Source organism: Petromyzon marinus, chromosome 30, assembly GCF_048934315.1.
Source record: "Petromyzon marinus isolate PM22_M1 ecotype Great Lakes invasive population chromosome 30, UKy_Petmar_22M1.pri1.0, whole genome shotgun sequence".
Classification (NCBI taxonomy): domain Eukaryota; kingdom Metazoa; phylum Chordata; class Hyperoartia; order Petromyzontiformes; family Petromyzontidae; genus Petromyzon; species Petromyzon marinus.
The window spans coordinates 12,154,486-12,442,843 of record NC_133696.1 but is presented as its reverse complement, the minus strand read 5'-3'; the positions used below and the strand labels follow the sequence as shown (position 1 = coordinate 12,442,843).

General features: G+C 49.0%; 2 protein-coding genes across 11 annotated transcripts in view; one reads left to right on the top strand and one right to left on the bottom strand.

Moving 5' to 3' along the window:
* The first annotated feature begins 54,703 nt into the window (after window positions 1–54,703).
* LOC116947617 (semaphorin-3A-like) lies at window positions 54,704–232,814 on the top strand. 9 transcript variants are annotated; one of them, XM_032963575.2, is made up of 18 exons: window positions 54,704–54,938; window positions 144,083–144,278; window positions 185,133–185,290; window positions 189,113–189,175; window positions 190,811–190,930; window positions 196,458–196,551; window positions 197,931–198,050; window positions 207,127–207,272; window positions 208,681–208,795; window positions 210,360–210,429; window positions 213,848–213,992; window positions 216,250–216,469; window positions 220,530–220,621; window positions 221,478–221,519; window positions 223,022–223,179; window positions 223,950–224,020; window positions 224,826–224,971; window positions 227,320–232,814. In XM_032963575.2, the coding sequence occupies exons 2-18, from the start codon at window positions 144,131–144,133 to the stop codon at window positions 227,836–227,838; spliced, it is 2,427 nt and encodes an 808-aa protein (XP_032819466.2). In that variant the 5' UTR covers window positions 54,704–54,938; window positions 144,083–144,130; the 3' UTR covers window positions 227,839–232,814. The 9 variants fall into 9 exon arrangements, with proteins under 9 accessions (XP_032819466.2, XP_075926869.1, XP_032819469.2 ...); XM_076070754.1 differs by lacking the exon at window positions 54,704–54,938 and adding an exon at window positions 67,205–67,357; XM_032963578.2 differs by lacking the exon at window positions 54,704–54,938 and adding an exon at window positions 82,023–82,207 and having other exon boundaries at window positions 213,851–213,992; window positions 223,953–224,020.
* A 40,107-nt stretch (window positions 232,815–272,921) lies between these two features.
* CD36 (CD36 molecule (CD36 blood group)) overlaps window positions 272,922–288,358 on the bottom strand; it is a 27,728-nt gene continuing 12,291 nt past the window's right edge. For both annotated transcript variants that reach the window (XM_076070752.1, XM_076070753.1), the window contains 10 exons: window positions 287,593–287,737; window positions 285,914–286,087; window positions 283,507–283,598; window positions 282,986–283,035; window positions 281,499–281,568; window positions 280,682–280,869; window positions 279,682–279,800; window positions 278,776–278,849; window positions 277,019–277,073; window positions 272,922–275,631 (listed from right to left, as the gene is read on the bottom strand). In XM_076070752.1, coding sequence (XP_075926867.1) covers window positions 275,470–275,631; window positions 277,019–277,073; window positions 278,776–278,849; window positions 279,682–279,800; window positions 280,682–280,869; window positions 281,499–281,568; window positions 282,986–283,035; window positions 283,507–283,598; window positions 285,914–286,087; window positions 287,593–287,737 — 1,129 coding nt within the window. In that variant the 3' untranslated portion in view covers window positions 272,922–275,469. The remainder of the gene's footprint in view (window positions 275,632–277,018; window positions 277,074–278,775; window positions 278,850–279,681; window positions 279,801–280,681; window positions 280,870–281,498; window positions 281,569–282,985; window positions 283,036–283,506; window positions 283,599–285,913; window positions 286,088–287,592; window positions 287,738–288,358) is intronic.

The window sequence follows — 288,358 nt, the reverse complement described above, 5'->3', positions numbered from 1 at the left end:
GTGTGTGTGTGAGTGTCTCTGTGTGTGTCTCTGTGTGAGTGTCTCTGTGTGTGGGTGTGTGTGTCTCTGTGTGTGAGTGTGAGTGTCTCTGTGTGTGTCTATATGTGTGTGAGTGTGTGTGTCTGTGTGTGAGTGTTTCTGTGTGTGTGTGAGTGTCTCTGTGTGTGTGTGAGTGTCTCTGTGTGTGTGTCTCTGTGTGAGTGTCTCTGTGTGTGGGTGTGTCTCTGTGTGTGAGTGTGAGTGTCTCTGTGTGTGTCTATATGTGTGTGAGTGTGTGTGTCTGTGTGTGTGAGTGTGTCTCTGTGTGTGTGTGTGTGTCTCTGTGTGTGTGTGAGTGTCTCTGTGTGTGTGTCTCTGTGTGAGTGTCTCTGTGTGTGGGTGTGTGTGTCTCTGTGTGTGAGTGTGAGTGTCTCTGTGTGTGTCCATATGTGTGTGAGTGTGTGTGTCTGTGTGTGAGTGTTTGTGTGTGTGTGTGAGTGTCTCTGTGTGTGTGTCTCTGTGTGTGTGAGTGTCTCTGTGTGTGTGAGAGTGTCTCTGTGTGTGTGTCTCTGTGTGAGTGTCTCTGTGTGTGGGTGTGTCTCTGTGTGTGAGTGTGAGTGTCTCTGTGTGTGTCTATATGTGTGTGAGTGTGTGTGTCTGTGTGTGTGAGTGTGTCTCTGTGTGTGTGTGAGTGCCTCTGTGTGTGTGAGTGTCTCTTTGTGTCTGTGTGAGTGTCTCTGTGTGTGTCTCTCTCTGTGTGTGTCTCTGTTTGTGTGTGAGTGTCTCTGTGTGTGTGTCTGTGTGTGTGAGTGTATCTCTGTGTGTGTGTGAGTGTCTCTGTGTGTGTGTCTGTGTGTGTGAGTGTGTCTGTGTGTGTGTCTCTCTGTGTGTGTGTGAGTGTCTCTGTGTGTGTGAGTGTCTATGTGTGTCTCTGTGTGTGTGTGAGTGTCTGTGTGTGAGTGTTTTTGTGTGTGTGTGAGTGTCTCTGTGTGTGTGTGTCTCTGTGTGTGTGAGTGTCTCTGTGTGTGTGTGAGTGTCTCTGTGTGTGTGTCTCTGTGTGAGTGTCTTTGTGCGTGAGTGTGTGTGTCTCTGTGTGTGAGTGTCTGTGTGTGTGTGTCTATGTGTGTGAGTGTCTCTGTGTGAGTATCTGTGTGTGTGTGAGTGTCTCTGTGTGTGTGTGAGTGTCTCTGTGTGTGTGTCTCTGTGTGAGTGTCTCTGTGTGTGGGTGTGTGTGTCTCTGTGTGTGAGTGTGAGTGTCTCTGTGTGTGTCTATGTGTGTGAGTGTGAGTGTCTCTGTGTGAGTGTCTGTGTGTGTGTGAGTGTCTCTGTGTGTGTGTAAGTGCCTCTATGTGTGTGTGAGTGTCTCTTTGTGTCTGTGTGAGTGTCTCTGTGTGTGTCTCTGTGTGTGTGTCTCTGTGTGTGTGTCTCTGTGTGTGTGTGAGTGTCTCTGTGTGTGTGTGTGAGTGTCTCTGTGTGTGTGTGAGTGTCTGTGTGTGTGTAAGTGTCTCTGTGTGTGTGTGAGTGTCTCTCTGTGTGTGTCTCTGTGTGTGTGTCTCTGTGTGTGTGTGAGTGTCTCTGTGTGTGTGAGTGTCTATGTGTGTCTCTGTGTGTGTGTGAGTGTCTGTGTGTGTGTGAGTGTCTCTGTGTGTGTGTCTGTGTGTGTGTGAGTGTCTCTGTGTGTGTGTGAGTGTCTCTGTGTGTGTGTCTCTGTGTGAGTGTCTCTGTGTGTGGGTGTGTGTGTCTCTGTGTGTGAGTGTGAGTGTCTCTGTGTGTGTCTATATGTGTGTGAGTGTGTGTGTCTGTGTGTGAGTGTTTCTGTGTGTGTGTGAGTGTCTCTGTGTGTGTGTGAGTGTCTCTGTGTGTGTGTCTCTGTGTGAGTGTCTCTGTGTGTGTGTGTGTCTCTGTGTGTGAGTGTCTCTGTGTGTGTCTATATGTGTGTGAGTGTGTGTGTCTGTGTGTGTGAGTGTGTCTCTGTGTGTGTGTGTGTGTGTCTCTGTGTGTGTGTGAGTGTCTCTGTGTGTGTGTCTCTGTGTGAGTGTCTCTGTGTGTGGGTGTGTGTGTCTCTGTGTGTGAGTGTGAGTGTCTCTGTGTGTGTCCATATGTGTGTGAGTGTGTGTGTCTGTGTGTGAGTGTTTGTGTGTGTTTGTGAGTGTCTCTGTGTGTGTGTCTCTGTGTGTGTGAGTGTCTCTGTGTGTGTGAGAGTGTCTCTGTGTGTGTGTCTCTGTGTGAGTGTCTCTGTGTGTGGGTGTGTCTCTGTGTGTGAGTGTGAGTGTCTCTGTGTGTGTCTATATGTGTGTGAGTGTGTGTGTCTGTGTGTGTGAGTGTGTCTCTGTGTGTGTGTGAGTGCCTCTGTGTGTGTGAGTGTCTCTTTGTGTCTGTGTGAGTGTCTCTGTGTGTGTCTCTCTCTGTGTGTGTCTCTGTTTGTGTGTGAGTGTCTCTGTGTGTGTGTCTGTGTGTGTGAGTGTATCTCTGTGTGTGTGTGAGTGTCTCTGTGTGTGTGTCTGTGTGTGTGAGTGTGTCTGTGTGTGTGTCTCTCTGTGTGTGTGTGAGTGTCTCTGTGTGTGTGAGTGTCTATGTGTGTCTCTGTGTGTGTGTGAGTGTCTGTGTGTGAGTGTTTTTGTGTGTGTGTGAGTGTCTCTGTGTGTGTGTGTCTCTGTGTGTGTGAGTGTCTCTGTGTGTGTGTGAGTGTCTCTGTGTGTGTGTGTCTCTGTGTGAGTGTCTTTGTGCGTGAGTGTGTGTGTCTCTGTGTGTGAGTGTCTGTGTGTGTGTGTCTATGTGTGTGAGTGTCTCTGTGTGAGTATCTGTGTGTGTGTGAGTGTCTCTGTGTGTGTGTGAGTGTCTCTGTGTGTGTGTCTCTGTGTGAGTGTCTCTGTGTGTGGGTGTGTGTGTCTCTGTGTGTGAGTGTGAGTGTCTCTGTGTGTGTCTATGTGTGTGAGTGTGAGTGTCTCTGTGTGAGTGTCTGTGTGTGTGTGAGTGTCTCTGTGTGTGTGTAAGTGCCTCTATGTGTGTGTGAGTGTCTCTTTGTGTCTGTGTGAGTGTCTCTGTGTGTGTCTCTGTGTGTGTGTCTCTGTGTGTGTGTCTCTGTGTGTGTGTGTGTCTCTGTGTGTGTGTGTGAGTGTCTCTGTGTGTGTGTGAGTGTCTGTGTGTGTGTAAGTGTCTCTGTGTGTGTGTGAGTGTCTCTCTGTGTGTGTCTCTGTGTGTGTGTCTCTGTGTGTGTGAGTGTCTGTGTGTGTGTCTATGTGCCTGTGTGAGTGTCTCTGTGTGTGTGTGAGAGTGTCTGTGTGTGAGTGTGAGTGTCTCTGTGTGTGTCTATATGTGTGTGAGTGTGTGTGTCTGTGTGTGTGAGTGTGTCTGTGTGTGTGTGTGAGTGCCTCTGTGTGTGTGAGTGTCTCTTTGTGTCTGTGTGAGTGTCTCTGTGTGTGTGTCTCTCTGTGTGTGTCTCTCTGTGTGTGTGAGTGTCTCTGTGTGTGTGTCTGTGTGTGTGAGTGTGTCTCTGTGTGTGTGTGAGTGTCTCTGTCTGTGTGTCTGTGTGTGTGAGTGTGTCTCTGTGTGTCTCTCTGTGTGTGATTGAGTGTCTGTGTGTGTGTGTCTCTGTGTGTGTGTGAGTGTCTCTGTGTGTGTCTCTGTGTGAGTGTCTCTGTGTGTGAGTGTGTGTGTCTCTGTGTGTGTGTCTCTCTGTGTGTGATTGTGTGTCTCTGTGTGTGTGAGTGTCTCTGTGTGTGTGTGAGTGTCTCTGTGTGTGTGAGTGTCTCTTTGTGTCTGTGTGAGTGTCTCTGTGTGTGTGTCTCTCTGTGTGTGATTGAGTGTCTGTGTGTGTGTCTCTGTGTGTGTGTGAGTGTCTCTGTGTGTGTGAGTGTCTATGTGTGTCTCTGTGTGTGTGTGAGTGTCTGTGTGTGTGTGAGTGTCTCTGTGTGTGTGTCTGTGTGTGTGTGAGTGTCTCTGTGTGTGTGTGAGTGTCTCTGTGTGTGTGTCTCTGTGTGAGTGTCTCTGTGTGTGGGTGTGTGTGTCTCTGTGTGTGAGTGTGAGTGTCTCTGTATGTGTCTATATGTGTGTGAGTGTGTGTGTCTGTGTGTGAGTGTTTCTGTGTGTGTGTGAGTGTCTCTGTGTGTGTGTGAGTGTCTCTGTGTGTGTGTCTCTGTGTGAGTGTCTCTGTGTGTGGGTGTGTCTCTGTGTGTGAGTGTGAGTGTCTCTGTGTGTGTCTATATGTGTGTGAGTGTGTGTGTCTGTGTGTGTGAGTGTGTCTCTGTATGTGTGTGAGTGCCTCTGTGTGTGTGAGTGTCTCTTTGTGTCTGTGTGAGTGTCTCTGTGTGTGTCTCTCTCTGTGTGTATCTCTGTGTGTGTGTGTGTGTCTCTGTGTGTGTGTGAGTGTCTCTGTGTGTGTGTCTCTGTGTGAGTGTCTCTGTGTGTGGGTGTGTGTGTCTCTGTGTGTGAGTGTGAGTGTCTCTGTGTGTGTCTATATGTGTGTGAGTGTGTGTGTCTGTGTGTGAGTGTTTGTGTGTGTGTGTGAGTGTCTCTGTGTGTGTGTCTCTGTGTGTGTGAGTGTCTCTGTGTGTGTGAGAGTGTCTCTGTGTGTGTGTCTCTGTGTGAGTGTCTCTGTGTGTGGGTGTGTCTCTGTGTGTGAGTGTGAGTGTCTCTGTGTGTGTCTATATGTGTGTGAGTGTGTGTGTCTGTGTGTGTGAGTGTGTCTCTGTGTGTGTGTGAGTGCCTCTGTGTGTGTGAGTGTCTCTTTGTGTCTGTGTGAGTGTCTCTGTGTGTGTGTCTCTCTCTGTGTGTGTCTCTGTGTGTGTGTGAGTGTCTCTGTGTGTGTGTCTGTGTGTGTGAGTGTATCTCTGTGTGTGTGTGAGTGTCTCTGTGTGTGTGTCTGTGTGTGTGAGTGTGTCTGTGTGTGTGTCTCTGTGTGTGTGTGTGAGTGTCTCTGTGTGTGTGAATGTCTATGTGTGTCTCTGTGTGTGTGTGAGTGTCTGTGTGTGAGTGTTTCTGTGTGTGTGTGAGTGTCTCTGTGTGTGTGTCTCTGTGTGTGTGAGTGTCTCTGTGTGTGTGAGTGTCTCTGTGTGTGTGTCTCTGTGTGAGTGTGAGTGTCTCTGTGTGAGTGTCTGTGTGTGTGTGAGTGTCTCTGTGTGTGTGTGAGTGTCTCTGTGTGTGTGTCTCTGTGTGAGTGTCTCTGTGTGTGGGTGTGTGTGTCTCTGTGTGTGAGTGTGAGTGTCTCTGTGTGTGTCTATGTGTGTGAGTGTGAGTGTCTCTGTGTGAGTGTCTGTGTGTGTGTGTGAGTGTCTCTGTGTGTGTGTGAGTGCCTCTATGTGTGTGTGAGTGTCTCTTTGTGTCTGTGTGAGTGTCTCTGTGTGTGTGTCTCTGTGTGTGTGTCTCTGTGTGTGTGTCTCTGTGTGTGTGTGAGTGTCTCTGTGTGTGTGTGTGTGTCTCTGTGTGTGTGTCTCTGTGTGTGTGTCTCTGTGTGTGTGTGTCTCTGTGTGTGTGTGAGTGTCTCTGTGTGTGTGTGTGAGTGTCTCTGTGTGTGTGTGAGTGTCTGTGTGTGTGTAAGTGTCTCTGTGTGTGTGTGAGTGTCTCTCTGTGTGTGTCTCTGTGTGTGTGTCTCTGTGTGTGTCTCTGTATGTGTGTCTCTGTGTGTGTGTTAGTGTCTGTGTGTGTGTCTATGTGCCTGTGTGAGTGTCTCTGTGTGTGTGAGAGAGTGTCCGTGTGTGTGTGTGAGTGTCTGTGTGTGTGTCTCTCTGTGTGTGTGTCTCTGTGTGTGTCTGAGTGTCTGTGTGTCTGGCAAAACAACCCCCTACCTCCTCGCGGTGCCGGACGGGCAACTCTGTCGTGGACAGTGCTGTGGGGGGAGGGCCAATTCCGATTGGTTCCTCTCCTCATGGCGTCTGTGACCACCACAGGGGCTAAACGGGGGCTCTGGACGGGTGCAAGGGGCTGGTAACCCCTCCACCTTCAATAAATTACCACGAAACTACGACTTAAACTTAAATATGTAACAAATAAACTTGTGCTAGAGGCCCCGGGGGGACAGGCGTCTATGACGTCTCCTGGAAAAAAAACCCAATTGGTGGAGCCAGGAGATTGAATCTCAACCTGTCGGGGTTCCTCCAAAAACAACGAAAAGCCGCTTCGTTTGGCCACGTGGAATGTTCGAACGCTCACTGCGGACGAGAGGCTGCCACTCCTCTGTCGGGAGCTGGACCGGTACCGCCTGGATCTCTGTAGCATTCAGGAGATCTGGTGGACCGGTTCTGGCTCCTGCCACCATGAGAAGTGGACAGTTCTCTACTTGGGGCAGGAGACTGCCAAACAACAGGGTGTGGCTCTTCTTTTGAACAAAAGAATGAAGGGGGCGTGGGAGCGTGGCAGTGAGGTGTGAGAAACTGTAAGCCCCAGGCTACTTTTGGCTCGCCTTCCCATCAACCGGAGGCGAGGATTGGTGGTCGTGGTTACTTATGCCCCCACCAAAGACGAACATCCGTGGAGTGACGCAGGGAAAGCCGATGAATCAGATGCCTTCTATGACCTCCTGTCACAGGTGCTGGCTAAAGTGGCCCCTCGGGATAGAGTCATCTTGTTTGGTGACTTCAATGCCCGAGTTGGTCATGATGCTGGCACCTGACCTGAAGTGATTGGAGGGCATGGGCCGGATCAGCTTAATAACGGTAGGAGGCTGCGAGATTTTTGTGCAGCCCATGGACTTGTAATTACCAACACGCTCTTCCGGCATCGGTGCATCCACACAACATCATGGATGCATGCCGGGTCCAAGCAAGAACATCTGCTGGACTACATAGTGACGGACCAGCGGATGCGAGCCCATGTCCTTGACACCAGGACCTACCGTGGAGCTGATCTGCCCTCTGACCATCGACTTGTCATCTGTAAGATGCGCCGCCCATTCTTCCGCTCCGGTGATGGGTGTACACCCAGGACCCCATTCCAACCTAAAGTGGCCTGGTCTCGGTTATCTGATGAAAATTTCATCATCGCCTGAGGCTGGGGTTGGCATCGTCCCCCACTCCTCCTGATGTCGAGGGTAAATGGGCGAGGTTTAGAGCTGTGACTCATGCGGCTGCAATGTCTTCTTTGGGTACGCGGCCAGGACCTCCCCAGAGACCCTGGCTGAGAGAGGAGGTGTTCAGGATGGTTGAGAAAAAGCGACAGGCCCACTGTCATCGGCTACAGAATCCCACGTCAGAGAATGAGGAGGCTTACAGCAACCTTCGCTCGGAAGTTCGGAGAGCCGTGAGGCGCTGCATGGATGGGTGGCGGGCGCGGGTTGCTGAGGAGATGGAGTCTGCCTCAGTGGCCCGCGATCACAAATCTCTATTTAACTCCATCAAAAAAGTAACCTGCAGCGCCACACCTATTACCATCATTAGGGGAAAAAACGGTGATCCAATCTCCGACCCCCAGGAACAAGTTTGCAGATTTGCTGAGCATTTCTGTGAGGTCCTGGGGGAGGGGAAATCCCTCAGCCAGGAAAACATCGTGGCACAAAGTGGGGATGACCCTGCTGAGGCTGCAGTGCCTCAAATATTGGAAGAAGTCACCCCCTGTGAGTGGCTGGCTGAGGTGCCATCTTTTAAGGAAGTACTGAAGGCGATCCAGAGTCTGAGACCAGTGAAGGCACCGGGCAGAGATGAGCTCCCAAGCAAAATTCTGAGGGAGGGTGGAGTTTGTGCACAGACTGCCCTATATGACATCATAACAACAGTCTTGACCACTGGACGGGTTCCGCAGGATTGGAAGGATGCCCTGGTGGTCCCCCTCTTTAAGAAGGGGGACCGCACAGACTGTAACAGCTACAGGGGCATCTCACTCCTCAGTGTGCCGGGAAAGGTCCTGGCAAGGATTATTCAACATCGCCTTGCCAGGCACGCTGAGGAGAGGCTTGCGGAGCCCCAATGCGATTTCAGGAAAGGGCGGTCCTGCACAGATGCCATATTTTCTGTCCGTCTGCTACAGCAGACGTGTAGGGAATTCCAGCAAGACCTACATCTCTGCTTTATTGATCTGGTCAAGGCCTATAATACCATCAATAGGCCTGGGCTCTGGGTTGTTCTTCGTGCTTTTGGAGTACCTGACCCTCTGCTCACGATCATTAAGGATCTTCATGATGGTGAGAGGGCCCGGGTAAAACTACGTGGCTGGGATTCCGAGCCTTTCCCTGTACACCATGGGGTGCGACAGGGATGTCCTCTGGTTCTCACATTATTTAACATCTATTTCGACCACGTAGTTCGTGAAGCCTTCAATAGCTGTACCGGGGGTATCTCTATATGGTACAGATATAATCGGAGGCTGATCGATGCCCGGGTGCGGTCAAGGGATGGCTCCCTATTGCTCAACCACGTTATGTATGCTGATGATTTGGTAATAGTTGCTCATTCAGAGGAGGAGTTGGAGACGCTGCTGCTGAGACTGGAGCGTGCCACTAAGAGGTGGGGCCTTACCATCAGCCCCACCAAAACTAACCACCTGTTTTGTACCATCGGACACTCCACCCCCACAACTCCCAATCGGTGATGGGGCAGTTGTGGAGAGAGTGGAGAGTTTCCCATACCTGTGAAGTGTGCTTATGACTGGCTCCAGTTTAACAGCAGAGGTCTCACTCCGAATCAGTCGAGCGGCAATATCTTTTCATCGGTTGCGTAACGCTGTGTGGAAGCTACCTGGTCTGTCGCTCCGCACTAAGCTTCAGGTCTTCTCGGCCACGGTCATTTCCTCCCCTCTCTATGCTTGCGAAACGTGGACCCCCCTAATCGAACATCTTCGCCGGTTACAAACATTTAGGCTGGCCTGCCTACGATCCATCCTGGGCTTAACCAGACTGGATTGTGTGAGGAGCTCACAAATCCTTGAAAGATCTGGGCAAGGTCCCATCGGTGAGCTCCTCCGGCGGGCAAGGCTGCGATGGCTGGGTCATGTAGCCCGCATGCCCAGCCACCGCATGCCGAAACAGCTTTTGTTCGGCCGGATCGAGGGGGCTAAGCGGGCGCGGCACGGGCTAGAGAAGAGATGGAGTGATGTGGTACAGGAGGACGTGGAGCTGAGTGGACTTGCCGATGACTGGTACCAGCGGTGTCAAGATCGGCCTCTGTGGAGGAGGCTCGTGAAGGACGCTACTGGGCAGTTGGAGGTAGTCGCCCTCCAACAACAACGGAGGAGCGACGCTCACTACAACGAGCGGAGCGCCGGGTGGCTAAAGCACAGCAGGTTGGCACAGTAGGGGGCACAGGTGGTGCATCAGCCAGTCATCTCAGTCAGTCGACTCGTGGCACCTGGGTCTGCCCCGTGACCTCCTGCCAGCGGGCGTTCGACACTCCACGTGGCCTCAAGGTGCACATAGCCTGGCACAAGCGCCGTGGTGACGTCACCGCCACTTAGTGGCGAATGGCGGTTGTTGTTGTTGTGTGTGTGTGTGAGTGTCTGTGTGTGAGTGTCTTTGTGTTTGTGTGAGTGTCTCTCTGTGTGTGTGTGAGTGTCTGTGTGTGTGTCTCTCTGTGTGTGTGTGAGTGTCTCTCTGTGTCTGTGTGAGTGTCTCTGTGTGTGTGTCTCTTTGTGTCTGTGTGAGTGTCTCTCTGTGTCTGTGTGAGTGTCTCTGTATGTGTGTGTTAGTGTCTCTTTGTGTCTGTGTGAGTGTCTCTCTGTGTGTGTGTGAGTGTCTCTCTGTGTGTGTGAGTGTCTCTGTGTGTGTGTGAGTGTCTCTCTCTGTGTGTGAGTGTCTCTCTCTGTGTGTGAGTGTCTCTCTGTGTCTGTGTGAGTGTCTCTGTGTGTGTGAGTGTCTCTTTGTGTCTGTGTGAGTGTCTCTCTGTGTGAGTGTCTCTCTGTGTGTGTGAGTATCTCTGTGTGTGTGTGAGTGTCTCTCTGGGTGTGTGTCTCTCTCTGTGTGTGTGTGAGTGTCTCTCTGTGTGTGTCTCTCTGTGTGTGTGTGAGTGTCTCTGTGTGTGTGTGAGTGTCTCTGTGTGTGTGAGTGTCTCTGTGTGTGTGTGAGTGTCTGTGTGTGTCTCTGTGTGTGTGTGAGTGTCTCTGTGTGTGTGAGTGTCTGTGTGTGTGTGTGTGTCTGTGTGTGTGAGTGGGGAGCGATAGTGTAGCGGTTAGCGCGCTGCGCTATGAACCTGGCGACCCGGGTTCGATTCCCGCTCACGGCTAACACCAGTGACGATTATCTGAACCGGTCCCGGGCCTCCCCTAGGTCGACTCAGCCTCAAATGAGTACCTGGTGCGGTGTGTAAACATTGCCACTAGGGAGACAAAGGCGGTCGGGCGTGGTGCTGGCCACCCACCCCCTCGTGTACCGTTCCGGCCTTCATAGGTGCTCGCTAACAGCACTTGCCCCTACAGTCTGTTAAGGCTATATGGGGGATCTTTGTCTTTATCTTTGTCTGTGTGTGTGAGTGTCTCTGTGTGTGTGTGTGAGTGTCTCTGTGTGTGTGAGTGTCTCTGTGTGTGTGAGTGTCTCTGTGTGTGTGTGTGAGTGTCTGTATGTGTCTCTGTGTGTGTGTGTGAGTGTCTCTGTGTGTGTGTCTCTGTGTGTGTGTGTCTCTGTGTGTGTGTGTGAGTGTCTCTGTGTGTGTGTGTCTCTGTGTGTGTGTGTGAGTGTCTCTGTCTGTGTGTGTGAGTGTCTGGTCCGGCAAAACAACCCCCTACCTCCTCGCGGTGCCGGACGGGCAACTCTGTCGTGGACAGCGCTGTGGGGGGAGATCCAATTTTGATTGGCTCCTCCCCTCATGGCATATGTGTCCACCACAGGGGCTAAACGGGGGCTCTGGACGGGTGCGAGGGGCTGGTAACCCCTCCACCTTCAATTAATTACCACGAAACTACGAATTAAACTGAAATATGTAACAACTAAGCTTGTGCCGGAGGCCCCGGGGGGCCAGGCGTCTATGACGTCTCCTGGCCAAACCCCAATTGGTGGAGCCAGGAGATTGAATACCTACCCTCGGGGCTACTCCAGAAACAACGAAAAGCCACTAGGGTTGGCCACGTGGAATGTTCGAACGCTCACTGCAGAGGAGAGGCTGCCACTCCTCTGTCGGGAGCTGGACCGGTACCGCCTGGATCTATGCGGTATTCAGGAGGTCCGGTGGACCGGCTCTGGCTCCTGCCACCATGAGGGGTGGACAGTCCTCTACTCGGGGCAGCAGACTGCCAAACAACAGGGTGTGGCTCTTCTTTTGAACAAAAGAATGAAGGGGGCGTGGGAGCGTGGCGGTGAGGTGTGGGAAGCTGTAAGCCCCAGGCTACTTTGGGCTCGCCTTCCCATCAACCGGAGGCGAGGAATGGTGGTCGTGGTTACTTATGCCCCCACCGAAGATGAACATCCGTCGAGGGATGCAGGCAAAGCCTATGAGTCAGATGCCTTCTATGACCTCCTGTCACAGGTGCTGGCTAAAGTGGCCCCTCGGGATAGAGTCATCATGTTGGGTGACTTCAATGCCCGAGTTGGTCATGATACTGGCACCTGGTCTGGAGTGATTGGAGGGCATGGGCCAGATCAGCTCAATAACAACGGTAGGAGGCTGCTAGATTTTTGTGCAGCCCATGGGCTTGTAATTACCAACACGCTGTTCCGGCATCGGCGCATCCACACAACATCATGGATGCATGCCGGGTCCAAGCAAGAACATCTGCTGGACTACATAGTCACGGACCAGCGAATGCGAGCCCATGTCCTTGACACCAGGACCTACCGTGGAGCTGATCTGCCCTCTGACCATCGACTAGTCATCTGTAAGATGCGCCTGCCATTCTTCCACTCCGGTGGTGGGTGTACACCCAGGACCCCATTCCAACGTAAAGTGGCCTGGTCTCAGTTATCTGATGAAAGTTGCAAGCGAGAATTTCATCATCGCTTGCGGCTGGGATTGGCATCGTCCCCGACTCCTCCTGATGTCGAAGGTAAATGGGCGAGGTTTAGGACTGTGACTCATGCAGCTGCAATGGCTGCTTTGGGTACGCGGTCCAGACCTCCCCAGACACCCTGGATGACAGAGGCGCTGTTCACGATGGTTGAGAAAAAGCGACAGGCCCACTGTCATCGGCTACAGAATCCCACGTCAGAGAATGAGGAGGCTTACCGCAGCCTTTTCTCGGAGGTTCGGAGAGCCGTGAGGCGCTGCAAGGATGGGTGGTGGTCGCGGGTTGCTGAGGAGATGGAGTCTGCCTCAGTGGCCCGTGATCACAAATCTCTATTTAACTCCATCAAAAAAGTAACCTGCAGCGCCACACCTATTACCATCATTAGGGGAAAAAACGGTGATCCAATTTCCGACCCCCAGGAACAGGTTCGCAGATTTGCTGAGCATTTCTGTGAGGTCCTGGGGGAGGGAAAATCCCTCAGCCAGGAAAACATCGTGGCACAAAGTGAGGATGACCCTGCTGAGGCTGCGGTGCCTCAAATATTGGATGAAGTCACCCCCTGTGAGTGGCTGGCTGAGGTGCCATCTGCTGAGGAAGTATTGAAGGCGATCCGGAGTCTGAGACCAGGAAAGGCAGCGGGCAGAGATGATCTCCCAAGCGAAATGCTGAGGGAGGGTGGCGTTTGTGCACAGACTGCCCTATATGACATCATAACAACAGTCTGGACCACTGGACGGGTTCCGCAGGATTGGAAGGATGCCCTGGTGGTCCCCCTTTTTAAGAAGGGGGACCGCACAGACTGTAACAACTACAGGGGCATCTCACTCCTCAGTGTGCCGGGAAAGGTCCTGGCAAGGATTATTCAGCATCGCCTTGCCAGGCACGCTGAGGAGAGGCTTGCGGAGCCCCAATGCGGTTTCAGGAAAGGGCGGTCCTGCGCAGATGCCATATTTTCTGTCCGTCTGCTACAGCAGAGGTGTAGGGAATTCCAACAAGACCTACATCTCTGCTTTATTGACCTGGTAAAGGCCTATGATACCATCAGTAGGCCTGGGCTCTGGGTCGTTCTTCGTGCTTTTGGAGTACCTGACCCTCTGCTCACGATCATTAAGGACCTTCATGATGGTGAGCGGGCCCGGGTAAAACTACGTGGCCGGGAGTCAGAGCCATTCCCTGTACACCTTGGGGTGCGACAGGGATGTCCTCTGGCTCCCACATTATTTAACATCTATTTTGACCACGTAGTTCGTGAAGCCTTCAATAGCTGTACCGGGGGAATCTCCATATGGTACAGATATAATGGGAGGCTAATCGATGCCCGGGTGCGGTCAAGGGATGGCTCCCTATTGCTCAACCACGTTATGTATGCTGATGACTTGGTAATAGCTGCTCAGTCAGAGGAGGAGTTGGAGACGCTGCTGCTGAGACTGGAGCGTGCCACTAAGAGGTGGGGCCTTACCATCAGCCCCACCAAAACTAAGCACCTGCCTGGGTATTTTGTACCATCGGACACTCCACCCCCACAACTCCCAATCGGTGATGGGGCAGTTGTGGAGAGAGTGGGGAGTTTCCCATACCTGGGCAGTGTGCTTATGACTGGCTCCAGTTTAACAGCAGAGGTCTCACTCCGAATCAGTCGAGCGGCAATATCTTTTCATCGGTTGCGTAACGCTGTGTGGAAGCTACCTGGTCTGTCGCTCCGCACTAAGCTTCAGGTCTTCTCGGCCACGGTCATTCCCTCCCTTCTCTACGCTTGCGAAACGTGGACCCCCCTAATGGAACATCTTCGCCGGTTAGAAACATTTAGGCTGGCCTGCCTACGATCCATCCTGGGTTTAACCAGACTGGATTGTGTGAGGAGCTCACAAATCCTTGAAAGATCTGGGCAGGGTCCCATCGGTGAGCTCCTCCGGCAGGCAAGGCTGCGATGGCTGGGTCATGTAGCCCGCATGCCCAGCCACCGCATGCCGAAACAGCTTTTGTTTGGCCGGATTGAGGGGGCTAAGCGGGCGCGGCACGGGCTAGAGAAGAGATGGAGTGATGTGGTACAGGAGGACGTGGAGCTGAGTGGACTTGCCGATGACTGGTACCAGCGGTGTCAAGATCGGCCTCTGTGGAGGAGGCTCGTGAAGGATGCTACTGGGCAGTTGGAGGCAGTCGCCCTCCAACAACAACGGAGGGCAGAGGAGCGACGCTCACAACAGCGAGCGGAGCGCCGGGTGGCTAAAGCACAGCAGGTTGGCACAGTAGGGGGCACAGGTGGTGCATCAGCCAGTCATCTCAGTCAGTCGACCCGTGGCACCTGGGTCTGCCCCGTGACCTCCTGCCAGCGGGCGTTCGACACTTCACGTGGCCTCAGGGTGCACATAGCCTGGCACAAGCGCCGTGGTGACGTCACCGCCACTTAGTGGCGAATGGCGGTTGTTGTGTTGTGTTGTGAGTGTCTCTGTGTGTGTACGGTAGGGGGGGGGAGCGGTAGTGTAGCGGTTAGCGCGCTGCACTACGAACCTGGCGACCCGAGTTCGATTCCCGTTCACGGCCAACAGCAGTGACGATTATATGAACCGGTCCTGGGCTTCCCCTAGGTCGACTCAGCCTCAAACGAGTACCTGATGTGGTGTGTAAACATCGCCACTAGGGAGACTAAAGGCGGCCGGGCGTGGTGCTGACCACCCAGCCCTTCGTACGCCGTTCTGGCCTTCATAGGTGCTCACTTACAGCACTTGCCCCTACAGTCAGGCTAGACGGGGGATCTTTGTCTTTGTTCCATACACACAAAGTGGCCACTGCAAGAAGCAGTGGAGACGCAGCCAAATACGGCCAGCCGCCTGCAGTGCGGTCTCCAGAGTGCAGCGACCCCGAACCCCTCCTGCTCGTTCTCCTGCTCCTCCTCCTGCTCCCCCTGCTCCTCCTGCTGTGCTGCTGCTCAGCTGTGGGTTCATGACCGAGACCGCAACCCACGGCATCCGTGACCTCTCATCCCGTCTCGGAACGCGGCCGCTGGGTTGGACATTGGAAGCCCCCTCACGACCCCATTGCTTCCGCTCATACATTTCATTCATCTCATCTCCACCATGACATTCGTATGTTGTACTACTAGCTGCTACACTAGTTACTACACTAGCTGCTACACTAGTTACTACACTAGCTGCTACACTAGTTACTACACTAGTAATTACACTAGTTACTACACTAGCTACTACACTAGCTACTACACTAGCTACTACACTAGTTACTACACTAGTTACTACACTAGTTACTACACTAGCTACTACACTAGCTACTACACTAGTTACTACACTAGTAATTACACTAGTAATTACACTAGTTACTACACTAGTTAGTACACTAGTTACTACACTAGTTACTACACTAGTTACCACACTAGCTACCACACTAGTTACTACACTAGTTACTACACTAGTAATTACACTAGTAATTACACTAGTTACTAAACTAGTTACTACACTAGTTAGTACACTAGCTACTACACTAGTTACTACACTAGTTACTACACTAGTTACTACACTAGCTACTACACTAGCTACTACACTAGTTACTACACTAGTTAATACACTAGTTAATACACTAGCTACTACACTAGCTACTACACTAGCTACTACACTGGCTACTACACTGGCTACTACACTAGCTACTACACTATTCACTACACTAGTTACTACACTAGCTACTACACTATTCACTACACTAGTTACTACACTAGCTACTACACTAGTTACTACACTAGTTAATACACTAGTTACTACACTAGCTACTACACTAGCTACTACACTAGCTACTACACTAGCTACTACACTAGTTACTACAATAGTTACTACACTAGCTACTACAATAGTTACTACAATAGTTACTACACTAGCTACTACACTAGCTACTACACTAGTACACTAGTTACTACACGAGTAACTACACAAGCTACTACACGAGTAACTACACAAGCTACTACACTAAGAAGTACACTAGTTACGACACTAGTCACTACACTAGCTACTACACTAGTCACTACACTACTACACTAGTTACTACACTAGTTACTACACTAGCTACTACACTAGTACACTAGTTTCTATACTAGTTACTATACTAGGTAATAACTATTTGCTACACGAGTCACTACACTAGCTACTATACTAGTTACTACACTAGCTACTACACTAGCTACTACACTAGTAACTACACTATCTACTACACTAGTTACTACACTAGTTACTACACTAGTTACTACACTAGCTACTACACTAGTCACTACACTAGTTACTACACTAGTTACTACACTAGCTACTACACTAGCTACTACACTAGTTACTACACTAGCTACTACACTATCTACTACACTAGTTACTACACTAGTTACTACACTAGTAACTACACTAGCTACTACACTAGCTACTACACTAGTCACTACACTAGTTACTACACTAGTCACTACACTAGCTACTACACTAGCTACTACACCAGCTACTACACTAGTTACTATACTAGCTACTACACTAGCTACTACACCAGCTACTACACTAGTTACTATACTAGCTACTACACTAGCTACTAGACTAGTTACTACACTAGCTACTACACTAGTTACTACACTAGCTATTACACTAGCTACTACACTAGCTACTAGACTAGGTACTACACTAGCTACTACACAAGCTACTACACTAAGAAGTACACTAGTTACGACACTAGTCACTACACTAGCTACTAAACTAGTACACTAGTTACTATACTAGTTACTACACTAGGTAATAACTATTTGCTACACGAGTCACTACACTAGCTACTATACTAGTTACTACACTAGCTACTACACTAGCTACTACACTAGTAACTACACTATCTACTACACTAGTTACTACACTAGTTACTACACTAGTCACTACACTAGTTACTACACTAGTCACTACACTAGCTACTACACTAGCTACCACACTAGTAACTACACTAGTTACTACACGAGTTACAACAGTAGCTACTACACCAGCTACTACACTAGTTACTATACTAGCTACTACACTAGCTACTAGACTAGTTACTACACTAGCTACTACACTAGTTACTACACTAGCTATTACACTAGCTACTACACTAGCTACTAGACTAGGTACTACACTAGCTACTACACTAGCTACTACACTAGTTACTACACGAGGTACTACACTAGTTACTACACTAGCTACTACACTAGCTACAACACTAGTTACTACACTAGCTACTACACTAGTTACTACACTAGCTGCTACACTAGCTACTACACTAGTTACTACACTAGCAACGACGCTTGTTACTACACTAGCTGCTACACTAGCTACTACACTAGTTACTACACTAGTAACTACACTAGTTACTACACGAGTTACAACAGTAGCTACTACACTAGCTACTACACTAGCTACTATACTAGCTACTACACTAGCTACTAGACTAGTTACTACACTAGCTACTACACTAGCTACTACACTAGCTACTACACTAGCTACTACACTAGTTACTACACTAGTTACTACACTAGCTAATACACTAGCCACTACACTAGCGACTACACTAGTTACTACACTAGCTACTACACTAGTACACTAGTTACTATACTAGTTACTACACTAGGTAATAACTATTTGCTACACGAGTTACTACACTAGCTACTATACTAGTTACTACACTAGCTACTACACTAGCTACTACACTAGTAACTACACTATCTACTACACTAGTTACTACACTAGTTACTACACTAGTTACTACACTAGTCACTACACTAGTTACTACACTAGTCACTACACTAGCTACTACACTAGCTACCACACTAGTAACTACACTAGTTACTACACGAGTTACAACAGTAGCTACTACACCAGCTACTACACTAGTTACTATACTAGCTACTACACTAGCTACTAGACTAGTTACTACACTAGCTACTACACAAGTTACTACACTAGCTATTACACTAGCTACTACACTAGCTACTAGACTAGGTAATACACTAGCTACTACACTAGCTACTACACTAGTTACTACACGAGGTACTACACTAGTTACTACACTAGCTACTACACTAGCTACAACACTAGTTACTACACTAGCTACTACACTAGTTACTACACTAGCTGCTACACTAGCTACTACACTAGTTACTACACTAGCAACGACGCTAGTTACTACACTAGCTGCTACACTAGCTACTACACTAGTTACTACACTAGTAACTACACTAGTTACTACACGAGTTACAACAGTAGCTACTACAATAGCTACTACACTAGCTACTATACTAGCTACTACACTAGCGACTAGACTAGTTACTACACTAGCTACTACACTAGCTATTACACTAGCTACTACACTAGGTACTACACTAGCTACTACACTAGTTACTACACTAGTTACTACACGAGTTACAACAGTAGCTACTACACTAGTTACTACACTAGTTACTACACTAGCTACTAGACTAGTTACTACACTAGTTACTACACTAGCTACTAAACTAGCCACTACAATAGTTACTACACTAGTCATTACACTAGTTACTACACTAGTCACTACACTAGCTACTACACTAGTACACGAGTTACTACACTAGTTACTACACTAGTCACTACACTAGTTACTACACAAGCCACTACACTAGTTACTACACTAGCTACTACACTAGTTACTACACTAGTCACTATACTAGCTTCTACACTAGTTAATACACTAGTTACGACACTAGCTACTAGACTAGTTACTACACTAGTTACTACACTAGCTACTACACTAGCCACTATACTAGTTACTACACTAGCTACTACTCTAGATACTACACTAGTTACTACACTAGCTAATACACTAGCAACTACACTAGCTACTACACTAGTTACTACACTAGTAACTACACTAGTTACTACACTAGTTACTACACTAGTAACGACACTAGTTACTACACTAGTTACTACACTAGCAATTATACTAGTTATTACACTAGTAACTACACTAGCAACTACACAAGCTACTACACTAGTTACTACACTAGTTACTACACTAGTAACTACACTAGTTACTACACTAGTTACTACACTAGCCACTACACTAATTACTACACTAGTTACTATACTAGCAACTACACTAGCTACTACACTAGCTACTACACTAGCTACTATACTAGTTAGTACACTAGCTACTACACTAGTTACTACACTAGCTACTACACTAGCTACTATACTAGTTAGTACACTAGCTACTACACTAGTTACTACTCTAGCTACTACACTAGTTACTACACTAGCTACTACACTAGTTACTACACTAGCTACTACACTAGTTACTACACTAGCTACTACACTAGTTACTACACTAGGTACTACACTAGTTACTACACTAGTTACTACACTAGCTACTACACTAGTTACTACACTAGCCACTACACTAGTTACTACACTAGCTACTACACTAGTTACTACACTAACTACTACACTAGCTACTACACTAGTTACTACACTAGCTACTACACTAGTTACTACACTAGTTACTACACTAGTTACTACACTAGCTACTACACTAGTTACTACACTAGCTACTACACTAGTTACTACTCTAGCTACTACACTAGCTACTACACTAGTTGCTACACTAGCTGCTACACTAGTTACTACACTAGCTACTACACTAGTTACTACACTAGTAATTATACTAGTTGCTACACTAGCTGCTACACTAGTAACTACACTAGCTACTACACTAGTTACTACACTAGTAACTACACTAGTTACTACACTAGTAACTACACTAGTAACTACACTAGTTACTACACTAGTTACTACACTAGCTACTACACTAGTACACTAGTTACTACACTAGTTACTACACTAGCTACTACACTAGTTACTACACTAGCTACTACACGAGCTACTACTATAGTTACTACACTAGCTACTACACTAGCTACTACACTAGTTACTAGACTAGTTACTACAATTTTTACTACACTAGCTACTACACAAGTTACTACACTAGTTACTACACTATTCACTACACTATTCACTACACTAGTTACTACACTAGTTACTACAATAGTTACTACACTAGCTACTACACTAGCTACTACACTAGTTACTACACTAGTTACTACAATTATTACTACACTAGCTACTACACGAGCTACTACACTAGTTACTACACTAGTTACTACACTGGTTACTACACTAGCTACTACACGAGCTACTACACTAGTTACTACAATAGTTACTACAATAGTTACTACACTAGCTACTACACTAGCTACTACACTAGCTACTACACTAGTTACTACACTAGCTACTACACTAGTACACTAGTTACTACACGAGTAACTACACAAGCTACTACACTAAGAAGTACACTAGTTACGACACTAGTCACTACACTAGCTACTACACTAGCCACTACACTACTACACTAGTTACTACACTAGCTACTACACTAGTACACTAGTTACTATCCTAGTTACTACACTAGGTAATAACTAGTTGCTACACGAGTCACTACACTAGCTACTATACTAGTTACTACACTAGCTACTACACTAGCTACTACACTAGTAACTACACTATCTACTACACTAGTTACTACACTAGTTACTACACTAGGTAATACACTAGTCACTACACTAGTCACTACACTAGTTACTACACTAACTACTGCACTAGTTACTACACTAGTAACTACACTATCTACTACACTAGCAACTACACTAGTAACTACACTAGTTACTACACTAGTTACTACACTAGCTACTGCACTAGTACACTAGTACACTAGTTACTACACTAGCTACTACACTAGTTACTACACTAGCTACTACACGAGCTACTACACTAGTTACTACAATAGTTACTACACTAGCTACTACACTACCTACTACACTAGCTACTACACTAGTTACTACACTAGCTACTACACGAGCTACTACACTAGTTACTACAATAGTTACTACACTAGCTACTACACGAGCTACTACACTAGTTACTACACAATTTAATACAATAGTTACTACACTAGCTACTACACGAGCTACTACACTAGTTACTACAATAGTTACTACACTAGCTACTACACTAGCTACTACACTAGTTACTACACTAGCTACTACACTAGTACACTAGTTACTACACGAGTAACTACACAAGCTACTACACTAAGAAGTACACTAGTTACGACACTAGTCACGACACTATCTACTACACTAGTCACTACACTACTACACTAGTTACTACACTAGTTACTATACTAGCTACTACACTAGTACACTAGTTACTATACTAGTTACTACACTAGGTAATAACTAGTTGCTACACGAGTCACTACACTAGCTACTATACTAGCTACTACACTAGCCACTACAATAGTTACTACACTAGTCACTACACTAGCTACTATACTAGTACACGAGTTACTACACTAGTTACTACACTAGTCACTACACTAGCTACTACACTAGCTACCACACTAGTAACTACACTAGTTACTACACGAGTTACAACAGTAGCTACTACACCAGCTACTACACTAGTTACTATACTAGCTACTACACTAGCTATTAGACTAGTTACTACACTAGCTACTACACTAGTTACTACACTAGCTATTACACTAGCTACTACACTAGCTACTAGACTAGGTACTACACTAGTTACTACACTAGCTATTACACTAGCTACAACACTAGTTACTACACTAGCTACTACACTAGTTACTACACTAGCTGCAACACTAGCTACTACACTAGCTACTACACTAGCAACGACACTAGTTACTACACTAGCTGCTACACTAGCTACTACACTAGTTACTACACTAGTAACTACACTAGTTACTACACGAGTTACAACAGTAGCTACTACACTAGCTACTACACTAGTTACTACACTAGTTACTACACTAGCTACTAGACTAGTTACTACACTAGTTACTACACTAGCTACTAGACTAGTTACTACACTAGTAACGACACTAGTTACTACACTAGTTACTACACTAGCAACTATACTAGTTATTACACTAGTAACTACACTAGCAACTACACAAGCTACTACACTAGTTACTACACTAGTTACTACACTAGTAACTACACTAGTTACTACACTAGTTACTACACTAGCCACTACACTAATTACTACACTAGTTACTATACTAGCAACTACACTAGCTACTACACTAGCTACTACACTAGCTACTATACTAGTTAGTACACTAGCTACTACACTAGTTACTACACTAGCTACTACACTAGCTACTATACTAGTTAGTACACTAGCTACTACACTAGTTACTACTCTAGCTACTACACTAGTTACTACACTAGCTACTACACTAGTTACTACACTAGCTACTACACTAGTTACTACACTAGCTACTACACTAGCTACTACACTAGTTACTACACTAGTTACTACACTAGCTACTACACTAGTTACTACACTAGCTACTACACTAGTTACTACACTAGCTACTACACTAGTTACTACACTAGCTACTACACTAGTTACTACACTAGCTACTACACTAGTTACTACACTAGCTACTACACTAGTTACTACACTAGTTACTACACTAGTTACTACACTAGTTACTACACTAGCTACTACACTAGTTACTACACTAGCTACTACACTAGTTACTACTCTAGCTACTACACTAGCTACTACACTAGTTGCTACACTAGCTGCTACACTAGTTACTACACTAGCTACTACACTAGTTACTACACTAGTAATTACACTAGTTGCTACACTAGCTGCTACACTAGTTACTACACTAGCTACTACACTAGTTACTACACTAGTAACTACACTAGTTACTACACTAGTAACTACACTAGTAACTACACTAGTTACTACACTAGTTACTACACTAGCTACTACACTAGTACACTAGTTACTACACTAGTTACTACACTAGCTACTACACTACTTACTACACTAGCTACTACACGAGCTACTACTCTAGTTACTACAATAGTTACTACACTAGCTACTACACTAGCTACTACACTAGTTACTACACTAGTTACTACAATTTTTACTACACTAGCTACTACACAAGTTACTACACTAGTTACTACACTATTCACTACACTATTCACTACACTAGTTACTACACTAGTTACTACAATAGTTACTACACTAGCTACTACACTAGCTACTACACTAGTTACTACACTAGTTACTACAATTATTACTACACTAGCTACTACACGAGCTACTACACTAGTTACTACAATAGTTACTACACTGGTTACTACACTAGCTACTACACGAGCTACTACACTAGTTACTACAATAGTTACTACAATAGTTACCACACTAGCTACTACACTAGCTACTACACTAGCTACTACACTAGCTACTACACTAGTACACTAGTTACTACACGAGTAACTACACAAGCTACTACACTAAGAAGTACACTAGTTACGACACTAGTCACTACACTAGCTACTACACTAGCCACTACACTACTACACTAGTTACTACACTAGTTACTACACTAGCTACTACACTAGTACACTAGTTACTATCCTAGTTACTACACTAGGTAATAACTAGTTGCTACACGAGTCACTACACTAGCTACTATACTAGTTACTACACTAGCTACTACACTAGCTACTACACTAGTAACTACACTATCTACTACACTAGTTACTACACTAGTTACTACACTAGGTAATACACTAGTCACTACACTAGTCACTACACTAGTTACTACACTAGCTACTGCACTAGTTACTACACTAGTAACTACACTAGCTACTACACTAGCAACTACACTAGTAACTACACTAGTTACTACACTAGTTACTACACTAGCTACTGCAATAGTACACTAGTACACTAGTTACTACACTAGCTACTACACTAGTTACTACACTAGCTACTACACGAGCTACTACACTAGTTACTACAATAGTTACTACACTAGCTACTACACTACCTACTACACTAGCTACTACACTAGTTACTACACTAGCTACTACACGAGCTACTACACTAGTTACTACAATAGTTACTACACTAGCTACTACACTAGTTACTACACTAGTTACTACACTATTCACTACACTAGTTACTACACTAGTTACTACACTAGCTACTACACGAGCTACTACACTAGTTACTACACAAGTTAATACAATAGTTACTACACTAGCTACTACACGAGCTACTACACTAGTTACTACAATAGTTACTACAATAGTTACTACACTAGCTACTACACTAGCTACTACACTAGTTACTACACTAGCTACTACACTAGTACACTAGTTACTACACGAGTAACTACACAAGCTACTACACTAAGAAGTACACTAGTTACGACACTAGTCACGACACTATCTACTACACTAGTCACTACACTACTACACTAGTTACTACACTAGTTACTATACTAGCTACTACACTAGTACACTAGTTACTATACTAGTTACTACACTAGGTAATAACTAGTTGCTACACGAGTCACTACACTAGCTACTATACTAGCTACTACACTAGCCACTACAATAGTTACTACACTAGTCACTACACTAGCTACTATACTAGTACACGAGTTACTACACTAGTTACTACACTAGTCACTACACTAGCTACTACACTAGCTACCACACTAGTAACTACACTAGTTACTACACGAGTTACAACAGTAGCTACTACACCAGCTACTACACTAGTTACTATACTAGCTACTACACTAGCTATTAGACTAGTTACTACACTAGCTACTACACTAGTTACTACACTAGCTATTACACTAGCTACTACACTAGCTACTAGACTAGCTACTACACTAGCTACTACACTAGCTACTACACTAGTTACTACACGAGGTACTACACTAGTTACTACACTAGCTACTACACTAGCTACAACACTAGTTACTACACTAGCTACTACACTAGTTACTACACTAGCTGCTACACTAGCTACTACACTAGTTACTACACTAGCAACTACACTAGTTACTACACTAGCTGCTACACTAGCTACTACACTGGTTACTACACTAGTAACTACACTAGTTACTACACGAGTTACAACAGTAGCTACTACACTAGCTACTACACTAGTTACTACACTAGTTACTACACTAGCTACTAGACTAGTAACTACACTAGTTACTACACTAGCTACTAGACTAGCCACTACAATAGTTACTACACTAGTCACTACACTAGTTACTACACTAGTCACTACACTAGTTACTACACTAGTTACTACACTAGTCACTACACTAGTTACTACACAAGCCACTACACTGGTTACTACACTAGCTACTACACTAGTTACTACACTAGTCACTATACTAGCTACTACACTAGTTAATACACTAGTTACGACACTAGCTACTAGACTAGTTACTACACTAGTTACTACACTAGCTACTACACTAGCTACTACACTAGTTACTACACTAGCTACTACTCTAGTTACTACACTTGCTACTACACTAGCTACTGCACTAGCCACTACACTAGCTACTACACTAGTTACTACACTAGTAACTACACTAGTTACTACACTAGTTACTACACTAGTAACGACACTAGTTACTACACTAGTTACTACACTAGCAACTATACTAGTTATTACACTAGTAACTACACTAGCAACTACACAAGCTACTACACTAGTTACTACACTAGTTACTACACTAGTAACTACACTAGTTACTACACTAGTTACTACACTAGCAACTACACTAATTACTGCACTAGTTACTATACTAGCAACTACACTAGCTACTACACTAGCTACTACACTAGTTACTACACTAGTAACTACACTAGTTACTACACTAGTTACTACACTAGCTACTACACTAGTCACTATACTAGCTACTACACTAGTTAATACACTAGTTACGACACTAGCTACTAGACTAGTTACTACACTAGTTACTACACTAGCTACTACACTAGCCACTATACTAGTTACTACACTAGCTACTACTCTAGTTACTACACTAGTTACTACACTAGCTACTACACTAGCCACTACACTAGCTACTACACTAGTTACTACACTAGTAACTACACTAGTTACTACACTAGTTACTACACTAGTAACGACACTAGTTACTACACTAGTTACTACACTAGCAACTATACTAGTTATTACACTAGTAACTACACTAGCAACTACCCAAGCTACTACACTAGTTACTACACTAGTTACTACACTAGTAACTACACTAGTTACTACACTAGTTACTACACTAGCAACTACACTAATTACTACACTAGTTACTATACTAGCAACTACACTAGCTACTACACTAGCCACTACACTAGTTACTACACTATTAACTACACTAGTTACTACACTAGTTACTACACTAGCAACTACACTAGTTACTACACCAGTAACTACACTAGAAACTACACAAGATACTACACTAGTTACTACACTAGTAACTACATTAGCAACTACACTAGTTACTACACTAGTTACTACACTAGCCTCTACACTAGTTACTACACTAGCTACTACACTAGTTAATACACGAGCTACTACACTAGTACACTAGCAACTACACTAGTTACTACACTAGTTACTACACTAGTAACTACACTAGCTACTACACTAGTTAATACACTAGCTACTACACTAGTCACAGCGTGACTGCTACTACGGCCCGGGTCCACGTGTTGGAGACTCGTTGAACGTAGAACGTAGATGAAGGTTTCTTCCAGAATGAACAACAACAACCCCGGTCACTCTCGGGACCCGACTTTTATTCTCTGTGGCGTGGCTGGCTCCACCCTTGGCCACGACCACCTTCCAGAATCCTCGGGAAGGATCTGGGTCCCAACCACGTGACCACCCCTAGCCTCCACTTGGGGCCCTTTGTAGACTTAACCGGTCACGTGTCCTCTCGGGTCATCCAGAGTGCCATGGCCTCGAGTAACCTCATCCCTTGGCCTACACGCCCACACCCTGTCCTGTAGGGGTCGGCACTGCACGCCAAGCGTGGTGCCATCTGGCGCTATCACTCAGCGCTCACAAGGCCCCTCTAGGGCCAGTACTACACCCACACCGCTGTGGTATCCTCGATGTCGTTACACGGCACTCCGTGTGAGTGTCTTTGGTGGCCCATCCTTGGTGGCCCATGGTTGGTGGCCAATCCTTGGTGGCCAATTCTTGGTGGCCCTTCCTTTGTGCCCCTTTCTTGGTGGCCCTTCCTTAGTGGCCCATGCTTGGTGGCCCATCCTTGGTGACCCTTCCTTAGTGGCCCATTTCCGGTGGCCCATGGTTGGTGGCCAATCCTTGGTGGCCGATCCTTGGTGGCCCATCTTTGGTGGCCAATCCTTGGTGGACCATGGTTGGTGGCCCATCCTTGGTGGCCAATCCTTTGTGGCCCATGCTTGGTGGCCTATCTTTGGTGGCCCATCCTTGGTGGCCCATCCTTGGAGGCCCATCCTTGGTGGCCCTTTCTTGGTGGCCCATCTTTGGTGGCCCATTTCTGGTGGTCCATCCTTGGTGGCCCATCCTTGGTGGCCCTTCCTTAGTGACCCATGCTTGGTGGCCCATCCTTGGTGACCCTTCCTTAGTGGCCCATTTCCGGTGGCCCATGGTTGGTGTCCAATCCTTGGTGGCCAATCCTTGGTGGCAGATCGTTGGTGGACCATGGTTGGTGGCCCATTTCTGGTGGCTGTTGATTGGTGGCCAATCCTTGGTGGCCGTTCCTTGGTGGCCCATGCTTGGTGGCCCATCCTTGGTGGCCCATGGTTGGTGGCCAATCCTTGGTGGCCCATCCTTGGTGGCCCTTCCTTGGTGGCCCATGGTTGGTGGCCAACCCTTGGTGGCCCATCCTTGGTGGCCCATGGTTGGTGGCCAATCCTTGGTGGCCCATCCTTGGTGGCCCATCCTTGGTGGCCAATCCTTGGTGGCCCATCTTTGGTGGCCCATTTCTGGTGGCCCATTATGGGTGGCCCATCCTTGGTGGCCCATGCTTGGTGGCCCATTTCTGGTGGCCCATGCTTGGTGGCCAATCCTTGGTGGCCAATCCTTGGTCGCCCATCTTTGGTGGCCCATGCTTGGTGGACCATGGTTGGTGGCCCATCCTTTGTGACCCATTCTTGGTGGCCCATCTTTGGTGGCCCATTTCTGGTGGCCCATGCATGGTGGCCCATCCTTGGTGGCCCATCCTTGGTGGCCAATTATTGGTGGCCCTTCCTTGGTGGCCCATGCTTGCTGGCCCTTCCTTGGTGGCCCATCTTTGGTGGCCCATTTCCGGTGGCCCATCCTTGGTGGCCCATCTTTGGTGGCCCTTCCTTAGTGGCCCATTTCCGGTGGCCCATGGTTGGTGGCCAATTCTTGGTGGCCCATCATTGGTGGCCCTTCCTTGGTGACCCATCTTTGGTGGCCCATCCTTGGTGGACCATAGATGGTGGCCAATCCTTGGTGGCCCATCCTTGGTGGCCAATCATTGGTGGCCCATCCTTGGTGGCCCATCCTTGGTAGCCCTTACTTGGTGGCCCATACTTTGTGGCCCATCGTTGGTGGCCCATATTTGGTGGCCTATCCTTTCTGGACCATGGTTGGTGGCCAATCCTTGGTGGCCCATCCTTGGTGGCCCATCTTTGGTGGCCCATCTTTGGTGGCCCATGGTTGGTGACTTATCCTGGGTGGCCCATAGCTGGTGGCCAATCCTTGGTGGCCAATCCTTGGTGGCCCATGCTTCGTGGCCAATCCTTTGTGGCCCATGCTTCGTGGCCCATCTTTGGTGGCCCAACTTTGGTGGCCCATTTCTGGTGGCCCATCCTTGGTGGCCCATGGTTGGTGGCCAATCTTTGGTGGCCCTTCCTTGGTGGCTCATCCTTTGTGGCCCATTTCTGGTGGCCCATCCTTGGAGGCCCATCCCTGGTGGCCCTTCCTTAGTGGCCCATGCTTGGTGGCCCATTTCTGGTGGCCAATCCTTGGTGGCCCATGGTTGGTGGCCAATTCTTGGTGGTCCATCCTTGGTGGCCCATCTTTGGTGGCCCTTCCTTGGTGGACCGTGTTTGGTGGCCCATCCTTGGTGGCCCATGCTTGGTGGCCCATTTCTGGTAGCCCATGTTTGGTGGCCCATCCTTGGTGGCCCATTTCTGGTGGCCCATGTTTGGTGGACCATCCTTGGTGCCCCATTTCTGGTGGCCCATGCTTGGTGGCCAATCTTTGGTGGCCCATCCTTGGTGGCCCATTCTTGGTGGCCAATTCTTGGTGGCCCTTCCTTGGTGGCCAATGCTAGGTGGCCCTTCCTTGGTGGCCCTTCTTTGGTGGCGCATTTCTGGTGGCCCATCCTTGGTGGCCCATTTTTGGTGGCCCTTCCTTAGTGGCCCATTTCCGGTGGCCCATGGTTGGTGGCCAATCCTTGGTGGCCCATCATTGGTGGTCCATCTTTGGTGGCCAATCCTTGGTGGCCGATCCTTGGTTGCCCACCTTTGGTGGCCTATCCTTGGTGGACCATGGATGTTGGCCAATCCTTGGTGGCCAATTCTTGGTGGCCCATCCTTGGTGGCCCATCTTTGGTGGCCAATCCTTGGTGGCAGATCCTTGGTGGCCCATGGATGGTGGCCCATTTCTTGGTGGCCAATCCTTGGTGGCCCATCCTTGGTGGCCCTTCCTTGGTGACCCATGCTTGGTGGCCAATCCTTGGTGGCCCATCCTTGGTGGCCCTTCCTTGGTGGCCCATGGTTGGTGGCCAATCCTTTGTGGCCCATGCTTCGTGGCTCATTCTTGGTGGCCCATCTTTGGTGGCCCATTTCTGGTGGCCCATCCTTGGTGGCCCATGGTTGGTGGCCAATCTTTGGTGGCCCTTCCTTGGAGGCCCATCCTTGGTGGCCCTTCCTTAGTGGCCCATGCTTGGTGGCCCTTTTCTGGTGGCCAATCCTTGGTGGCCCATGGTTGGTGGCCAATTCTTGGTGGTCCATCCTTGGTGGCCCATCTATGGTGGCCCTTCCTTGGTGGCCCATCCTTGGTGGCCCATGCTTGGTGGCCAATTCTTGGTGGCCCTTCCTTGGTGGCCCATCCTTGGTGGCCCATCCTTGGTGGACCATCCTTGGTGGCCCATTTCTGGTGGCCCATGCTTGGTGGCCAATCCTTGGTGGCCCATCCTTGGTGGCCAATTCTTGGTGGCCCTTCCTTGGTGGCCCATGCTAGGTGGCCCTTCCTTGGTGGCCCATTTTTGGTGGCCCATTTCTGGTGGCCCATCCTTGGTGGCCCATCTTTGGTGGCCCTTCCTTAGTGGCCCATTTCCGGTGGCCCATGGTTTGGTGGCCAATCCTTGGTGGCCCATCATTGGTGGCCCATCTTTGGTGGGTAATCCTTAGTGGCCGCTCCTCGGTTGCCCACCTTTGGTGGCCTATCCTTTGTGGACCATGGATGTTGGCCAATCCTTGGTGGCCAATTCTTGGTGGCCCATCCTTGGTGGCCCATCTTTGGTGGCCAATCCTTGGTGGCAGATTCTTGGTGGCCCATGGATGGTGGCCCATTTCTTGGTGGCCAATCCTTGGTGGCCCATCCTTGGTGGCCCTTCCTTGGTGACCCATGCTTGGTGGCCAATCCTTGGTGGCCCTTCCTTGGTGGCCCATGGTTGGTGGCCAGTCCTTGGTGGCCCATTTTTGTTGGCCCATTTCTGGTGGCCCTTCCTTGGTGGCCCATGTTTCTTGGCCCATCCTTGGTGGCCCATCTTTGGTTGCCCATTTCTGGTGGCCCATCCTTGGTGGCCCATTCTTGGTGGCCTTTCCTTGGTGACCCATCTTTGGTGGTCCATCCTTGGTGGACCATAGATGGTGGCCAATCCTTGGTGGCCCATCCTTGGTGGCCAATCATGGGTGGCCCATCCTTGATGGCCCATCTTTGGTGGCCCATTTCTGGTGGCCAATCCTTGGTGGCCCATGCTTGGTGGCCAATCCTTGGTGGCCCATCCCTGGTGGCCTATTTCTGGTGGCCCAGGGTTGGTGGCCAATCCTTGGTGGCCCATCCTTGGTGGCCCATCCTTGGTGGCCCAGGGTTGGTGGCCAATCCTTGGTGGCCCATGTTTGGTGGCCCATTTCTGGTGGCCCTTCCTTGGTAGCCCTTGATTGGTGGCCCATCCTAAGTGGCCCATCTTTTGTGGGTCATTCCTGGTGGCCCATGCTTGCTGGCCCTTCCTTGGTGGCCCATCTTTGGTGGCCCATTTCCGGTGGCCCATCCTTGGTGGCCCATCTTTGGTGGCCCTTCCTTAGTGGCCCATTTCCGGTGGCCCATGGTTGGTGGCCAATTCTTGGTGGCCCATCATTGGTGGCCCTTCCTTGGTGACCCATCTTTGGTGGCCCATCCTTGGTGGACCATAGATGGTGGCCAATCCTTGGTGGCCCATCCTTGGTGGCCAATCATTGGTGGCCCATCCTTGGTGGCCCATCCTTGGTAGCCCTTACTTGGTGGCCCATACTTTGTGGCCCATCGTTGGTGGCCCATATTTGGTGGCCTATCCTTTCTGGACCATGGTTGGTGGCCAATCCTTGGTGGCCCATCCTTGGTGGCCCATCTTTGGTGGCCCATCTTTGGTGGCCCATGGTTGGTGACTTATCCTGGGTGGCCCATAGCTGGTGGCCAATCCTTGGTGGCCAATCCTTGGTGGCCCATGCTTCGTGGCCAATCCTTTGTGGCCCATGCTTCGTGGCCCATCTTTGGTGGCCCAACTTTGGTGGCCCATTTCTGGTGGCCCATCCTTGGTGGCCCATGGTTGGTGGCCAATCTTTGGTGGCCCTTCCTTGGTGGCTCATCCTTTGTGGCCCATTTCTGGTGGCCCATCCTTGGAGGCCCATCCCTGGTGGCCCTTCCTTAGTGGCCCATGCTTGGTGGCCCATTTCTGGTGGCCAATCCTTGGTGGCCCATGGTTGGTGGCCAATTCTTGGTGGTCCATCCTTGGTGGCCCATCTTTGGTGGCCCTTCCTTGGTGGACCGTGTTTGGTGGCCCATCCTTGGTGGCCCATGCTTGGTGGCCCATTTCTGGTAGCCCATGTTTGGTGGCCCATCCTTGGTGGCCCATTTCTGGTGGCCCATGTTTGGTGGACCATCCTTGGTGCCCCATTTCTGGTGGCCCATGCTTGGTGGCCAATCTTTGGTGGCCCATCCTTGGTGGCCCATTCTTGGTGGCCAATTCTTGGTGGCCCTTCCTTGGTGGCCAATGCTAGGTGGCCCTTCCTTGGTGGCCCTTCTTTGGTGGCGCATTTCTGGTGGCCCATCCTTGGTGGCCCATTTTTGGTGGCCCTTCCTTAGTGGCCCATTTCCGGTGGCCCATGGTTGGTGGCCAATCCTTGGTGGCCCATCATTGGTGGTCCATCTTTGGTGGCCAATCCTTGGTGGCCGATCCTTGGTTGCCCACCTTTGGTGGCCTATCCTTGGTGGACCATGGATGTTGGCCAATCCTTGGTGGCCAATTCTTGGTGGCCCATCCTTGGTGGCCCATCTTTGGTGGCCAATCCTTGGTGGCAGATCCTTGGTGGCCCATGGATGGTGGCCCATTTCTTGGTGGCCAATCCTTGGTGGCCCATCCTTGGTGGCCCTTCCTTGGTGACCCATGCTTGGTGGCCAATCCTTGGTGGCCCATCCTTGGTGGCCCTTCCTTGGTGGCCCATGGTTGGTGGCCAATCCTTTGTGGCCCATGCTTCGTGGCTCATTCTTGGTGGCCCATCTTTGGTGGCCCATTTCTGGTGGCCCATCCTTGGTGGCCCATGGTTGGTGGCCAATCTTTGGTGGCCCTTCCTTGGAGGCCCATCCTTGGTGGCCCTTCCTTAGTGGCCCATGCTTGGTGGCCCTTTTCTGGTGGCCAATCCTTGGTGGCCCATGGTTGGTGGCCAATTCTTGGTGGTCCATCCTTGGTGGCCCATCTATGGTGGCCCTTCCTTGGTGGCCCATCCTTGGTGGCCCATGCTTGGTGGCCAATTCTTGGTGGCCCTTCCTTGGTGGCCCATCCTTGGTGGCCCATCCTTGGTGGACCATCCTTGGTGGCCCATTTCTGGTGGCCCATGCTTGGTGGCCAATCCTTGGTGGCCCATCCTTGGTGGCCAATTCTTGGTGGCCCTTCCTTGGTGGCCCATGCTAGGTGGCCCTTCCTTGGTGGCCCATTTTTGGTGGCCCATTTCTGGTGGCCCATCCTTGGTGGCCCATCTTTGGTGGCCCTTCCTTAGTGGCCCATTTCCGGTGGCCCATGGTTTGGTGGCCAATCCTTGGTGGCCCATCATTGGTGGCCCATCTTTGGTGGGTAATCCTTAGTGGCCGCTCCTCGGTTGCCCACCTTTGGTGGCCTATCCTTTGTGGACCATGGATGTTGGCCAATCCTTGGTGGCCAATTCTTGGTGGCCCATCCTTGGTGGCCCATCTTTGGTGGCCAATCCTTGGTGGCAGATTCTTGGTGGCCCATGGATGGTGGCCCATTTCTTGGTGGCCAATCCTTGGTGGCCCATCCTTGGTGGCCCTTCCTTGGTGACCCATGCTTGGTGGCCAATCCTTGGTGGCCCTTCCTTGGTGGCCCATGGTTGGTGGCCAGTCCTTGGTGGCCCATTTTTGTTGGCCCATTTCTGGTGGCCCTTCCTTGGTGGCCCATGTTTCTTGGCCCATCCTTGGTGGCCCATCTTTGGTTGCCCATTTCTGGTGGCCCATCCTTGGTGGCCCATTCTTGGTGGCCTTTCCTTGGTGACCCATCTTTGGTGGTCCATCCTTGGTGGACCATAGATGGTGGCCAATCCTTGGTGGCCCATCCTTGGTGGCCAATCATGGGTGGCCCATCCTTGATGGCCCATCTTTGGTGGCCCATTTCTGGTGGCCAATCCTTGGTGGCCCATGCTTGGTGGCCAATCCTTGGTGGCCCATCCCTGGTGGCCTATTTCTGGTGGCCCAGGGTTGGTGGCCAATCCTTGGTGGCCCATCCTTGGTGGCCCATCCTTGGTGGCCCAGGGTTGGTGGCCAATCCTTGGTGGCCCATGTTTGGTGGCCCATTTCTGGTGGCCCTTCCTTGGTAGCCCTTGATTGGTGGCCCATCCTAAGTGGCCCATCTTTTGTGGGTCATTCCTGGTGGCCCATGCTTGGTGGTCAATCCTTGGTGGCCCATCCTTGGTGGACCATCCTTGGTGGCCCTTCCTTGGTGGACCATCCTTGGTGGCCCATGCTTGGTGGCCCATGCTTGGTGCCCAATTCTTGGTGTACCTTCCTTGGTGGCCAATCCTTGGTAGCCCATCTTTGGTGGCCCATTTCTGGTGGCCCTTCCTTGGTGGCCCATGCTTGGTGGCCCATCTTTGGTGGGTAATTTCTGGTGGCCCATTCTTGGTGGCCCTTCCTTGGTGACCCATCTGCTCAAAATGATTTAATTTTAAATATCCAGCACTCAATGCAGCGTGTTCCGTCTGGGAAGTTGTCGACCCTTTCTGGCCAAAAAAGGAACTGACAGAAAATCACGGCCTTCAGGATGGGCTGTACTATACCCGCCTCCTGTACCATTTGATGCTTGTAAGGCCTCCTTCATTGACAGAGATGCTGAGGTGTCACAAATGTACCCGGAATGGCTCCAGTGAAGCTCTCTGGAACTACCCTCTATGCTCTGTAGAACGGCTCGGACTTACGTGTGTTGAACTTCTCTTCCACCGTACGTAGCCAACTGCATGTTCGGGGAAAGGACAACAAACTAAACACAAAAAGCAGTTTTAAGAAACGAGTTTTCAATCCATTAGCTTTAAAAGTGCATACCTCCAGTAGCTTCCTAATATCGGCAGGAAGTGCGTTTCAGACGGCCGCAGAAGCGCGTCTGAAAGCGCCGCGCGATGCGGTGACCGACCGTCTTTGCTCGATGGTCAGTCGTAAGCCGCTGCGGTGAGGATGACCGGAGTTTGCGTGATGGTTCATGCTCCTTGACGAGATGAGCAAGGTGTTGTGGTTCATTCGTGGCAGGAACTTGGTGTGTAACAAGTGCTACCATACAATGCTGTATTCGTTCGGCAACCGGAAACGAATTCTATTCTGAGCCATTCTCCAAGCAGACGCCTCTCTCATCTGTAACCACGGTGATGCTCAGGCTCTGGAGTGGGGCAGCTGCGGCAATCCTGTTGGCTGCCCTTCTCTGTGCCACCCCTGATTCGATTGCTGGATTGAGTGTCCGTCTTGAGTGTCCGTCTTGAGTGTCCGTCTTGAGTGCCCGTCTTGAGTGTCCGTCTTGAGTGCCCAGTTTCATAAACAGGAGCACTGCCAGAGAAACACTGTTTGGCTCGTTGGTGCATTGCAGCCTTCCTATTATCCATTCCTTTTATTATCCACACCCGTCCCCCCAAAAGAAGAATAGCCATGGATATTCATGTGACTTGTGGTAACATCCACACTTACCCGTGAGAGGAATATAACTCAGATGTGGGAGCAAATGAATCTCATTATCGCGTGAAGGCATCGCACAAAGAGCATCTGGCCATGCGTGACAACACGAGCCGGAGAGACGTGGTGGGGGTGGTCTGTCCGGCCCAACTTGCCACAATAACAATGCCAGTGAAGTTTAGTAGACGGACATCAGTACACGAGGCGGGATGCACAATCAGTGGGCAGTCATCACAATGGCCGTGCTGACTCGAATCCACCGGTAGCATCCTCCGTGTCAGCGTGCATGAGGAGCTGCCTTGTCTCCAGCAGGGCATGAACACTTGTGGATTCCTTTTGAAAACACCTGGACGTTTTATAAGCACTCAGAGGTCAAATGGTTTCCGTTCACGGACACGGCTGCTACCAGCATGCTTTTTTTTAAACACAGTGAACCCTCACCAAAACATCCTCGGTATTTATGTATCTACGGTTTTCCTCCAGCATGCCAATTTTGCAAAAAACGCGGTACGGAGTTTTGCGAATCCGCGTTTGAGCACGGCGACCGGCGCCTGTGATTTCAAATCACCTCGAATCGGCACTCACTCGGGGCGTCTCCTCTCCCAGCCACCCGCCACCACCACCACCACCAGGTGGCTTTCTCAACCCTCTACTACCACCACCACCAGGTGGCTTTCTCAACCCTCTACCACCACCACCAGGTGGCTTTCTCAACCCTCTACTTGTCTACCACCAAGTGGCTTTCTCTACCCTCTACCACCACCACCAGGTGGCTTTCTCAACCCTCTACTACCACCACCAGGTGGCTTTCTCAACCCTCTACCACCACCACCAGGTGGCTTTCTCAACCCTCTACTACCACCACCAGGTGGCTTTCTCACCCTCTACCACCACCACCACCAGGTGGCTTTCTCAACCCTCTACTACCACCACCAGGTGGCTTTCTCAACCCTCTACTACCACCACCAGGTGGCTTTCTCACCCTCTACTACCACCAGGTGGCTTTCTCTACCCTCTACCACCACCACCAGGTGGCTTTCTCTACCCTCTACTACCACCACCAGGTGGCTTTCTCTACCCTCTACCACCACCAGGTGGCTTTCTCAACCCTCTACCTGTCTACCACCAGGTGGCTTTCTCAATCCTCTACCACCACCACCAGGTGACTTTCTCAACCCTCTACTACCACCACCACCAGGTGGCTTTCTCAACCCTCTACTACCACCAGGTGGCTTTCTCTACCCTCTACCACCACCACCAGGTGGTTTTCTCAACCCTCTACTACCACCACCAGGTGGCTTTCTCACCCTCTACCACCACCACCAGGTGGCTTTCTCTACCCTCTACCACTGCCACCAGGTGGCAATCTCTACCCTCTACCACCAGGTGGCTTTCTCAACCCTCTACCACCACCACTACCACCAGGTGGCTTTCTCTACCCTCTACCTGTCTACCACCAGGTGGCTTTCTCTACCCTCTACCACCACCACCAAGTGGCTTTCTCAACCCTCTACCACCACCACCAGGTGGCTTTCTTTATCCTCTACCACCACCAGGTGGTTTTCTCTACCCTCTACCACCACCAGGTGGTGGTAGAGGGTAGAGAAAGTCACGTTCCTTCTCGCAAACACCTCTACCATTAACTCATCATCATCATCAACACCATCGATTTCAATCCTGACATTAACGCTAAATCGCATTATATATATTTTAAAGCGATGTTATTTGAACGTTTATTGTGTTTTTGTTATTGTGTATTTTATTAGTGTACGCCTTTTGGCGTCATCTGGTCCAACACGAGTGGAGACTAGGCTCTAAGAAAAGCCGTCTCGGGTGTGGACCAATGAAATTCAAGGACAGTGCATATTATTATTATTGCATTTTGATTGCTTGTATTGTGGTTATTGCAAACATGATGCCTTGTATAAAGGTATCAGTTTTTGTGCCAGATAAAAGGGTAAACACCTATTACTATATTTTATTAGTGTTTCGTGAAGGAAGAGGCAACGTCGGCTTTGACGAGTGTGAACGTGGCCACGACTGCCCTGGCCTCTTGTTTCCCATGAGGCCTCAGTGTTACCAACCGCGGTTTTTGCTAACCACGGCGGTATTCAGGAACGTAACCCCCTAAGTTGGCTCAGGATTGTTGTGCTACATTCAGTTTTGTAAAAAGAAATACTGTACACGATAGACAACATTTTAAAACGGCAGCGGACGCAGTTCTTCACCTGAGCTTTCGAGTAATTTAATTGTTTCGACTTATAGTAATTCCATTCTGTGTGAAGTCTGCTTCTTACAGTCCTAAGCTGATAATTCCCGTTAATCCCAATTCTTGTAATGGGAATGGCAGACAGGGAAGATGTTATGAAGTTTGCTTGCGCTTCCCATGGACTTTGGTGCAACATAAATGAGAAAACAAAATGCAATTTAAATGATGAATATTTATTTCAATGCTTTTCTGCCATCCTGTTCGCAGCATTGTGTGAAAACCGTGGAACAAAACCCCCCGAGAGAAACACACTTTAATATCTACTCATTGTAAACTGTAACTTGAACACCGCTTCCAAATAAACCATGACAGTGATTTCCAAAGCGTACAAAAAGTGTCTTGTGCGTAACATAAAATACTGTACACATTTAGAAAAAAGAATTCCAATTGAGTAGCGGTTTTACATCTATATTCGCATGGGTTAGTACTGATCTATTTTTTAAGACCTCAACCAGTGGTGGAAATTCCACATTCGTAAGGCAGGGGCAGAACACATTCCTACCACGAGTGATATTCCAACACATGAACACTCTCGTTCTTGACAAAGCTGTTTGGGAGGAACGCTCTTGATTCATCCCCAAAGCTTCTGATCGCAGAGCAGAACAATACATAACAGAACAATACATAACAGAACAATTAATAACAGAACAATACATAACAGAACAATTCATAACAGAACAATACATAGCAGAACAATAAATACCGTCATGATCTCGACTAGAAAAATACCAATACAGCACCCATGCAAAACCGTCTCGTACTAACCTACGTTCATCAGCACGAAAATGGTACCTCGGTCAAAGTGCAGTTATTATCTTGTTACGAGTGTGCTGGGGGAAGGAAAATAAAAGTGTAAACTACGGTTTTTCAAAAGCACAATTGCGACTTGTGTTACGCGGTGAGGCTGACGTGAACGTTCGCTGCACGCGTTCAGCTGTCGGCATCTCACGAGCCCAGCTGTGGAGAGGAGGCACCCCGGCTTAGCTGCCACCCGTGATGTCACCCGTGATGCCACCCGTGATGTCACCCGTGATTCTACCCGTGATGCCACCCGTGATGTCACCTGCGATGCCACCCGTGATGTCACCCGTGATGCCACCCGCGATGTCACCCGTGATGCCACCGTGATGTCACCCGTGATGTCACCCGTGATGCCATGCACAATGCCACGCGTGATGCCACCTGTGATGTCACCCGTGATGTCACCCGTGATGCCACCCGTGATGCCACCCGTGATGCCATGCACAATGCCACGCGTGATGCCACCTGTGATGTCACCCGTGATGTCATCCGTGATGTCACCCATGATGCCACCCGTGAATGTCACCCGTGATGTCACCTGTGATGCCACCCGTGATGCCACCCGTGATGTCACCCGTGATGTCACCCGTGATGTCACCCATGATGCCATGCACGATGCCACGCGTGAGCTCTTTCCAATGCGCGTTCGTAGCCTGCACGATATTGACCGCACAGCGTTGCGGGCGACATTTCAAAAGGAGTGGCACATTTATTCCCACCGACTAATTAAACTTGTGGTGAATTTCAGGTAATGTTTTAAGCAAACGGTGAATGCCAGAGTATCTTTAACACGTAGGATTTCGCGATCAGAGGATACATCTGTAGTGAGTTATTTCAGAGACACTATTGAGGAGGCAACAACGTTTATTCTACAATTACGTAAGACCATTACACATGGGACTATATACACCTAACTCTCACTCCTGTTACACACAGGACCACAATACACCTCTTCCTCTCGTCTGCGGGATAACTATAATCAGGTCAGAGCAGCCAGCGTGCTGTCTGGGTTCCACTTCACCTGCAGACAGCCCCGATATACGACCGGAGCTTTCCTTTTATCCTCCTCGGCGCGGCCTGGCTCCACCCTTGGCCGCGCCTTCCTTTGGAATATTCCCGACGGTTCCAGGCTACACAGCACCTGTTCCCTCTCTGGCTCCGCCCTTAACCACGCCCCCTTCGGGAACTCTCCACACGTTTATCGGCTCCTCTTCCCGTGTCCACTCGTTCACCCATGGCCCACTTTCCTCACTCAGGACCATCACGAGCTTAACCCGGTGCCAGGGTGACTCGTCCCCACATGGCCCCCCTACCGCCAGCCACCCCCACCGCACTCCTCCAATGACGGACTCTGTGGCAATTACGTGCAGCGCTGGCGGAGACTACAATCCCCTACTCTGTTGGTAGGACTCATCAGGATTCCTGCTGCCAGCACCCAGTACCATGCCCCTAGTGGCCCACTGGGTGGTACTGCATGCTGTGTGAGCCCCTAGTGGCCACTGAGTGGTACTGCACGTGGTGTGAGCCCCTAGTGGCCCACTGAGTGGTACTGCACGCGGTGTGAGCCCCTAGTGGCCCACTGTGTGGTACTGCACGCTGTGTGAGCCCCTAGTGGCCCACTGAGTGGTACTGCACGCGGTGTGAGCCCCTAGTGGCCCACTGAGTGGTACTGCACGCGGTGTGAGCCCCTAGTGGCCCACTGAGTGGTACTGCACGCTGAGTGAGCCCCTAGTGGCCCACTGAGTGGTACTGCACGCGGTGTGAGCCCCTAGTGGCCCACTGAGTGGTACTGCACGCCGTGTGAGCCCCTAGTGGCCACTGAGTGGTACTGCACGCGGTGTGAGCCCCTAGTGGCCCACTGAGTGGTACTGCATGCGGTGTGAGCCCCTAGTGGCCCACTGAGTGGTACTGCACGCTGTGTGAGTCCCTAGTGGCCACTGTGTGGTACTGCACGCGGTGTGAGCCCTGCGCCTGTGTCTACAGCACTTGGCGCTACGAGCCGTCGTGATCCATTTAACATCACTACACATCATTGTCTACCCTTGAGCACACACACACACACACATTGTAGATGTGAATGCCTTATCGTCTACGGGCACTCAAGACGGACGCTCGACTCTAATTGGGAGTCACGTTATCCCTCCCCCACCACCGTCACCTAATGTTCATGAACCGCATTCTCCAGATTATTAGACGCTCCGGAGTGTAAGACGCTACACTGTGTGCCCGCTCTCAATACTACGTTACTCTACCGAAAGAACCAAGAATATAAGGTTACCACAATGAGGTTACCACAATAAAGTTACCACAATGAGGTTACCACAAAAAGTTACCACAGAAAGGTTACCACAATCGGGTTACCACAATCCGGTTACAACAATTGGGTTACCACAATGAGATTACCAGAATGAGGTTACCACATTGAGGTTACCACAATCGGGTTACCACAACGAGGTTACCACAATAAGGTTACCACAATAAGGTTACCACAATCGGGTTACCACAATCGGGTTACCACAATGAGGTTACCACAATTGGGTTACCATAATAGGGTTACCACAATAAAGTTACCACAATCTGGTTACCACAATAAAGTTACCACAATAAGGTTACCACAATAAAGTTACCACAATAAGGTTACCACAATAAGGTTACCACAATAAGGTTACCACAATGAGGTTACCACAATAAGATTACCACAATGAGGTTTCCACAATAAAGTTACCACAATCTGGTTACCACAATAAAGTTACCACAATAAGGTTACCACAATAAGGTTACCACAATGAGGTTACCACAATAAGGTTACCACAATGAGGTTTCCACAATAAAGTTACCACAATCTGGTTACCACAATAAAGTTACCACAATGAGGTTACCACAATGAGGTTACCACAATGAGGTTACCACAATCTGGTTACCACAATAAAGTTACCACAATTGGGTTACCACAATTGGGTTACCACAATGAGGTTACTACAATAAGGTTACTACAATAAGGTTACCACAATCACGTTACCACAATAAGGTTACCACAATGAGGTTACCGCAATGAGGTTACCACAATTGGGTTACCACAATGGGGTTACCACAATAAGGTTAATACAATAAGGTTACCACAATCACGTTACCACAATAAGGTTACCACAATGAGGTTACCACAATCGCGTTACCACAATCGGGTTACCACCATAAGGTTACCACAATCGGGTTACCACAATCTGGTTACCACAATGAGGTTACCACAATAAGGTTACCACAATAAGTTCATAATAAAGGTTTTTGGGTTAGATCGCGTTTATTTATAAATGTGTCGTAACCCTCCACCACCCGAGGTTACCACAATCGGGTTACCACAATCGGGTTACCACAATGAGGTTACCACAATGAGGTTACCACAATAAGGTTACCACAATGAGGTTACCACAATGAGGTTACCACAATCGGGTTACCACAATCGGGTTACCACAATGAGGTTACCACAATTGGGTTACCACAATAAGGTTACCACAATCTGGTTACCACAATAAGGTTACCACAATAAGGTTACCACAATATGGTTACCACAATGGGGTTACCACAATCGGGTTACCACAATCACGTTACCACAATTGGGTTACCACAATCGGGTTACCACAATCGGGTTACCACAATGAGGTTACCACATTGAGGTTACCACAATTGGGTTACCACAATTGGGTTACCACAATCGGGTTACCACAATGAGGTTACCAAATTGAGGTTACCACAATCGGGTTACCACAATGAGGTTACCACATTGAGGTTACCACAATTGGGTTACTACAATTGGGTTACCACAATCGGGTTACCACAATGAGGTTACCACAATAAGGTTACCACAATAAGGTTACCACAATGAGGTTACCACAATAAGGTTACCACAATAAGGTTACCACAATGAAGTTACCACAATGAGGTTACCACAAAAAGGTTACCACAATAAGGTTACCACAATAAAGTTACCACAATCTGGTTACCACAATAAAGTTACCACAATAAGGTTACCACAATAAAGTTACCACAATAAGGTTACCACAATAAGGTTACCACAATAAGGTTACCACAATGAGGTTACCACAATAAGGTTACCACAATGAGGTTTCCACAATAAAGTTACCACAATCTGGTTACCACAATAAAGTTACCACAATAAGGTTACCACAATAAGGTTACCACAATGAGGTTACCACAATAAGGTTACCACAATGAGGTTTCCACAATAAAGTTACCACAATCTGGTTACCACAATAAAGTTACCACAATAAGGTTACCACAATAAGGTTACCACAATGAGGTTACCACAATGAGGTTACCACAATCTGGTTACCACAATAAAGTTACCACAATTGGGTTACCACAATTGGGTTACCACAATGAGGTTACTACAATAAGGTTACTACAATAAGGTTACCACAATCACGTTACCACAATAAGGTTACCACAATGAGGTTACCACAATGAGGTTACCACAATTGGGTTACCACAATGGGGTTACCACAATAAGGTTACTACAATAAGGTTACCACAATCACGTTGCCACAATAAGGTTACCACAATGAGGTTACCACAATCGCGTTACCACAATCGGGTTACCACCATAAGGTTACCACAATCGGGTTACCACAATCTGGTTACCACAATAAGGTTACCACAATAAGGTTACCACAATCGGGTTACCACAATCGGGTTACCACAATGAGGTTACCACAATAAGGTTACCACAATGAGGTTACCACAATGAGGTTACCACAATGAGGTTACCACAATAAGGTTACCACAATAAGGTTACCACAATCGTGTTACCACAAACGGGTTACCACAATGAGGTTACCACAATTGGGTTACCACAATAAGGTTACCACAATGAGGTTTCCACAATAAAGTTACCACAATCTGGTTACCACAATAAAGTTACCACAATAAGGTTACCACAATAAGGTTACCACAATGAGGTTACCACAATAAGGTTACCACAATGAGGTTTCCACAATAAAGTTACCACAATCTGGTTACCACAATAAAGTTACCACAATAAGGTTACCACAATAAGGTTACCACAATCTGGTTACCACAATGAGGTTACCACAATGAGGTTACCACAATGAGGTTACCACAATCTGGTTACCACAATAAAGTTACCACAATTGGGTTACCACAATTGGGTTACCACAATGAGGTTACTACAATAAGGTTACTACAATAAGGTTACCACAATGAGGTTACCACAATTGGGTTACCACAATGGGGTTACCACAATAAGGTTACTACAATTTGGTTACCACAATCACGTTACCACAATAAGGTTACCACAATGAGGTTACCACAATCGCGTTACCACAATCGGGATACCACCATAAGGTTACCACAATCGGGTTACCACAATCTGGTTACCACAATGAGGTTACCACAATAAGGTTACCACAATAAGGTTACCACAATCGGGTTACCACAATCGGGTTACCACAATGAGGTTACCACAATGAGGTTACCACAATAAGGTTACCACAATAAGGTTACCACAATCGGGTTACCACAATCGGGTTACCACAATGAGGTTACCACAATTGGGTTACCACTATAAGGTTACCACAATCTGGTTACCACAATAAGGTTACCACAATAAGGTTACCACAATATGGTTACCACAATGATGTTACCACAATAAGGTTACCACAATATGGTTACCACAATGAGGTTACCACAATAAGGTTACCACAATCTGGTTACCACAATAAGGTTACCACAATAAGGTTACCACAATATGGTTACCACAATGATGTTACCACAATAAGGTTACCACAATATGGTTACCACAATGAGGTTACCACAATAAGGTTACCACAATATGGTTACCACAATGGGGTTACCACAATCGGGTTACCACAATCATGTTACCACAATTGGTTTACCACAATTGGGTTACCACAATCGGGTTACCACAATGAGGTTACCACATTGAGGTTACCACAATCGGGTTACCACAATGAGGTTACCACATTGAGGTTACCACAATTGGGTTACTACAATTGGGTTACCACAATCGGGTTACCACAATGAGGTTACCACAATAAGGTTACCACAATAGGGTTACCACAATGAGGTTACCACAATAAGGTTACCACTATAAGGTTACCACAATGAAGTTACCACAATGAGGTTACCACAAAAAGGTTACCACAATAAGGTTACCACAATAAAGTTACCACAATCTGGTTACCACAATAAAGTTACCACAATAAGGTTACCACAATAAAGTTACCACAATAAGGTTACCACAATAAGGTTACCACAATAAGGTTACCACAATGAGGTTACCACAATAAGGTTACCACAATGAGGTTTCCACAATAAAGTTACCACAATCTGGTCACCACAATAAAGTTACCACAATAAGGTTACCACAATAAGGTTACCATAATGAGGTTACCACAATGAGGTTTCCACAATAAAGTTACCACAATCAGGTTACCACAATAAGGTTACCACAATCTGGTTACCACAATGAGGTTACCACAATAAAGTTACCACAATAAGGTTACCACAATAAGGTTACCACAATAAAGTTACCACAATAAGGTTACCACAATAAGGTTACCACAATCTGGTTACCACAATGAGGTTACCACAATGAGGTTGCCACAATGAGGTTACCACAATGAGGTTACCACAATCTGGTTACCACAATAAAGTTACCACAATTGGGTTACCACAATTGGGTTACCACAATGAGGTTACCACAATAAGGTTACCACAATAAGGTTACCACAATCGGGTTACCACAATCGGGTTACCACAATTTGGTTACCACAATGAGGTTACCACAATAAGGTTACCACAATGAGGTTACCACAATGAGGTTACCACAATAAGGTTACAACAATAAGGTTACCACAATCGGGTTACCACAAACGGGTTACCACAATGAGGTTACCACAATTGGGTTACCACAATAAGGTTACCACAATCTGGTTACCACAATAAGGTTACCACAATAAGGTTACCACAATCTGGTTACCACAATGAGGTTACCACAATGAGGTTACCACAATGAGGTTTCCACAATAAAGTTACCACAATCTGGTTACCACAATAAAGTTACCACAATAAGGTTACCACAATAAGGTTACCACAATGAGGTTACCACAATAAGGTTACCACAATGAGGTTTCCACAATAAAGTTACCACAATCTGGTTACCACAATAAAGTTACCACAATAAGGTTACCACAATCTGGTTACCACAATGAGGTTACCACAATGAGGTTACCACAATCTGGTTACCACAATAAAGTTACCACAATTGGGTTACCACAAATGGGTTACCACAATGAGGTTACTACAATAAGGTTACTACAATAAGGTTACCACAATCACCTTACCACAATAAGGTTACCACAATGAGGTTACCACAATCCCGTTACCACAATCGGGTTACCACCATAAGGTTACCACAATCGGGTTACCACAATCTGGTTACCACAATGAGGTTACCACAATAAGGTTACCACAATAAGGTTACCACAATCGGGTTACCACAATCGGGTTATCACAATGAGGTTACCACAATGAGGTTACCACAATAAGGTTACCACAATGAGGTTACCACAATAAGGTTACCACAATAAGGTTACCACAATCGGGTTACCACAATCGGGTTACCACAATGAGGTTGCCACAATTGGGTTACCACAATAAGGTTACCACAATCTGGTTATCACAATAAGGTTACCAGAATAAGGTTACCACAATCTGGTTACCACAATGAGGTTACCACAATGAGGTTACCACAATCGCGTTACCACAATGAGGTTACCACAATGAGGTTACCACAATCTGGTTACCACATTGAGGTTACCACAATCGGGTTACCACAATGAGGTTACCACATTGAGGTTACCACAATTGGGCTACCACAATCCGGTTACAACAATTGGGTTACCACAATGAGATTACCAGAATGAGGTTACCACAATGAGGTTACCACAATAAGGTTACCACAATGAGGTTACCACAATAAGGTTACTACAATCTGGTTACCACAATAAGGTTACTACAATAAAGTTACTACAATCTGGTTACCACAATCTGGTTACCACAATAAGGTTACCACAATGAGGTTACCACAATGAGGGTACCACAATTGGGTTACCACAATAAGGTTACCACAATCTAGTTACCACAATAAGGTTACCACAATAAGGTTACCACAATATGGTTACCACAATAAGGTTACCACAATGAGGTTACCACAATGAGCTTACCACAATGAGGTTACCACAATAAGGTTACCACAATAAGGTTACCATAATGAGGTTACCACAATGAGGTTTCCACAATAAAGTTACCACAATCAGGTTACCACAATAAGGTTACCACAATCTGGTTACCACAATGAGGTTACCACAATAAAGTTACCACAATAAGGTTACCACAATAAGGTTACCACAATAAAGTTACCACAATAAGGTTACCACAATAAGGTTACCACAATCTGGTTACCACAATGAGGTTACCACAATGAGGTTGCCACAATGAGGTTACCACAATGAGGTTACCACAATCTGGTTACCACAATAAAGTTACCACAATTGGGTTACCACAATTGGGTTACCACAATGAGGTTACCACAATAAGGTTACCACAATAAGGTTACCACAATCGGGTTACCACAATCGGGTTACCACAATTTGGTTACCACAATGAGGTTACCACAATAAGGTTACCACAATGAGGTTACCACAATGAGGTTACCACAATAAGGTTACAACAATAAGGTTACCACAATCGGGTTACCACAAACGGGTTACCACAATGAGGTTACCACAATTGGGTTACCACAATAAGGTTACCACAATCTGGTTACCACAATAAGGTTACCACAATAAGGTTACCACAATCTGGTTACCACAATGAGGTTACCACAATGAGGTTACCACAATGAGGTTTCCACAATAAAGTTACCACAATCTGGTTACCACAATAAAGTTACCACAATAAGGTTACCACAATAAGGTTACCACAATGAGGTTACCACAATAAGGTTACCACAATGAGGTTTCCACAATAAAGTTACCACAATCTGGTTACCACAATAAAGTTACCACAATAAGGTTACCACAATCTGGTTACCACAATGAGGTTACCACAATGAGGTTACCACAATCTGGTTACCACAATAAAGTTACCACAATTGGGTTACCACAAATGGGTTACCACAATGAGGTTACTACAATAAGGTTACTACAATAAGGTTACCACAATCACCTTACCACAATAAGGTTACCACAATGAGGTTACCACAATCCCGTTACCACAATCGGGTTACCACCATAAGGTTACCACAATCGGGTTACCACAATCTGGTTACCACAATGAGGTTACCACAATAAGGTTACCACAATAAGGTTACCACAATCGGGTTACCACAATCGGGTTATCACAATGAGGTTACCACAATGAGGTTACCACAATAAGGTTACCACAATGAGGTTACCACAATAAGGTTACCACAATAAGGTTACCACAATCGGGTTACCACAATCGGGTTACCACAATGAGGTTGCCACAATTGGGTTACCACAATAAGGTTACCACAATCTGGTTATCACAATAAGGTTACCAGAATAAGGTTACCACAATCTGGTTACCACAATGAGGTTACCACAATGAGGTTACCACAATCGCGTTACCACAATGAGGTTACCACAATGAGGTTACCACAATCTGGTTACCACATTGAGGTTACCACAATCGGGTTACCACAATGAGGTTACCACATTGAGGTTACCACAATTGGGCTACCACAATCCGGTTACAACAATTGGGTTACCACAATGAGATTACCAGAATGAGGTTACCACAATGAGGTTACCACAATAAGGTTACCACAATGAGGTTACCACAATAAGGTTACTACAATCTGGTTACCACAATAAGGTTACTACAATAAAGTTACTACAATCTGGTTACCACAATCTGGTTACCACAATAAGGTTACCACAATGAGGTTACCACAATGAGGGTACCACAATTGGGTTACCACAATAAGGTTACCACAATCTAGTTACCACAATAAGGTTACCACAATAAGGTTACCACAATATGGTTACCACAATAAGGTTACCACAATGAGGTTACCACAATGAGCTTACCACAATGAGGTTACCACAATAAGGTTACCACAATCTGGTTACCACAATGAGGTTACCACAATGAGGTTACCACAATGAGGTTACAACAATCGCGTTACCACAATAGGGTTACCACCATAAGGTTACCACAATCGGGTTACCACAATGAGTTTACCACAATGAGGTTACCACAATGAGGTTACCACAATGAGGTTACCACAATGAGGTTACCACAATGAGGTTACCACACCGTGACGCACTCCCAGCATGCGCTTTAAAGTCCCGTTCGTCCACATGGAGGCGTGCGTCTTATAATCCGGATAACGCGACGTGAACTTGTCAAGGCGAAGAATGTCGTATGGTGCTCTTGCGAGTGTGGGATTCGTGAGCCAACAGAAATTAAATTTTACATTTACAGACGACGCGGCCACTCCACGCAGCCAAGAGCGAGTGTAAGATTGTGTGAGAGATTGTGTGTGATTGTGTGAAATTGTGTGTGAGACATTGTGTGTGTGATTGTGTTTGTGTGAGATTGTGTGTGTGATTGTGTGAGATTGTGTGTGTGTGAGATTGTGTGTGAGATTGTGTGTGTGAGATTGTGTGAGAGATTGTGTGAGATTGTGTGTGATTGTGTGAGATTGTGTTTGTGAGAGATTGTGTGTGTGATTGTGTGTGTGTGAGATTGTGTGAGATTGTGTGTGTGTGAGATTGTGTGTGAGAGATTGTGTGTGATTGTGTGGGATTGTGTGGGTGAGACATTGTGCATGTGATTGTGTGTGTGTGAGATTGTGTTTGTGAGAGATTGTGTGTGTGATTGTGTGTGTGTGAGATTGTGTATGTGTGATTGTGTGAGATTGTGTGTGTGAGATTGTGTGTGTGATTGTGCGTGTGAGATTGTGTTTGTGAGAGATTGTGTGTGTGATTGTGTGTGTGCGAGTTATGTGTGTGTGTGAGACATTGTGTGTGTGATTGTGTGAGATTGTGTGTGAGATTGTGTGTGTGTGTGAGATTGTGTGTATGTGAGATTGTGCGTGAGATTGTGTGTGAGAGATTGTGTAAGATTGTGTTAGATTGTGTGTGTGAGACATTGTGTGTGTGATTGTGTGTGTGAGATTGTTTGTGAGAGATTGTGTGTGTGCGAGATTATATGTGTGTGTGAGATTGTGTGTGAGATTGTGTGTGTGTTAGATTGTGTGTGATTGTGTGTGTGTGAGAGATTATGTGTGTGTGAGATTGTGTGTGTGTGAGATTGTGCGTGTGAGATTGTGTGTGTGATTGTGCGGCAAAAACAACCCCCTACCTCCTCGCGGTTCCGGACGGGCAACTCTGTCGTGGACAGTGCTGTGGGGAGAGGGCAAATTCCGATTGGCTCCTCCCCTCATGGCGTCTGTGACCACCACAGTGGCTAAACGGGGGCTCTGGACGGGTGCGAGGGGCTGGTAACCCCTCCACCTTCAAAAATGTACCACTTAACCAGGACTAAACTATGTAACTAATAAGCTTGTGCCGGAGGCCCCGGGGGGACAGGCCAAACCCCAATTGGCGGAGCCAGGAGATTGAATCTCTATCCTCGGGGCTCCTCCAGAAACAACGAAAAGCCACTTCGTGTGGCCACGTGGGATGTTTGAACGCTCACTGCAGAGGAGAGGCTGCCACTCCTCTGTCGGGAGCTGGACCGGTACCGCCTGGATCTCTGTGGCATTCAGGAGGTCCGGTGGACCGGTTCTGGCTCCTGCCACCATGAGGGGTGGACAGTTCTCTACTCGGGGCAGCATCCTGCCAAACAACAGGGTGTGGTTCTTCTTTTGAACAAAAGAATGAAGGGGGCGTGGGAGCGTGGCGGTGAGGTGTGGGAAGCTGTAAGCCCTAGGCTACTTTGGGCTCGCCTTCCCATCAACCGGAGGTGAAGAGTGGTGGTCGTGGTTATTTATGCCCCCAATGAAGACAAACATCCGTGGAGGGATGCAGGCAAAGCCGATGAGTCAGATGCCTTCTATGACCTCCTGTCACAAGTGCTGGTTAAAGTGGCCCCTCGGGATAGAGTCATCTTGTTGGGTGACTTCAATGCCCGAGTTGGTCATGATGCTGGCACCTGGTCTGGAGTGATTGGAAGGCATGGGCCAGATCAGCTCAATAACAACGGTAGGAGGCTGCTATATTTTTGTGCAGCCCATGGGCTTGTCATTACCAACACGTTGTTCCGGCATCGGCGCATCCATACAACATCATGGATGCATGCCGGGTCCAAGCAAGAACATCTGCTGGACTACATAGTGACGGACCAGCGGATGCGAGCCCATGTCCTTGACACCAGGACCTACCGTGGAGCTGATCTGCCCTCTGACCATCGACTAATCGTCTATAAGATGCGCCTGCCATTCTTCCACTCCGGTGGTGGGTGTACACCCAGGACCCCATTCCAACCTAAAGTGGCCTGGTCTCAGTTATCTGATGAAAGTTGCAAGCGAGAATTTCATCATCGCTTGCGGCTGGGGTTGGCATCGTCCCCCACTCCTCCTGATGTCGAGGGTAAATGGGCGAGGTTTTGGACTTTGACTCATGCAGCTGCAATGGCCGCTTTGGGTACGTGGTCGAGACCTCCCAAGAGACCCTGGTTGACAGAGGAGGTGTTCAGGATAGTTGAGAAAAAGCGACAGGCCCACTGTCATTTGCTACAGAATCCCACGTCAGAGAATGAGGAGGCTTACCGCAGCCTTCGCTCGGAGGTTCGGAGAGCCATGAGGTGCTGCAAGGATGGGTGGTGGTCGCGGGTTGCTGAGGAGATGGAGTCTGCCTCAGTGGCCCGCGATCACAAATCTCTATTTAACTCCATCAAAAAAGTAACCTACAGCGCCACACCTATTACCATCATTAGGGGAAAAAACGGTGATCCAATCTCTGACCCCCAGGAACAGGTTTGCAGATTTGCTGAGCATTTCTGTGAGGTCCTGGGGGAGGGGAAATCCCTCAGCCAGGAAAACATCGTGGCACAAAGTGGGGATGACCCTGCTGAGGCTGCAGTGCCTAAAATATTGGAAGAAGTCACCCCCTGTGAGTGGCTGGCTGAGGTGCCATCTTTTAAGGAAGTACTGAAGGCGATCCGGAGTCTGAGACCAGGAAAGGCACCGAGTAGAGATGATCTCCCAAGAGAAATGCTGAGGGAGGGTGGCGTTTGTGCACAGACTGCCCTATATGACATCATAACAACAGTCTGGACCACTGGACGGGTTCCGCAGGATTGGAAGGATGCCCTGTTGGTCCCTCTCTTTAAGAAGGGCGACCGCACAGATTGTAACAACTACAGGGGCATCTCACTCCTCAGTGTGCCGGGAAAGGTCCTGGCAAGGATTATTCAACATCGCCTTGCCAGGCACGCTGAGGAGAGGCTTGCGGAGCCCCAATGCGGTTTCAGGAAAGGGCGGTCCTGCACAGATGCCATATTTCTGTCCGTCTGCTACAGCAGGGAATTCCAACAAGACCTACATCTCTGTTTTATTGACCTGGTCAAGGCCTATGCTACTATCAGTAGGCCTGGGCTCTGGGCTGTTCTTCGTGTTTTTGGAGTCCTTGACCCTCTGCTCACGATCATTAAGGACCTTCATGATGGTGAGCGGGCACGGGTAAAACTATGTAACCGGGAGTCAGAGCCATCCCTGTACACCTTGGGGTGCGACAGGGATGTCCTCTGGCTCCCACATTATTTAACATCTATTTTGACCACGTAGTTTGTGAAGCCTCCAATAGTTGTACCGGGGGATGGCTCCCTATTGCTCAACCACGTTATGTATGCTGATGATTTGGTAATAGCTGCTCATTCAGAGGAGGAGTTGGAGATGCTGCTGCTGAGACTGGAGCGTGCCACTAAGAGATGGGGTCTTACCATCAGCCCCACCAAAACTAAGCACCTGCCTGGGTATTTTGTACCATCGGACTGCTCATATCCAACAGGACACTCCACCCCCACAACTCCCAATCGGTGATGGGGCAGTTGTGGAGAGAGTGGAGAGTTTCCCATACCTGGGCAGTGTGCTTATGACCGGCTCCAGTTTAACAGCGGAGATCTCACTCCGAATCAGTCGAGCGGCAATATCTTTTCATCGGTTGCGTAACGCTGTGTGGAAGCTACCTGGTCTGTCGCTCCGCACTAAGCTTCAGGTCTTCTCGGCCACGGTCATTCCCTCACTTCTCTATGCTTGCGAAATGTGGACCCCCCTAATGGAACATCTTCGCCGGTTAGAAACATTTAGGCTGGCCTGCCTACGATCCATCCTGGGTTTAACCAGACTGGACTGTGTGAGGAGCTCACAAATCCTTGAAAGATCTGGGCAAGGTCCCATCGGTGAGCTCCTCCGGCGGGCAAGGCTGCGATGGCTGGGTCATGTAGCCCGCATGCCCAGCCACCGCATGCCGAAACAGCTTTTGTTCGGCCGGATTGAGGGGGCTAAGCGGGCGCGGCACGGGCTAGAGAAGAGATGGAGTGATGTGGTACAGGAGGACGTGGAGCTGAGTGGACTTGCCGATGACTTGTACCAGCGGTGTCAAGATCGGCCTCTGTGGAGGAGGCTCGTGAAGGTTGCTACTGGGCAGTTGGAGGTTGTCGCCCTCCAACAACAACGGAGGGCGAAGGAGCGACGCTCAGAACAACGAGCGGAGCGCCGGGTGGCTAAAGCACAGCAGATTGGCACAGTAGGGGGCATAGGTGGTGCATCAGCCAGTCATCTCAGTCAGTCGACCCGTGGCACCTGGGTCTGCCCCGTGACCTCCTGCCAGCGGGCGTTCGACACTTCACGTGGCCTCAGGGTGCACATAGCCTGGCACAAGCGTCGTGGTGATGTCACCGCCACTTAGTGGCGAATGGCGGTTGTTGTTGTTGTTGTGAGATTGTGTGGGCTTGTGTGTGTGAGAGATTGTGCGTGTGAGATTGTCTTTGATTATGTGTGTGTGAGATTGTGTGTGGTGATTGTGTGTGTGAGATTGTGTGTGGTTATTGTGTGTGTGAGATTGTGGGTGGTGATTGTGTGTGTGAGATTGTGTGTGTGTAAGATTGTGTGTGATTGTGTGTGTGAGATTGTGTGTGGTGATTGTGTGTGTGAGATTGTGTGTGGTGATTGTGTGTGTGAGATTGTGTGTGGTGATTGTGTGTGTGAGATTGTGTGTGTGTGAGATTGTATGATTGTGTGTGTATGAGATTGTGTGTGAGATTGTGCGTGACATTATGTGTTGATTGTGTGTGTGAGATTGTGTGTGTGAGATTGTGTGTGATTGTGTGTGTGTGAGATTGTGTGTGATATTGTGTGTGTGAGATTGTGTGTGTGATTGTGTCTGTGTGAGATTGTGTGTGATTGTGTGTGTGTGAGAGATTGTGTGTGTGTGAGATTGTGTGTGATTGTGTGTGTATGAGATTATGTGTGAGATTTTGCGTGACATTATGTGCTGATTGTGTGTGTGAGATTGTGTGTGTGAGATTGTGTGTGATTGTGTGTGTGTGTGATTGTGTGTGATATTGTGTGTGTGAGATTGTGTGTGTGATTGTGTCTGTGTGAGATTGTGTGTGATTGTGTGTGTGTGAGAGATTGTGTGTGATTGTGTGTGTGTGAGATTGTGTGTGATTGTGTGTGTGATTGTGTGTGTGAGATTGTGTGAGCTTGTGTGTGTGTGAGATTGTGCGTGTGTGTTTGAGATTGTGTGTGTGAGATTGTGCGTGTGAGATTGTGTGTGTGAGATTGTGTGTGAGAGATTGTGCGTGTGAGATTGTCTTTGATTATGTGTGAGATTGTGTGTGATTGTGTGTGTGTGAGATTGTGTGTGTGATTGTGTGTGAGATTGTGTGTGTGTGAGATTGTGTGTGTGATTGTGTGTGAGATTGTGTGTGTGTGTGTGGTGATTGTGTGTGAGAGATTGTGCGTGATTTTGTGTGTGTGAGATTGTGTGTGTGTGAGATTGTGTGTGGGGAGCGGTGGTGCGCTTTGAACCTGGCGACCCGGGTTCGATTCCCGCTCACGGCCAACACCAGTGACGATCATCTGAACCGGTCCTGGGCATCCCCTAGGTCGACTCAGCCTCTCGACTCAGCCCCAACTGAGTACTTGGGGCGGTGTGTAAACATCGCCACTGGGGAGACAAAGGCGGCCGGGCGTGGTGCTGGCCACCCACCCCCTCCGCGTGCCGTGCCGGCCTTCATAGCTACTCGCTAACAGCACTTGCTCCCACAGTCTGTTAAGGCTATACGGGGGATCTTTGTTTTTGTTTGGCGGTGGTGACAACGCGGAGCTTTACGCGTGGCCCCCACTAGGAGCACGCCAGTGCCGGGGTGGCGAGACGGGGACGCTCGCGCGGTCTCCACGGCGGACCCCTCGCCCGTGTCCGCGTGAAGCGCCCGAGCCGCCGTCCTGCCCGCCGTCCTCACCGCCACGCTCTCAAGTCGGTGGGCAAGACTCTGCCACTTCGTGCCCCCCAAGGTCTCGCAGTCAGTCAAAGACACCGCCGCCTCCCACCTTCAAAGCCGCCCGGGCCGACTGGAAGGTAAACTCGGCAATCGCATTCCCGTCGTTGTGTTTTTATTACACGTGTCGTGTGCTGTGTGGTGCGTGTCGTGTGCTGTGTGGTGCGTGTCGTGTGCTGTGTGGTGCATGTTGTGTGTGGTGCGTGTTGTGTGCTGTGCGTGTCGTGTGCTGTGTGGTGCGTGTCGTGTGCTGTGCGTGTCGTGTGTGGTGCGTGTCGTGTGCTGTGTGGTGCGTGTCGTGTGCTGTGTGGTGCGTGTCGTGTGCTGTGCGTGTCGTGTGCTGTGTGGTGCTGTGTGGTGCGTGTCGTGTGCTGTGTGGTGCGTGTCGTGTGCTGTGTGGTGCGTGTGCTGTGTGGTGCGTGTCGTGTTGTGTGTGGTGCGTGTCGTGTGCTGTGTGGTGCGTGTCGTGTGCTGTGTGGTGCGTGTCGTGTGCTGTGTGGTGCGTGTCGTGTGCTGTGTGGTGCGTGTGTGGTGCGTGTCGTGTGCTGTGTGGTGCGTGTGTGGTGCGTGTCGTGTGCTGTGTGGTGCGTGTCGTGTGTGGTACGTGTCGTGTGCTGTGTTCCCTCACTAAAGTTGGAGCACCGATTAGGCGTGGGGGTGGTGGTGGTGGTGTGCACGCTGCAGCAGCAGCGGCGGCAAGACAAATGGTTCAGAGAATGCACGCGCGCACCTGCAGGAGCCACGTGTTGTGTAGATGCGGCACGTGTTGTGTAGAGGCAGCACGTGTTGTGTAGAGGTAGGACGTGTTGTGTAGAGCTAGCACGTATTGTGTAGAGGCAGCACGTGTTGTGTAGAGGTGGCACGTGTTGTGTAGAGGCGGCACCTGTTGTGTAGAGGCGGCACGTGTTGTGTAGAGGCGGCACGTGTTGTGTAGAGGCAGCACGTGTTGTGTAGAGGTAGCACGTGTTGTGTAGAGGCGGCACGTGTTGTGTAGAGGCGGCACGTGTTGTGTAGAGGCAGCACGTGTTGTGTAGAGGCGGCACGTGTTGTGTAGAGGCGGCACGTGTTGTGTAGAGGCGGCACGTGTTGTGTAAAGGCGGCACGTGTTGTGTAGAGGCAGCACGTGTTGTGTAGAGGCAGCACGTATTGTGTAGAGGCAGCACGTGTTGTGTAGACCCGGCACGTGTTGTGTAGAGGCAGCACGTGTTGTGTAGAGGCAGCACGTGTTGTGTAGAGGTAGCACGTGTTGTGTAGAGGCAGCACGTGTTGTGTAGAGGCGGCACGTGTTGTGTAGAGGCAGCACGTGTTGTGTAGAGGCGGCACGTGTTGTGTAGAGGCAGCACGTATTGTGTAGAGGCAGCACGTGTTGTGTAGAGGCGGCACGTGTTGTGTAGAGGCAGCACGTATTGTGTAGAGGCAGCACGTGTTGTGTGGAGGCGGCACGTGTTGTGTAGAGGCGGCACGTGTTGTGTAGAGGCGGCACGTGTTGTGTAGAGGCAGCGCGTGTTGTGTAGAGGCTGCACGTGTTGTGTAGACCCGGCACGTGTTGTGTAGAGGCAGCACGTGTTGTGTAGAGGTAGCACGTGTTGTGTAGAGCTAGCACGTGTTGTGTAGAGGCGGCACGTGTTGCGTAGAGGCGGCACGTGTTGTGTAGAGGCGGCACGTGTTGTGTAGAGGCGGCACGTGTTGTGTAGAGGCAGCACGTGTTGTGTAGAGGCGGCACGTGTTGTGTAGAGGCGGCACGTGTTGTGTAGAGGCAACACGTGTTGTGTAGAGGCAGCACGTATTGTGTAGACCCGGCACGTGTTGTGTAGATGCAGCACGTGTTGTGTAGAGGCGGCACGTGTTGTGTAGAGGCAGCACGTGTTGTGTAGAGGCAGCACGTGTTGTGTAGAGGCGGAATGTGTTGTGTAGACCCCGCACGTGTTGTGTAGAGGCAACACGTGTTGTGTAGAGGCGGCACGTGTTGTGTAGAGACAGCACGTGCTGTGTAGAGGCAGCACGTGTTGTGTAGACCCGGCACGTGTTGTGTAGACCCAGCACGTGTTGTGTAGAGGCGGAACGTGTTGTGTAGACCCAGCACGTGTTGTGTAGACCCGGCACGTGTTGTGTAGACCCAGCACGTGTTGTGTAGACCCGGCACGTATTGTGTAGAAGCAGCACGTGTTGTGTAGACCCGGCACGTGTTGTGTAGATGCAGCACGTGTTGTGTAGAGGCGGCACGTGTTGTGTAGACCCAGCACGTGTTGTGTAGAGGCAACACGTGTTGTGTAGAGGTGGCACGTGTTGTGTAGAGACAGCACGTGCTGTGTAGAGGCAGCACGTGTTGTGTAGACCCGGCACGTGTTGTGTAGACCCAGCACGTGTTGTGTAGAGGCGGAACGTGTTGTGTAGACCCAGCACGTGTTGTGTAGACCCGGCACGTGTTGTGTAGACCCAGCACGTGTTGTGTAGACCCGGCACGTGTTGTGTAGAAGCAGCATGTGTTGTGTAGGACCCAGCACGTGTTGTGTAGAGGTAGCACGTGTTGTGTAGAGGTAGCACGTGTTGTGTAGAGCCATCACGTGTTGTGTAGAAGCGGCACGTGTTGTGTAGACCCGGCACGTGTTGTGTAGAGCTAGCACGTATTGTGTAGAAGCAGCACGTGTTGTGTAGATGCGACACGTGTTGTGTAGATGCGGCACGTGTTATGTAGAGGCAGCACGTGTTGTGTAGAGCTAGCACGTGTTGTGTAGAGTCATCACGTGTTGTGTAGAGGCGGCACGTGTTGTGTAGAGGCAGCACGTGTTGTGTAGACCCGGCACGTGTTGTGTAGAGGCAGCACGTGTTGTGTAGAGGCGGCACGTGTTGTGTAGAGGCAGCACGTGTTGTGTAGAGGCAGCACGTGTTGTGTAGAGGCGGCACGTGTTGTGTAGAGGCGGCACGTGTTGTGTAGAGGCGGCACGTGTTGTGTAGAGGCGGCACGTGTTGTGTAGAGGCAGCACGTGTTGTGTAGACCCGGCACGTGTTGTGTAGAGGCAGCACGTGTTGTGTAGAAGCAACACGTGTTGTGTAGAGGCAGCACGTGTTGTGTATAGGCGGCACGTGTTGTGTAGAGGCGGCACGTGTTGTGTAGAAGAGGTTTGTGTCGCTGGTCTGCGTGCGTGACGCTAATTTCAGCCCGTCTCGTGTGAATGCTAGAAAGTTACAAAGGCGCGGCCCCTGCAGTTGCTTACTCACGCCGCTGATGGCGGAAGAGCCACCCCTCGAGGGGGCGCTCGGAGAGTAATTTTAGGGGGTAACTTGGTCTACTCTTCCAACGCCCGGGGAGAGGGTGCGGGTACCCCCCCCCCCCCACACACTTTACCTCGCCACGCTCCACCTGACAATTTAAGACACTTGCCTTTCACTCACTTTAAATGCACATCCTTGTAAAACGACGATGCATGGTCAATCACGCGCGCGTGTGCGTGCGTGTGTGTACGTGTGTGTGTGTACGTGTGTGTGTGTACGTGTGTGTGTGTGTACGTGTGTGTGTACGTGTGTGTGTACGTGTGTGTGTGTACGTGTGTGTGTACGTGTGTGTGTACGTGTGTGTGTGTACGTGTGTGTGTACGTGTGCGTGTGTGTACGTGTGTGTGTACGTGTGTGTGTGTGTGTACGTGTGTGTGTACGTGTGTGTGTGTACGTGTGTGTGTACGTGTGTGTGTACGTGTGTGTGTGTACGTGTGTGTGTGTGTACGTATGTGTGTACGTGTGTGTGTGTACGTGTGTGTGTACGTGTGTGTGTACGTGTGTGTGTGTGTACGTGGGTGTGTGTACGTGTGTGTACGTGTGTGTGTGTGTGTACGTGTGTGTAGGCAGGTGTACACCGGCGGTGCATGAATGCGCGGTAGCATAGGGGCTGTGTGAAAGGGCAAATGACGGGACACGTCGCGAATCGCGTTGTGTTGGAGGTCGTGACTGCTGACCGTGGCCGAGTGGTCGGCGCGGTGTCTTCTGATATCGTCGTCCTGCTGCGTGTGCTGCAATATACTCCGTTGATGCCCCTCGGCAGGGATGGATGTGTTCAGTCACACGGGGCGGGTTCGGCGTGACAGCACGGGGAGCAAGCCACGGGTGGCTTCGAGATGTTAACTACCTCGCTTGGTGTGCAGGAGGTCGTGGGTTCGATCCCGAGCCTGACGATGCCTGCTGCTGCTGTGTAGTTGGAGTTTGCGAGTCTCTCTCTCTCTCTCTCACCGTGGTCGCGTGGATTTTGCTCCGAGTCCTGCGGGTTTTAACTCCACATTTAGAATCAACATCGTGCGTTTAGAGTATTTGTCTGTGATACATTTGTGTGGCCAAGTTGCTTCTGAACAAGAGCTACAGAGCTCAGTGGGCCTTACCTGGCAAAATAAACAAAAATAGTTGAATAGTTATTTGAATCGACCGTACCCCCTCATTTATTTAGCACGGCTACTCCCCCCCACCTCACGCCACACAGAAGCGGATCTAGAAACTTCCCTAGGTACGGGAGACAGGGCAGTCCTGAATTTCCAAAGATTTTAAAATCGGACCCGCAATGAATAATTACACAACACATGTCACTTTCTTAACGGTGAATACTAAACCAATACCGATACAATACCAATACAATACCAATATAATACCAATATAATACCAATACAATACCAATATAATACCAATATACTAATACAATACCAATACAATACCAATATAATACCAATACATACCAATACAATACCAATATAATACCAATACAATACCAATACAATACCAATACAATCACCAATATAATACCAATACAATACCAATACAATACCAACGTTTCGGGTCCCAAGGAGGGAATTCGCCACTGCTTCCACACCACCCCAGGATCATTGACGTGGAGAATAGAATGTGAAGTTATAATAATAATTTACTTATTTATCTGTCCAGCAGATTCACACTGTGTGTATTCATTTTAATGAGGGCCCTGCATTGTTTTTTTAAAGATGTTTTCACCCAATTAGTGTTCAAACAAGCGGGATGACTACTGGAGCGCCTGTGAAACCCCATACGTGTGAGGGGGCAACACTCTATCCCGTAAAGATAGAAACAGATGGCAACTAGTCCACTCGGTGTACTGCCTTCTACTGCCTTCTCCTGGCCAGCCAGAGTATGGCATCTCATGGACGCCCACGGGAAGGGAGTTTCACAAAATCCGTGTGTGATCCACCAACCCCCGCTTCTACCTCCACGGTGCTGGGTTACAGGCCACGAGCGTGTTCCAGCTCCTCTTCAGCTCGTCAAATTAACACAGCGACAGAGATTCCCCGTGTGACCTCATCAGACTTTATTAAATTAATTGGTTTGTGTTTACGGACTGTAGGGGCAAGTGCTGTTAGCGAGTAGCACCTATGATAGCCGGCACGGCACACGAAGGGGTGGGTGGCCAGCACCACGCCCGGCCGCCTTTGTCTCCCTCGTGGCGATATTTACACACCAGGATATCATTTGAGGCTGAGTCGACCTAGGGGAGACCCAGGACTGATTCAATTATTCACCACTGTTATTGGTCGTGAGCAGGAATCGAACTCGGGTCGTTGGGTTCGTAGCACAGCGCGCTAACCACTCATGAAACAAAGACAAAGATCCCCCATATAGCCTTAACAGACTGTAGGGGCAAGTGCTGTTAGCGAGCACCTATGAAGGCCGGAACGGTACACGAGGGGGTGGGTGGCCAGCACCACGCCGGACCGCCTTTGTCTCCCTAGTGGCAATGTTTACACACCGCACCAGGTACTCATTTGAGGCTGAGTCGACCTAGGGGAGACCCAGGACTGGTTCTATTATTCACCACTGTTATTGGTCGTGAGCAGGAATCGAACTGGGGTCGTCGGGTTCGTAGCACAGCGCGCTAACCGCTACACTATCGCTCCCCACACTCATGAAACACACACACACACACGAGCAATGTGTGTGTGTGGTCAGCTTGAGACGTGTTCTCCAGATGCACTCTTACATGCCACATAGTTGACTTGGTTCACACTTAACGAGATCGCATTACCACTTGATGCGGTGAGCAGTTTTAACTCGATACAATGCACTTGTGTTTGTTAAGCATTGGAAACAGATACGGTCCGTAAACACAAACCATTTAATTTAAAAGCAGACGAGGGCGTTGATGCCAATATGGAAATGGCAATCTGATATTCAAGGGTAAATGTCTCCTACAATGGATGCACGTTTCTGCTGCTCATAATTAAATACATGATTTACGGTTTGTAAATATCATGGCTGAAACATACAATTAATGTTCTACAGGGCAGATACGTAACGCGCAGTGTCACTGCTAATCACAATCAGTTGCGTGCCCTCGTAATGAATGCGTGTATCCGGTGTGCGTATTTGTGCTCTGTGTGTGTACCATATCGCCCGTGCGTGCGTTCATCTTGTCCGTGCAGATTTCACGAGTGAAGTTTGTGCGCGTGTCCCGTATGCCCGCGGTGACCGTACCGGGCCAACCCTAGCTAGGGGTACGCAGGTAAAAATGCTGGCAGCCCACCACTTACATCGGCAGTGTTGGTGCACGTGTCACTTGTGGGATGACGTCGCACATCAAGGGGTGAGAAGGCGCCGTGCCGGTTTGCCCAACGAATGCGCGATGATAAGGTCGCGCTCGTGACGCACAGGGTGCTCGCTACAAGTGGACCACAATGCCGTGCTGCTGATCTCCTCGGGGAGTAAAAACCATCACGCAAACTCCGGCCGCCCTCGCAGCAGCCGCCGCTTGTGGCTGGGCCATCGAACAAAGGCGGCGGTCACCGCATCGCGCGGCGCTTGCAGATGCGCTTCTGCGGCCGTCTGGAACGCTCTCCCTTCCGATATTATTAAGTCACTGGAGCTGTGCACTTTTGAATCGTTTAGATTGAAAACTCATTTCTTTAGAACTACTTTTGTGTGTGTTCAGTTTGTTGTCCTTCCCCCGCACCTCCGAAGAGCACGTTTGGCTACGTACGGTGCGAAAGAAGTTCAACGTGCATACGTACATAGAGGCATGGTGCTGGGAGGGGCGGAGTGGGGGGCACCGCTGCGCTGTCCTCTGCGTCACGGGGTGGCAGCCGCGGCTCCAGGGCCCGGCTGGGCGATGGTGGCAGCGCTCTTAGGCGGGCGCTGCGTCATCCGGGATCGATTGCCCGGCACGTCCCCCCCCCCCCCCCGCTGAAAATCGTTTGCGCAAAATTGTGCAAAAATGTGCACCTTGAGAAATTGTCCAGCTTGTCTGGGCGGAGAGATAACCCCGAAAATGATCTTCGGCCGACGTTCAATGTTTGTTGTTTGTTGTGACAGACTCATTCACTTCACGAGGTTCACAACCACGAAAGAAGAAGTGGCGAATCATCGCGGTGATTCGCCACTCCGCTACTCCTGACGCAATCCTCTGGTTTAGTCACCTCGATGTAACATTCCGGTGGTTGCCCTACAGCAACATCGGCCGTACCAAGAGGAAGAAGAGGAAGAAGATTCATTTACGAGTTTAAAAATCTAAGGGAAAAAGATTTCCACCCCGCTAAAAAAACATACGTTGCTAGCAAAATGATTACGTCCGAGGAAATGTTGTTCCACGCCGACTACAGAAGGATCATTGGTGAACGGAAAACTGTTACGAACGGGCTGCAGCCTCACCGCTCCACTCGTGCACCTGCTCCGACTCCCGTCGTGCTCATCAGCGCCCACGTGGCAGCAGCAGCAGCAGCCACAACCACACGAGACAAATATCAGGAGCATAGCGCAGACGTGGGGGTCCATTACAACGGTAATTGTGTTACCCGTAATGAATTGCAAGCCCAACGTAATTGTAATCTCAGCTGGCGATGCTGTTGCAAATTGTCATTGACTCCAGATCGATGTGGCTATCTCAGTCTGCACTGCTCCATTGTGGCTGTAGAGACGCCACGGAACGCCGCTATGTTACCAACACTCAGCGCGACAGTGAATGTTTTCGCGTTCTTAAAAAAAAACCTATTTATTTGACCGGGAAAGGCCCCACTGAGATAGGAATCTCTTCTTCAGAAGCCACCTGGCAGTCACAAATGAGAGCTCAACCAAGTGGCGTATGGTCACGTGGAAGTTTACAGCAGCGGCCAAAGACTCTAGACGCGTGTTTCGAAAATGTGGAGGGAAAAACCCGTGGAAAAATCCAAACGACCACAGGGAGAGAGAGAGAGAGACACGCAAACTTCAAATATACAGCGGCAGCAGGCGTCAGAGTCGGGTTCGAACCCACCACCTCCTCCATACCAGGCGAGGTAGTTCACGTCTCGCCACCGTGACTAACGAAACACTCGAGAGATGGCCGTGGATCTCATGTTTCAAGATACTTTTGTGAAACTGGCTGTCAGAAGGAGCTGTCCACGGAAGAGTCAGGACAGTGGTCATTACTGATCTTCTGGCCTGTTTTTGCATGTTAAAATCATCTGCCACGTTCAATAAAATGCACAGATAGCAGGAGAACATCCCATTTAATTTCGCAGGTGAATAGCTTCCTTCAGCTTTGCAGTGCCATAGATAACTTAAACTGCCAATGCCTTGATTTTTTTATTTTATTTTACCAGGTAAGGCCCACTTAGCGACGTAGCTCTTTTTCAGAAGCGGCCTGGCCACAAATGATAGCTCATAGAAGTGGCTTATCGCGTGGAAATTTATAGAAACCAAATACTCTAAACGCGTGATGTTCATTCTAAATGTGGATGGGAAAAATGGGAGGACCCAGAGAAAAATCCACGCGACCACGGGGAGGGAGACACGCAAACTCCAAATATACAGCAGGCGTCAGGGTCGGGATTGAACCCATGACATCTGTCCACGGGGGCACCCCAAAGGGTCACATGCCAGGGGCAAATCAAACCTCTTCACTGGTGTTCATGATCAGCAATACTTTCCTAAAGTATACCACCATACTACCATTGTGACGGGAGAGTGTGCAGAGCCCTGCAGTAGCCACACCGTGAGTGGAATTCACTGCCAAAACTCTTCAATGCGTTTGACGTTTCAATCTCCCGAGCCACCTCTGCGTAGGTGATACAAAAAAAATCAATACACACAGCAGCACCAGAGAACCTGCTCGGGGGCCTGCCTGATGTAGCTTGCGGGAAGTGTCACGTACTTCACTGTACGTGGACACAAAAGCTATGGGGGAAGAGAGACACACGACCCAGCGGACGGGAATACAGCCAGAGTGGTTGGTGAACAGGCAACTGAACAAACAAAGGCTAAATCGGAAAGCATTTTGGATCTTTTTACAACGGACATACCATATTTTGTTACAGTCGATCAGGCTCTAAGCCAGCTCGCTGTTTATGAGCAATTAGTTTTCCCTATATAGCACCACGGTGAATTCTAATTGGCTCGTGAATGTAGTCTCTGCGGTAGCACGCTGGTGCGATGGTAATGCGATAGTCGCAGTGTTGGGGGGCGGTGGCCACCCACCGGTGGTGTCGCCACCGACAAGAAAGCCACCTCGGGCTGGCTGCCGCCACGGTGCTCGAGAGGACGCGCGGCCGCTGGCAGGCGGCAACTGAAAACGCCGCCACGGACGCTGAATGCGAAGTCGCCGTGAATTGAGGGTGGCTTACTCGTCAGCGTGTAGCTCGATTCGTTTCCAAATGTTTGCGCGTGAAAACAAATAAACGCAGACTTTTGCTGCCGAGTGGTGCCGTTAAGAAGAGGTTGTTTACATTTACAGCTGGGCTTACGGGTGACTTAACTAACCGATTACCGATTGACGGTTCAACCAATTGGATAATGCAAAAATAGTTGCGGGGGGCGGGAAGTCTCACTTCTGTCGTCATGTGTGCCCCTGGACGGGAGGTGACGGGCGAGACTTCGTGACTTCATCGGCGGCGGCGGTGTCGCGCCGCTCTGTGGCCTCTGGGGAGGAGGGGGGTGGAGTTTGACGCCTCTGAGACTCTGTGGAGTTGATTACGAATCGGCTGCGCTGAGTGACCGTCTCCGCAGGACGGCTCACGGCCAGCGCAGCCGCAGAGGGGCGTCGCTCACTGCCCCCTCCTCGTCTTTTCGTATCCGTCGTGGTTTCAGCGAGTGAAGTTGTAGTGGTTAACTCCTGACGCGTGACAACACTAAGGACCGTGTTGCTCGTGGGCACTACGATAGCAGGCTCTTCCACTCTACGCATTGAACAACATTACGTCAAGAGCATTTGTGCGCAATTGTGGTTCCAGACGCAAGTGATGAGCCATGTACAGCGGGGTGAGTTGTTGCGCAAGCACCGATTCAATTGCTTGATTGTGCGACTGAGAATCTTATCGACGGGTTTGTGCTTGGCAGGTATGGCAATGCACCCGTGGTGGGTTGAAAAACACTGGCATCTGGGAAACCATGCAGAAGTGCACATTTGGCAATGTCACCATATACATCATCGCCATCATCAACATCAGCCATGATCCATCCACTGCTGAATGGAGGCATCCATGTGCGGCGACAGCCGTGGAGGTTATTGTTTGAGCCTACTTGACCACGCTGGGTCGGTGCAGGTTTGGTGAAGGGATTTAAATCGTGCCTCGCGCAGAGGGTTTCAACATACACACATGGCGCAATTTATAGCAGCCAAATATTCTAAACGCACGTTGACTGTAAATGTGGAGGGAAAACCCAGAGGAGCCGGAGAAAAACATTTCACGCCACCACAAACTCCAAAAATACAGCAGGCGTCAGGGCCGGGATCGAATCCACGACCTCCTGCACACCAGGCGAGGCAGATAACATCTCCTAGCCACCGTGGCCTCCAGATGGCGACTAGATGAGGGGGGGGGGGGGTGGTAAGGGGAGCAGCTCCATTGTGAACGGTGTGAAGAAAATGGAGCGCATTAATAAAATAATAATATCACAATGCTACCTATTTAACACGTGATTACAATTTTAACCCATTAAACCGATTAAGTGTGCATGTTGGACTTCTTTCGCGCCGTACGTAGCCAACCGTGGCTAATCGGAGGTGCGGGGGAAGGACGTAAAAACGAGAGACAATACAAATGTGCAAAAGAAAAATGAGTTTCCAATCGAGATGATGTCAAAGCGCACAGCTCCAGTGACGTTTCTAATGTCGGACGGGTAACGATTGAACCTCGTGTTACTCGAGAAAGTTAACTCATCTTATGTTTTAAAGCCCGATGAAGAATGAAAAAAATAATACATCGACGCACATCAGTTATCTGATATCTTTAGAAGCAAAGTGGAGAGAGAGGGGGGGGGGATGGGGGGGGGATCGTTTCACGCGGGGGTTCGGGCTGCCCTCCCACGTGGTGCCGTCACGCGTTGCTCAGGGAAGCCTGCCGTGTCGACTCGGCTTCTTCTTTTCACTTCTGAATTTTCATCGGAATAAATCTGCCGGTGTTGCGTTACGACTGCTGTCTGTCGTAGCGCTCTGGGGGGGGGGGGGGGGGCACGTGCGTGTCCACTAGCGGGCAGGGGCCGGTGAAAGCAGCGATCGCACGGCCGCAGTTTGTCGGTATCCGATTGCCGCTTTGTCCCACCGCTCACAGCCCCTCGTTTTGTCATGGAGGTGGCTCCGCTCTGGGTATTCCGTTCGTTTGTCTCCACGGTGACACAAATGCTCAAGAGTACGTTGTGAATCAAACACGTGTAACTATATATTTATTGTAATTGACCAGATAAGGCCCACTGAGCTCTCTTGCTCTTTATCTGTCTTTCCCCGAAGCGACCTGGCCATCACAATGATGGCTCAACGAGGTGGTGAATTAGCATCGCGTGGATATGTAGAGCAGCAGCCAAATGCTCCAAACGTGTGGTGCTTCGAAAATGTGGAGGGAAAAACCCGGTGGACCCGGAGAAAAATCCACACGACCACGGGGAGAGAGAGACACGTACACGCTCTAAATATACAGGTGTCAGGGTCGGGATGGAACCCACGACCTCCTGTATACCAGGCGAGGTAGTTAACATCTCGCCACCGTCGCACCCCAAGCGACGGCTTACACAAATTTAACAAAGATTAAAATCACATCTGCAGGAATTGACATTACGCACCTGTGGGACTCCTCTAAGGCACACAGCGTGTTTTAGGTTTCAGGATATTACATCTCAGGAGTGAGCCATCCTGCTGGAATTGTTTTGATCACGCGAGTTCAACTTCATTGTGTAATCTCTGAGGCTCGACAAATTTAATTGTCAAACGTTGCGCGCATACAAAGATTTGGAACAATTTAATGGAAAATAACATCCTGAACTCATGACATGCTAACCATGGTTATGTCACAAACAAACTCAACGAGACAACCATGATCAACTCCCCGCGGACATGAAATCCAACGACGACAAAACATCGTGACATTTCCCGCAATGATCTCTCGCAACGTATGCATCCCAAGGACGTCCAGTGACGCCAGCTGTGAAGAACCAAGCGACGGAACGGCAACGTGCGACGATGCCACCTGCCCGACGTTCCGTGAACTCGACAATCCCACGTGCAACGTCATTCGTCGTCTTCGCTTGGATGGTGAGTTTCGTTTTTCTTTTGATCTCGTTCCGTTTCATTTTCTCCGCCGTCCCCCAGAAGATAACATCCTCTTCAGCGGCAACGTGAACAACTTGCACTCAATAATTAATATTCCAGCGAGCAATTTTAGGCACGCACCATTAAGCGTATAAGAATAGTGAAGTGTTGTAAGCCAATCGCATCCCCGTTGCTCGCGTGCTTTGCAACGTGAACTGCAGCACGAGGCCCCCTCGCTAACCCCCCGTAATCCACTTTCCTCGTGTATCCGAACAGTGTGACAAACAAGACGCACGCCGCCATAGCACCGGAGTGGCCACAGACCCGCATTGAAATCCTCCGCACGCATCCGTGCCCTGTCACAGCCTGCGCGAGCCCCTAGGGGCGGCAATGGTCTTCGGCACTCGTTTCAATTTGTTTCTGATGATAATAAATCACTAATTTATCCAAGGAGAACCACCGTTGCGTTGTAGGACTTCTTTTTATTCAGGAGGAATCTGCGTCGGGGTTTTAAACAAAAAATATTTCCAGATGTTTTTGTTTTTCAGCTAATGAATGATGAGCGTTTGTATAACGAGTGGGAGAAAACCGGAGCACGTGGCGACAAGCCACGGGTGTGAGGGGGCAACACTCGATCCCCGTACAGAGGGAAAGAGATGGCAAATAGTCCACTTGGTATCCCTGGTGGTCTAGCGGTTAGGATTCGGCGCTCTCGCCACAGCGGACCGGGTTAGTTTCCCGATCAGGGAACAACGTGTTTTTTGCGCTTCTGCGGCCGTCTGGAACGCTCTTCCTTCAAATATTAGGAAGCCACTGGAGCGATGCACTTTTAAATAACCTAAATTGGGAAACTCATTTTTTTAGAACTACTTTTTGTGTTTAGTTTGTTGTCCTTCCCCCGCACCTCCGATTTAGCGCAGCTGGAAACGTACGGCGTGAAAGAAGTTCAACATACATACATCCCCGTACATATGGAAACATTTAAGCGATGATACCACTTGCTGTTACTGCCTTCTGCAAGCCAGGGTGTGGCACATCGACACCCACAGGAAGGGAGTTTCGTAACATTTGTGCGGCGATGCACCAACCCTCGCTGCGGACTCCACAGCGCTGCTGGGCTACAGGCAGCCGCGTGCAGCAGTGTAGCCACCACCACCTCCACCACCTCCACCTCCACCACCACCCTCAACACCTCCACCACCACTACAGCCGCCACCACCACCACCATCACCACCACCACCGCCACCACCACCTCCACCACCACCACCATCACCACCACCACCCCCATCACCACCTCCACCACCACCACAGCCGCCACCACCACCGTCCGGCTGCGTATCACCGCACAGGCCTCGCGAGGATGTGTAGAGAAAAGGAAATGGGATCACAAGCCATGTCTCTTGCTCCTAATTGCACGGCCCCATCTCCTCGATGCCCTGCTGTTGTGAGTGCTGATATTATTCCTCTGTCACGCATCGCATTCCCCGAGCTTGGCTACAGACGGCTGCCACTGGGGGGGACTCTCGTGGGCTTCGTGCACGGGGAGCCGCTCGTGGCGTCAATCGACAGTGAATTCACCTCGGGAGTTTCCGCTGCCGATGGGAAGGAGGCTCCCTTCGCCCAGCCGCCTCGGGCCCAGATTCCCACCGCCGCATGCCTGGCTGGGCCAGCATCGAGAAGCGGACTCACGAACTCCGTCTCAAATATGGGGCGCCCAGTGCTTGGGGGCCGTCCATAAATGACGTCACGCACCTAGGGGGCAGGGGGGGGGGGTCAGACATTTGTGACGATGTGTGACGAGGGGGGGCGGGGTTGAGAAATGTGACGTCACATCAGAATGCGCAACTTTAAATAAATATAGACAACACGTTCTACTTAATTAAATAGACTTTTTAATAAATGTTTTCTCCTACAACATCAGAGTGCAACGCCACATTAAATACGCACTACAAAGACCATAGTTTAAAGCGATGTGAAGCATGTTTTATTTTCAATATGGAAATATGGTTGGGGGGGGGGGGTAGAGCTTTGTGACGTCATATTTGAGGGGGGGGTTAAAAATCGTGACGTCATTTATGGACGGCCCCTTTTTTTTACGGCACCTTTCCTCCGGGCTCCCCTCTAGGCCAGCCGTCATGTCACGTGGGATCCGCACGCAAGGTCGGCGGTCACCGCCTTCAGACGCGCTCCTCGGGCCGTCTGGAACGCTCCTCCTTTATCATATTCGGAAGCCACTGGAGCTACGCGCTTTTAAATCATCTGGATTGACAAACTCATTTCTGTAGAGCTGCTTTTTGTGTTTAGCGTTCTGTCCTTCTCCCGCCGCACCTCCGATTAGCACGGTTGGCTACGTACGGTGCCAAAGAAGTTCAACGTACCGTACAGAGAACAAGCTTAAGGCAGACATTGCTTGCATTCCTCCTAGCACAATTTACGTGTAGCGTTACTCGCGCCGTTTCACTGCAATGTGGTGTTTGTTGTTGTTATTGCTGCTGAGAGTAGACAGGCAGACTCACTCTGGCAAGCACACCGCCGATGGCGTGGTTGTAAGCCTTGTCAGGACGCTGTGCCCCTGAAGAATCACCGCCGGTCTCGCCCAAACCCCCCGCACGCTTGGCAACCAAAGTGAAAATCGCATTTTCACACCTCGGACAGAGAGGTTACCCACCGGATATTGATATAATTGCCCAAAGGACTTTGCCGCGTGTGTCTCTGAATGCTGCTCTTTATTCAGGACGCCGTATTTGGACACCACACGACGGACGTGAGGATGCCGCTTGACATTGCGCTTACTCTGGACTGCCATCACCGCGGTGCCGTCCGCAGATTTAACAGACAATGTGAGAAATAGCAACAGCTTGTTTCGAGAAACAACCACAACTCCACACGTACCTGAGATGTTGTAAAATCCAATACATGCCATGGATTAAGGTACAGTATGGTCCCCACAGGCCATTCCCTCGAATGCAGAAATCACAGCAATCTGCCACCCACCGATGAGCGTGGCCTCGCCTAGCAGCCGACACTTCAAGAGAGCTCATTGTGTGCAGCTTTAACAATACTTGTTGTTTATTTTTAAAAGCATAATATCCTCAACGTTAAGTCTATATTTTTCCTCGTTTTCACTCGAATGCACTCGATGTCGACAGTGACACGGGAGACCTCAAGGCACGGGGCCATTGCGGGGCAAAGTGGCGACCAGTGCCGGGTCATCTTCGTAGCACAAGAAGCTCCACACGCCACGGGCCCCGCACTTTTAAGAGCCCCGCGCTAAATTATTTCAAGCTATCAATTCCGGTTCAGTGATTCTGCACTTGCTCTATTACTATAGTACTATACCGCCTTCAACTTTTATGAACGACTGGGTGTTTAAGGTTAGCCATCTGTCGTATTATCTGGCTGTGTAGCAAATGAAACAATATACTTACTTTACTATGCAAGTTAAACATTTATGTGTTGCAATATTTACGTGTTTATTTAATTTAATTTAGGGCCCCTTTATAACATATATACTACAGACCCCGCACTAGCTCAGTCCGGCACTGGTGGTGAGTCACGCTCCTTGGGGTCCGGCAGGCGGTGGTGAGAGTTCGGACGAGTGAGGCACGGCCCCATCAGTGGCCTTGTACCGAGATGACTTCATGGTCATGGAACGCCACGATAGCGAGATGTTAGCTACCTCGCCTGGTATGCAGGAGGTCGTGGGTTTGATCTCGACCCTGTGCCTGCTGCTGTGTATTTGGAGTTTGCGCGTCTCTCTTCCTGTGGTCGCGTGGATTTTTCTCTGGGTCCTTCAGTTTTTCCCTCCACATTTATAATCTAAATAATGCGTTTAGGGCATTTGGCTGCTATAAATGTCCACATGATGATAAGCAACTCTGTTGAGCTATCATTTGTGGCCAGGTCACTTCTGAAAAAGAGCAACATAGCTCAGTGGTGCCTTACCTGGTAAAATAAACAAAAATAAGTTGAGTTAATCTTAACACAATGGGACATCTGCCAGAGGTTAAGTGTCAGGGCTAAATTGTGTGTGTGTGTGTGTTTAAATAGAATTGCAATGTTGCGTTTGTGTTAACGTGCTGGATGTTGTCATGGGCCGCGGTCCTGTGGCTGCTGCTGCCTCTCATTTCCTTTCATTGGAAACAGAACCCAAACATTGGTCGTGCTAGGCACGGTCCCATGTCGCTTTTCCTCTGTCATGAGCGATGTGCGCAGCGGATATGAAGAAGCCGAGTTATACATTGCGCGACCAAAAATACACCCCTGTTCTGCGCTATTTATAGGGGCGGCCGAGTGTTTCATGGGAGCTCAGTATCGATCACTCATTGGGCTCGTCATGCGATACAACGGTTATTGACTGGAAGAATTCGATTATTTCCTCTTTTAAGTGCACGCCCAAGTCGGGTGACTTAGCATATTCCTTTTTAAAGTGCTGTCTCGATAATACGACATACCCTGACAGCATTACATCTGCATTCTAGAAAGATTTGTTTTATATGGTCCATAAGCCGGTCCACAGGATACCTCACTAATTCACTCTTCTCTCCCCACAAAAACGTCTGTTCATAGGTATTTATTTGGTGTATAGACCCTTCTGATGAGACACTGAAAGCCAGCCCGAGTTTGCTTGTGTTGAGGCAATGCTGCTGGAATGATGTATTCCCAGAAGGCCGTGTGAGTGATCGGGTGTGTAAAAAAAATATTTCATTTTTCTTGCGCGGAGGGACAAGTGTGTGAAGGTGGCGTCTTGCCTGCTTGATTATTTCATGGCTACAGTCGTTCACTCGAGTTTACTGGCCCCTGCGGTAGCCGTAGAGACGTTCACGCTGGCTCTCTAGAAACTGGCAGCACAAGCGCCAACATTGCATCACTTTTTTATGCATTTTCTTTAAAAAAAAAACCCCTCCCATCGCTCGCTGCAGCTGTTCCGGCAAGGCTGTGCCGAGTGACAGGCCGCGTGTGCGCAGGGAACAGCGCTGTGTTTTGTTTAAATTAAACGTGACTCTAATCCGTATCGGCGACGCACATCCAAGGGCGGCGCGTATTTGACGGTAGCCTTTCGACTGCAAATTGTAATCTGGTGGAAACACAGAGGCTGGGTTAATGAGCTCCAGTGTTTTAGGAGCGCAGTGCACGGAGGATGGGGCCCGTGCACTCTGTGCGGAAGATCGGCAGGGATGAACAATTCCCGCGGTGCGATGCAGAGGGAAGGGCGACGACGGGCGGGACGGCAGAGCGGACGAATCGCTCCAGATACTTCAGAAGAGCGCCGGCCATTGAAGTTCCAAGGAGGGAAGAGAGCAGTGATGAGAGAGAGAGAGAGGAGGCAGGAGAGGAGCAACGAGGTGACATCATCAATAATGCAGACTGGCTTTGGGTTTCATCACGAAGTTTGAGCGTCCACTTTGATGGCGCGGCTCGGATGTGGCGGCTTGCTCGGGCTGCGACCTGTGGAGCGCGCCCAGCAGCAGCAGCAGCTGCTGCTGCTGCTGCTGCCGCTGCTGCTGCACAGAAGTTTTGGCGCTCAAAAATAGAGCGCCAAAGTTTCTTGGAGGTGTCCGAATGAACGGAGACGATGTGTGCCTTCCAAGACGAGTTGAGAGAGAACGAGGTGCCAATGAAGACGATGTCAGCAGGGTCCACGGGGTGAAACGTGTTTAAAGGTGCATGTGCTACGACTGGCTTAATGGGCACGATGAGAGGGGCGCGTGGCGAGTCGCGTTGTATGCTGCAAGTCTTGGGTTCGATCTCGCCCCTGACGCCTGCTGCTGCATTTGGAGTTTGCATGGCTCCCACCCCGTGGATTTTTCTCTGGGTCCTCCGGTTTTCCCCTCCACGTTTAGAATCAGCATCACGAGTTTAGAGTATGTGGCTGCAATTCATGTCCACGTGATAAGCCACTTCACTGAGCCATCATTTGTGGCCAGGTCGCTTCTGAAAAAGTTCTGTATTTTTTATAGTATAGGTTGAGCCGGGAGTCCTATATGTATGATGGGTAACAATGTTGCTGTGGTTCCAACCAATGAAAAATCAAACCTGAGTGTTTACGTGGTACAAAGGAGCCTAAAGGGCGTACTGTTAAAACAATACTTCCACGTGAGAGCAGTGGAGCGCGGAACATATTGTGGAGGTTCAATCCCGACACAGGGTGTGAACTGGAAGAGGAAGAGCCACGTCCTGTGTTTGCCAGGCGGTGAAGGAATTGGGGAGCCTCATTCAGGTCGCGCGATGCATTAGCGGCGCAGCATGCTCGGTGGGTGAAACAATTAGCGGGGGAGCCCCCGTGCGGGTGATAATAATTCAGAACAGGTGCAGGGCTTAATTCTATGGGGAAAATTAACCATGGACCGTGCCAAACCCAGCGCAGATTTCATATAGAAGGGACACCCCCCCCCCTCCACACACTATTGAGGTGCGGGGGGGAGACCACGGGGGGGGGGAGACCACGAGGGGGGGGGGAGAGACCACGGGGGGGGGGGAGACCACGGGGGGGGGTGGGAGAGACCACGGGGGGGAGAGACCACGGGGGGGAGAGACCACGGGGGGGGGGGGGAGACCACGGGAGGGGGGAGACCACGGAGGGGGGGGAGACCACGGGGGGGGGGGGGAGACCACGGGAGGGGGGAGAGACCACGCGGGGGGGTGGGAGAGACCACGGCAGAGAGGACATCTGCCACGAGCATCACTTGCCCGTTTGGTGCCTGATCCAGCCCGAGATAGAGGGGGTGGGGGGGGGGGTGGTTAAGAGGGAGGGAGTGGAGGGGGTGGACATGAGTCACGGTGAAGCTGCAGCCCGGCAGTTGCTTGCTAAGGCCACTGCCGTTGGAAGGACCTCAGCCCATCTCGAGGGTACTTTGCCTACTCTTCCACGCTCTGGACACGTGTTGGACGAGGTGGGTTTGCCCCACCGCACGCGGCCTGCCGCTCGACTGACTCGCGCGTGCCCATTGCTGGGAGCACGTCGTGAAAGGGGGGACATTTTGAATGGCCACCAAACAAACGAAGAATTTAAATTTCTAACATTCAATTGTGTTTCTCATTCCGGATTTAGTTTTTTACGTGCTGTTCCTTGTTCCATTCCTGAATGCCAATGCCGTGGTTCCCACTTGTCAATTTGTTCCATTGGACGATCCGTTCCCCATGGCTGGATCAGATGCAACGCAACTTATGACCTCCTCCAAGTATGTGGCATTACGCCACATATTGGTCACTGAGATGGCTGATGAAACAGGGCCTTCTACTTGAGGCACAAATACATTAACTTCCTTGGAAGCAATCCCAGTTGCATCAGTGAGTTAATATTGAGGGCACCACGCCGCCTCACTCGGCCACCTTGATCAAAGGTGGCTTTGACTCTGTCGTGCCCCCATGCAGTGCTTCTTAGCCGTCACTGCAGCTTTGGATCCCTTTAATTCTCAATCGTAAAAAATGTATAATGTTAATAAATGCATATGTTTTATCAAACAAGTAAGTTGTACTTACGTGTCCCGTGCTTAATTTGTGTTTCGATGATTTACCCTCTAAAGAAAAATCTGGCCGTGTCTCGCACCCCCAGAAAGGGCATCCCGCACCCCCAGGACGTGCAGCGTGATGCACTCCAAGTTAAAAAGAAACACTGCAGGAATGATCAACTCACTCAAAAGTGGCAGATGGCACAAAATCAATGTTGAATACATACGACATGGCAACATTGTTTAGTAAAGCATTTGATGTTTTTTTTGTCGTCAAAAAACAGTAGATATTTGTATTTTCTCTTCATATATACTGTGGTTTAACAATCATTTTTGTTACCACGTTACTTTTCGGGAACCTGGCATAATCACAGGCGGCTTCAGTCACCTTGCGAGGCTCTTGAGAGGAGTGCCAACTCGTGGCGTCTCTAATAGGCCTTGGAGGGCTTCCGTTTGTTGGTACATGAAGGTGGGAGGTCGACCACATCTCATCCGGCACGTCTCCTCTTGTGCCTTCTCTTTTGAAGCATTTCAATGTGGAGTGCTCACTGTTGGCCATCCGAGTGATGGATAAATTGTTAATGTGTGGTCCTTTTAAACGTGCCACTCTTGACTCGGTCAGCCTAACCTGATTGATCACCAGCTGATGGGGGAGGGGGCGGGTTGCCTGTTGTGTTTCAAATGTTGTGCGCAACACTTGTTGCGTTGTTAAACGTCGTGTGGAATGCTGCACGGTATTTCGGGACCGCTGCAGGACCTCACCGAAAGTTGAGAGAGCCACCTGCTCATGGCTATTTGTGACCTTTACAATGCCCCCTTCTTGGCCACTCCACCGGTGGCCTCGTGGATTCCAGGATTCCAGGTGTCGTAGTCTCAGACGGCGTCCGTGAATAATCTCGCTGGACAACCCCTGGTCCTGCAGTTATTTCAACCTCCTCCCTCCTCCGCCGCCTCCTCCTCCTCATCCCCCCTCCTTCTTATGCTGGCTTCCGTATTTATTGTTTTCCGTTTGGCATCAACTCGCCATTGACAATGTTCTCTGCTCGGCTCCACATCTCACTCTTTGACCGCAGCGAACGTCTTACGAGTCGTAGGGCTAAGCAGTGCCTCACGAATTATTGGGCAGAGATGCTCGGCTGCCAAGAGCCCGCAGGTGTCCACTGCACATTCGTCATTTGTTTCCACTCTCCTCTTGTCTTGTGCCAATATGCTCAAGTGGTGGCACCAATCTCTTGTGATGTCATCGCCGTCAAGGCATTCCCTGTGAGGTCTTCCTATCTTTCCAGTTCCTTCCATTTTCCAACATTTTTTTTATTTTTATTTTCATGTTGTTGTCCATCCTACATAATTTGTCCAAACAGTGCCAGTTTCCTTCTCATCACTGTCTGCATCATCAGGTTATCTTCTATGTGCAACCTTTTTATTACTTCTGCATTGGTCACCCTTTGGGTCCAGCGTAGACGCAGCAGCGTCCTTCTGTAGTAATACATTTCGAGTGCCGATATCTTATCTTTGTGTGCCACTGCCCTGCCTTGTGTAACGCCCGGTCGTTTGGCACGTGGAGCCCGCGTGGAGCAGACGTCACAGACGTGTGCGTCGCAAAGTCTTCCCGAAAGAATATCGGCAGGGTGACATTGCCCACGACTTCCATCAATCGCGGCCGGTATATCTGCTACGATCCGCATTGATGTGCGGTCTGTTCTCCTATATCGCCGCGTGTTGTTTTCACAACTCGAATTGGATAGAACGCGATGATGGATGTGTTAGGGAACACATTTTTTTTTTATAACGCCGATGCGAATTTGATGCAAAGCGATCGAGTAAACAGAACTACGTCGCGTGAGTAGGAATAAGCGGTTTTGTCCGGGTGCCTCGCCGTAGCGTCCTCACGCAAGGCATTGGGATGCTGCTGGATGCTTCTGGATGCTACCCACGCGCCTCAGTCTTTGTGCGGCCTGCGTACGCATCTCACGCGTTATCGCGGACTTTGCTTTAGCCTATATTATTTATTATAATGTGATTTCTCCATTACTCGGTGTTCTTCAGGAACGCAACTACCGCGTTACAGCAGGACAACAGACTGCACCGACATATGTTGTGTCTTTCAGGAGAGGTGTACACCAGGTGTACTTCTGCCACTGCCGTACAGGTTTGGTGTTATACATAATATAAGTTTTTGTTGGGTTAGATCGGGTAAATATATCAATGTGTCGTTAAACCCGCCACCACCCGACACACCCAATTAGTAAGGTTTGTCATGTGAACAAAACGTGCCAATTCGTTACTAGTTCAGCACACCGATTGTGTGTTGGAGAGTAAACCCACTACGACATTTACGATTCGAGTACCATGCTAACCAGCCTCATTAGGTGACAGCCAGATTCGTGGAGAAATCATCCTCCTGTTTCAGTCTTAAATAGAGGGATAATAAATGTGATCACGTGCAAAGGCCCGAGGGGTGGGGGGTTAATGTATTCGTATAAAGCCTACGTGTTAAACGTTGGTGTTATACTTTCCTGCACTATGGCGGCTGGGTTCGTAATTAAAAACGGAACCAGGTTTTCAGGCACGTGTCAGGAGTTCCAGTGGAACGTGGTGTGCACGGTCAAATTTGAGCGGTGGAACATTTTATTCAGCAAAAAAAAGACATTTCCGCCCGATTGAGAGAGCTCCTTGTGCCTCCACGCCACCGGTGAGAGAAGTGAAGCAGAAGAGGCGCGGCGGATTCCTTCAGCGGCCCGGGATTCAGCCAGGGCTTTAAAGTGATGAAGCGTGGAGTGGGTCAACACACTGCACCCCCCCCCCCCCCTTCACCACTCTCGTGACCTCACCCCCACTTGCGGAACGCCGTTGCTTCCGCGTGCTGCCCAAAGGGATGGGATGACGTTCTTCTGAGGCTATTTTTGAGTGAAGCCCTCTCGCGTTTTCAATGAATCGAAGGTCTCGGTCCAGTCGCCGATGGATGCACACACACACACACGCGCACACACATACGCACGCACACACACACACGCACACACACACACACACGCGTCCTGTGGGCCCACCACCCGCAGGATGAAGGGTGAGGGGCGGGTACGATGCCAGTCTGGCAGGGACAGGGATGGTCTCAGATGGACTGGACCTTGGCGATGGACATTCGCTATTGGGACGTGGAATGTCACGTCACTTGGGGGGAAGGAGTCAGGAGCTGGTGGAGGAGGTGGAAAGGTACCGACTAGAAATAGTTGGTTTCACCTACACACACAGCATGTGCACTGGAACCAAACTTCTTGATCGGGGGTGGTCTCTCTCCTATTCCGGAGCGACCCCTGGTGAGAGGCCCCGGGCAGGTGTGGGGATACTCACAAGCCCCCGGCTGGGTGCTGTTCAGTTGGAGTTTGTTCCAGTGGATGAGAGGGTTGCCTCAATGAGACTTTGAGTTTCAGAAAGGGAAACTCTGACTGTTGTCTGTTGCGTATGCACCAAACAGCAGTTCAGAGTATTTGGCCTTCTTGGAGACGGTGGGTGCAGTGCGTGACAGAGTACCACCTACCGACTCCATACTCTTATTAGGCGACTTCAATGTTCACGTGGGGAACGATGGAGATACCTGGAGAGACGCGATTGGGAGGATTGCCCCCGCCTGATCTGAACCCGAATTGGAAGATGTTATTGGAATTCTGCGCTAGTCACGGAATGTCAATAACAAACACCAAGTTCGAATCCAAGGATGGTCATAAGCGTACTTGGTACCAGAGCATCTTGGGCCGAAGGTCAATGATTAACTTTATAGTTGTATCATCGGACCTAAGGCCGTATGTTCTAGACACTCGGGTGAAGAGAGGGGCAGAGCTGTCAGCTGATCACCACCTGGCGGTAAGTTGGATCCGACGCTTGAGGCACCGACCAGATAGACGTGGAAGGCCTAAACGAATAGTGCCGGTTTTCTGGGAGCGTCTGGCGGAAGACCCAATGCAGAAAGATTTCAACTTCCACCTGCGGGAAAACTTCTCCTGCACTCCCGGGGAGGTCGTTGACATTGAGTCAGAGTGGGCGATGTTGTGGATGCAGCTGCGAAAAGCTGTGGCCTGAAGCCAGGTGGGGCCTGTCATGGCGGAAACTCCTGGACCCGCTGGTGGACACCAGTGGCGAGGGAAGCTGTAAAGATGAAGAAGGAGGCTTTCCTCCGAGCTATGTTTGGAAAAAGGTCTCCCGACTCGATAAAGAGGTATCGGCTTGCCAAGAGGGCAGCAGCTGCAGCAGTCGCTGAAGCGAAAGCCCGGGCATGAGTTTGGAGAGGTCATGGAGAGGGACTACCATGCAGCCTCAAATATGTTCTAGCAAACCATACAACGCCTTAGGAGAGGTCGACAGGACATAGGCTATTTTTATTTGGGGTGGCATAACATTGACCTCAACTAGGGAGATAGTCAAGAGGTGGAGGGAACACTTTGAGGATCTCCTCAACCCTGGTGAATGTCCTCCTCTCAGGAGGCAGCCCTGCACACAGTTGGGGTGGGGGGGGGGGGGGGGGGTCGGGTCGGATCCATTATGGCTGCTGAAGTTGCTGTGGCAGTCGATGGCCTTCATAGCGGCAATGCTGCTGGGGTGAACGAGATTCGCCCAGAGTTATTGAAAGCACTGTACAGTGTAGGAGTGTTGTGGTCAACACGCCTCTTCAATGTCGCATGGAAGGCGGGTACAGTACCTCTAGATTGGCAAACTGGGGTCGTGGCTCCCATTTTTAAAAAGGGGACCAGACAGTGTGCTTTAACTACAGATAAAGCCTATACCCACTCACCACACTGCATAAGCCTACACCAGAGTGCTGGAGAGGAGGCTCCGCCCGGTGGTCGAGCCTCAGATTCAGGAGGAACAATGCGGATTCCGTCATGGTCGTGGAACAATGGACCAGCTCTTTTCCCTCTGACAGATATTTCAGGGGTCATGAGAGTATGCTTCGCCATTCTACCTCTGTTTTGTAGACTTGGAGAAAGCACATGACTGTGTTCCCCGCAATGTCTTGTGGGAGGTGCTGCGGGAGTATGATGTACCGGTGCCACTTTTGTGGCTTATCCGGTGCCTCTATTCCCGGAGTGAGAGCTGTGTCCGTATTCTTGGTGTTAAATCAAAGTCGTTCACTGTGGGCGTTGCACTCCGCCAAAGGTGCGTCTTGTCTCCACTCCTGTTTGTGATTTGCATGGACAGGATATCAAGGTGCAGCAGAGGTATAAAGAGTTTCCAATATGGTGGCATGGAGGTGGCATCGCTGCTTTTTGCAGATGACATTGTCCTCTTTGACTCGTCAGTCTGTGATCTCCAGCGTGCCCTTGAACGGTTTGATGCCGAGTGTGAAGTGGCTGGGATGAGGATCAGCAGCTCCAAATCTAAGGTCATGGTTCACTCCTGGGAGACGGTGGATTGTTCTCTCCAGGTGAGGGGGGAACAGCTTCCCTTCGTGGAGGAGTTTCAGTACCTCGAGGTTTCTTTAGCGAGTGATGGTGAGTGGGAGCGGGAGATCGGCCAATGGATCGGTGCAACATCCGCAGTGTTGCGGGCGCTGTACCGCTCCATGGTAGTGAAGCGGGAGCTGAGTTCTCGAACAAAGCTCTCAGTTTACAGGTTGATCTACATTCCCACCCTCACATATGGTCATGGGCTTTGGGTGATGACCGAAAGGATGAGATAGCGGGTACAAGGGGCCGAAATGGGGTTTCTCCGCAGGGTTGCTGGGCTCACCACTCTCTGTGATCGGCTGAGCAGCTCCTCCGGATCGAGAGGAGCCAGTTGAGGTGGTTCGGGCACCCGGTAAGGATGCTCCCCCGGTAGACTCCCCCTGGAACGCTACCGGGCAGCAGCCGGCCCAGGACACGCTGGTGGGACGATGTCGCTCGGCTGGCCTGGGAACGTCGTCTCAGAATTCCCCCAGGAAGAGCTGGAGACTGTCACCAGGGAAAGGGAGGTCTGGACCGCCCTTACTCAACACGCTACCCCCACAACCCTCACCGGGACAAGTGGACTGAGAAACGAACGAATGAAATCAGTTTTCCTTCAGAGGTCAGAGCACTGATTTTGCACTGCCAAGATCCTGGGTTCGGTATAGGCTTCAGCTGCTGTCTGTGATTTAAGCAGATTCTCCGGTGTGATGAGTCGATGGTCGCAGCCTGCTCGCCAATCATTCAACACAAAATACCATGACATTACATTTGATTCCACACTCGATTTGACTATGTTACAGCTCTGAGAGCAAAACATATATATCGGTTTGCCTGTCACGTGACGAACATGACTCTCGGTGGCAGAGCAGGTGGTGAAGTGCTGCCCCCTAGTGTGCGAGACGTCTCTTTGGGTCAGAGCTCAGTGGTAGCTCTGTGATAGCTGCCTCCGTGGATCATTCTGTCAATCCCTCTGAGAGATGTGAATTGGCGCTATTTTCTCAAGACATGACACCGAGGGCACAATCGGGATAACATTTATGTGTAAAAAAAATATTTGAAAAGCGGTTTATAGACTTTATGCTGTTCAGCCCAGCTGCATTTGACGTATAAGGACACTCTATTCCGCAGATAGTGTACAATTTCTCCCTCATCAGTACAACTGCGTACACAGGCCGGGTTATTGTGCGAGCTAAACCCTTGAGAGCCTATAAAGTCACATTTATGTTGCTTGTTAGAGCAGTGTTTCTGGGTCAAAAGGTAATTACAGAATCTTGAAACTCCTAACTTTTTGGGCCCGAATGCCAAATATGGCAACGTAGAAGGTAGCTGCTGGAATGTCATTGTTCCCTGCTCCTTTTAAAAGCTGGGTTTCTTAATCTCCCAGCGAAGGGTTTCCAAATGCTATCCTTTCCTTCCTGGCTTCGCCCTGTTGTGTGGGAGGTGGCCGCTTTGCATTGCACGGCAGAGGCTTTGGGTGAGGCTAGCGAGTGAAGCGTCAATCTGCAGCCGTGACCTCAGACGTCTTTAAAAAAAAAACAGCTTTTAAATAAGTAAACGTGACCTGCTGTTGTTACATCTGTTATCATTACAGCAAGCAGACGGCCCGTGCGCTCTGTGGCATAGTTATTTGTTAACGTTATACGATTGGGTGATTGCTTTTATTTTGTTTGGCTTTATCTCATGCACTTTGGGCTCCTGTGCGGAGAGCGAGAGAGCGAGAGAGAGAGGACTTTGCACATGAAACGGAAATTCTGATGCTGGAAGTTTCTGAGTCTCTCCAGAATTCCTCAAGTGCATTATTTATCGCGGCTGCCGCTGCTGTTGTTGCGATGGAGGCTTCTGGAGATGCGGTCTCCCGTGTTTTTTTTTCCAGCGCTGGCCCCCTTTTAAATGCCACATTTGCATGGGAAGCGCGCACCGATCAAGCACGCAGTGGAGCATCGCCGCCGATGAATAAGACGCGCCTAGAATACCGCGAACAAGTGGGTAACGCATGTCGCACGTTTGCTTTGGGTATTTTGCAATTGGTAATTTAATTATTAGACCTGAGAAGAGACAAAAAAACCCGTCTTTGTTTAAAGAGCCCCTTTTTCAGTTAAATAAGGCAGAAAGAGTTATGTTTTTCTTTGTGATAGTTTGTGTGCGCGCGCTGTTAGGTAGAATAATGAGCGGCTTTGTGGTATGAGGGGCCTCCGTGGGTCCCTGCCTCCGTGTGTAAGGGTGCTTGACTTGTGATTGACGGCGCTAAATGGCTCGTAAACTTGCTCCTCGTCGCCCTGGGAGGGCATGGCGTATCTCGCGCTCCCGCTTGTGAGTCGTCGTGTGCGCCCCATTGCCGCGGCCGTGTTGCGCGGCGCTCGTTTGCGTCGGGCATTCGAATGCTCGCTGCGTATCGAATCGATACGCAGCTTCTTCCCATTCAGAACACTTTTGTTGTTGTTAATCCTCCCCTGTTTTTGTGCGTAACTTGGGACAACCTGTCTGGCTGCCACCCAGCTCCACAAGTATCACACACACACTGCCTTGGAATATCATCGCTCAATACTTGTTAAAAACCACTGTCATCTTGTTGGATTGGGGGGTGGGACGGGGGACGATCGCGACAATGCACGGCTGTGAATTTTTGTTCTTCCCATATAGGTCTTCATCTTGCGTCTGATGGACCAGCCTACAGCTGTCAGCCATCAATTAGCTTGTCCCACCCCGAGCCTTTTTTTCTTCTAGTGGCAGGGCTTTGGGGTGGGTTTGGTCTGGCCTCTTCATACTCCTCCTATCCTTCGCTTGGCAGCAGAAAATAAATATATAAAGCTGGTATGCCGAGAGGTTGAATGGCACGGTTTAGCTGCGAGTGCACGCGTGCAGCAAACCTGCACGGTGGAAGCTAATTGCCTGTTGTCAGCTTCCAAATTGGTTGTGGTGATCTGGCTGTCTCTGATCGGCAGAGGCCTCACCACGAGGGAAGTCGCGATTTGTTCCCCGGAATGCGGTGGGTTGTATTGCACGTCGCCCGTGGTTTTCTTGTTGTTCTTGACGCTGCATCACGTCTGTCTGTGCGTGCGCGCGTGATACACCGCCGCGCTTTTGCTCCGTTTTAATCTTTTAAGCACCGCGCTAATACATTGTTGTGTTTGCCTGCAGCCTTTGCGTACGGATCTATGCCGGCGTTTTGCGGTACAGATAGCACGATGCCTTTTTTGCGCTCGGTGCTAGGCCTATCGACCGCGTTGGCAGTGAAATGCTTTGAACGTTTAAATTCTTGTACTTGAATTATGCGTTTCGGTGCTTGGCAGTAACAACGTCTTCGGAGCGAGACCGTGCAAACCTTTGCGGAAGTTTCAATGTAAATGTCGAATGTACCGGACAGCGAAAATCTTTGGTGTTGGTGTTGGTGCACGGTATTCTGACATTTGGAGAGAGACGGAAGGGTGAACTTGTTGTCATCGGCACGGCAGCTGCGCTGGGCACGGCCGAAGCAGCGCAACATCAAAGTGAACTCCCTTGGACTCCCGAGGCCCGAGGCACATTGTGTGCCAACGGTACTGCCGCTGGCCCCTCGATCTGGGCCTTTTGATGTCCGACCCCTTCGCGCCGTGTGGAGACCCGGAATGGGTTTTTTTCGTGTTCCGTGGGAAGAGGAAAAAAACCCCGAAGCGCATGAAAAGGCGTCGCGCGTCCCTGACGCTCGGTTAATTGGATGGCATTAAATTTGAACAAAAATAGTTCGGTGAAGTTTCTGTGATCTCCAAGCACCGTTGACTTGGAACTCTGATGACAGGCGTCGTGATTTTAGAGCAAGCTCGGCTCATGGCATGGGGCGATCGCCCTTAATCCAGCAAGATAATTGCGTGGTTTAACAAGTATTGAGCATTGCTGCTCCGAGGCAGTGTGTGTGTGATATGTGTAGATCATGGGACCTTTCTTGCCAGTATCAAAATATAAGAATTGGTTTATACCCTTCCTGGCAATGAAACAGTTTGTGTTAAGATGTTAAAACACCAAACTGAAACCTTTTGCAAGGAATCGTGTCTACATTAACCACACACATACGTGTGGTGAACATGCAAACAAAAACACGTTCTGGTCATATAGGCGTTGTCTTTGAAACTGATTGGTCCACAGCAGAGAAAGCCTTCTTTAGAGCTTCGTCTCAAACGGCGTTAGACCAGAGGACGCCACAAGGCGAACAGCACAAAGACAATGCCACTATCAGGGCATTCATAGCTCGGGGTGAGCAGCTACAAGACAGGGTTCCTTACGAAAGGTTTCTGTTTGGTGTTTTAACATCTCAACACAAACTGTTTTATTGCCATATTCTTGGTTCTTTCGGTAAAGTCACGTAGAAGGGAAACAATAAAATAATAAAAATATAAAACAATACAATTCTCACGACTTTTCGACGGCAACACAAGCAATCATCATCAGGTGTGAAAACCACAGCAAGAAAGAACCAAGAATATGAATCCCTGCAGTCACGAACGCTCAACACCTGTTTTATTGCCAGAAAAGGGAAAACCCATTCGTATAGATATTTGTAGAGTTGGGTAGCAGCCAAACTTTGCAGCAATATACACCATTGCTGCATCGTTGTTAATTTTAGAAACGATGCAGATCAAACTGCTACTTGTAATCAAACTTGCGCAGCGATCTCGTATGGACGAGCAACTCGCCGTGTTATTAACTCGCTAAAGAAGAGTTTAATGCACGGTCAAATCTCAGTTTGCTCCCCGTTTTTGTTTGTTTAAAGTTACACTTGTGTACGTGCTCAACATTGGCAAATCACGTGACGATTCTTTAAGAACTCACGAATGACTTGCTTTGTGCCGTGCTATCCGGGATGGACTCCGATGAAGACACTGGCCACGGCGGCGCCAACATTTCTCCCATCAAGCCAATGCGTGGACCCGCATGTCATGGCAGAGCGATGCTGAAAACGAGCAGAGAACAGAGAGCCATTCTCCCTGGGCACGGTACCGCCAAGCTGTGTGCCTCGGATATTGCCCCGGGCAAACGCTTTGTACTGGCACTGCCATGTGGCAGGCTTCGCGTGCCGTGTGGATGAAAGGTCACGTCCTGACAAACGCGAGCCCTGTAGAAGGAGCGGTTTTCCCAGACTATTGCGTAGCCTTTTCGAGGACTTGCTGTCCAGCTCTCTGATCCACTTTCGGCTTGGACCGCGTGTTGTTCGGAACGACGATCGATGTTTGCTTCCACACGTTCGGAGCTTCTTCTTCTGCTCCTCCACGCTAGCCGGGTGCAATGTTGACTATCTGCCCACGGGATGCGGTTAACGGTGGTGACACCGCTTACTGGAACTATTTTGTATTTTACCAGGTAATATTGCCGGGTTGGGCCACAGTGGTGGGGTGGGGGTATTTAAGAGTTCCCCCTCGTATGGGTGAGGTTTCTCCTGGTGCTCCGGAATCCTTGCCACACGTATAATAAACACTCAATGTTTGGCTGAAAATATCTTCACATGTGAGGAACTGCAGAATGATTGTTGGCACCACCGCACCACCGCCTGGCGGCCTTCGAGCTCGTTGTCCGTGGCTCCCGCTCAGGCGATTGTGAGATTGCAATGTGCGCGACCAAGCGCTCGACAAGATTGTCTACTGGATTTTATTTTCCCACCGTTGTTTCAACCGCCGGTGCTGGGAGATGGAATGGAACCGGCGACTTCCGGCGTGCGAACCGCGACGAAGTCCCGGCCCTGGTGTCTGCGTTGCCCCCCTCTTCCTCCTCTGGAGCGCTCCCTGCCGTGCCTCGCGGGAGCCGACCCGGCAGCGCTGCTCGGCTGCTGTGCTCCTCTGCATTGGGCACAGGTGTCATATATTTATTTACGAGTGCGTAGACACACAGTTGTTGTTGTTTTTTTTTCATGAGAAAAGGTAGCTCAAGGAACATTGCCTCCGATTTTTCACGGCCGTGTTCAGCAGGAAAGGGACATCGGCGAACGTGTCTGGGTGGCTTTGCTCATCCGGATGGTGATTTGTGTACACGATTTGACGTTCTCGTCATTTCACGCCAGGATTTATCTCCTGTGCGTTACTTGACGCCTGATTTCGTGTGACGTGTCCCCTCGCCGTGCACGTCTGAAGGCAACGTTATCGTCGCCCATTCTATTCGTGCGCATGGCAATGTGTTCAGGAGCTCGATGCCCTCCAATGCCGAGGTCGGCTGCTGGCCACGGCCGAGAGGGCTTCAGCAGACAGAGAGTTCGTGTCCATCTGATGCTCCTCCTCCTCCTCCTCCGTTGAAGCAGTGCAGACCACAGTGGGTCTACTCGATGGCCCAGAGTTCGGGTTGCATGGCTGCAACCGCACGGCGGTGGCTTGTCTTTCATTTTAAATTCACTGTCGCTGATTAATATGTGTGGGAGAGAGCACTCTAGCACTGCCTGAGATAGGCTTAGAGAGGGCAGCAACTTGAAAAGTGTGCCAGAATCCACGCGTGTGCATGGGTCTTCCTCCTTGTTTTCCCATTCAAGCGCACAACGCGAGCATCGTTCCCCAAACTAATCGCTGTCTGCCGGCATTCGCAACGCAATACGGCCGAGTCCCTGGCCCCTTGCATTTTCAACAACATTTGTTCGGCACAGGAGGAGGAACCTTCTCGCGGGGGAAAAGAGGGACAGGTGGCAACCCTGCGGCGCTCTCAGATCGCTTCGCGACGAGGAGAGCGCCGCTTGCGATTCGTGCGTTTGCTCCTTCAGCTTCGTGCCGTCTCTCTGCGGTAAGGAGGCAAAGTGTGGCCGGGCCCTCCCTGTCCCCATCCCTCTCCTCCCGTCGTGGATCTTTGCGGAGGTGGTGGTACAGGTCGGTTAAATATACAGCAGCAGCAGCAGCAGCAGCGACGACGATAAAAAAATAATAAATTTCGGAGACGATGAGTCGAGACACCGCGTCATGTTTCTGTCCTCCGGAGAAGTGGTGGGCGACTCCACAATAGCTGAGCGCCGGGGGGGTGTGAAATGGCGAAACTTTCCTTCGAAAGTCCTCGTCAGAGGGGGCAGTGGCGTCTCTGCAACAGCGATCAGAGAGACACCCTCCATGCCACGACACCGCAGCTCAATTACTCGGCCCCAATTCTAAATTCGTGGGCCGTGCCTCTGTCCTCTGCTATGCATGTGGGGGCTCGGGGTCCCGTCCCCTGATCGTGCAAACATTGTTTCTTAGCTCCCCATATTGCATACAGAGTGCACATTTGTACACGTGTGGTTAAGCACGGATGAGTTCACACCCGGCTACGCGAGCCACGGGCACTCGTGTGAAGTCGCCTCACCGTTGGAATTGTCTTTTGGCTCGCGCCGTACCGTGGCACGGGCATCGCACACACAGGCGTGAACGCGACCTTTTATATTTTTGTCAGCATCGAATATGATGAACAATAAGAAGAGGTTTTCCCCTTTCTAGCAATAGAAACAAGAGGTGTTCAAACACCAAATAGATACCTTTTGTGAGGCATCATGTCTGCATTGCCCACATTTACTTGTGGCAACACGTGCAGACAAACACACTCTGATAATAAATACATTGTCTTTGCAACTGATTGGTCCACACCAGAGACATCTTTCTCTTGAGCCTCGTCTCAAACGTTGTTAGACCAGAGGACGCCAAAAGGCTGTCTCTGGTGTGGACCAATCAGTTTCAAGGGCAATGCAATATTATCAGAGTATGTTGTTTTTTGCATTCTGACCACAAGCATTGTGGTTAATGCAGACATGATTCCTTGTAAAAGGTTTCAGATTGGTGTTTGAACATCTTATCACTTGTTTTGTTGCCAGAAAAAATGGTAAAACCTATTATCATATTTTGTTACTGGCAAAGGAGGTCCCATGAAGTATAAGGACAATGCAAGTTGGTTCTATTCAAAAGGTACCAAATGATTTGGTGACCTGCAAACTTGTTTATAAAAAAAACACTTAACTAAACGGCCAGTCAGTGATTGTGTAGTGACTTAACTCGGAGACGCTAAGACTTGGAGGCACTTATTTTATTCAACCGAGCACCCTTTGCACAGTACACACCCTACACGCTGGCACACACTCTCCTGTCTCTCGTTTGTACACAACTCTACGTAAGTCGCTCGCCTATACACAACGCTAGCCGTCTAACACTGACGGCGCTGAGCCGAGACAGCCAACTACCATCCAGCAGCGCAGTATCGAGTGAAGATGACAGCAATGATGGCGACGAGACAACAGTGACGATGGTGACGATCTTCAACAGCACGACGGAGATCCCACTACAAACGACAGCCCCGAGCTCTCGCTCAGGGCTCCCTTTTATGCTCCAGCGTGGCCTCGCTCCGCCCTTGCCACGCCCCCTCTCTAGAACCTACTAGCGGTTTCCCGGGCTTCCCCCACGTGCCCCTTCTGTAACCTTTCCCCCAGATATCCCCTCTGGTGTATCACCTGACCTGCTGACGTCAGGGCTGCTGTCAGCCGCAGATCCCCTTTCTCGCCAGCAGCGAGCTCTATGCTGCTACATAGCTCATTCTATGTCACTACAATTGTAAAGCAGACATATAGCATAGGAACACGCCAACTCGAGTACAGCCTCTGCAGTAAGCTTACAGCACACACAAAGACAAAGATCCCCCGCATAGCCTTAACAGACTGCTGGGGCAAGTGCTGTTAGCGAGGACAGTAATGAAGACGATGCGAGTGTCAGAGCACGTATAGCTGAGCTCGAGCAGCCACATCTATGGGATACCTTTTTTGTTCGCCAGCCTTAACCTCTCTGGGTCTCAGCATCATCGACTGTGGGTTTATCCCTCCTGTGAAGATGCACACCTGAGATATAGGCGACGAGGAGTCGCCCGCGCCCCATGCAGGGCTGCCAGCGTTCACCAGAATTTGTTTTCGCGTTCGCGACGTCGGCACGGTACGGGGACGTTGCTTGAGATTACGCACGCACGCACGGACGGACGGACGGGGGGTTAACGTGATGTTGATGGGGCCATCCAGCAGTGGAGTGATGAAGGGTTGCCAAACAAATACGGTGGAGCTGTAACAATTAAAGTGATGCGCAGAGTTTCCCACATTCAAGTATTTTACGGAATAATGTAGCTAATGTTTATGTAAGCCCATTAATATGATTATAGAAATATAGGATACAATAATATAGGATTATTATGGATACTCGTATCTTGTACTCTAGTGGTAGTGCCTTATTGTGATAATCCCCTTTCCAAGGTACCTTGGCAGCGTTCCAGGACATATTGAGTGAGAAATTAATTCTCGAACTTATACTAAGTTAACAATGTAGTATAAATCAGCACACTATTTTCTCTTTATCTCTTTAAGCGTTTGGTACAAGAGATCAATCAATCACGTGCTTGACAGAGTCTCAGCGATGACATTTAACTTGGAGTTGTTAAATTGTACAGCTCTGTGCAGTTCAGCACACGGCGTGTGTGTTGGAGAGTAAACCCATAACAACATTCACAATTTACAGAGTACCCTGACGTTTCGCCAGTTATTACAACTAGCATCACCAGGCGACAGCCAGAGGTGGTGTTGTGGGTTTTACTCCACAACACACCGGTGTGCTGTACTAGTAACGAATTGGCCACGTTTTGTTCACGTGACAAACCTTACTCACTGGCTGTGTGGGCTGGTGGCGGGTTTAAAGACATTTATATTTACCAGATCTAACTCCCCCCCCCAAAAAAACCTCCTCTATGATGGATCCTGTAGTTGTTACGTTCGACGATCATCGACGCGGATTGTCGTGAGATTTTCGAGCAACCGCGAAGCAGCTGGCTCCTGGCGTGAGACGTCCGGAGCGTGAGGCATTGCCACTGAGATGTTGAAAGAAGAGTGTCAACAGATGCCGGGAGGAGCTGCATAACACGAGGCTTGCGGAGCAGCGAACAGCTACCGCGGGGCTGGATAGAGGCTATTATCATCCCATTGCATAAGAAGGGAGATAGGAAAAATCGTGGATGAATGCGTTCGGCATTCAAGGGTCGCTTTTGGAAAAGAAAAAAAAAACAGATCTTCGCTGATTGCTGAAAGAGACAAACAAGCGGAGAGAGGTGTGTCTAAGGTCACGTGGGTGAGGGGTCAGCGCTGCGGGGAGAGGCGACATCGGTTCGTTTGTTTGTTACCGTTCGGTAAGGAATGAAGAAGGGCGTGGGACATTGGGAGGAGTTCGGAAGAGAGCGTGGCAAGGGAGCATCGCAGCCATCGCGACGATGAGGAGGTGGCGGTGCTTTGGGAGCAGTGGGTGTGCGGATTCGGAGGAGGGCAGGGTTATTGAGGCAGGCATTGTAGAGGCAACATGGGGGTAGCTGTTGGAGGCTGGGTGTTGGGTGGGTAACGCTTGCGGGATCTGACGGATGGGAAGGCATCCTGCCGAAGTGTGGTGCCATCGTCGGCACTGGCTGGGATGCAGGGCACAGACACATATTTGGAAGTTGGGGGCGTCCTGCTCGTGATTGGTTCCTGGTGGTTATTTGTTAGATTATCTCTGCGCTGTGGCCTACCCAGAACCCCCCCCTCCCCCCCAGTAATGCTGGGCCTGATACAGCACGATTCCCGTTTTGACGGTAACTCGGATCGCGCACGGTCAACCTGAGGGCGTCGTGGGCGTAGAGGAGATCGCGCGAACCCAGAAGCGGAGCGGTCCCAATCGCTCGCAAACGCGAACTCATCGTGGTGATCGTCCGAGGCCCCGTGGCAGTGCGTATTGCGGTGTCCATCGCTTCTGTGTGGAAGGCCGTGCGCTGAGCGCCGTTGGCTTCGTACGGCGCCACGGATGTTCAACGAAATTAGCGAAAAATACATTTGAGTTTTAAAATCGGCTGCTGGCTTTCAGCTTTCGGCAATGTTTTATTCAGAAGCGTCGGTTTATCGTCCCGTGTTTGGGCGCCGCAGACGCGTCTCACTCCACGCGGCCGCCAGTGTCGGCGCGAGTGACCGGCGGTGGGGTTTCTGGTGTCGCGTGATGCGCGAAGCACCGCCGCTTGGCTTGAGGCCAAAGCGAGCAGTAACGCCACGCTCGGGTTATTAATGGGATTCAATGTGCAGAGCCAAGGTTCAATCGGCAGTAAGCTGGGATGGACCCAGAGCACGGGCATGGATGCTGCTTGAGTTTTCACGGGTTTTGACCTGCTGTGCCCCTTTCTAAATACATCTTAATGGGTAAAATCCTCTGGAAAAAAAACTCCCAACAAACTATGCATTTCAATAGTAGGTCCACCTGATACTGTATTTCCATTCATGGCTTTTGAGTTTCAACTTTCAAGTGTAGGACTGTTAAACCAGGTGGGAATTTTAGGAAGTCGTCCTTTGCAAGAGTGACATGGGTTACCACAGTGACTAAAGCAAAACAAGTAAAGTTAGCACTGAAATACATTTAATTCGGAGAAAAAACAGCTGGTATTGCAGGGGAATTTGAATTTATTTACACAAACTTAGAGCATGTTCACTAATACATTCCCTTTCGGCCAAATCAGCTCGGCCCGATACATTGTTTTTTTATACTGATCATAGCACAATGACAATTAAGTTACAGCACCATTGAACAGATGGAGTGTGACTGTTGTACTAAAGTGTTGAAGAGACGAGGAGCCCGCTACTCCGTGTAAGAGCAACCGAGGGTGGCGAGCAAGCCAATTAAAATGACAACGCGCGTTTTTGTCGCTATCATTTCCGAGAGGACAAAGTGACGAATAATATTGCACAGTAACAATGCGGAAATTATTAATCCACTGAAGTTTCACTGACCTGTTACTTTGTGGAAACTGGCAGAGCACCCAAAGAATATCCACATTTATGAAGTGATAACACTCAAGCGTCAGCATATTTTGCATTGTTGTGAAGTGTTATGGGCAATACATTCAACTCTGTTACATATTTTCTCAAAAAATAAATGTTTAGTCCACCTCATGACATTTCCAGACGGCGACTATCGTTGTTTGTTACAGAAACAAATTGTGGGTGGGCTTACACCTTCAAGTTCTCATCAGTAGGATTGGGCTTGCTCAACAAACACTACTGGGTTGCCAGATGTTATTGCTGCTCAATAATGTTAATCAGAGAAGACCAAAGGGTGTTGGTTATACGTAATGGGTGCCCGTTTTATGTATTTAAATACCCATGATGCTCCACCGCTACACCGAGAGTGGAACATCTGTAATCATCGAACAAAGATTGCGTGCTTTAAGACGCGCTTCTGCGGCCGTCTGGAACGTTCTTCCTTCCGATATGAGGAAGCCACCGGAGCTATGCACTTTTGAAATGATCTCGATGGAAAACTAATTTCTTTGGAACTGAATGCTGTGTTTAGTTTGTTGTCCTTCGCCCGCACTTCCTATTAGCACAGTTGGTTACGTAGGGTGTGAAAGAAGTTCAAAATACATACATACGATGAGCAGAGTTGGCTACGTCGGGTGTGAAAGAAGTTCAACATACATACGAGTAAGCCAGAGTTCAGGGTATCTCAGAATGGCTTTCCAAAACAAAACCTCAACTCTAAAGAACACTGTTCATATGCTAATTGATTCAGCTGTGCATGGTAGGTTAGACGTATGTGCTCATTACCTCTAAAAAAGAATATTTGATATATACATTATATATTTAATGCATTTACATTATCATCGCAAATTATTGTCATGTTTAATTGCTTTATGTGCAATGCAACAACGCTCACCTGTTGCTCTGTTAGGGTGAGTTTGGAAGGATAAAAAAAGAGATTGACGCTGAAAAATAATCAACGTGAACATTGGCCCCGAGATGTCGGCATTACGCTACGTGCGGTGCACGGGAATGCGAGGCTGCTGCAGTCTGAGCTGAAACCGCTGAGCAAGACGTGTGGCCTTGGTGCTATCTGCAGATCGGGGGTGGGGGGGGCATCTGCAGACTTGGGAAACAGCTCTCACAACTCCAGGTGGGCTGAATCTTGCGTTGAGGCTGAACCCTGCACGCCGTGGGATCAACTCGCGCTAACCCATGGCGTGATAACATCTGTACACTGGGGTCACTTTAACGTACTGTGTGGGATTATTCCCTTCCACAACATTGAGCTCATCCACATTGAGTTTTTTTTTTTTAAAGCATGACCCGTAACTTCAAATGTCACGGGTTCTTTGTAAATTACAAACTCTGGAACACTGATTTTTATAAATAGATTTTTTCGACTGTTATTGAAAACTGTACTTGATGAAATTATACAGAGCTAAATTTAGAGAGCGAGAGAGAGAGAGAGAGAGCGTGGACAGCCAGCTCTGTTTTTAATTGCAAGCTCATTTGTTTTGGCTCGCAAGGAATTTTAGCAATGGAGGTATTCAAAAACATTGCCATCATCTTCAGCGTTGTCATCGTAATCTTCTTTACAATAACACCACGTGACTGGCGGATACTCGGTGCCTGACATTTGTTGCCAAATATGTCGGTGTTAACTTTTCTTTTCCGGATGCTTGGATTATATTTTTTTATTATTATTATTATTAAGCAGAGCTACGTGACGGACAGACGCCTTGGGCATGCTCATTAAAAGTGATGGGCGCATTTCCTGAAGGCCCTTTATCTCAGGGAAGGCTAACGGTACGGCGTTGGCGGTTATCTCCCAAGGTGCATTAGGAGGATGAATAATTGAAATGAGCCCCTTGTTGAATCTTCTGATCTAATTTTTTTTACTGACAGCACTTTCTTGAGAAGCGGGAGCTCAGGTCCCGTTATTCAATGGGATTGCCGGGCTGCGGGAGATAACAAGGTGCGCGTGCCTCGTTATTATTCAGTGCCCTACCCAGGGCCAATGAAAATTTTAGTTGTGTCTGTGTGTGCACAGCGATGCAACATGCTAATGGTGTTACTCAAGATAACGGCGTGTGTGCTTAACACATCTATTGATTTTCACCAACGTTAACGGTTGCTTTTACGAATAATATTAGCATGATGTATTGACACATTTGGTAATTCGGTGTTATTGATGTATACTAATTGGTCAGTTAACTGCTGTCCTATCGACAGCTTGAATTTTTATTTTATTTTAGCAGGTAAAGCCCACTGAGCTACGTAGCACGTTTTTTTTAAGTGACCTGGCCACAAATGATAGCTCAACGAAGTGGCTTATCATGTGGAATCTATAGCAGCCAAATAATCTAAGCTCAATGATTCTAAATGTGGAGGAAAACTCCGAGGACCCGGAGAAAAATCCACCTAGACCACGGGAAAGAGAGAGACACTCACAGACACCAACTACTTTATCAAGGGGGTCAGGATCTAACCCACGACCTCCTGCATACCAGTCGAGGTAGTTAACAGCTCGCCACCACGACAGTTGTCTGACTGCAGCTGATTACTCATTCTTCCCACGGTTGCCTACTTACCTGCACATTCTGTGGGAAAAAAATACTTTTTGTCATTGTAGCTATTGCTTTTCATCAAAATTGACAGATGCTTTAACGAATAATATCAGCAAGATGTATTAACGGAGATGGGTAGGGGCACGGTTAGGAGTCTGTGGTTGAATAAGAAAATGATTTTCTTCATCAGCTGATGATTCTGTGGATTATTCGGTGGTGCCGAATCATTGAGAACAGAATTTAATAAACACCTTCAAAATACAAAATCTATAGATCTGTTAATGGAATCAACTGGAATAATGTTAGCTGAAACGAAATATGCAGGGGATATGAATACTAGTTCACAATGACCAGTGGTTACAATCTCATGCTTCCATGTGATGTGGCTTAACATAGCACGTGTATTAGTGAATCGTTTTCAAGGTGTTTGGCCATTTTTATTGAAGCTCTCCATTGTTTATATATCGTGTGCGCTTACACAGTGTAATCAGTGCACACGCATATACACAATCCCACAAATGTACACTACACAGACAAAGAGTCCCCATATAGCCTTACCAGGTGGCTGGAGCAAGTGCCCTGAGCCATAACCTTTACGGGCCGACATTGGACACGAAGGGGTAGGTGGACATCACCACGCTTAGCTGCCTTGGCCTCTCCAATATCGTTGGTTTACACACCGCGCTAGGTACCTATTTAAGGCCGAGTCGACCTAGAGGAGGCCCACGACCGGTTCAGAGAATCGTCACTGGTGTTGGCCTTGAGCGGGAATCGAACTCGGGTGGCCGAGGTTCGAAGCGCAGCGTAGCGCTCACCGCTACTACAACACCGCTGCTCCCCACCGAATGTAGACTGTAGCGCATTCATCAACAGACAAATGCATCGTTGAAGTGGAGTCGGTGAGAAACTAAGAAGGTTGTCACAGCACAGGCATGAGAGGGCCGGGGGGGAGGGGGGGCTTTGGCGATGACCAGCCCGACCGGCTGTGGATATCTCGTGCTGATGTTGACATATTTTAGCAGGCGCATCGGCGACTCTCGTGTACAAATATATCACCGTATTGATGTGGGAAGCCGTGAATCAAAATCCAGGAAGATGTCGCAGCGGGCAGTGTGCTCGCCACCGTGCCCCCGTTTGTTTTGTCACACATCCAACAAGTCGTGCAGGCGGACGCGGTAGGGCCGCAGCGCGCGTTCGGAGACGCAGAAGCGTTGCGAGGTGAACGCCAGCGCTGGCCCCGTGAGTTCACCCGCGACGCGGACTGCGGACAAAGCGAAGGTCTCCAGCGGCATGGCGTGCGGGGTGTCCTCCCGGGGTGTCCTCCCGGGTGTCCTCCCGGGGTGTCTCTCTCCCGGGGTGTCCTCCCGGGGTGTCCTCCCGGGGTGTCCTCCCGGGGTGTCCCTCTCGGGGTGTCCTCCCGGGGTGTCCTCCCGGGGTGTCCCTCTCGGGGTGTCTCTCTCGGGGTGCCTCTCTTGGGGTGTCCTCTCGGGGTGTCTCTCTCGGGGTGTCCTCCCGGGGTGTCCTCCCGGGGTGTCCCTCCCGGGGTGTCCCTCCCGGGGTGTCCTCCCGGGGTGTCCTCCCGGGGTGTCCTCCCGGGGTGTCCCTCTCGGGGTGTCTCTCTCGGGGTGTCTCTCTCGGGGTGTCCTCTCGGGGTGTCCCTCCCGGGGTGTCCTCCCGGGGTGTCCTCCCGGGGTGTCCTCCCGGGGTGTCTCTCTGGGGGTGTCTCTCTCGGGGTGTCCTCTCGGGGTGTCTCTCTCGGGGTGTCCTCCCGGGGTGTCCTCCCGGGGTGTCCCTCCCGGGGTGTCCTCCCGGGGTGTCCTCCCGGGGTGTCTCTCCCGGGGTGTCCCTCGCGCTGCTCGCTGTGGCCAACGCGGCGATTCTCCCCTCGCCGTTTCTCTGGCCAAGAAACGGCCGAGCCTGGTGACTCGAGAACACAAAACCTCGCCCCCCCTCCACCCCACCCCCCCAACAACTCTACATTAAGAAACTGCAGAAGCGGGGCTTCACGCCACCGCTCCTCGACCTCGCGCAGTAATTCCTCCAGCTGCAACAAATTCTGTACCCCCCCCCCCCCCGAGCCAGCCGCACGGAGATGGAGGAGCGAAACGCAACGACGCAGACGCGCGCATGGGCACTTTGTCGAGTCTGCCGTGACGGGGGAGAGCAAGTGTGCCTCCTTCCCACAGAGATGCGGCGCGGTGGTTATATTCGTACGAATGCCTGCGCTATAGAGGGTGCGCATACCTACGTGTCGAGATCAGGGGGTCGTCACCTCAAATTGTGTTGATGCCACTACACCTTGCGATCACTTTCTGTCTTCTTTTTTAATTCCCACAGCTGTTGCACAGTCGACAGCCGAGCTCCAGAGTCTATTCTTGCAGTCTCCCGCCATCTGGTTTTAGTATCCTGCCATCTGGTTGCAGCCCTCTGGGCTGTCCACTCCAATGCCAGCCTCGGCGTCCTGCTCTCCTCAATCCTTGTACGTGAGCCACACGCACCGTGGTCTGTACACACAAAGTGCTTGCCACAACTGAACCACAACGCCTTGCTGCTGATCTTCCGGTCATCCTCGCAGCGGCGGTCTTTGGCTGACCATCGCACCAAGACGGTGGTCACCGCATCGCGCGGCGCTTTCAGATGCGCTTTTGTGGTCGTCTGGAACGTTCTTCCTTCCGATATTAGGAAGCCACTGGAGCTGTGCACTATAAATAATCAAAATTGAAAACGAGTTTCTTTAGACCCGCTTTCCGTGTTTAGTTTGTTGTCCTCCCTCCGCACCTCCAAGTAGCACGGTTGGCTTCGTAACAAGTGCGAAAGAAGTTCACCATGCACACGGACATTAGAATTATAACACTCTCATGCTGTCTTCTATTTCCAATGTACAACTTGTCTACCCTGTACTGCCGTGAGATATGTTAGCATGAGCCACGTGCTGGAACTTATTTTCTTCACGGCATCGGGAATGCATTTTGGGGAGAAAAAAAGAGACGTGGAAATGGAACCTTGAGCCAGAAGTGCCACGTGTGATACGAGGCTCGTGAGAGTGCTTAGACTTTTAACAAAGCAACTGGACAAGAAGCCATTTGGAAATCTCACACAGCAGTGGAACATTCGTGTTTCCGAGAACGGCCGAGGTAAAATAGTTGCACAGGACCTGCTCGGAAGAATCCTTAAGATGGTCTTCATCTCTACACAACACGTGGGGATACTTTCTCAAACACTTCTGTGAAACCGCTGTTGGTCCTACGACAGTAAACCACCGACATTTTAATCCTCAGAGCTGGGAATTTGTCAAATTACGTGCTTGTATAGATCTTAGTTCGAGCAAAACTGCACAATACATAACGCCAAATAATCATGAGCCGCATTGTGGTGATTATTATCAATGTCAAGCTATTTTGTTATCAATATGCCTCAGAAAAAAAGTATTTGCTTAAAACTTTTATTTTTAATCATAATTTTTACAATGCACACGCTCACGTTACACAATAAAAGACAAAAACATTCACACTAGGAAGGCAAAGTTCCCCCTTATAGCCTGAACAGACGTTTGGGGCAAGTGCTTTTAGAGAGCACCAATGAAGGCCCCCACGGCACACGAGGGGGCAGGTGGCCAGCACCACGCCCGGCCGCCTTTATCTCCCTCGTGGCGATGTTTACACACCGCACCAAGTTATCATTTGAGGCTGAGTCGATCTAGGGGAGGCCCATAACTGAGGTAATCGTCACTGGTGTTGGCCGTGAGCGGGAATCAGACTCGGGTCACCGGGTTTGCAGTGCAACGGTTAGCTCATACAAAGCAAACACACTCGCTCGCACACAACACACACCACACACACACAATACACACACAACACACACAACACACACAATACACACACAACACACACAATACACACACAACACACACAATACACACACAACACACACAATACACACACAACACACACAATATACACACACAATACACGCACAATACACACACAATACACACACAACACACACAACACACACACACACAATATACACACAATACACACAATATACACACACAATACACACACAATACACACACAACACACACAATATACACACAATACACACACACTCCACACACAACACACACAATACACACACAAAATACACACACATAATACACACAACACACACATAATACACACACAAACAATACACACAATACACATAATACACACACAATACACACAACACACACATAATACACACAACACACACAACACACAACACACATAATACACACACGAACAATACACACAATACACACACAATACACACAATACACACACACAATACACATAATATACACACATATAATACACACATATAATACACACACAATACACACACATAATACACACAATATACACACAAAATACACACAATATATACACACAATACACACAACACACACAATACACACACATAGTACACACACAATATACACAATATATATACACACACACATAATACACACACAATACACACAATCTACACAATACACACAATACACACACAATGCATACAACACACACGAATACACACACACATAATACACACACAATACACACACACATATAATACACACACACAATACACACAATATACACACAATACACACACAATACACATAATACACACACAATACACACACATAATACACACACAATACACACAATATACACACAACACACAAACAATACACACAACAAAATACACACAAATAACACGCACACACATACAATATATACACACACAATACATACACAATATATATACACACACAATACAATACACACAAACAACACGCACACACAGCACACACATACACACAATACACACACATACACTCACACACACACAATGCACACACAATACACATATACACAAAGACAAAGACCCCCCGTATAGCCTAACAGACTGTAGGGACAAGTGCTGTTAGCAAGCACCTATAAAGGCCGGCACGGCACACGAGGGGATGGGTGGCCAACACCACGCCCGGCCGCCTTTGTCTCCCTCGTGGCGATGTTTACATATCACACCAGGTACTCATATACACACACACACAAAACGCACATACAATACACACACACATACAATATACACATACACAACACGCACAAACACACTCGCGCACACACAAACAACACACAACAACCGCCATTCGCCACGACGCTTGTGCCAGGCTATGTGCACGTAGAGGCCACGTGAAGCGTCGAACGCCCGCTGGCAGGAGGTCACGGGACGGACCCAGGTGCCACGGGTCGACTGACTGAGATGACTGGCCGATGCACCACCACTCACACAACACACAAAGACAACTCACACACTCGCACACCAGAGCGCAGACACATTCCAGTGTAACCAGTAGATAATGCCGGCTAATTCCGTTCATGCAGTTGTTTTTACAACCTACCCTTGTCCTGTCAACTTGAATACAACTTCATGTCTAGGGGGCCTCCCATCCTCCACAACTGCTTCCCACACATCCTCTCTTCCAGCCCACCAACTTCACTCCTCCTCATCCCCCCTCTTCTGAACGATATGTGAGTGTAGCGTTGTGTTTTGTTTGGCTGTGTACGACGAGGCTCGACCCGAAACGATTGTCACGTACGGTCGCTCGGGCCTTACGATTCTTGGAGACGGGATGATGATGATGATGAGGAGGAAGGAGGAATCCAATGAGGCACTCTGCCGTAGTCGGCTGTAAAAATAACGGCCCTGCGAATCCACCCCCTGCCGCTCTTAACGTCAGTGGGCTCGCCACCCAGCCCCAGTGGAAGGTGAAAAACGCCGTCCCTGCGATTGCTGCTGCTGCCGCCCGGAGAAAAGCATCCGCTAGAGGGAGCTCTAGGGAGCCCCGCGAGAGGGTATTTGGCCTACTCTTCCACACTGGCCGGTAGGTCTTGGGATAAGTGGGAGTGGGGCGCACACGGACCTCTCGCCACGCGCAGCCTAGCGGTTCACTAACAACTGTGGTGCAAAGTTTATGGAATTAAACATAAAGAGATCGCAGCGAAACACCTCGTGGAAGTCCCAACGCAGAAGATCCCCGGTTTTGATATTCCACGAAGCTCGCGGTCCACCCTAAACCGCATCCGCACAAACCAGTTGATGCGGATACCTGATGCACTAAAAGGAGCCCATCTCCGGGCGCATGATTTAACCTCTGCATCGCAAGTCCGGCGTGCTCGCCATCGCACCACCATGGCAGTGGCCCAGCCACACGGTGCGGTTTTATTTTTAGACACCGCGACGGGTTGTTAAAGCCAGCGAGTAAGAATCCCCGCGTGTTGGGAACCAGCGGGCTCCGAGTCTCCCGCTGGTAGACCCCCCCCCCCCCCCTAGAGAATCTCGGGGAAACGGTCGCCTTCTCGTGTCATCAGGACCGCCAAGCCCTTTTGGAGGCAAGCGCTTCACCTAAAACGACGCGAATTCAACCCTGATCAAGCTCGGAAAGTTCAATGAAATTCAAAAAGAACTCTCAGCAACAACAAAAAAGAATATTGTGGAAGACCCAACGCAGAAGATCCCTGGTTTTTTTAATATTCCACAAAGCTCATGGTCCACCCTAAACCGCATCCACACAAACCATGGCATATGCGGATACCTGAAGCACAAATGGGAGAAAAAAACCTCTCCAGCAGTGTGCGACTGTGGTCATCCAGCACAGACCGTGCAACGGATGGCGACACAACGCCCCCGATCCACAAATAAACGAAGGAGACATCGCGGCCATACACTCCGCTGCCCCGGACGCGGTTGTCTGCTGGCTTGACGACCTGGCCGTGAAATCGTCGTCGCTGCTCTGCGTCTACATCAGCAGCCGTACGAACGATGAAGAATCGGTAACCACGGCGCGTAGCGAGGAGCCGCGGGCACGGCTCTCATCGCAGTCCTCCACACGCGACCATGGCGGGGTTCTGCTGAACCACCGACTCCTCGCGGTCGTGAGGCCACCGCCGTTCGATTGCCACGAGGCCTCGCGGCCGGTGAATGCCACGGGGGCCGTCTTTGTGTGCAGCGCGTGCGTGAGTGCACGCCTTCCGTCGTGGCTCGCAACACCTCGTGTGCCACAGTGCCGGCCTTCACAGGATGCACTTGCCCCAACGGTCTGCTAGGGCTACACGGGGGATCTTTGTTGGGTTCGCAAGGCGTGTCCCCCTCACCCTCGCCACGCTGTTGCTGAACCGAATATTTTCCACGTTATCGCGCATTTCCACGACGCGCGGTGGCCCGCATGCATTTTTACTTTGATGGGGATTTGCATTGCACAGGGAGAATGTGAGCTCGTTAAACGCATGGGAGGTGCATTAGCGAGTGACATTGCTGCCATTGTGAGCGCGGTCACCCGAACTGTAACTTTATTATTGTACAGTGAGAAGAAGAAGAAGAAGAAGAAGAAGAAGAAGAAGAAGAAGAAGAAGAAGAAGAAGAAGAAGAAGAAGAAGAAGAAAAAAAGCTGCTCAAGGCGGACAAACCAAAATGTTACGGAGTTGGGTGGCCCTCCCCCATTACGCTGCCAGAAACTTAATGAAATGGCTTCACGCTGGACGCTGCGCTCTGAAAGTCTGGCACGCACGGACATCGGAGATGACGCAGCCGCCGACACACAAAGCATTCTTCCCATACTTCGCGAGAGGTGAAGAAAGTCGTGCGCAGGGAATGACGTCGAGGTTGTCTACAGTCATCGGTTGGCTACACCTTCTCCCCTGCGACCGCTGTCCCGTGGGGTGGAAGGGGGTGGGGGGTGGGGCCTGACCATTGCGTGCGGAGAAACCCCGGCGAGCCACTGGGCACGGCTCGTCAATGCGGGCATTGTGGCGCTCGTGCGCTGCTGCTGCTGCGTGCGCTGCTCACTGGAGCGAGCGAGGGACGTGCCGGGCTGCTGCCAGGTTGGCAGCAGCCTGGCACGTCCGAGCGCAGCGGCACCGGGGGTGCATTCTGCGCTTTCAGCTCATGAAAGATTTAGTGTTGGCGGATGTGGGAATGCGCGCGCATGCTCATTAGCGGCTATCCGCGTGCGCCTGCGTTTTCCGCCCGGTATTATTCTGCTAATTGAAGTCTTCACGGCTCCGCTGCCCCTGTGCTGGCCTGCGCGTGTTGTTTGTGCAGCAGACACGTTTGTGTGCGCGTGCAGCTTTTGTGCAGATCTGAATTGAACCTTGCCTGGGAAAGGGGAATTATTGCGCGTTAAAACGCGTTCAAGTTTACCGCGATTGAGAAAAAAAATATACAGTATGGTGCGTTTGTTGCTCGCGCTACAAAATAGCGGCAGAATCTATTTTAGCAATGGCCACGTTTCGCACAGAACGTTAAACTGGAGCTGAATGTCTAAATGTGCCACACTCGAGTTGCTTGTAAACGAACTGGATATGTCGTCATTCAGCTTGAAACACATTTGTACATTCATCCGCATTGCCCCACGGATCGCTCTTCCGTAGCTTAATGCGCCTTGACTAAGTAATCATTGTGTCAAGAAATAAGTAAAGGGGGTTGGCGACTACCCCGTCGAGTGTGAAATCTCTCGGTTGCCCCAGGTCCCCCCCCCCCATTTCTGTTGTTGTTGTTGTTGTTTTGTTGCAAGGGGCACCGCGTGTGGGAGGATTCCGCACCGCGGCCGTCCACGAAGCGCTCTCCCCCAGCTGGGGAGGGGAGACGACGCCCAGGCCTTGCGGCGCTCCACAATGAGATCGTGCTTTCGCGCGGGAGTTTCGGCAGTCTCGGAGCTTTTAACCGCGAAGCCTGTTCAAGCGGGCGCTGCGCTCTACGCAGACCCAGAGCGGGCGTGCCTCTTGCAAGCCGCGTTTTTGTGGGGGTTTGAGAGACATGCGTGAGATTGCGGAGGGGTGGGGTTGGGGGGGGGGCTTACCAGAGGTCATCGCAAATAACCCGAACGCGCCTTTCCGCTCATCGACGACGTCTCTGGATCTCGTTCGTGTTTTCAGTGTGTGGCGGAGCGGCGGGCGCGGTGAGATTGGTGCCACTGCACTCTGAACTCCGCCACCTGAGTTCGATTCCGAGCGGAGGCTCCCTCGTGACGACGGGTTTTTGCGAGCGTTTGTCTGAAGCGGGTCTCGCGCGGCTGTACTGCTTGCCACATTCCGCCCCTGGCATCGCAGGCACAGCTACTCTCTTTTTACAGCCCCCCATTCACCACGACGCAGTCGCCTCGAGCCGCATATCTCCTGCGATCTCTCCGCAGTTTAGCACGAGGCACCCCGTGGCCTTGTCAGGCGTTCCAGGTGTGCGACTTTCGCGAGAGACGCGCGCATTCCACGCAGCGAAAAGTAATTGAAAGTCTAATTTATGCAGCAAACCCATTTCTTCAGAATCCCGGACATCTTCAGATTTATACATTATCTACACAGTCTGGTGTCTACTGAATTTCAGTCGCTTAAAAGTCTCAAGTCACCTTCAAGTATCGGCCTATCCCACCTCTGCCTAGCAAGTACGATGCCATGCTGTCAAGGGCGTAAGCACTCGCAACAAGGCCACTGCATTTGACAACTGACACCAATATTGTGACAACAGTTTTCACTCTTGTCACTTCCATCTGTCAAATAATAGCTGGAAAAAAAGTAAAAGCAGATAAAAAAAATATTTTGAACGAAAAATTGTGGATTAGAAACTGGAGCGCATTTGCATCCGCCCGCCCGCCTCCAGCCACCAAGGGGACTCTGCGATGCCTGTCGCGTAACCCCAAACAGCAAGGGCGCCGTGTTCTCGTTGCACCTCGCGTCCGAGCCCAGCCACAGGGTCCTCGTGAGCGTCACGGAACTCCTGGGCCACGATGGCCACCGCGTCTGCACAGCTCCCAGAGAGCCTGGGGTCGGCCCAACTCCAGGGCGGGCAGAGGTGAGGGTGGGCCCTGTGTTAACTGGGTCACCACCAGAGAAAATGAAATATCATCCAGGTCATTAATAGCCAATTACCCCATGGAAATCAGAGCAATGTACTTTGTGTCTGAAAATAACTACAATTTTAATCGATGCAGTTGTCTCCAGGCTAATTTCTAGATTCTTAACTTTATATGTGTATGTAGAACCATCAGCTCTGGTAAATCCACTGCTTGTATGAAGGCCTCCTCAAACCACCATTAGAATATGGCTTCATTAGTTTATTTTACTCGGTAACATTCCTTACAGTTTTTTTTTACGTTAGATATTCAAAGTTAGTGATTTTCTGTTCAAATGTGAAATGAGGTGGTGTTCCCTATTTATAGCACTGAGGCAATGGTGGAAATTCCACGTTTATATGGCAGGGGTGAGTCTATGCATAAGACAACCACTGTTGACTCTCCCACAAAGTGGTACTACTCTCTTTTGTTTATCTTCGATGGGGGAATGATTGGCTGAGTCAACCCCCAACCAGGATGTGAACCTCTGGGAGCGTGCGGTAGAGTTGCATCCTCGACTTCTGAACCAGCGGGACGATTCCAAATGATACCTGGGATAGGATGACGACAACGCAAGCATACGGAGTAGAAAATCTAAATCATGAAAGCGAGACAGCAACAACAACAACAACCACCACACACACGCACACAGAGAAAACGAAGCTTGCGTGCCGTGCAGTTCGAGCGGTTGTCAGCACCGCGCGGTGCCTGCCTGCAGCGGCAGAGAGACGCCACGGCGTTAGCGGCACGCCGATGCAGCGCAATGCACCGGTGCTCACCAAACGGTCTCAAGTCAACGTTTTTCGCCGTCGTTCGTCTTGCCACTGCTTCGACATCGCGAGGACTGATTTTGACGCAACAACACCACCCCGACAAGATTTTCCGGCCGCGGTTTGCGGATCGCTAGAAAATAAATGATTATTGCGACAATGAAACTTTTTTTTTAATCTAAATATCTCTCACCGCCGGTGTACCACCACTGCGTTCAAATAGCCGATGGAAGAAGCGGCCAAGGGTGGCCGGGATTGCACGGACGATTGGGCTCCCTGTGGATGGGCACACACACCTGCACGCGTTACAGCGATGTCAGGACGTGGGCCAAGGCGAGGAGACCGAGAATAGCAGCGTCCCCAGCAGAGATATCGCGTCTCGTATGGTTGCAGTAACAGGAGCGGGGGGTGGTAATCTTATGCACGTTTGGAGCATGGCAATTGGTATTTAATGAACGGCAAAGGGTGAGGGTTTCATGTCCTTGGGCATAAAACACCTTCGACAGGGCAGCACTGCAACCTACAAATTGGTTAACAGCCTAATGCCGCCTCCTCCCTGCGGGCGGATTGACCAATTAGGCCTCGCTCAGACTAGGCCAGCACTAATTGCTCTCCATCTCCCCCTCCCCAAGTCCCAGTTCAATCGATTCTCGTGCAGGGACCGCCCGAGCGCTCTCTCGCACCGCCGGTTTCGCAACTCCAGAGGGCCCGGAGCGAACGCACGGAGCAAGGGGCGGGAGGGAACGGCTGAGGCTGTTAAGAGAGTTGGGACATCGCGCACGGGAGCATTTCAGATTGGCCATCCTGACGTACGGGAAGCGTTTATCCGAATTGCAATGGTTATAACGTGTGTGCTGACACGTTTGGTGGTGACGATGGATATAGGTCAACTTCTGTGGGTGAGGCATGTCAAACCAGAGTGGCACATTCATGGTACATGCGGGGAGGTGATGTCCCAATGGATAACTCCATCATTTGTGCCGAGGATTATGCGAACAAGTGACAACACAGTGGCCTAATCGTACTTTGTCTAGTGTGAGATTTTAAATATTTTGCGGCATTTCCCTTATACAATTATTTATAAATAGTGGTTGATTGGCATCTACAAGCTTTGTCAGAGATAAATTGTTGTTACAGTATGTTGTGGTGCCAGTAATGAAGTGCTCGGCGATGCCACGGTGCAGCCCATGTGCTCTATCATGCTAATTCTGTATCCAACACAGGACCTTTGGCAAACAATGTGTTGGTCAGTGTTGATATTACCGCGTGTCATAACATATTCCACGCGATAAAACTCTGGCATGTTGATGTGGGGAGCGTTTTTTGAGAACTTTCTGGAAAGGGTTCATTTCTGATGATACAGGAAATAAGTCGGCTGTGGTTGAACGTCTGTTCACTGCCCCTATCAATCGGTGATTATCCACGCCACATCACGCGCCAAACACCAAGCGACACACAGCCCGGGTATTCCTCAACACGCCGAAAATCCATGCAAATGTTTCGCTCGCCTGTGGGATAATAGGTGAGCGCGATGAGCGAACCCAGCCCCCAGTGTCTAAAATCTGAGGATTGGCAACGTCACAGTGCGACGTCCGTGCGGCGGCTAACGTGGAGTCACCGGGCACGCACCGGGCTCCACGCCGCGGTTTTTTGGTTGCTCAGTGCGGCGCTGGTCGGCGGTCTCTTCTCGTTCTTTCGCTCTCTCTCTCTCTGTCGGTGGCCCGAAGCCAGCGGTGGAAAATCCACCATAATTCGGAGCAGGTTCTGTATGCGCGCGATGATTTCCACCGCGTAACATTTCCCCGCGAGAACACATGTGACGTCCGTGCCGCATGATGTATGGTACGCCACGCATGCCGTGGCACTGGGAAACCCCAGGGCTCCCTCTGGTACCCGACACTGCGGAATGACGGTAGCTTTTAGCGTTTACTTCATCACATGACAATTATAAGTGGGAGAAACAGGGCGATTGAATCCCAGTGCCCGGGCAATGGTATCTGTGTTTGTGTAGATTAATTATAGCGCGTGAATGTCCCCTTATGAAGACATGGGTGCCATGTGTGACATGAGGACGCATAGGAACGCTGTGCCACGAAATAAGAATTGACCGTGGCCATGGTGCGACGCTGTAAGTGAAGGATTTCGAGCCTCGCACTCCTGTGCGTGTGAGGTTGTGAATGTGTTAAGGACGCGTCCTGGGTTTGCTGCGACCTTGGATAACAGGTTGGAGGATAGCAGAATGGTGAATAGGAGGCGTGTTTTTGTTACAATTTTTAGCAACTGATAGCTTCACTTTTGACTGCAAACCGATCCGTATCGAGTTGAAAATATGCGTTATGTCAAAGCAACTACTCTGTGCCGCTACTATTATCATGCTTTCACATTACACACTTGTGAAACAATTGAAATATTTGGCCCAATTTTCATTTGAACGAACGTGACTGCATTTTAATTGGTTCACAGCCGTGCCGAGTACAGTGCGCGCTTTAATTATCCCGTCATGTTGCCTCCACAGTGCGAGAAAGCGTCCTGGCGAGCGGCGCTTGCTGCGAAGCGCACGGTGTCCACTTTCATCTGCCACCCACCCAGGGCATTCCGTGCGACTGTCATACCCGGCCACAGCACCACCACCAGCACCACCACCCCCTCCAAGCCCCCGGCCGCTATCGGCGGGGTTATCTGCGCCACGACATCCTATACGTCCGCGGTATCTGCCCGTGACCACAATCCCATAGAGACCCCCCCCCCTCCCCTCCCTCCTTCCCTTTGTGTTCTCCGCGGCGCTGATTTCCAAAGCGGCGCGACAACACCACGGCTCAAGTCCGCCCGCTTTGAAAAGGGACACTTGGCATAGCGCGAACAGTGCGAGAGGGACGGCCCGCTCTGAATGCCCGCGCGGTTGCTCGTGTGCGCGTGCTCGTGTGCTCGTGTGCGCGTGCTCGTGTGCGCGTGTGCTCGTGTGCGTGTGTGCGTGCTCGTGTGCTCGTGCGTTCTCGCGTGCGGGGTTCGCCGCTCGTGAAATTGTAGCTGTAGAAGCGCGAGCGGCAGCAGCAGCAGCAGGAGGAGGCAGGGACGAGGCGCGTGTGTGTGGTTGCGCCGCTGATGCGATGTCGCCCCGCACGCTGCGCTGAGCGGCCGTGGTGCAGCGCGGCTCTAAGGCGGCGGCACGGACACGCGCGCCCGCCCGCCCGCCCGCCCGCCCGCGCGCCTCGGGAGCGATGCGCAGGTAACCACCTCGGCGCGGTCATCCGCGGAAGCGATGGAAGTTTTTTTTTGTTCGGCGCCTCCTAAAGATTTCCCCCGGCGCGCGTTCATCGTCGTCCGACGAGCGCGGACGAGCGAGTCGCCTCGGCACCGCTAAGCATCTCGGGGGTGCGGAGCCGAGCGGAGCTTCGGGAATCCGAATGATTTGATTGTTTAGATCCCGGGTAGGGGATGAGGAGGAGGGCTCTCGTGGAGTTGCCACGGCTTCGTTTTTATTTTATACCCCCCTGTGAGCCGTACCTCGTCGTGAAAGGAACTGGTGTGCTCACAGGTGTGTGAGCAGACTATACAGGTGTGTGAAGAGACTATACAGGTGTGTGAAGAGACTGTATATACAGGTGTGTGAGGAGACTATACAGGTGTGTGAGGAGACTATACAGGTGTGTGAGGAGACTATACAGGTGTGTGAGGAGACTATACAGGTGTGTGAAGAGACTATACAAGTGTGTGAAGAGACTAAACAAGTGTGTGAAGAGACTATACAGGTGTGTGAAGAGACTATACAGGTGTGTGAAGAGACTATACAGGTGTGTGAAGAGACTATACAGGTGTGTGAAGAGACTATACAGGTGTGTGAAGAGACTATACAGGTGTGTCAAGAGACTATACAGGTGTGTGAGGAGACTATACAGGTGTGTGAGGAGACTATACAGGTGTGTGAAGAGACTGTATATACAGGTGTGTGAGGAGACTATACAGGTGTGTGAGGAGACTATACAGGTGTGTGAAGAGACTATACAGGTGTGTGAGGAGACTATGTGTACAGGTGTGTGAGGAGACTATATATACAGTTGTGTGAGGAGACTATACAGGTGTGTGAAGAGATTATACAGGTGTGTGAGGAGACTATACAGGTGTGTGAGGAGACTATAGAGGTGTGTGAGGAGACTATATATACAGGTGTGTAAGGAGACTATACAGGTGTGTAAGGAGACTATGTCTACAGGTGTGTGAGGAGACTATGTATACAGGTGTGAGGAGACTATGTATACAGGTGTGTGAGGAGACTATGTATACAGGTGTGAGGAGACTATGTATACAGGTGTGTGAGGAGACTATACAGGTGTGTGAGGAGACTATGTATACAGGTGTGTGAAGAGACTATACAGGTGTGTGTAGAGACTGTACAGGTGTGTGAGGAGACTATGTATACAGGTGTGTGAGGTAACTATGTATACAGGTGTATGAGGAGACTATGTATACAGGTGTGTGAGGAGACTATACAGGTGTGTGAGGAGACTATACAAGTGTATGAGGAGACTATATATACAGGTGTGTGAGGAGACTATGTATACAGGTGTGTGAGGAGACTATGTATACAGGTGTGTGAAGAGACTATACAGGTGTGTGTAGAGACTGTACAGGTGTGTGAGGAGACTATGTATACAGGTGTGTGAGGAGACTATAGATACAGGTGTGTGAATAGACTATACAGGTGTGTGAAGAGACTGTACAGGTGTGTGAGGAGACTATGTATACAGGTGTGTGAGGAGACTATGTATACAGGTGTGTGAGGTAACTATGTATACAGGTGTATGAGGAGACTATGTATACAGGTGTGTGAGGAGACTATACAGGTGTGTGAGGAGACTATACAAGTGTATGAGGAGACTATATATACAGGTGTATGAGGAGACTATGTATACAGGTGTGTGAGGAGACTATGTATACAGGTGTGTAAGGAGACTATACAGGTGTGCGAAGAGACTGTACAGGTGTGTGAGGAGACTATGTATACAGGTGTGTGAGGAGACTATATATACAGGTGTGTAAATAGACTATACAGGTGTGTGAAGAGACTGTACAGGTGTGTGAGGAGACTATGTATACAGGTGTGTGAGGAGACTATACAGGTGTGTGAGGTAACTATGTATACAGGTGTATGAGGAGACTATGTATACAGGTGTGTGAGGAGACTATACAGGTGTATGAGGAGACTATACAAGTGTATGAGGAGACTATATATACAGGTGTATGAGGAGACTATGTATACAGGTGTGTGAGGAGACTATGTATACAGGTGTGTGAGGAGACTATATATACAGGTGTGTGAGGAGACTATACAGGTGTGTGAGGAGACTATACAGGTGTGTGAAGAGACTATACAGGTGTGTGAGGAGACTATGTGTACAGGTGTGTGAGGAGACTATATATACAGTTGTGTGAGGAGACTATACAGGTGTGTGAAGAGATTATACAGGTGTGTGAGGAGACTATACAGGTGTGTGAGGAGACTATAGAGGTGTGTGAGGAGACTATATATACAGGTGTGTAAGGAGACTATACAGGTGTGTAAGGAGACTATGTCTACAGGTGTGTGAGGAGACTATGTATACAGGTGTGAGGAGACTATGTATACAGGTGTGTGAGGAGACTATGTATACAGGTGTGAGGAGACTATGTATACAGGTGTGTGAGGAGACTATACAGGTGTGTGAGGAGACTATGTATACAGGTGTGTGAAGAGACTATACAGGTGTGTGTAGAGACTGTACAGGTGTGTGAGGAGACTATGTATACAGGTGTGTGAGGTAACTATGTATACAGGTGTATGAGGAGACTATGTATACAGGTGTGTGAGGAGACTATACAGGTGTGTGAGGAGACTATACAAGTGTATGAGGAGACTATATATACAGGTGTGTGAGGAGACTATGTATACAGGTGTGTGAGGAGACTATGTATACAGGTGTGTGAAGAGACTATACAGGTGTGTGTAGAGACTGTACAGGTGTGTGAGGAGACTATGTATACAGGTGTGTGAGGAGACTATAGATACAGGTGTGTGAATAGACTATACAGGTGTGTGAAGAGACTGTACAGGTGTGTGAGGAGACTATGTATACAGGTGTGTGAGGAGACTATGTATACAGGTGTGTGAGGTAACTATGTATACAGGTGTATGAGGAGACTATGTATACAGGTGTGTGAGGAGACTATACAGGTGTGTGAGGAGACTATACAAGTGTATGAGGAGACTATATATACAGGTGTATGAGGAGACTATGTATACAGGTGTGTGAGGAGACTATGTATACAGGTGTGTAAGGAGACTATACAGGTGTGCGAAGAGACTGTACAGGTGTGTGAGGAGACTATGTATACAGGTGTGTGAGGAGACTATATATACAGGTGTGTAAATAGACTATACAGGTGTGTGAAGAGACTGTACAGGTGTGTGAGGAGACTATGTATACAGGTGTGTGAGGAGACTATACAGGTGTGTGAGGTAACTATGTATACAGGTGTATGAGGAGACTATGTATACAGGTGTGTGAGGAGACTATACAGGTGTATGAGGAGACTATACAAGTGTATGAGGAGACTATATATACAGGTGTATGAGGAGACTATGTATACAGGTGTGTGAGGAGACTATGTATACAGGTGTGTGAGGAGACTATATATACAGGTGTGTGAGGAGACTATATATACAGGTGTGTGAGGAGACTGTACAGGTGTGTGAGGAGACTATGTATACAGGTGTATGAGGAGACTATGTGTACAGGTGTGTGAGGAGACAATATATATAGATGTGTGAGGAGACTGTACAGCTGTGTGAGGAGACTATATTAACATGTGTGTGAGGAGACTATGTCTACAGGTGTGCAAGGAGACTATGTCTACAGGTGTGTAAGGAGACTATACAGGTGTATGAGGAGACTATATTAACAGGTGTGTGAGGAGACTATGTCTACAGTGTGTAAGGAGACTTGGGGAGCGGTAGTGCAGTGGTTAGCGTGCTGGGCTACGAACCTGACACCTGAGTTCGATTCCCGCTCATGGCCAACACCAGTGGCAATCATCTCAAACGGTCTTGGGCATCCCATAGGTTGACTCAGCCTCAAATGAGTAACTGGTGTGGTATGCAAGCAATCCTACTGGGGAGACAAAGGCGGTTGGGCGTGGTGCTGGCCACCCACCACACACGTTCCGGCCTTCATAGGAGCTCGCTGACAGCACTTGTCCTCCAGTCTGTTAAAAGGCTATCGGGGGGATATGTGTATTCTGTGTGTGTTCACAGGTGTGTTCACAGGTGTGGCTGCAGGTGAATATACAGGTCGGTGAGTGTGCAGTGTTGCTCCGGGTGCCGGGTGTAAGTGCAAGCTTGTATATGTGGGTATTTTGTGTTTGTGTGTTGATAGGTGCTGCGCAACGGATACTATAGGAGTCTAAACAGCACATTCTTGTGTGTCAGTATAAATACTGTATGTGCGTATTCTTGGGTGACCGTGTCCTGATCATTGCGAACGCCATCGCAGTCAAACCGCAGCAACGTTCGCTTTCATGACATTTATTGTCTTTGAGCAGAGGCGCCTTCCCCCGTGATTGCAGCACTGCAAGTAGCGACGATCACGTGCAGCCCTTGCACGAATCCACGAGTTGCGTGGACGCCTCCCCGTGCCGTGTGGGGTCGCTGAAAGGGGTCGCGCGCCGCTCGAGATGTCACTCGGCCACTTGACGTGAGCCGTGGCCGGGAATCGAACTCGGGTGGTGGACGATGGAAGCGAAGCGGCGCTGAGCAATGCGTCACCGCGCCGCCTGCGACGTTTCGGTCGACGCTACAATTGACGTCGGCTGAATTGCACGTTTGGAGTCTCACCTGTGCTTAGACGACGAAATATCCTGGTTTGTTTATGTTCTGTGAAGGAAGGTCTCGAACATCCACTTACCGACATGCTGCCACCCTCTGGGTATTCGCCCCACATCACTAATCTGCTGGCAGCGAGCGCCGAGCCCTCGCCCAGCGTCACACCGGCCCAGCGTCACACCAGCCCAGCGTCACACCAGCCCAACGTAACACCAGCGCAGTGTCACACCAGCCCAGCGTCCCACCAGCCCAGCGACACGCCAGCCCAGTGTCACACCAGCCCAGCGGCACACCAGCCCAGCGTCACACTAGACCAGCGTCACACCAGCGCAGCGTAACACCAGCCCAGCGTCACACCAGCGCAGCGTCACACTAGCCCAGCGGCACACCAGCACAGCGTCACTCCCGCCCAGCGTCACGCCAGCCCAGCGTCACACCAGCCCAGTGGCACCCCAGCCCAGTGGCACACCAGCCCAGCGTCGCACCAGCGCAGCGTCACACCAGCCCAGCGGCACACCAGCCCAGCGTCACATAAGCCAAGCGTCACACCAGCCCAGCGTCACATAAGCCCAGCATCACACCAGCCCAGCGTCACACCAGCGCAGCGTAACACCAGCCCAGCGACACGCCAGCCCAGCGTCACACCAGCCCAGCGGCACACCAGCCCAGCGTCACACTAGACCAGCGTCACACCAGCGCAGCGTAACACCAGCGCAGCGTCACACCAACCCAGCGTCACACCAGCCCAGCGGCACACCAGCCCAGCGGCACCTCCGCGCCGTCCCTGCTGTCTTCATGAAATCTGCATGCGCCGCTATTTTTATAGAAGCCCCAGGGCGTGCGCTCGGAGATTGTCTGCGTCGTATAACTCGCGCGCGGTTGTGGCGGGGGGCCAGTGGCGTGTTCATTTTCCTCCCGACGCATTGCACGGGGCCACACCGGCGGGCCTGGGTCCGGCGCGTGTCGCGCCGCTGCACAGGGCCGCACGGCCTCGGCTGGGATCGTGTCCTCGTTGGTCTCTCTCCTCTACGGTGGCGACGTGGCCTGAATACCGTGCGCATATAGTAGGCTACTGTATTTGAAATGGCTCGGTTTGTAAGATTGGGGGGGGAGGCAAGAGGGAGATGAGGGTGTTGGAAGAGACTGCAGAGACTGCGGGCTTGGTGATTCTTGAGATGTGAGTGGAGGTGTGAAGGGAGAGGGAGGGGAATGAGTGTGGGAGGGGGGGGAACTTGAAGAGCTGGGCTCTGCTGTTGAAGGATGAGAATGAAAAAAAAGATGGACTGGCTTCGTTGACTGTGCAATGATGAACGTGGCAGCTGCTCTGCAGACAATGCTTCCTCAAACTGTCACGGGGAGCCTCGTGCGCTTCTCTCCGGCACAAGATGGGACATTGGCACGGCAGACTTGAAAGGTGAACCCTACGAGGTAGAGCAATCGCAGACAACTGAAAATCTTATTAATTCCACTGTGGTGGTTCCTGCAGTCTGTTTAGCTGTTATGCTTCAGATAGAGATCGCTGCTGCGAGGCCTCCCACTGAGAACTGTGAAACTGTCACAAATGGTATATTCCTGATGCAATCGGCCTAAGACGCTCCACGAACATTCTCATAGATAGCTACCTTGTAACCTTTTTTACCACCCAGTGTTAAGGACAATATCTTCTCTTCCGCTGTCCTCTATTGTCATTATTATCATCATGCCGCCTTGAAGAAAGCCTTGTGTGTGTGTGTGTAAAAAGCTGTTTCGGTTAAACTTGCCACTTGTGTGCCGCTGCTGCTGCTGCTGTTGCTGCTGCTTACATTGGGGCCAAGACAATGAATTCGCCGCTTGAGCTGGCGACGCCTCTGGGCTCGGCGGGGTTGTGGCGCTGCGCTTGCAGAAGTTCGCGGTTCGAATTTCCAGCGGCCGCCACCTGGTTAATATTGCGGTGAGTAGCAACAAAAATAAAATAAAATAATAATAAAAAAACGACTCCCCGGTCTGCTTGACGGTGGATGTTAAAGTAAGCCATTGTGTGCCTGCATCAAGGTACCGCATTTATTTGTAATCGCGTAAATCCGCAATCATCGCATCCCCCCTACTGTGAAAACTTCCTAGGACCTACTGCTAAAGAGGCGTGAGGCTCACCGAGGCAAGAGCACAATCATACGAAATAAATAGTCTGTTAGCACGCGGGTTTCACAAGCAAAACCACTCGCTATTGTCACAATTATGCACAGCACTGCGTTGTGTTTAAATCTGCAACGCACATTTTGCGTGTCAGCATTCGTTCGATAATTTCCATCGAAACTCGCGCCAAATGCTGCCGACTAAAAAAAAATGTCTTGGGTAAACTTTTTGCATGGCGAGCAACTTGGGAGTATGAAAAAATAAGAACATGTTTTACCCTTCCTGGCAATAAAACAGGAGGTGCTAAGACGCTCAAACACCAAATAGAAACCCTTTACAATGAATCAAATCTGTATTAAGCACACGCGGTGCTTGTGGTGACATGCAAATATACTGCTCTGATAATATATGGCATTGTCTTTGAAACTGATTGGCCTACACTAGAGACAGGTTCTTTAGGGCCTAGTCTCAACCAGTGTCAGAACAGAGAACGCCAAGAGGCGACAAGTACAAGGACAATGCCACTATCAGAGCATTTATAGCTCGGGGTGAGAAGCTACAAAATAGGAACTTTTTCCAGTATCAAAGTATGAAAAAATTATAATAGGTTTTACCCTTTAAGGCAATAAAATAGGAAGTGCCAAGACACTCAAACACCAAATGGAAACCTTTTGCAAGGAATCAACAAAACTTGGGAGTGTTGGTCAATTGTCACTCCCAAATCCAGGTCGCGGTGTCGCCCCGCCTGTCTGCCCCCCCCCACCCCCCCTCACGCGGCGATGTTTACGGCGGGTCCCCTCCATCCCACAGCGCCGTCATCAATCTCACTCCGAAACGCGCCCTCCACCACCCCCCGTATTCATTTCCTCCGCGCTCGACACCTCCGAAGGCATTTCCGTCTCTCGCTCGCTCGCTCGCCGCCCCTTGTGCCTTCACCGTCAGCCTCCCTCCCCCCCAACCCCCGCGTTTCCTAACGCCCTTCGTTTCGATTGTGTGTTTTTTCTGTCTGTCCCGACAAACACACGGCCCCGATTGCCTTTTCGTTTTTAATCTGAGCAATGGAGTTTTCTTTTTTTTCTTTCTCCGTTCGCCGCTCCGCGCGAGCCGCGCTCCGCCTTTTGAATCCTTCGCTGCGTCCCCCCCCCACCCCCACCCGGCGTCGTTCCGTCGGCGGCCTTGTCCCGGTTGGGTGCGCGCGGCGCTGATTGAGACATCTCCGGCAGAGAGACGCACGCACGCGCGCACTCACGCACGCACGCACGCGCGCGCGCGCGCAAGTTTACTACGTCTCGTGCGACATCTCGAGCGGCGGACTAGTGGAAAGAGTTAAACGAGTGTCGAATAACATTCGGGCTTGGGTTTCATTTGTCACGAAAATAGAGTTTTTGTGTTGCTCCCCTTGAGACTTTCAGCAGGCACCACCCTTGGCCGTAGATATGTAACAGGGAGTTATAACAGACACGTCGACAAGAGGCGCCGCATCACAGCGTGAGCAAAGAAAGACGTTTCAGATCAAAAGAAGGGGAATGAGACACGGAGCGATGTTCTTTGTAAAGCTGCTGAGCAGAATCTTTGTGTTTTTTTGTTGCAGTCTATACATATTTGATAGCGTAGCAAACCAGAATGTCATTGGAGTGGCGTTGTGTGCGTCCTCTCTGTCTGATGTTAAAATGGTGGAAGTTGGGAAGCACAATTAACGAGAGCAGAGCCCGAACAAAATACTTCCATACCTGTCAATCCCTTATCAGTGCCTACCTTATTACAGACAAATTCAGACCTTAATGGTGACCCCGTGCCCTTATAAATCTCAACGTTCATCCTACAAAGTCCCATCACAAGGGAGAAACACATTTTTTTGCCAGCCATGTACTTCTTAGGGATGACTAAATCACTAATGAGCTGAGAAGTACCGATGTTATTACTCTGCATACTCTGTTACGCGTTTTTTTTTTACCAAATAAGGCTCACTGAGATATGTAGCTCTTTTTCGGAAGCAACTTGGCCACAAATGACAGCTCAACGAAGTGGCTTATCGTGTGGACATTTTTAGCAGCAGCCAAATAGTCTAAACGTATGTTTATTGATTCTAATCAAGGGAGAAACACAGGAGGGGAAAACCGGAGGACCCGGAGACAAATCAACACGACCACAGGGAGAGAGACACACAAACTCCAAATATACAGCCGGCGCTAGGGTCGGGATCGAACCCAAGATCTCCTGTATACCAGGCGAGGTAGTTAACATCGCGCCACCGTGGTGTATCAAACGTACAACAGCCAAGCCAAAGGAATGATAACTCCTTCTTCAAGCATCCTCTACCACTCTAAATAATACCAGGTACAGACTTGTCTTTTATTACCGTGGTGAATTTTAAAACAAATCAGCAGCCAAATGCAGCAGGAGAGCCGTGTTGTTGCAGAACACAGTGGTCACACACACCACAATGGGATCTCTCTTGTATGGTTATAACACCGAGAAATGGAACATAACCGAAGGGACAAAGTAAGCGAGCGAGAGCGACGCGGAGTATTTTTAAAAATGCATTAGTACCTCGAACACCTCCCCCTCTGAACGAGACGTGCACTGATAACAAGAACGTTACCTTCAGCAATGCATCACAGTAAATCAGCGCCCAATATTTTTTATATCTTCCTGTCCAACCCTCGCGCTTCAAAGTGCGGAGTGTCGTTGTCGTGAGCTAGGGTCGTGAAGGTCACCTCGTCCCTGCTCAGGTGATGCCACTTGGGCTCCGGGGAAGTGGGGCGGCGGGGGGGGGGGGGCTCGCTTGTGACGCGCCGTATTTCCCCGTGTAAACGCGCAGACGAGGGGTCAGGTCAGTTGCGGAGAACTTTCTCAGCAATCGACGGGAAGGGTCTCGCGCGTCCGCGCGCGTCACGGCGCGTCCTGCGTGCGTCTCCCATGTGATTTCTATCTCCAGCGCGATGCACATCACGCGTGCGTGTGTTCTGCAGAGTGCGTGCGTGGCTGTGTGAATGGTAACGGTGCAGCCCTGCGATTGCTTGCTCCGCGCCACCGCTGGTGGTAAGGGCCTACGCTGGAGGGAGCTCTAGAGAGCCCCTCTGGAAGGAATTTGACCTCCTCTCCCACGATGGCCAGACTTGTTGGAAGGGACATCGCATTTCTGATAACTTATTTTCCCAAGTAGAGCGCAGTTGGGTCACTGCACTTTAAAGATAGTCATAGCATCGCGCGCAATTTCAGATGGGCTTCTGCAGCCGTCTGGAACGCTATTCCTTCCGGTATCTGGAAGCCACTGGGAGCTGTATACATTTAAACCTTGATTCAAAACTCATTTCTTTATAACTGCTTTTTTGTGTTTAGTTTGTTGTCCTTCCCCCGCACCCTCCGATTAGCACGGTTGGCTAATAATATTGCGAAAAAACGTCAACATACAGCGCACAACTGGACCAGCTTATAGCTTTTGGATAATTGAAGACTCGGAAGACGTGCTGTAGACAGAAACTATCATTTCTTGGCTTCGACTGGCGACTGATACAATAATTGCCTCGTTTGCTTTTAGCTTTACACCTATACAGGGTGATCAATTTGTGGATACTCTGATTTCTGACCCATTTTTTTCACAACAGGTGAATTAACACCACACACACACAGACGTGCACCTCCTGTACAAAAGCCCTTCGGCCTTACGCAGGCCACCAGCTCAAGGGAACTGCATGTATGGCTACAGCAGGTTATTGAATGATCCAATGTGGAAGCGTTGGCCCTGTGTCTTCCAGAGGAACGGTGACTTACTAAATGTACAGCATTGGTTAATAAGTGCATTTAGATTGGTGGGAGACGTGTAGAGAGGCTTTGAAATAAAATGTTTGAAACATTACATGAGATGTAGGTCATTGTTGGCTGCTACCACAGGTAGCTCTGCGTGTGAAAAGTGGTAGAATCTGCCCAGTATTAGGCTGCATATACATCCAGGGTCATATCCTCCTGTCATCCAACAAAGTGGTTTTGGTTGCATGCTGAAATTTAAACCCAGCAGTGTGGTTTTCAGGAAAATAAAGGTTTGCAATCTAAGACTACATTTTTGGCCTGGTATCAGAACCTTGATTGACTGCTCATGGTCATGTGATAACAACCCACGCATTCTTGAGTGTGCCACTTTGGTTTTGGTCACAGGGTCGCATAAGTTTGTGCCCTTTAAGGAAGGTAGCCAGAGCTCTCTCCACAGTTCAGTGCCGAGTTTTTCCGCCGCTGTATTGGCCTTTCTCAGGTTCATCCGCGTGCAGCGTAGCAGAGTAGGCACGCTCCCACACACGGGCACCACAGGCACCCATGTTTCGAGTCGAGGGAGACGTTTCCACGGTCTTCTTGTCATGTTTACATGTAGCCGCTCCATCGCTTGTGTTTACACAATTTAGTATTGTGTGTATATACGTTTACGTAGACGTGCGAATGTTTAACTACTGCTTCTGCGCCTGAACCTTTCGTGTTGCCTGTCGCTGTCAATCTTCATTTGTTGCCGTTGGCCCAGTGGTGGCGAGGCTGTGAATGACTCCACCGCGGTATACACAAGTTGGTGCCGCTATGCGCACTTTGTCCTTGTGCTCGTTATCGCTGGGGAAGCGGAGAGGCTGCGGTGAGAAGAAGCAAAGCTGTGGCTGAATGGAGTTATCATTCCATCTAACTCTAAACATATATTTTTTTATTTACCAGGTGAGGTCCACTGAGCTGTATAGCTCTTTTTCAGAAGTGACCTGGCCACAAATGGATAGTTCAACGAAGTGTCTTATCACCATGTGGAAATTTATCGCAGCCAAATACTCTAAACGCACGATGTTGATTCTATATGTGGAGGGACTAACCGGAGGACCAGGAGAAAAATTCCATGCGACCACGGGCAGAAAGACACGAAAACTCTAAATATACAGCAGGCGTCAAGGCCGGGATCGAACTCACGATCTTTCTGTATACCAGGCGAGGGAGTTAACATTACGCCACCCGCAACTCTGTAACACGATGGCTGAGAGAGCGAACTCACGGCTCGCCTCCGTTCATCTTTCATCGGTCACGTCCATCGGGCAGCCACAGTGTAGCAGACATCAACGAAATCACGAATCTTTACGGTGTCGGCTGACAGAAATGATACAACTGAGATGGAAAAGTGTGAAACAAGACGAACTAAAAATAACAATTGATTCTTGGATCAAATTGCGACCCTAAATTGTGCACAATGCATTACATGGGGAGGCAGGGTGGTCGGGGGTTGAATTGTTAAATGCAGATTAATTACATTGCAAATATACGTTCTGCTTGCTGTAGTGTATACTAGTTGAATACTATTGATCGCCAGGGATGGCAATTGAATACGCCTGCAATGGATGGTTGACACACTCTTTAACGATTGACTTTCAAGGGTTGTCCTTTGAGGGATTCAATAATCTTAGTTTGGAACCAGTCGCTATGCATTTGTAGTGACATAGAATGGGTCACTACGGCGTGTAGCGCTGGTTACTGACAGAGAGAGGGAATGTGGGCGTAACGGCCGACCTGCCGGCAGAGCAGGGTGTGGCAGCCGTTCTGCCAGCAGAGCATGCAATGCCACGGAGTGGGTCACTAGGGTGCGTGGCGCTGGCTGCTGGCAGAAGGGGGCATTTGAGGACGTGGCACCCCGGCCGGCTGGTGGAGCACGTGATAGGTCGGGGTAAAGGATGTGGGGCAAAGGTGACCGAGGGGACACGTGAGGTATAGCCCAGAACCTTCTGGTGGGTTCCAGAAGGGTGCGTAGCCAAGGGCGGAGCCAGGCAGGGGACACGTGGAAGGTGGTTCAGAACCTTATGGTATGTTCCAGAAGGGGGCGTGGCCGAGAGAGGAGCCAGGCCATGCCAGGGGGAATAAAAGGGAAGTCCCAAGGCTGGATAAGGGCTTTCTGTCGGTGGAATTGAACCCAAGGTGTTACTTATTCGTGTCCGGCGTCGTGGGTCAGACAGCTTGCCGGCTGTTCTGACCCGTTTATAGTTATCCCGTGAGTGAACAGTGTCCAAAGGTGTAGAATAAACGTCTGTTGCCTCCTACTATTAGTGTCTCAGAAGTGATTCACTACATTTGGTGGCAGAAGTGTTAACGATGAATTAAAAAAATTAGGGAAATTTAAAAATAGAATGTCAATGTTGACGCGGAGGAAGACACCGTGGTGTCTTTGAACGAGGAAGACAGCGGGGAGGTGATTCCCCAGACAGCTCTGGGACTCGGGACCTCGGAGAATAATTCCAAGGAGGCGCTCCCAGCGGAGCAGTGGGAGGAAGGCTGCGACTCCACGCTGCGGCCATCAGGAGGAGGACGCCGCATACAAAATGCGCGCCTCGCAGACCTGCTGTCTGCGGCGGCAGCGCTGGTGGCGGAGATGGACGTGGAAGAGCTGGAGGAAGACGTGGTGGTTCGAGAAGGGCAAGTGGACAGCCCCGCCGCCGCCATTAGCCCAGCGCGGGAAACGGCGGAGCCCCAGCCCACGTGAGCGGCCGCCATTTTGTCAGCTTGGTGGGAAAGAGCTTCCGTCAAATTTGACTCGCCGCAAACTTCACGTGCGGAGATGCCCACCCTCAAGAAGCGGTTGCTGTTTGTACGAGAGTTTGCAGCTGCGGGGGGCGATTGGACTGCCTTTCAAAGGCGGTTTGCTGCTACATGTGAACTCGCAGGAAGGACTGATGGTGAGGCGCTGTGAGCGCTGCCTACGACTTTGGATGATGACGCCTTGACAGCATTTTACGCGATTCCCCCGATGGACAGGACGATGGCACAGGCGTATGCCCAGATGGCAGCTATCTTCGATCTGCCATCCAATGTGCGGCAAAAATTTGCAACGCGAAAACGGGGGGAGACTGAGACGCCCCTCGCCTTCCGCAGCGCGTTGATGTCGCTGGCCCAAGCCATACACCCCAAGATTGAGCAAGCGGGGTTGGACTCCCTGGTGTTGGAGAGGTTGTTAGTGTTGGTGCAGGAAATTAACGTTTTTCTGCCTCCCACGGAGAAGGACGACCTGACTTCAATTAAGGTGGCTCCATGCATACAGGCACATTGTAACTTGCGATGGCGAGTAGGGGTGGCCGCTTGTGCAGGACAGTCTGGGGAAGTGGAAAAGCCAGAAGATAAGGGCCCCCCTCAAATTTGTGCATTACTGGCTGGGAGTCCAGTAATGCACAAGTGTGGCCAGCGGGGCTACATTTCCAAGGGATGCCGTGCCGAGCAGGGGCAGTTCTCCATGCCTGCGCGGTCTTCCACTCCGCCGACCTCCGCTCCTCCGAGCCTGAATGATTCCAGCACTTGACAACCACGGAACTACCCATTGAGCCATCTAAAAGCCATCAAATGAGGGAGGAACAACCGACACCCGCTTCTTCCCTCCCATCTTCTTTCCGGGAGGGGCAGCGCCCGTTAGGCCATCTTCAAGTCGTTCCCGGGGTCCCCGGGGAACCTGCCCTTGTCCCACCCGGGGGCCTGGCGACGAGGACCCGTTCAAAAACTGTACGTTATAAATAACCGCCCAGTCCTATTTATTCGCCACCGTCTAGCAAGTGGTCACAGACACGAACTGGGCTGTGTTTGCTGGTTGAACTGGGCCCTTCCTGTGCTCGTGGGCTGTGGCGTGCCAGTGGTCGTCAGGTGTTATATATAATCTGGGGGTTGGGTTTATTACGGTGCGTTCGTGAATGTTTTATTCTTGTGTTGACTCGCGGGGGGGGGGGGGGGGGTGGGGGGGTTATGGCTGTTTTTGTTGTGGTTGTTGTCATCGGGATTGTTGTTGGTTGATGGTGGGTCGTCCCACTGCGCGAGGTATGGAGGTAAGACGGGACGGCTGTGTTTTTTAAGGGGGGGGGGGGGGGCGGTGATATAGTGACATAGAATGGGTCACTATGGCGCTCTAGCGCTGGAGAAAGGGAATGTGGGCATAACGGCCGACCTCACGGCAGAGCAGGGTGTGGCAGCTGTTCTGCCAGCAGAGCATGCAATGCCACGGAGCGGGTCACTAGGGTGCGTGTCGCTGGCTGCTGGCAGAAGGGGGCATATGAGGACGTGGCACCCCGGCCGGCTGGTGGAGCACGTGATAGGCCGGGGTAAAGGATGTGGGGAAAATGTGACCGAGGGGACACGTGAGGTATAGCCCAGAACCTTCTGGTGGGTTCCAGAAGGGGGCGTAGCCAAGGGCGGAGCCAGGCCACGCTGGGGGGCATCAAAGGGAAGTTCCGAGGCTGGATAAGGGCTGTCCAAGGTGATACGTCTTCGTCTCCGGCGTCGTAGGTCAGACAGCATGCCAGCTGTTTTGACCCATTTATAGTTATCCCGTGTGTGAACAGTGTCCAAAGGTGTAGAATAAAGGTATGTTCCCTCCTACCATTAGTGTCTCAGAAGTGACTCACTACATATTCATTCCTTTGTTATTCTGGAATGTTCCAATGCAATTTTTAACCATTCAGCAAAATATGAAAAAAAAACCAATACCCCTTGCCATATTAGGATTGAAAGTGTTGGGTTGAGTACAGTTTTGGAGTTGAATACAGTATTAGGTTGATTACAGTGTTGGGTTGAGTACAGTGTTGGGGTTGGGTACAGTGTTGAGTACAGTGTTGGGGTTGAGTACAATGTTGTGGTTGAATAGTGTTTGGGGTTGAGTACAGTGTTGGCTTGAGTGCAGTGTTGGGCTTGAGTACAGTGTGTGGTTGAGTATCGTTTTAAGTGCAGTGTTGGGTTGAGTACAGTGTTGGAGTTGGGTGCAGTGTTGGATTGAATACAGTGTTGGGTTGAGTACAGTGTTGGGTTAAGTACAGTGTTGGGTTAAGTACAGTGTTGGGCTTGAGTACATTGTTTGGTTGAGAACAGTTTCGAGTGCAGTGTTGGGTTGGGTACAGTGTTGGGTACAGTGCTGAGTGCAGTGTTAGGGTTGAGTCGTGTTTGGTTGAGTGCAGTGTTTGGGGTTCAATACAGTGTTAAGTTAAATGTTGGGTTGAGTACAGTGTTGGGTTGAGTACAGTGTTTGGTTGAGTACAGTGTTGGGTTGAGTACAGCGTTAGGGTTGAGTACAGTGTTGGGTTGAGTACAGCGTTAGGGTTGAGTACAGTGTTGGGTTGAGCACAGTGTTGGGTTGAGTACAGTGTTGGGTTAAGTACAGTGCTGGATTGAGTACAGTGGTGTTGGGTTGACAACAAAGCAACTCAAAGTGTCTCACTGCTCTCACAGGCACTGGGCTCCTCTCAACTCCATTGGTGGACCCAATATAGTTGTGTAGATTCCTCATTCCTATGACAGGCACCAGTATACCCATGGGGCATCCACTATTTTACTGCTCGCAAAGCAGTCCTCATCTTATCCATTCTCTTGAGACCCCTGAACCTCAAGGCCTTCTCACTGAGTCTAGGAACTTGCGCAGTTTGCTTCGAGAAGGTTACGGAGCATTGCTTCCTGTTCCATTCGTTTCATGCCAGGGGAATGTTAAGGTAATCAAGGAATGCTCTTCAGACACCGAGAGTGGTTGAGCTGAATAAAAAGAGCACAACACAACAGTACAGAACAAAACGTAACCATTTTCTGTTTCATAACAACGGGAAAGAATGGTTTAACTTTTATTTGCCGAACGCATTGAACAACGCAAACAGGCCCCTGCAGGGTGGGCTGGTAGGAACATTGGAATTTTTCACTTCGTTAAAGTATTGAAAGGGGACGGACGGACGGACACATTAATCTATTGCAGGCTGGTACACTCAGTTTACAACTTCGTTCCTACCAGTAAAAGATGAGCTTGCATGTCTACAACAGCCGTCAGCCTTGCGTAAATTACCAGCTCCAGAGATTTGAGAAAGTGTGACCGTCCCAATGGGCAGCAGTGAAACAAGGTCACGCAAAGTGCAGAGCGGCTTTTAGGGCCTGCACTGCAAGTTCTATTGCTCTGGGTTTTCTCATCATTTTCATATTCGGGCTATTTGCCCGTTGCTGGTAGTCGGAGTTGTTGGCATTTTTTGACGGCCAATTTTTGTTGTTGTTGTTGTTGTCCCGCGCCTTTCGTTCTCTCTCATTCCTGAGTTAGAAACATTAATCCTTTCTGGAAGCCGTGGTTGTCGTAGCTCTAACGCTGGCTCACGATTGTGTTCTTCTGCCAGCAGCGGCCGTGCTCGCTGGGCTCCTGTGCAGGCGGGCAACAGTAGTAGCAGCAGCAGAAGCAGCAGTTGCAGCAGTAGCAGCAGTAGCAGCAGCAGTAGAAGCAGCAGTAGCAGCAGCAGTAGCAGCAGTAGCAGCAGCAGTAGAAGCAGAAGCAGCAGCAGTAGAAGCAGCAGTAGCAGCAGCAGTAGAAGCAGCAGTAGCAGCAGCAGTAGCAGCAGCAGTAGAAGCAGAAGCAGCAGTAGAATCAGCAGTAGAAACAGCAGTAGAAGCAGCAGTAGTAGTAGCAGTAGCAGCAGTAGAAGCAGCAGTAGAATCAGCAGTAGAAACAGCAGTAGTAGCAGCAGTAGTAGTAGCAGCAGCAGTAGAAGCAGCAGTAGAAGCAGCAGTAGTAGTAGTAGCAGCAGCAGCAGTAGAAGCAGCAGTAGAAGCAGCAGTAGTAGCAGCAGTAGCAGCAGCAGTAGAAGCAGCAGTAGTAGCAGCAGTAGAAGCAGAAGCAGCAGTAGTAGCAGCAGCAGTAGAAGCAGCAGCAGTAGCAGCAGTAGAAGCAGTAGTAGAAGCAGCAGCAGCAGCCACCTCGGGTCTATATTTAGCGGGGCTGTATTCCAGGCCTTTATTTCGCACCCCCACAAATAAGAAGTACTGTTGCTGCTGCTGCTGCTGTCCGTGTGAAAACGCGGGGCAGAGCGGTCGCGCGAAGGGGGAACAGTTGGACGGTGAAATGCAGCGGTCGTGTTGAATAATTTCCGGTAGCCATGTGTCGTTTTTTTTGTTGTCAAAAAATAATGTCTGTGATTTTTTTCTTTTATAATCACCTCAAATACGCGCCACAAATATCGCCGACGTCAACGTCAAATGCAAAGGGCCCGATCTCAATCGGGGACTCCGAAGCTGAGCAGGGCTTAACCCCGGGCAGTTGCTGGTTGTGGGCTTGGTGCCGCAGGGCTCATCGGCAGTAGGCTCGGCGCAGGACAGGGCAGCAGCGTCGACTGCTGGACCCTCTTCCTGCGCTCCCACCACGTCTTGTGTGCTGCTCAGCGCCGCCTTTCACAAGTCGGCGAAGTCCGAGGTCGTGGAACCTCCACCGAGCCACGTTGGGGGTTCCAGGACCTCGACTCTCGTCCAACAGCGGCGAGGGCGGTGGCGGGGGGGGTCAAACGGGGGGCCCTACTTGCCCATGTATGGGAATACCAATCGTTTGTGTGCAACATCGGCGACGTTTCTCACACAAGTGTGTCGCCTGCCCTGGCCACGTACAAATTCACGCTCGGCATCTGCACAATGCTCGGCCAGGGCAGTTCGTTGTGTGTGTGTGTGGGGGGTGAGTTTATTGCTGGGGGTTTTTTTTTGATGAGGATGAAATGAAAACGGCGTCAGCTCCGTGAGTCGTGGGGGTAGGCGGTGGGAGAGCAGCCGCGACCCCTTGGCCAGCGACGCCGACCCTCCCTCTCCGGCCTGGAGCGCGTCCCGCAAAACAAAAAAAAGAACCCCAAACGGCACAATACACGCGGCACGATCTCCGCTGCCTAACGATTAGGCAACAATAGCAGCAACAGCAGCAGCAGCAACAACAACAACGTGCTCTCTGAAATGTTGGGCAAAACAGCAATGCGCTGCGAAGGGTCGCAACTGAAAGGGTTAAACAACTGACGACGCATACCGAGAAGGGCGCGCGCTGTGTTGACAGCAGCGCTGCATTTGTTTTGCCATTTTCTCTCTTTGTCTCCACCAGGTGCTTCGCAAAAAAAATAATAATTCACGCACGAATCCCCGCCGAGGAGAGAGATAAATACGTCCGCGTTTTTGTGCGTGTGGTTTTTTTTTTGGCGTTGAATGCCTGTTGCCAGAGAGCCACTCCACGCGGACTTTTGCTTTGCCGGGGGGGGGGCTGAGAGAGGCTGGCCCAGGCTCGGCATTAATCACCGAGGGCAGCCACGGGAACAACACCTGAGACGATTGAGATCACTCCCCACGCCTCACGTTGGCACACCGTGTCAACCCATACGGTTTACCCCCTGTTCCTGCACAGGGACATTGAGTGTTCACGTCCATACGGCGAACAGCCATTTGAATGCGTGCAAACTTTTTAAAATCTTTTTGTGTTTCTCCCTCGTGATAGGACTTTGTAGCATGAACGTTGAGATTTAGAAGGGCACGGCGTGATCTGTGAGGTCTGAATTTGTCTGTCACAAGGTAGGGCACTGATAGGGGGGTGACAGGTATGTGTTGGTCTATACACAATGCTGCTATGAAACGTCACTTCAATTCACAATCGGGGTGTGTGTGTGGGGGTGTGCTTAAAACGCATAGTCAAGGCGCGGTACTGCCAAGTTCAAATGAACGTTGGAAGGCGCTCTCCTGTCGTCCTGGTGCTGAGCCATGCTGCTGCCGTGCCATAACACGTTGCAGTCTGGTCAGGCGACGCACACTTAACTCTCTCAGCCTCACCAGGTGAGGCTGACTTCTTAACTCTCTCAGCCTCACCAGGTGAGGCTCACTTCTTAACTATCTCAGCATCACCAGGTGAGGCTGACTTCTTAACTCTCTCAGCCTCACCAGGTGAGGCTCACTTCTTAACTTTCTCAGCCTCACCAGGTGAGGCTCACTTCTTAACTCAGCCTCACCAGGTGAGGCTCACTTCTTAACTCTCTCAACCTCACCAGGTGAGGCTCACTTCTTAACTATCTCAGCCTCACCAGGTGAGGCTCACTTCTTAACTATCTCAGCCTCACCAGGTGAGGCTCACATCTTAACTCTCTCAGCCTTACCAGGTGAGGCTCACTTCTTAGCTTTCTCAGCCTCACCAGGTGAGGTTCACTTCTTAACTCTCTCAGCCTCACCAGGTGAGGCTCACTTCTTAACTATCTCAGCCTCACCAGGTGAGGCTCACTTCTTAACTCTCTCAGCCTCACCAGGTGAGGCTCACTTCTTAACTCTCTCAGCCTCACCAGGTGAGGCTCACTTGTTAACTATCTCAGCCTCACCAGGTGAGGCTCACTTCTTAACCCTCTCAGCCTCACCAGGTGAGGCTCACTTCTTAACTCTCTCAGCCTCACCAGGTGAGGCTGACTTCTTAACTCTCTCAGCCTCACCAGGTGAGGCTCACTTCTTAACTTTCTCAGCCTCACCAGGTGAGGCTGACTTGTTAACTCTCTCAGCCTCACCAGGTGAGGCACACTTCTTAACTCTCTCAGCCTCACCAGGTGAGGCTCACTTCTTAACTCTCTCAGCCTCGCCAGGTGAGGCTCACTTCTTAACTATCTCAGCCTCACCAGGTGAGGCTCACTTCTTAACTATCTCAGCCTCACCAGGTGAGGCTCACTGCTTAACTCTCTCAGCCTCACTAGGTGAGGCTCACTTCTTAACTCTCTCAGCTTCACCAGGTGAGGCTCACTTCTTAACTATCTCAGCCTCACCAGGTGAGGCTCACTTCTTAACTCTCTCAGCTTCACCAGGTGAGGCTCACTTCTTAACTTTCTCAGCCTCACCAGGTGAGGCTGACTTCTTAACTTTCTCAACCTCACCAGGTGAGGCTCACTTCTTAACTCTCTCAGCCTCACCAGGTGAGGCTCACTTCTGAACTCTCTCAGCCTCACCAGGTGAGGCTCACTTCTTAACTTTCTCAGCCTCACCAGGTGAGGCTCACTTCTTTACTCTCTCAGCCTCACCAGGTGAGGCTCACTTCTTAACTCTCTCAGCCTCACCAGGTGAGGCTCACTTCTTAACTCTCTCAGCCTCACCAGGTGAGGCTCACTTCTTAACTCTCAGCCTCACCAGGTGAGGCTCACTTCTTAACTATCTCAGCCTCACCAGGTGAGGCTCACTTCTTAACTCTCAGCCTCACCAGGTGAGGCTCACTTCTTTACTCTCTCAGCCTCACCAGGTGAGGCTCACTTCTTAACTCTCTCAGCCTTACCAGGTGAGGCTCACTTCTTAACTCTCTCAGCCTCACCAGGTGAGGCTCACTTCTTAACTCTCAGCCTCACCAGGTGAGGCTCACTTCTTAACTTTCTCAGCTTCACCAGGTGAGGCTCACTTCTTAACTCTCAGCCTCACCAGGTGAGGCTCACTTCTTAACTATCTCAGCCTCACCAGGTGAGGCTCACTTCTTAACTATCTCAGTCTCACCAGGTGAGGCTCACTTCTTAACTCAGCCTCACCAGGTGAGGCTCACTTCTTAACTATCTCAGCCTCACCAGGTGAGGCTCACTTCTTAACTCAGCCTCACCAGGTGAGGCTCACTTCTTAACTCAGCCTCACCAGGTGAGGCTCACTTCTTATCTCTCTCAGCCTCACCAGGTGAGGCTCACTTCTTAACTCTCAGCCTCACCAGGTGAGGCTCACTTCTTAACTCTCAGCCTCACCAGGTGAGGCTCACTTCTTAACTCTCAGCCTCACCAGGTGAGGCTCACTTCTTATCTCTCTCAGCCTCACCAGGTGAGGCTCACTTCTTAACTATCTCAGCCTCACCAGGTGAGGCTCACTTCTTATCTCTCTCAGCCTCACCAGGTGAGGCTCACTTCTTAACTCAGCCTCACCAGGTGAGGCTCACTTCTTAACTCTTTCAAGGATTTCACGGCTGGGAGTCTGCTGTTCTCCTCGATCGTATTCTTGGTTGTCAGAATATTAAGAAAGGGGAAAGGTTCTGCCCTGCAATTGCTGTCTCACGCCACAGCTGGTGGAAGCACCTCCACTCGAGAGAGCTCTAGAGAGAGCCCCTCGAGAGAGAGAGCGGATTTGGTCTACTCTTCCACACGTTACCCTACAAAACGCACCCTGCCAATCAACTGCTTTATGAATATTGGTGGCTGACTGTATGGTTGTTGTTTTTTTGCAACAAAACACCATGAGCATTACTCTTGGCGAGATGTTAACTCCCTCGTCTGGTATACAGGAGGTTGTGGGTTCGATCCTGACATTGACGCCTGTATACTTGGAGTTTGCATATTTTCCCCGTGGTCGCATGGATTTTACTCTTAGTCCTCCGGTTTTTACCTCCAGATTTAGAATCACGCGTTCAGAGTATTTGGCTGCTATACATTTCCACGTGATAAGCCACTTCGTTGAGCTGGCGTTTGTGGTCCAGGTCGCTTCTGAAAAAGAGCTATGTAGCTCAGTAGGCCTTACCTCGTAAAATAATAATAATAATTAAATATATGCAGTGTTCAAATGCTGTTAAATTTTTCCAATCAATGTACAGAGGACAAATACACAATCACCTCTTCAGGGGCCAGCAACGGATAAGAAGCAATGGCCCAGGCCTCAAGCCAATGCAGTGATGATGAATCTCCCTGAACATTGTCATCGGCTGCACATCTTGGTCACGTGGTTCTCTCTGCATGCACCTCCGATTAGCACGGCTGGCAAATGTACGGTGCTAAAAGAAGTTCAACATACATACATTTAGAATGGAAACAATAAAATAATAAAAATATTGTTTTCCTTCTGCGTGACTTTACCGAAAGAACCAAGGATATGAATTCCTGCAGTCACGAAAGCTTTAAGTCAAAATTTAAAATACATACATTTGTTGAGGCAGTTCACGGTGAGATCATAGAGCCCATTGAATGCGGCGAGGTGCTGGCCCCGGTACTCTGACTCGCGTATTACCGAAGTCCTCCGACCCTCTCGCCGACCTCACGAGCGAATGTTCAGCTTGCACGAAGCGGCCAGGACAGCTGCTCTCTCCCCCCCTCCTCTGGAGGGCGCTTTGTGGTCGCGCTGCCGATGCCTCAAGCCAGAGAGCAGAAAAGGGTTTGACGTGACAGACAGGACGGCCCCATTTTCCCCACCATTGAACTCGTGTGTTGAAATTGAGTAACGTGGGACTGTGAATAGATACAATAAATATGGGGGGGGGGGGGGGGGGCAGTGCCGGATTCACCTAGTGCGGGGCCTGTAACATGTTATAAAGGGCCCTAAATAAAAAAAAAACAAATATTAAAACAACTGTAAAGTAATTGTATTTTTTCATTTGCTATACAGTCAGATAATACAACAAATCGCTAACTTTAAACACCAAGTCGTTCATAAAAGTTGAACGCAGTATAGTATTATAGTAATAGAGCACGTGCAGAATCACTGAGCCGGAATTTAAAGCATTTAGCGCGGGGCCCTTGAAAGTGCGGCGCCCGTAGCGACACATGTAGCTACTACACATGTAGCTACTACACATGTAGCTACTACACATGTAGCTACTACACATGTAGCTACTACACATGTAGCTACTACACATGTAGCTACTACACATGTAGCTACTACACATGTAGCTACTACACATGTAGCTACTACACGTGTAGCTACTACACATGTAGCTACTACACATGTAGCTACTACACATGTGTAGCTACTACTACATATGTAGCTACTACACATGTGTAGCTACTACTACATATGTAGCTACTTTTGATCCTAGGATAATCCGGCACTGGGTGGGTGAGTGGGTGAGAGACCGGGTGAGTGAATGAGTGGTGAGGTAGTGCGTGGGTGGGCTCCTCCATGGAAGTGACATCACCGAAATGTACGGCACACGGCTCCAGCAGCCTAGATAGCGGGCTGACAGAACAGTATTAGCATACCAGAAAGCACAAAATGCGTTGGGGGTCTTATATAACACAGGGTATGTGATATCGCGTCCTACTTTCGATGTTTGGTCAACTCCTTAACGAGTATTTTTGTGCGTGCAAGCAAACCATAGCGTCCAATTTAAAATCCGTGTGTTGAAGAGGGGGTACCGTTAAAATTATTTGCAAAACGATCGGCAAAAATGTTTTACCATACAGGTTATCCCTCGATTTACGATAGGTATGTGTTCTTCAACATGCACCCGTAAAACGAAATTTCGTAAATCGGAACGGCTTTTCCCATTAATTTTTATACTAAAAGTTAGGGATGTGTTTCAGACAGTCATTCCCACTATACTCCGAACCTTAAAATATACACCTGACTTTTCACAATACATATATGATAACAACATAAAACTTAAGACGATTGAACAACAATTGATTAAAAAATACAAAAAACTAATCTTTTCAAGGAACTCGCCAAAATATGTGCTGTATGTTGGAGTGACTGGACAGGCGATGTGGAGGCATTGCAACTGCAGCGCAGCGACACCGTGACGCAGTTGTGGATCACAATCAGAATCTCTGCTTAGAGTGGAAGAGGAATCTGATGAGCCATGAAGCTCTTTTTCACAGATTCCGTTAACTGAAAAGTGTCCGTAATTTGTCAATTGCGTTCATGCGGAAAGTTTGTAAACCGTAAATCGTTTGTATGTCGTGGAATGGCTGTATTGATTTCACACCGCATACACTCAAAGTGCCCCAGTTTTGGTTTCCCATGCACTTGATGAACCCGAACGCCACGACGGAACACCTTGGAGGACAACGCTGGTGCCACCGTGCCAGCGTGATGTTAATCCCCAATAAACATAACAACAGAGCCCAGGAATGTGAACATCGTGTCCCCGTGACCACAAGCGGCCAATCGCGAGTCAGCTTCCCTGGCCACAAATGATGGCAAGATTCCACATCCCTGGTATCTTGAAAAACCTGCTTCCAAGATGCATAGAGTGGCTTTGAAGCCCTGAACACTAAATAAATGGCATAGCACGAGGAATATGATTACGGTTATTGACATGTGAATGGCTTTTTCATATGTTAGCTAAAGACTGTTCTTTCCCCAACTATGTTTCAAGGCACCGCGCTTGTAAAGTGTGGCCTCTAAACTGTAATCCAGTCAACATTTATGACCTAATGGTAAGAAGAAAGGCCACTGCTGGAAACATTAGCCAACTGCAAGGTATTCTTTCTGCCACTTATATCCCCATTGCGCTTTCATCGTTGTTAGATGATTGCACTAAATACAACTGTGACAAGACCACTCCCGAAGGCCCGTCGGTGGCCTCTTATTCATACTGGGTGGTGTACATATTTCTATACACCGTGCCCGTGGCAATCCAATTACATTTTAAACACCTAATTCTCAAAACTAGATCGTGCCAAATGAAGTGACAAAGCAATTTTTGACATGATCGTGTTTTTGTGTGCACAGTCATTGGTGATGGGGGTGAGCCCATTAACAGTCGGGCGTCACAGTGGCGAGATGTTCACTACCTCGCCTCGTATAAAGGATGTATGGGTTTGATCCCGACCCTGACGCCTGTATATTTGGAGTTTGCGTGTTCTCCCCGTGGTCGTGTGGATTTTTCTCCGGGTCTTCCGGTTTTTACCTCCACGTTTATAATCGACAAGCGTTTAGAGTATTTGGCTGCTATTAATTTCTACCTCGTTGAGCTATTATTTGTGGCCAGGTCGTTTCTCAAAAATTGCCATGCTAGCTCTGAGGCAGCCTTTCCAGATTCCCATCTGGAATCTCAGCGGTGGCGGTTTCATCGCTCTCACACGGTAGCCTCTTCTTGCACCCTCACCGCTAGCCACCGCCGATGCCACAGGGCAGTGCGACTGATGAAGGTGGCGAGTTTAATTGTTCTTGTGCTTGCGTGCCTTCACGACCAGCTGATTCAACCGCATTAATTGATCAAACCAAACAGTTCTCGTTGAAACCTTCTGCTGCCAGGCCACCAAGATTATATGGCTTACTAAAAATACATGAAGTAGATACACCCCTTCGTCCCATCGTCTCTACTATCAACTCCCCCACCTACAAACTGCCTCGTTTTCTGTCTGAAATCCTGCGGCCTTTCACTGGAAAAACACCTCTGCGGTACAAAATTCTACTCACCTGGTATCGACAATCACGGGTATTTCCCTGTCCCCAGACGACCTGCTTGTCAGTTTTGATGTAGTTTCCTTATTCACCAAAGTTCCTGTACCTGACACCATCGCAATCATTGAAGACTTGGTTCATCAAGGACTAAACACTGAGGTACCCCCTCCTGGTGAGACACTGCTTAACCGATACATACTTCACTTGGAATGGAACTTTCTACAAACTGAGGGCACCCCAATGGGCTCCCTCCTATCTCCGGTTGTAGCCAACATAGTTATGGAGAAATTTGAGACTGACGCCATCCAGACTGCCACTCTGCGCCCAACCTTATGGAAGAGGTACGTGGATGACACTTTTGTCATCTGGCCACATGGCCGGCCTGCTCTAGACCAATTCTTCGACCACATCAATTCCATACACCCAGCCATCAGATTTACCATGGAAGTCGAAAAAGATGGCAAGCTGCATTTTTTGGATGTCCTAATAAAAAAGAGACCTGATGGTTCAATGAGCCACTCTGTCTGCAGGAAAGCTACCCATACGGATGCTTACCTGAAATCGGATTCCCACCACCATCCATCCCAGAAGAATTCCCTCATCAAAACTCTACACCATAGAGCCCAATGCATATCCGACCAGGAACACATAGCCAGTGAACTCAAGCACGTACACCAAGCTCTTAAGGCTAATGGTTACTGCGACTACACAATCCGCAAAGCTATCACTCGAACCATGAAGAAGGACCCTCTTGAGGAGCCTTTCAAAACCATCACTTTACCCGACATTGCGGGGATCACAAAAAAGATCTCCAAAATCTTGAATGAACACAAGATTCAGGTCCGATTCAACACATTACATAAAATCCATGATCTGGTTCCGTCTGTAAAAGATGTGATTCCGGACATACAGTACCCTGGCGTCTACAAACCAAGTTGCCTCTGTGGTAGTAGTTACATTGGAGAAACCAAACGACATGTCTCGGACCGCATTCGTGAACACAAAGCAGACCTAAAACACGGTAGGACCAACACCTCGGCCGTGGCAGATCACTGTTATAATTCAGTAGGCTCACATGACATTGACTTCTCCAAGACAGAGGTTCTTTGCAAGCCATCTGGCTACCATGAGAGATTCGTTCATGAGGCTATCCACATATACAAACACAGAGACAATTTCAACCGAGAAGATGGATTCTGGCTTAACAATCATTGGAAGGATTTGATAAACCATTTCGGGTCTTAATTGATTGTTCATGCTTACGGTGGCTTTCAGACCGCATCCATTATTTTCGTCTCCCCCCTCCTCTTTTCCGAACATAGATGGACTCGTCCATCTGAACAAACAGTCAAATCGCTCTCCGTAGTGCTATCGTTAAAGCCGTCACTTTTCTCAAATTTTCTTGCTGTGGGTTTCACACCTGATGACGATTGCTTGTGTTGCAGTCGAAACGTTGTGAGAATTTTGTTTTATATTTTTTTATTTTATTGTTTCCCTTCTACGCGACTTTACCGAAAGAACCAAAAATATGACCAGCTGCTTCTTAAGTCGCCCTCCTTACACCCGGTCTCCGTAGACCACGACCGCTCATGTGTGCACTCATATCCTATCAAAGTTGAATTACGAATTTTAAACTTGATTTGAAGCTTTCGTGACTGCAGGAATTACTCTTTGGTTCTTTCGGTAAAGTCACGTAGAAAATACATAAATTAAATATAATACGACGTTTCGATTGCAACACAAGCGGTCGTCATCAAGTAGAACGAAATTTTTATTACGAATTTTAATCAAGGCTGCGGGAAACGTAAATCTATGCAAACCAATGCCACGCGCGTTGGCGTTTTGCAAACACTGAGGCAGTCATGCAAAACTGTGTTCGCAGTCTTTGTCCAGAATTTTTTTCAGAACCTGAATATTTATTTATACTGCAAAGAATCAGTCGGTCAGATGATTAATTTATAACCAGGTGAGAGCCCGTGGCAAAAACGGATCTTGTTCACGTGAATAAAAAACATAAGATGCTGGGGGATGTAGAAAAGGGACTGATTAATATTTATATCTTTTTTAGGATGCAGCATACGAATACAATATATTGTGCATCATTACAACAATCAGAATTTTTATTTATACTGCAGGAGGAATCCGATGAGCTATGAAGCTCTTTGTTCACAGATGGCACGGGGTAAGAACGTTAGAACAGCAAACAATACAGAAACACGATATGAGTGCAAAGTACAAGAATGGTAAATAAATCACCCAAACACAGTAAACTAAACCATCCTCATCCTACCAGACAAAGCCCACTGAGGTTTTAACTTCTTTTTTTTAAAGCGACCTGGCCACCAATGATAGTTCAACAAAGTAGCCCATCATGTATTCAGTTATAGCAGCAAAATTATCTAAATAGTCTAGACGCAACGTTGCAGTCCTCCCATGTCTCCCACCCACGGTTTATCCCCTTGTACTTAACTTGTACCTAAAATATTATGCAGTGAATTCTTGACATCAGAGACGAGGGTAATCACACTTTCGGTTTATGGCTAGTGGCTTAAATTCTTCTTCAAATGAAATCATTCCCGTTGGCCTGTTCGCGATGCCATTCTCCTTATTGTGCATGCGCGCTACGCTTCGAACCTGGTGAACCGAGTTCCATTCCCACTCACTGCCAACCCCAGTGACGATTATCTGAACCTGTCCTGGGCCTCCCCTAGGTCGACTCAGCCTCAAATGCGTACCCGGTGCGGCGTGTAAACATCGCCACTGTGGAGACGAAAGGCGGCCGGGCGTGGTGCTGGCCACCCACCCCATCGTGCGACGTGCCGGCCTTCATAGGTGCTCGCTGACAGCACTTGTCCCAACAGTCTGTTAAGGCTATACGGGGGATCTTTGTCTTTGTGTGCGCTGTAAGCTCACTGCAGAAGCTGTGCTGGAGTTGGCGTGTCGCTCTTCTATACATCTGCTTTACAATCACTAATTGGCCGTTCATTGAAGTGTTTAAAAAAAACAGTTAAATGCAGCGTTTGAATAGAATCAACTTGCATTGTCTTTGTACTTTTTGCCTTTTAGCTTTCTCTGTTCTGACAGTGGTGAGACAAGCCCCTAAAGAAGGCCGTCCTCTGGTGTAGGCCTATCAGTTTCAAAGGCGATGCATATATTATCAGAGCATGTTTGTTTGCATGTTTGCCGCAAGTACTGTGTGTGGTTAATCGAGACTTGATGCTTTGAAAAAGTATCTACTTGGTGTTTAAACATCTTAATACCTCTTCTTGGTTCTTTCGGTCGTCACGTAGAATGAGAATAAAACAATAAAACTAAACAAGACAATACAATTCTCACGACGTTTCGGCCACAACACAAGTAGCCTTCTTCAGGTGAAGGAACAGAACTGTCGGGACGACAGAGCTTGAAGCGCTTCAAGCGCTGTCGTCCCGACAGTTCTGTTCACCTGAAGAAGGCAACTTGTGTTGTGGGCGAAACGTCGTGAGAATTTTATTGTCTTATTTTGTTTTATTGTTTTATTCTCATTCTACGTGACTTTACCGAAAGAACCAAGAAGATGAATCCTTGCAGTCACGAAAGCTTTAAATCTAAATCTTAATACCTGTTTTATTGGCAGAAAGGGTAAACCTATTCTTATTATTCATCATCATCAACTTGCGAAAGGCATTATCAAGATGTACTTGATAGCCTACATCACGATCGATTATTGATTGTTAGAAGGGAAAAAATAATATGTACAAGCTTTTATGCGGAATGTGAGGATGAGGTGAGGGAGTTCCTCCTCTTCATGTCCCGGTGTCCTGCATGGGAGGTGCAGGAGGGGATCCTGGCGGCCTTTTAAACGAAACTATATTTTTATTTATTTTACCAGGTGCAATGCCCACTGAACTATACAGCTCTTGTTCTAACGCGATCTGGCCATCACAAATGGTAGCTGGACCAAAGTGGCTTATCATCATCATCATCATCATCGTGTGGAAATGTATAGCAGCCAAATACAGCAAGGTCTCAAGAGCACGCGGGCTCAGAGTACGCGGACCCGCTCATACGTAACCACTAGCGCACTGTGACGTCACGCAGTGGACGCTCCTCCATCCAAGTGGATGTGCTGGAGATGTAATGACTTATTCACCCGTGAGTACTTACACTGGGAAGCCAGACTGAGCCCCGAAGATTATTTTTCACGAGGATCCTGTACACCTTTTTGATTTCAATATGCACATCTGCAGCGAATGATGAATGAGGTGTATTTGCCATGGTAAATACACGAGCAATTAACATCACCTTATAGTATCACCTTATTGGCCCACATTTTTGCACGGAACGACATGCAAGTAAGAACACTTTTTTTGTTACTCCGCAATTTGCGTCGTTGCCGAACTGAGTCGTAAATAAATTGAAACTAAAACTATAAATATCCGAAGATTTAAGACTAAAAGCATCGTAAGAATAAACTCCGCACGGGGTTTTGCATAATTCACGGTGCCAGGAAGATTTTGCGAGACAGCGCCCTAAACAACCTCCAACGCGATTCGCAGTCTCACAAGGGCGGTGTGCGCTCGTCAATAGGACCGGACCCCAGCCAACACGAGGCGGGGGAATGGCCGCGCGATTCCCAACACCGCGTGCCCCCTATAATGAATCATCAACGACTCGTCTGAGCCTCGCGGCTCGTGAGCACGCCGCGTCGGTGGGCTCCGTCGGAGTTGTCGCCGCCAGTGGCTTGCGCCCTCATTTTCAAGAGGGGCACACAGGGAATACTGCTTGGATATGGATATGCCACTAATTTTGGTGGAGGACTAACTCGGGGCTTTCTAACGACCCCCTAGTGACATGTGAACTAAAAATATGCCCCTCAACCACAGACGGTTAATTTTAATATTGTGTGGATTTTTTTCTCAAGTGGGATTAGTGATTCCGAAAATAGTTTCTTATTAATCAACCTGGCTATTGTTATGACGAGTTACCACGTTCATTTGTAGACGCGTACTGTTACAACATTTGCTACATTTGCCTCGACTCCCCATATATATATATTTTTTATCGAGCAGGTAATTAATTCGTAAACCCCCGTAGAATTGTCACCTCATGTGAGGGTGATCGTGCCATAGATTGCCTTTGCAATTTTAGAAATTATACGTGAATATTTCACCAAGTCTTTTGCAAGTAAATTTTACCTTTTGCGGGATGCATATGCTCGAGTGTGGGCGTCCGCTCCATCAAAGAGAAGCTGCTGTGATTCAACTCTCGTCCCACAGACTTCAAAAATACCTCGGTGTGCACACAAGCACGCGTAGTGTAGTCCCACGCTGATCCGTCATCAATTTTAGATCATGGAATTGCTAAAGCATTGCTGCTATGAGCATGTCATGTTAAATTGTTAATTCCCCTAGCTGAGGGCAGAACATTTCTCCTTTTATATCTTAATGGGGGCGAGGAACTCGGCGTGTTGAAGGAACTGTTCTTGTCATGAATTTATGCAAGTTATAAAAAACAACACTTGGGTGTAAGGTTTCTGCAGGCCTGATTTAAAATTCACGTTTAAAACTTTATTTCGGGTATGGACTGGGATCATACTCTTTGGTTCTATTCGGTAAAGTCACGTAGGTAAAAAATAAAACAACAAAAATCACGACGTTTCGGCCACAACACAAGCAGCCTTCATCAGGTGAAGGGATCAGGCTGTCTCGAGGACAGCGCTGGAGTGAAACACAGTCACGCTCAGACCTTTAAGCTGTGTGCGAGGAAACAAGGTGCCTTGACAAAGGAATTAGCATAAAAAATTAGCATTTGATTGCCCGATTTAGCATAAAAGTGGTGTACATGCAAGTGCACATGTCGGTTGGCGTGGGGGGGGGGGGGGCTTACCTATTGATGGTGTGAAAAGGGAATTTAAGAGCTGCGAAAGTTTGGGGTACCACTACTTGAAAAATATACTGTACCATTGAAAATTAGTTTAATGTTTGGTTCGATTTAGAACATCTTTCCAATGGTTGCTTAATTTGAAACCATCTTCTCGGTTGAAATTGTGTCTGTGCTTGTAGATCTGAATTGCCTCGTGAACAAATCTCTGATAAAAACCCGTGGGTTTGCAAAGAACCTTGGTATCGGAGAAAATTATATCGTGATCACCCACAGCGTTGTAACAATGATCAGCTACGGCAGAAGAATTCGTTTTGCCGTGTTTCAAATCTGATTTTTTTGTTGTTTTATTTTTTACCTACGTGACTTTACCGAATAGAACCAAAGAGTATGGATCCTTGCAGTCACGAAAGCTTTAAATCTAGTATGGGCTGGGTTCACGCACACAGTGCCACGGTGTCGACATGTTATCTGCATTGCCTCGCCTCGTGTGCAGGAGGTCGTGGGGTCGATCCCGACCCTGATGCCTGCTGCATATTTGAAGTTTGCATGTTCTCTCTCCCCGTGATCGCGTGGATTTTTCTCCTGGTCCTCCGTTTTTTTTCCCTCCAAATTTAGAATAAACACGTGCTAAGAGTGTTTGGCTGCTATAAGTTTCCACACGATAAGCCCCTTCGTTAAGCTATCATTTGTGATGGCCAGGTCGCTTCTCAGAGGGCCTTTTACCTGGAGGAAAGTGAAGTTATGTCGTGAAGTATTTGGTTTTAAAATCAACTAACCCTTTGAAGGAAAGGGGATTTTATCGCAGGCGATGTTCAATCGCCGACAGAGCATTGCCTGCTTAGCGGCGTGGCGCAACCGCCCGTGATTTCAAGTGCGACGTTAGAATCTGTTTAAGAATCAGTTTTATACCCTTTCTGGCAATAAAACAAAAAACCTTTCGCAAGGACTCATGTCCGCATTAACGTCACATACTTGTGGTGAACATGCAACAAACACTCGCCCTGGTAATATATGCATTGTCTTTGAAACCGATTGGTCTCCACCAGAGGACGGCCTTCTTTAGGGCCCAGTCTCTACCAGTTGTTAGACCAGAGAACGCTTTTTGGCTTTCTCTGGTGTGACACCGCACGCCGCGTCAGATCTCAGCGGAGCGGGGAGAACGGCGCGACTCGTGATGGTCCACAGCGCCGCTAGCGCCTTTGACAGTCGACGTGGGGAAGGCGACGCAGCGGCGGATCGCTGCGCGAGACGCGCTCGCGCGCGGTTTTACCTCGACGAAGTGCACGTTGGCATTTTTGTACTAAATTACACGACTCTTTTCGTATGACCTTTACTCTGCGGGTTTTTTTGTCGCTGATTTTGTTCGATTTCTCTCCAAAGTGCCACCCAAGCGTAGGGCATTACGATTAAATAAGTATTTTTTTCTTCCCAAATTATATCTCCTGTTCATGATGAATGTAATAGATGTGGTTGTTGTGGCTGTTTTTTTATTTTATTAGATTTTTTGGTTCCTTTTAAAATATGCGCTCGTGTTAGACTGAGGGGTTAAGGCGATGGAGTGATTGTGTTTACCTTGATTGCAAGCTATATTTCTTCTGGTATTTTTATTTATATATTTCGCCACAACTCTATATATTTTATTCACGTCATAAAATAAACTCCGAGCTGTTATTACATAAAGTCCCATGGGATAGAGGAATATTATTTTCACTCAATTAAAATGAGTTTGCTACAGAAATGCAAATTAATCTTATTGTTGATGCTCTCTGGAGTGTACGTACATTGAACGAGGGTATCGATGCTCTAGACAATCATGCCATTTATGGCGTGTGTAGTGTATCAGGTAAAGGCGTAGCCCTTGAATTGTTCGTTGCTCTACTGCTGGCTGAAGGAGCTCGAGAGGACCCCTCTAGAGGCTATTGGCCTACACTTTCATCCTGGCCAGATGTGTTGAAACAGGTGGAAGGAGCCACACTTTAATCCACGACACACGACTATCAATAAACTAACTGTGGTGTATCCATTTTAGACTGCTGGGTGGACAGAGGCCGGGGGATTTATTAGGAAGCCTGCATCGTCGTTTTAACTTGCCACGCCGTTTATATTGCCAGTATGGTGACCAACACACCAGGGCGGAATCACGATAAATATAGTGAATAATGTGTTGTTACATGATTATGGAAACAGCTTCCTGCTTTTCCGTATTATCACTATTATTATATTGTCAATTATATTGTTATTATATTGTCACGAAATGGGTTTATAATTTTTTTAAACGCATTGAAAGCACAGCAGGTATTGTGAAGCTGTTACCGCTTTGCATATTTGCTGCTGACGACAACTAATTTGGTCACAAAAAGAAGTAAAGTTTCCTTCAATGCAAATGTTGCAAATGCCCCCTTTTGTGTTTACGTTGAGTTTTAAGTTCGAATGGAATGAGGTTGGATGGAATGCGTGGGACAAACCAAATGCGGCATCAGGACGGCGGGACTAAGAAAACAGTTCAGCCGGGGGCGAGTCAACATCAAAGCTTTAAGCAGAGTTCATCATTTCAAGGCTCGCTCCTCCCATTTGAAAACAATAGAATAAAAACGGAGAGAGCCGTTTCAACCAGAACGCCTCACCTTCGGTTGTACATTTCTGGCGGCCCAAAGGGTAGCCGGGTAGACGCCGCGTTCGATGAATGTGGCCCGGGTCGGTCGCCACGGGGAAAAACATTAGGAACTTAAAAAATGTCAGATTCAAAGTTTTTATTTATTTAGGCCACGGAAGAGGCCACTTGAAAAACAAAGGGAGGTGCCCCCCCCCCAAAAAAAAAGAACAGTGAGAGATGTTGTAAGAGGGGGAGAGGTGGGCACGCACGAAGCCTGTCCGGGAACACAAAGGGGACATCGCGCGGAGAAACGCCGACAAAGGGCAGCCCACGCCTCGTGGAAGGTGACACAATCCGTCAAGCGGCGATTGAAGATGCCAGCGAAATATCTGTCAGGAGTGGGAACGGTTGATTTTTCTCTTCCTTTCTACCATCCGCCCACACGTGCGCGCAGGGTGGTGCCCTGGTCACAGATAATGAGAGAGACGACGCCTCCTGTCTTTGTTTCTGGCCGCTTTTATTTTCCCACTCGGCCCATCTGGAGGATACAAAAGTCGGCCTGAAATGTAGTCTCATTTTTGTCGTTGTTGTTGTTTGTTGCGGTGTTCTTTCAAGTAGACGATTTCACGCCGTCGTTTTACTGCCCAAAAATAGACGGAGGCACTCAACGTTTCACAAATCGTCCCACACCAACGCACGTCTCTGGCGATGCGCGCGATTGCTATTTGCGCATCGGGCACCCCAAAGAGAGGCCTCGCTTGCAGGTATCCACGAATCGCCTCGACGTTTAACAACTCACAACGGCACGTCGCCATTCGTGTTCAATTTGCTCAAGCGGGGCCTTCGCCTCCAGTGCCGCCGGCGCACGCGAGACCAGGAGTTTATCTTAACTCGAGAGCAGGTGTGGCGGGTTACTGGCCGCAGGGTGTGTTGGCCGCTGTGCCAGAAGTTCATATGTGTCCGCACAGGTGGGGGGGTGGTGGTGGTGGGGGGGTTGGGTTTTTTTTTGGTTCAGTAGGAAGCGTTCAGGGGAGACGGTGAATCAGCTCAAAAGTGTTGCCAAAAGCGACGGGTTGACGCTGTTTTGAGATGGGAGCGTGGACCCTCGGGGTTTATTTAGGTTAAAGACTTTGTGCGCTGACCTCCTCTTGCCGCTTACCCTCTTCTCAAACGCCGCCAGCAGGCGTGAGTGCGGGTGGGTGGAGTGGAGTGGAGGAGGAGGAGTGGGGTGGGGGGCGAGGGAACTTTTCCGTGCGTCGGTTCGTGGCGAGCGTGCGGGAGACAAATCTTGATACCGGCGGCGGGGGCAGCGCGCCCGCCCGCCCACCCGCCACCCCATCCCCTCCTCCAGCGCCTCATTATTATCAGCCGCCCGTGCGTCCCACGCTATGTGTCGCAGCCGCTCCTGGCAGGGGAAACGTTGTTACCCCGAGGTCTGCTGCCAGTCGCTTTCACGGTCGCGGCATTTGTGATTTCTCATGCTTTTCTGTTTGTTGTTGTTGTTGTTGTTGTTATAAACGTGCGCGTTTTCATGATTGTTTTGTTGCAACCTGTCCTCCGTTGCAGTTTGACGAGCACTTCGGAGCACCGCAATTAACACGAGAGCGGTCAAGGATGGCCGTCGGCGTGAAGGGCAGCGCAACTTTGCTGCGCTCTGGTTTCTTGCTGTCGCTCCTGGTGGTGCTGCTGCTGCTGCTGCGCGATGCTACGTCTGCCTCCAGCAAGACCACGAGCATCCCTCGCCTCAAGCTCACGTACAAAGGTGGGCCGCTGTCGACACCCGCGCTGCTGCTCCTGTCCAGCGGTGTCGCGGACTCAGGCGATACAGGCGCCTGCAACTTCGCGGAGCGAAGCAAGCGCGTAGCTGTATTCGAAATGAACCTTGGGAATTTTTGTGTTACGTTTCGTGCAGATTGTGATGAGTACCAAACAAACCTTTTGGACTTATTGCAAACAGTAAAAAAAAAACAACAACGAGCTTTAGTCTTTTAGAAAAGAAGTTAGCAGTGCAATTTGGTTTCATCTTTGTTTTTAATGGCAGGGAAAATATTTTAAATGTACATTATAAATTGCTGCAGAACTGGTAGGTGTGGTTAAGCATGATTAAAATGCATAGAGAGTCCTGATTTCTTATAATAGACGTGTCCATTTCATGGGGTTATGGGTTTCACATTGCTGTTGATTTTTTTCCAGAACCCCATTTCCATTTTAGTTTCGAGCATTTTATTTTATTTTATCAGAGGAGCTAATGTACGACAAAGTATCGACGGTATCTATGAACCTTCATGCGCGAGATGACAACCGAAAACACGTTGAGATATACACGCGTGAGGCTTAAATAACTATTAATCGGCACATCTAATAAATATTGATAATTAAAAATATATATTTATATACCAAAAGAACGTAGCCAAGGTGGAGGGCCTACAATTGCCGGCTGGTGCCACTGCTGACACGAGAGGCTTCATTTTGGGGTAGCCCTACAGAGCCCCCCCCCCCCCCAGAGAGGACATTGGAGCATTCTAGATTTGAAGTTTTCGTGACTGCAAGGATCCATACTCTATTGTGGAGCACCCTCCTACACTGGCCAGACTTTCCTTGCAAGACGTGGGAGTTACCCACCACTTTGCCCTCAACGCGCACGGCCTACCGATCGCACGAATGTGGTGAAGCCGTCTGTGCTTCTGGGTGGACAGAGGTTGGGTGGTGGGGGCTTCAGAATGAGAATATTTATTTATACTCCAGGAGGAATCCGATGAGCTATAAAGCTCTATTTCACAGATGTCCAGTCGGGGCGGGTAAAAACGTTACGACAAACAATACAAAAACACGATCGTAGTGCAAAGTACAAGAGAAGCAAACAAATCACCCACAAACAAACAAATAAAACGAAACCATTCCCATCCTACCAGGCAAAGCCCACTGAGATATCAACTTATTTTTCAAAAGCGACCCTAGCCACAAATGATAGCTCAACAAAGTGGCCCATCATTTGGACATTTATAGCGGCAAAATAATCGACGTGAGCCGTTGCTTTGGCTGCCTTGCCGGGAGGTCGAACTGCCACCGACCTTAGTGGATTTCTGCCACGGTGGAGTGCTCTTAGCACTGCATTGCACCTGCGCTCATCGGAATGCGGGAGTGTAACAAGTGACACGTTAAGTCATCGATAGCTACGACGATAAATTATAGTCACCTTCTTATCTAACATCTGCGCTAATACTCTGTGTAAACTTACAGGATTTTTGTGAAACGTAATTTTCGTTGCATCGAATATATGTGATCCGTGATGTCTAAATGTTGTCAAAGTATTTTATATATACTCTATCTGGACACAAAAATAACCCTTTCCATGATCTGATATTTTAACAAAGTTAAATTGCGGAAACTTCACACCGCTTGAGTAAAGTTTAATCAATCTGTACGCACACAATGCGATATTTCTGCGTTGTTTACCAAACAGCCTACAGCACACACATGGACTATCAAATTACCGTTATTAATTTACATCCACGCCTCTTAGCGTTATGCGCACAAGTGGCGCTGCCGCTGCATGCCCAGTGTTGCTCCTCCTGCTGCTGTTGCTGCTGCTGTTGCTGCATGCCCAGTGTTCCTCCTGCTGCCGCTGTTGCTGCTGCCGCTGCATGCCCAGTGTTCCTCCTCCTGCTGCTGTTGCTGCTGCTGCCGCTGCATGTCCAGTGTTCCTCCTCCTGCTGCCGCTGTTGCTGCTGCATGCCCAGTGTTCCTCCTGCTGCTGCTGCTGTTGCTGCATGCCCAGTGTTCCTCCTGCTGCTGCTGCTGCTGCTGTTGCTGCTGCTGCCGCTGCATGCCCAGTGTTCCTCCTCCTGCTGCTGTTGCTGCTGCTGCCGCTGCATGTCCAGTGTTTCTGCTGCTGCCGCTGCATGCCCAGTGTTCCTCCTCCTGCTGCTGCTGTTGCTGCATGCCCAGTGTTCCTCCTGCTGCTGCTGCTGCCGCTGCATGCCCAGTGTTCCTCCTGCTGCTACTGTTGCTGCATGCCCAGTGTTCCTCCTGCTGTTGTTGCTGCTGTGCTACATGACCAGTGGTCATTCTGCTGCTGCATGCCAAATATTCCCCCTGCTGCTGCTGCTGCAAGAACCCCACTCACACTGTGGCAGAGCAATGCATTTTTCACATTCTGAGGTTGAGATGCTACTGCATTTTCTATGAACCAAGCCGGGTGTATTCCCGACTGCTCTGACATTGCGAGTTACCATTTCACTTTGGCTTTAATTAAAACATGTTTTTACTTTGTTGGGGTGGGTTTGATTTCCTGTGGGTTTGATTCCCAGCCATGGCTAACATGATGAGTGGCGAGTGACATCTGAACCAGTCCTGGGCACACTCCCCCAACCCCCATTTCAACGGACACTGACCAGCGTGGTCAAGTACGATCAAACAACTTCCATTAAATGTGTTGTTGTTGTTGTTGTTTATCAGAAGTTAGCACCACTTTGTATCGGTCAAGACCAAGGCTCAGTATTTCTGGAGCGCTGCTTTGGCCGGCTTGGCGTAGGGATAATCGGCATAGAGCGTGACCACTGGGGGACAAAGGTACGCCTCCTCCGTGCGCAGAATACACGGGACTCGCGAGGTCGGCGAACGGTGAGCGATGATTTTGACGACGTTCGGCGTTTGCGAGGGTTACCATCGTCGGACCGTCCGCCGCCGGCCGTTTTGACGATGATGTTCGGTGACGATCGGCGTCCGCCACGTGCGGTGTCCGTGGGGATGCTCGCCCCGGTCCAGAGCAGACAGCCTTTTACTCAGGCATCGCAGCTCGCGACGGGAAGGCGATCGGGCGTCCACAGGCTTCGCGCAACATCGCTGCCTCTGGATTTCTCCACCGTGGTCTCCGCGGCCCACTGAAATGGCTCTGAATTTAGCGACTGTCTATGGAGTTCGGTTTGGGAGCAGTGGTTTTTGGCATACCTTGCTATAAATCTGGCCACAGCTGGATTTTATTTCCAGCAAATGATTGATGTTTTTTGGTTTTAAAGCTTTCGTGACTGCAGTGATTCATATTCTTGGTTCTTTCGGTAAAGTCACGTTGAAGGGAAACAATAAAATATTAAAATATATATAAAACAATAAAATTCTCATGACGTTTCGACTGTAACACAAACAGTCATCATCAGGTGTGAAAAAAACAACGGCAAGAAGCACTGTTTGTGTTACAGTCGAAACGTCGTGAGAATTTTATTGTTTTATATATTTTATTATTTTATTGTTTCCCTTCAACGTGACTTTACCGAAAGAACCAAGAATATGATTGATATTTGTTGTAGAGTGATAGCTCTACAGGTCATGGTATAGATATCACCCCCTGTTTAGTTTAAATGTTGTTTAATTTGTCTCAGTCCCATCCGCGCTTCCATCTCAGCTTTTTGCTGAATATGGTGCTTTACAAATCTTGGATTGATTCGTGGTCCCCTGAGGTGCAATGGCGAGCACGGTGAAATTTGGTGAAGCTATCCCTATGATAGGCACAGCGTAAGGCGGGGGCTTCATCCAGCAGTGGATTGATAAAGGGCTGTTGTGCATCATTATTATGCAGTTTAATGAAAACTGATAAGATGCTAAACCAAATCACGAAAAACCGGACAACCTTGAGAAAAATCCACGCGACCACGGGGAGAACGTGCCAACTTCAAATTGACAGGCGAGGTAGTTAACATCTCGCCACCGTGGTGCCCTTTGAGTGTGGCCAATACAGGTGAGGCACACAGCCAGCTCAGCAGACCTTGTTGAATTCAGTCCTTCATCTCCCGCACGTTACAGTGTGGGCAAGAGAGTGCTGTTTCTCGTCAAGGAGCATAAACCACCACACAAACTCCTGTCATTCTCGCAGCAGCGGCTTTTGGCTAGCCATCGAACAAAGATGGTGGTCACCGCATTGCGCGCATTCAGATGCGCTCCCGCGGCCGTCTGGAACGCATCTTCCTTCCGATATTAGGAAGCCATTGGGAGCTAGGCACTTTTATATCTAGATTGAAAACTCACTTATTTAGAACTGCTTGTTTGTGCTCCGTTTGTTGTCCTTCCCCCACACTCTCCGATTCGCACGGTTCACTACGTACGGTGCAAAATAAGTTCAACATACATAACGTACATTCGCTGGGAGGCCAGGTACAGTGGCTCCGTGTCGTGACCTGGCGAGAAGGCCTTCAGCCAAACCCGAAGCGCTACATGTGTTGCTGTAACTTGCAAGAGTAATTACACCGGGGGGGGGGGGGGGGGTGGGGGGCTCCTCGCCTCCCTCGCTCTTTTCCCGCACCCCCTCAATGAATACACTCTTTTGAGAGGCACAGTGAGCGCCACTGACGCAGTAATGTCTGGATTAAGCGTGTAATCTTAACTTAACCCTAATCTCGTACGCAAGTTTTTCATGAAGCATTTAGCATGATGTAATAACGGGGAGCGTGGATTAACGGGAGTGCAATTTGCTCGTACAACGACGCCTGTATGCAGCGTATTCAACGTGGTATTGCCAAGAATGCAATATCCGCATACAGTGTGGTGTATTTGTATGAAGCACTTAGCAGTGGAGTGCAACATTTATGTTGTGCGTTGATAGTAAAAGTAACAAAAAGTAAAAGTGATTTCCTTCTCAAATGAGCGTTGGAAATTCCACGTTCTGAATAGTGGTACAGTGGTGTAAATTCCATATTCCTATGGCATAGGCAGAGCCTCTCCATGGGACAAGCACTATTGACTTCCCCACAAAGAGGTACCTATTTTACCAACCCCCGGAGGGATGATGGGCCAAGCCAAACCCCGAACGAGGATTTGACCTCACGACCCTCGCGACTGCGAGCTGCTCGCGTTACTCTGAGTCACGCGGCTGGTGGAGCGAGTGCCGGATTGAAGATCAATTGTTGGAGAGGGCCCGGTGTGTGAGCCTGGCCAGCGTGAGGCACGTCAGTCCGATCGTCTCTGCGGTCGGCGAGATGTTAACTACCTCGCCTGGTATACAGGAGGTCGACCCAACCCTAACGCCTGCTGTATATTTGGAGGTTGCGTGTTATCCTTGGATTTTTCTGCGGGTCCTCTGCTTCTTCCCTCCACATTTAGAATCAACATCACGCTTTTAGAGTATTTGACTGCTTTAAATTTCCATGTGATAAGCCACTTCGTTGAGCTATCATTTGTGGCCAGATCACTTATAAAAGAGAGCTACATAGCTTAGTGGGCTTACCTGGTTAAATAAAAAAAAATCTAGTTTCGTTTACTTTGCGTTAACAGACACGAGAAATGTTGTGCATTTAATATTCGGCATCGGGGGAAAATTGGAACTTGTATTATCTATTGAAGTGATTTGTTGTTGTTGCTTACATCTCAAAAGTTCAAGAAACGGGGTCTCTACGAGTCACCCTCAGGGTTTAACGTGGACCATAAGCAACCTAAAATGTGTCAGGTGACGCTTGTAAGACTCGGGCATTGACACTGAAACCATGAGAATCATACCGGTGTCAGTCTTTGCTCTCGCAGCCTTGGGAATTCGCAACGAAACCTGAAACCTTGAGGGTGTTGGCCCTGGCACTTTGAGACTCCGGCAAAAAATCCACACAGCTGGTGCCCTGACACACGTGGGACTCAGCCAACAAAACGTCTGTCTGGCCGTTTTGTTGGCAAGGGTCACCAAAGCCCATCATCCTTCTGGATCATGATGGAAATTCAACAGTGGTCACCACCCTATAGATAGACCCCAGTCCGCCCTGCCATTAGAGCAGAAAATCGTACGGCTCACAAAGAGCCACCAGCGGGGAAGCATCACTGCGCAGTGCTTGCTTGAGCATGGGGACACTTACTTTGAATGTGACTGCACCCTGATTCAATTCTGTCAGCTTCACTTTGTCCTTCGGATGTTTAGTAAGGCCCACCTTGGTATCATGGGCATTTTTTGCGACCATTGAAGAAATGGTAAGAGCTTTCTCGTTGGCGGTCAAGAAGTCATCGCAGCCAGCGTTGATGCTGATGCTGTGACGACCTCGCCAAAGGTTCTATTCCGCTCCAGCCCGCAGCTCTTACAAAGTTTGATGCCCCAACCTCCACGATCCGCTCCTAAGGCGTCCCGCCGTCCGGCCTTTGGCCTCTCCCCTTGGTCGCTGACTTGGGTTGCGCCCTCCCTTGGTTTGTCCCCGGATCACCCTCATGTCGAGGCAGCTGCTGTCCCGGGGAAATCTTTTAATTTTACCCAGGGCGTTCAAATTCCCAGGCACAGGAGTACGCCGCTCAAGACGATGCATTTACTTGTGGTTCTCCCCCCTCTTCAGACATTCTGAGATATCGTTCTTCCCTTGACACACCCTGGTTTTTGACACGTTTCTTAGCTTGCTGATAAATACGGCCGTTGTGATTATTATCTGCGATCGTGACGTTAAAAAGTTTGCAGATTCCTCGTGCAATGGCACGATAAAAATAGTGACTTTAGACTCGCCTCGGGTGCGAGTTCTGTGCCTCAAGTCGAATGTGCAGTCGTTGCTTTTGCTTGCACATTACAGGCTGCTTCTCTGGGGAGACTCGACGCAGCCATCACAGAGGCTGTCTTTCCATGCATGCCTTCTCGGCGAGTATTGTAATTCTTAATTGGTTTATTTGGAATAAGGTGGTGTAAAAATATGCGTCGTAAAACCCTCCTCCACCCGACAAAGCCAATTAATAAACGTGTCACATGATTCAAATGTGCCAAATGTATTACTGCTTCAGCACCCCAATGTGCTGGAGAGCAATCTTACGACTTTGAAATGGGTTTGGACGTTTCATCGGAGATTGTATCCACTGTACAGCATCAACAGGCTGTTAACTGAAGCTCAAATCTTGAGTGAAGCACATACGAGCATTGGAATAAAACGGAAGTGATAATGTAATGATTATATTTCCCACATGAAATTGGCCATATTCTTATAGAAGTGTACCGACGACTAATAGATTTATGCTCACTTGATATCACTTGGAGGGGGGGGGGGGGGCGTTGGAGCAGTGGTCTGTGCACTTTGTTATTCTTGACCAGCATGGTGAAATGTGGTTTAAAAAAAACCCATCACTGACAGAGTATTCTTTCTACAGCAGAGGAACCACAAAGGGTTGTACGTTATCATTTTTCATCATACAGTGTGTATATATAGGCAAATATCCCCCGTGTAGCTTTAACAGACTGTTCGGGAAAGTGATGTTAGCGAGCACCTATAAAGGCCGGCACGGCAAACGAGGGGGTGGGTGGCCAGCACCACGCCCGGCTGCCTTTGTCTCTCCAGTGGCGATATTTACACATCGCACTGAGGTACTTATTTGAGGCGACTTAGGGGAGGCCCAGGACCGGTTGAGATAATCGTCGCCAGTGGTGGCCGTGAGGGGTAATAAAAACTCGGGTCGTGGGGTTCGTAGCGCAGTGCACTAACCGCGACACCACCGCTCCCCGTGTGTGTGTAGATGACTTGCCAAGATGCTACCGTTAAGTCCTCAGCTGCCCTGATGTTCGTCTCCCTCTTGCCAGTATGCCGAGTGAAGGGATGAGTGGGTCCACGCCCAACCCTCTTGAAAAAAAAAACGTGTACCTCTCTCCCACAGTTTACTATCTCGGCCAATTTGACAAAACGCACCGCCACCACCACCACCACCACCACGTGATTCCAGACACGGCGCACGGAGGTGGGGTGAGTGAGGAGGTGTTGCGAGCGAGGAGGTGTTGCGAGCGAGGTGTTGCGAATGAGGAGGTGATGCGAGGGTGGAGGTGTTGCGAATGAGGAGGTGTTGTGAGCGAGGAGGTGTTGCCAGCGAGGAGGTGTTGTCAGTGAGGAGGTGTTGTCAGTGAGGAGGTGTTGCCAGCGAGGAGGTGTTGTCAGTGAGGAGGTGTTGTCAGTGAGGAGGTGTTGCGAATGAGGAGGTGTTGCCAGTGAGGAGGTGTTGCCAGCAAGGAGGTAATGCGAGCGAGGAGGTGTTGCGAATGAGGAGGTGTTGCGAGCGAGGACGTGATGCGAGCGAGGTGTTGCGAGTGAGGAGGTGATGCGAGCGAGGAGGTGTTGCGAGTGAGGAGGTGTTGCGAACCAGCGAGGTTGCGTGCGAGAGTTGTTGCCACATTCAAGTATTGCCAGAGCACCGAGGATTCCTGCTAATTACTTGCACAAAATGGGCACTTCAGATTAAGCCTCTGTTGGGAGCATTAAAAAACAAAGGCACACAAAACACACTCATTGCCTTTATAGTGACTTGGCTGTTCAGAGAAAAAAAAGCCCAATTTGTCCCTCTCCTGTGGGAAAGCCAGAAAGCAAACCTCTGAACGACAAAGCTGAGGCAAATTAATGAATTTGCTCCACAAAAGCGAGGCCTGGGTGTTCCCCGCTCGGGTTAATAATAATAATAAAAAGACGATTTTCACGCCAGCATCATTCACAGCTCTCCCGAGCTGAAGTCATCGCCCAGAGACAGCAAACGACCTTGCAGCATGCCGCCACCTACAACAGAGCGGGCTCACAGGGAATATTCTGCACTTGTGCCACCTGCAGACGTGTGTGTTTAAAAAAATAAAATCTGCATTATTACTCTCGGTAGGATCGACTGTCCGGTGAGGTTCAGCTTCAGATTTCTCACGCCTACCGTTGTACGGTGGCGGACTGAGGGGGAATCATAGCGCACGCCTCGTGACGCAGCATTCCGGGGGCAAATGTTTGGTGGATCGTCCAAATTTGTGCAACTCCCGAATCTCCTGCGGTGAGAGAGGGGGCCAGGTGATATAAGTACAGCAGGTAGATTGAATCCACCATCTGCGTGGCGCTTTGACTGTATTTCCCTAACGCGTGTAGGCGTTAGGGTTGCAATGATGCATTGGTGCATTCTATTGAGTCTCAGGCTCATTGGTACACACGTCAACTTACACGCGTATTTTTTTCTTCCGTAAATGTTGTACGTGATGGGTCCACGTGACCCCCTGGTCCGCATCCACTCGAGGTGTTTTTATTCGCGACTTTGTGTTATGTTCAAGATGTTTATACGCGTGTCATTACGTGTTTGCTACGTGCGTGTCAATCGACACCTTGGACAGTCTTGCAAATGAGATGTTCAATCTCTCGGGAATGTCCAGGTGAAAAACAACAAGTGCATCTCGGATTGAAGTCTAGCCATGAATTTAAAAAAATGCACTGATGCGTGTAGAGACGAATTGTGTCTACTGCTTGGCAGCTTCAACAATGAAAGGTTCTGGCTTCTGAGTGATCTGAGTGACCTGCTCCACTATGCCCTTGAACGATTAGGTTGGCATCTTGGTTCAGATGCTGCCGTGGTTGTCCTGGTCAGACACTGGACTGGCAATCCAGAGGTAGCCGCTTTCAATCTTTCGGCGTGGCAGTTGAAACAATGGTGCGAGCTTCTTAAACCCCCCTCCTCTCCTCTGTCCACCCAGCAGTATGAATGGGATTACAGCGGTGGGTCGAACTGGCAGAGCGCATGTGCTGGGGTAAAGTGTGACGACCTCCGACCTCTTCCGAGAAAAAATAATCTGGCCAGCATGGAAGAGTAGGCCAAACACCGTCCTAGACGTGCCTATGGAGAGCTCGCTCCAGTGGGGACCCTTCCACCAGCAGCGGCATAAGCAGGGAATGGCGGGGGTTGCACCTTTGTGTTTGCCTTTTCCAAACATTATAGATATAATACATATAGTGTTTGCTAGGGCACTTTCAATATCGGCCCCAGCGGCCAGAGATATATCCTGAAGTCACTTTGGGTTAAGCCGACATTGGCTGACAATGCCACTAATAAGTGTGGTCTGTTTGCAGTGCTGGGTGTGGGACCGGCAAAGTGCAAGCTCTGAGAATGTAGGCCCACTTAGTTGGGGATAGAGAGTAGGCTTTTAAACACGGGTGTGTCAGTGTTCAAAGTGCTTGCAATGTCTGGCCAACGTACATCAGAAATATCGCCAGTAAGGGCAGGCGTGGAATGCAACGGACTACTGAGCATCTCTTACCAACGTGCTGCAGTTGTATAGCATCAGTTAACTTTAGCTGACCATATTCAAAGTGGGTGGAGCGGTGGCGCAGTGGTTGGCACACGCCACTGTAAATCTGGTGACCTGAGTTTGATTCCTGGGTCTAGAAACGGTCCTGGCCCCACCTTCACCCACCCACCCTGACCGCCGTGGTGAAGTATGGCCAAACATTTCCCACGACCGACACGGCATGGGGGAGATTTGCGTCCAGAAGTGGATTGGGAAAGGAGTGTACATCTTTTAAATGCCATTTATTTTTTGGTGTGAATACTATTTTAAACGTGAAGCTATATTGCCATTGAGGAAGTAAAATGTACAATTCACTTCCCAAAGGGTTGTAACTCTCGTATATTCCAGGACGCAATTAAAAGGCTTCCAAAGGCAAATAATTTAATTTTTATTTACCGTCGTCGTCATCATCAGGCATGATCAATCCACTGCTGGACGAAGGCCTCTCCAAGCCACCACCATTTTTACAACGATTTAGCGATATCACAAAATATAGGATCGTGCACACAGTGCTGTGATTGCGCACTGCACACATTCCACAATCCTGGGTTGGTGTTCGGGATAAAGTAGCGACACGTTTTATCTGATGAGCTTAGATGCTGGTCTCTTTTATTTTCATTTTACGTTTGATCTGATGAGCTTAGATGCTGGTCTCTTTTATTTTAATTTTAACTAAAAGGTTAAACTAAACTATTTTTATTTTACCAGGTAACGCCCACTGAGCGGTATAGCTGTTTTTAAGAAGCGACCTGGCCACAAATGATCGCTCAACGAAGTGGCTCGTCATGTGGAAATTTATAGCAACCAAATACTCTAAAGCAGCCACATACTCCAAAGCAACCAAATACTCTAAACACACATTGATTGTAAATGCGGAGGGAAAAACGGGAGGACTCTGAGAATAAATTCACGTGACCCCGGGGAGAACATGCAAACTCCAGATATACAGCAGGCGTCTTGGTCGGAATCGAACCCACGACCTCCTGTATACCAGGTGAGGTAGTTAACATTCCACCACCTTGACGTCCCATTACCCTGCACTCACTCACTCACACACTCACCCACTCACACACTCACCCACTCACTCACTGACTCACTCACACACTCACTCACTCACACACTCACTCACCCACTCACTCACTGACTCATTCACTCACTCACACATTCACTCACTCACTCACACACTCACTCACACACTCACACACTCACTCACCCACTCACTCACTCACTGACTCACTCACTCACTCACACACTCACTCACTCACCCACTCACTCACTCACTGACTCACTCACTCACACACTCACTCACTCACACACTCACTCACTCTCTCACTCACTCACACACTCACTCACGGCTTCCCGTGCGTTTTCTCTGCAGCTCATCCTGATGACATCGAGATCGAACTCCGTGTCCGTGAAGGCATTTGAGCGTCGTATGTTGTCACGATAACATTACCACATGTAAATCAGTTACTACAAGAGCCACTTTCTCATCGACCCAATTACAGCAGCGCTGTGCATGCAAGTCGCAGAGGAACTGGAGACAGTTTCAGCTCGAGGTCTAATGGATGATAAAATATGCAAATTACAATGTCATTGCAGTGTGTGATCTCCGTTGCTGTTAACTGCGTTTCCTAGTCATTTTATATAATAAGAAGCAGATGCCAAAAGGCACAGTACCATTTTAATAGTATATGCGGCAATTCACAGAATGCTGTATAAGTAAGTGCATGTAAGCTGTATTCAAGCCTCTGATAACACACGGTGTGATAGTACCAATTTGAAATGATCACCAAACGAGGAATGTCACCCTTCGCATCCAAGCCCAGAACCAATAAGCAAACAGCTGCTGTAATCCCGCGTCGAGCTTGTACGTATTTACTCTCGCGCCCCGAGTGTTGGTTACAGTACAGGTTTGTGCTGTCGTTTCAGCATTTTAAACCCCCGCAACCACAACGTCAAAAATGATCCCGCGCTGAAAGATCTGATGTGGATGAACGCACAAACACACAAACACAAAGAGCCCCCATGTAGCCTAAACAGCCCGTCGGGGCAAGTGCTGTTAGCGAGTAGCACCTATGAAGGCCAGAACGGCACACGAGGAGGTGGGTGGCCAGCACCACGCCCGGCCGTCTTTGTCTCCCTAGTGGAGATGTTTACACAACGCACCAGATACTCATTTGAGGCTGAGTCGACCTCGAGAAGGCTCAGGACCGATACAGATAATCGTCACCGGTGTTGGCTGTGAGCAGGAATCGAACTCAGCTTCCCGGGTTCGTAGCTCAGCGCGCTAATCGCTATACCGCCGCTCCCCATTGTCGGTGACATGCAGGATGAACGCACACTCACACACACATGCCGTCCCACAAAAGCCCTCTTAATGCCACGAAGTATTTCTTGTCGTTTGTTTTGTGTGTGTTTGTCTATTGTTTCTTTCTGTGACCATTTCAACAATGCTGAGCAAGCATATTCCCTCGTAATCTCGGCGCCAGCCGTTGTCCCCGGCTCGGGCCCGGCTCACCGTGACCGATGGTAACAACGGGACACGTGCGGCAAAGAGCTTCGGAGCTCGTCGGATTCCTCCAGTCTCAGTCAAGACTCTGACTCTGAACAACGCCTGGCGTTGCAGCAGCGCGTGTCCCCTGTTGCCTCGCGTTGACCCCGGAGGGGCAAAGATTTTCAACGACTGTTTTAATTACAGATACAGCGTAGGCCATGACTACCTGTTGTTGTGTCTATGCATTGTTTATGTGTACGCATGTTGAACTTCTTTCGCACCGTACGTAGCCAACCGTGCTAATGTGACCGATCGCACCATGAATAGTCTGATACGTTATCACCAATAAGTTTATGCCTTCCGTTCATTGAAAAAAGTCATGGGTTTGTGCAAAGTAGCAGAACGTGTAAATTTGACGCTAGCTCCATTTGAACAATTATAAAAAAGACGCACTGCTGTTTGCAGTTGCAACAGTCGCATGCACGGTAAAGACGCCCATACAAAAACGGTACGTCTGCATTATAGGGGGTAGGGTTACCACCTGTCCTGATTTTTTTCCCAGGATCGTCTCTCCTGGGAAATATATGTCTTCCCTGAACATTAAACATTAAACGTCCAGATTTTTTTTTTCAGTGACATGCCAGTTCTCCCTTTATCTCTCCATGATATGTCCCAGTTTTTTTTGTGTGTGTGTGCCTTAGATGTGACAACCCTAGCAGGGAGTGATTTGATATATTTGTGCAAAGTTCATGCAGGTGCATGCTGAGGTGGGGTTGGGGAACACGGGGCCACACCCGGGAGAAATCATGTAAGAGGCCAGTGCTAACGAAGGTGTGAAAAGCAAAAAAAATGGGAATCGAGCAAACCCAAGAGACTGAGAGAGATATTCAGGGGTAAGCAATGAGGAAGGAGCAGAGCCTCAGAGAGACCGGCAGAAGGTTTCAAGAGGATGGTGAGTGAGATGAAAGATAAGGGTGTGGGTTGGAAGCGTTCCTGAGTGTGGGTTACAGTATTTACGTTGAACTTCTTTCACATCGGACGTAGCCAACCGTGCTAATCAGAGGTGCGAGGGAAGGGCAAGGAACGAAACACAAAAAACAATTGTAAAGAAATTAGTTTTCAATCTAGAGGATTTAAAAGTGCATAGATCCAGTGGCTTCCTAATATCGGAAGAGCGTTCCAGACGGCCGTAGAAGCGCATCTGAAAGCGCCGCGTGATGCGGTGACCGTCTTTGTTCGATGGTCAGCCAAAAGCCGCCGCTGTGAGGATGACCAGAGTTTGCGTGATGGTTCATGCTTCTGCGTGTGCCTTACTGGAACAATAAAGTTCCCTTACGAGCATGACTTGTGTGGACTCTCTTTCATTTACAGTATAGCAAATGACAACGCTAACCCATAACTACATTGATTCATGGCAACGTGTACACAGTCACACAGGGTGGGAGAGTGTGGGGAAGACTAGCTGCAGAGTTGTGTGCCTGCTTCATTTTGGTCATTTGACGCAGCTATTGCATTTCGCACAGCCTCAATCGTGAGGCCTTCATTGTGAGGTCTCGTCACCCACGGTTCCCCAGAGGAGTGCACAAAAGAAGCTTCATCCCGCACTGGAACATCGGTGCTGTCAACATGCCCTGGGCCATTGGTTGCAGTTGGGGGGCCGTCTTACAGAGGGAATAACTCAAACACTGATATCGCCATTGAGTCACGTTGACGCCGTTATTCAGATGTGCGGACTTAGTATCCACAAGCAATGCCTCTTTGTCGTTTTCAGGACAGTCCGTGCAAAAAGTCGTCAACTGTGATATGGTTCATTCAAACAGTCCCCTGGCCGTAGAAATTGACCCAGGAAACACGATTTAGCAATGTGTCAAGCTTTTATTTTTACTTACCGGTCCATTTCAGGCAATAGCCATCGTCGCCAACATCTGACATTTGCTGCATTAATAGCCAGGATAATATGCTTCTGATTGGGCAGCCAATACATTGTAGGTAAAATTTAGCTCTGCAACTTATTGGGAGTGATTTGGTAATGAAGAAGTGGGGTATGTTTCATAAAACCCACTCTGCAAATCCCACCTCAACCAACACCCCTGTCCATCCAGTATTGTAAACGGGGTACCTCACAGTCAATCGACAGCTCGCATGCGGTGGGGTAAAGTGTGGGTACTCCCACCTATCCCTCTGCCCTCATTGCAATCTCCATCTCCCCACCTCGTTGTTTGCGTGTTAAGTTGTTGTGCCCCTCCCCAGCCGCCGCCGCACCTCCGATTAGCGCGGCTAGCTAAGTACGGTGCGAAAGAAGTTCAACGTACTACATGCTTCAACCACGTTGATCAGTGAAGATTGATAATGGAGGGGCGGTGGCAGGACTGGCCCAGTTATCACTCGCCGCTGATGTTATACACGGGGCAGGAATCGAACTCGGGTCACCGGGGTTCTGTTGTGCCCACCACAGTTATTCTTGTGCGTTTTGTTTTTAACAAGCCTACACTGTACCGTTGTTGCGTTGAAAGTACGCATCTCAACCAATCGTGTGCATAATTTACTGATTAATTAAAAATGCACGAGCCAAAAATGCGAACACTCGCACGTCGGTATCAAATTTTTACTTTGAAAGAAAAACACGCGTGCTCAGAGCGAACATTTCAACATAAAAACGCCTTCTTGATGCCGGGATTTTAAAAATTTTTTGCAACATTTTCAAACGAACATCGTTATTTTTTTCGACAAACCGTTATGCATGATTTATTATTTAAACCAAAAGTGTTGTACTGGAAAACCTAACTATTATAAGTGGGGGAAAACAAAAGCATTGATACGATACACACCCGTGCCGTCACGTCGACAGCCCGAGTACATACACGCGCACACCTGCTTACAGTCATAAATAGACGTGTGTACATTTTTAAGTAGAAAGGCACACATTTGCAAATATTGACCAAAGTGCGCCCGCACATATGCATCTTGTTTCAATGCAGGGAACACAGCCGTAGAAGCTCGCATCGGAGGGACAATTGCACACGTACAATACCGCAGAGACCAAATGAGTTCCGTATTGTCGCCCGTTTTGCATTAGCGCTCCGTCTCCTGTTACGCAACCAGAGCGGAGCATTAAAAAAAGTAACAAAAAATGGTGACGCTCGCATTGTGCCGCGATTTATTTTTTACGGATTCTGGGCAGGAATAGCCAGGGGGGAGGTGGGGGGGGGGGGAGTTTGGCGTTCGCCATGGGACCGCTAGGCCTGTGCCCAACCACTAATCCTCGCCACGCCGCGGCTGCCACGTCTCTGCCTCCATCGTAAATCCGCGTGGAGATGCGGTGGGTGGGATGGGGCCTGCGGCAAAAGCTGCCAAGAAAACGGCCGTGCCAGCGGTCAAGATGGACCCTTCACCCGGACAGACGTGCGATTCCATTCGGTGCTTTTAATGCGCCACTCTTTAAAGGCACGAGGATCCGCTCCTAATGCTACAAGCATGCCCTTTTAAGTCCTTAATTTTAATTCGCAAACTGACCTTTTCAATTTGCTTTCTGAGAGAGCTAATTTTAAATAACCTTTAACTTGAATATAATTATTTATTGCCCTGTTTGAATTTAATAGACCGCTGCAGATTCGGTTGACAGAGAATAAAACTGGTTGTTTATCTGGCTGGAATGCGTAATCAATGACGTTATGTTTTCCTTAGTGTACAGATATTTCACTAATCCCATATAAATTAGTGTCAGCTTAGAAGTGGATATATTGGCCGCGACATCGAGGGTATAGAAGGGCTGCCAGAAGCCCACATAACATCCTCATGAGTTAAGTTAGTTCATAAATTAATTTGTTCTCAGCACGATGAGAGCACACTCAAGTGGCTTGGCCCCAGGGTCACTCCCTGTAGGAGTGATAACAGCTGTGCCTCACAGCAAGAACCACCTGGTCTCAGGTGCCTCTGTGTGGAACTTGTATATTCTCCCCCTGGGCTGCGTGGCTTTTCGTCGGGCTCTCCAGTTTCCTCCCACAGCTAGAAAAAAGCCGCATACAATGCAACTTATATTTGGCAAACATCCCAATGCTGAAACATTACCGGCAAGTTACTTCATTTGGATCACACACACACACAGCAGCAGCAACACGATCGCTCTCTTCTACAAAACACTTGGCAGGACCCTCTTGAAAGAGTCTTGAGACTCAGTGAGGCTTTCCTAGGTATACCAGCTGAATAATAATACGAAAAGAACCTGGTGCTATTTTGATCAGCCTTCATCATAGTTCACAGATGTTAAGTAGCAGCGGCGAGATGTTATCTCTCTCGCTTGCTATGAAGGAGGTTGTGCGTTCGATCCCGACCCTGTGCGCCTATACAGAATATTTAGAGTTTGCATGCTGTCCCCATGGTGGTCACGTGGATTTTTCTCTGGGTCCTCCGATTTTTCCTTCCACAGTTAGAAAAATGTTTTTCGAGTATTTGGCTGCTCTACATTTCCACACGATAAGCCACTTCGTTGGGCTATCATTTGTGGCCACGCTACGTCTGAAAAAGATCTATACAGCTTAGTGCGCCTAACATGGTAAAATAAAATAAAAACTAGTTACATTTACAGTTTAGTTTATATTTGACGGGGAGAAAGCAGAGAAATGCAGAACAAGTGCCAGAATGAGTGGCACGTGACTGTGACCCAGCAATTTGGTGTCAGTGTTAGTGGGGCATTTAAATTCTAATCTTCTCCATGAGACTCCCAACCTGGTGGAGCTGCGTGGTGCCCGGGAGATGGCGGTACAGCAAATAGGTTCGTGATGCATATTCTTAGCTCTTTCGGTAAAGTCACGGTTTATATATATTTTATTATTTTATTGTTTCCCTTCAACGTGACTTTACCGAAAGAGCTAAGAATATGAATTACTGCAGTCACGAAAGCTTTAAATCAAAAGGTTCGTGATGCACTGTATTTGAGCACATTCTCGAGTTTTATTATCCAGTGTGCGTCGAGGCTTTTTTTGAAAGAACATCGGCATATTCCGACATGTACAACACGCCTCTAGGGACAGGCCACGTGTCAACGCGCTGCACACTGCTGATGAAGGTCTTGAGATTGAGTGGAACGCTCCCCGATAGACGCTGGTTAACACCTGCCGATATTGCCGTTATCTCTGAGTTTAGAGACAGTGGTCACACGCAAATCTCACGAGCATTTGCCATCTAAATATTACTACGTCGATAAAATCCGATCGTAAATACCAGGCATGTAACGCGTCATCGAAATATTAAGTAAAATGGATACACTTTCAATACAGGCATTACTACGTGTGATATTCGATTACTTACAGTTTACACCGATTACATACAAATCGTTCATTTGGGCTAATGAGACAGAAAAAAATTAGACAGAACGCATGACAAACAATATAAACTAAACACCAAAATAATATATATTTTTTTATTCCAATTACAACCATGAATCGTGGTGATTCATGGAATCGCTCTGGGGTTGATTCCATACACGCCCCGATGGAGGCCCTTTTACCGGTAAACTTCAAGACGAGCAATAGCTAATATTATTGTTGCTGCACAGTGCAACATCTTTCACGAGTTTGTACTCAGTGTTCAGGGTTACTAATCTCGACGCATCTGTGGAGTGCCGCTTGCGACCGCGAGTGCCCGGTCGAGTATCGTCGTCACGTCATCAGTCACAGTCGCACATCGGTCACAGTCAGTCGTAACGGCCGGGCGGTGGCCATCGTCGACATTTGCTGTTCAAACAGATTATGGGTGAGCCAGAGCGAGCGCATGGGGCATACACAGGTTAAGCTGACAGGGGAGTTGAACGTAAACTCAAATGCTACGCGTCAGCGGCTGCACGCCGACAGAATCGCACTTTGGAAATTAACAGCACCCACCGATTCTTCGTGGTGCACGGCTCACGGTGTTGCGAACGATCCCTCGAGCAACGATTGGAATTCTCGAACGACGGGGCTTTTCCCTCGCCGCAATCGGCATCAAGAATAACTGGATTTCCGCAGAAATCCTCGCGGACAAGGAGACCACCTGTCGATCGCAACACACTGAGACGCGGCAGTGATACATTGCCTTCCCTCTGTGGGCCAAACAAACATTTTGCTAAAAGCTTTTTCTTCAATCCTTGCGAAAATAAATAACCGCACGGTCCTAAGTAGACTTCCCCACTCGCCAAACAGCCACACGCCGCATTTCTCGAATCGGTCCCGAATGCGAGTTCGGTGACGACACAAGCATAATCGCACTTAGGGTATTAAATGTTTTATAAAATTGTGCGTTACACCAGAATATTGTTTGAACAGCTGTCCGCACGCACAATGACATGATTTCCTTCACGGAGCACAATGGCCACGCTAATACTCGACTTACCTGAGCATTGACACAACTCCTACCATCCACACGAACGAGGATAATATCGTCGGAGTAATGTATACTTACCGGATGGCAATAGAGCCTTTAAACCCGTGCATAATTTAGCGCGCTGTGTATTTGAGAACAAAAGGCTAATTGGTCAGTTAGGCAGGCACATGTGACGTTCGTATGGCTTTCTGGAAGTAATGCTGAGCGTAGTCTTCTTTGGTTCTTTCGGTAAAGTCACGTAGAATGAGAATAAAATAATAAATTATTAAAATAAAATAACACAATAAAATTCTCACGACGTTTAAATCGAAAGCTGAGCGTAGTGTTCGCAAGAATTGTGATTACAGCATTGCAATATATTGCATAGTTTTCCAAACCTACTGCCTATCATAAAATATAATCGGCAATGCTTGTAACAGAATCAATCGGAGGAGGTATTTTAAATGTCATCTGGTCCATGAGACTCCCAACCTGGCATGGGTTGCACGGTGTCCAGGTGGTGGCAGTAGAGCAAGTGGGATCCCGATCCACAGTATTTCAGTAGACTGTTGAGTTTTATTTTACGAGTGTGCTGCAGGGTTTCTTTAGGTTCATCGGTTTCCTCCTCTCCCCCACGTGGACGACAACGCTTGTAGGGACTGGCCACATATCAACGTGCAGCACACAGGTGACAAAGGTCTTGAGGTTGAGTAGAGCTTTTCTGAAGGAATACACGAATATTGTTCAGCGTGGTGTTGGTGGCTGGAGGTGATGGAGGTGAGACCACCAGTGACGGTTATCTGAACGGGTCCCGGACCTCCCCTAGGTCGACTCAGCCTCAAATGAGTACCCGTGTAAACATCACCAAAGGGGAGACAAAGGCGTTCGGGCGTTGTGATGGCCACCCACCCCCTAGTGAGCCGTTCCATCCTTCATAGGTGCTGCTACTGGCAAACAGCACTTGCCCCAACAGTCTGTCGAGGTTACACGGGGAGATCTGTGTCTTTTGGGGGTGAGACAACCAGGGGGAGGTTGTTCGATGGCAGCCCATGCGCCGAGCTGCCGACCACACCGTCGAGAAGGAGTGAGGACCCCTTTCGTTGTCCATGTAACTCAGGTCGGCCCTTGCCCTGTTGCTTGACGCGTCTCATCGAGCTTGATAAAATCTCCTTGGTTAAATTAAATCAATTGAGTTATTATTTCTATAGCACTTTTCGTGCAAAGGATGCCATTCAAAGTGCTGTACAGATTAAAAAAAAACACATTGTTTATAGACTAAATCACAAGAAGAATAAAATAAAATTCCATACAAAACAAAATTACGTTAAAATACATTACTGTCGAAGCATATAAAAAAATAACACTATAAAATAATCTTAAGTAAAAGAAAGTTTAAAAATGTGAGTATTTAGATGTAACTTTAAACTGCTTCATAATTGTGACGAGGACGCAACAACGACACAACAACAACAACATACCAGGCAGTCGACTGTCTTCTGTTTAACACGTACGGTTTCGCGACAAATATCATACATATAAAGATTGTACATTTTGTGGATTTACTCTCCAACACACCGGCGTGCTGTACTAGTAACGAATTGGCACGTTCTGTTTACGTGACAAACCTTACTGGTTGGCTGTGTCGGGTGGTGGTGGGTTTAACGACACATTGATATTTACGCGACCTACCTCCAAAAACACCTCAATTACGCTTGTCTTCTGTTAGTTTAGATGAAGGCACATGAAGCTAAACTCATGGTGGTGGTGCTCCGCTCTCGGAAATCGACGATTGACTGAAATCTTACGATGGAATTGTTGTGTATCGGTTCGCATTCGGGAGGTCTCCAGTTCAATCTTCCCGCGCGATGGTTGAAACAATGAACACGTTATACTGTGTGTATATTTGTTAAAAATCCCCTCCTCCCCCTCCCCACTTTTGTCAAGGCAGCAGTATAAATGGGCACACACACAACTGCGTGGTAAAAGTGTGGGGTTACTCCCATCTCATCGGAGACCCAGTGTGGAAGAGTAGGCCAAAACAAACTCTCTCAGAGGGGTTCTCCATCTGGTGGAAAAACCCTTCCGGGTAGCAGTGATTTTAGCGAGCAATTGCAGGGCTGCGCCTTTACCATTAGATATTGAAACAAAAATGGTATAACGGACAGGCACGGCGGTGGGACGTGCACAGAGCTATGGAGAGAGAGATGGAGAGAGACGTGGAGAGAGAGACGTGGAGAGAGACGTGGAGTGAGATATGGAGAGAGAGACGTGGAGAGAGATATGGAGAGAGAGACGTGGAGAGAGATGTGGAGAGAGAGATGGAGAGAGATGTGGAGAGAGAGATGGAGAGAGATGTGGAGAGATGTGGAGAGAGACGTGGAGAGAGATGTGGAGAGAGAGAGATAGAGAGAGATGTGGAGAGAGAGAGATGGAGAGAGATGTGGAGAGACGTGGAGAGAGACGTGGAGAGAGATGTGGAGAGAGAGAGACGTGGAGAGAGATATAGAGATATACAAGGAGAGAGATGTGTAGAGACAGAGAGAGACTTGGAGAGACGTTGCTTTGTGTGCTGGTGACATCGCCACGCTCCTCGCCACGGTCCCCCGTAGCCACTGAGTGTGGTGGTGGCTTCGGTCCGTCCATGGGCCATGCGCTCCACAGATTCCTGCGTCTCGTGAGAACACCTGGGCGGGCTGCTCGTCGTGAGTGAGCTCTGACAAGCGTGGGGGATGCTGTCGTTGCTCCCTGCCAAGAGGGGTGGCTGCTTGATCGCAGCGACTACACCGTGCGAGTGGGGCAGTACCCGTTGTGAGCAATAATTGTGTTGATTTGTTGTTTTGATGTCTGCCACGTGTACGTCGTATTTATAGCCCTGCAAATTGCCCGTTCGCGCCACTGCTGACGCAAGAAGCTCCACTGGGGTAGCTCTTGAGAGCCCCCCTAGCGGGTATTTTGGCACACCTTGAGAGCCCCCCTAGCGGGTATTTTGGCACGCTCTTGAGAGCCCCCCTAGCGGGTATTTTGGCACACTCTTGAGAGCCCCCCTAGCGGGTATTTTGGCACACTCTTTTACACCGGCCACACCTCCCTTGCAAGACGTGGGAGTTAGCCACACTTTGCCCCACCGCACGCGACCTACTAACGTCGGTGAAGCCGTCCGTGCCGCTGGGTGGACAGAGGTGGAACGGGGGGCTTAAGAAACGTGCACCGCTGTTTTAGCTGCCGCGCCGGGAGATTGGACCGGCGACCTCTGGATTTCAAGTCCAGCGTCCGAACCGTTGACGCCAACGGAAGCCTGCGATTGTTTTTTCTCCCAACAATAGCGTGGACATGTTTCATTGACTTCCCGAACACGTTCGTCACGGATACTGCCGTGGTATATTTGGGTCTTGAGGTTTGGGTCAACATGGGGCCCTCTCCTTTGGTCTCACCCGCTCCGTGGCCACGGGTCCTGCACGCGCCGCCGCACCAATGACAATCGCTAGGGGCAGCTCCACCACCTCTGGGAGGTTGTCCACTGTCGCGAGCGCGGTGCAGTTCCCGGTAGTCTCCCGGCGGTTGTTCTTCATGGTTGTAGCCGCTCCGGAGATACCGCATTCATTGCATTGAATAGGGGATGTACGGGGCATCAAAATGTTGAACGTCTTTTGCACCGTACGTAGCCAACCGCGCTAATCGGAGGTGCGTGGATTATCTACAACGTGCGGTATATAATCACACATCTCCGCTTAGCGCGGTTGGCTACGTACGGCGTGCGAAATAAGTTCAGTGGAAGTGCGTAGATACTCTTTGTTTTTTTCGGTAAAGTCACGTAGAAATAAGAAATAATAATGAAATAAAATTACATAATAGCATACGACGTTTCGATTGCAACGCAAGCAATCGTCATCAGGTATAGAAGAGCTAAATTTAATAGAGAGAGGAAACACAGAGAGATGGAGAAGCACATCATATTGGACAAGATTTAGTAAAATTTGGAAACAATATAATGCAGCACAGAGGGTCGGTCAAAACACAATTAACGCATAGTCTGGCTGATTAAGTTATTTCAAAGATTGCTAAATTATAGGTTAAGAGTGATAGAGTACAGATCACAGACACATTAACAGACATCCAAGCAGAGAGAGCCAGCACAGAGACACACAGAGAGAGACATACACATGGGACAGAGCTAAATTTAAGAGAGAGAGGAAACACAGAGAGATGGAGAAACATCAAATTGAACAAGATTGAGTAAAATTTGGAAACAATATAATGCAGCACAAATTATTACTATAATTTAGTAATCTTTGAAATGACGTAATCAGCCAGACCATGCGTTAATTGTGTTTTGACCGACCCTCTGTGCTGCATTATATTGTTTCCAAAATTTTACTAAATCTTGTCCAATATGATGTGCTTCTCCATCTCTCTGTGTTTCCTCTCTCTATTAAATTTAGCTCTTCTATACCAGATGATGATTGCTTGCGTTGCAATCGAAACGTCGTATGCTATTATGTAATTTTATTTCATTATTATTTCTTATTTCTACGTGACTTTACCGAAAAAACCAAAGAGTAATTCCTGCAGTCACGAAAGCACCAAATCAAGTTGAAGTGCGTAGATGTGAAGCGAGTGAGAGAGAATGGTATAAATAAAGCACATTGTGGTGAACGCCATGCGTGTGTGCTCCATGCCTATTGTACGCTTGTAATGCCAGCTAAGCCATACACGTAGCAGTTGATTCAGCCATTAGCTATGAATATGATGTGAATTGAAATGACGTTAATGACGGTGAGGAATGTTTACAAATACCGTTCGAGGTATTCTACGTAAGTGACGGTAGAAACACAAGCTTGCCTACTTTTAAAGATGGCAGTCAGGGCCGCCACTGCCGTCGTCGTTGTTGGTGGTGGTGGTGTTCGTGAGAGACGCGTTGCAGTGGATGAGAGGCGCATATTTTACTTCGCAGCCCCTTTCCCTGGGGTCTTCCTCAATCCGATCAGTGACACGACCAGCAGCTGGGGGTTTGCACGCAACCGCCGAGTGGTAGACATCGGTGATTTCCAGCACTCCTAAATGGTTTTTATTCAGCTCTGCCCGCTGCGTCGTTCTCCACGCGCCGCATTCCCAGACACGGTTTAGTCAATTTGCAGGGTTCCAAAGATATTATTTTTTTCTGGAATGTGTTTATAATTATACGTTTGCGGTGGCGAGTGATTTAAACCACAGAAGAATAAGAAGAAACAAAATCGGCGTGGTGGTGTAATCATACTTTTTTTTTCATGCTCGCTAAAAATAAATACAGTAGGAGAAAAACACAAGAGGCCAACCAGGTGCCGCTCTGGTGGTGCACTCCGCTGTCCAGAGGTTAACTGCCAATTTATTTCAAACTAAACTATTTAAACTATATATTTTATTTGACTAGGTAAGGCACACTGAGCTGTATAGCTCTTTTTCAGAAGTAGCGACCTGGCTATCACAAATGATAGCCTAACGAAGTGGCTCATCATCACGTGGATTTATAGCAGCAGCCAAATAACTCTAAGCGCATGTTGATTTTAAATTTGGAGGGAAAAACCAGAGGACCCGGAGAACAATCCACTCGACCACAGGGAGAACATGCAAACTCCAAATATACAGCAGGCGTCAGGGTTAGGATCGAACCCACGACCTCCTGCATACCAGGCGAGGTAGTTAACATCTCCTAGCCACCGTCGAGCCCCTCATTCCCCCGATGAAGCCATCGGCTCTCAGCCTAAAGTATAATAAGCACCACCCAATTCTCACGGTAGCGCAGATACCGTTTTTTTAATGGCACGAACAACAAATATTGTTAGACTGAATTGAAATCAACTGGATGTTTTGCGTTTGGATTAAACTTTGCGGCAGGGAATAATATATTGTGCATGTAAATATTAATCAGAGGCATTTGTAAATCCACCGCTGAATGAAAGCCTCACCAGGCCACGTCGGTGATGAGGGTTGTTTGTCCGTACTTCGCTACGCTAGTTAGCGCGGGTTCAGTAAGCGGGGTCAGAATCAGAATATGTATTGCTGCTGGAGGAATCCGATGAGCTATAAAGCTCTTTTTTGTTTCTAAATGTGTGGGGGAGGTGGCATGGCTGGTTCAGATATTACTTGCCGCGAACATTAGCCATGGCCAGGAATCGAACCCGGGCGGCCGATTTCACGGGTACAGTCAATTCGTTTTGAGTAACGTTGTAGGTTCTGTGACCAGGTAGGGTGCATTGCCTTGTAGAAGAGAGCGCAGTCCATGCGTCATGGCCAGCCGTGTGAGATTCGTGACATCAACGGCAACAGCCGTGGACATTTCCGTCCTGTCTACTGCACTAAAACCTCCACTCGCCGCACCGGTAGTGGCAGCAGTAAAAGAGGCTCGGTCCATTCTGACGTTGCCTCATCGTGCTCGAACTTGTCGGGCAATTAGACGTGAACCTCGGTGCAGACTGCCCTCCCCTCTCACCCTAAACAATGTCCCCCCCCCTCACCTCTCTGTCCTCCAGCCCTAACACCCCGCGCCTTCAGCCTCAGCTCAACATGAACCGTTTGCTGGACACTGCTTGGCTCTGAGCTGCTCGATACGATTGAGAATTTGAGCTCACGTGGTTGCGCTCCACTTTGCCGTTATGAATAATGCGCACGACACACACGCACGGACACGGTGTGCGACGTGTACACTCCGGCCTGATGATGAATACAATAATCCTCGGTTTACCACCCCACCGGGGACTGATGATGAATGCAGGCCCCGTGTTAAATAAAATATCGACCGGTGTGCCTCTTACACTCCTGCCATGTCATGACTGCGGTGTGGCGGCAACGATGCTTCACAGGTGGGAGGCTGACTACCTGTGGGACACCAGATGGACTTCCCTTGACATGCGAAGCATAAGTTCAATTCCCCAACTCGTATTACAACGTGGGTTATTTTTGTATAATTGAAAAATAATCCATGAAAAATGTTTGGATCAATACTCATTAACAAAACTAATAATGCCTGGTCCTTTGCACATCTAATGCTGGATAAAAGCATCTGCACATCACGTCAATAATGGTGGTTGTTTGACCATACTTCACCTCACTGGTCAGTGTAGGTGATTGTTTCACTATAATTTACCACACCGGTCAGTGTGGGCTGATAAAGGATGGGGGCCCAGGACAATTTCACGTCACTCGCCACGGGTGTTGGTGAGCGACGGTCAGGAATTGAACTCGGGTTGTTGGCTTCATAGCAGTGTGCCAGCCACTGCACCACCACTCCACCCGCATTGAATAACATGTCATACTACAAACAACGTTGTGGTTAAACAAAACAAATAAATTACACAAAATTGTCCCGGGGGCTGAGGAGTGAACCGATAACCACGGCGTGCGTCAATTGAAGTCCCCCAGTGTCTCACACACACGGCCAGAGCCTCTTCCGACCGTACCATAATGCCTTTCGACAGTGCTGGATTAAGCTAGTGTGGGGCCTGGATCATATGTTATAAAGGGGCCCTAAATATAATTAAGCACAAATATTTTACTTGCATAGTAAAGTAATTTTATTTTTTCATTTGCTATGCAGCCGGATAATTCGACAAATCGCGAATCTTAAACACCCAGTTGTTCATAAAAGTTGAAGGCAGTATAGTACTATAGTAATAGAGCAAGTGCAGAATCACTGAACCGGAATTGATAGCTTGAAAGCATTTAGCGCGGGGCCCTTGAAAGTGCCCGTAGCGTGTGCTACTTTTGCTACTAGGATAATCCGGCGCTGCCTATCGCACCACAATATTTGTCGTAAGTGCGAGACGCTTCTAGACGGTAAATCATGCGTGGTAATACTGCAACGCGCACTGTTCACTGTGAACGTGAAGCTAACTGGCTTCTCCCAATCCAAGCATCGTCACTCAGGACGGCATTTGTAGTAGGAGGTCTCACTCGTCTCGTCTGCCATGTGCAGCAGGGTGATGCAAGGGCCTCCTCTGTGATCCTCCGGTGCTGCGTGCCTGCTCTCAACTGCTCCCCCTTGATTACGCAGAGCGAATGCACGGTGGGCCACACATCCCGATATAGGAGCACAGAGTTTGGGAAATCATTGCCGGTGCTGGTTCTGGTTCTGCCTTCCTTCCTGATTGTCCGTGGGTTTCCCCCCGTGGCCTCTGTGCGCAAACTGTGCGTTTACAATTCTACGGCGTTCTGAGAATTAATTATCATGATTGATGCCTCATTAATCACCTCGGGTTAGCACGGTTGGCTACGTACGGTGCGAAAAAAGTTCCACATACACGCATTCATTAATTTGTTAGCCTTTATGTACGATGTGGATCCTAAATTATTACCAAAATAACGTTGGCAGTCATACCTCTGAACTCATCTTGCATAGGGCAAAATTGAAGAGAAATGTTGGCCATACAATATTTAATGCTCGATATCTCATGGGTGTGGAATTGCGTTATTACGTTAAATGAATGTGGCGGCTAAAACCGGCTGAAATTTTTGTTAGTTATTCGTCAATGCTCCCAGGCCCAGTTGGCATGGTCCAGATCTAGGGCGGGGTAGGGGGGGGGCAATGGGTTCCCCCAGTAATTCCTTCCTATTTCCAGCCCCGAAGATAACGAAAGCATCTGTTAATCCCCACCCACCCCAGTTGAGGAGGAAGAGGGGAAAATGTTGGGATTGGGGCCCAGACAGGAGCCACCGCCAGACCGCCAGCCCATTAGTTCGGGCCTCGTGTCTGAAATCGTCGCGGAAACGTAGCATCGGTGGCGCGGCTTAGCGTGAGCGCGAGCTACGGTCTCGCCAGTGTCCCGTGACCAGCAAAAGCGCGGGGGTGGCCCTTGTCAAAGCCGTGGATCGAAAGGGGATTTCAATTTCATCTCATATCTCTCACTCGTGGAGATAACGTGAGAGCGATCCGCTGATAATGAGATTTGCAGCGACTTTGATCTTTTGCAGATAAACGGGGATTTGTCGCGTTAGCAGCTGACAGACAACGAGGGCGTCAATGAATTGCTTGGAGTCGCCTCCCGTGCTCTGCGGCGATGCGCGTCGCGCTCAAGCGCAGATCGCCCGGGGTTCAACGCCTTAACACTGCGCAGGCCGTGGGTCACTTTTTAAGAGGGTGGATGATCGCAGGACAACTCTGCTAATCTCATACTTGATCGTGACACCCCCTCCACTTCATTGCAGTTGAGAATAAATCAAACGTGCATTGAGATTGTTGAGATTATTTTGCCGCTTTAAACGTCCAAATGATGGGCCACTTTGTTGAGCGTCTTTCATTTGTGGCCAGGTCGCTTCTACAAGATAAATCAATAACTCAGTGGGCTTTGCCTGGTAGGATGTGGATGGTTTCGTTTGTATCTGTTTGGGTGATTTGTTTACCATTCTTGTGCTTTCCACTGTGGTGTTGTTGTACGGTTTGTTGTTGTAACGTTCTTACCCCGTGCCCCTACTGGACATCTGTGAACAAAGAGCTTCATAGCTCATCGGATTCATCCTGCAGTATAAATAAATATTCTGATTGTTGTAATTATGCACAATATATGAATTCGTATCCTGCATCCTAAAAAAAAGATATAAATATTAATCAGTCCCTTTTCAACATCCCCCAGCATCTTATGTTTTCTTATTCACGTGAACAAGATCCGTTTTTGCCACGGGCTCTCACCTGGTTATAAATTAAGCATCTTTCCGACTGATTCTTTGAAAATCTTTGGGGAGCCTTGGAAAAAAGAAATAGCGCCGAACAGCCTGCGCCTTTGTGGCCTTTGCGCGTTACAGAAGGTTGGATGTATTAAATAATTATCGTATATATATATAATTACGTAAAGTCTGCAAAGAATAATTCCACGCGGTTATTCTCTCTTCCTCCCTCGTGCTGAGATTGGCATTGAGGCCTGATGCTGTGCTGCCTCCCCATAGCCGTCTCCTCGCCTTTCCTCTGCACATGCATGAATCGCGAACGTGGTGTGTAGCTTTACAAAGCGGTGGAGAAAAATAACGCATATTTTTGGCATATGTTTACATTTCACAATTAAAATAGGGTTCATAAGCAATGTCTAAATGCGACCGCATCGCAGGGCGCTGCACACACGAGGGAGGGCATGCACATCAAGAGGGACAGTGAATAAAACAGAACGATTGTAGGGGAATAAAAGACTAAAATAAAACATTTTACTTTTATTTTATGTTACCAGCTAAGTCCCACTGAGCTATATATATTTTCAGAAGCAGCCCGGCCACGAATCATACCTCAAAGAGGTGGCTTATTGTGTGGAAATTGATAACAGCCGAATACTCGAAACGCGTGATTCTAAGTGAGACGATTGATGCTCGGGTGGGATTGAAGATACTTTAGGAAGTGAAGTCATTGACTCGGTAGAAAAGGAAGGGCGTGAGCCAGCCAGCAAGGAAAACTTGTTTTGGTGGTGTACAGTGAGGGAAAAAAGTATTTGATCCCCTGTTGATTTTGTACGTTTGCCCACTGACGAAGAAATGATCAGTCTATAACTTTAATGGTAGGTTCATTTGAACAGTGAGAGACAGAATAACAACAACAAAATCTATATAAACGCATGTCAAAAATGTTATAAATTGATTTGCCTTTTAATGAGGGAAATAAGTATTTGACCCCTCTGCAAAACATGACTTAGTACTTGGTGGCAAAATCCTTGTTGGCAATCACAGAGGTCAGACGTTTCTTGTAGTTGACCACCAGGTTTGCACACATCTCAAGAGGGATTTTGTCCCACTCCTCTTTGCAGATCTTTTCCAAGTCATTAAGGTTTCGAGGCTGACGTTTGGCAACTCGAACCTTCAGCTCCCTCCACAGATTTTCTATGAGATTAAGGTCTGGAGACTGGCTAGGCCACTCCAGGACCTTAATGTGCTTCTTCTTGAGCCACTCCTTTGTTGCCTTGGCCGTGTGTTTTGGGTCATTGTCATGCTGGAATACCCATCCACTACCCATTTTCAATGCCCTGGCTGAGGGAAGGAGGTTTTCACCCAAGATTTGACGGTACATGGCCCAGTCCATCGTCCCTTTGATGCGGTGAAGTTGTCCTGTCCCCTTAGCAGACAAACACCCCCAAAGCATAATGTTTCCACTTCCATGTTTGATGGTGGGGATGGTGTTCTTGGGGTCATAGGCAGCATTCCTCCTCCTCCAAACACGGCGAGTTAAGTTGATGCCAAAGAGCTCCATTTTGGTCTCATCTGACCACAACACTTTCACCCAGTTGTCTTCTAAATCATTCAGATGTTCATTGACAAACTTCAGACGGGCATGTATATGTGCTTTCTTGAGCAGGGGGACCTTGTGGGCGCTGCAGGATTTCAGTCCTTCATGGCGTAGTGTGTTACCAATTGTTTTATTGGTGACTATGGTCCCAGCTGCCTTGAGATCATTGACAAGATCCTCCCGTGTAGTTCTGGGCTGATTCCTCACCGTTCTCATGATCATTGCAACTCCACGAGGTGAGATCTTGCATGGAGCCCCAGGCCGAGGGAGATTGACAGTTCTTTTGTGTTCCATTTGCGAATAATCACACCAACTGTTGCCACCTCACCAAGCTGCTTGGCAATGGTCTTGTAGCCCATTCCAGCCTTGTGTAGGTCTACAATGTTGTCCCTGACATCCTTGGAGAGCTCTTTGGTCTTGGCCATGGTGGAGAGTTTGGAATCTGATTGATTGATTGCTTCTGTGGACAGGTGTCTTTTATACAGGTAACAAGCTGAGATTAGGAGCACTCCCTTTAAGAGTGTGCTCCTAATCTCAGCTCGTTACCTGTATAAAAGACACCTGGGAGCCAGAAATCTTTCTGATTGAGAGGGGGTCAAATACTTATTTCCCTCATTAAAATGAAAATCAATTTATAACATTTTTGACATGCGTTTTTCTGGATTTTTGTTGTTGTTATTCTGTCTCTCAATGTTCAAATAAGCCTACCATTAAAATTATAGACTGATCATTTCTTTGTCAGTAGGCAAACGTACAAAATCAGCAGGGGATCAAATACTTTTTTCCTTCACTGTACATGATATGATAGCGTATCCCACATATTGCCGCCGGATAAACGTCCATGGTGGAGGGTGGATGTGGGGACTGCGATTGACGTCATCACGTAGATGTGCGCGGTGACGTCCCCACCGGGCACGCGCACTTGACCACGTGCCAGCCATGTATCTAAGCAGGAATATTTCCAGCAAAACCTTTTCCCAATGAAATATTTTTTAAAAAATCACGTTTTTTCCCGTGGTTAAATGTCTCAAATTGTAAACAACACAGACACGCACGCGCGTGTAAAAGGCGCTCGGCCTTTGTGCATTTAGCAAACAAACATCAGGAGCCCCCTAAAAAAATAATTATGGTCCTTAGGTCACCATCGAAATTGTTGACCTACCCCAGCACCTCTGATTAGCACGGTTGGCTACGTACGGTGCGAGAGAAGTTCAGCATACACACGAAATAAATGTGAGTGAATGCGACCGGCTAAGAGGCGGGGGGGGGGGGGGGGGTGACGCCTCATCCCTCAGCACTCGGCAAAACGAGCCGCGTGTGGCGTTGCAGCGGGTGCGGTTGTGTTGTGGGCCACAGGGGCTGACACGGAGTGGGGGGAGGGGGGGAGTGTGCGCTGCGTGCGACTGTGACACTGGGCCCCGTGATCACCACCCAAGTGACTAACCGCGTTTGACAGCAGCGAAATACCGCGCGAGCGGAGTCGCGGGGGGCGGGGGTCACTGTGGAATTGCTCCGTCCGCAGATGTTTTAAGGATTAGTTAGCCTGGAGAGAGCGGCATGTTTTTTTGACAGCTCGCCACAAAAAAGGCATTGTTCTTTGAAAATTGATGCCTAGGGGGTCAATGCCCCATCAGATGGATTACAGATTGGCAGGTCTAACCCAGCGAACACAGTGCCCCCCTTATTGACCACTGTGACTCAAATTAAATCTCTCGTGAACTTTGCAATACGTTTCCTTATTGCATTTGGCACAATTGTCACGCCTCATCTGGAATGTTTCTGTAATTTGTAACGTGCAAATTACTTTATCCGATTTGTTTTCGTGTTGTAACCGTGCTGACCCAGGTCACGCTTGCAACTGACGCTATCCTGGTCTGTCGAGTTCTCACCTGGTTAAACAAACTTGAAACCTATTAAGCAGTTGATTTATTAAAATAACGAAAGCTATGTTTCAGTAGTACGTGATTTGAAATTGAATCGTGTGGATGAACTGTTGCTTGTGGGCATGGCTTCTCATTTACACTGTGTAATAATAATTATTTTTTGTTCATGGGTAGTAAGTGTTTTTTCCTAATTGTGTATGCCTTAAAAGTACATAAAATGCTATTATTACTCACAAACTTTGCTTTTGTGACCAGGACAGTGATATTTAGAAATGTACCTATTTTCAATGTTAAAACGGGCGAATTTGTGTCTTTTCGTTCACATAAAGTCATAAAAAAAACAATATATGAATCAATATTAAAATGGATTTATACTAAAGTAATACAAAAATTACTACAAAATATTTAGATACCGAGGCGCACTACCAGTCGGGACTGGCCACAGCGGACTCTGTGGAGAGGAACAACATCAGGTGGGAGCCACTGGTGGCTGATGCCACCACTGCACATCAAATTGGGCCTTATGAAACAATTTGTCAGAGCTGTAGATAAATAAGATCCTGGAGTGCAATGAATTCCCAAGAAGCTCACTAGTAAGGAGAAAGCGGCTTGGGACAGCTTTGTCGCAGTGGTTCGTGGCTTCCTGGGCAATCACAAGGTCGAAAACTATGGGAGCTGGTTGAGACTCTGGTGAAGAACTACGGCACAATGGGCTGTAGAATGTCCATATTCTTGGTGCTCATCTTGATAAATTCAAGGGGAACATGGGAGCGTACTCGGAGGAGCAAGGCAAGCGCTTCCACCAGGATATTATGGACTTTGAACGCCAATACCAAGGACAGTATGACGAGAACATGATGGGAGACTACATTTGGGGTCTGATTCGTGAAAGTGATTCACAGTATATTCGTAAATATCGAAAAACTACTCATTTCTAAATCTTTTGTAGTAATTTTTTTATTACTTTAGTATAAATACATGTACATTTTTATGAACATGTTGTTTTTCTGACTTTATGTAAACGAAAATACACAAATTCGCCCGTTTTCTCATTGAAAATAGGTAAATGTCAAAATATCACTGTCCTGGTCACAAAAGCAACGTTTGTGGGGAATAATATCCATTTTCTATACTTTTTAGGCATAAGCAATTACGAAGTAACACTTACTACCCAGGAACACAAATTGTGTTACATAGTGTTATCATAGCCGGTCAGTCACAGATGACACCCTGAAGGAGACTGCTTCACTTGCATTGTTGTATGTAAATGATAACAATGCAGCAACCAGGAGAAGTAAGAGGATACTCTCACGTTTAACTACTGGCTCCTCAGTATAGACGCAATGACTACACAATGGAAGTTTGCCTGCAAGTGAACAATACTGCCGCCACCTGGAAATCTACCCCCGGAAGTTTCTCTACAGACGTTGCACAATACGCTATTCAAGATTAAAAGCCCGAGTAGTTGTGCGTTGCACTGCGCTTTACTTTCTAGGAGCCTAAATCCATTCGTTTGACTTGCGAATTGCAAATATATATGCTGGATCATTTGAAATGGCTATGGGAGCATTCTGTCTGACAAAATGTGAAATTGTATATCGTGAGTAAGTAACTTCCATACTTCATAGGTAATGCAAATTAATAACATGATTATTAAGTATAAATGTATCGTGGGATCACAGAGTTTGAAAGTGGTTTATGTAATTGTATTGATATATTTGTATATAACGCTTTGGGATATTTTTCTATGTGAAATACAAGACGTGAAAGTAGGAAAAAATATTGATAATGTTTTGCTTATCCAAGGTTCACTGAGTCTCAGCACTCTTTTAGCAGCACTTAAATCACCTGGCTGGAAAAATGCCACTACTTCTCCTGGTATACGGGAGGTCGTGGGTTCGATCCCGACCCTGATGCCTGCTGCTGTATATCTCTCCGTGGTCGCGTGGATTTTTCTCCGGGTCTGCCGGTTTTTCAACGTGCATTCAAAGTAATTGGCTGCTATATATTTCCACACTATAAGCCGCTTCGTTGAGCTATCATTTATGATCGCCAGGTCGCTTCTGAAAAAGAGCTTCGTAGCTCAGTGGACCTTACCTCGTAAAACAAAATATGGAGAGTTTAGTTTAGACTTGTTCAAGCATCAATGATGTGAGTAGATGGTCACCTTGTTATTTGTATAGACCGGTTGGCTGAGGGTTACTCATGATTTCACGTAATGCACGTTTTTCTAATTGCCGTATAAACCAATTTACGAGGCTTATTTTTTTTGGACACAGTCCAAGTTCTGCACCATATACTTTCGGTGAACGTGTGACGCTGTCATCACTAATCGGTCTCACAGAACGCCTCTTTTCAAAGGCGAGTTTTATTGTCGGAATGCCACGATTTACACTCACTGCCTCTGTTCGGAAGAGCTGTTTGGTGCGTGCAAAACGAGGATATAATAAAAAAAAACTTGATCAAAAAACGTGGGCCGTGCTCACACGGTGGGAAGGCAGCGCAGTGCGGCATAGGTAAACACCCCGCAGGTAAACACCCCGCAGGTAAACACCCCGCAGGTAAACACCCCGCGTGTAAACACCCCGCGTGTAAACACCCCGCATGTAAACACCCCTCGTGTAAACACCCCGCGTGTAAACACCCCGCGTGTAAACACCCCGCATGTAAACACCCCGCAGGTAAACACCCCGCGTGTAAACACTCCGCAGGTAAACACCCCGCGTGTAAACACCCCGCGTGTAAACACCCCTCGTGTAAACACCCCGCGTGTAAACACCCCGCAGGTAAACACCCCGCAGGTAAACACCCCGCATGTAAACACCCCGCGTGTAAACACCCCGCAGGTAAACACCCCGCAGGTAAACACCCCGCAGGTAAACACCCCGCATGTAAACACCCCGCGTGTAAACACCCCGCAGGTAAACACCCCGCAGGTAAACACCCCGCAGGTAAACACCCCGCAGGTAAACACCCCGCGTGTAAACACCCCGCGTGTAAACACCCCGCATGTAAACACCCCGCAGGTAAACACCCCGCGTGTAAACACCCCGCAGGTAAACACCCCGCAGGTAAACACCCCGCGTGTAAACTACCCCGTGTGTAAACACCCCGCAGGTAAACACCCCGCGTGTAAACACCCCGCGTGTAAACACCCCGCAGGTAAACACCCCGCGTGTAAACACCCCGCAGGTAAACACCCCGTGTGTAAACACCCCGCAGGTAAACACCCCGCAGGTAAACACCCCGCGTGTAAACACCCCGCGTGTAAACACCCCGCAGGTAAACACCCCGCGTGTAAACACCCCGCAGGTAAACACCCCGCAGGTAAACACCCCGCAGGTAAACACCCCGCAGGTAAACACCCCGCGTGTAAACACCCCGCAGGTAAACACCCCGTGTGTAAACACCCCGCAGGTAAACACCCCGCAGGTAAACACCCCGCAGGTAAACACCCCGTGTGTAAACACCCCGCATGTAAACACCCCGCATGTAAACACCCCGCAGGTAAACACCCCGCGTGTAAACACCCCGCAGGTAAACACCCCGCAGGTAAACACCCCGCGTGTAAACACCCCGCGTGTAAACACCCCGCAGGTAAACACCCCGCGTGTAAACACCCCGCAGGTAAACACCCCGCAGGTAAACACCCCGCGTGTAAACACCCCGCGTGTAAACACCCCGCATGTAAACACCCCGCAGGTAAACACCCCGCGTGTAAACACCCCGCAGGTAAACACCCCGCAGGTAAACACCCCGCGTGTAAACTACCCCGTGTGTAAACACCCCGCAGGTAAACACCCCGCGTGTAAACACCCCGCGTGTAAACACCCCGCAGGTAAACACCCCGCGTGTAAACACCCCGCAGGTAAACACCCCGTGTGTAAACACCCCGCAGGTAAACACCCCGCAGGTAAACACCCCGCGTGTAAACACCCCGCGTGTAAACACCCCGCAGGTAAACACCCCGCGTGTAAACACCCCGCAGGTAAACACCCCGCAGGTAAACACCCCGTGTGTAAACACCCCGCAGGTAAACACCCCGCAGGTAAACACCCCGCAGGTAAACACCCCGCGTGTAAACACCCCGCAGGTAAACACCCCGCAGGTAAACACCCCGTGTGTAAACACCCCGCGTGTAAACACCCCGCAGGTAAACACCCCGCAGGTAAACACCCCGCGTGTAAACACCCCGCAGGTAAACACCCCGTGTGTAAACACCCCGCAGGTAAACACCCCGCAGGTAAACACCCCGCAGGTAAACACCCCGTGTGTAAACACCCCGCAGGTAAACACCCCGCAGGTAAACACCCCGTGTGTAAACACCCCGCAGGTAAACACCCCGCAGGTAAACACCCCGCATGTAAACACCCCGCAGGTAAACACCCCGTGTGTAAACACCCCGCATGTAAACACCCCGCAGGTAAACACCCCGCAGGTAAACACGCGGCGTGTAAACACCCCGCATGTAAACACCCCGCGTGTAAACACCCCGCGTGTAAACACCCCTCGTGTAAACACCCCGCAGGTAAACACCCCGCGTGTAAACACCCCGCAGGTAAACACGCGGCGTGTAAACACCCCGCATGTAAACACCCCGCGTGTAAACACCCCGCATGTAAACACCCCGCATGTAAACACCCCGCAGGTAAACACCCCGTGTGTAAACACCCCGCAGGTAAACACCCCGCAGGTAAACACCCCGCGTGTAAACACCCCGCATGTAAACACCCCGCATGTAAACACCCCGCAGGTAAACACCCCGTGTGTAAACACGCCGCAGGTAAACACCCCGCGTGTAAACACCCCGCGTGTAAACACCCCGCAGGTAAACACCCCGCGTGTAAACACCCCGCGTGTAAACACCCCGCGTGTAAACACCCCGCGTGTAAACACCCCGCGTGTAAACACCCCGCAGGTAAACACCCCGCGTGTAAACACCCCGCGTGTAAACACTCCGCGTGTAAACACCCCGCGTGTAAACACCCCGCGTGTAAACACCCCGCGTGTAAACACCCCGCGTGTAAACACCCCGCGTGTAAACACGCCGCAGGTAAACACCCCGCGTGTAAACACCTCCCGTGTAAACACGCCGCAGGTAAACACCCCGCGTGTAAACACCTCCCGTGTAAACACCCCGCGTGTAAACACGCCGCGTGTAAACACCCCGCGTGTAAACACCCCGCAGGTAAACACCCCGCAGGTAAACACCCCGCGTGTAAACACCCCGCAGGTAAACACCCCGCGTGTAAACACCTCCCGTGTAAACACCCCGCGTGTAAACACCCCGCAGGTAAACACGCCGCGTGTAAACACCCCGCAGGTAAACACGCCGCAGCGCTGCGACATCCAAAGGAGATGGGAATCCTGCCGTGCCGTGAGGTCTTGTTTTCATGATGCATATGACAAAAACAAATCCGAACCGCCAATGTAAAATTTCCAGGTCACGTGACCAGTGTTGAGGTTTTCGCGGGTGGTCGAACTGTGGTCCTCGGTGCTGGGGCGGTGGACGAGGAGCCGAGCGGGCCTCCCGACCCCGCGGGTTGCCCGCGTCCCCCTCGTTGTGGGGGCTCTCGCGTAAGCAGCAGGCCAATCGGTGGACGGCGCCAGCGCACGTCCGATATTGCCGGAGGAGCAATGCCGGGCGTGCTAGGCCTGCACGATTGTTCTCGCGCATGTAGTAAAACTACACTGAAAACAAGGCAATTTTTAAAAACCTGTATAGCTCTATTTCAGAAGCCACCTGGTCACAAAAGATAGCTCAACGAAGTGGCTCATCACGTGGAAATTTAAAGCAGCCAAATACTCTCAACGCGTGTTGTTGATGCTAAATGTGGAGGGAAAACCCGGAGCACACAAAGAAAAGTCCTCACGACCACGGGGAGAGAGAAATGCAAACTCCCAATATACAGCAGGCGCCAGGGTCGGGATCGAACACACAACCTCCTGCATACCAGGCGAGGTAGTTAACATCTCCTAGCCACCCATGGTGCCGAAGTAGTTTGTAAACATTAATCTGTGTTATTTTAAATAAAGCATGAGCAAAATATAACATTTGAAGCATTCGCATGGAACAGATGTGTTCAGAATCAATTTTGCAGACTTGCAGTCCAGAATCAATTATAATTAATGTTATTATCTTGTGGTTGGTCTCGGATTTACAAATGGCTCCCCTTCCCTTCTCTCACCACACTGTGGGGGTAGCGAAATAATTGAGGAACACTGAAGGATAATTGAGGCTTTGAAGCGTGTGATCATGGATAAGGGAGAGACTACAAGGTGAGACGTCCACTGGTGTATAGGCTGGTATTACATTGGATTATTACATTGGCAAGTACGAAATATATATTTGGTAATAAAAATAAAATACCTCAACTCTACTTTCAAATATATATCTTAAACAGAGATAAAGTCCGTAAGATTTAGGACATTAATCATTAAAGTTGGAATGTTGTTGATTTGTTTAGTACTCACTTATAAGCAGCGTATTTCTAACGGTGTCGTGGAAACGACAATGTAATTGCTTTATTGCAGTATGTACTCGTGGGCGGTTATTTCATTCACTGTTCATATTATTCATGAGGCGGTATGGTGGTGCAGTGGTTTGCCGCAGCGCGGCCAATTCCCGGCCACTGATAAAGGGAAACCTGAGCCGGTCCGGGTCCACCCGTTCACCAACCCGCGCTGATCTTAGTCGGTGAAGCAAAGTCAAACGACCCCACGACTCACAGTGAGGGCCTTCATCCCAGCAGTGGGCAATAAGCTATTAAAGGTCGTGGATGTATGCTCGTCTCTTAAAATCACGACAATCTCCGAACCATTTCTAGTTATTTTTTTTGTTTAAACATGCTCGACATTCGTACACCGCTGGGATCGTCTTTTCACGTTCAGTTTAGCAACACTTCCAAGCCCCTCACACGGGAGTGAGCTTGGAAGCTAATTACCCATCCCAAATTGTTTGCCTCTTTTGGGAAGTTCCCCCCCCCCCCCTCCCTTTTAAAATCCCTTTTTGTTTATTTAGCCCACGCCGCTAATCCCCGCGGCTCGCCATGCGTGTAAATGTACCCCGAGATTCCCAGGGGGGGGGGAGGTAGAGAGAGAACGCTCCGGGCTGCGCTAGGGGTTCACACAAAGACAAAGATCCCCCGTGTAGCCTTAGATTGTTTGGGGCAAGTGCTGTTAGCGAGCAGCACTGCCTATGAGGGCCGCCACTGTGGCACACGAGGGGGGGGGGGGAGGGGGTGGCCAGCACCACGCCCCGCCGCCTTTGTCTCCCCGGTAGCGATGTTTCTGCGCATCGCACCATTTGAGGCTGAGTCGACCTAGGGGAGGCCCAGGACCGGTTCAGATAATCGTCACCGCTGAGTGGTGGTGCTGGCCGTGAGCGGGAATCTAACTCGGGTCGCCGGGTTTGCAGCGCCACGTAGCGCTCACCATTACGCCACCGCTCCCCGCAGGGAGTGGAGGATGGGTTCACACACACACGGACACACACACACACAGACACACACACGGACACACACACACGGACACACGCGCGCGGACACACACACACACACACGCGGGGACACACACACACGCGGACACACGCGCGGGCACACACACGGACGCACACACACACACACGGACGCACACACACACGCGCGGACACACACACACGCGGACACACACACGCGGACACACACACGTGCTGTGTAACCTGGCGGTGCGTTCACTGTCTGGCGACACTGCCACCTGCGCGCGTCTGAGTGGGGCCCCGCGTATCCATTTACCTGTCACTCCCCGCCAGCGGGAATGCGCCGTGCATGCGCAGCTGGGAGGATGAACCCCAACCCCTCCTGCCGTCCCCGTGCCCAAACGTTGATGTAATGATGCTCTTTGGAAGAGAGAGAGAGAGCTTCGGACGGTTTATTTTTTAGGGAATGCAAGGCGAGGGTCAGGAATGTCACAAACCTCTCTGTGCATGGCTTAGCTTGCTCGCTGGGGTGGGTTTTTTTTTTGGGGGGGGGGGATAACAACAACTCATCCACACACCAACGTGATTTTGAGTAAGAGAGAACGAATTTGTAAAAATACAAACTTCACATGCCATCTTTGCGTCACTGGCAATTGACAATTCAGTGCGTGCAATGCTTAATATTGTGGAGTGGTAATTATGCCAGTCAACACATGACGTCACAACACGTTCCGCCACTCCACCCCCCGGCCACGTGGTCTCAAACGGCATCGGGCGACGTCAATTTTGTCAGCAGGAGGAACACGTTCAGTTATTACGGAGTAGTAGTCATAGTTTGTAATAACTGAAAGTGTAAGTTGTAGTAAAAAAAAAACATCTGAAAAATCGCTCTGACATTGGCCTTCAAACTCAGTAAATCCCAAAAACGTTCAAACTGAAACTCATCCCTTCTTTGTTGTGTTTCGCGATCCGCAATATAACTCTCTGTGCAGCATCAATTTACCCCACACGTGTTCTGTACTCGTACTGCTGCACCTCCGATTGCGTATTTCTTTTCGCACCTCCAAATACACGCAGTTGGCTACGTACGGTGCGAACGAAGTTCAATACACAGTGACGTGGCGGTCAAGCTGCTTGCTTTTATCGAGCCGCCGATTTATAACGTTTCCCCCAAACCACTTGTTTACTCCACCCCGCCCCGACCCAGACTTGCAGGCCTCCAACAGCTCCGTGACCCTGCGTGACCTCAACTCAAGTGACCACCGCACTCTACTGCTGGATGAGGAACGGGGCCGCTTGTTTGTGGGTGGCCAGGATGTCCTGTACTCCTTGGCGCTTGACAACATCACCCGTGGACACACGAAGGTGGGTGCACAAACCTTCTGATTGGGCGATTAAACGAGGAGGCATCATCCGGGTGTGAAACCGCAATTTCTGCCCTACCTTTTGAATACTCGTGGCAAAATGAGACGCGTCTATATATGCATTCTTTGGCGAAGAGCAAGTTTCTTAACCCCCCCGCCTCTAACCACTGAGCCGTGGTGGGATAAAGTGTGGGTGGGTATCCTGTCCTTTTCCATGATGTCAAGTTGCTGTTCTCTCTTACTGGTCATACATTGCTTTGTTTTTTTGCAATTACAGCAACCCATGTAATTAAAAAAACAGGGTTAATTACAAAAAAAATATTTTACAAGCGGCAAGAGAGGAAGACATGACAAGGAATGTGGCAGAATACTCACGTTGGTGATGAATGCCCTCACGGGGATATTTTTGTTGAACGTTATATATAAACCGCAGTGTTACAAATCCACCAAACATTTTAAATAGCATCCCACGATAAGCCCTGTTCGGGCCGGCTTGTTAAACATGGCAGAGAAAATGGCACCCAAGGTCCTGTCAACGTGCCACTAATTGGCTGCCCGTTGACATATGTCATGGCCTTAATAATAGCCGATTGGCCCCAAGAGGGCTGTCATGCGTGGTGATTGTGCTCGGCGTTTCAGGGAACGTGAAATCAAAGCCGCTGCTGGCAGAGTGTAGCCACCAGGGGAATCTCAGATCGGGGAGACAACACGCTCGGCGCTCAATGTGGCAAACTTAGAGGTTTATAAATAAACGTCGCATTGTGAATACTGCAGTGCAGCAAAGTAAGAAACATACTGCAGACTATTAAAATACATATATATTGTTTTTGCCAGAGCTGTTTAAGTCTTTGTTTCAGAAGCGACCTGGCCACAAATGATAGCTCAACGAAATGGCTTATCATGTTGAAATTTACAGCCGCCAAATACTCTAAACGCACGTTGATTCTAAATGTTGGGGGAAAAAACCGGAGGACCCGGAGAAAATCTACGTGACCACGGGGAGAGAGACATGCAAACTCCAAATATACTGGCGTTAGGGTCGGGATAGCACCCACGACCTCCTGCATACCAGGCGAGGTAGTTAACATCTCGCCACCGCGGCACCCCAATATGCGTTGTTATGAAATACATACTTCTTAAGGTGACCGTGGTTCTTTTAAGTTGTAAAATAAATATCATATCATGACACGAAGGTGGGAAATATTGAAGGTAGCTAGAGTATGTAAGCAAGCAGGAAATGTATGAGTCAAGTGGACGCTTTGTGCATATACTGCCCCAGCTCTATGTTGAATTATTTCACACCATACATATCACTCCGCCATGCGTGTTAGCTGTGGCCAGGGTAGCTGGATACAATGTGCAGTGCACTAACCACACCAGATTACAGTCACTGGTTTATAAATAGAGGTTTTCCACCCTCTCTGTATATATCGATAGTTCAATGCGAACGTGCAATTTCAAGGAACTGTGTGTTGTCTTGGTGTGGTCTGGGACTCTTTTTGTTTTGCTGCCTTGCCCAAGATTACATTTGGTGTTGAAATATCGGCATGAATTGATGTACTTATGCAATTTGTACTTGTGCACTTATTTTTTTTTATATTTAGATTCATATTTAGTGACTTGCTTAGCTTTCCTATACTTTGCACTCATATCGGTTTTTGTATTGTATGCGGTTGTAACATCTATGAAAAAGAGCTTCATAGCTCATGGGATTTTTTCAGTTTACATAAAGATTCTGATGCTTTGCTCTTAATGTTGAAGTACCAATGCAATAATATTCGTCTCCGCAAGTAAATCCAATCCTGCTGAATCACATTCAGTTATTCGCATTTAAATTAGCTTGACATAAATGGGAGAGAATCCCACTAGGTTTACTACTGAAACTAGTTTTGTTACTCCTCACATATTAAAATCCCACAATGTGCGTGCCAGGTCAAGTCGTTTGGGGTGCACAACGAAATGCGGGGCTGCACCGTCGCATCGTACAAGTGCACAGCAGAATTCCCGCACCCTCCCTGTTAGGGCTATCACACTCATTACGCACAAAGTGCCTGCCACAAAAGAACCACAACACCTTGCTGAGCTCGTCAAGGAGTGTAAGCCATCACGCAAACTCCGGTCATCCTCGAAGGAGCAGCGGCTTCTCGCTCGCCATCGAACCGCATCGCGCGATTTCAGATGCGCTCCCGCGGCCGTCTGGAACGCTCTTGCTTCCGATATTAGGAAGCCACTGGAGCTGTGCACTTTTAAGTCATCTAGACTGAAAACTCATTTCCTGAGAACTTATTTTGTGTTTAGTTTCTCCTTCCCCCATACCTCCGATTGACATGGCTGGCTGCGTACGGTGCAAAAGAAGTTCAACACACATAGGGTTAGAGTGACCCGGGCGTTCACGTCCGTGAGTGGATGATTGAGAATGTCCTTCCCGCAGCTTGACAAACAGGTTTTTACGTGAGCACCGCCAACAGACGAGAACTTCCCCGTTGGGCAGGGAAACATTTTGGCACATAAAAAAATATATTAAACAACTTTTAAGTAGCTGACTGCAGCCATGGGTGTTGATATCTGCCCAGCACATCAGCTGTTCAAACACTGATACTTTATATATATATATATTTTTAAAGGAACATTGCAGTTGCTGAGATTTGCAACCTACTGGTGCCCGATGATGGTCCACCGATGCAGAAATCACAACCGAGGTCTCTTCGAGTGACCTCTGGTCTACACAACAGGGGGCAGAACTTTCCCGTCCGCCCGACCAAAGAGTGCAAATGTCATGAAATGGGAGGACAGCTAAAAACGTTCTCACCGCTCTCATGTTTGAGCCAAATCAAGTGCGGAAACACAGGCGATTGGCTAGATTCAGACCGAAGAAGTTGCAACGGTACCAGGTCGGTGTGTGTCACCAATGCCGTGGTGTCCGATCGTTCTCAAATGATTATTTTTCTCCACCCGCAATCAGTTTATGTGCACGCGGTGTTTTATGTCACGGTGGCGCTTTGTAAATTCACCCTGTTCATATTTGCGTTGCTATTGCCCTTGAAAAGGACCCGTCTGAGTCTATTTACACTCCGCTTTAAATTCAAGGATTTGATTGCTGTTTTGACACGAGCAAAATGATGGGAAATTTTGAGAAGGGAAGCCTTTGATCCGCGTTCCGTACAACGCGGATGTCGTTGTAGTCACCTCGACCGCTCTGACGAGCCTCCGCAGCTCACGGTACCTCACGGTACCTCACGGTCCGTGTCAGGACTATACCAGCGTCGTCGCAGCATTGGGTTCGAATCTGGTCTCAACATTGGTGTCCAGGTACATCGGGGTGATCATCTCAGCATTATTATTGACTATCAGAAAATAAATGAAACTGCATTATTGTTTTTTAATTCAAATTAAATTACCTCGGCATTTAGACTTTGCATGTCTCTCTCCCTGTGGCCGCGTGGAATTTTCTCCCGGTCCTCCACATTTACAATCAACGCACGTGTCGAGTATTTGGCTTCCATGAATGTCCACGTAATAAGCCACTTCGTTGAGCTATCATTTGTGGCTAGGTTGCTTCTGAAAATGAGCTATATAGCTCAGTGGGCCTTATTAACTGGTAAAATAAATATTGTAAAATAAAATAGTACACGTGTTCCAATGGGCTTCAAATATAAAATAATGACTTCTCCCACTTGGACAAAATTCAAAAACAAAAGCAATGCACGTTTAATTGGGTTCACAGTTTGGATTATTTTCGCATCACTGTCCCTGATGTGTACCAGCGTGTGGAGGCTTGTAAGAGACTACAGCGGGTATCTTTCCCATTCTATTTTTGCTTCAGATTTCTTGGCCGGCGTCGGATGAGAAGATGCTGGAATGCCAGCTGGCTGGGAAGGACGTGACGGTACGGAGAGCCCACACAATATCCCGCAAACCCACACACCATGCTGTCCCTCATCGTTAGTCGCCGGTGAGACAAATAAAAAAAGGTGCCTGCCCTACCCTGTTCTGTGCGATTTTCATTTCAGAGTTTGCTTAACACTGTTATGGATAATATTCCCCCAACTCTAAAGCAGACCCCGTTCAAGAAAGTGCCCATCGAAGTACATCAATGCTCAAACGAGCACTGGGAATTACTCCATCCCCCTGGAGGCCCCTGAGACACCGAGACAAGTGTAACAGTGTAGCAGTGGTGTGCACGTTTGTCAGATTTGGAGCTTGATTATCCGGCCCCCACCACGGGCAGTGCCTGGTGGGATCGTTTTGGCAGCATCTTCCAGGCCTCCACAGACCACACCGGAGGGTTCTATTCGTTTCTCTCTCGGTGCAGTGAGCATCACAATTTCGCTGACGCACTGAACGAACTGTGTTGTCTTGAAAGTCTCCACCGCCGGAACTTTCTGCAACACCACAATGTGGCCAAATGTTTACCCTTGTCCTGCAAACCAACACGAATATGTCATGTAGCTGCTCACCCCGAGCTCTCATTGCTCTGATAGTGCATTGTACGCCTTTTGGCGTCCTCTGGGGTCTAACACCGTTTGAGACGAGGCTGCAAAGTAAGCTGTCTCTGATGTCGACCAATCAGTTTCAAAGACAATGCATATATTATCAGAGTATGTTTTTTGTTTGCATTCTGACCGCAAGTATTGTGGTTAATGCAGACATGATTCCATGTAATAGGTTTCAGTTTGGTGTTTTAACATCTTAACACCTGTTTTGTTGCCAGAAAAAAGGGGAGATTCCTATTCTCAACACGAATATGTTTTAGCATATATCATGATGCCAGGGATGCATCAGGTTGGAAGCAGCGTCCTATGGAAACATTGGTTACGGAAACGTTCAGATCGCCTGCCCGGTCTGAAAACTTCAAATTTCAACTTATGTGGGAGACAGTAAGCCTAAGTACATAAAAAAGTAATTATAGGTTCCAGTGGGAGAGCTATGAACATCGATACGTAAAGAATAGAGTATGCAGTTGTATAATGTATAATGATATCTCACACATGAGACTGGGTATACTCTGTGGGATCATTATTTGTAAATTTAATTCCAAAACCACCTTTAAAGGATTAATTGGCAAGCATGCATGCAGTGCTTCAAAAGTTAATATGCTTTCACCCATGGCAGTACATTTCGATTTTAATTTCAATTTTACCAGAATGTATTTTATTTAATGCAAAATCTGTGTATGAGAAATATTTAGGGAGTGGTGAGGCGGTGGTTAGCGCGCTTAATTTGTGGTGGTTAGCGCGCTTAATTCCTGCTCAAGGCCAACACCAGGATCCGAACTGGTCATGGGCCTCCCCTAGGTCGATATCAGCCTCAAATGAATACATGGTGTGGTGTGTAAACATCGCCCCTGGGGAGACAGAGGTGTCCAGGTGTGGTGCTGGCCACCCACCCCCTCTTGTGCCGATCCGGCCTTCATAGGTGCTACTCGTTAACAGCACTTGTTCCGACAGTCTGTGAAGGCTACACGGGGACTCTTTGCCTCTGTCTTGTGTGTGACACCACGTTGCATTGCTGCTGTGCACAGAAGGACTGCGGGAACCACGTCCGCGTGCTGCACCATTACAACCAGACGCACCTCTACACCTGCGGCACGGGTGCCTTCAACCCCGTCTGTGCCTTCCTGCGTGTTGGCCGCCGCTCCCAGGTAGGGTGGTCACCTGTTCCCGCCTGACCCGGACAGTCCGGGTCAGCCGGGACAGTCCGGGAATTGGCACCTGCGTTCGGGTGGCAGGAATTGAGGGCGCTGCCAAAGGTCGTCACATGACGTATTGGCGGTACATCGGTGCAGCATAACACACCGGTCTTCATAAAGCAGTCTGACGATCTTCTTTGGTTCTTTCGGGAAAAGTCACGTAGAATGAGAATAAAATAATAAATTGATAAAATAAAATAACACAATAATATTGTCACGACGTTTCGGCCACAACACAAGCGGCCTTCATCAGGTGAAGGGACTAGACTGTCTGGAGGACAGTGCTGGAGTGAAAAAGCCACGCTCAGATCGCGACCTTTAAGCTGTGTGAGAAGAAACAAAGCGCCTTGACAAAGGAATTAGCATAGAATTTAGCATTGAAATGGCTGAGGCACCCCTTGACAAAGGAATTAGCATAGAATTTAGCTTTAAATCGAAATTCAGTCTGACGATGTCGCTGTTACCCTTGAGCGAGCTGCAGACTTTCCATCAGAAGTTGCCCTTAGATTCAGCAGCTGCTTTCCCCATTCGAACGTGGCGGTGGTGACACCACGTCCGCCAAGACATTTTTTTACTTCCATAAATTAATCGAGGAACCGTCCGACCAAGTCTAGGGCACGAGGAGTAAAATCTTGCCTTTGGAACGCGGAGCAGCCAATCGTCTCCATGGCTGGGTGCTGCTGTACGGCAGCAGACCGTGGAGCTTCGTGTTCCGCCTGTTCATGTAAACGTTCGTCTTCCGACTGCTTCGCCAGCACGAGAACCGATTTTTTACCGTAAATTATTTTTTTATTGATCCAACCACGGGTGGTGTACAACTTCCGCGACAGGCGAGTGGTGCATAGTGGGATAGGCGGCTCGGACAGACAACCAGCGCGGACGTGTAGGACCGTAGCGTTATGCGGTTCGTGCGTCAGATCCATTTTCGTCGGGGAGGGAAGGGGGAAAGAGGGGGGGAGTCAGTTCCATTCCAAGTTTAATCAAGTAAACTCAGGGTCTACGAGAACCGATGTTGATGCACACCGGGGTTGCGAATCGCGCAAAAATAAATATTGTGGAAATTGTTTTGCTTTCTTTTAATACCGTGCACCGGTGTACCGCCAACACGTCCAATTGCTATATCGTGTGAAGACCGATACGTGAAATGGCAACCCCTTTAACACAGATACCAATTATGAAACTACAATTACTGTCGTACTAAAATAGGAACAATATACAATAAAAATAAATAATTTGGCCTTAATGCCCGAGGCAAATAGTTACATTTAGGCTTTTGATTCTTAGCAATGAACGATAATGTTTTATGTTCATGGAGTTAATGCTAAAGGCACGCGACTCAGAACTAAGACTCATCTTCTTTGAAAGCAACTAAGACTCTTGGGATTTTGTAAGGTTCAGTGTTAATGTAAGATCCATTGTTAATGTAAGGTCAAGTGTTAATGTAAGGTCCAGTGTTAATGTAAGGTCCAGTGTTAATGTAAGGTTCAGTGTTAATGTAAGGTCCAGTGTTAATGTAAGGTCCAGTGTTAATGTAAGGTCCAGTGTTAATGTAAGGTCCAGTGTTAATGTTAGGTCCAGTGTTAATGTAAGGTCCAGTGTTAATGTAAGGTCCAGTGTTAATGTAAGGTCCAGTGTTAATGTTAGGTTCAGTGTTAATGTAAGGTCCAGTGTTAATGTAAGGTCCAGTGTTAATGTAAGGTTAAAAGTGTTAATGTAAGGTCCAGTGTTAATGTAAGGTCCAGTGTTAATGTAAGGTCCAGTATTAATGTAAGGTCCAGTGTTAATGTAAGGCTCAGTGTTAATGTAAGGTCCAGTGTTAATGTAAGGTCCAGTGTTAATGTAAGGTCCAGTGTTAATGTTAGGTTCAGTGTTAATGTAAGGCTCAGTGTTAATGTTAGGTTCAGTGTTAATGTTAGGTTCAGTGTTAATGTTAGGTCCAGTGTTAATGTAAGGTCCAGTGTTAATGTAAGGTCCAGTGTTAATGTTAGGTTCAGTGTTAATGTTAGGTTCAGTGTTAATGTTAGGTCCAGTGTTAATGTTAGGTTCAGTGTTAATGTTAGGTCCAGTGTTAATGTTAGGTCCAGTGTTAATGTAAGGTCCAGTGTTAATGTAAGGCTCAGTGTTAATGTAAGGTCCAGTGTTAATGTAAGGCTCAGTGTTAATGTAAGGTCCAGTGTTAATGTAAGGTCCAGTGTTAATTCCTTAGGCTCGTAGAGTCAGGCCAAAACACTCTCTAGATTCTTAAGGATTAGTGGTTGGTTAAAAAAAAAACATCAGCGAGTTTGCAAACCAAGGGAATATTAATCAGTGACAGCTTAGAGACCAGTTTAACTTAGCGTTTAATACCACAATGCACATACACGTACAAAAAAACAACCAACCCAAAAACCTTTAAATATCCTTACCACAATGTCATCTTCGTCCCATAGCAAGACACAATGAGCGGTGCCTACGTGTTACCGAGTCTCCACATCTGGGGCGATAAAAACCTCGTAGCCAACGGAGACCAGCGAGCTCCAGCCCAAGGGGATTCTCAACCAGTTGCTGTCTGCTGCTCCTGCTGATCCTGGCGTTGTTGCTGCTGCTGGCGCTGGCGTTGCTGCTGTATTACTGTATTACGCAGTGCCGGATCATCCAAGTAGCAAAAGTAGCTGCACACGCTGCGGGCCCCGCACTTTAAAGGGCACCGCGCTAAATGCTTTCAAGCTATCAATTCCGGTTCAGTGATTCTGCACTTGCTCTATTACTATAGTACTAAACTGCCTTCAACTTTTATTAACGACTAGGTGTTTAAGAATATAGATTTGTCGTATTATCTGGCTGTATAGCAAATAAGAACATGCAATTACTTTACTATGAAAGCTATAAATGTATGGTTTAATATTTATGTTTATTTATTTATTTAGGGCCCCTTTATAACATATGCTACAGGCCCCGCACTAGCTTAATCCGGCACTGGTGTTACACCCACCTTGAGTAGCAGCCTCTTTCTCTGACAGTCGCCCACCCGGGAACAGCTCCGAATCCCTGTGCGCAAACCGACCAGGGGGTTCGCATGGGAATAACAACAAACGCATTGATGGCGGTAAAGTGTACTTTAAGGTCGAGGGCAAGTTTACTTTAAACCAAGAGGGCAGCCCATCCTATGGACAGGGTGAATTTAAGCCGCCAGTTCTTCCCTACCTAACGCACCCATCACCTGAACTTGCTACCTCCCTGATCTGCCCACACCACCATCACTTTCCTCACTCACCCATGTCCGCAACTCCCCCATCCCGTCCCATCGTGCTCACCCCCCAATGCGCACGGTATTGTTAAATTTGACTGCCTACCCAACACGCACGCCACCTCACCCAACCTATTTGCCCTTCATGCCACGTTCCCCTCCCATTGTCTCCACCTCACCTCCCTAACCCAATTAGACGGCTTTGTCCCCAAGCAGTCTAATTGCATCGCCCCCACCCCCCGATTTCCCTGGCCTGGTTACAAATTGACTGGCTTTAATTGCTTGGGCCTGTGTCTTCTGCGATTAATCAAGCCCCCTTTACCTTGCCCATTCCTCTTAACCGTAACGAGCCAAAGCACTGTACGAAACGATTTCAAAGACTTTTCTGCTCGATGTTGGCCGTGTTCACAGATGGCTCCTGCTTGCTTGTCGGGACCCAGTGCGTACCCAAACCGCTGGGTAACCCACTGGGTACTGACTGGATATGCACTGGGCACCAAAACCACTGGGTGATCACTGGGTACTGACTGTTCGCGCTGGGTAACCCACACCACTGGGCACCCACTGGGTACTGACTGGGGACCCACTGGGTACTGACTGTGTTCCAGCTGGGTACCCACACCCCTGGGCACCCACTGGGTACTGACTGGGGACCCGCTGGGTACCCACGCCACTGGGCACCCACTGGGTACTGCGTTCCCGCTGAGTAACCCACACCACTGGGTACGCACTGAGTAACCACCGGGTACGCACTGAGTAACCACCGGGTACGCACTGAGTAACCACCGGGTACGCACTGAGTAACCACCGGGTACGCACTGAGTAACCACCGGGTACGCACTGAGTAACCACCGGGTACGCACTGAGTAACCACCGGGTACGCACTGAGTAACCACTGGGTACTGACTGAGTAACCACTGGGTACTGACTGAGTAACCACTGGGTACTGACTGAGTAACCACTGGGTACGCACTGAGTAACAACTGGGTACTGACTGAGTAACAACTGGGTACTGACTGAGTAACCACTGGGTACTGACTGGGTAACCACTGGTTACTGACTGAGTAACCACTGGGTACTGACTGAGTAACCAGTGGGTATTGACTGAGTAACCACTGGGTGCTGACTGAGTAACCACTGGGTACTGACTGAGTAACCACTGGGTACTGACTGAGTAACCACTGGGTACTGACTGAGTAACCACTGGGTATTTACTGAGTAACCACTGGGTGCTGACTGAGTAACTACTGGGTACTGACTGAGTAACCACTGGGTACTGACTGAGTAACCACTGGGTACTGACTGAGTAACAACTGGGTACTGACTGAGTAACCACTGGGTACTGACTGAGTAACCACTGGGTACTGACTGGGTAACCACTGGGTACTGACTGAGTAACCACTGGGTACGCACTGAGTAACCACTGGGTAACCCACACCACTGGGTACTGAGTGAGTAACCACTGGGTACTGACTGAGTAACCACTGGGTGCTGACTGAGTAACCACTGGGTACTGACTGAGTAACCACTGGGTACTGACTGAGTAACCACTGGGTACTGACTGAGTAACCACTGGGTACTGACTGAGTAACCACTGGGTACTGACTGAATAACCACTGGGTACTGACTGAGTAACCACTGGGTACTGACTGAGTAACCACTGGGTACTGACTGAGTAACCACTGGGTTCCGACACTCAGGCCACACCTGAATGAATCAAAAAACCAGTCCAGTGTTATTTTCAGTAAACAGTCTTTTCAGTATACAGTATATATCCTTGTCGTGATTAAATGAAGCATATTTTTTGCACACTACGTCCACTGTGGATTCCCAGTCCACGATGGCAATGTGTGTCCATGCTCCAAAAAGCAGTCGGTTAATTACCAACAACGGAGAAGCTCGTTGGGCCTGGGGGGTTCCAGCAATTGTACCGTGTTCCATGTCGTGTTGTTGTTCCATGCCGTGTTCCACTTTTACCGTGTTCCGTGCCGTGTTGTTGTTCCATGCCGTGTTCCATGCCGTGTTGTTGTTCCATGCCGTGTTGTTGTTCCATGCCGTGTTCCATGTCGTGTTGTTGTTACATGCCCTGTTCCACTTTTACCGTGTTCTGTGCCGTGTTGTTGTTCCATGCCGTGTTCCACTTATGCCGTGTTCCATGCCGTGTTGTTGTTCCATGCCGTGTTCCACTTATGCCATGTTCCATGCCGTGTTGTTGTTCCATGCCGTGTTTCACTTGCACCGTATTCCGTGCAGGATCAGCAGTTCAGCCTCGAGCGGCATTCCCTGGAGAGTGGGCGAGGGAAAAGCCCCTATGACCCCAACCAGCTGACCGCCTCTACTCTTGTAGGTAAGTGAAATTTAGTTGCTATCCAGGATATTAAATATTGGAACTCATGAGGCCAACCAACAGTCATCGCTTCAGGATTTGTCTTCTGATGATTGCAGGAAGGGGTATACTGATTAACTTGTGCTCCAAAAATAAGGGTTTCTTGAGTAATTTTCACAAACAGCAAGTGAGTACTTGCGATTCATTGCATATTTTTTCACCTTAATTTGAATTACTCAGTCCATGCAGCAGGACGTTGACTTGAATGTGTTCCCCGACAACCCCCGTCATGACATGAACGTGACAGTAATCGCGACATTGCAGCTAACTATTTGGTGATTCCTGGTTAAACCAAAGTCAAATTCGGATGGGTGTGCTGCCCGGCACGACTGCCTGGCACGGCTGCCCGCCGTGGCTGCCCGGCGCGGCTGCCCGCCGCGGCTGCCCGCCGTGGCTGCCCGCCGTGGCTGCCCGCCGTGGCTACCCGGTTGCCTTGTACGGCTGCCTGGCACGGCTGCCCGGCACGGCTGCCCCCCGTGGCTGCCCGCCGTGGCTACCCGGCGCGGCTGCCCGGCTGCCTGGCACGGCTGCCCGCCGTGGCTGCCCGCCGTGGCTACCTGGCGCGGCTGCCCGGCTGCCCGGCTGCCTGGCACGGCTGCCCGCCGTGGCTGCCCGCCGTGGCTACCCGGCGTGGCTGCCCGGCTGCCTGGCACGGCTGCCCGCCGTGGCTGCCCGCCGCGGCTGCCCGCCGTGGCTACCCGCCGCGGCTGCCCGCCGTGGCTACCCGGCGCGGCTGCCCGGCTGCCCGGCGCGGCTGCCCGGCTGCCCGGCACAGCTGCCCGGCACGGCTGCCCGGCTCGCACCTGGCTGCTGCTGCTGCTGCCGTGCGTCTCACCGCCGCACTTTGTTTCGCACCACAAGTCTCAGTGTACGTTTTTCGGCAAGCGCCGGTTTCACATTCACAGCCCCGTCGGTCGGAACGTCACGCGGACGCAGCGGATATGTGACTTTCAACGGCAATTGATTTCCTACACACGTAATGATTTGCAGATAAAATATATATTTTTTGAATCGTAAGTGCAACGAATCGAGTACGCGCTTTTGTTAAAGGTCAACGCACAGGTTCACGTGGGGCAGCCCACCTACGCGCCACTGACGAGCCGACGCTGACAGCGCGCCGCGTGCTGTACGACAAACTCCCCGTGGCTGTGCCCACATCAGAATTCCGACGTCGCGGTCTCCTGCCGCGATTCTCGCTTCACAAAATAACGGAATGCAAAGCACCCGACGGTCATCCACATTTGAATTAAAGAATGGAGAACGCTTCAGGCACCGCCGACGACGCCGGTGATTTGGCCAAGCGATTTGCCAAGGCGAACTTCCCTCCGCGTCGCTTGCAGGAGAGGAGCTGTACGCCGGTGTCACCTCGGACTTCATGGGCCGTGATTTCGCGATCGTGCGCACGCTGGGCCGCAGGATGCCCGTTCGCACGGAGCAGCACGACTCGCGCTGGCTGAGCGGTAAGGCAGCGGCTGCTGATGCTGTTGATCCTGCTGCTGGTGCTGCGGGTGCTGCTGGTGCTGGTTCTGTTGGTCCTGCTGCTGGTGCAGCAGTTCATGCTGCTGGTCCTGCTGGTCCTGCTCGTTCTGCTGGTGCTGCTGTTGGTGCTCATTCTGCTGGTGCTGCTGGTCCTGCTGCTAGTGCAGCAGTTCATGCTGCTGGTTCTGCTGATGCTGCTGTTGGTGCTCATTCTGCTGGTGCTGCTGGTCCTGCTGCTAGTGCAGCAGTTCATGCTGCTGGTCCTGCTCATTCTGCTGGTGCTGCTGTTGGTGCTCATTCTGCTGGTGCTGCTGGCCCTGCTGGTGCTGCAGTTCACGCTGCTGCTGCTGCTGGTGAATGCTCACAATGATACCAGTTGGGACACAGCTGCCGTCTTAACAGAACCTCGACTGATTCGTGTTGCATGGGCGGCAGGGTGGCTCGCAGGAAGAATCGCCTGGGTTCGATTCTCGATTAGAGCTGATTTCCGTCTGAAAGTTTGTATGTTCTCCCACTGTTTCGCATTGTTCTTCCTACAGGTTCTCTGGTTCCCCCTCCCATAGCTGAGGTGATGCACTGGAACTGGTGCTGGAAAACGACCAGCAAATTACTTATTTGAGATTTCGCGTGGCAACGTCGCAACATGCCGCGGAAGAAAAAAAACACCCCTGGGCAACTAAGCGCATTCATAATAATAATAATAGTGCAGAGATATTGATGGTCTCAGTTTAGTTTCCAATGACCGCACAAAAAACCCCAGCAAATTAAATTTGGCTGTGCACTTATTCTGGAAATATATATCCGAATCTGATAATTTGTGGTTTTGTAGCAATAGCTATTACAATAGCTTCCATTGCAATGAAATGTATAACTTATCGGAGCTAATAAGACATGGAATACGCACGGACATCTCGTCGTGTGGAACATTACAAGCTATATTAATACTTGACCCGGGTCAAAGACACGTAATACAGTCGTGTGTCATTTAGTGCCGCGTCAAACCCTGCAAATCCTGCGTAGATCCTGTTCAAATGCCATTGTTAAACTTGAGATCTGCACATAGCCACGCTAACACCCTTATTAATGAATTGAACGTACATGCAATTTAACCGAATGCTATTTTTATGGAAGTGGTGGACCATATTATCAGAGTATTCTAATCATATATAGCCTTGATTGATAAAACTACTAATTCCAGCTGCCATTGAAGATTTAGAAAAAAATGTAAATTCAATCAAATGTTGTGTTTTGGTCATGTGCTTCATAAATGCGGTCTTAAATATTTAAACGGTACAGTTTACGTAGCTCGACTTTTTTCGAGATATTTTGTTTACCTGGACACAAGCGTCGCAGAATTAAAGACGACTACCCTTCGATTGTGATTTAGTTATGACGAGAGGATGTGGGATGTCGAGGGTAGGTGGTGATGCGGAGTGAACATGACAGGCAGGAGGAGCAGGGAGAGCAACGTGAGGCACCAGAAAGCCACTCTCAAATTCCTAAACTCTCTCAGAGGACCAGGGGGCGGCTCCTGCACGCTCGTCGACCGACGTGGGCGCAGGAGGGAGCATGCGTGGCGCTCAATATGGGAAATAGAGTTCCTCGCGGCAGAGATCGGGCCAGAGGAGAAGTGTATGCCCCGCACGCGACGCGGCCATAGGGGAATAGATGGGGGCAAACGTGAAAGGCAAAGCCTCCGCTGTTGGCCAGCGTCAGTGCATCCTCTCAGGGCTGCGCAGGGATTAGCCTCGTCACAGCCGACCCAAGATAACGCTGTGACGTTCGGGGTCACACCACCACCGCGGCGGGGTTGTTATCGCGCCAATCGCCGACTCCCGGGGCGAGACCCTGTGCCCGTCAGTGGTGGGGAGGATGAGTGGGTGAGTGGGTGGCCGGCGCGCATCCGCTGTGCCCCCAGCACACTCCCACCCTCATGGGAACCGGTCACGCGTCAGTTATTGATCTCATTTTACAGTGGGTCCTGAACTCGGGTCATGGTCCGCATTATCAGCTCCACGATGCCTTTCCTCTGATGTGTGTCACTGTTGTGGTGATGGTGTTCTTAGAAAGAACAAGTGGCTTGTGCGATACCCTTATCTGAGGAAAGCATTACATCGTTCAGTAACGGCAGCAGAACTTCATAAATTATATCGTGTACATTGTGTTGGCTGGAAATTACGTGGCATATATGTATTCCAGTAGAGTACGGAGTCTTTCCAGGAGTAGTATTCCCTGCATGGCTGAACAATTGCACGTAAACACCCCAAGACAATAACTAGCAAACACGTGTCAGTATATCTAACAAATAGTGGTTCACTTGAAAATATTCATCCTTCCATTACCGATGCACGTAATATATGATGGGTTACATCTGGATATTGAAAACACGACGAGCAACATGTCTCAGTTGAATGTAAATGCAATCATACGCATTCCACTTCTCGCACGCGGACTCTTGGATACGTTTGGCATCCTGGCCCTATGGCACAAGCGCCGGCAGAGGTCCGCTCGACGTCCCTTGCTGCGACAGATCTGCCAGCGTTACACGGAGCAGTAAAGATGACAGTGGGTTTTGTGTGAATATTTTTTGTAATCCTCATACAGGTTTTTTGGGTTAGATCGCGTTAATATATAAATGTGTCGTTAAACCCGCCACCACCCGACAACCGAGAAGTAAGGTTTGTCATGTAAACAGAACGTGGCCAATTCGTCACTAGTACAGCACACCGGTGTGTTGGAGAGCAAAGCCACAACATTCACAATCTGAGTACGACGTTTCGCCAGTAATTACAACTAGCTTCATCAGGCGACAGCCAGAATTGTAGAGAAACTATCCTGTTTCGTTAGATGGATTAGATGGCATCACTTGTGAGCCCTTCTTGAGCGATGGGTATCAATTGCCGTTGGGTTATTTATATGGTAATCAACGTACATTACGCACGCCCATTGTTTTCGTACCTCCTGTTGATCGTGTGTACTAAAATAGCCGTAGCCGTTACTATTTGTTGTCACCCCTCTCTCTCTACACGAGTGTCACCCCTCTGCCTCTACACGAGTGTCACCCCTCTGTCTCTACGCGAGAGTCACCCCTCTGCCTCTACACGAGAGTCACCCCTCTGCCTCTACACGAGTGTCACCCCTCTGCCTCTACACGAGTCACCCCTCTCTCTCTACACGTGTCACCCCTCTGCCTCTACACGAGTGTCACCCCTCTCTCTCTCTACACGTGTCACCCCTCTGTCTCTACACGAGAGTCACCCCTAGTGTCACCCCTCTGCCTCTACACGTGTCACCCCTCTGCCTCTACACGAGTGTCACCCCTCTGCCTCTACACGAGAGTCACCCCTCTGTCTCTACACGAGAGTCACCCCTCTGCCTCTACACGAGTGTCACCCCTCTCTCTCTACACGAGAGTCACCTCTCTCTCTCTACACGTGTCACCCCTCTGCCTCTACACGAGAGTCACCTCTCTCTCTCTACACGAGTGTCACCCCTCTGCCTCTACACGAGAGTCACCCCTCTGTTTCTACACGAGTGTCACCCCTCTGTCTCTACACGAGTGTCACCCCTCTGCATCTACACGAGTGTCACCCCTCTGCCTCTACACGAGTGTCACCCCTCTGCCTCTACACGAGAGTCACCCCTCTGCCTCTACACGAGAGTTACCCCTCTGCCTCTACACGAGTGTCACCCCTCTGCCTCTACACGATAGTCACCCCTCTGCCTCTACACGAGAGTCACCCCTCTGCCTCTACACGAGTGTCACCCCTCTCTCTCTACACGAGTGTCACCCCTCTGCCTCTACACGAGTGTCACCCCTCTCTCTCTCTCTACACGTGTCACCCCTCTGTCTCTACACGAGAGTCACCCCTAGTGTCACCCCTCTGCCTCTACACGTGTCACCCCTCTGCCTCTACACGAGTGTCACCCCTCTGCCTCTACACGAGAGTCACCCCTCTGTCTCTACACGAGAGTCACCCCTCTGCCTCTACACGAGTGTCACCCCTCTCTCTCTACACGAGAGTCACCTCTCTCTCTCTACACGAGTGTCACCCCTCTGCCTCTACACGAGAGTCACCCCTCTGCATCTACACGAGTGTCACCCCTCTGCCTCTACACGAGTGTCACCCCTCTGCCTCTACACGAGTGTCACCCCTCTGTCTCTACGCGAGAGTCACCCCTCTGCCTCTACACGAGAGTCACCCCTCTGCCTCTACACGAGTGTCACCCCTCTGCCTCTACACGAGTCACCCCTCTCTCTCTACACGTGTCACCCCTCTGCCTCTACACGAGTGTCACCCCTCTCTCTCTCTACACGTGTCACCCCTCTGTCTCTACACGAGAGTCACCCCTAGTGTCACCCCTCTGCCTCTACACGTGTCACCCCTCTGCCTCTACACGAGTGTCACCCCTCTGCCTCTACACGAGAGTCACCCCTCTGTCTCTACACGAGAGTCACCCCTCTGCCTCTACACGAGTGTCACCCCTCTCTCTCTACACGAGAGTCACCTCTCTCTCTCTACACGTGTCACCCCTCTGCCTCTACACGAGAGTCACCTCTCTCTCTCTACACGAGTGTCACCCCTCTGCCTCTACACGAGAGTCACCCCTCTGTCTCTACACGAGTGTCACCCCTCTGTCTCTACACGAGTGTCACCCCTCTGCATCTACACGAGTGTCACCCCTCTGCCTCTACACGAGTGTCACCCCTCTGCCTCTACACGAGAGTCACCCCTCTGCCTCTACACGAGAGTCACCCCTCTGCCTCTACACGAGTGTCACCCCTCTGCCTCTACACGATAGTCACCCCTCTGCCTCTACACGAGAGTCACCCCTCTGCCTCTACACGAGTGTCACCCCTCTCTCTCTACACGAGTGTCACCCCTCTGCCTCTACACGAGTGTCACCCCTCTGTCTCTACACGAGTGTCACCCCTCTGTCTCTACACGAGTGTCACCCCTCTGCATCTACACGAGTGTCACCCCTCTGCCTCTACACGAGTGTCACCCCTCTCTCTCTACACGAGTGTCACCCCTCTCTCTCTACACGAGTGTCACCCCTCTGCCTCTACACGAGTGTCACCCCTCTCTCTCTACACGAGTGTCACCCCTCTGTCTCTACACGAGTGTCACCCCTCTCTCTCTACACGAGTGTCACCCCTCTGCCTCTACACGAGTGTCACCCCTCTCTCTCTACACGAGTGTCACCCCTCTCTCTCTACACGAGTGTCACCCCTCTCTCTCTACACGAGTGTCACCCCTCTGTCTCTACACGAGTGTCACCCCTCTGCCTCTACACGAGTGTCACCCCTCTCTCTCTACACGAGTGTCACCCCTCTCTCTCTACACGAGTGTCACCCCTCTCTCTCTACACGAGTGTCACCCCTCCGCCTCTACACGAGTGTCACCCCTCTCTCTCTCTCTACACGTGTCACCCCTCTGTCTCTACACGAGAGTCACCCCTAGTGTCACCCCTCTGCCTCTACACGTGTCACCCCTCTGCCTCTACACGAGTGTCACCCCTCTGCCTCTACACGAGAGTCACCCCTCTGTCTCTACACGAGAGTCACCCCTCTGCCTCTACACGAGTGTCACCCCTCTCTCTCTACACGAGAGTCACCTCTCTCTCTCTACACGTGTCACCCCTCTGCCTCTACACGAGAGTCACCTCTCTCTCTCTACACGAGTGTCACCCCTCTGCCTCTACACGAGTGTCACCCCTCTGTCTCTACACGAGTGTCACCCCTCTGTCTCTACACGAGTGTCACCCCTCTGCATCTACACGAGTGTCACCCCTCTGCCTCTACACGAGTGTCACCCCTCTCTCTCTACACGAGTGTCACCCCTCTCTCTCTACACGAGTGTCACCCCTCTGCCTCTACACGAGTGTCACCCCTCTCTCTCTACACGAGTGTCACCCCTCTGTCTCTACACGAGTGTCACCCCTCTCTCTCTACACGAGTGTCACCCCTCTGCCTCTACACGAGTGTCACCCCTCTCTCTCTACACGAGTGTCACCCCTCTCTCTCTACACGAGTGTCACCCCTCTCTCTCTACACGAGTGTCACCCCTCTGTCTCTACACGAGTGTCACCCCTCTGCCTCTACACGAGTGTCACCCCTCTCTCTCTACACGAGTGTCACCCCTCTCTCTCTACACGAGTGTCACCCCTCTCTCTCTACACGAGTGTCACCCCTCCGCCTCTACACGAGTGTCACCCCTCTCTCTCTCTCTACACGTGTCACCCCTCTGTCTCTACACGAGAGTCACCCCTAGTGTCACCCCTCTGCCTCTACACGTGTCACCCCTCTGCCTCTACACGAGTGTCACCCCTCTGCCTCTACACGAGAGTCACCCCTCTGTCTCTACACGAGAGTCACCCCTCTGCCTCTACACGAGTGTCACCCCTCTCTCTCTACACGAGAGTCACCTCTCTCTCTCTACACGTGTCACCCCTCTGCCTCTACACGAGAGTCACCTCTCTCTCTCTACACGAGTGTCACCCCTCTGCCTCTACACGAGAGTCACCCCTCTGCATCTACACGAGTGTCACCCCTCTGCCTCTACACGAGTGTCACCCCTCTGCCTCTACACGAGAGTCACCCCTCTGCCTCTACACGAGAGTCACCCCTCTGCCTCTACACGAGTGTCACCCCTCTGCCTCTACACGATAGTCACCCCTCTGCCTCTACACGAGAGTCACCCCTCTGCCTCTACACGAGTGTCACCCCTCTCTCTCTACACGAGTGTCACCCCTCTGCCTCTACACGAGTGTCACCCCTCTGTCTCTACACGAGTGTCACCCCTCTGTCTCTACACGAGTGTCACCCCTCTGCATCTACACGAGTGTCACCCCTCTGCCTCTACACGAGTGTCACCCCTCTCTCTCTACACGAGTGTCACCCCTCTCTCTCTACACGAGTGTCACCCCTCTGCCTCTACACGAGTGTCACCCCTCTCTCTCTACACGAGTGTCACCCCTCTGTCTCTACACGAGTGTCACCCCTCTCTCTCTACACGAGTGTCACCCCTCTGCCTCTACACGAGTGTCACCCCTCTCTCTCTACACGAGTGTCACCCCTCTCTCTCTACACGAGTGTCACCCCTCTCTCTCTACACGAGTGTCACCCCTCTGTCTCTACACGAGTGTCACCCCTCTGCCTCTACACGAGTGTCACCCCTCTCTCTCTACACGAGTGTCACCCCTCTCTCTCTACACGAGTGTCACCCCTCTCTCTCTACACGAGTGTCACCCCTCTGCCTCTACACGAGTGTCACCCCTCTCTCTCTCTCTACACGTGTCACCCCTCTGTCTCTACACGAGAGTCACCCCTAGTGTCACCCCTCTGCCTCTACACGTGTCACCCCTCTGCCTCTACACGAGTGTCACCCCTCTGCCTCTACACGAGAGTCACCCCTCTGTCTCTACACGAGAGTCACCCCTCTGCCTCTACACGAGTGTCACCCCTCTCTCTCTACACGAGAGTCACCTCTCTCTCTCTACACGTGTCACCCCTCTGCCTCTACACGAGAGTCACCTCTCTCTCTCTACACGAGTGTCACCCCTCTGCCTCTACACGAGAGTCACCCCTCTGCATCTACACGAGTGTCACCCCTCTGCCTCTACACGAGTGTCACCCCTCTGTCTCTACACGATAGTCACCCCTCTGCCTCTACACGAGAGTCACCCCTCTGCCTCTACACGAGTGTCACCCCTCTGTCTCTACACGAGTGTCACCCCTCTGCCTCTACACGAGTGTCACCCCTCTGTCTCTACACGAGTGTCACCCCTCTCTCTCTACACGAGAGTCACCCCTCTCTCTCTACACGAGAGTCACCCCTCTGCCTCTACACGAGTGTCACCCCTCTGTCTCTACACGAGTGTCACCTCTCTGCCTCTACACGAGTGTCACCCCTCTGCCTCTACACGAGAGTCACCCCTCTGTCTCTACACGAGTGTCACCCCTCTGCCTCTACACGAGAGTCACCCCTCTCTCTCTACACGAGAGTCACCCCTCTGCCTCTACACGAGTGTCACCCCTCTGCCTCTACACGAGTGTCACCCCTCTGTCTCTACACGAGTGTCACCCCTGCAGTGGACTTCGAGGTGGACGAGTGCCTTGATGGGGGGGCTAGAACCGAGCTGTCGCCGCTGAGATCGTGGTTTCAGCTCTGGTCAGCCATCCGTGGTCGACTTGGGGGTCCCTCAGCGTAGCGAGTGGATAGCTTAGCCGGTTTACAAAATGATTGCATGAAACGTCGTCATGTCATTGTTGGGTTTATTCTTCTTCTTCTTTCCCCCCACCACATAATTCAGAATAATCCGGCTCTCATGGACGAGATTATAATCACACGTGAATACTGGTTTGCGTTGTATAATACCACAGTTACACTCTCGGCAGGTCACGTGTGGTGGGGTAGGAGCGTTGGTTCCTGCCACATTTTCCAAGACGTTTGGCCAGCATGGAAGAGTAGGCCAAGTACCCTCTTGAGAGTGGTTTTCTAGAACCCCGCTCTAGCGGAGGGCCCTTCCACCAGGGGTGGCACGTTCACGCAATTGCGATGCTGCAATTTCGGACTTTTCCGTCCTTGTGTAATTGCCACATTTTTTATTACCATTTTGCAAATAACGCGATTCCTGTGTGGCGTGCGATTTGCCGGCCGTTCGTACGCAGAGTTCGTCCCTGCATGCACTTGTTGTGGTCTAGCGTTAGATCAAACAGGAGGAGGATTTCTCCACAACTCGGGCTGTCGCCTGACGAGGCCGCTTGCAATTACCGGCGAAACGTCACTGTACTCGAATTGTAAATGTCGTGGCTGTATTCTCCAATGCACAACCGGTTGGTGCTGAACGAGTAACCAATTGGCACGTTTTGTTTTACGTGACAAACCTTTAAAGATTGGGCGCGTCGAGTGGTGGCGGGTTTAACGACACATTTATATTCGTGCGATCCAACCCCCCCCCAAAAAAACCCCCTCTATCATGGAATATCACTGGGCACGTGTTCAACTGACGTCCAATGCAAATGTATGTATGTGTTTGTTTGATTTCCCCCAGAGCCGAAGTTCATCGCAGCGCACAGAGTTCCCGAGAGCAATGGCTATGAGGACGACGACAAGGTCTACTTTTTTTTCCGCGAAACGGCGATGGAGTCGGAGCACCCAGGCAAGGCGGTGTACTCGCGCATCGGGCAGGTGTGCCGGGTAAGTCCTCGCAGACCCACGCTGCTCGTGAAGCAGCCCGTGGCGATGGCACCACTTTGCGGAAGACGACTTGGCGGGGAGTGACGGGATCAGGTAGAATGAGAAGTGAAATCAGAAACAACTCGGGGCGGGGGGGGGGGAGATGCAATGGGCGAGGAGAGAAAGCGCCGAGGAACGCTGCGAGTACCCTCGACTCCGTTAACCGCTGATTTTGTGTTCCGTGCCTTCTCTGTGAGCCTGTAAAGCTACATTGTGTCACGTGCACACAGCCCCTTGTCAATCCACTGCTGCAGGAAGGCCTCCCCGCGTCCTGTCAGCCGTACCATTAATTTGGCCATACTTCACCACACTGGTCAGTGTGTGATGGTGAAGGCAGAGGCCACGGAGATGTGTAAGCAAAAGGAGTACTGCACAGTGTAGTCTCCAACACACCGGTGTCCTGAACTCGTAACGAATTGTCACGCTTTGTTGGCGTGACAAACCTTACGACTTGGCTGTGACTGGTGCTGGTGGGTTTAACGACATTTACATGCACGCTATCTAACCCAACAAAAAAACTCATGGACAATATTGGTCAAGCAAGCCAAATCCGTGTTGAAGTACTGCACAGTCCTGCACTGCCCTCTGCTGGTCACCAACCCGAGCACTGGTCAACAACAACCGCCATTCGCCACTAGGTGGCGGTGACGCCACCACGGCGCTTGTACCAGGCTAGGTGCACTTTAAGGCCACTTGTAGTGTCGAACGCCCGCTGGCAGGAGGCCACGGGACAGACCCAGGCACCACGGTTCGACTGACTGAGATGACTGACCTGCGCCCCTACTGTGCCAACTGGTTGTGTTTTATCCGCCCGACGCTCCGATCGTTGTTGTGAGCGTTGTCCAGATACAGCAACCACTCGCCACTGGTGTTTGATGTGGCCCCAGACTTGGATGAGCGCTGTGTAAACTGAGCATTGTGTGCAATGAAACAAACTCCCACCTGTTTGTCCACGTACCATTACAATGATGGACTAAAATATGTTTTATTTTTAAGTAGAGATGGAAGGAAGTTTATTTTATTACCTGGAAATTAAAGACAAAAATGATCAACATGAGGATTTGCAGCGTTTTTGTCAGGTGATGTCTTTGTTACAAACCCGGCAACTCGAGTTCGATTCCTGCTCACGGCCAACACCAGTGACGATTATCTGTACTCCGTCCTGGGCCTCCCCTTGGTCGACTCAGCTTCAAATGAGTGCCTGGTGCGCGGTGTGTAAAACATCACCACTGGGGAGACAAAGTTGGTCGGGCGTGGTGCTGGCCACCCACTCCCCTCGTGCCCTACTCGCTAACAGCACTTGCCCCGGCAGTCTATTAATAAGCTATATGGGGGGGACCTTTTTGTGTGTGTGCGCCTGTGTCCATAGAACGACGTGGGAGGGCAGAAGAGCCTGATCAACAAGTGGACGACGTTCCTCAAGGCGCGGCTGGTGTGCTCCGTGCCGGGCCCTGACGGCATCGACACCTATTTTGACGAACTGCGTGAGTTGGCGGCGAAGCGAGGGTTCAAAGCGTTTCGCCGCTTGCCTCGCGGTCACCTTCGAGAGCGTTTGCGTTTCGTCGTCAGCGATGAGCCGCGGGTCTCTCCGCCGCTGGATGACGGCCTCCGCCAAGCCGCCGCCACCTCCCGCGACCCTCCCCGTCGTGTGGGCACGACCCGCGTGGCGGAGTCGCCTCGGCCGCTCAGCCAGCAAAACTTCGCAGTAAAGGATGCCACAAGACCCTTGTCGATCCACTGCTGGATGAAAAGCTACCCCTTGCTATGTCAATCATACTTGACCATACTTCAACAATGCCGGTTGGGGATCGAGGGGCCTATGGCCAGTTCCGATATAATTTACTGCTAATGATAGTTGCGGTGATTTATTATTTTACAAGTTCCGTAGTTATAATAGAATTTGAGGCATTTAAATACAACGTTAAATATGCTCCAATTCCAGAATCGCAGACAGATAGAGGCTGCGTATGTTTGGACTTAAAAAAAATCGTGTGCGTTCACCACTGTACGTGTTTTAATTTGTAAAACTATCACATGATAGTTATCATGTCATCGAAATTTTAAATTAAAAGCACCTCCGCCAATATTTAGATTTTTTTGCAAAATGAAAAATGGTTTTGCCCTTACCATCTGGTAACTGTTCATATCTTGAATATCTATTTACATTATTTTTTTGGATGGAAAAATATAACGTAACATACGGGGTCCAAGCACAACCCATAAATAGCTCGGAATTAAATTTCCACCCCCGCATTTCTTTTCATGTCAGACAAAGAAAGCCACTCAGCCCGCAATCGTGATCTTTACACCACTCTGGGATTTAGCCCCTTGCATTGATTGATTGTGGCTCACATGGCATATTTTAAAACCTTACCTTTTTAATTAAACATATTTCCCAGTCCACATTATGAGGTTTTTTTTTAATTAAAAAAATGGGAGAATCAAAAATGTATTTAAACTTGTATTTGGGGGTTGCAAATCAAAATCATGTTTATTGATTCGCAATATATCTTTGCAACCTACTTAAAGTGTTTTATTTTTACTCATCCCTTTGCAAAACATAATTGGAACATACTGCACATTGCTAAAAGTTTAATAAAAAAAAGTGATCGCAATTTTCCCATGAAAACGTACAGTTACTCCGTCGGGACATCACGTTTAATGTTCTCGCTTATTCATCCATCTGTGAATTCTCACATTCGCTGCAGTTTTAAAGAAACACATTTTCAATAGAATGTATCTCAAATAACTATCCTCGCCTGTAACTGAATCGGCGCTCTATAGAGCCGCAGACGTATGTAAGGGGGTAAGGCCCCGAGGGGCCACTTGGGTATAAAGTTTCCCTCCAAGCCATCATCAACATTATGATGGCAACACTCGTGGCGCAGTGTAATGCGCACGGCATTCATTCGACGAACAAGTCCCAGGTGTGTGCAAACCACCGTAGCCGCGATAGAGTGCAGGAAGTGCTGCTCTATTATTATTATTATTACTACCACTACTACTAAGTTTCACTGAGGCATTTGTGGCGGGGTGGTTTCATTGCAGAGGACGTGTACCTGCTGCAAACCAGGGATGCGAAGAATCCGGTGATTTACACGATCTTCACCACGACAAGGTAGGAGGCTTGCTTTTCCCATGACTCGGGCAACTGCCCTTTTACAATCGTCGATGACTGACGAGGCATGAGAACGCGGCACCCGACGAGAACTCTACACAGCTGAAAATGTCGCTTCGGCGCGGCAGGGTGTGCCTCGCAGCAAGGAGGACCTGGGTTTAATTCCCGGACCCGGGCACCTTTCTGCGTGAGGCTTGTTCTCCCTCCCCCTCCCGCTGTTCGCCGTGGGTATCTTCCAGGTTCTCCAATTTTCACCCGTGCATCCCATTGCTAAAAAAATACCTGGAATTTTCTCAATTGGGATTACACACAGCAGCAGTAGCAGCAACAACGTCGCTCCATTCTGTGAAAACTTGGCAGGACCCTCCTGAAAAAAAGATTATTGAGACTCAATGAGGTTTTACCGAGTAAACAAGCGGATCTACAGTATAATTATCACAATAATGATATGCACTGAGCCCGATATAAAGTTTTCCAGTTGTAAAGTGTACTTGACCGTCACCGGCAAAGCCGTTGTGGATATGATGACGCCTTATCACCACAGTGCTGTGTATGTGTTGTGTACAGACTTTCACAACAGTTCATGATTAATGTACGGAGAAGTCACGCGGCTTCATTTCTGGGTTCCCATGGAGCTGAAGTCATAAAAAGTATATTTATTAGAAGCAAAACAAAACACTCGAATGTTAACTACAAGATAGAGACAAATGAGCTTACTCTATGTTATAATTTATTTTTTGTATCTGCTGCAATACTCACTGGGCCTCTTTCTGCAAAGAAAACCACGAGCCAGTCCAAGTGGACTGTAAGTAGTGGCATTTGTACCATTCCCCTGCTGCACATCAGTGGACTTATCCCTTCCGCAAACTCAGTCTTTAAGATGGCATTGCACATTGTGCCTCACACGGTTGAACTTTCTGTCCGTTCCAATCGACGTAGTCACAAAGTTGCACGGCCCGGCAAAAATCTGCACTTGAGCTGCCCTATTTTTAGTTAATCACAACAATAATAATAATAAAAACATCTAAAATAAAGATATTCGCTTCAACATCAACATCCCTTGACCCGGAAGACTCTCCTCCTCCCTCTCTCTCTCTGCAGCATTCTCTCAACGCTGAACACACACGATCAGTCGCAACGCCTCCACCCGCGTGCATCCAGCACTTGCTGGACCCCTGTGCTGATGGACACATTCCTTCATGCCTTCGTCACCTCTCATCTCGACTATTATGAATGTCTCGTTTAGGACTTGCCCAAATTCCTTACTTCCAAACACCAAATGATGCAAAACACTCCAACAAGACGTTTTTTCTAAATACTATTTTTTATTTAGCCAGGTACGGCCCACTGAGCTATACGGCTATTTTTCAGAAGCAACCAGGCCACAAATTATAGCTCATCGAAGTTGTTTATCATCATCATCATCATGTGGAAATTAATAGCAGCCAAATACTCACAACGCATGTTTATAAATGTGGAGGGAAAACCTTGAGGACCTGGAGAAAAATCTACGCGACCAGAGGGAGAACACGCAAACTCCAAACATTGAGGCGTCTGGGTGGGGATCGAACCCACGCCCTCTTGCTTACCAGGCGAGGTCGTTAACATCTCCTAGCCACCGTGGCGCCCTCTCCTAAGGAATATAAATGAGACCACATCACCCCAATGTTCATATCTCCTCCACTGGCTCCCAATCCAATTGTTAATCATCTCAAATATTATCCTTACATAATTCGAGATCCTCCACGACTCGTCCCTGTGCACCACTCGAATCTGCGTCTCACTCCGCTTGCTCCCCGTGTCCTCTGTCACATCAACGGAGACCTTGTGCGGACACTCTCAGACAATATCTGCTCGGCTCGTTTTCTCCTTCCCCGTTGTTCCCGAGCTCCCTTCTCTCCGTCTGTCCGTACTGATGACTCCCCGTTTTCAAGTCCAGTTTTAAGACGAATTCTCCGCTGCCTGAGGTTGAATTAGTTTTGTATTCTATCTCAAATGCAATGTCCTGTTGTTATCATGCGGGGGAGGGCAGCACCATGACGAGTAAGGTGTCCTATGAAAGTGCTAGCTCTAGTGGCTCAACAAAGAAAAAATAATATGAACAATTAGATCAGTGGTTCTTCTTAACCTGGGGTGCACGCTGCATCCCCTGGGGGATGCGTGATGCCCTTTCTGGGGGTGTAAGAAATGGATGGAATTCTTTAGACATTTTTAAAGGATTGAGAACCAAAGGGGTGCAAGGCTGCAGTATAGGTGAAGAACCGCTGGGTTAGAGACCACGTGGCAATCTGCTTGATGAAGGCAGCCCAATGCCACGGCAACCGTGGGGGTTGCTTGGCTACAGACTTCACCTGCTGGTCGGTGCAGGTTCATGAAGGGGTGGAGACCCAGCATCTGTTCAGGTTGATGAATGGGTGAAGACTCAGCATCTCCTGCTCCACTCGTCTTCATCTTTGTCGTCTTTTGGCTTAATTTTCTGTATACTTATTTAAATGTCCCCTTGCATATCCATCTGTGTAGGGTTGTTTTACTCTAAGTTTAATGTTTAAGGGTTTTTACAGGGATTGTGTTGTAGAGCGACTGTGAGGCCTTGTGGGAATGGCGCTCTGTAAAGCTGAGTTTTACTTCCCTACTTACTTAGACATCACTTGAACGTCATTGGCTTTGGCTTGGAATCCAGTCACTGAGTGCATAGCACAAAGCACAACAACTACGCCACGTCACCGCCTTAAATGTCGAGTTAAAATAACGTGAAAACGACATTTCTTCAGTGACTAACACACACCTATGTGCATTCATTACTCTCGTAGTTGTGTTGTGTCGATCAGCACTCCGGTCAACAGCGGCTTTTGGTTGGCCATCGGTCACCACATCGCGTGGCGCTTTCAGATGCGCTCCTGCGGCCGTCTGGAATGCTCTTCTTTCCGATATTACAACGCCGCTGGGAGCTACGCACTTTTAAACATAGATTGAAAAGTTACAACTGCTTCTTGTGTTCACTTTGTTGTCCTTCACCCGCACCTCCGATTCGAATGGTTGGCTACGTACGGTGCGGAAGAAGTTCAACAAACATACAAAGACAAAGATTCCCCTTATAGCCTATAATATACTCTTAGGGCAAGTGCAGTAAGTGAGTAGCACCTATGAAGGTCGGAACGGCGCTACGAGGGGGTTGGTGGCCAGCACCGCGCCCGACCGCCTTTGTCTCCACAGTGGTGATGTTTTACACACCGCGCACCAGGTACTCATTTGAGGCTGAGTCGACCTAGGGGAGGCCCACGATCTATTCAGATAATCTTCACTGGCATAGGCCGTGAGCGAGAATCGAAGCCCGTGTCGCAAGCGGGCTGACCGCTGCACCGGTGCCCCCTGAGCACGTCGGTGACCAGGTGCGCATGTGCGTTGTGTGGCCTTGCAGCAGCGTGTTCAAGGGCTCGGCCGTGTGCATGTACAGCATGGCGGACGTCCGCCGCACCTTCCTGGGCCCGTTTGCTCACAAGGAGGGCCCCAGTCACAAGTGGGTGGCGTACCAGGGCCGCGTGCCCTACCCGCGCCCTGGCACCGTGAGTCCCTCGCCGCTAAGCGTCTGTTCGCGCACGCTCATTATCCGTGAACAAGGCAATCGCCAGAATAATAACAACATGTGCACACGCACACGCACGAACCCTATACGCAGCTAATCAGGCGTTCAGCCACCAAGAATTACATACGCATACCGACAGACTAATGGATTTCGTGGTTTAACGGCATTTGTGGTTTCAAACATTTCACTTGTCGATGACGTTCTGGATACCCCGGGGGGAGAAAAAAAAACTTTGGGAAATTCGACGCACAAATATTTTGGGGTTTCTGATGAATTCCATTCAATTTGAGTGGGATAATAAATGTATTTAATAACCCTCAGAATTGTGACCACGTGCTTCTAGCCCATTGGGTAAACCACGGATTGTATTGTAAATAGTCCTGTGCGCTCACGTGTTTTTAATTCAGGGAAGCTATACGGTGTGTTTAAGAGCAACATAAACGTTCAACATTGAATATTTTTTCACACAAAGCTGGCATGTATCCATGTGAACACTCACTCTCATATTCACATGCATAAATGTCAACCCCCTATCAGTGCCTACCTTATTACAGACTAATTGAGACTTTATTGGTCACCCCGTGCCCTTATAAATTTCAACGTTCATCCTACAAAGTTCCATCATAAGGGAGAAACACAAACAAATAGACAACACGTTTTTGGTTTGTTTTTGCCTGTATTGAAACGGCTGTACGCCGTATGGACCTGAAAACTCAATTTCCCTGTACTGGAATACGGGTAAACCGTATGGGTTGACAGGTATGCTCTCACACACTCACACACTCAGACACTCACACACTCAGACACTCACACAAACACTCAGACACTCACACATTCAGACACTCATACACTCAGACACGCATACATACACACACTCAGACACACACTAACACACACACTCAGACACTCACACAAACACTCAGACACTCACACACTCAGACATTCATACACTCAGACACGCATACATACATACATACACACACTCAGACACACACTAACACACACACTCAGACACTCACACACACACTCAGACACTCACACACACACACTCGGGACACTCACACACTCAGACACTCATACATACACACACTCAGACACACTAACACACACACTCAGACACTCACACTCAGACACTCACACAAACACTCAGACACTCACACACACACTCAGACACACACTAACACACACACTCAGACACTCACACTCAGACACTCACACAAACACTCAGGCATTCACACACACACTCAGACACTCACACCCAGACACTCACACAAACACTCAGACACTCTCACACACACTCAGACACTCACACACACACTCAGACATTCATACACTCAGACACGCATACATACATACACACACTCAGACACACACTAACACACACACTCAGACACTCACACACACACTCAAACACTCACACACACACTCAGACACTCACACACTCAGACACTCATACATACACACACTCAGACACACACTAACACACACACTCAGACACTCACACTCAGACACTCACACAAACACTCAGGCACTCACACACACACTTAGACACTCATACTCAGACACTCACACAAACACTCAGACACTCACACACACACACTCAGGCACCCACACACACACACTCAGACACTCACACCCAGACACTCACACAAACACTCAGACACTCACACACACACTCAGACACTCACACCCAGACACTCACACACACACTCAGACATTCACACGCACACAGACTCAGACATTCACACACACCCAGACATTCACACAGACTCAGACACTCACACAAACACTCAGACACTCACACACACACTCAGACACTCACACCCAGACACTCACACACACACTCAGACATTCACACGCACACAGACTCAGACATTCACACACACCCAGACATTCACACAGACTCAGACACTCACACACACACCCATACACTCACACACACACTCAGACATTCACACACACACTCAGACACTCACACACACACCCAGACATTCACACAGACTCAGACACTCACACACACACTTAGACACTGCACCAGGTACTCTTTTGAGTCTACACACCCAGACATTCACACAGACTCAGACACTCACACACACACCCAGACATTCACACACACACTCAGACACTCACACACACAGACTCAGACACTCACACACAAAGACACACACACTCAGGACACTCACCAATACCAATGACACTTTAACACGCGCGCTGATCTACCTGTGCGTGCGCCGCAGTGCCCGAGTCGCATATTTGGGGGGTTTGAGTCGACGAGGGCCTTCCCGGACGAGGTGGTCAGCTTCGTGAAGAGCCACCCGCTGATGCTGCACCCGGTGCGACCCGCGGCACAGCGGCCGCTGCTGCTGCAGACCGACGTGGGGTACCGCTTCACGCAGATCGTCGTGGACCGCGTGGAGGCCGACGACGGCCACTACGACGTCATGTTCATCGCCACCGGTCAGCGGGGACGCGGGGCGCTTCTCTCTGTGACGTCTCTCTGGGGGTGGGACGAGCGTGGTGTGTCTCTCTGTGACGTCTCTCTGTGACGTCTCTCTGTGACGTCTCTCTGTGACGTCTCTCTGTGACGTCTCTCTGTGTGACGTCTTTCTGTGACGTCTCTCTGTGACGTCTCTCTGGGGGTGGGACGAGCGTGGTGTGTCTCTCGGTGACGTCTCTCTGTGACGTCTCTCTGTGTGACGTCTCTCTGTGACGTCTCTCTGGGGGTGGGACGAGCGTGGTGTATCTCTCTGTGTCGTCTCTCTGTGACGTCTCTCTGTGACGTCTCTCTGTGTGACGTCTCTCTGTGACGTCTCTCTGGGGGTGGGACGAGCGTGGTGTGTCTCTCTGTGACGTCTCTCTGTGACGTCTCTCTGTGTGACGTCTTTCTGTGACGTCTCTCTGTGACGTCTCTCTGGGGGTGGGACGAGCGTGGTGTGTCTCTTGGTGACGTCTCTCTGTGACGTCTCTCTGTGTGACGTCTCTCTGTGATGTCTCTCTGGGGGTGGGATGAGCGTGGTGTGTCTCTCTGTGACGTCTCTCTGTGACGTCTCTCTGGGGGTGGGATGAGCGTGGTGTGTCTCTCTGTGACGTCTCTCTGTGACGTCTCTCTGTGACGTCTCTCGGGGGGTGGGACGAACGTGGTGTGTCTCTCTGTGACGTCTCTCTGTGACGTCTCTCTGGGGGTGGGACGAGCGTGGTGTGTCTCTCTGTGACGTCTCTCTGTGACGTCTCTCTGGGTGGTGGGACGAGCGTGGTGTGTCTCTCTGTGACGTCTTTCTGTGACGTCTCTCTGTGATGTCTCTCTGGGGGTGGGACGAGCGTGGTGTGTCTCTCTGTGACGTCTCTCTGTGACGTCTCTCTCTGTGACGTCTCTCTGTGATGTCTCTCTGGGGGTGGGATGAGCGTGGTGTGTCTCTCTGTGACGTCTCTCTGTGACGTCTCTCTGTGACGTCTCTCTGTGTCGTCTCTCTGTGACGTCTCTCTGTGATGTCTCTCTGGGGGTGGGATGAGCGTGGTGTGTCTCTCTGTGACGTCTCTCTGTGACGTCTCTCTGTGACGTCTCTCTGTGACGTCTCTCTGGGGGTGGGACGAGCGTGGTGTGTCTCTCTGTGTCGTCTCTCTGTGACGTCTCTCTGTGTGCCGTCTCTCTGTGACGTCTCTCTGTGACGTCTCTCTGGGGGTGGGACGAGCGTGGTGTGTCTCTCTGTGACGTCTCTCTGTGACGTCTCTCTGTGACGTCTCTCTGTGACGTCTCTCTGTGACGTCTCTCTGTGACGTCTCTCTGGGGGTGGGACGAACGTGGTGTGTCTCTCTGTGACGTCTCTCTGTGACGTCTCTCTGTGACGTCTCTCTGGGGGTGGGACGAGCGTGGTGTGTCTCTCTGTGACGTCTCTCTGTGACGTCTCTCTGTGATGTCTCTCTGGGGGTGGGACGAGCGTGGTGTGTCTCTCTGTGACGTCTCTCTGTGACGTCTCTCTGTGACGTCTCTCTGGGGGTGGGACGAACGTGGTGTGTCTCTCTGTGACGTCTCTCTGTGACGTCTCTCTGGGGTTTGGACGAGCGTGGTGTGTCTCTCTGTGACGTCTCTCTGTGACGTCTCTCTGTGACGTCTCTGTGGGGGTGGGACGAGCGTGGTGTGTCTCTCTGTGACGTCTCTCTGTGACGTCTCTCTGTGACGTCTCTCTGGGGGTGGGACGAACGTGGTGTGTCTCTCTGTGACGTCTCTCTGTGACGTCTCTCTCTGACGTCTCTCTGGGGGTGAGACGAGCGTGGTGTGTCTCTCTGTGACGTCACTCTGTGACGTCTCTCTGTGACGTCTCTCTGGGGGTGGGACGAGCGTGGTGTGTTTCTCTGTGACGTCTCTCTGTGACGTCTCTCAGGGGGTGGGACGAACGTGGTGTGTCTCTCTGTGACGTCTCTCTGTGACGTCTCTCTGTGACGTCTCTCTGGGTGGTGGGACGAGCGTGGTGTGTCTCTCTGTGACGTCTCTCTGTGACGTCTCTCTGGGGGTGGGACGAGCGTGGTGTGTCTCTCTGTGACGTCTCTCTGTGACGTCTCTCTGTGACGTCTCTCTGGGGGTGAGACGAGCGTGGTGTGTCTCTCTGTGACGTCTCTCTGTGACGTCTCTCGGGGGGTGGGACGAACGTGGTGTGTCTCTCTGTGACGTCTCTCTGTGACGTCTCTCTGTGACGTCTCTCTGGGTGGTGGGACGAGCGTGGTGTGTCTCTCTGTGACGTCTCTCTGTGACGTCTCTCTGTGACGTCTCTCTGGGGGTGGGACGAGCGTGGTGTGTCTCTCTGTGACGTCTCTCTGTGACGTCTCTCTGTGACGTCTCTCTGGGGGTGAGACGAGCGTGGTGTGTCTCTCTGTGACGTCTCTCTGTGACGTCTCTCTGGGGGGTGGGACGAGCGTGGTGTGTCTCTCTGTGACGTCTCTCTGTGACGTCTCCCTGGGGGTGGGACAAGCGTGGTGTGTCTCTCTGTGACGTCTCTCTGTGACGTCTCTCTGTGACGTCTCTCTGGGGGTGGGACGAGCGTGGTGTGTCTCTCTGTGACGTCTCTCTGTGACGTCTCTCTGTGTCGTCTCTCTGTGACGTCTCTCTGTGACGTCTCTCTGGGGGTGGGATGAACGTGGTGTGTCTCTCTGTGACGTCTCTCTGTGACGTCTCCCTGGGGGTGGGACGAGCGTGGTGTGTCTCTCTGTGACGTCTCTCTGTGACGTCTCTCTGTGACGTCTCTCTGTGACGTCTCTCTGTGTGACGTCTCTCTGTGTCGCCTCTCTGGGGGTGGGACGAGCGTGGTGTGTCTCTCTGTGACGTCTCTCTGTGACGTCTCTCTGGGGATGGAACGAGTGTGGTGTGTCTCTCTGTGACGTCTCTCTGTGATGTTCTTCTCATGCAGCGTGAACCATCGCGTGAACTCCGTTCACCCTCGCAGCAGCTTTTGGCTGGCCATCGAACACAGACGGTGGTCACCGCGTCATCGTGCGGCGCTTTCAGATGCACTTGTGCGGCCGTCTGGAAAGCTTTTCCGTCCGATATTAGGATGCCACTGGAGCTATGCACTTTTACATCATCGAGATTGAATACTTATTTCTTGAGAACTGCTTTTGTGTTTAGTTTGCTGTCATTCCAATGGCTGGCGATGCAATAGCCACCAGAGTAGCTGAGCCACTCCCATTGTGAATCACCGTATCCACTGTGAGTTTAAAGGTGCGGGCTTAAGGCGCCGCTGGTCGAAGGGGCTCCGCTAGAGGCAACTTCAGAGAGAGCCTGTCTGGAGAGTACTTGGCCTACTCTTCCACGCCGGACAGATGTCTTGGTAGAGGGGAGAGTAACCCACACTTTACCCTACCATGCATGACCTGTCGATCGACTGCTGTGTGCTCCTTTTACGCTGCTGGGGCGCACAGCAGCTGGGAATTTTCTCGTGCATTGGGTCGACTGCTAAAATGCTTTACCCACTCTCACGTGAGAGTGATGTAATTTGTAAGACTTAGCCATTGCATTGCAGTGATGAAGTCAAAATCACAAATGGGGTGCGCGATTTGTGTGTTATACGTACTTGCGTGTCATATAAGCATTGTGTCATGTGATGTGTGCGGTGCTTGCGCGGGTGTGTCTCTGTGTGGGTGTGCGGTGCTTGTGGTGTGGGGTGGCATGGGGTGTGTGTGTGGTGCGGAGGGGGAGCGGTGGCGCAGCGGTTAGCGCTTCGCCACGCTACGAACCCGACGAGCGCAGTTCCATCCCGCTCACGGCCGGTGACGATTATCTGAACCGGCCCTGGGCCTCCCCTAGGTCGATTCAGCCTCAAATGAGTACCTGCTGCGGTGTGTAAACATCGCCACTAGGGAAACAAAGGCGGCCGTGCGTGGTGCTGGCCACCCACCCCCTCGTGTGCCTTGCCGGCCTTCATAGGTGCTCGCTGACGTCAACTTGCCCCAACAGTCTGTTAAGGCTATACGGGGGAGCGTTGTCTTTGTGTGTGGTGCGTGCCGTGTGGGTGCGTGGCGAATGCAGACGTGGGCACAGTGCTCAAGGTGGTGTCTGTGCCACGTCAGACCTGGCAGGACTTGGAGGAGGTTCTGCTTGAGGAGATACAGGTCTTCAAGGTTCGTCTGCACCTACAGGGATTGGAGCCCGCAGGCAGAGAGGAGAGTTTGTATTTGTAGCCCTGCAGTGAAATGGTGGCAAATGCCGGTAGCAGTGACATCATACTCGACCTAATAATTGCCACTGGCCCAATTATTAGAACGATGCACATTCATGGTGTTTATTTCTGCCTTGCTTTCCACTTAAAAGTGCACAGACCTGTGCTGGCTGTTGCTGCACTGACCTCTGCTGCTCACCGCGTTGTCTCACAGCCATATAGCAACCCTATAGCAACCTATAGCAGCTTTATAACAACCCTATAGCAACCAGTAACCTATAGCAACCCTTTAGTAACCCTTTAGTAACCTATAGCAGCCCTATAGCAACCCTATAGCATCCCGATAGCAACCCTATAGCAACCTATTGCAGCCCTATAGATATCCTATAGATATCCTATAGCAACCCTTTAGTAACCTATAGCGGCCCTATAGCAACTTATAACAACCCGATAGCAACCCTATAGTAAGCTATAGCATCAATATAGCAACCTATAACAACCCAAAGCCCACCGCGTCATCTCATAACCCTATAGCAACCCTATAGCTACCCACAGGCCACTGCATCGTCTCACAGCCCCATAGAAACCCTATAGCAACCTGTCAGCCCTATAGCAGACTGTTTGTTAATGCTGTCGCCCATCCAAGCACTATCCAGGCTCAGGCCTGCTTAGCTCCCCAGAACGCATGAGGAGATCTGGTCGCAGGCCTTTTTGTTAAACTATAATTCAACGTAAACACAAATTTGTGCTGGTTGTGAATGCATTGTGTTGTTTATTTACTTACTCATTTCAGTCGTCATTTGTGTGTTTCAACTTAGGAACCTGAACCCATCTTGAGCATGGAAATCTCATCAAAGCTGGTGAGTTCCCTAACGCCTTTTCAAAAGTGCCCTGTGTACGATTCAATGTTGTTTTCACAAATAATACCTTTTTTTAGATCACTACTGCTTGCTGCCAGTGATGTAAATGAATTCAACAGTCGGGAAATAGGCTTCAACGTGAGCGAACGTTGCTCGAGTTTAAATGAAAAAAACAACGCACACGTGGATTTTCCAGCGAACTGCATTCAGTTGATACTCTTTGGTTTTATCTTCTGCTGTGACTATTCCACCTGAAGACAGAGGCTTGTGTTGCCTCCGAAACGTCGTGATTTTTTTTTTTTTTTTTATCTACGGTGACTTTACCGAATAAAACCAAAGAGTATGAATCCTTGAAGTCACGAAAGCTTCAAATCTAGAATGCATTCAGTTGGTTTGTTAGCAAGATTAGTGTTTAAAAAAAAAGAGTTTCGACCAAATCCCTGGACTGGCCCAGGTGCCCCCTAGGCACCATCTAAACGTTGCATTCATGCCTTATGGGACTGTCCCACCATGAGGACATTCTATGATAAAATTTACCGATCTGTAGAACGTGATGTCTGGCACTGAGACAATACCCAACATTGTATCCTCCTCCTCCTGGGCCTTAAACCCCAAGGCATTACCAGGCACCAACACACCCTTCTCCAAGAATTTAGCAGTTTCGTTAGAAAGATGATCCTGAGCTACTGGAATAATCATGGGGACCCCCCTCATTCACCCTTCAACATAACTCCCTATTCGTCCTAGCTTTAGAACACCTGAGTCGGAAACTGAGGAATAGGGAAGGGGAGTTTACCCAGATATGGGGCCCCCTTGTGAATGCCACTCCAGAGAACCTGAGTTCATTTGACTGAACTTGAAATGAGACCGACTCCCCCTCCCCCCTCCTCTTTCCCCCTTCCTTCCCTGAAGAAAATGGATCTGACGCACGAACCGCATAACGCTACGGTCCTACGCGTCTGCGTTGGTTGTCTGTCCTAGCCACCTATCCCGTTATGCACCGCTCACCTGTCGCAGAAGTTGTACACCACCCATGGTTGGATCAATAGAAATCGTTTTCAAACAAAATAGCTTCAACACAAATGTCCCCGACTGATTTCCAGGTTTCAGGGACACGGAGATCCCGGAAAAGGGAGCTGGCATGCGTGATTTGCCGGAGAGGCCGTGGGTTTTCACCAAGTCGGCGTTATGGCGCCTCGTTTGCCGCTAGTAAACTCTCTCCTGGCAGCAGAGGCGGATCTGGAAAGTGCCCATGGGTGGGAAGTTCGTTAAAAAATGGCAGCCTTTTAAAATAGGGCCTACATTGAATAATAATGATACTAAAAAGAATATAGAAAAAATTATCCCTTAAATATCAATCAAACACCAATAAATATTCGTGTGGGGGGGGGGTGTTAATCACCCCCATCTCCCCAGTCGCCCCCCACTACGAGCATGGCACGGCAGAGCCCGGACATCGCACACACGGCGCGCGGTGTCTTCCGCCCGTTCCTTGACCACAGCAATACCTCTACATCGGCTCGAGCGGCGGGCTCACGCAGCTGGCGCTGCACCGCTGCGGGGTGTACGGCGAGGCGTGCGCCGAGTGCTGCCTCGCCCGGGACCCCTACTGCGCCTGGGACGGCGCCTCCTGCACGCGATACTTCCCCAGCTCGCGCAGGTTCCCCGCCGCCGCGATCGCCGCGTCCTCAAGCTGGCTGTGACGTCACGGGCAGTTCTCCTGCCAAACGCGTCTTGGCTGTCAAAACGCGGATTGGATGTAGAGCGCGAATCGAGCGGACGGGACTACGTGGCGCGAGGAGGAATGAGCGGTTTGTGCGGCTGCCTCGGCGTAGCGTCGTCACACGAGGCGTCGGGATGCTGCTGGATGCTTCTAGATGCTACCCGCTCGCCTCAGTCCGTGCTCAACCTGCATACGCATCTCGCGTGTTTTCGTGTCATTGTGCTTTATACCCTATACTATATATAATTTATTATAACGCGATTTTTCCACAATGCGGTGTTCTTCAGGAAGCAACTACCGCGTTACAGGAGAACAGAAAAATGTAATTGAACTATTTTTTTATTTTACCAGGTAAAGCTCGCTGAGCTACATAGCTCTTTTTCATAAGTGACCTGGCGACAAATGATAGCTCAACTAAGTGGCTTATCATCACGTGGAAATTTCTAGCAGCCTAATGCTCTAAACGCATGATGTTGATTATTAATTTGGTGGGAAAAACCGGAGGACCCACAGAAAAATCCACGCGACTACGGGGAGAGAGAGAGAACATGCAAACTCCAAATATACAGCAGCAGGCGTCAGGGTCGGGGGCGAACCCGTTACTTCCTGTATACCAGGCGAGGTTGTTAACATCTCGCCACCGGGGCACCCATTACGATGCTATTGTGCCGCTTTAAGCATTACCGTCACGGCTTTTGCTTTCGCAGCAGGAGGTCACGGCGGCAGGACGTTCGCAACGGAGACCCCCTCACCCAGTGCTCCGACCAGTACTACTCACGTAAGTGTGCGGCAGCGCTTCAAACAATTATTACTCGCGACCCCGTCTTTCCTGGCCGCGAGCACCTGGATCCAGGGCCCAGCAGCCTTATGCTACTCCTGCTTTGGCAGATTTTCAGATAAAGTGATGTTTAAAAGTAAAACTTGTGTTTAAATATTTGTGACGTCTCATAAGCTATTGAGAAATACATGGGATTCCAGAGACGGGCACAGAGATAGTCTTTATACTCACATGGGCATGTTGTGATTAACCGTCTTGCCAATAAAATGTGTAATACATATTTTTTTTTCAAACACAGCAAGTTTGCTTTTCGTATTATTAAGCACATAGTGGTGGCTTTGTGCTTATTGATCCTTTCTCCAGAGACAATAAATATGCAAGACAATACACCTTCTTTCAGTATCAATCCCTCTGCACAAAAATAAATGAGCTTTTTTTACACATCCAAACTGGCACACAGCCTTCTGTGGAGTGCATAGTTTCAGCAGCAATTGGTTCAGCACGTGCAAACTCTGGACGGGGTTTTGGCGTTCACTGTCTCACCGGCAAGGTTCCCCACTTCTGTCAGACAACGGTTTCCCAGTCCGACGCGACACCACACAACACGTCACACAAAATAACCACGAGCGTCATTGTGGAGGATGTACGTGCGTTAAAACTTCCTACGCACCGTACGTAGCCAACCATTGCTATTCGGAGGTGCGTGGCGGGGCGGGAGGGAGGGGGGAGTCAACAAGCTAAACACGACAACAACAACAACAACAAGCGGCCTGCTTGAGTGCTGGGAGCCTGTGTGTGGCTTCAGTGGCTGGGGATGCAGAGAGCATGGAGGAGCAGCTGGTGTACGGAGTGGAGAACAGCAGCCTGCTGCTGGAGTGCCTCCCCAAGTCCCAGCAAGCGCATGTCTCCTGGCTCCTTGGCAAGCTCAGCGGCCAGTCCGCCAAGAACGAGGTGACCGCCTCCACTCCCCACCAGCGTCGTTGGCAGGCATCTTCCCCGTTAGTGACGTTGGCGTGGAGAGCGTCGCGTGGGGGTTGTGTTTCCGTCAGTGAGTGGGACTGAATACGTCGGTACTTTGGGCCGAACTGGCTTTCTTCAGTGAGACTTTGGTTTTAGACGCCCGTCTAGAGTTGTGTCAATGCAGCGTTAGTGGAGCTAATAGAGTAGTGGTACAGTTTGGTGTTGTGGTGGAGAAAGGTAAAGTCCAACGGTGGGTGTTTGGTGAAAGCTCCCAGTGGGAGATGTTAAACCATCTGTTTCGAGAACATTTTATTTTTCACAAAGCAGTTGTTCAAACTATCGTTAACTAGTCACCAGAATAGCTATATGAACATATCGGCACTGCTACAATATGGCATAAAGTAATATAGTTAAAATTGAGGGGCATCACTCGAAAAGTTAATCTTAAAGTAATATAGTTAAAATTGAGGGGCATCACTCGAAAAGTTAATCTTCTAAAAGTTAATAATTAAGGTTCTTGAGTTAGATCACGTAACTATAAATGCGTCGTAACCCTCCACCACCCGACTGAACCAATTAGTAAGGGATTTACATCCAGCATCATCGGACGATTTGGCAAATTGCCCGATGATGCTCGGTGTAATTACCAGCGAAACGTCATACTCAAATTGTAAATGTTGTGGATTTACTCTTCAACACACCGGTGGGCTGAAGTAGTAACTAATTGGCGTTTTATTTACGTGACAAATCCCTTACTAATTGCCTGTGTTGGGTGGTGTAGGGCTACGACACATTTATACTTACGCGATCTACGTGACTTTACCGAAAGAACCAAAGAATAATTCTAAAAGTTTGTTAAACTTACAAGGTTTTAAAACTAAATGTAAGCAACAAGAGTGTGAAAATTTGGAGGCAGGTTTATTATATCAACAGACCCACATTGCAAAAAAAACCATAATAAACAGCAAAGAGGGAAAAAACTGAATAAAGATCTATATGTTGAGACTGAGAAGATTTTAATTACGTGCTAAGAATAAATAAAATAGACGACAAACATCGGGGAAGCAAATCCACGACTGTGAATTCCAGGCGGGTGTGGGTAGCAGGTTTGTATTTATCCACCCGCCTTGCAAATCAGATAGTGTGACTTTTGAGATGTTAACGCTTCAATGACAAAGTGTATCAGGACTCCGCCTGGTACGGAACCATGAGCGCAGTAAGCACTTGGCAGTACGGTGCAGCGGTAGGAGATATTTTTTTTGTATTTCATACTCGAAAAAATACCGGACCGTAACTTTGTACCGTGCCTTTTGATTTTTTGTACCGTACCTTTGAGATCATTTTGGTATCGTACCAGTACGGTAAAATTTCGTACCTTATGCCATACAAAAATAAGAAAAAAAGGGAAAGATGACAAGCAAGCTTTATAGTATATCGTTTTGCCTGATTTATATTTTGCTGAATGCTTCTTACCCTTTAAAAAAAACAATCTTCTGTTAACATGTTCGATTGCTTTGTTAGAATTGACAAAAACGCATTTAAATCCAAAATGGCATAATTTTTAAATGTCGATTAAAAACGCTTAAAATTCTCATTCGTTATCAACGCTAAGTGGCATTTTGAGAAAGGAATCTTGCCTGCCATTTTAGTTTTTGCTAGCTGACCTGTTAAATTATTGTAGACAATAGAGTAGAATGATTAATTGGTCACCTGAGTTGGTACAGAAAGGGTACATAAAAAATATATATCTGTACTTCCGTACCGTAGCTGATGACAAGAATACTGTACCGTAATATCATACCGTAGTTAAGAACCAAAACATCATGTATCGTGCCGTAATTTCGTATCGTACCGTACTGCTACTCTTGCCTGTTGTGCTCACTGTACGCACTTTGGCAAGGTCCTCGTTCATGGGGCTTCTCACACGGAGCCTGGTGACCTCATTCATTGCAAATTATCACGAACTGACTGATGCGTGCGTGAAAACTTAACTTGTAATAAACCCTGCAGAAGCAATACCAAATTAATGAGCACACCTGGAGGAAGTGGGGCTATTTTCAGAGCTACTGTTTAAAAATCAATTGTTAAGTTAAAAAAAAAACGTCACACATGCGTGAAGCATCAAACCTCTGATCACGATCAGGATGTGCTTGGGCTTTGTGTTTTACCCTCTGAGCTCCGTCCAAGCATTCAAAGAGAAAGGGGTGAACACAAACTGCAACGACGGCCTCCGGTGAAATTCAGCGGCCCCCCTTCCGCGCGTCGTTATCCGCCGGGGCGTGCGTCCCGTGTCTCCTTTTGACGCGGCCCTTTCACCCCCGCCCCCTCCACCCGCGCAGGTGACGCTGGACGACCGCGTGGCGAAGACGGCCCACGGGCTGCTCTTCCGCGGCACGCTGCGCGGGGACACGGGATCCTACCTGTGCCGCGCCTCGGAGCACGGCTTCGCGCAGACCCTGCGGCGCTTCCGCCTCGAGGTGATCGACGCCGCGCAGCTCGAAGAGCTCCTGCAGAAGGAGGACGAGGCCATGTCCAGGGCCAGGATCGCGCAGGCGACGGAGGGCGCCGGCCCCTCGCCGCCGCCGCCGCCGCCGTCCTTGCCGGGCGCCGCCCCGCAGGGCCAGCTCTGGTACCGCGACTTCATGCAGCTCATCAACCACCCGACGCTGGGCGGCGTCGATGACTTCTGCGAGCAGGTGTGGCATCGCGAGCGGCGGCACCACCGCGGCCGGCAGGGCAAGGGACGGCACCACGGAGGCTTCGGCCACGCAAAGTGGAAGCACCTCCAGGACGGCAAGAAGGGACGCAGCCGTCGCACGCACGAGCCCGAGAGGTCGCCGCGGAGCGTGCGCCCCTGACTGTGACGGACGCGTCACGTGACGCGTGGCACGGCGTGGCTTCTCACCTGCAAACCCCATGCTGTGAAACGCTGGGTTATCTTTTTTTTTTGATCATCATCGTCGTTGATTTGTCATCGCCTTTTCAAAAAGACTTTCTCCTCGTCTCTTGTGCAAGCGGTATCTCCATTAAGCTCGTGTACATTAAAACAAATATATATATTAAACCGTCGTTTAAATGTTCCAAAAAAAAAAAGGCATGTGGGGTGGGAATTTGTTCTCGGCTAATTCGGAAATTGTCTGGAGATTGATTTTTGCTGTTTTATCCAATGTACATAGTCAGGTTTGTCTGAAATTGTTGTTGTGCGCATTTCACATTTTTTCCGCCTATGGCCACCCAACCTTCGCGAGCTTTTCTTCTCGGGCAGTTCATGGCGAACCACTGAAGTACAAGAGCACAATGCGTATCCGGGAGTTACAACTCGCAAGTGGACCGGTGCGTGTCTACAAAGGGTCTGACGTAAGCTCGTTAAAACGCTTAATTTTTTTTTTTTTGGAATACCGTGAAAGGAAGTTAATATTCTTAGAGTGCCACTTCTGTGGTGTATGGGTGTCATGGCGGCCCAGTACTAAATGCTCTCGTCAAAGTAGTATTAGGTCACAGGGTAAATATTTCAGAGAATACCGGAGAGAATCGTACAGTCCCATTACAACAACAATACTTATGGTGTCCTTAGTTTCATCCAGGTAAGCCTCGCTGAATCTCAAGACTATTTCCTTAAAGAGAGGTTCCTGCATTGGGATGTTTGTCCAGTTCCATTAATGAGTGGGAACATTAAAACCAAATGCGCTACGCATACCAGGGGCTTACTGTCGAAGCTCTGGCCAGATGGATTCTTAAACCTCTTTCTGTACTGCCAACCTTGCAATACTTGGAATTCACAGGAACTATCCCATCCAACTTTTAACCAGGCTTAAACCTATAACAGAGTTTTTTTGGGTTAGATCGTATAAACATAAATGTGTCGTTAAGCCCCCCACCGCCCGACACAGCCAATTAGTAAGGTTTGTAATTTAAATTGTAAATGTTGTGGGTTTACTCTCCAACACACCGGAGTGCTGGACTAGTAACTAATTTGCTTGTTTTGTTTACGTGACAAACCTTATTAATTGGCTGTGCCGGGTGGTGGTAGGTTTCACGACACATTTATATTCATGCGATCTTACCCAAAAAAAAAAAAACTCATGGATAATATTGGTCACGACCACCAACGTGGTAACCAGGCTTAAACCTGCTCAGCTTCCAAGATCCAGAGAACCCTAGCTTTAGACAACTTAAGAGCATTATTGAAAGCACAATCTCACATCAAATATCGTAGCTTGGTCAACAAATGACCCTTACAAAATCTTGTGAACATATGGAGCAGTCTCATAATGATAACTATTTCTAGGAGTAATGCCTCCCATTTACCTGCACAACTTAAAAAGCACAATCTTGTAAATTCCTGCAAAGGCCTTGGAGTATTTCAGACAAAGTCAGCTAACATGAATTCAGGTGTTCTCTTCTAAGAATCTTGACTCGATATGTTTCAATACGCACGCGCATGTGACAAAATCATAATCTTTCGGGTCTCATGCTGAGTGGGTTTTGTGTCTGGTCGCGGTGTATTAGTATGCGTAGGTGAGAGTGGGCAGGCTGGCGCATCTGTCAGTCGTCTCAGGCAGTTAACTCGTAACACTTGGGTCTGTCCCGTCTCCACCTGTCAGCGAGCCTTCGACACTCCACAAGGCCCCAAGGTTCATCTAGCCTGGCACAAGCTCTGTGGTGTCATCACCGCCGCTTCGTGGCGGATGGTGGATGTTGTTGTTGTCGCTGCAGGGCAGGTGAGGGCTGGTAGAAGTGTTTCCTCTGTCCCTCACGTGAGGACGAGGACAGCAGGAGCTTGAGTTCTGTGGCTTCTCGACCAGCTCACCAACATGTTTATTTTGGTTACAGCTCTGCCACAATTCCAGTAGCACAATTGGGATATTGCTATTTCACAATCCAAAACAACCATTTAAACGTGACATGTATATTTGAATGGCTGAAGTCATACTACAAGAACACGTTTTCCTACTGCGTTGGTAATAGCTGCTTGACGTTTCATTGGATGCCATACGCCTAACTTAAAGGTATGTGCGTAATAGTGCAAGTGATGGGTGCACTACAGATGCTTAGTAATTGGTGGGTGCACGACAGCTCGCGTCTCACATGCTGATGACATGTGCGTAGTATTCTGTAAAACGAGCTGCAGTGTTACATACCGGTGCTACGTGCTGATCTCTCTGGGGGGGGGGGGGCGGAATGCTTCCATGGACTTACCAGCATTGCTGAAGACGACAAGTAAGAGGTGGCTGGTGGAGTGGAATTTTTCGGGGGGGAGGGGGCGCCTTTTGCTTGGAATGCCCTGGGTTGTGGTGCCTTCCACCTGAGGTCATGGAGAGGGCACCGCCGGGTCACCAGGTGACGGGCGGCCGAGTGATATTCCAATCGAGTAGAACCCCTCTTAACGACTCTAATTGGTTCCACGAACTCGGTGGTTAAAGCAAGTACTAGGAAATCCATGTTAAAGGCGTCATTTGTTCCGATAGCATCGAAAGTTACCCTTTTTAACCCCAAAACACGTACTTTAAAATAATTAAACAATGTATATGAATACATAAAAATACGAACATTATAAATACATAATATGAAAAGAAATATGGTTAATCAATGCGTTAATTAATATTTACTGTACTTACAACAGCCCGTCGTTAACATGGCAATGGTCGGAAAGTGAACACATTGGGCTCTATAGACGCCCGTCGTTAAGCGATTCGCCGTCAAGAGGGGCTCTGCTGTACCACGACAAAGGCACACAAACTCATGAAGTGGGAGGAGACAGAGAGATCATATTTGGGTTCACTTTTGAACTGACAAGTCAAACTTGCATCTAGGCTTTGCTTGTCATCAGCACGGATCGTGATAGAATGAATGATTGAACCCACAACCAGTGAATGAATTCCCGGCCCTATCGACGATCCCCCCCACCCAGCCATGCGATGAACATTGAGGGTGCTGGTATCTTCGTGGGTGAGCAAATAACAGTGTTGGCGTAACGTTTTAGTGGTGTAGCCTCGCAAGTTGTGGGCTTCTAAGCCCCGTCAAACTTGGCGCGCACAACCATTACCAATAGTCATTTGTTGAAGAATATTTATAATATGTAAAGCAAACACGTTTTTTAAATAAAAAAAATACATATATAAGCGATTACATGATAGAACGTTATGAAAATTAATCGGATTGGTTACAATCATGTTTTTTACTGAGGTTACAATGTGAATCCTGTAACTCGAGTTGGCTCACATTTTCACTGGCGTTTCACAACATTGAATAGAAATAAGAAAATATTAGAAGTGCTTGTTTCAGCAAAGGTACAGATCATGGTAGAGGATTCTCCAAATGATATTCTGTAAATGGACGTATTGGCGGTACATCGATGAAGCGTAGCACACGACGATCCTCATGAAACAGTCGGAAATAAAAATGTTCATCAGATAATCTGCTTTTTTAAAAATCAGTCATTAATTGATCCTGTCGTTTGACGCGATTCGAAGTTGTATTCAGTCGGCTGAGCCTTGCTAAAAAAAAAGGTCGATATTGACCGGTGACTCGGTTCCTGGGCCCGCGAACTTTTTGGGCCGACCAGGGGGAGGGATGCGCCTGAATTGCAGCAGCAGCAGCAGCAGCAGCTTCCTTGCGTTGCCTTATGAGCCCGAGGTCGGACTGGAGCATCATCATCTGCTTCTTCTTCTGCTTCTTCTTCGTCGTCGTCGTCGTCGTCTTGATCCGCCGATGGACAGTCCGGCGAGTTGAGCGTTGGAAATGAATTGAGGAATTGTCCAACCGAGTTTAGGGCACGGCTCAGATCTGTCGAGGGCACGAGGAGTCAAAAACACGGATCAGCCAATCGTCATCAGGGCTGGGTGCTGCTGCACGGCAAACAGACCGTGGACATTCTTCGTGATCGGCCCGCTCACATACACGTTCACTTTCCCACTGCTTCGACATCACGAGGACTGATTTGGACGCAACATCACCACTGCCACCACCCTGCAAGATTTTCTGATCGGGGTTGATAATCGCGGGGAGATAAATAAGAGCGATTTGTGTTTGTTTAATCACTCAGCGCCGGTGGTACCGCCAACACGTCCACATGGAGAAAACGGAGGGCTTGTCAGTCGAATTTTCACTTCAAAATGAAAACGGACGTTACGCTTGTGACGAATTCCGTCGTGAAGTGTGGTGACTACATTCCTGCTCCGAGTCACGCGGCAGCATCGTCCGCGGTCGCCTTCAGACTTCACACGACTCGTCTTGATTGCGAAGAGCATTTGTTCTGGAATGTCCTGTAGTTGGCAGCTTTAGAATATGAACGTGGTTGTGGCGACACGTTTTGGCTTGCTTGGATGACAACCGAGGGATGTATTTCAAGCCTCGTAACCCTTCATGGGAAACCCACGTTGCGTTCAGTCCCATTTTGTGCTGCCTGCCAATAAGACTTCGTTTACAAATGACAATACAAAGATGCATGGCTCATATTTTTCACAATCAACTATCACGTTGATTGAGTACCAATGTAACTTAATATTTGTTTGACATCTGCTGTTTCCCGCATTAAATGCACATGCCAGTCCTATTGAAATAGAACAGTATGACTGTTTTGCATTGTGATGAGGTTCTTACATATTACATTGTGGATTAATGAACAGAACACGTAATAGCTTTTATGGGCCATGTACTTTACCCGTTATGGGCATATATTCTCAATTTACACTATTTTTCTTAGATGAATTTATCACTTGGTAAGAGCACATGAAGGTAATTCAGTCATGCTCTGTAGAACAGAATTGGTTTACAAATGTGCATGTTACTGTTAACTGTATTTTGAATAAAATAAGCATAAGTTTAAATGTTACATTTTGTCAGACGATGGGATTTTTGTACATAAAAAAGCTACACGTGACCATATTAACACAAACAAATATCTAACAGTAGATAAGGTTTTTAAAAAAAATTGTGATCCGTCATTGCAACGATCTGCCTTGCACTGCGCTTGTGTTGGATCTGGAACGTGGCGTCGAGTGCTTCTCATTCTGACATCGCACAGCCGGTGGATTGGCGATGGGGGCAAAGCCGCGGGGTGGTTCGAGAGCGTCCGCGCGTGCTGCTCTCGACGTGCAGACCGGTACCGGGAGGACGTCGGAGCGAGAGGCTCGGAATACAAATTCCCCCGCCGGGCACCACGAGAGTGGAGCGCTTTGTGAGCTCGTGTTGAGGGTGGAGCACTTTGTGAACACGTGTTGAGGGTGGAGCACGTTGTGAACACGTGTTGAGGGTGGAGCACTTTGTGAACACGTGTTGAGGGTGGAGCACGTTGTGAACACGTGTTGAGAGTGGGGTACGTTGTGAACACGTGTTGAGAGTGGAGCACGTTGTGAACACGTGTTGAGAGTGGAGCACGTTGTGAGCTCGTGTTTGAGGGTGGAGCACTTTGTGAACACGTGTTGAGGGTGGAGCACGTTGTGAACACGTGTTGAGGGTGGGGTACGTTGTGAACACGTGTTGAGAGTGGAGCACGTTGTGAACACGTGTTGAGGGTGGAGCGCTTTGTGATCTCGTGTTGAGAGTGGAGCACGTTGTGAGCTCGTGTTGAGGGTGGAGCACTTTGTGAACACGTGTTGAGGGTGGAGCACGTTGTGAACACGTGTTGAGAGTGGAGTACGTTGTGAACACGTGTTGAGAGTGGAGCGCTTTGTGAGCTCGTGTTGAGAGTGGAGCACTTTGTGAGCTCGTGTTGAGAGTGGAGTACGTTGTGAACACGTGTTGAGAGTGGAGCACGTTGTGAGCTCGTGTTGAGAGTGGGACACGTTGTGAACACGTGTTGAGAGTGGAGCACGTTGTGAACACGTGTTGAGAGTGGAAAACGTTGTGAGCTCGTGTTCAGAGTGGAGCACGTTGTGAACACGTGTTGAGAGTGGGGGACGTTGTGAACACGTGTTGAGAGTGGAGCACGTGGTGAACACGTGTTGAGAGTGGAGCACGTTGTGAACACGTGTTGAGGGTGGGACACGTTGTGAACACGTGTTGAGAGTGGGACACGTTGTGAACACGTGTTGAGAGTGGAGCACGTTGTGAACACGTGTTGAGGGTGGAGCGCTTTGTGAGCTCGTGTTGAGAGTGGAGCACGTTGTGAGCTCGTGTTGAGAGTGGGACACGTTGTGAACACGTGTTGAGGGTGGGACACGTTGTGAACTCGTGTTGAGGGTGGAGCACGTTGTGAGCTCGTGTTGAGGGTGGAGCACGTGGTGAACACGTGTTGAGAGTGGAGCACGTGGTGAACACGTGTTGAGAGTGGGACACGTTGTGAGCTCGTGTTGAGAGTGGGACACGTTGTGAACACGTGTTGAGAGTGGAGCACGTTGTGAACACGTGTTGAGAGTGGGACACGTTGTGAACACGTGTTGAGGGTGTTGCAATGATACTAGTGTTGCGGTGACACTGGTGTTGCGGTGACACTAGTGTTGCGGTGACACTGGTGTTGCGGTGACCTGGTGTTGCGGTGACACTGGTGTTGTGGTGACACTAGTGTTGCGGTGACACTAGTGTTGCGGTGACACTGGTGTTGCGGTGACACTGGTGTTGCGGTGACACTGGTGTTGCGGTGACACTGGTGTTGCGGCGACACTGGTGTTGCAGTGACACTAGTGTTACAGCGACACTAGTGTTACAGCGACACTAGTGTTACAGTGATACTAGTGTTCTAGATACTAGTGTTACAGTGACACTAGTGTTACAGTGATACTAGTGTTACAGTGATATCATTGTTACAGTTATACTAGTGTTACAGTGATACTAGTGTTACAGTGATACTAGTGTTGCAGGGATACTAGTGTTACAGTGATACTAGTGTTACAGTGACACTAGTGTTAGTAATACTAGTGTTACAGTGATACTAGTGTTACAGTGATACTAGTGTTACAGTGACACGTGTTACAGTGACACGTGTTACAATGATACTAGTGTTACAGTGATACTAGTGTTACAGTGACACTAGTGTTGCTGTGACACTAGTGTTACAGTGACACTAGTGTTACAGTGACACTAGTGTTACAATGATACTAGTGTTGCAGTGATACTAGTGTTGCAGTGATACTAGAGTTACAGTGATACTAGTGTTACAGTGACACTAATGTTACAGTGATACTAGTGTTACAGTGATACTAGTGTAACAGTGATACTAGTGTTACAGTGATACTAGTGTTACAGTGATACTAGTGTTACAGTGATACTAGTGTTACAGTGATACTAGTGTTACAGTGACACTAGTGTTACAGTGATACTAGTGTTGCAGTGATACTAGTGTTACAGTGATACTAGTGTCACAGTGATACTAGTGTTAAAGTGACACTAGTGTTACAGTGATACTAGTGTTACAGTGATACTAGTGTCACAGTGATACTAGTGTTACAGTGATACTAGTGTTACAGTGATACTAGTGTTACAGTGATACTAGTGTTACAGTGATACTAGTGTTACAGTGATACTAGTCTTATAGTGATACTAGTGTTAAAGTGGCACTAGTGTTACAGTGATACTAGTGTTGCAGTGATACTAGTGTTACAGTGACACTAGTGTTACAGTGATACTAGTTAACTAGTGTTACAGTGATACTAGTCTTACAGTGATACTAGTGTTACAGTGATACTAGTCTTATAGTGATACTAGTGTTAAAGTGACACTAGTGTTACAGAATCAGAATCAGAAAGAGTTTTATTCGCCATGCAAGTTCACACCGACACGGAATTTACTTTGGCAGGATGGTGCATACATTCAACATATAGGAATCTAAAATCTTAAATAAGTTTTAAACAAGTCTTACTATAATAAGGGTTAAAAGTACAGTGATACTAGTGTTACAGTGACACTAGTGTTACAGTGATACTAGTGTTCTAGTTAACAGTGTCGCAGTGCTATTGGTGTTGCGGTGATATTAAGAACGTGTTGTGTATATATAGTTTTTAACGCTCACATTTTCTTTTGGCACATAACTTTTGGTTAGAGTGAATAAAATCCCAGTCTTTGCATTGGTACACACAAACTGTTTGTCTGTTTCAAGCCTCGCAATGTGAGTGCAAGCCTCATGATGGTACAGGCGGGTGCGTGACATCTCTCTTCCTTTCTTTGCATTCCACTTGCCTCCTGGAGTATAACGAACCCCTGATGACTAGCCCGCGCATTTTAAATTTAAATCAATGGAGCGCGAATTCCGTCCATGGTCGATATTATTTGCACCACGGTCTGCAACCTGTTGCATTGTTGGACAAACTCACGAGTGCAACCGGCGTGCAATCAGTGGGATGCGATTGGATTGTGCTGGATTGGAAATCATCGATCGCAACGTGCAATGTGATCGAGCACGATCACGGCCGCAGAGAACAGTGAGAGTTGGTCAAACGGGGAACCAATTCGTGCCCAAATGTACAGGCTGAGGATTTAATGTTTTTTTTTATATTTCACCAGGTAAGGCCCACTGAGCTGCATGGATCGTTATCAGACGCTGGCGATCACAAATGATAGCTCAACACAGCGGCCTATCATGTGGAAATCGATCGCAGCCAAATGCTCTCTAAACGCGTGGTGACGTTGATTCTAAAGGTGAAGGGAAAATATACAGCTGCAGCAGCCAGGCGTCGGGGTCGGGATCGAACCCACGACCTCCTGCACACCGGGCAAGTTAGTTAACATCTCCTAGACAGCGTTATGATGATGATGATGAGAGAGAGACACGCAAACTCCACATATACAGCAGCAGCAGCAGGCGTCGGGGTCGGGATCGAACCCACGACCTCCTGCACACCGGGCAAGGTAGTTAACATCTCCTAGCCACCGCGATGATGATGAGAGAGAGAGACACGCAAACTCCACATATACAGCAGCAGCAGCAGGCGTCGGAATCGAACCCATGAACCTCCTGCATACCGGGCGAGGTAGTTGTTATCACCTCCTAGACGCCGCGATGCAGCGGTACAATAAAATCGGACTGCGACCGAATCGCCGATGTCGCCGACTTTTGCCAATCAAATAATTGCTCACGTGTTCATCCTGTGGTCATCACAATATCGATAATAATATCGATAATAATATCGCTCAGGCCCTCGGATTTAAAATATCTGGGCTACGGACTTGGCTTTTCTGGCTACCAGCTTTCGTAAGGATTTAAAAAAAGGAAATCCCATCGCTACCCGGTGCTGTCCCAGTACAATCCAATGATCTCATCTCATGGCCAATGCCCCCGGCGGCTTGAAGCGACACGCGCTGATCGATCTGCCTCTTAACCCGTCCAACAGAGGGCGACGTCTGTGCTGGATCTGTCTCACACAGGGTCGGCAACCTGCTGCCCTGCAGACGCATGCGGTGGCTCTTTGGCTGTCCCCTTGGGACTCTTTGGCTGCCCCCTTGGGGCTCTTTGGGTGCCCCCTTGAGGCTCTTTGGCTGCCCCCTTGGGACTCTTTGGCTGCCCCCTTGGGGCTCTTTGGGTGCCCCCTTGAGGCTCTTTGGCTGCCCCCTTGGGACTCTTTGGCTGCCCCCTTGGGGCTCTTTGGGTGCCCCCTTGAGGCTCTTTGGCTGCCCCCTTGGGGTTCTTTGGCTGCCCCCTTGGGGCTCTTTGGGTGCCCCCTTGGGACTCTTTGGCTGCCCCCTTGAGGCTCTTTGGCTGCCCCCTTGAGGCTCTTTGGCTGCCCCCTTGGGGCTCTTTGGCTGCCCCCTTGGGGCTCTTTGGCTGCCCCCTTGAGGCTCTTTGGCTGCCCCCTTGTGACTCTTTGGCTGCCCCCTTGGGGCTCTTTGGGTGCCCCCTTGTGACTCTTTGGCTGCCCCCTTGGGGCTCTTTGCCTGCCCCCTTGAGACTCTTTGGCTGCCCCCTTGAGGCTCTTTGGCTGCCTCCTTGAGGCTCTTTGGCTGCCCCCTTGAGGCTCTTTGGCTGCCTCCTTGGGGCTCTTTGGCTGCCCCCTTGAGGCTCTTTGGCTGCCCCCTTGAGGCTCTTTGGCTGCCCCCATGGAGCTCTTTGGCTGCCCCCTTGCAGGCAGTCGTTTAAAGAAACCCGACTTAAATATGAAACGTAATTGAACGTAAAGCTAATTGAATAAACATGGCAGGGAATGGGGTGTCGCTATGTAATGTTTTGGTGGTGGTAAAATGTGCAACAGTCAAACTGAATTGTTAAAGAATCACTCAGGGGGACACAAGCGAATTGGACGAGGTTAATTCCATCAGCTGCTTTGTTCACTTGAGTCAGGATGTTTGTAATCTGCTGCTGCTGCGTCTGTGTACAAGTAGCTCTCTGCGGGTGGTGCAGCTCTCTAAGTTGTTCAAATTACAAAAACAAAGCAAATGTTTTTATTCTTCTTCTTTGAAAGGTTGCCGAGTCCCCGGTCTAACAGGACTCCCCTCACCTTCTGGTTCATTAGCGTTTATTATTATTATTTTATCAGGAGAATTTCTCATTTAGCTTGCATCGTAAAATATTAAATAAATAAAAACGAAGTAAAACCCATCAACTCGTTTCACACTGCTTCTGTTTATTGATGAAGGCTCAGAATCGTTTATTGATGAAAGCTCAGAATCGTGATATCGACTGCAGGAGGAATCCGATGAGCTATGAAGCTCTTTTTCACAGACGTCCAGTAGGGGGGCGGATCAAAAAGTTACAACAACAATACAAACAACGATGGGAGTGCAAAGTTTAGGCAAAGTAAGTCACGAAACTAATTAATTATAAATAAAGTATATAATGACACATTCCATAAGTACATAAATTCCTGACGATTTTTGCATCATCAAATGCAAGCTTGGGTAAGGCAGCAAACACACAAAAAATAACAGTCCCAGACCACAGCAAGACAACAACATAGTCCCTCAATAAAATTGTAAGTTAAAATGTACAGCAGACGTCAGAGTTTGGATCGACCCCACGACCTCCTGAATACTTGGCGAGGTAGTTAACATTTCGCCAGCGGCGGTGTCTCACCACGTGACATCTGTTGTGGCTGTTAGAAAATCGTCTTATACAAAACATTGTTACCTATGCCACTGGGATATCTCGAGATATGTTTAAAAAAACCATTGAATCCATTAGCTTTCCTCAACTTGTACGTTTCTGTTTCGGGTACCACAGCGTATGGTGTGTTTGTGATCTCCAGCTTTGGCCGTGCACCTCTCCCTGCTCATCAAATTGCTGCTGTGCAAAGACGCGTTGCCTGACGCGTTGCCTGACACGTGGTCTCGACGCGTTGCCTGACACGTGGTCTCGACACGTGGTCTCGACGCGTTGCCTGACGCGTTGCCTGACACGTTGCCTCGACACGTGGTCTCGACGCGTTGCCTGACACGTGGTCTCGACGCGTTGCCTGACATGTGGTCTCGACGCGTGGTCTCGACGCGTTGCCTGACGCGTTGCCTGACACGTTGCCTCGACACGTGGTCTCGACGCGTTGCCTGACACGTGGTCTCGACGCGTTGCCTGACACGTGGTCTCGACGCGTGGTCTCGACGCGTGGCAGTTTTGTGGCAGTGGCGTTAATGATGAACGTGGATCGTTTATATATATTTTTTTGGGGGGGGGGGTGGATTTGGTGAATGTGCATCACCGCCGCTCATCCACCCCCACCGTGCCCTCCAAACTCTCCACTGAGTCAACTGGGCCCCAGGGGACCCTAATTGGCCCCTCAAAGTCACTCGGATGTCCATGGTTCGCCATCTCGGCGTCCGTGTGACCGACGTCCGTGACGGGAGTGGACGGCGAGATGCACGCTGCGCTGCGTGTACATTTGTCACATCGTCACACCGGAACGCACTGCAAGACACAAACGAGAAAACAACATACAAGGGTGGATGCATCGTTCTCACAGTCGACTCGTACACGCCTTCCAACCGATGCAGCACCCCCACGGCACGACTAAATCGCTCTAATGGCCCGACTTGTCAACGCGTTGATGAGTATCTTGGCAGGGTCAAACCGCGTACAGCTGAGACACATCACTCCCCCCCCCCCCCACCGTGTTCCATAAAGCAGAACTCATCAGGTAAACTGAGTTCGATAAAGCCACGTTGGGAAATATTTCCCCGTATATAGCTGACACTGCAGATTAAATGTGGATATCGTCGAGATGTACATATTGTGTATAGTCTTCGTACGTGAACTCGATTGTCAAACAATGGACCAGCATGACAAAGTACGATTGCTTAAGTCACTGCTGAGGGTGGAGCGGTGGTGCAGTGGTTAGCACACTGCAGTATTGGCCCAGAGATGTCGTTTTCGATTCTCAGCCACAGCTGACATCAGATTCGGGGGTCACCCTCTGCAACCAACTTCATTCGCCAGTGTGGTGAAGTATGGTTAATAAAAAAACAAAACATGCCGAGTCACGACTGACACAGCATGGGGGAGGCCTTCATCCAGCAGTGTATAGAGACTCTAGCAGCGATTAAGGCAACGTCTGTTTTATTCGTTGTTTATTTTGGAAAATAGCGCACACGAAGAGGTCAATGTTTTGGTGGCGTAAAGATACGCAGAGTTTTATTTTTAAACACCCGTTTGCATCTTTTGAGTGTTATCTTATCTTCGCTTTTATATAGTCATAAAGATAATGTTATCGCCTTGTGTTTACACCTGAATGCCGACGGGACAACACCCTTGTTGTGAGAAACACCTCCACCCTAAATCATGCCCTTGAACATTCACCCCTCACCGCCGCAGTCCCCCACGCCATTTCACATGAGAGTGATCACTGCTGGTGAGCGTTCATCACATTCGATCAGAATATTTTTTTTTAATCACAGAGCACACGTTCGGCAATTAAGAGAACATTTTGACGTTTTTAAACAACCCGGCGACACGTGTAATGGCGCAAACATGCTCTTTGAGCCGTTAAATCCACGATTGCCACGACACAATTTAAGTTCGCATCCATTAATGAGGGCAATTGCATCCACAACGCACACTATGGCAAGTTTCATTCACATAAACTCGACGTTCGTTCATTTCCCAACGAATGCCACCATTTCAAATCGCGCACATCATCTGAACGCAACTTCCATCTCAAGACACTTTTCAAAAAAAGTCGGGGCAACAAGGGGGGTGGGGTGGGAGTGAAGAGGGGGCAAACGAGGACACGGAGCGTCCCCATCCCCTCCCGTGCGGACACGCGGATAGGCGGAGAGGGCAAAGGCACTGCCCTGCCCTGGAGCCAATCAGTCCGAGGGGACAGCAATCAGCCAAGGGCGGCACCGACGAGCCCCTTGGACAGCCGAGGTGGCACCAGTGAACACCGTGATGTCAACAACAACAGCAGCAGCAGCCGCCGCCGTACACCACGAAGTGCCATGCTAGGTGCATTTTGAGGCCATGTGAAGTGTCGAAGGCCCCGCTGGTGGCAGGAGGTTACGGAACAGACCCAGGTGTCAATGAGATCAACTAAACCATTTAATGAAACTATTTTTTTTTACCAGGTAAGGCCCACTGAGCTATATAGCTCTTTTTCAGAATCGGCCTGGCAACAAATGATAGCTCAGCGAAGTGGCTTATCATGTGGACATTTATAGCAGCCGTATACTCTAAACGCACGTTGATTCTAAATGATTCTTACTCTGCCAGAACTTTTTTTCTGCCTGTCCCAAGCCAGGATAAAAGGAGGGGGGTTGGCGCCTCGTGGCAACCAACCGTAAAACCTTAAAACCAAAACATGGAAAGTCCTTGCAAACAAATGGCCCTCAGTCCCCCGCGGCCCTTAAGTGGGCAGAGGGTGCAAAGAATCTCGGGATCCAACGACTCTGCCACTTCAGGGAGTGCAGACCCCTGCGGTGGTAGTAACGTTGCCTGCACATATCAAGATGAAGGAACAAAATGTAAAGAGCAGGTTGTTCGAGAGGAAGATAAGGTTGGCCACATGGAATATTGGAACAATGACAGGAAAAGGTCAGGAATTAGCGGACTGCTTGAGAAGGTGAAAAGTCGACATCGCATGCATCCAAGAAACAAAATGGAAAGGCAGCAGAGCGAAAGAGATTGGCCGTGGTTTTGAATTGTTATACCATGGAACCATAGCAATGCGAAATGAGGTTGGAATTGTGCTGAGTGAGGAGATTAAGACAAAGGTGGTGGAAGTCAGAAGAGTGAATGACAGACTGATCATAGACTAGTACTGGTCAATGGGGTTGTAAATGTGGTGTGTGCGTATGCCCCGCAGAAGGGCTGCAGTAGGCAAGAGGATGAATTATGGGAGAGCTTAGACCAGGAATTTCAGAGCTTACCAGTTAATGAACCAGTGGTGATGGGCGCAGACTTAAATGGAAGAGTAAAAAGAAGTAAGGACGAATATGAAAGTAACCATGGAGGATGCAAATATCGCAGTAGGAATGTGTGAGGACAGGACATTCTTCAAATTGCCGAGGCAAATGATCTTGCAGTGGTGAATACCTCCTTCCAGAAGCAGGAGGGACATCTGATGACCCTCCAGAGTGGAGAGGTGAAGAGCCAGATAGATTTTAGTTTGGTGAGGAGGAAGCACCTGAAAGGAGTGAAAAACTACAAAGTGATCCCTGGAGAGTTTTGTGCGACTGGCCAACATTGACTACTTGTGGCAGATTGCGTCATGAAAGGAGTTGGGAAGGGGAAGGTGAGACAAAAAAAACTGGTAGGGTGAAGTGGTGGCGACTAAACAACGAGAAAGAACACCTCTGCAGGCAAGCTATGGAGAACTTAAAAAGTGTAAGGCCTAGGAGGAGCGTGAATGAAATGTGGAGAACAGCTGGCGAGTGGAATACTGAAAGCAGCAGGTAGCACAGTGGGGGTGAGCACAGGAAGACAGATGCAACAGAAGGAAACGTGGTGGTGGAGTGATGAAGTGCAAAAGGCAACAATGGAGAAAAAGGCCAAGTTTAAGAAGTGGCAGAACACGAGAGAAAAGTACCACCTGGATGAATGCCTGGTAGCGAGATGAGAGGCAAAGGGAGTGGTACCAGAAGCTTGACGGCAAAGAAGGCGAGAAGATGGTATACCGTTTGGCAAGAGCTAGAGAGAGAGAAAGATCAGGGACATCGACCATGTGAATCCCGTTAAGAACAGTGAAGGACGAACAATCTTGGATGAGATCAAGGTTAGACAGAGATGAGAAGAGGACTTTGAGAAGTGGCTGAACGTGGAAAACCCGAGACGCGAAATGGTTGAGGAATATCAAAGAATGTAAGTAGTTGCAGACCAGAGAAGAGGTGGTGGAGGCTCTGGGGAGCAATTCACGTGTTTACATTAATGGGAGAAAAGGGTGTTGGAATATTGATGGAGCTGTTTGGGAAAATCTGGATGGAGAAGAAAATGCCGGATGCGTGGAGAGAGAGTTCACTGGTTCCCATCTTTAAAGGGAAAGGTGATGTACAAGAGTGTGGGAACTACAGAGGAACAGCATTGATGAGTCACGCCATGAAACTCTGGGAAAGGATTATATAAAGGAGACTGATGAAGCTAGAGGATATTGGCGAGAGTCAGTTTGGATTCAGACAGGGAAGATGCAATCTTTGCACTTAGAGTATTGATAGAGAAGTTCAGAGAGAAGAAACGGGACTTGCATATGGTGTTTATTGATCTAGAGAAAGCGAACGACAGGGTGCCTAGACAGATCATCTTGTGGTGTATGAGAAGAAGAGGTATTCCTCAGGTATATGTCCAGTTGATCCAGGATATATATGTGAAGGAGGGAAAATGCACGTGCGAAGCAGCTGCGGAGTGTCGGAGAGCTTTCAAGTCAAAGCAGGAGTGACGCAAGGTTCGCCCTGAGCCCCTTCCTGTTCATCTTGGTGCTGGACACACGAGAGATATTCAGAAGGAGGCCCCATGGTGTATGCTGTTTGCAGGCGACATTGTGCTATGTGGTGAAAGCGGAGGAGTAGTGGAAGATGATTTGAAGATCTCGGTGCAAACAATTGATGGGAATGGGTTGAGGATCAGTCAGACAAAGACTGAGTATATGGTGGCACATTTCAGTGAAAATAATACAGGAGGAGGAGGATTGCAAATTGTAAGTGACCAAATTTTGATTTAAAGCTTTCGTGACTGCAGTGTTCATATTCTTTGTTCTTTCGGTAAAGTCACGTTGAAGGGAAACAATAAAATAATAAAGAACCAAGAATATGTAAGTGACCAGTGAATGAAGACGAACAAGTTTAAGTACCTGGGTGTAACGTTGTGGTGCTGATGGATCACTAGAAGGAGAGATGAGAACAAGTGCTGGATGACTGAAATGGCAAAAGATGACTGGTGGGGTGTGCGATAAGAGGGTCCCAGTTTGGTTGAAGGGAAAAGTGTAGTGTATAGTGTATCGTAATGTATAGTGTAGTGTATAGTGTAGTGTATAGTGTAGTGTATAGTGTAGTAGTGTATAGTGCAGTGTATAGTGCAGTGTATAGTGTAGTGTGTAGTGTAGTGTATAGTAGTGTATAGTAGTGTATAGTAATGTAGAGTGTAGTGTATAGTAATGTATAGTAGTGTATAGTAATGTATAGTGTAGTGCATAGTGTAGTGTATAGTAGTGTATAGTGTAGTGTATAGTAGTGTATAGTGTAGTGTATAGTGTAGTGTATAGTAGTGTATAGTGTAGTGTATAGTGTAGTGTATAGTGTAGTGTATAGTGTAGTGTATAGTAGTGTATAGTGTAGTGTATCATGTAGTGTATAGTGTAGTGTATAGTAGTGTATAGTGTAGTGTATAGTGTAGTGTATAGTAGTGTATAGTGTAGTGTATAGTGTAGTGTATAGTGTAGTGTATAGTAGTGTATAGTGTAGTGTAGTGTGTAGTGTATAGTAGTGTACAGTGTAGTGTGTAGTGTATAGTAGTGTATAGTGTAGTGTATAGTGTAGTGTATAGTGTAGTGTATAGTAGTGTATAGTGTAGTGTATAGTGTAGTGTATAGTGTAGTGTAAAGTGTGGTGTATAGTAGTGTGTAGTGTAGTGTGTAGTGTAGTATATAGTGTAGTGTATAGTACAAGACGGTGGTGAGGCCCGTGCTGTTGTATGAGGCCGGGTGCTGGGGTACAAGAAAGAGGGAGGACCAAGTTATGGCAGTCACAGAGATGAGGATGTTGCAGTGGATTTTACAGTGGATGTTGCAGTGAATGTTGCAGTGGATGTTACAGTGGATGGTACAGTGGATGTTACAGTGGATGTTGCAGTGGATTTTACAGTGGATTTTGCAGTGGATGTTGCAGTGGATGTTACAGTGGATGTTGCAGTGGATGTTACAGTGGATGTTACAGTGGATGTTGCAGTGGATTTTACAGTGGATTTTGCAGTGGATGTTGCAGTGGATGTTACAGTGGATGTTACAGTGGATGTTGCAGTGGATGTTGCAGTGCATGTTACAGTGGATATTGCAGTGGATGTTGCAGTGGATGTTACAGTGGATGTTACAGTGGATGTTGCAGTGGATGTTACAGTGGATGTTGCAGTGGATATTGCAGTGGATGTTACAGTGGATGTTGCAGTGGATGTTACAGTGGATGTTGTAGTGGATATTGCAGTGGATGTTACAGTGGATGTTACAGTGGATATTGCAGTGGATGTTGCAGTGGATGTTGCAGTGGATGTTACAGTGGATGTTGCAGTAGATATTGCAGTGGATGTTACAGTGGATGTTACAGTGGATGTTGCAGTGGATGTTACAGTGGATGTTACAGTGGATATTGCAGTGGATGTTGCAGTGGATGTTACAGTGGATGTTACAGTGGATGTTGCAGTGGATGTTACAGTGGATGTTGCAGTGGATATTGCAGTGGATGTTACAGTGGATGTTACAGTGGATGTTACAGTGGATGTTCCAGTGGATGTTACAGTGGATGTTGCAGTGGATGTTACAGTGGATGTTGCAGTGGATGTTGCAGTGGATGTTACAGTGGATGTTACAGTGGATGTTACAGTGGATGTTACAGTGGATGTTGCAGTGGATGTTGCAGTGGATGTTGGGTTTAACAAGGAAGGACAGGGTGAGAAATAAAGAAGTGAGAGGAAGACTTAAGGTGGTAGAAATCACCGAGAAGATGAGAGAGACATTGGTATGGCTCGGTCATGTGGAGAGACAACAGGAACATTACGTGGGTCAGAAGGTGCTAGTGATGCAAGTGGAAGGAAAGAGATCAAGAGGAAGGCAGAAGAAGAGGTGGGTGGGGGGGGGCGATGTGGTGCGATCGGACACGGTGGCCCGAGGAATGGAAAGAGAGATGGCACAGGACAGGGCAGCGTGGAGAAGGTTGGCAAGGACAGCGGACCCCACGTGAGTGGGATTGATTCTAAATGTGGAGGGAACGACTGGACGACCTGGATAAAAACACACGTGACCACGGGGAGAACATGCAAACTGGCGGATGCACCAACTGTGTTCCCCACTGTGCTAACATTCAGACCCGGGTGCCATGGGTTGACTGACTGAAATGACTGGCAGATGCACCACCTGTGCCACCCTACTGCTGTGTTTTAGCCGCCTGGCGCTCCGCTTGTTGTTGTGAGCGTCGCTCCTCTGCCCTCCGTTGGTGCTGGAGGGCGGACTGCCTCTAACTCTTCAGCAGCATCTTTCATGAACCTCTTACAGAGAGGCCGATCTTGGCACTTGCTGATACCAGTCATCGGCAAGTCCACTCAGCTCGACATCCTTCTCTACCACATCAGTCCATCAGACATGGGCTATTCAACTGCCCTCACTGAGCCTGGGGTGTTTGAGCTCAACCCCAATCAAGCGTAACCTTGCAAAATCACTGTCAAAAAGTAAAAGTGAATTTTTTTTTCCCCCATGACAATTCCGCCATCCACCAATCTCCTTATTGCATTTAACAAATATTCCGCAGGGCAACGGAATGCGTGCAGAGCAGGTTGTTTGGATGCGGGCCTCACGCACCCCGACACATAAACCCTCACCGGCATCTCTGAAGCGTGTCGGGTGCCACCATCGGCTAGGAGAGTTCAGTGAAGGGAGCACACGTGTCAGAGCGTATTTCTCCCTTTCCTTTCCCATCTGCAGGGTGCTTCAATGCTAACACTTGTATGGGACTATCGTTGTTAATGAAAAAAATAACGGATAGTAATACACTGTAACATGATAACAAATGTATGTTAACGGCTTCTAAAAAGTCAAAGAGTCTCCACTTGTTCGCCATCGTTGTCAACACGTGGCCTGGAATGTTCTCCAGGTGGTCTCCAGAGCCCGGAGGCGGCACATTTCTTGCGGTATTGTTGCAAATTCTTGGAAGTGTTAACATTATTTTGAAGCACCCTGTATATTAACCTATTTCGCAGCGTCTTTACCATCTAGGTGGGTCGACATCTGGAATGTCTGTATGTAGGTTGAACTTCTTTTGCATTGTACATAGCCAACCGTGCTAATCGGAGGTGCGGGGGAAGGACAACAAATGAAACGCAAAAAAGTGGTTCTAAAGAAATGCGTTTGTCAATCAAGATGTTTTAAAAGTGCATAGCTCCAGTGGCTTCCTAATATAGGAAGGAAGAGCGTTCCAGACGGCCGCAGAAGCGCAACTGAAAGCGCCGCACGATGCGGTGACCACCGTGTTTGCTCGATGGCTAGCAGCCAAAATCCGCGCAGCGAGATTGACCGGAGTGATCTGGAAGGGCCGGCAGGTGATGGCGACTTCCTGATAGTCGGGCCCGCCTGTTCTCTCACCGGCAACACAGCGCCCCAGGCAAGGGAAATTGTTGTTCTGCTCGGACATGTGGCGACAACCATTGAGGGCCGTTGCCTGCGCATGTTTCTATACCAGCTTGCTGCGGTGGGCCCTGCTGTATGTGGCTCGGACCCCGCTGTGGGGGGCTCGGACCCCGCTGTGTGGGGCTCGGACCCCGCTGTGGGGAGCTCGGACCCCGCTGTGGGGGGCTCGGACCCCGGCAGGTGGTACAACGGACGCCTCAGGGCCCATTGAGGACTTGGCATGGTGGACCGATCAGCGGAAGCTCCAACTGGGAGTTGCTACTGGGAAACCTCCCCCAACATACACACAGCGACTGATATTTCTTGACCTCCAAGGGGGCAGCGAAGTGCCCGGGTACCGTACACTCAGAAGCTTGGTGGTCACCCCCAGGGGCCGCAGTCTGGAGTGTGTGGTGGTACGCTGAGTAGGTCATGTCGGACACATGTGGCCATTTCATGTGACCAATACTCTCAGTCATAGGCAACACCTTTTGCTGCACAGCACGCGACGATGACGCAGGTAGGATAAGAGATCGGCATCTTATGGTTTAGTAGACTTTGCAGTATTGGCTGCGTCTCGCGTTCGAGTTTGGACATTGTAAAACACTCTCAGCCCGTGAACTAAAAAATAACGAAAATAAACATTGGGCAGTCTCTGATTCGCAAATTTGAGACTGAAAGTTTACCCTCCACCAATAGACATGAACCCCCAAGTTTATTTTTGCCACTTTGCATTTGTATGAACTATCTCGAAAACCGTGCACAGATTGACTTTGCTCTTAGGACTTTGAGTAATCGCCCACCTCAGATTTGCCTGACGTTTAATCGCACCTTGACTTTGAATACCTCGTTGTGGTGACGTGGTGTTTGCACGCGATCTGCAATTTATCAATGCAGATTGTATTATAATACAACAGCAAAATTTAAGAACGCTGCTTCTCTATGGAAAAGTAACTTGCAACTCACTTAAGTTAATTGTTTTTCCATCTGGTTTTGTGCTTGCTGATATTTCCAAACTGAGAAGAATTTTTTACTATTTTTATTTGACCAGGTAAGACCCATAGAGCTATACAATTCTTTTTCAGAAGCGACCTGGCGAAAAATAGACAGCTGACCGAAGTGGCTTATCACGTGGAAATGTATAGCGCCAAATACTCGAAACGCGTGTTTCTAAATGAGGAGGGAAAATCATGAGAGAAATCCAAGCGTAGCAGGGAGAGAGATAAATGGAAACTCCAAATATCCAGCAAACGTCAGGGTCGGGATCGAACCCACTAATGGGTCCCACGACCCCCTGCGAGGGAGTGAACACCTCGTCACCGTTGCCCACAGTTTCGATGTCCAGCCACTTTCAACAGCAGTCTGAGTGGCACGAAGCATTAATCAGGGCTAGAGACACACACAGACACACACAGACACACATACACACATAGACACACACAGACACACACACAGAGACACACACACAGAGACACACACACAGACACAAACAGACACTCACACACACAGAGACACACACAGATACACAACCGCCAATCGCCACTAAGTGGCGGTGACGTCACCACGACGCTTGTGCCAGGCCATGTGCATCTTGAGGCCACGTGAAGTGTCGAACGCCCACTGGCAGGAAGTCACGGGGCAGACCCAGGTGTCACGGGTCAACTGACTGATGCACCACCTGTGCCCCCTACTGTGCCAACCTGCTGTGCTTTAGCCACCCGGCGCTTCGCTCGCTGTTGTGAGCGTCGCTCCTCCGCCCTCCGTTGTTGTTGGAGGGCGACTGCCTCCAACTGCCCAGTAGCGTCCTTCACGAGCCTCCTCCACAGAAGCCGATCTTGACTCCACTGGTACCAGTCATTGGCAAGTCCACTCAGCTCCACGTCCTCCTGTAGCACATCACTCCATCTCCTCTCTAGCCCGCGCCGCGCCCGTTTAGCCCCCTCGATCCGGCCGAACAAAAACTGTTTCGGCATGCGGTGGCTGGGCATGCGGGCTACATGACCCAGCCAACGCAGCCTTGCTTGCCGGGGGAGCTCACCGATGGGACCTTGCCCAGATCTTTCAAGGATTTGTGAGCTCCTCACACAATCCAGCCTGGCTAAACCCAGGATGGATCGTAGGCAGGCTAACCTAAATGTTTCTAACCGGCGAAGATGTTCCATTAAGGGGGTCCACGTTTCGCAAGCGTAGAGAAGGGAGGGAATGATCGTGGCCGAGAAGACCTGAAGCTTAGTGCGGAGCGACAGACCAGGTAACTTCCACACAGCACACTGCCCAGGTATGGGAAACTCTCCACTCTCTCCACAACTGCCCCATCACCGATTGGGAGTTGTGGAGGTGGAGTGTCCGATGGTACAAAATACCCAGGCAGGTGCTTAGTTTTGGTGGGGCTGATGGTAAGGCCCCATCTCTTAGTGGCATGCTCCAGTCTCAGCAGCAGCGTCTCCAACTACTCCTCTGAATGAGCAGCTATTACCAAATCATCGGCATACCTAACGTGGTTGAGCAATAGGGAGCCATCCCTTGAACGCACCCGGGCATCGATCAGCCTCCCATTATACCATATGGAGATTCCCCCGGTACATCTATTGAAGGCTTCACGAACTACGTGGTTAAAATAGATGTTAAATAATGTGGGAGCCAGAGGACATCCCTGTCGCACCCCAAGGTGTACAAGGAATGGCTCTGACTCCTGGCCACGTAGTTTTACCCGGGCCCGCTCACCATCATGAAGGTCCTTAATGATCGTGAGCAGGGGGTCAGGGACTCCAAAAGCACGAAGAACAACCCAGAGCCCAGGACTACTGATGGTATCATAGGCCTTGACCAGGTAATTAAAGCAGAGATGTAGGTCTTGTGGGAATTCCCTACACCTCTACTGTAGCAGACGGACAGAAAATATGGCATATGTGCAGGACCGCCCTTTCCTGAAACTGCATTGGGGCTCCGCAAGCCACTCCTCAGCGTGCCTGGCAAGGCGATGTTGAATAATTCTTGCGAGGACCTTTCCGGGCATACTGAGGAGTGAGATGCCCCTGTAGTTGTTACAGTCTGTGCGGTCCCCCTTCTTAAAGAGGGGGACCACCAGGGCATCCTTCCAATCCTGCGGAACCCATCCAGTGGTCCCGACTGTTGTTATGATGTCATATAGGGCAGTCTGTGCACAAATGCCACCCTCCCTCAGCATTTCGCTTGGGAGATCATCTCTGCCCGGTGCCTTTACTGGTCTCAGACTCCGGATCACCTTCAGTACTTCCTCAACAGATTGCACCTCAGCCAGCCACTCACAGGGGGTGACTTCTTCCAATATTTGAGGCACCGCAGCCTCAGCAGGGTCATCCCCACTTTGTGCCACAATGTTTTTCTGGCTGAGGGGTTTCCCCTCCCTCAAGATCTCACATAAATGCTCAGCAAATCTGCAAACCTGTTTCTGTGGGTCAGAGATTGATTCTGTAGCCGATGACAGTGGGCCTGTCGCTTTTTCTCAACTATCCTGAACACCTCCTCTGACAGCCAGGGTCTCTGGGGAGGTCTGGACCGCGTACCCAAAGCAGCCATTGCAGCTGCATGAGTCACAGTCCTAAACCTCGCCCATTTTCCCTCGACATCAGGAGGCGTGGGGGACGATGCCAACCCCAGCCGCAAGCGATGATGAAATTCTCACTTGCAACTTTCATCAGATAACTGAGACCAGGCCACTTTAGGTTGGAATGGGGTCTTGGGTGTACACCCACCACCCAAGTGGAAGAATGGCAGGCGCATCTTACAGATGACTAGTCGATGGTCAGAGGGAAGATCAGCTCCACAGTAGGTCCTAGTGTCAAGGACATGGGCCTGCATCCGCTGGTCCGTCAATATGTAGTCCAGCAGATGTTCTTGCTTGGACCCGGCATGCATCCATGATGTTGTGTGGATGCGCCGATGCCGGAACAGCGTGTTGGTAATTCCAAGCCCATGGGCGGCACAAAAATCTAGCAGCCTCCTACCGTTGTTATTGAGCTGATCTGGCCCATGCCCTCCAATCACTCCAGACCAGCATCCTGACCAACTCGGGCATTGAAGTCACCCAACAAGATGAATCTATCCCGAGGGGCCACTTTAGCCAGCACCTGTGACAGGAAGTCATAGAAGGCATCTGACTCATCGGCTTTGCCTGAATCCCTCCATGGATGTTCGTCTTCGGTGGAGGCATAAGTAACCACGACCACCAATCCTCGCCTCCGGTTGATGGGAAGGCGAGCCCAAAGTAACCTGAGGCTTACAGCTTCCCACACCTCACCGCCACGCTCCCACGCACCCTTCATTCTTTTGTTCATAAGAAGAGCCACACCCTGTTGTTTGGCAGTCTGTTGCCGCGAGTAGAGGACTGTCCGCCCCTCATGGTGGCAGGAGCCAGAACCAGTCCACCGGACCTCCTGAATGCCAGAGATCCAGGCGGTACCGGTCCAGCTCCCGACATCCGCAGTGAGCGTTCGAACATTCCACGTGGCCACACGAAGTGGCTTTTCGTTGTTTCTGGAGGAGCACCGAGGGTAGAGATTCAATCTACTGGCTCCGCCAATTGGGGTTTGGCCAGGAGACGTCATAGATGCCTGCCCCCCCGGGGCCTCCGGCAAAAGCTTATTAGTTATATATTTAAGTTGTGGTTTCGTGGTCATTTTTTGAAGGTGGAGGGGTTACCAGCCCCTCGCACACATCCAGAGCCCCCGTTTAAGGCACTGTGATGGTCACAGACGGCATGAGGGGAGAGGGCCAATCGGAATTGGCCCTTTCCCCACAGCACTGTCCACGACAAAGTTGCCTGTCCGGCACCGAGGGGAGGTAGGGGGTTGTTTTGCCGGACACACACACACAGAGACACACACACAGAGACACACACACAGACACACACAGAGACACAGACACACACACAGACACACACAAACAGACACACACACACACACACACAAAGATCCCCCATATAGCCGTAACAGACTGTAGGGGCAAGTGCTGTTAGCGAGCATCCGGGCATCGATCAGTCTCCCATTATACCATATGGAGATTCCCCCGGTACATCTATTGAAGGCTTCACGAACTACGTGGTCAAAATAGATGTTAAATAATGTGGGAGCCAGAGGACATCCCTGTCGCACCCCAAGGTGTACAGGGAATGGCTCTGACTCCCGGCCACGTAGTTTTACCCGGGCCCGCTCACCATCATGAAGGTCCTTAATGATCGTGAGCAGAGGGTCAGGTACTCCAAAAGCACGAAGAACAACCCAGAGCCCAGGCCTACTGATGGTATCATAGGCCTTGACCAGGTCAATAAAGCAGAGATGTAGGTCTTGTTGGAATTCCCTACACCTCTGCTGTAGCAGACGGACAGAAAATATGGCACCTGTGCAGGACCGCCCTTTCCTGAAACCGCATTGGTGCTCCACAAGCCTCTCCTCAGCGTGCCTGGCAAGGCGATGCTGAATAATCCTTGCCAGGACCTTTCCCGGCACACTGAGGAGTGAGATTCCCTTGTAGTTGTTACAGTCTGTGCGGTCCCCCTTCTTAAAAAGGGGGACCACCAGGGCATCCTTCCAATCCTGCGGAACACTTCCAGTGGTCCAGACCGTTATTATGATGTCATATAGGGCAGTCTGTGCACAAACGCCACCCTCCCTCAGCATTTCGCTTGGGAGATCATCTCTGCCCGCTGCTTTTCCTGGTCTCAGACTCCAGATCGCCTTCAGTACTTCCTCAACAGATGGCACCTCAGCTAGCCACTCACAGGGGGTGACTTCTTCCAATATTTGAGGCACCACAGCCTCAGCAGGGTCATCCTCACTTTGTGCCACGATGTTTTCCTGGCTGGGGGATTTTCCCTCCCCCTAGACCTCACAGAAATTCTGAGCAAATCTGCAAACCTGTATCTGGGGGTCGGAGATTGGATCACCGTTTTTTCCCGTAATGATGGTAATAGGTGTGGCGCTGCAGGTTACTTTTTTGATGGAGTTAAATAGAGATTTGTGATCACGGGCCACTGAGGCAGACTCCATCTCCTCAGCAACCCGCGACCACCACTCATCCTTGCAGCGCCTCACGGCTCTCCGATCCTCCGAGTGAAGGCTGCGGTAAGCCTCCTCATTCTCGGACGTGGGATTCTGTAGCCGATGACAGTGGGCCTGTCACTTTTTTTCAACCATCCTGAACACCTCCTCTGTCAGCCAGGGTCTCTGGGGAGGTCTGAACCGCGTACCCAAAGCAGCCATTGCAGCTGCATGAGTCACAATTCTTAACCTCGCCCATTTACCCTCGACATCAGGAGGAGTCAGGGACGATGCCAATCCCAGCCGCAAGCGATGATGAAATTCTTGCTTGCAACTTTCATCAGATAACTGAGACCAGGCCACTTTAGGTTGGAATGGGGTCCTGGGTGTACACCCACCACCGGAGTGGAAGAATGGCAGGCGCATCTTACAGATGACTAGTCGATGGCCATACGGCAGATCAGCTCCACGGTAGGTCCTGGTGTCAAGGACATGGGCTCGCATCTGCTGGTCCGTCAATATGTAGCCCAGCAGATGTTCTTGCTTGGACCCGGCATGCATCCATGATGTTGTGTGGATGCGCCGATGCCGCAACAGCGTGTTGGTAATTACAAGCCCATGGGCTGCACAAAAATCTAGCAGCCTCCTACCGTTGTTATTGAGCTTATCTGGCACATGCCCTCCAATCACTCCAGACCAGGTGCCAGTATCATGACCAACTCGGGCATTGAAGTCACCCAACATGATGACTCTATCCCGAGGGGCCACTTTAGCCAGCACCTGTGACAGGAGGTCATAGAAGGCATCTGACTCATTGGCTTTGCCTGCATCCCTCCACGGATGTTCATCTTCGGTGGGGGCATAAGTAACCACGACCACCATTCCTCGCCTCCGGTTGATGGGAAGGCAAACCCAAAGTAGCCTGGGGCTTACAGCTTTCCACACCTCACCACCACGCTCCCACGCCCCCTTCATTCTTTTGTTCAAAAGAAGAGCCACACCCTGTTGTTTGGCAGTCTGCTGCCCTGAGTAGAGGACTGTCCACCCCTCATGGTGGCAGGAGCCAGAGCTGGTCCACCGGACCTCCTGAATGCCACATTTCACGTGGCCATCCGTAGTGGCTTTTCGTTGTTTCTGGAGGAGCCCCGAGGGTAGATATTCAATCTCCTGGCTCCGCCAATTGGGGTTTGGCCAGGAGACGTCATAGATGCCTGCCCCCCCGGGGCCTCCGGCAAACGCTTATTAGTTATATATTTAAGTTGTGGTTTCGTGGTCATTTTTTGAAGGTGGAGGGGTTACCAGCCCCTCGCACACATCCAGAGCCCCCGTTTAAGGCACTGTGATGGTCACAGACGGCATGAGGGGAGAGGGCCAATCGGAATTGGCCCTTTCCCCACAGCACTGTCCACGACAAAGTTGCCTGTCCGGCACCGAGGGGAGGTAGGGGGTTGTTTTGCCGGACACACACACACAGAGACACACACACAGAGACACACACACAGACACACACAGAGACACAGACACACACACAGACACACACAAACAGACACACACACACACACAAAGATCCCCCATATAGCCGTAACAGACTGTAGGGGCAAGTGCTGTTAGCGAGCATCCGGGCATCGATCAGTCTCCCATTATACCATATGGAGATTCCCCCGGTACATCTATTGAAGGCTTCACGAACTACGTGGTCAAAATAGATGTTAAATAATGTGGGAGCCAGAGGACATCCCTGTCGCACCCCAAGGTGTACAGGGAATGGCTCTGACTCCCGGCCACGTAGTTTTACCCGGGCCCGCTCACCATCATGAAGGTCCTTAATGATCGTGAGCAGAGGGTCAGGTACTCCAAAAGCACGAAGAACAACCCAGAGCCCAGGCCTACTGATGGTATCATAGGCCTTGACCAGGTCAATAAAGCAGAGATGTAGGTCTTGTTGGAATTCCCTACACCTCTGCTGTAGCAGACGGACAGAAAATATGGCACCTGTGCAGGACCGCCCTTTCCTGAAACCGCATTGGTGCTCCGCAAGCCTCTCCTCAGCGTGCCTGGCAAGGCGATGCTGAATAATCCTTGCCAGGACCTTTCCCGGCACACTGAGGAGTGAGATTCCCTTGTAGTTGTTACAGTCTGTAACAACTACAATGCCACCAGGGCATCCTTCCAATCCTGCGGAACACTTCCAGTGGTCCAGACCGTTATTATGATGTCATATAGGGCAGTCTGTGCACAAACGCCACCCTCCCTCAGCATTTCGCTTGGGAGATCATCTCTGCCCGCTGCTTTTCCTGGTCTCAGACTCCAGATCGCCTTCAGTACTTCCTCAACAGATGGCACCTCAGCTAGCCACTCACAGGGGGTGACTTCTTCCAATATTTGAGGCACCACAGCCTCAGCAGGGTCATCCTCACTTTGTGCCACGATGTTTTCCTGGCTGGGGGATTTTCCCTCCCCCTAGACCTCACAGAAATTCTGAGCAAATCTGCAAACCTGTATCTGGGGGTCGGAGATTGGATCACCGTTTTTTCCCGTAATGATGGTAATAGGTGTGGCGCTGCAGGTTACTTTTTTGATGGAGTTAAATAGAGATTTGTGATCACGGGCCACTGAGGCAGACTCCATCTCCTCAGCAACCCGCGACCACCACTCATCCTTGCAGCGCCTCACGGCTCTCCGATCCTCCGAGTGAAGGCTGCGGTAAGCCTCCTCATTCTCGGACGTGGGATTCTGTAGCCGATGACAGTGGGCCTGTCACTTTTTTTCAACCATCCTGAACACCTCCTCTGTCAGCCAGGGTCTCTGGGGAGGTCTGAACCGCGTACCCAAAGCAGCCATTGCAGCTGCATGAGTCACAATTCTTAACCTCGCCCATTTACCCTCGACATCAGGAGGAGTCAGGGACGATGCCAATCCCAGCCGCAAGCGATGATGAAATTCTTGCTTGCAACTTTCATCAGATAACTGAGACCAGGCCACTTTAGGTTGGAATGGGGTCCTGGGTGTACACCCACCACCGGAGTGGAAGAATGGCAGGCGCATCTTACAGATGACTAGTCGATGGCCATACGGCAGATCAGCTCCACGGTAGGTCCTGGTGTCAAGGACATGGGCTCGCATCTGCTGGTCCGTCAATATGTAGCCCAGCAGATGTTCTTGCTTGGACCCGGCATGCATCCATGATGTTGTGTGGATGCGCCGATGCCGCAACAGCGTGTTGGTAATTACAAGCCCATGGGCTGCACAAAAATCTAGCAGCCTCCTACCGTTGTTATTGAGCTTATCTGGCACATGCCCTCCAATCACTCCAGACCAGGTGCCAGTATCATGACCAACTCGGGCATTGAAGTCACCCAACATGATGACTCTATCCCGAGGGGCCACTTTAGCCAGCACCTGTGACAGGAGGTCATAGAAGGCATCTGACTCATTGGCTTTGCCTGCATCCCTCCACGGATGTTCATCTTCGGTGGGGGCATAAGTAACCACGACCACCATTCCTCGCCTCCGGTTGATGGGAAGGCAAACCCAAAGTAGCCTGGGGCTTACAGCTTTCCACACCTCACCACCACGCTCCCACGCCCCCTTCATTCTTTTGTTCAAAAGAAGAGCCACACCCTGTTGTTTGGCAGTCTGCTGCCCTGAGTAGAGGACTGTCCACCCCTCATGGTGGCAGGAGCCAGAGCTGGTCCACCGGACCTCCTGAATGCCACATTTCACGTGGCCATCCGTAGTGGCTTTTCGTTGTTTCTGGAGGAGCCCCGAGGGTAGATATTCAATCTCCTGGCTCCGCCAATTGGGGTTTGGCCAGGAGACGTCATAGACGCCTGGCCCCCGGGGCCTCCGGCACAAGCTTATTAGTTACGTATTTCAGTTTAACTCGTGGTTTAGTGGTAATTAATTGAAGGTGGAGGGGTTACCAGCCCCTCGCACCCGTCCAGAGCCCCCGTTTAGCCCCTGTGGTGGACACATATGCCATGAGGGGAGGAGCCAATCAAAATTGGACCTCCCCCCACAGCACTGTCCACGATAGAGTTGCCCGTCCGGCACCGCGAGGAGGTAGGGGGTTGTTTTGCTGGACAGAGAAACACAGACACACACACACACACAGACACATACAAACAGACACACACACACACAAAGATTCCCCATATAGCCTTAACAGACTGTAGGGGCAAGTGCTGTTAGCGAGCACCCGGGCATCGATCAGCCTCCCATTATACCATATGGAGATTCCCCCGGTACAGCTATTGAAGGCTTCACGAACTACGTGGTCAAAATAGATGTTAAATAATGTGGGAGCCAGAGGACATCCCTGTCGCACCCCAAGGTGTACAGGGAATGGCTCTGACTCCTGGCCACGTAGTTTTACCCGGGCCCGCTCACCATTATGAAGGTCCTTAATGATCGTGAGCAGAGGGTCAGGTACTCCAAAAGCACGAAGAACAACCCAGAGCCCAGGCTTACTGATGGTATCATAGGCCTTGACCAGGTCAATAAAGCAGAGATGTAGGTCTTGCTGGAATTCCCTACATCTCTGCTGAAGCAGACGGACAGAAAATATGGCATCTGTGCAGGACCGCTACCGATCCCCAATCCCTCGCCCCCCTGTGCCCCTGACTGTGATGTCGACCGCGTAAGCATGTTCCGATCGGTGAGGCCGCTTGCTCTACACTTACGACGCGCTACGCTGTTCAGTGGCGGCGTGCCGCGGTGAACGCGCTCGCAAAGTAAAACCCCGTCCCCCACGTGAACAAACAGGTGCGGCGCGCCGACGCGTGATTCCCTCACACACACGCTCCACGCGCCCAGGCAATAACACACCCGACGCCGCTACCTGCCAGCCCTGTACCCCAATCACACGTGAGGTAGTGGGGGGTCGGGGGTGGGAGGCCAGAGGCGTCCGCCGTGCGCGTGCTGCTGATTGGAGGGGGTCACTTCGCTCCGATTTACAGGGCCGTTTAAACAGCCGCGCGAATACGCGCACACCAGACACTTAGCTCGCTACCTCGCTATTAGACAATCGCGCAGACGCGCGACCGCAACACAGTCACACAGGCGCTTGAGCGCTAAGCACTACTGTAAACGATCGTACAGGTACGCGAACACCAAGCACACTCTGCCCTCCTCTTCACACTCCCAAAGACCACACGACACAGTTTATCCCCCTACTAGTGATTTTATTTACCGCGAGTAACCCGTTAAACTACGCGTAATTGTGTGGGTCAGTGGATGCCAGCCTATTCCCCCTGGGATCCTAGACTGAATTTACTCTGCCTGTCGCTCCGCTCTTCACTCTCGATTAAATCACTCAAACTCACTTCTCTCTCACTCGTGCTTACTTCCACTCTACTGCGCTGAACGCTGTAGAAGGACGAGGCTGTGGGTCGTCTCCCTAGAGGGTTGAGCCTGGCTGCGCTGGAGCTCGTCACACGGACATCTCGAACGGCTGACTCTCCTGCTCCGTGGACCGCGATGATTTGAAGAACTCTGGCTTTGCTATGCTAAGCCTCCGTATTTTATCCACCCGATCGCAAAGGCTGTTCGTGGTGCTTTCGTTTGTCTACCCGTGCCCTTTTTCCCAATCGGAGGCCGAGTTATTCTTGTCCCTTTCACATTCGGGTCTATAATTTTACCTATAATCAAAAAGGCATTCAGATGCTTCCGTACCCGTGCCGCCCTGCCCAATCGGAGGCCGAGTTATTTTCGTCCCTCTCACATTCGGATCTGTAATTTTACCTATAACAAAAGCGTTCCGCTGTTCCCACACCCCGTGCTGCCCTGTCCATTCAGATGTCGGAATGCTCCTGTCCCGTTGTTATTGGGGTCCCTAATTTTACCTATGACAAAGGCGTACCGCTCTTCCCACGCCCCGTGCCGTGCGTGTGTGATTTCATCCGCGGTGGCTCAACTGCCTCTGCCGTGACCACGTAATTTTAATATCAGGTCACAGCGCCGCAATGCACGTCAGCTACGGGGGGAGATCGCCCAATTTCCCGGCCGCAGGAAACCATGAAGCTTGATCCCATTAGGGGCTTCTGGATAAAAACCCGTCGGCCAGGTGACCTTCCCTCCCGGCTCTATGTGGGGTGTGTGTGCGTTCGTGCGGGGGGGGCGAGGGCGCGCCGCGTCGGCGTTGTCACCCCCCCGGTGGTGGTGTCACGGCGGTGGGTACGGTCCCCGACGGAGCTGCTCCGCCGCGGCGGCGCCACAACACACACAGACACACACAGACAGACACACAGACACACACACAGACACACACAGAGATATACACACACACAGAAACACAGACACACACACACAGACACACAAAAAAGAGACACACAGCGACACACAGACACACACAGAGACACACACAGCGACACACAGACACACACAGCGACACACAGACACACACACGCACAGACACACACACACAGAGACACACGCACAGACACACACACAGAGACACACACACAGACACACACAAACAGACACACACAGACACAGAGACACACAGACACACACACACACAAACAGACACACACACAGAGACACACACAGACACATGTCCTCAGCTCCATCGCAACTCTGCTTTGCGACGAGCAAAATCTTTAATAGCCGGTCTTTTATGTTGTACAGTTACGAAGCACAGGCCCATAACAGCAAGCAGTCAACAGTCCGAGGCATATCTACAGAACCCATAAATGCAGGATGTGTTTAGATGTTTAAACACCAAATAGAAACATTTTAAAAGGCATCAAGTCTGCATTAACGACACAATCGCGTGAGTTTTTCTCCGAATCTTCCGGTTTTTCCCTCCACATTTAGAATCAGCATTGCGCGTTTACAGTATTTGGCTGATATACATTTCCACATGATAAGCCACTTCGTTGAGCTATTAATTATTTGTGCACAGGGGACTTCTGACAAAGAGCTATGCAGCTCAGCAGGCCTTACGTGGTAAAATGAAAGTAGTTGCGTTTGAGCTTAGTACATATTACTGGTGAAACATACAAACAAAAATCTGCTTTTATCGTGTATGCATTGATCCTGAAAGTGAATGGCCTACACCCGACGCAGTCTTCTGTGGCTTTGTCTCACCACTGCTATAGAGAAAAGAGCGCCAAGACGTTCCCGCCAAAACGTTCTCTTCTCTGTATTCTGAGGTAATTCTCGCAGGTGACGTTTGCTGTGAGGGGCAACAGTAAAACCTTTAAATATAGGTCCGAAGGACAGCTGGGCATGTCTGTCTCAGATAAAGATCCAAAGATTTGGTGCGCGTGCTATTTGAACCGAAACTGGTCGTATTGCTTTTGTAAGTATGTCGAACTTCTCTCGCACCGTACGTAGCCGGCCGCGCTAATCGGAGGTGCGGGGGAAGGTCAACAAACTCCACAACACAAAAGCATCAGTGGACGAGCGATATATGAACTTGCCCCGGGCACCTCCTTGTACCAAACCGCACTGACCATCTGCAGCAGATGTGTACCAGTGTACGTGATGGAAACCTGTTATTTTTTAAAAATGATATATATGAAATAATACAAATAATATTATATATGTATATATAATTAAATCTATGTATCAAACCCTTCGTCATTTCCTCTCGTCACGGTGTCTAGGAGATGTTAACTACCTCGCCTGGTATGCAGGAGGTCGTGGGTTTGATCCCGACCCTGATGTCTGCTGCTGCTGCTGTGTATTTGGAGTTTGCGTGTCTCTCTCCCCGTGGTCGCGTGGATTTTTCTCCGGTTTCTCCGGTTTTTCCCCTCCACATTGCTAAACGTGCGTTTAGAGTATTTGGCTGCTATAAATGTCCACGTGATAAGCCACTTTACTGGGCTATCATTTGTGGCCAGGTCGCTTCTGAAAAAGAGCTACATAGCTCAGTGAGCCTTACCTGTTAAAATTTAAAATAGTTTATAGTTTAAATACTTTCTAGTTTTAATATACAACAAAACACTGGCTGGTATTGCACACAGTGCAGTTAATGGTTGTTACAGCGGAGAAAATTTCACTCTGCCTTGTGTTAATATTGTCACATTGTGGACACCTTTTGGTGTCCTCTGGTCTTAACACCGTTCGGGACTAGGCTCAAAAGAAAGCTGTCTCTGGTGTGGACCAATCAGTTTAAAAGACAATGCATATATTCATATTCTTGGTTCTTTCGGTAAAGTCACGTAGAAGGGAAACAATAAAATAATAATACCAATCGCATTTACACTGACCTCTGCTGCTGTAATTTATTCTAATGCGAAACGAATTATTTCCACAACTAGCTTAACTCTTATCTCAGAGAAAATCAGACTTATATGCACTGAACTAGATCAGTTAGAGAAGACACTCTACAAATCACACTTATCATTGTCGGCAACAATGTCCACATCGGATTGGGAACATGTAGACAATATGACTGCCTCTTCAGCTGCCACTATGTCGACCAAATGTAAGGACAACCTGATTTCCAAATGTAACCTCCTCTCCAACAAAAGACCGGACCCACACACCAAAAAGCTAGACGTCAACAAAGTCATAATTAATCACAGTAACAGTTCTATTTCCGGTGGTCTGACATCCGTTTTAGCTAAAGGTCTAAACTTTTCAGTCACACCTAAACACATGCCAGTTAATGATATAATTGCCCAAGTAGACGTGGCTCTCAAGGGCCTAGGTCACATCGCTGCAGACGTAGCAAGATCTGAAATCGCTGCAACCCTAAAAAACGCTAAGATGCCAGCTAGCAACCTCAGCAAAGATGAGCGTTTTGAATTATATGAATAAAAAAAGAGGATGACATTGTCATCCTCTCAGCCGACAAGGGCAATAACACTGTCATCATGGATAAAATAGAATATAACAACAAAATTCAAGAATTACTCAACGATGGCAGCTATACAAAAATAAAGAGATCCCACCAACAGCCTCGTCATACAAACCAACAAAATAATGTGTGATTCAACCGCATTAATTGATCAAACCAAACAGTTCTCGCTGAAACCTTCTGCTGCCAGGCCACCAAGATTATACGGCTTACCAAAAATACATAAAGTAGATACACCCCTTCGTCCCATCGTCTCTACTATCAACTCCCCCACCTACAAACTGGCTCGTTTTCTGTCTGAAATCCTGCGGCCATTCACTGGAAAAACCACCTCTGCGGTACAAAATTCTACTCACCTGGTATCGACAATCACGGGTATTTCCCTGTCCCCAGATGACCTGCTTGTCAGTTTTGATGTAGTTTCCTTATTCACCAAAGTTCCTGTACCTGACACCATCGCAGTCTTTGAAGACTTGGTTCATGAAGGACTAAACACTAAGGTACCCCCCCTGGTAAGACACTGCTTAACCAATACATACTTCACATGGAATGGAACTTTCTACAAACAAACTGAGAGCACCCCAATGGGCTCCCCCCTATCTCCGGTTGTAGCCAACGTTTTCATTGAGAAATTTGAGACTGACGCCATCCAGACTGCCACTCTGCGCCCAACCTTATGGAAGAGGTACGTGGATGACACTTTTGTCATCTGGCCACATGGCCGGCCTGCTCTAGACCAATTCCTCGACCACATCAATTCCATACACCCGGCCATCAGATTTACCATGGAAGTCGAAAGATGGCAAGCTACCTTTTTTGAATGTCCTAATAAAAAAGAGACCTGATGATTCAATAAGCCACTCTGTCTACAGGAAAGCTACCCATACGGATGCTTACCTGAAACCAGCTTCCCACCACCATCCATCCCAGAAGAATTCCCTCATCAAGACTCTGCACCATAGAGCCCAATGCATATCCGACCAGGAACACGTAGCCAGTGAACTCAAGCACGTACACCAAGCTCTTAAGGCTAATGGTTACTCCGACTACACAATCCGCAAAGCTATCACTCAAAAAAAAAACAAAGACTTTCTTTCAGCTTCTGCATTGTGCTTCACGGAAACATGGCTGTGTGATTTGATTCCGGACACTTCGCTACAACTAGCAGGATTCCATCTTGTAAGATCAGATCGTGACATAGCACTCTCCAGCAAGACGAAAGGCGGTGGTATTTGTTTTTACATTAACAGTGGCTGGCGTGTAGATCTCACAGTGATTCTGCAACATTGTTCTCCACTCCTTGAATCAATTTTTATAACCTGTAAACCGTTTTACTCGCCTCGCGAGTTCGCGTCACTCATTTTGGTCGGAGTTTATTTGCCGCCTTGTCCTCAGGTTAAAGAGGCCCAACGCATGCTCGCCGATCAGATTCTGAGTGTGGAGCGAGCAAATCCAGATTCGTTGGTTATCGTACTTGGCGACTTTAACAAAGGTAATCTCAGCCACGAACTCCCCAAATACATACAATTCATTAAATGCCCAACCAGAGAAGGGAACACTCTGGATCACTGCTACACTACAGTCAGTAGAGCCTACCACGCCGTCCCCCGAGCAGCACTAGGACACTCTGACCATGCCATGGTCCACCTGATTCCTGCATACAGGCAGAAACTAAAACTCTGTAAACCTGCTGTGAGGACATCTAAACAGTGGACCAGTGAGGCTGTGGAAGATTTGCGGGCGTGCTTAGACTGTACTGACTGGGATATGTTCACGACTGCTACCAATAGTCTGGATGAACTCACAGAGGCTGTGACGTTCTACATCAGCTTCTGTGAGGACTGCTGTATCCCAACACGTACCAGGGTGAACTTTAACAACAATAAGCCCTGGTTCTCAGCAAAGTTCAGAAGGTTGAGGTTGGAGAAGGAGGAAGCGTTTAGGAGTGGAGATAGAGACAGATTCAAGGAGTCGGAGAACAGGTTTAGCAAAGCGGTGAGAGAGGCTAAACGACTGTACTCAGAGAGACTAAAACACCAGTTCTCTACAAACGACGCTGCTTCTGTCTGGAGAGGGCTCAGGCAGATCACCAACTACAAACCCAGAGCCCCCCACACCACTAACGACTCCCGCCTAGCCAACGACCTGAACGAGTTCTACCGTAGATTTGAAAGACAATTGGACTGTCCTGAACCACCCCTTCCAACCCAAGAGGCCCCATCCCCCACCAATACTACAGAGACGACTCTCTCCTTTCAGGAGGGAGAAGTTAATATACTTTTCAAGAGGCAGAATCCACGCAAAGCAGTGGGCCGGACTCTGTCTCTCCAGCCACCCTCAGGCACTGCGCTGACCAGCTGTCTCCGGTGTTCACCAACATCTTTAACACCTCCCTGAAGACATGCCATGTACCAGCCTGTCTCAAGTCCTCCACCATCATCCCTGTGCCCAAAAAGCTAAGGTCAACAGGACTAAATGATTACAGACCGGTCGCCCTTACATCTGTGGTAATGAAGTCTTTTGAGCGCCTGGTCCTGGCACACCTCAAAGCCATCACAGACCCTCTCCTGGACCCCCTTCAGTTTGCCTACTGAGCCAACAGGTCTGTGGACGATGCAGTTAACATGGCCCTCCACTTCACCCTACAGCATCTGGACGCCCCAGCATCCTACGCCAGGATCCTGTTTGTGGACTTCAGCTCTGCCTTCAACACCATCATCCCTGCCCTGCTTCAGGACAAGCTCTTCCAGCTGAACGTGCCATACACCACCTGTAAATGGATCACAGACTTCCTGTCTGACAGGAAGCAGTGCGTTAAGCTGGGAACACAAGTCTCTGACTCCAGGTCCATCGGCACCGGAACTCCTCAGGGCTGCGTCCTTCCCCCTCTGCTCTTCTCCCTGTATACCAACAGCTGCACCTCCAATCATCTGTCCGTCAAACTATTGAAGTTTGCGGATGACACCACCCTCATTGGGCTGATCTCTGGTGGGGATGAGTCTGACTATAGGTGGGAAGGTGACAATCTGGTGACCTGGTGTAGCCAGAACAACTTAGAGCTAAATGCTCTAAAGACAGTTGAGATGGTTGTGGACTTCAGGAAGAATACAGGACCACTCACCCCCATCACCCTGTTAGACTCTCCAGTCAAAATTGTAGAGTCCTTCCGCTTCCTGGGCACTTTTCTCTCCCGGGACCTCAAGTGGGAATTGAACATCAGCTCCCTCACCAAGAAAGCTCAACAGAGGATGTACTTTCTACGGCAGCTGAAGAAATTCAACCTGCCAAAGACAATGATGGTGCAATTCTATACAGCGATCATTGAATCCATCCTCACCTCCTCCATAACCGTCTGGTACGCTGCTGCCACTGCCAAGGACAAGAGCAGACTGCAGCATATCATCCACACTGCTGAGAAGGTAATTGCCTGCAATCTACCAACCCTCGAGGACCTGCACACGACAAGGTCCATGAGGCGAGCGAGGAAGATTATGGCCGATTTCTCCCACCCTGGACACTCTCTGTTTCAGCTACTCCCCTCCGGCAGAAGGCTTTGGTCCATCAGGACCAAAACCTCACGCCATAAAAACAGTTTCTTTCCATCTGCTGCTGGCCTGTTAAACAAGGCCAAGGGCTAACACTGTTTTTAACATTTGATCTACATAACGACACCTTGCCGATATTAACTATGTTACCCTATTTGTATTTTTTATTTTTAAATTATATCTTAAAGCTATTTTATATTCGATATTTATTTAATTTTATATACTTCAGCCCCTTGGTGTTAGATTTTTAACCCTTATTATAGTAAGACTTGTTTAAAACTTATTTAAGATTTTAGATTCCTATATGTTGAATGTATGCACCATCCTGCCAAAGTAAATTCCGTGTCGGTGTGAACTTACATGGCGAATAAAACCCTTTCTGATTCTGATGAAGAAGGACCCTCTTGAGGAGCCTTTCAAAACCATCACTTTACCCTACATTGTGGGGATCACAAAAAAGATCTCCAAAATCTTGAATAAACACAAGATCCAGGTCCGATTCAACACATTACATAAAATCCGTGATCTGGTTCCATCTGTAAAAGATGTGATTCCGGACATACAGTACCCTGGCGTCTACAAACTAAGTTGCCTCTGTGGTAGTAGTTACATTGGAGAAACCAAACGATATGTTTCGGACCGCATTCGTGAACACAAAGCAGACCTAAAACACGGTAGGACCAACACGTTGGCCGTGGCAGATCACTGTTATAATTCAGTAGGTTCACATGACATTGACTTCTCCAAGACAGAGGTTCTTTGCAAGCCATCTGGCTACCATGAGAGATTCGTTCATGAGGCTATCCACATATACAAACACAGACAATTTCAACCGAGAAGATGGATTCTGGCTTAGCAATCATTGGAAGGATTTGATCAACCATTTCGGGTCTTAATTGATTGTTCACGTCATTAGACCTCCTTTGCCAGTACCAAAATGTAATCATAGGGTTTTTCCCCTTTTTTCTGGCAACAAAACTGAAACCTTTTTACAAGGATTCATGTCTGCACCAATTGGGTCGAGGCTCAAAAGAAAGCCGTCCCTTGGTGTGGACCAATCAGTTTCAAGGACAATGCATATATTATAATAGTATGTTTTTTGTTTGCATTTTGACTGCAGGTATTGTGGTTAATGCAGACATGAATCCTTGTAAAAAGGTTTCAGTTTTGTTGCCAAAAAAAAGGGAAAAACCCCTGATTGTTCACGCTTACGGTGGCTTTCAGACCGCATCCATTATTTTCGTCTCCCCCCTCCTCTTTTCCGAACATAGATGGACTCGTCTATATGAACAAACTGCCAAATCGCTCTGTGGTGCTAACGTAAAAAAAGCCACTTTTTCAAATTTTCTTGCTGTGGGTTTCACACCTGATGATGATTGCTTGTGTTGTAATCGAAACGTCGTGAGAATTGTATTGTTTGATATTTTTATTATTTTATTGTTTCCCTTCTACGTGACTTTACCGAAAGAACCAAGAATATGAATCCCTGCAGTGACGAAAGCTTTAAATCAAAATTTAATGCATAAATTATCAGTGTATGTTTTTGTTTGCATTATGACCACAACCACAAGTATTGTGGTTAATGCAGACACGATTCCTTGTAAAAGGTTTCAGTTTGGTGTTTTAACATCTCAACACCTATATTTTTAGTTTTTTTCGGTAAAGTCACGTTGAAGAGAAACAACAAAATATATATAAAACAATAAAAAATTCTCACGACGTTTCGACCATAACTCAAACGGTCATCATCAGGTGTGTTGGTTTGCATAAATTTATTTTTAAACGGCACATTTATTTATTTATAAAAAAAACGTTGGCGTCACGCGCAGCGATTTGGCAGTTTGCCCAGGACTAGTCCATCTATTTTTTTTTAAAAGAGGAGGGGGGAGACGAAATTTTTTATAATGTATGCTGTCTGAAAGCCACTGTAAGCGTGAACAATCAATCAAGAACTGAAATGATTTATCAAATCTTTCCAATGATTGCTAAGATAGAATCCATCTTCTCGGTTGAAATTGTCTCTGTGCTTGTATATGTGGATAGCCTCATGAACGAATCTCTCATGGAAGCCAGATGGCTTACAAAGAACCTTCGTCTTGGAAAAGTCAATGGCATGTGAGCCTACTGAATTAGAACAATGATCTGCTACGGCCGAGGTGTTGGTCCTACCGTGTTTAAGGTCTGCTTTATGTTCACGAATGCGGTCCGAGACATGGCGTTTGGTTTCTCCAATGTAACTACTACCACAGAGGCAACTTAGTTTGTAGACACCAGGGTATTGTATGTCCGGAATCACATCTTTTACAGACGGAACCAGATCACGGATTTTATGTAATGTGTTGAAATGGACCTGGATCTTGTGTTTATTCAAGATTTTGGAGATCTTTTTTGTGATCCCAGCAATGTAGGGTAAAGTGATGGTTTTGAAAGGCTCCTCAAGAGGGTTCTTCTTCATGGTTTGAGTGATAGCTTTGCGGATTGTATAGTCGGAGTAACCATTAGCCCTAAGAGCTTGGTGTACGTGCTTGAGTTCAATGAACTCAAGCACGTACACCTGGAGAAACATTGGAGAAACCAAACGCCATGTCTCGGACCGCATTCGTGAACATAAAGCAGACCTTAAACACGGTAGGACCAACACCTCGGCCGTAGCAGATCATTGTTCTAATTCAGTAGGCTCACATGCCATTGACTTTTCCAAGACGGAGGTTTTTTGTAAGCCATCTGGCTTCCATGAGAGATTCGTTCATGAGGCTATCCACATATACAAGCACAGAGACAATTTCAACCGAGAAGATGGATTCTATCTTAGCAATCATTGGAAAGATTTGATAAATCATTTCAGTTCTTGATTGATTGTTCACGCTTACAGTGGCTTTCAGACAGCATACATTATAAAAAATTTCGTCTCCCCCCTCCTCTTTAAAAAAAAAATAGATGGACTAGTCCTGGGCAAACTGCCAAATCGCTGCGCGTGACGCCAACGTTTTTTTTTATAAATAAATAAATGTGCCGTTTAAAAATAAATTTATGCAAACCAACACACCTGATGATGACCGTTTGAGTTATGGTCGAAACGTCGTGAGAATTTTTTTATTGTTTTATATATATTTTGTTATTTTGTTGTTTCTCTTCAACGTGACTTTACCGAAAAAACTAAGAATATGAATTACTGCAGTCACGAAAGCTTTAAATCAAAATCTCAACACCTGTTTTGTTGCCAGAAAAAGGGGAAACCTATTCTCATATTTTGGTACTGGCAAAGGAGGTCCCATGATGTAATACAAAGTAATTTACCATAATACTGTCACACCGTGCTTTGTTTAGTGAGTGTTGCTGTATGGTGCGTAGGCCTAGACGTTGCTTCAAACTTACTTCAATCGGCTGCAGTCCACACGCGATGCAAAAACACGGGCCCTTCTTGGCATTCGATGGTTCGACTTTGTCAGAAAAGTCACCGTGAGCATCTACGACCGCTCTCCGAGCGATCGAGAGGCGTCGTTCGTGGAGGAGGATGAGACCGGCTGTGGTTGTCGCCTTGTGGACTCGCATCAGCCCCCGTCTCGATGCGCAAACTCCAGCAGCAGATTTCGCTCGCTTCGGCGGTCGACGTTTCGAAGTTCCAACTGTGACCCCTCCCCCCCTGCCTGAAAGGCTCAAAGGGATGGGGCCGCCCCGGTGGATCAAACTAAATCACTCGAGACGCTGGTCTACGCAGTGCTAGTGCCGGGCCTGTAGCGTATGTTATGAAGGGGCCCTAAAAAAACACATCAATATTAAAACACATTACATTTTAACTTGCAAAGTAAAGTAATTGTATTTTTTTCATTTGCTACAGAGCCCGATAAAATGACAAATCGCTAACCTTAAACACCCAGTCGTTCATAAAAGTTGAAGGCGATATAGTCCTATAGTAATAGAGCAAGTGCAGAATCACTGAACCGGAATTGATAGCTTGACAGCGTTTAGCGCGGGGCCCTTGAAAGTGCGGGGCCCGTAGCGACATATGCATTTTTTGTGCTACTTGGATAATCCGGTACTGGGTGTATGGCAGCAAAGGGAAGTTGGTGTGCGAACGCTGTAGCAAAGTGGCCACAACACCATGTACAGCAGCACCGGCTCATTCGCTGACCACGCGCGATGCGTGAACGTTGCATTCGTGTGGCTTGGCGTTTCAAGGAGCGGCGCGCAATTGGCAGGGAGCGAAGTTCAAACCCCGGTCATGGGTTGGCAGCCCATCCCTCCTTATGATAGTCGATACCATGTACCACATTGCCAATTACACCCTTCAAATTGGGTGCATTTTTCGAGTTCCCAGCAGACTAACGAAACAGCGCTGATGCACGCATTTTGATGCAGTTCAGGCCTCTCTACTTCCCTTCCATTATTTGCCAAATAAAATATTTGCCTTGATTTATGCTCACATGTACTTTATTACTTTTGAAAGGCGGCAGTTGCTGATTTCATCCGTTAATTTATTGGGTTCCATTTACTTGAACTTCTCTGGGGACTTGCTACATTGAAAACCGCAGAGCGATGATTTCCCATAATTCTGCTGTGCAAATGTCGCTTGAACTGAACAAGTGCTGAAAGAATAACAATCGCCTTTACCATTTCTGGCAATAAAACATCCGTGTTAAGATGTTCAAACACCAAATATAACCCTTTTGCAAAGAATAATGTCTGCATTAGCCACTCGTACCTGTGGTGAACATGCAAACAAAACATGCTTCGATAATAAATGCATTTTGATTTAAAGCTTTCGTGACTGCAGGGATTCATATTCTTGGTTCTTTCGGTAAAGTCACGTTGAAGGGAAATGATAAAATAATAAAATATATGTGTAGGTTTTTTATATTTTATTATTTTATTGTTTCCCTTCAACGTGACTTTACCGAAAGAACCAAGAATATTAAATGCATTGTCTTTAAAACTGATTTGGTCTCCACCAGTGCTAGAGTATTGTATTGCCCTTCTCCCCGCATCTCTGATTAGCACGGTTGGCTTCGTACGGTGCAAAAGAAGTTCAACGTACATACATAGTATGTCACCACCTGCAAATTAACTCTATTCAGAGGGAAATGTCCTTGTTCGGGAGAACTACATTTTGCAATTCAATCTCGTTTGTTCCCAGCATTATATTAAGCCCAGTCGAGTTATATTTTCTTTACATGAGCAGTAAAAAAAGGCCGTGCAGATGGAAGAATGTTTCTAATACTGCTATATCAATCGAGTTGCTGCTCTTTGATGTGCGTGTGGGGTGAAGTTGTACACTTTTTGATCACAACAATCAGTGAACTATTTTGGGTCTGTAAAGATGGTTGACAAAACTAAGTGGCCAGGTATAGCATTTCAAAAACGCTCCCAACACTTCCCCTTTTTAGATATCAAAATAAGCATTTCTTACCAAGTCTCGTCAGAAATGCATCACTCCAGCATGAGTAGAAGAATAAGGCTCAGACTGGATTCATAATCGGTTTCGTTTGGGTGAGGTCGTCACGAATAGGACGTGTGCCGTCAACCCTCGCCACCACTCGGCACAGCCAATGAATACGTGTCACGTGACCCAAACGTGCCAAATGTGTGACTGCGAGAAGAGCAGCACCGCTGGTGCTGGAGGGTGGGGGGCGGGGGGTTATCTCACGGCATTGGCACGGTGGTGCTGGGGGGGGGGGGTTATGTCACGGCATTGGCACGGGTTGCGACGTGGCGAGCTGTTGTCGCCCTCGCCCTGGGTATGCAGGAGGTCGGGGGTTCGATCCTCGACCCTGACGCCTGCTGCTCCTGCTGTATATTTGGAGTTTGCGTGTCTCTCTCTCATCATCATCACGGTGGCTAGGAGATGTTAACTACCTCGCCAGGTATACAGGAGGTCGGGGGTTCGATCCTCGACCCTGACGCCTGCTGTATATTTGGAGTTGGCGTGTCTCTCTCTCATCATCATCACGGTGGCTAGGAGATGTTAACTACCTCTCCTGGTATGCAGGAGATCGGGGGTTCGATCCTCGACCCTGACGCCTGCTGTATATTTGGAGTTTGCGTGTCTCTCTCTCATCATCATCACGGTGGCTAGGAGATGTTAACTACCTCGCCTGGTATGCAGGAGGTCGGGGGTTCGATCCTCGACCCTGACGCCTGCTGCTGCTGTATATTTGGAGTTTGCGTGTTCTCCCCGAGGTCGCGTGGATTTTTTCTCCAGGTGCTTCGGTTTTCCCCTTCACATTTAGAAACGTGCGTTTATACTATTTCGATTATTTTTCTGCTCAAAGTGTCCAATTGATAAGCCACATTTGCATCCAGGTCGATTTTGAACAATAAGTTAATACCTCAGTGGGCTTTGTCTGGTAGGATGGTTTAGTGTTGTTTGTGTTTGTGTTTGGGTGATTTCGTTGACCTTTCTTGTAATTTGCACTACTGTGGTGTTGTATTGTTTGTTGTTGTACTGTTTGTTGTTGTATTGTTTGTTGTACTGTTTGTTGTTGTATTGTTTGTTGTTGTACTGTTTGTTGTTGTACTGTGGTGTTGTTGTACTGTTTGTTGTTGTAACGTTCTTACCCCGTGCCCCTACTGGACATCTTTGAAAAAGAGCTTTATAGCTCATCGGATTCCTCCTGCAGTAGATATGAATATTCTGATTCCGATTCTGATATCCAGCATTAACAAGCCACGTGACACTTTCATTAATTGTGCCGTGTGGGGTGGAGGAGGGTTCACGACACACATTTTTTACACGAGGACCTATCCCCCCCCCCCCCCAAAAAAAAATATGAATCATAACATTGGTCATGGAATCCAATGTATAAAATTAAGACTGGATACATGCAAACCAATGTTATTTGTACAATAATGCAAAGCCCATACACCTCTACATACGATTTTTTCTCGTGAGATATTAACATAAAAACACGCAATTTAATGTTGTAGGAAAATATCATGTTTAATTTGTTTACAAATCAATCACATCGGCATCATTTTTAATCAGTATAACAATACAATTCATACCCACAAGGATGATATATAGTTATATAGTCATGCATGAAATGTATTCTGTCCGCACAAGCACAAGCTAGGAATATAGGCGGGTTGGCAAGCATTGTCTTTCGAACATTTAATATAACGGTTGTATATCTCAAACAATGTCCATGAGAAAATCACCCAGAATGCACATCTCAGAAGCTGAGCAGGCTTGAGATGTGCTGGGTAGCACTTGGATGGACGATCTTAGTAAAATCCACTGCTCTGCCCCCCCCCACACACACCTTCCCCAACCCAAACTGACCAGAGTGGTGAAGTATGGTCAAATATCCCTCATGGCCTGCAAAGTGTGGCGGAGGCCCTCATCCAGCAGTGGATTGACAAACGGACGGTACGCTTACATATTCAATGCAAGCTTTGGAGTACAGTGCCGGAAGGTTTTGCCAGCATGGAAGTTGGTGAAGGCATTCCTGAAAGACGAATTAATTACTCACCAGAAAACGTCATGTCTGGTTCAATCACCCGACTGGTGCAGGATAACGTCATCACCAGAAACTCGGAACGGGTTTTTGCCTTTTTTGTTCAACAACAATACATTCATCAGTGTACATTAATTTCTTATATATATGTGCGTGTGTGTTTTGTATACTTCAGCAGTGTATTGCGTTGAATAGTAAAGCCATTAAACCTTAAAGCAGGGCGGGCGATAGGGCCAATCCGCTCTTTGGAGACAGCAGTCAGGAGTGAGTGTCAAGCAGCACCCCATTGTGGGACGAGAGCCACAAGACATACGCGAGCCGAGCCCAGTGCGGGCCGGTTTTCTACTGGCTAATACCCGTACCGAGCCCGAGCCAAACGATGCTACACTGGAGAGATGGGGGGAGGGGAGCCAGGGGGAGGGTGCGAATGATGTGTGCGATTCATCTGACGCCACCACGCCTCGAGAAGATGCATTTGATCTTCTGCAGGCGTGACGTCGGCACACCGAAGTTAAGATAAATTACATTTTGTCCCAGCGAGCCTTGGGGGTGCTGAAGAACGGTGCGATTGTGTCACGCAGCTGTGCGTGCGTTCGAGTGTGTGCACGTTCGCGTGTGTACGAGTGTGTCTGTGCGTGCACTGTGTAAGAGCGTGTGGATATCAGTGCTTGAAAGTGTGGGTATTCGCGTGGGTTAGTCCTCTCAAATACAGTGTCTCCACGTCATCTAAACGTGCCTTGGACACGTTCGTTGCAATTCGACATCTGCGACATGGCTCGGCTACTGCAGTGGAAAAAAAGCAACCCGTGCCTCCTGACCAGACAATGGGGTGGCACGGCATGGCCCCGGCACGGCTCACATGTGGCGAGTGGAAAACAGGCAGAAGGCCAGAAATGTGCCACACACGAGGTGTCCCGAAGGACAATGGCGTGTCGGTCATTGGCAGGTGGTGAACCCAAACACCCAATTCAGAGGGGCGCAAATTCTATTATTATCTCGAGTATGAACGAAATATGCAGTATATCAAATATGATTATTTACATGAATAAAAAAAATCTCAAATATGGTCTACTATATAAAACAGCCACCTAGAAACTTCAACCGACACATTATGCGTCTCTCCCATTCCTCCCCCCACCCCCCCGCGAACTTCCTCCTTCCCGGGGGTGCATCTCTGATCCTTTGCTGAGCCTCTCCAGATCCTCACAGCCAGGATGTTGGACGTGACGTGAGAGCGATTCACAAATCACGGTTTGGGCCAGATTGCGTCAACACCGTTGTACCGTAAACTTTCCTCCAGCCGACACAGCGAATGAATAAAGTCGTCACGCAGACAAGCGTGACGACTTTATTAGAGTATTCCCTCGGCTAACGTTTTTAATCCGTCCCACGAAAACGACCCTTCAACCAGAAATGACCGTTAGTCAAATAGAGGAACTAGATTCGCTGTGGGCATGGCTCAGCCCCACTTGCGAGCGCTCGGATTTGACCGAAATTGGCACCACGCGTGCAAAACGCGTAAACAAACCGTTGGTCAAAATGTCAACGTTAGTCGAAACCACGCCGGGGGGTCCCTATGGGAGGCGAAACGTGAACCGAAAAAAAACCCCCCGTGAACCTCGGACGTCACCGTCACCCGAGGGACTCGACTGTAGTGCGCGAGCAGTAACCACCGTTCGCGATGTCGGGGAGCTGTCTCACTATCTTGAGTAGGGGCCTTCACTCGTGGTTTTTTTTGTTATTTTAACGTGACACATTTATTACTTTTGACCGCGTTGCGTGGGATCAGGGATTAGGACACGCACCTTTTCGTTCGCGCAATCTGAGCCAAAAAAAAACAATTACGAAACGTGTTAGAAATGACATGAAGCATTGGAAATCATCGCGTGAAAAGGTTAAAGTTGTCCCCTTTATGCACTGATAACATACCACCACCACCATGGCTCTTTCCCAAGTCACTGTCTCCCATGGTGATCACTGTGCTATTGTCACTCGCTCCACGTATTGCTCGGCTAACGTTTACACGACTTGACAGAGAAGTAGACGATTGGCGAAACGACTATGCCAATGCTGCCCAGGGCCATGAGAGTGATTTGCACAGAGAAGAGCGCATGCATGGGAATGGTGAGGGCTTCACGGAAGGCCTTGGCAGAGTCATCGCCCAACGTTCCTGTCTGGCAGCGTAGCAAAGCACGAGAAGACACGTTAGATTCTGAACACTCATGATAAACACTTAATTCGAACTCCGTATTATTAGAATGTTGTTATTATTACGCTTGTTTATCCGGGGAAAACAGCGCCGAGTCTCAAGACTCTTTTTTCAGAAGGGTCCGGCCAAGTTTTCACAGTCCCAGTTGAGCAAATGTGCAGGTCCCATTGTTTGCTTTGTCTGTTTTTCTGGTTATGGGAGGAAACTGGAAAACCCAGAGGAAACCCACGAAGAACAGAGGGAGAGAACACAAACTCCACACAGAATGGTGCCCGAGTCAGGAGTCGAACCCAGATGCTTCTTTCCGTGAGGCAATGTGCCACCCTGCTGTCAAACACAACGAATGTGCGATGACGACCGAATGACGCTACACATTCATTGTAGGCCTGCTTGAAAAACATTGATGGTAGACCAACATTGTCGGGAGACCATGTAAAATGGTATAATATGCTATGTTACATTTTACTGCAGTTTTTCTTAATCTTGAAATTAATATTTTTGGATGAGAATGAAGTTGTTTTGGCGATATATGTCTGGCTAAAATTTGTTTTAACAGTAAGAAAATAATGACACGCAAGTTAAAAGCATAGCTGTTGATATATACGTCATGTTCAAAAAGTGGATTATTTCATAATTTTACATGCTATGTAGTACCAAATAAGACAAGTCTCATTCGGCTGTGGGTGGTAATTCCTCTCAAGCCAGGCCCGAACAGGAAGTTGTCGTGGGGTTCCAACACAGCAAGGCAACTGTTCTCAGAGCAGACTTCTGATACTGCATCATGCAAAATCCAAGTCTATAAATATTCACACTTTTTTATTGTACCAGGTAAGGCGCCACTGAGATATGTAGCTCTTTTTCAGACGCGACCTGGCGATCACAAATGATAGCTCAATGACGTGGCTTGTCACGTGGAAATTTCGAGCAGCCAAATACTCTAAACGCGTGATGTTGATTCTAAATGTGGAGGGAAAAACCGGAGGACCCAGAGAAAAATCCACGAGACCACGGGGAGAACATGCAAACTCCAAATATACAGCAGGCGTTTGGGTCGGGGTAGAACCCACAAGTTCCTGTATACCAGGCGAGGGAGTTAACATCTCGCCACCGCGGTGCCCAGTCAATGATGTTTAAACATCGCATGCCATCCATTAATACCTCACGGCACTGCTCCAAAGGTAAACCAACCCAATAGGAAAAGTAAAACTATCCAAGTCAAAAGCAAAATGTGCAGAAATTGTTCCATTTTCTGAGACACGGATTTGAAACTAAGTCATATTAAAATGCCAAAACATTCGTTTTACTGTGAATGTTAGTCACAGTAGAAGCTCCCGGTTCATGCATCCCCTTACCTCATTTAGCCAGATTATTGGGAAGATGTAGTCTTGCGGAACGTTTTTGAAAATGCTGAAATGTAGTGAAAAAAAACAAATGTACAGAATTCATTAGTGCAGAATTCAAATAGGACATCAGTTTAACACCTGGTCGGCTGTCGCGACCAATATAATCCATAATAGAGGTTTTTGGGTGAGATGGCGTGAATATACATGTGTCCTTAAACCCGCCACCACCGCCTGACACAGCCAATTAGTGAAGGTTTGTCACGTGAACAAAACGTGCCAAATCGTTACCAGTAGAGCACACCTGTGTGTGGGAGAGTGAACATCCATGACGTCGCAAGTTGTCAATGTTGTGGGTTTACTCTGCAACACACAAGCGGTGTGCTGTACTGGTAACACGTTGGCACGTTTTGTTTACGTGACAAACCTTGCTAGTTGGCTGTGTCGGGAGGTGGCGGGTTTAACGCAACTTTATATTTACGGGATCTAATAACCTCTATTACGGATAAAGGGACATCATTTGTGCCATTTTACCCCTTCAGTACAAATGCAAGTACAGTTGCAAAAGTACCTGAATACAGTGTTACATTTTTCGGCTGAAATATGTTTTGTTAATGTCTTACATAATATGTGAAAGGAAATGCACACTTTAACTGTGATGATGCGTTTAACATTTAAAACGTACGAGTGTGTGAAGAACCTTGCTTGACAGTGGCGACGTACGCAAGGACTAATGCGCACACACTGTGCGTGTAAATTACATCCGCACACGTGTGAGTCCATCAATACCTCGCAAGTTACAGAAAATGAACGCATGCACAGTATATACGGTACTCCATAAAGCGTTTTTTTTTTAATCAGAGACGGATTTAGAAACTTCCCAATCGGGAGCAGCCCTAAAATGTCAAGATTAAAAAAAATATATATATAGATTTATGGATGTACATTCGTAACAAAAATGAATAATGAGATTTTATTTCGTTGGTATATTGCAATAATATACCAATTATTTGTGGCTTTCAAGGAGTGGAGATCGCCCCCAACTGCTTCCCCTTCCACGGATCGTTGCCCCCTCCGAATGAAGCTCACAAAGCGATGGACCGCCATTGGAAAACACAGCAGTCAGGTTCGGGATTTTACATTATAACGGCGAACAAGGGTATAGTAGCACAGCCGTGAACCCAGCCATCCAGGCCAGAGCCATTACGTTGTTTGGATGCGGTTGATGGTAAGGAAATGGGAGTCAGTGTGAGATGAAACCGGTGGAGACCGCTGCATGGACTCAAGGAGTAACTGGAAGCTCGATGGATTGTCAACAAGGACGCTGAAACCATCGCCGATGATGAATGGAGAGGAGAGAAATGAGGCTGAGGGGAGCTCAGAGGGAAATGGACCCAGGCACATAACATGTTTGTCAAATGCGGATATAATGAAGTAAAATTAATTGCACAAAAGTCATAAGTTTAATTGTTCCTTTTTAAAACACTTTTGTCCGTGGTAGAAGGTTTAGTTCATATTATTAATCAGAATCGAACAGAATTACCACAAAAAAGTGGCAAATTTTCTAATATATTTCAATTGTGATTATATTTCTTACAGGTATATGAATATCTGACTATGTAACAAAAAAAACCCTATTTAGTGTAGGACTACACACTGGTCAGGGTGAGGATTAGAACACGGAGCAGATGTTGGCTGGAACCCAATATGCCATCTCATACAATAAGATATACAAATCCTGTGTAGACAGTATATTCAAGAGCACTTACTCAATTTGTTTGACTGGCTGCAGAAGAACGTTGATTTGTATACGCTTTGTCACGCTCAGGGTAATTCCCGTCGTCTGCCAGATCAACAAAACAACAACAATTATCATCACCACCGGGACAAGCTGCCCCAACAGGAGGGTCACTGCTTTAAGGTCGCAATGCGTCGCACGCACACAGTGCTTGACACAAATGAACCCCAACACCTTGCCGATCTCGTTAAGGAGCATGAACCATCGCGCGAACTGCGGTCATCCTCGCAGTGGCGGCTTCTGGCTGCTGACCATCGGACAAAGACGGGGGTCACCGCGTCATCGCGCGGCACTTTCAGGCGCGCTTCTGCGGCCGTCTGGAACGCTCTTTCCTACCGATGTTAGGAAGCCACTGGAGTTATGCACTCTTAAATCATTATCCAGATTGACTAAATAATTCCTTTAAAACTGCTTTTTGTGTTTGGTGTTGTTGTCCTTCCCCCGCACTTCCGATGAGCACGGTTGGCTACGTACGGTGCGAAAGAAGTTTAACGTACATACATACGCGGCAAAGTGTCCTTTGCCAGAAACACTAAATGCATTATAACAGGCAGTCACACATTGGTTAGGAGATGTGGCTCTCAACTTTCCACGTTTTAGGGCTCAACAGATATTGGTAAGATTCTGAGATCTGTCCCCTAGGAATAAAAGTTATCACCAAAACGACAGCAGACTGCTTCTATGCATACTTGCACATTAACGGGCACTGTTATTATGAACATCGCACAGCGCGGGTATCAAACGGGGCGGCCGCTGGATCCGAACCATGAGCCTCTGCAGCAGCAGCCGTCTGAACGAGAGCTGGCGGCTGGGCCACGTCACCGCCACAAAACACTGCGCTGGTGAGGGCAGTGGGAGTGTGTCACATTAGCCATACCGGCTCCACGTCCAGGTAGGTTTCATGATCTTCCCGATTTGGTTCCAGACCTTCCACATCATCGATATATTCCCTGCTGCCGTCCAGGAAATGAGGCAGAGAGATGAACACCGGAGCGCCTGAGGCAGGGAGGGCACGGGACAGTACACTCTCATTTCATCTTTATTTCAGAATATTTAATCAGACGAGAGGAATTCGAGGAGCTATGAAGCTCTTTTTTTTTTCCACATGTCCAAGTGTTACCTGGCTTCAGCTTGGCATAGTGGGCAAACGGGCTGCCCTTCGTCACGTTCGAACAACTATGAACTATTTTTTTTTTATCTTGCCAGGTAAGGCCCACTGAGCTGCTGTATATAGCTCGTTTTCAGAAGCGACCTGGCCACAAATGATAGCTCAAGAAATTGGCTCATCGCATGGAAATTTACAGCAGCCAAAGACTCTAAACGCATGCCGTTTCTAAATACGGAGGGAAAAAACCGGAGGACCCGGAGAAAAATCCATGCCACCACGCAGAGAGAGACACACAAACTCCAAATAAAGAGCCGCCAGAGTCGGGATCGAACCCCATGACCTCCTGCGAGGGAGTTAACATCTCGCCACCGCGGCGCCCAGTCGATGGTGTTTATACATCGCATGCCATCCACAAATACCGTACGGGCACTGCTCCAAAGGTAAACCACACAATATGATAAGTCAAAACGATCCACATCAAACAAAATGTGCAGAATTGTTACATTTTCTGAGATGTAGAAAATAGAGGGGGGAAAACCGGAGGACCCGGAGAATAATCCACGCGACCACGAGGAGAGAGAGAGAGACACGCGAACTCCAAATATACAGCACCAGGCGAGGTAGCTAACATCTCACCACCGCAGAGCCCCCCCACCCACCCCCCTTTTCGCACAGCAGGCGCGGCTCGCTCCGTTCACGAGTGGTCCACGGTGAAAGGGAGCCGCCCCGTACTGCCGTCCCAGATGCGCCCGCCCGCCCGCCCACCCACCGCCTTTGCAGCTGCTGATGTCCAGCACCCCGTCACGCGTGCAGCCCGTCCGGTTGAGGTACTCGGTGCAGTAGCACTGGTTGGCGGTGTTCTTGTTCGACGCCGAGAGCAGTGACGTGGGGAGCAGGTAACGGTACACGTCGATGCCCTTCAGTTTTCGCCTTTGGTCAAATTCCGCGACCAGATTCCTGCGGGATGGACACGTGCGGCGATGATCCAAGACAAAAAGAGGAAATGTGCCGTTCAGTTGAAAGCTAGAAATGGGGTTGTGCGTTTCCACGGAATGGGGGAGATGCATTCGAAATGGGTATGATGGTCGATAGGTAGTCTTTGTATCCATGTTTGACAGTCCTGATGGACCAAAGGACGAATGCACACTCTGGTCAAGAGTAAGATCCTCATTTTTCCAAGTGTCAGAAAACGAACACGTATTTAGAGTACCGCACAACACTCTATTTATATATTTGTACAGTCTGTACTTTGCAATTAATTTTTCATTACTGCTCTGATCGATTGTATGTATGTACGTTGAACTTATTTCGCACTGTACGTAGCCAAACGTGCTAATCGGAGGTGCATTTGCGTGGCAAAAAAGCTGTGCGTACAGTAGTAAGGTTTTTAAAATTTGCAGCTTTTTCATTTGTTACAGCCCTCTGTTAATCCACTGCTGGATAAAGCCCTTATTTGACCATACTTCACCACAACCTCGCTACCACTCCACCCCCAACGTTGCCACACAGCGCTTCAAATGCGCCCATTAAAATTCGCGCCCATTAAAATTCGCAGACAACATGCTCACGTATGAAGCACATATTACCTGCAGACATCAGATGAAAAAAATTCCAGTTTATTTTTCTTATTCAAAAAAGGCGGAAAGCTGGATCCATCTGTGGACACAACAAAGTTTCGTTTCCAAGTGTAACATGCACTTCAAAGGCAATGCTTGCCTAGGCAAGGACTGATAGGCAAATGCCACCATGTGTTAATGATTACAACAAATGCTACACTCGCCATGAATTAAAATCAACAACATAAAATAAACAACTGTCAGACACTTCTCATTCGTCAAAATGCTTGCTTACTTGCACACATCGCACTCACGATGAGAATACCGTCCCCACAATTCAAAGCGGCATGCCAATAGGTAGGTGCCTGCCGACTTCACGGCAAGAGCGCAGAAGCGTGGTCACCACATCTACGCCTCTAATATATAAGGAACAAAACAGGTGGACTTCTCCACAATTCTGGCTGTCGCCTGATGAAGCTAGTTGTAATTACTGGCGAAACGTCGTACTCAGATTGTAAATGTTGTGGCTTGGCTCTCCAACACACCGGTGTGCTGTACTCGTGACGAATTGGCATGTTCTGTTAACGTGACAACCCTTACAAGTTGGCTGTGTCACATGTATATATTTATGCGATCTAACCCAAAAACCCCTTCTATTATGGATGATATTGGTCGCGAAAGCCTCCTACAAGTTACACCGACTTCACGGCCCTCGTCGGAACTCAAAGTGTCTCCTTGTTCAAGCGAGCATTCAGAAGTGCTCATCTTCTTTGGCAGCCGGAGAACGAAAATTCCACATTCCGATGGCAGCCTTATGCACTGTCCCTCGTGTCTTTCACCCTAGAAGGTCGATGTGCTGGCCTTGTATGTACCGTAAGTATGTTGAACTTATTTCACACCGTACGTAGCCAACCGTGCGAATTAGAGGTGCGGGAGTAGGACTATAATCTAATCACAAAAATAAAAACCCTGCGTTGACCTCTGCCCTGATTATAATTTCTAATTGTTCACGAGAATTATTGTCTATGTGATGGCAAGATGTTAACTACCTCGCCTGGTACACAGGAGAAGGTCGTGGGTTCGACCCCGACCCTGACGCCTGCTATATATCTAGAGTTTGCATGTTCACCCTGTGGTCGCGTGGATTTTTCTCCGTATCCTCTGGTTTTGCCCTCCACATTTATAAACGACATGTGTGAAAATTATTTGGCTGCTATAAATTTCGACGTGATGAGCCACGTTGTTCAGCTATCATTTGTGGCCAGGTCACTTCTAAAAAAGAGCTGTAATAACTCAGTGGACCTTACCTGGTAAAATAAAACAAATATTTATCGTTTTAAATAGTAAGTGCAGTAAAAATAAACGTGGATATCCATACGGATAACAGGATCCGTGATTTTGGTCCTCCACATCACCACAGATAAGAGGAGTTGTCCTGAATTGAATTTGCACAAATGATGCTGAGTTGCATTTCTGAGACGTCTGTTTAAACTACAGTGTTGCAGTTTCATTTTTACCTGTCCCTTTTATTCTGTCACAGAATTCGTCCGGCCAAAAGTTCATGGACCTGACATAAAGAAAAAGAGAGTCGGACAGCACGATGTATTTAGTGAGCACGTTTGCGAAGTTACAATAAAGCCTCTCAAAGCCCGGGTCGTGTAGGCCGGAATTCGGGTTAAGCCCTAAGGCTGCCGAAAATAAAATAAAAAATGCGCACTACAATCAATGAATGTATACCAGCAATTTTTCAGCCACATTCACGAGCTGCGCTTATTCTGTTGTATGTAAATCGGTAAATCTTTGACGTTGGATGCCGCGTGCGCTGCTTTGCTCTGTTCTTGGCTTTATTTAGCATTTTTTCACATTTGTTGCCAAATAAACTTGAATGAATTCCGTAATTCTATGCGGAACGTCTGACACAACCCATTACGTGAGGGTCGCCCCAAACCAGTCCAGCTTTGAGAAGTTTCACAGTACAGTACTATACTCAATATTGACTTGAACATTGAGGAATAAGTCATTATTGCAAAGGACTTACTTGTTATACTTCCATTCATGGATGATCGCAACTCTGCTGATGTCTCCTTGCCCAGTGAAAATGGTATAAACTCCATCGTTTGAACCATTGTACTGCACAGAAATCACATTGCGCCACAACGTACAGTGAGGGAAAAACGTATTTGATCCCCTGCTGGTTTTGTACGTTTGCCCAATGACAAAGAAATGATCAGTCTATAATTTTAATGGTAGGTTTATTTGAACAGTGAGAGACAGAATGACAACAAAAAAATCCAGAAAAACGCATGTCAAAAATGTTATAAATTGATTTGCATTTTAATGAGGGAAATAAGTATTTGACCCCATCTCAATCAGAAAGATTTCTGGCTCCCAGGTGTCTTTTATACAGATAACGAGCTGAGATTAGGAGCACACTCTTAAAGGGAGTGCTCCTAATCTCAGCTTGTTACCTGTATAAAAGACACCTGTCCACAGAAGCAATCAATCAGATTACAAACTCTCCACCATGGCCAAGACCAAAGAGCCCTCCAAGGATGTCAGGGACAAGATTGTAGACCTACACAAGGCTGGAATGGGCTACAAGACCATTTCCAAGCAGCTTGGTGAGAAGGTGATAACAGTTGGTGCGATTATTCGCAAATGGAAGAAACACAAAAGAACTGTCAATCTCCCTCGGCCAGGGGCTCCATGCAAGATCTCACCTCGTGGAGTTGCAATGATCATGAGAACGGTGAGGAATCAGCCCAGAACTACACGGGAGGATCTTGTCAATGATCTCAAGGCAGCTGGGACCATAGTCACCAAGAAAACAATTGGTAACACACTACGCCGTGAAGGACTGAAATCCTGCAGCGCCCGCAAGGTCCCCCTGCTCAAGAAAGCACATATCCATGCCCGTCTGAAGTTTGCCAATGAACATCTGAATGATTCAGAGGACAACTGGGTGAAAGTGTTGTGGTCAGATGAGACCAAAATGGAGCTCTGTGGCATCAACTCAACTCGCCATGTTTGGAGGAGGAGGAATGCTGCCTATGACCCCAAGAACACCAACCCCACCGTCAAACATGGAGGTGGAAACATTATGCTTTGGGGGTGTTTTTCTGCTAAGGGGACAGGACAACTTCACCGCATCAAAGGGACGATGGACGGGGCCATGTACCGTCAAATCTTGGGTGAGAACCTCCTTCCCTCAGCCAGGGCATTGAAAATGGGTCGTGGATGGGTATTCCATCATGACAATGACCCAAAACACACGGCCAAGGCAACAAAGGAGTGGCTCAAGAAGAAGCACATCAAGGTCCTGGAGTGGCCTAGCCAGTCTCCAGACCTTAATCCCATAGAAAATCTGTGGAGGGAGCTGAAGGTTCGAGTTGCCAAACGTCAGCCTCGAAACCTTAATGACTTGAAAAAGATCTGCAAAGAGGAGTGGGACAAAATCCCTCCTGAGATGTGTGCAAACCTGGTGGCCAACTACAAGAAACGTCTGACCTCTGTGATTGCCAACAAGGGTTTTGCCACCAAGTACTAAGTCATGTTTTGCAGAGGGGTCAAATACTTATTTCCCTCATTAAAATGCAAATCAATTCATAACATTTTTGACATGCGTTTTTCTGGATTTTCTTGTTGTTATTCTGTCTCTCACTTTAAAAAAAAACCTACCATTAAAATTATAGATTGATCATTTCTTTGTCAGTGGGCAAACGTACAAAATCAGCGGGGGATCAAATACCTTTTCCCCTCACTGTAAATGTAACAGGCCTGTCGTCTCGCTTAACACGCGACATATGTTCCACCAAAATGGCTCGGCAAGCGAAAACTCGTTAAACGATCATCGTTTTCACATTGACTGCCATGTTAAAAGCTGACTTACGTTCCAGCCCTAAAATATTCCACTCTAGCACAACTTTTTTTTACAATTTTTAATGAGAAATACAAATTACTGTATCATTTTTAAATGAAGTAATAAAACATTCCATTTAACACTTAACACATATTTGAAGAACCACAGTGTAAGATTCCCCATATTAAAACAATTTATGTTTATTTTTTATTTTACCAGGTAAGACCCACTGAGTTATGTAGCTTTTTTTCAGAAGAGACCTGGCCACAAATAACAGCTCAACGAAGTGGCTTATCATGTGGAAATGTATAGCGGCCAAATACTCTTAGTGCGTGATGTTGATTCTAAATGTTGAGGGAAAAACCAGAGGACTCAGAGAAAAATCCACGCCACCACAAGGAGAGAGACATGCAAACTCCAAATACACAGCAGGCGTCACGGTCGGGATCAAACTCACGGCCTACTGCATATCAGGCGAGGTTGTTAACATATTGCCACCGCGGTGCCCCCAATTGCTAGGAAAGGCAGAGTTGTTTGGGTGGAAGGTGAATGAAAGGCTTGGACAAAGGTGAATTCTCAAACTTACCGGATAAAAGAGTCCAAAGGTACTGTCGATGCCGGTGCTGGCCACCGATTCTAGGATGGGATCCTTGTATCCCCAGAGCAGCTCTCGAACTGTGCGTGTATGGAAGATGCTGGTGTTGGTTTTCTTGTAAAAAGAATTTAAAACTCCGGGAAAACCCATTATGACAGGCAACGCCTGAAAGAGCAAACAGAAGGCTTACACTTTAGATACGACAGTCCCGACGTGCAATACTGCTGCTGATGTAATGCCAGGGCTGCTGCAAATGTGGTTTGTGCAGTGCAGGCATCCCTCGATTTACAGAAGGGATGCGTTCTTCAAAAAGACGTGCTTCAAAAAAAACTTCATAAATTGGAATGGCTTTTTCCTTGAACTTAATAGAAATTTTTTTAGGGATATGTTTCGAACAGTCATTCCAATTCCGAACCTAAAAAAAGATACACCTATATCAATTTTGACAGCGCACAAATGATAACAAATGAAGTTAATATTAAAATGAAGGAATAATTATTGACTAAAAGAAACAAAATAATGAACACTTTATCGGGGAACTCGCCAAAAGATCTGGCAAGGCGATGTGGAGGCGTTCCTGCTGCACTGCAGGAACACCGTGGCGATGTGGAGGCGTTCCTGTTGCACTGCAGGAACACCGTGGCTATGTGGAGGCGTTCCTGCTGCACTGCAGGGACAAAGTGGCGCTGTCGGGGATGGGTGGCGACGCAGCCTCCCCGGCGTTGCTTCTCGTTTGACGATCTCACGGCGCGTGGCCGGAGTGAAATTTCGATTTCGTTAAAAAGTTTCAATTGCGTTAATGCGAAATTTCATAAACCGAACGTTCGTAAAATCGAGGGATACCTGCGCTGCGTATATGCAACTTTGTGGCAGATCTGCCGTTGTATTCTGTACTTGAAGCTCAGTGCTACTTTCATAACTGTGTAGAGACACATTTGTTTGAAAGCTGGATGGGTTTACTCACGGGTAAACTTACTTTATGTGACAAACCTTACTCATTGGCTGTGTCGGATGGTGGCGGGTTTAACGACGACATTTATAGTTACGCGATCTAACCCAAAAACCTCCATTATAGGTAATATTGGTCGCGAAAACCTACTTGTTAAACTGTATGGGGAGGCTACAGTAAATGTCATCACCGGAATATAAAATTACCATCACTGTCACCTTCGCAGGGCTGACAATTGTGACGATGACTTCCGCCGTATCGTCTGTTTTGAATCGAGATTTCAAACTAATTTCTTGAAAACTGTTGGTTGTGTGTTGGTTTGTTGACCTTCCCATGCACCTGCGATTAGCACGGTTGGCTACGTACAACGCGAAATAAGTTCAACATACACACGTTGTTTGAGCAGGGAGACACTTGGACTGAATAAAACCAAATTATTACAACATAACAATATAATTTAAATGCTGTAATTAAGTCAATGGTGATATTGTATTCCAATTTGCACTGCTAACTATACCGACATTTCTTTGCATTCTGTAAATGGAAAGATTGGTGTTAAAGATGTTATTAATGATTTACATGATGCTACATAGATTAATGTGAGCAAATATGGCCATATAACAGAGGTGATATGCTTCTATGGCAACTAACTTGCGTTGGCAACCATTGTTGGCTCTGTGATTGTTGCAGGTGAATAAATAAACGCAGCAATGGTTCTTACAGAAGCCACCATGTTAATGGACGTGATCAAGTCTTCCTCGGGTCCCACAGACATGTCCCGCAGGAAGATGGCTTGTTGCGGTAGCACGTACGACACGCTGTCGTTCGGATGGTATACCAGCTTGTCCTTGGCTAAATGCCGCACTCTGCAAAACATGGAAATGCCCCATCACAAGATAATAATAATAAGTCCATCTATATAGTGGCTTTTCATCAAGGACCTCAAAGCAGACACAGCAGCAGCCACTGGCGGAGCCAGTGGAGGGGGGGGGGGTAGCACGTGCCCCCCCCAATGATCCGATCGAAATCTCTAATTTCCATCGGATCATTGGGGTTTATTAGTAATAAATCGGCATTTTGCGACCCCCACTGCCACTGTGTAACATATTATTACGTGCCAGGGACTCTATGAGACGATATGACAATAGGCTGAGTCCATAATTGGCAATAACTAACGGCAAAGCAGTTATAAGTGACTCAGAATTTTGTGCAGTTACGTCTACAGAGTACACAACTTCCCTGAAGGCATCGACACCTTCAGCGAGCGCGATGCCGATCACACAACGCGGTTCGAATTTGACCGTCGATCGATGGCTGTGCCATCGCCGCACACGCGTCGAGTAACAAGCAATGGACAACTTCTTACTAATAACTCCTTACTAACAACTCCTTGCTTACTAACAACTCCTTGCTTACTAACAACTCCTTGCTTACTGATAACTCCTTACTTACTAACAACTCCTTACTAACAACTCCTTACTTACTAA

Bases quoted from the DNA above. Each gene is read 5' to 3' on its own strand.
- LOC116947617 (XM_032963570.2), top strand. From the start codon at position 82,055: ATGGAGGCTTCTGGAGATGCGGTCTCCCGTGTTTTTTTTTCCAGCGCT. The intron at 144,279-185,132 runs GTGGGCCGCTGT...GCCCCGACCCAG, and splicing joins CCTCAAGCTCACGTACAAAG to ACTTGCAGGCCTCCAACAGC. The intron at 196,552-197,930 runs GTAAGTGAAATT...CGTCGCTTGCAG, and splicing joins GACCGCCTCTACTCTTGTAG to GAGAGGAGCTGTACGCCGGT.